The 288,358-nt window shown below is 43.8% G+C and overlaps 1 protein-coding gene across 2 annotated transcripts; it reads left to right on the top strand.

The window, feature by feature from the left end:
* The first annotated feature begins 125,779 nt into the window (after positions 1-125,779).
* Positions 125,780-286,616, top strand: KCNK12 (potassium two pore domain channel subfamily K member 12). 2 transcript variants are annotated; one of them, XM_069767893.1, is made up of 4 exons: positions 125,780-126,516; positions 126,834-127,833; positions 263,159-264,050; positions 286,076-286,616. In XM_069767893.1, the coding sequence occupies exons 2-4, from the start codon at positions 127,491-127,493 to the stop codon at positions 286,125-286,127; spliced, it is 1,287 nt and encodes a 428-aa protein (XP_069623994.1). In that variant the 5' UTR covers positions 125,780-126,516; positions 126,834-127,490; the 3' UTR covers positions 286,128-286,616. The 2 variants fall into 2 exon arrangements, with proteins under 2 accessions (XP_069623994.1, XP_069623995.1); XM_069767894.1 differs by lacking the exon at positions 286,076-286,616 and having other exon boundaries at positions 125,785-126,516; positions 263,159-264,594.
* The last annotated feature ends 1,742 nt before the right edge of the window (positions 286,617-288,358 follow it).

Below are 288,358 nucleotides of genomic sequence, written 5' to 3'. Positions count from 1 at the left end.
TAGTTTCGGTACCAACTTACCATTACTGGCCCATATATCTAGTTCAACATCAGAGGGCCCTTTATCAATATCTGCATCAGCCCAGTACCTCTTATAAAGGATATACGGTATAGATGAAATCTGGGAACCTGTGTCCAGCAAAGCGTTGAGGGGAATTCCGTCCAGCACGATCGGGATAATGGGTCGTCCTCCGATGTACCTGTCATGCCAGGGTGTTGTGCCTTGAAAGTTCATTCCTGCGAAGCGGCCCGCATTCCCAGGGGATTCCCGTTTAAATCACAATCTCGTGCAAAGTGGCCTGGCTGCTGGCAACGGCGGCAAATGGGCTGTCCATCCGGTTGGTAGCGGTCGCGGGGTCGTCCTCTCCATGTCGGGTATCTCCGGGGTCTCATCCATGGAACATCCTCTCTACAGTTTGCCAACTCCATCTTGTGTCCTCTCATCTCCTGCATGGTTTTAGCCATTGAAGCAACAACATCAGCTAAAGAGTCAAGCTTTTGTTGAAGAGCCTCATTAGTACTGGGCCCCAGGGGCTTAGCAATGGCCGCAGACATAGCTGATGTCACTGGCACTCCCTGTTGTTGAGGTGCCTCTGCCACGGGTTGCGCAGGATCCTGATCCCGAGGTGCCTCTGCCAGCTGGAGACGTATAGCGCTCTCCTTTAATTGGGCAAATGTCAATTCAGGGTTCTTAAAAACAAGCATGCTCACATGCCCCCGGTGAGAAGGGGTGTAGAGTCCCTCAATAAATTGATCTCTTAGCAGTTTATCCGCTCCGGTGTTAAAAATGGGTTCAGCCAGTGTAAGTGATTTAAGGGCTTCCTGCAGGTTTAAGGCAAAGTCTCTCACGCCCTCATTAGCTTTTTGTTTGCAATTAAAGAATCGTATTTTAGCTTTGCTGCTGGCCGTGGTTTCAAATGTAGCTTTTAATCCAGCAAATATGCGTTCAACAGTGCCTTTTAGATCAGCTGCCCATGCTGTGACTTCTCGCTTAGCATGGCCACTTAACTGCATCATCAGGAGACTAACACGCTGAACTTCACCCACAGGGAACATGTCAAAATGGGCCAGCATCTTTTCTCTGAAATCGTCAAGGGTATTAGGCTCACCTTCATACATTGGAAGCCATGGGCCACCCGGGGTATATGGCATCAGCACCGGCATGATGGGCGCCACTCCTTGCACCGCTGCGCTGCCGGACTCTCTATTGACACTCTGTCTTTCAGCTGCATTAGCGTTGCCGGGTGCTGCGGCGTCTCCGTGCTGCGACATACTGTGCCCCCTTAGTTAATCCGGACCCTTCCGGTCCTCCGCTTCCGTCGGGATATTGTAGATTCGTTCCGCTGTGCAGCAGGATCGATTTTCCCCTTGCTCTGATGTCAGAGCGCTCAGCTTGGTGCCGCCCACAATGACACGCCCCCTGCTGCTCCCACCCACCGCGCTCTGTAATGGCGGATTCTGAAGTTTTTCAGTTAGACTGGGGCTCAGGTGATGGCGTAGCTCAATTAACAGTCTCGTGCCTAACGGTTATGAAGTGATTACCTCAGGGGATGGCGGCCATCTTTACTCCATTATAACCAATGGGGAAAAGTCACTTTCAATAGTTTTCAATGGGGAATGGATTTTTCTTTAATAAAGTCAATTTTCAAGATTTTTCATCCCAGTTTTCACAGTTTTGGGCTCCAATCACGGCACACAATACCCGGTATACGGGCTGGCTAGATCCTGTTCGTGACGCCAATTGTGACGCCCAGGAGACCGGGATACCCAGCACCGGACCAATGGAGTCTGTCTCTTGAGGGGGATGTCACGGGTGGCTTGACCCGGTGCTGTGGCCTCAGGCAATGCACAGTGTAAGGGGTATCATGAGGGGACAGGCACTTACTTGATCAGCAGCAGGTTCTCCCAGCGGTGACGATCCCGATCCTGGATAGATGGCTATTGTCCAAATGAAAGACTGAGGCACTGAAACGTTTAACCAGTTTACTTTAACATAAAAGGATTTACAACCAGTCCTGTCACCGGAGTCTGTATGGGAACTCTGAGTTACTTTGACCCTGCCGGGGTCTTCGCCTCTTATTGTGCGCAATTTCTGTGTGGCCCTGCTGCTGTATGTGAACTGGCTGCCGGCCCAATCTGTCCCCTCCGGGTCCTGGTTCGACGGGCAACCCGAGTCCTTTTATCGGTTTACCCCCTCTGGGAGTACCGCTGAACTCTGTGTCTGTTGCTGCGTCCGGCCCTAGTGAAGCTGATATCACCTCACGTTTTTCCGGTTGCTGTATTATATATAATGAATACAGCCACGGATCCGGTATCCGTCTTTGCGCCTGTTCTGGGTAGTGATTAATGCTACCCGGTTCTCACAATGTCCTTTTTCTCTATCCCTCTTCTCCTCAGGCCGGTGATTTAGGCCTGGTAACAGTCACAGGGCTGTTAGAGATTCAACTGTATGACCTCTCACTTTCAGCTCCTTAGCCCAACTGCCATTTCTTCTCTCAGACCAGAATGGATCAAGGGGAGTCTCTGGAGCTCCCCCTTCTGGCCGGAGGTGGTAGTGCAGTCTTGCTATTTTAGTATTTGTACTTACTGTCAGTAACTATTTTTGTGGCAAATACCCCTAGGGGTGCCACATGAAGAAGACCTGAGGGAGACATTATAGCAGCTAGTCTCCACCCACTAGCTCAGGGACAAATGAAAATTAGAGCTAGAGCTTCCAAAGTGGAAAACTGTTGAAAAATGCAGGATACAAGGATATAATAGCCAGAACGCTCCTCATGTACAAACAAGACACCTGGACTGTCACCTGAAATGACAGGTCCACTTGACTCATCTCATAAAAACTAACAAACCACTGCAAATGTGCTAAAATAAAAAAAATAAAAATATGCTACTCAACTTTTCTCTGCAAAGTACAATGATATGGCGTTCCTCCTAGTCTATGCTTGCCAGTGGCCAGCATTGCCGCCATGATGCCATTAATACAGCACATGACCACACTGACTGTCTGCTTGGACACATTCTGATTGCTCGTGAACAAAGACCAGGGGCAGCACTGGAGCATTAAGGCTGAATGGACAGGCAGTGGGGTGAAGGACTTATTTTTTATTTTAATCTGTTTGCAATTGTTTAAAGACATTAACCACTAGAGTTGAGCGACCTTGACCTTTTTAGAGTCGAGCCGGGTTTCGCGAAACCCGACTATCTCAAAAGTCGGGTCGAGTGAAATCGGCCGATTATGACGTAAAGTCGGGATCGACCGAAACACGAAACCCAATGCAAGTCAATGGGGCAGCATAGTCGGCAGTGAGTGGGGGCCAGGAAAACACCTAGAGTGCCCATTTTAATGTCAAAACCATCCATTCTTCTTAATGAAGCTTGTCAAGCGTAATTTACCTTATAATAATTGGAAGGCATTTGAAATTGGGGGTCATTTGGCTAAAGTTGTGGTGGGTAGGGCTGGTTCAAGTAATTAGTGGGCCCAGGAAATCTGGACCACATCACGGCAGTGGAGCAGGGAGAGGTAAGTATTTCAACTTTGCAAGTGCTGTGAACCTGAGCAAGCAGGGGGGGACCATTCGTTGGCATTGGCACTGGCACAGGGCCCCTCAAAGTACAGCGGTGTGTTTGCACGGCGGGGGCGCCTCCCACCGGCAGCAACACTTTTGCGTACCATGAGAGGCCCTGTGCCAGTGACGTCGCCAACTAGTATTCCTCCCCCCACCTGATGAAGGAACCTGCACTTTCATCTGCACCTTCCTGTTTGTCCCCGTGTAAGGTGGTATGGTATGCGGGAAGGGGGACCTGACTTTCAGCAGGGTCACAATCTTGCAGTGTAGCGTGCACGGGAAATGTTGCGTTATGGGTCAATGTACCAGCAGACTCATCTATCACTGGCTGGACAATGGGCAGGATGAGGAGGAAACACAGATATAGGCCCAAAGAATAAAGTGGGCTAAATGCAGTTCAAAATTGGTAAAACAGGACTAATCAGGGGGCATTGCAGTGGAGGACAACTGGAATGAGAGGCTGACACAGAGAGTAGGCCCAAATCAGTAAGTAGTCGAAATGCAGTTCAAAATTGGCAACAGTAGTAAACAGGCGGCACAGCTTTGTTCAGTGGAGGAGAACAGCAAGGAGTGGCAGACACCGATAGTAGGCCCCAACCCAACTAGTAGGCCAAATGCAGTCTAACATTAACAACTACTTAACGAGCGCCTGAAAACGGAATTTCAGGACAGGAAACCAGGAGAACAGCAAGGAGCGGCAGACACCGATAGTAGGCCCCAAACCAACTAGTACGCCAAATGCAGTTGTTCCGTTTAACCACAATTTAATGAGAGCCTGAAGATAGAAGTTCAGGAAAGGCAACCTGGAGAACACCTTGGAGTGGAACACACCATCTCTCTACACCCCATACCCAATTTGTAGGTCTAATGCAGCGTAGTTTCCAACAACTACTAAACGAGAGCATGATGATCGAAGCATTGGCGAGGAAACCTGGGGAACACCTTGGAGTGGAACACACCATCTCTCTACACTCCATACCCAATTTGTAGGCCTAATGCAGCGTAGTTTCCAACAACTACTAAACGAGAGCATGATGATCGAAGCATTGGCGAGGAAACCTGGGGAACACCTTGGAGTGGAACACACCATCTCTCTACAGTGGAACACACCATCTCTCTACACCCCATACCCAATTTGTAGGCCTAATGCAGCGTAGTTTCCAACAACTACTAAACGAGAGCCGGAAGATCGAAGCTCAGGAAAGGCAACCTGGAGAACACCTTGGAGTGGAACACACCATCTCTCTACACCCCATACCCAATTTGTAGGCCCAATGCAGCGTAGTTTCCAACAACTACTAAACGAGAGCCGGAAGATCGAAGCAATGGAGAGGAAACCTGGGGAACACCTTGGAGTGTAACACACCATCTCTCTACACCCCATACCCAATTTGTAGGCCTAATGCAGCGTAGTTTCCAACAACTACTAAACGAGAGCCGGAAGATCGAAGCAATGGAGAGGAAACCTGGGGAACACCTTGGAGTGTAACACACCATCTCTCTACACCCCATACCCAATTTGTAGGCCTAATACAGCGTAGTTTCCAACAACTACTAAACGAGAGCCGGAGGATCGAAGCAATGGAGAGGAAACCTGGGGAACACCTTGGAGTGTAACACACCATCTCTCTACACCCCATACCCAATTTGTAGGCCTAATGCAGCGTAGTTTCCAACAACTACTAAACGAGAGCATGAAGATCGAAGCAATGGAGAGGAAACCTGGGGAACACCTTGGAGTGGAACACACCATCTCTCTACACCCCATACCCAATTTGTAGGCCTAATGCAGCGTAGTTTCCAACAACTACTAAACGAGAGCATGATGATCGAAGCATTGGCGAGGAAACCTGGGGAACACCTTGGAGTGGAACACACCATCTCTCTACAGTGGAACACACCATCTCTCTACACCCCATACCCAATTTGTAGGCCTAATGCAGCGTAGTTTCCAACAACTACTAAACGAGAGCCGGAAGATCGAAGCTCAGGAAAGGCAACCTGGGGAACACCTTGGAGTGGAACACACCATCTCTCTACACCCCATACCCAATTTGTAGGCCTAATGCAGCATAGTTTCCAACAACTACTAAACGAGAGCCGGAAGATCGAAGCAATGGAGAGGAAACCTGGGGAACACCTTGGAGTGTAACACACCATCTCTCTACACCCCATACCCAATTTGTAGGCCTAATGCAGCGTAGTTTCCAACAACTACTAAACGAGAGCCGGAAGATCGAAGCAATGGAGAGGAAACCTGGGGAACACCTTGGAGTGTAACACACCATCTCTCTACACCCCATACCCAATTTGTAGGCCTAATGCAGCGTAGTTTCCAACAACTACTAAACGAGAGCCGGAAGATCGAAGCAATGGAGAGGAAACCTGGGGAACACCTTGGAGTGTAACACACCATCTCTCTACACCCCATACCCAATTTGTAGGCCTAATGCAGCGTAGTTTCCAACAACTACTAAACGAGAGCTGGAAGATCGAAGCAATGGAGAGGAAACCTGGGGAACACCTTGGAGTGTAACACACCATCTCTCTACACCCCATACCCAATTTGTAGGCCTAATGCAGCGTAGTTTCCAACAACTACTAAACGAGAGCATGAAGATTGAAGCAATGGAGAGGAAACCTGGGGAACACCTTGGAGTGGAACACACCATCTCTCTACACCCCATACCCAATTTGTAGGCCTAATGCAGCGTAGTTTCCAACAACTACTAAACGAGAGCATGATGATCGAAACATTGGCGAGGAAACCTGGGGAACACCTTGGAGTGGAACACACCATCTCTCTACAGTGGAACACACCATCTCTCTACACCCCATACCCAATTTGTAGGCCTAATGCAGCGTAGTTTCCAACAACTACTAAACGAGAGCCGGAAGATCGAAGCTCAGGAAAGGCAACCTGGGGAACACCTTGGAGTGGAACACACCATCTCTCTACACCCCATACCCAATTTGTAGGCCCAATGCAGCGTAGTTTCCAACAACTACTAAACGAGAGCCGGAAGATCGAAGCTCAGGAAAGGCAACCTGGGGAACACCTTGGAGTGTAACAAACCCTCTCTCTACACCACGGAAGGGCTGATTCTTAGGAAGGAAGGCTGTCGGAAAGAAGCAGGGCGCGTCCGAGGGTGATTATATTCTTATTAGGTATATACTCACCCTCGGACGCGCCCTGCTTCTTTATTTGTAATGAATGTTTATTTGCAATGTGGTTTTGATTTACTCTATTTTTTTGGTAAATAATGATTTTATTATTTTCATTGTTTTGCATCTTCTTGGCAATAATATAAAGAAGACGCGACAGGACAACACTCGGTGGATGCCATATCTGTGTTTAAAATTGAAAAAACCTTTCAGTTAACTACTTGCAGGAGAAAGTTATTGTAGCTGGTGGCCATTTTTAGTACTGTACCAGATTTTTGTTGTATGTGTTTGTTTTTAATGTTAAAATGTCTGCATTTGATATCTCTCCAGTATTTTCTTTTTTATAAGCAAAATACTTATTTTTATATTTTCTGATGTTGGTTCCAGGGGTACACGGGCAGCAGTGGTGTGGTCAGTGGAGGCCTAGTGGAAGGAGTGACCGCAGACAGGCATCGAAGGCCTAAAATAATAACACATGGCTGTAGGCAATTTTAAATTGGTTCCAGGGGTACACGGGCAGCAGTGGTGTGGTCAGTGGAGGCCTAGTGGAAGGAGTGACCGCAGACAGGCATCGAAGGCCTAAAATAATAACACATGGCTGTAGGCAATTTTAAATTGGTTCCAGGGGTACACGGGCAGCAGTGGTGTGGTCAGTTGAGGCCTAGTGGAAGGAGTGACCGCAGACAGGCATCGAAGGCCTAAAATAATAACACATGGCTGTAGGCAATTTTAAATTGGTTCCAGGGGTACACGGGCAGCAGTGGTGTGGTCAGTGGAGGCCTAGTGGAAGGAGTGACCGCAGACAGGCATCGAAGGCCTAAAATAATAACACATGGCTGTAGGCAATTTTAAATTGGTTCCAGGGGTACACGGGCAGCAGTGGTGTGGTCAGTGGAGGCCTAGTGGAAGGAGTGACCGCAGACAGGCATCGAAGGCCTAAAATAATAACACATGGCTGTAGGCAATTTTAAATTGGTTCCAGGGGTACACGGGCAGCAGTGGTGTGGTCAGTGGAGGCCTAGTGGAAGGAGTCACCGCAGACAGGCATCGAAGGCCTAAAATAATAACACATGGCTGTAGGCAATTTTAAATTGGTTACAGGGGTACACGGGCAGCAGTGGTGTGGTCAGTGGAGGCCTAGTGGAAGGAGTCACCGCAGACAGGCATCGAAGGCCTAAAATAATAACACATGGCTGTAGGCAATTTTAAATTGGTTACAGGGGTACACGGGCAGCAGTGGTGTGGTCAGTGGAGGCCTAGTGGAAGGAGTGACCACAGACAGGCATCGAAGGCCTAACATAACAAAAATGTCAATACAATGGTATTGTCAGTGGCAGGCATTGAAGGATGTCAGCGCATAGACTAAACATTGGTGGAGCTGTGAGATAATTTTGCAAGTGGTAGAGCACTGTTTGAGCTGGGGTGGGGGGAAACTGTCTTGTGGCCGGCGGTACAGGCCCAGGGCCCCTCATATTACAACGGTGTGTCTGACGTTGGGTGCGCACCACCACCGCCAGAGACACTTTATTGTACTAGGAGGGACCCAGTGGCAGTGCCGTCGACCAAAAGCGGGCTCACCCACCTCTTCAGACAAACTGCACTCTCACGGGTGCTGTCGCCAAGTGTCGATACCACGGCCCCGTGTGGGGAGTTTGGCCATTTAGTGAGGTGTAAACATGTCGTATTCTGGACAATCAGGTGCAGAAAATTACGAGATTGGAAAAGGCATTCAGAATAGTCCACAGGCAAGACCTTTTCATAGGAAAGCTAGGTGTCAGCCGGGCAAGGTGGGGCAAAAGATTTCGAAATCCAGTTGTGGTTCATTTTAATGAAGGTTTGATCATCTACATTTTGGGTAGCCAGACGAGTCCTTTTTTCTGTTAGTATTGAACCTGCAGCACTGAATACTCTTTCTGATAGGACACTAGCTGCCGGGCAAGCAAGCTCCTGCAATGCATATTCTGCCAATTCTGGCCAGGTGTCTAATTTTGATGCCCAGTAATCAAATGGGAATGACGGTTGAGGGAGAACATCGATAAGGGATGAAAAATAGTTTGTAACCATACTGGACAAATGTTGTCTCCTGTCACTTTGAATTGATGCTGCAGTACCTGTCCTGTCTGCGGTCATAGCAAAATCACTCCACAACCTGGTCAGAAAACCCCTCTGGCCAACGCCACTTCTGATTTCTGCCCCTCTAACTCCTCTGGTCTGCTGACCCCTGCAGCTCGTGTGAGAACGATCACGGGCGCTGTGTGCAGGGAATGCCAGAAGCAAACGGTCAACAAGAGTTGATTGTTTGGTTGCTAATATTAGTTCCAAGTTCTCATGTGGCATTATATTTTGCAATTTGCCTTTATAGCGAGGATCAAGGAGGCAGGCCAACCAGTAATCGTCATCATTCATCATTTTAGTTATGCGTGTGTCCCTTTTGAGGATACGTAAGGCATAATCCGCCATGTGGGCCAAAGTTCCAGTTCTCAAATCTGCGGTTGTGCTTGGTTGAGGGGCAGTTTCAGGCAAATCCACGTCACTTGTGTCCCTCAAAAAACCAGAACCCGGCCTTGCCGCGCCACCAATTTCCAGTGGCCCCGGAAAAGCTTCCTCATTAAAAATATAATCATCCCCATCATCCTCCTCGTCCTCCTCCTCCTCTTCGCCCGCTACCTCGTCCTGTACACTGCCCTGGCCAGACAATGGCTGACTGTCATCAAGGCTTTCCTCTTCCTCAGCTGCAGACGCCTGATCCTTTATGTGCGTCAAACTTTGCATCAGCAGACGCATTAGGGGGATGCTCATGCTTATTATGGCGTTGTCTGCACTAACCAGCCGTGTGCATTCCTCAAAACACTGAAGGACTTGACACATGTCTTGAATCTTCGACCACTGCACACCTGACAACTCCATGTCTGCCATCCTACTGCCTGCCCGTGTATGTGTATCCTCCCACAAAAACATAACAGCCCGCCTCTGTTCACACAGTCTCTGAAGCATGTGCAGTGTTGAGTTCCACCTTGTTGCAACGTCTATGATTAGGCGATGCTGGGGAAGGTTCAAAGAACGCTGATAGGTCTGCATACGGCTGGAGTGTACGGGCGAACGGCGGATATGTGAGCAAAGTCCACGCACTTTGAGGAGCAGGTCGGATAACCCCGGATAACTTTTCAGGAAGCACTGCACCACCAGGTTTAAGGTGTGAGCCAGGCAAGGAATGTGTTTCAGTTGGGAAAGGGAGATGGCAGCCATGAAATTCCTTCCGTTATCACTCACTACCTTGCCTGCCTCAAGATCTACAGTGCCCAGCCACGACTGCGTTTCTTTCTGCAAGAACTCGGACAGAACTTCCGCGGTGTGTCTGTTGTCGCCCAAACACTTCATAGCCAATACAGCCTGCTGACGTTTGCCAGTAGCTGCCCCATAATGGGAGACCTGGTGTGCAACAGTGGCAGCTGCGGATGGAGTGGTTGTGCGACTGCGGTCTGTGGACGAGCTCTCGCTTCTGCAGGAGGACGAAGAGGAGGAGGAGGGGGTGCGAACGGCTACAGCCAATTGTTTCCTAGACCGTGGGCTAGGCAGAACTGTCCCAAACTTGCTGTCCCCTGTGGACCCTGCATCCACCACATTTACCCAGTGTGCCATGATGGACATGTAACGTCCCTGGCCATGCCTACTGGTCCATGCATCTGTTGTCAGGTGCACCTTTGTGCTCACAGATTGCCTGAGTGCATGGACGATGCGCTCTTTAACATGCTGGTGGAGGGCTGGGATGGCTTTTCTGGAAAAAAAGTGTCGACTGGGTAGCTCGTAGCGTGGTACAGCGTAGTCCATCAGGGCTTTGAAAGCTTCGCTTTCAACTAACCGGTAGGGCATCATCTCTAACGAGATTAGTCTAGCTATGTGTGCGTTCAAACCCTGTGTACGCGGATGCGAGGCTAAGTACTTCCTTTTTCTAACCATAGTCTCATGTAGGGTGAGCTGGACTGGAGAGCTGGAGATCGTGGAACTAGCGGGGGTGCCGGTGGACATGGCAGACTGAGAGACGGTGGGAGATGGTATTGTTGCCACCGGTGCCCTAGATGCAGTGTTTCCTACTACGAAACTGGTGATTCCCTGACCCTGACTGCTTTGGCCTGGCAAAGAAACCTGCACAGATACTGCAGGTGGTGCGGAAAATGGTGGCCCTACACTGCCGAAAGGGATGTTGCGTTGCTGACTAGCTTCATTGGCCGAAGGTGCTACAACCTTAAGGGACGTTTGGTAGTTAGTCCAGGCTTGCAAATGCATGGTGGTTAAATGTCTATGCATGCAACTTGTATTGAGACTTTTCAGATTCTGTCCTCTGCTTAAGGTAGTTGAACATTTTTGACAGATGACTTTGCGCTGATCAATTGGATGTTGTTTAAAAAAAATGCCAGACTGCACTCTTTCTAGCATCGGATACCTTTTCAGGCATTGCAGACTGAGCTTTAACCGGATGGCCACGCTGTCCTCCAACAGGTTTTGGCTTTGCCACGCGTTTTGGGCAAGATACGGGCCCGGCAGATGGAACCTGTTGCGATGTTGATGCCTGCTGCGGCCCCTCCTCCTCCGCTTCAGAACTGCTGCCGCCTGCACCCTGTTCCCCCAATGGCTGCCAATCGGGGTCAAGAACTGGGTCATCTATTACCTCTTCTTGTAGCTCGTGTGCAACTTCGTCTGTGTCACCGTTTCGGTCGGTGGTATAGCGTTCGTAATGGGGCAACATAGTCTCATCAGGGTCTGATTCTTGATCAGCACCCTGCGAGGGCAATGTTGTGGTCTGAGTCAAAGGACCAGCATAGTAGTCTGGCTGTGGCTGTGCATCAGTGCACTCCATGTCAGATTCAACTTGTAATGGGCATGGACTGTTAACTGCTTCACTTTCTAAGCCAGGGACGGTATGTGTAAAGAGCTCCATGGAGTAACCCGTTGTGTCGCCTGCTGCATTCTTCTCTGTTGTTGTTTTTGCTGAAGAGGACAAGGAAGCGACTTGTCCCTGACCGTGAACATCCACTAACGACGCGCTGCTTTGACATTTACCAGTTTCACGAGAGGAGGCAAAAGAGCTAGAGGCTGAGTCAGCAAGATAAGCCAAAACTTGCTCTTGCTGCTCCGGCTTTAAAAGCGGTTTTCCTACTCCCAGAAAAGGGAGCGTTCGAGGCCTTGTGTAGCCAGACGACGAACCTGGCTCCACAGCTCCAGACTTAGGTGCAATATTTTTTTTCCCACGACCAGCTGATGCTCCACCACTACCACTACCCTCATTACCAGCTGACAATAAACGCCCCCGGCCACGACCTCTTCCACCATACTTCCTCATTGTTTTAAAAACGTAAACAAACTAACGGTATTTGTTGCTGTCACACAAATTACACGGTGAGCTATAACTTCAGTATGATTTAGCTACCCCTTTACAGGTGAGTGAGACCACAACGAAAATCAGGCACAATGTTACACACTCTGTTGTTGGTGGCAACAAATGAGAGAGATGCCACACACGCAGGACTGTCACTGAAGCACAAATGTAAATATTAATCTCCCACTGATTTGATTTTTTTTTTTTTTTAAGGGAGACTTTAGGAAAAAAAAATAATAGAATAAAATGATTTTTTCAGGAAGAATTTAGAAACCAAATAAAATAAAATGATTTTTTCAGGGAGAATTTAGAAAACAAATAAAACAAAAAAAGGCTTTCTATGGCCCACTGAGTGAGAGATGACGCACACAGGAGTCAGGAGTGGCACACAAGCCCAGAGGCCAATATTTATCTCCCACTGATTGATGTAGTGATTTTTTCAGGTAGATTTTGGAACCTAAATCAAGCTAAAAAAAATAATAGGCTTTCTATGGCCCACAATTGGAGAGAGAGAGAGAGATGGCACACCCAGGAGTCAAGACTGGCACATAAGCAGAAAGGGCAATATTAATCTCCCACTGATTTGTTTGTTTTTTTTTTTTTTTTTTCAGGGAGACTTTAGGAAAAAAAAAATAGAATAAAATGATTTTTTCAGGAAGAATTTAGAAACCAAAGAAAATAAAATGATTTTTTCAGGGAGAATTTAGAAAACAAATAAAACAAAAAAAGGCTTTCTATGGCCCACTGAGTGAGAGATGACGCACACAGGAGTCAGGAGTGGCACACAAGCCCAGAGGCCAATATTTATCTCCCACTGATTGATGTAGTGATTTTTTCAGGTAGATTTTGGAACCTAAATCAAGCTAAAAAAAATAATAGGCTTTCTATGGCCCACAATTGGAGAGAGAGAGAGAGATGGCACACCCAGGAGTCAAGACTGGCACACAAGCAGAAAGGGCAATATTAATCTCCCACTGATTTGTTTTTTTTTGTTTTTTTTCAGGGAGACTTTAGGAAAAAAAAAAATAGAATAAAATGATTGATTCAGGAAGAATTTAGAAACCAAATAAAATAAAATGATTTTTTCAGGGAGAATTTAGAAAACAAATAAAACAAAAAAAGGCTTTCTATGGCCCACTGAGTGAGAGATGACGCACACAGGAGTCAGGAGTGGCACACAAGCCCAGAGGCCAATATTTATCTCCCACTGATTGATGTAGTGATTTTTTCAGGTAGATTTTGGAACCCAAATCAAGCTAAAAAAAATAATAGGCTTTCTATGGCCCACAATTGGAGAGAGAGAGAGAGATGGCACACCCAGGAGTCAAGACTGGCACACAAGCAAAAAGGGCAATATTAATCTCCCACTGATTTGTTTGTTTTTTTTTGTTTTTTTCAGGGAGACTTTAGGAAAAAAAAAAATAGAATAAAATGATTTTTTCAGGAAGAATTTAGAAACCAAAGAAAATAAAATGATTTTTTCAGGGAGAATTTAGAAAACAAATAAAACAAAAAAAGGCTTTCTATGGCCCACTGAGTGAGAGATGACGCACACAGGAGTCAGGAGTGGCACACAAGCCCAGAGGCCAATATTTATCTCCCACTGATTGATGTAGTGATTTTTTCAGGTAGATTTTGGAACCTAAATCAAGCTAAAAAAAATAATAGGCTTTCTATGGCCCACAATTGGAGAGAGAGAGAGAGATGGCACACCCAGGAGTCAAGACTGGCACACAAGCAGAAAGGGCAATATTAATCTCCCACTGATTTGTTTTTTTTTTTTTTTTTTCAGGGAGACTTTAGGAAAAAAAAAAATAGAATAAAATGATTTTTTCAGGAAGAATTTAGAAACCAAATAAAATAAAATGATTTTTTCAGGGAGAATTTAGAAAACAAATAAAACAAAAAAAGGCTTTCTATGGCCCACTGAGTGAGAGATGACGCACACAGGAGTCAGGAGTGGCACACAAGCCCAGAGGCCAATATTTATCTCCCACTGATTGATGTAGTGATTTTTTCAGGTAGATTTTGGAACCCAAATCAAGCTAAAAAAAATAATAGGCTTTCTATGGCCCACAATTGGAGAGAGAGAGAGAGATGGCACACCCAGGAGTCAAGACTGGCACACAAGCAAAAAGGGCAATATTAATCTCCCACTGATTTGTTTTGTTTTTTTTGTTTTTTTCAGGGAGACTTTAGGAAAAAAAAAATAGAATAAAATGATTTTTTCAGGAAGAATTTAGAAACCAAAGAAAATAAAATGATTTTTTCAGGGAGAATTTAGAAAACAAATAAAACAAAAAAAGGCTTTCTATGGCCCACTGAGTGAGAGATGACGCACACAGGAGTCAGGAGTGGCACACAAGCCCAGAGGCCAATATTTATCTCCCACTTTTTTTTTTTTGTTCCAGGGAAAATTTATAAACCCAATAAAAAAAAAAATAAATAAATAGGCTTTCTATGGCCCACTATCTGAGAGACAGAGAGAGATGGCACGCTTAGGACTGGCACACAAGCCCAAAGGCCAATATTAATCTCCATTTTTTATTTAAGGGAGAATTTATAAAACCAAAAAAAAAAAAATAAATAGGCTTTCTATGGCCCACTATTTGTGAGAGAGATGGCACGCTCAGGACTGGCACACAAGCCCAGAGGCCAATATTAATCTCCCACTTTTTTTTTCCAGGGAAAATTTATAAACCCAATAAAAAAAAAATTAAATAAATAGGCTTTCTATGGCCCACTATCTGAGAGAGAGAGATGGCACGCTTAGGACTAGCACACAAGCCCAAAGGCCAATATTAATCTCCCACTGATTGATTTATTGATTTTTTCAGGTAGAATTTAGAACCCAAATAAAGCAAAAAAAAAAAAAAAATGGGCTTTCTATGGCCCACTGAGTGAGTGATGATGCACACAGGAGTCAGGAGTGGCACACAAGCCCTGAGGCCAATATTTTTCTCCCACTGATTGATGTAGTGATTTTTTCAGGTAGATTTTAGAACCAAAATCAAGCAAAAAAATAAATAGGCTTTCTATGGCCCACTGAGTGAGTGATGATGCACACAGGAGTCAAGAGTGGCACACAAGCCCTGAGGCCAATATTTTTCTCCCACTGATTGATGTAGTGATTTTTTCAGGTAGATTTTATAACCCAAATCAAGCAAAAAAATAAATAGGCTTTCTATGGCCCACTGAGTGAGAGATGACACAGACAGGGATGGCACTCTAGCAGAAATGTCAATCTTAATCTCCCACAAAAAAAAAAAAAAAAAAACAGGGAGTGTCCTTCAATTACTATCTCCCTGCAGTAATCTCAGCCAGGTATGGCAGGCAGCAATAAGGAGTGGACTGATGCACAAATTAAATAAAAAGTGTGGACAAACAAAAAAGATAGCTGTGCAGAAAGGAAGGAACAAGAGGATTTGTGCTTTGAAAAAAGCAGTTGGTTTGCACAGCGGCGTACACACAGCAATGCAGCTATCAGGGAGCCTTCTAGGGCAGCCCAATGAGCTACAGCGCTGAGGGGAAAAAAAAAAATGTAGCTTCCACTGTCCCTGCACACCGAAGGTGGTGTTGGGCAGTGGAAATCGCTACAGCACAAGCGGTTTGGTGGTTAATGGACCCTGCCTAACGCTATCCCTGCTTCTGACGAAGCGGCAGCAACCTCTCCCTAAGCTCAGATCAGCAGCAGTAACATGGCGGTCGGCGGGAACTCCCCTTTATAGCCCCTGTGACGCCGCAGACAGCAAGCCAATCACTGCAATGCCCTTCTCTAAGATGGTGGGGACCAGGACCTATGTCATCACGCTGCCCACACTCTGCGTTTACCTTCATTGGCTGAGAAATGGCGCTTTTCGCGTCATTGAAACGCGACTTTGGCGCGAAAGTCGCGTACCGCATGGCCGACCCCGCACAGGGGTCGGATCGGGTTTCATGAAACCCGACTTTGCCAAAAGTCGGCGACTTTTGAAAATGAACGACCCGTTTCGCTCAACCCTATTAACCACCTCTCTAACCCTTTATGTGCAGATGTCCTTCTCTGATATGTCCAAAAACTGGAAGTGATGTACACTACATTACATGCAGAGACTGCTACGCTATCTCTTTTATTAGTATGAGTAGACTTCATATCTGTGATTTATATATTCCTACAAACTACGGAAGCATACGCCAAAATAAAGGATAAAAATAATAAATTTTATTAATTACATAAATATAAACAAACGGAGAGAAACAATACAAAAAAGCTGCCACTACAGAGTCATGTCCACAGTACAAACAAAAGCCTATATAGCTTTTAAATAGTTTTAGCTGCCACAAAGTAATGATATATACATTTTACCATCACACATAAACTCCCCCAAAGGAAGAAGCTAAACGCGAAACGCGCGTCGGGGTTCGTGCTGCTATTACAGGTCATGTATTACTGCTCTATTTGAGCGTTCTTTTATTAGCTATACCATGTTTTTTCGCTGATATTGGCGGTTAGTACTGTTTTGTCACTTGGCACTTTATATCTTCTCTTGGTCCCGCTTTGGGGATGGTGTGGTCTCCTGCATATTTGCACTTTATATAAAAATAGGAGTCTTATATACGTTTATAACCATTGCCACTAGGCACTTCATATATATGATGTATTCAGGATGTGCACTGCCATCTCTGGGCTTACATAGAACTATCTAGCGTCCATTGAGTGATGGTACCTATTTTTTAGATTATGATACTGTGAGATATACACTTGTGAATCCAAATACTTATGTGTGATGGTAAAATGTATATATCATTACTTTGTGGCAGCTAAAACTATTTAAAAGCTATATAGGCTTTTTTTTGTACTGTGGACATGACTCTGTAGTGGCAGCTTTTTTGTATTGTTTCTCTCCGTTTGTTTATATTTATGTAATTAATAAAATTTATTATTTTTATCCTTTATTTTGGCGTATGCTTCCGTAGTCTGTAGGAATATATATATTTATTGGAAGTGCCTTGGTTAGACCTATATATTTTGGGTTATTCATATCTGTGATGTGTGAGTATGCTCTATCAATTTGGTGACTGCGGCATGAAACCAAACAGCAGCCTAGGAGAGACGGTTCATTGCGGAAAGGCGGATGATGAACAGCTGCCGCCAGATGCACAGCTTTCACTAATACAACGTATTTGTTGTGAAATGTAATTCTTCATATTTAATGAAAACACAATGAGCTTCTACTTCTGCTCAAAAAGCATGACAAGAATTGTCGCTTTTACAAATTTCCAGCGCTGCGGTTCCCCAACACACAATGTGTCTTCCAGTTTATATTTCTGTTTGTGTATAATTATTGCATTAAATATTACATTGCTTCACATGTAACGCTGCTCGGCTTCGATAACACCTTTTATATTTGGGTCTCTTGAGAAAATCTAATCCTGGGGAGGACCTAACGCTGGGACCTCTTCAATCATTGAAGGAGCCTTTGAGTTAGGCCGGTGTCACACTACCGTAGAATACGGGCGAGTGCTATGCGAGAAAACATCGCGTAGCACTCGGACCAGTGTTAATCTTTGGGGCAGCTCATATCACCATTTATTTTCTCGGGCGTATTCAGCGTGCGTGTAAAATCGCAGCATGCTGCGATTGTCACCGAGACTTGGCCGAGACTCGCCAATGCAAGCCTATGGGTGTGAGTAAAAAAATTGCAAAGCTCTCGGACCATATGAGTGCTATCCGATTTGTACGCACCAGTGTCCTTTGAAAAGCCGGCAATTAATGTTCCACATATATTAAAATCACACTGTCAGGTTTAAATGGAATACATAGAATCGATATATACACATAGAATACGTACAATGGGGAAAAAATACTTTTTTTTCCCCACTGTACATCAATACCACAATTATATTGTGTGTTTTTTCGCGCTTTTACACACTACAAACTATTTTATAGAAAAAATAATTATTTTTGCGTTGCTGTATTCTGAGAGCTTTGACTTTTTTATTTTTCTGCTGACAGAGCTATGTGGTAGCTTGTTTTTTGAGGGACAAGATGACGTTTTCAGAGATACCATTTTTATTTAGATTGGTCTTTTTGATTGCGATTTATTCCACTTTTTGTTCAGTGGTATGATGATAACGGGTAGTTTTTTGCCTCTTTTTTATTTTTTAACAGTGTTCATTGAAGGTGCTCACTAGTGGGACAGTGTTATAGGTCGAGTCATTACGGATGCTGCAATACCAAATATGTGTATTTTTTATTTATATTTTTAACATAAATAAATGTATTTATTGGATTAATTTTTTTTTTGTTGTTGTTGTTCTTCATGTTGTGCTTTTTTTACGTTTTTGTTAACTTTTTTACTTTTTACATTGTCCCAGGATAGGACATTAACTTCAAACTGACAGGTCACTGATCTAATACTTTGCAATGCTTCTGCATTACAGGACATTAGATCAGCACCTGACATGCAGGGAGGTGGCGTTTCAGCTTGTGCCCTGACCATGAGCTGATAGGCGATTGTCCCTGGGTGACCCTGTGGCCATCTTTTGGACCAGGGTCACCATGGAGACCATCGGCATAATGCAATCGCAATTGTGTTGTGCCAATGGGTGCCCGTTATGTTGCTGTCACTATTGACATATGCATCACAGGGGTTAAACGCCCGCAATCGATTGTGATCATCACTGCAGGGTGTCAACTCACACAGAGTTGAAATTTTATCGAATCCATTCTTCTCTCTACCTGTGAATTGTTCACCGTGCCATTAGCTGCAACACAGCACCAAAGCATGATTGAGCTAACCCCATGCTTAAAGGTTGGTGAGATGTTCTTTCTCAGAAATTTTGTGCCCTTTTCTCCACACATACCTTTGATCATTGTTGCCAAAAAGTTCTATTTTAACCTCATCAGTCCATAGGACTTGTTTCCAAGATGCATCAGGCTTGTTTAGATGTTCTTTTGTATACTTCTGATTCTGAATTTTATGGTGAGGATGCAGGAGAGGTTTTCTTCTGACGACTCTTCCATGAAGGCCATATTTGTGCAGGTGACCCTGAACAGTAGAACAATGTACCAAAACTCCAGAGTCTGCACGACACACCTTTTATATGCACTTTTTTATGCTCATATACTAGTTTGGGGGTGAAATACTGCTGTCAAATTCCCATTAAGTTCAAAGCAGAATTTTTCCATCCTAAGCCATATAGGCTATAGTATTGTAAGACTAAATTTTTTAAAAGTTTACAAATGAAAACTTTATGAACCTCTTCTTTTGTCAGATTGGATGACAGCTTTGCTTTTGAAAATATGTTTTTAGAAAAGCAATTAAACTTTTAAAAAAAATAGCAAGAAACAAAAAGAAAACTTCTTCACAATCACTGACAAACTTGTAGAATAAAAATCCATTATCATAATTGCTCTCACAAATCAGGTAGTACAGACACTAGTTCACTGAACATACTGGAAATAATTATCATTGTCTAATTGGAGGACAAAGGTCACTAAAATGTCACTTTAAACATAATGTCAATTAGAACAGAAGACTGTCTGATGTCCCATTAATTGAAGGAAAACTAAACAGAAAGTGTATAAAAATTTTTTTAACTTAATCTCTTTTCTGATCATCTTATTTTTCAAATATTACAAATAAAACTGAGAAATCTTTTCTGTCTTTTAGGAAATAAGCTGTTTCCCTCCCCATTTCCCAGTGTATAACTATAAGACCTTTGACTAAGGTAGAAGCCTCTTCCCTGACCTGTCTGTGGTAAGTTAAAAGAATAAAGAAGACCTTTCACTTTCAGCAAATTTTTCCTGTTGAACTGGACATATGATGTAATAGTGGCTGCAGAGTGGAATACGACGTATGATTTTTATTTTTGGCCTCTCAGATATTATCAGTCGAAGTATTTGACACCTAATGAGTTAGTTTTTTCAAGTCCAAGTGTATGTTATAAGATAGTTTCACTGGAAGCCTGTCTTCATCTCTTTGTATGATGCTGACCAATTAGAAGCAAGCAGCATCACTCAAAGGAAAGGAGAACGCACCCCCATCATCGGTTAGAGCAAGTTTCTCAGAATATGAGTTGTATGACCGACAGCTCTGATCTCCTGGTCTAACCTCCTGCATGAATCAGTGTATGTGGGAGGTAGAAGTGCAGCTGATTTTGGCCATGTCACATTACAAACCATTCTATCAGCTCTCCTCTTCTCATAGCACTGTCACCTCCGCTGTACTGCATCTCCATCCCACACTGCCTGTCTGGAGATGGATCAATAATCATACTTACGTCTGCTGTGCTTGACTTGGACTTCATCTGCAGTGAGATCAGAGCAGGCTGTCATTACATCTGACATACAAGTAACCCAGAACAAGCAGGTTACTCCTGTGTGAGACGTAATGACAGACCTGATCTCACTGGAGAGGGAGTACAAGTTGAGCATAAAAGACATAACTGTGATTATTGATCCATCTCTGGACAGGTGAGGTGAGGGGCAGTATAGCAGAAGTGACAGTGCTATGACAGAAGGAGATCTGATAGAAGGGTATGTAATGAAGGGGGGTACAAGGTCGGTTGCTGTGGGCCAGTTCTGATTTCTCTTCACCCTGAAATCCCTCTGCTAAATGGATATTTTTCCCCATGTGTGTTCTGTTGTTGTGCTCCTTCTGCACTTACTTGTGTTCCTTGGACCAGGATTAGTAACACACAGCAGGAGATCTTGGGTCCGGTTCAGGTTTGGTTTTACTGTACAGTTCAGGTTAATTCGACTACGACACACATTATTTTTAGGTCTTGCCTCTGATCTACCCAAACTGTCCCCACCTCCTCAGCTCATGTTGGAACTAGGGACTCCCTGTCTGGAAACCTTTCTTTCCCGATACCCACCATTATTCCCTCCTGCTTTTCCCGGGCCTACCTCTTCCTCTAAGGAGAGAATGAGACATGGACTCTAATGGCTTTTCTGGGCCTTAGGCCCCGGATCATCCAGGGATCTATACTAGACTCTCGGTGTGCCCTCTTGCCGTTTGGAAGTTTGATACTGTTAGGGCCCATGTAGGAAGGGGGAGCTAGAGCACTAGTCATGGCCGTTAGCAATCCCTTTATCACTCTCTGGCCTTCCCCCTCCAAACATGTGTACCTCTCTGAGTACCTCGGTGCTGTTCCTCTGCGCCATCAGGGTCTTCCCGGCATGGGACAGTTACCTCTGTAGACGGTTCCAAGAATAAAGAGTCACAGTCCGATTTTGCTTCAACTTCAACATGTTTACTCAGCAACTTTTCATCCAGGGCACACACTGTTACAGCATCAGGCCCGATATCTCCGACCCTTGCCTGTCGCTAAGACTGCGTTCAGGATGGTCCATACTATATGGTCCCTCAGTGTCCTCAATGTCCAGTATTTCTGCCTTCCGTGGAGGCATTCCCCGCTGCTTCACCCCGGTCCTGAAAATGGCGGCCCATGCAAAAACCTGCCACATCTTGGCGCACTTTCTCCCACTTTGCTCAGCCTTCTTCTGTCCAGCAACTGTAGTTCCACTATTACTACACTGCTGTTCCTGTAGTTGCTGTACTCTCTGTTCTTAATTCTGGCCCCCTGGATACTATTGCTGGGCCCACTTCTTCCTAAAAGAACAATACGGGGCACAAAGTGCCCTGGGCTAGCTAGCCCTCTGTGAGCTGTACGGCCCCAACTGATAAATCCAGAAAGCTGTTACTAACTTATTCCCACCGTGCCCCTCCTATTTTAACTATTTGCTATAATGCCCCCATCTAGTGGCCAACTAGGGAAACTACTCCCCAACACTAAACTGACCCAGGAGTCCTTACTTTCCCTAACAACAGTGCATGTGCAATTAAGGCAAAACATATTATACATTAGACAAATATATAAATGCAGAGTAATACGCTTTATGCGTAGCAGTACTCAATATGAATAGTGATAATACATTAAGCAATGTAGCAGTATCACATGGTACATGAACAGAGGTTAGGGGAGAAAAAGGAACAATACTATTATTACATCCCCTACACCCATTGCAGCTTATACTTGAAGTTGAACCTTACCACTGTATGAGACTCTGACTGAAACAACTGAACCCCCTCCAGAACTCCCCATCAGGAAGTCCTTCCCCTTCTTATGTGTTCTAACCATTCCCAATATGGGCTATTCCCAAAACTTTTAACTATCTCTTGCCCAAAATGTTACTACATATATCCTTACAACCTTCCACTGGTTGCCCTATGGACAGTCCTCCCCAATCCCCGGAGAAAGCCTTGATGTAAGATCTTCAGGAGACCGAGACACAAACTGGCCATAGGAATAAAATGCAGATTTATATGTAAAACGTGTAACAATAAAATATATATAAAATTCAACCCTCTCTTGCCTTTTTGAGCACTGCTCACCCTCTGACAGTAATGTGACGGCTAAACTTAGCAGTAGTGCCCCCCACCCCACACTGACTCATGCAGGAGGTTAGACCAGGAGATCAGACTAGTCTGTCCTGTATCTCATATGGCAAGAAACTTACTCCAGAGTGCCAGGGATATTAACAGAAACATTTTTACTTAACCCCACTTTCCCCCTTAACATTATATGTAAAAGCAAATAAATTTGGACTCCCACCTCCCCCATTGATCACCTTGGGTTTGCCCTTGAATGTCATTCCATAGATAGAGTAAATACAATGGCGACTTTCTGTTATCTGGCTCCACTCTGTAGGTTATGCTTTGTGCACAAGATCTGATATTTCACTCTATTATCGATCCTTTGGATGCTGCTCAAGTGAAAGTAATTATGTTTGCATTACTACAGTTCAGTTTACTGATAGGAAACTGCAGAAGAGTAGGGAGGGTATTTTTGACTTTGCCATCGGGACCCTTAAGAATTCGAGCTACACCCCTGTAGATAAAGAAGATTAAGCAGAATCTGCACAAGACCAGAAGAAGAAGGGTTACAGTATATTGTTTTACAGCCTTGAACAGAATGCCCATGATAGGTAGAGCAGCCAGAGGTACAAGGTTTCCATTACTGTAGCACAGGATTTGCTTGTAGCTTTTTAGAAGACAAATCAGCTTCTTCTTCGCTCCTATTAAAATAATCATCAGCCCCATTGCTTTTTGTAATAGAAACCATGATGAAGCCTATACATGATGTCGGGATACACATGACCTATCTTCTTCCACAATGCAACAGGACATAAATACATTTATTGGAACACACAGAGGAAATTCCCCTCTGATACATATAATACGGCACACTCCATACATGATTAATGCATTCACAGTAGTAGATGCATAATTCGTGCACCCGCTCTGGGGGGTCCCTTGTCATTGCCTCTTTTATGGTCCAGATTGCTAAAGGCAAAGCTTCATGTATTGTTCTCCTGCTATGATCGGAATTGAAACTGGGCATTAATTGAGATATAAATTCAATGCAAGAAAAAATAGGAATGCACTCACCGGTCTGTTGAAGCAAAAAAAAAATCCTTTATTGGGACATGTGCAGGAGACGACAGGGAGAACGTGGAATAAAAGGACGACGATCGTTTCGCGCTGCTGCGCTTCTACGGTTCCTAATAATTGAGATATAAATGCCTCCAGCTAGTGATGTAACGTAGAAAATGCTTTAAAGGGGACATCACAGCTCACCTGACGCGACACATTTTAAAATAATATTTGTAATTCCCATGAAATAACAATTTTAAAACGTTTCTTAACAGAACTTTCAATTTTAGGGATTCATGCTGGAAATGTTTAAATAAACTAACAGTTTTCCTCTTTTTCAATAAGGTGTTCCTTACGAAGTCTTAAAGAGGTTATCCGGTCTTTTACTAAAAGTCTGCAGTCATAACAAATGACTGCAGACATCTGAAGCCTCGCAGTGTGCACACTGTATGCTGTCAGGATTATCCAGTGTCGGTGGCGAGAGCAGGCAGCCACCCACAAGTATGGGATTTGCGTACTTTGAGCCACATTCCGACAAGAGGTGCCCGGCCTCGCCCAACACTGAGCGAGGCTGCACACATAATCAGAATGTGGCCGAAAGTATGTAAATCACATACTTGCGGTCATGTGACTGCCCATTGTCACCACAGACAGGGGTGTCAAACTGCATTCCTCGAGGGCTGCAAACAGGTCATGTTTTCAAGATTTCCTTGTACTGCACAGGTGATAATTTAATCACCTACACAAATAATGAGTTGGTGATTAAATTATCACCTGTGCAGTACAAGGAAATCCTGAAAACATGACCTGTTTGCAGCCCTCAAGGAATGCAGTTTGACGCCCCTGACCACAGACACTGGGGAATCCTGACACCATGTAGTGTGCACACTGCTGCAAGGCTACAGTTATATTAGAGTGATTGTTCCAACTGGGCCTGTCCACATTAAAAGGCATTTTTTTTTAGTTAAATTAATGTATTTAGAGATAAAAAAAAATTACCCAAAAGTGGACGTCCCCAAAGTAGACATATTTCATATGCATTGGTTATGTCCTATTGATATCAATTTTTGGAAGGAAATTGTGTAATATGAGGATAGGAAACTGTGATTTCCTCTACCATTTGAGGAAATCTGTCACTAGGTTTTGCTACCTAATCTTAGACCAGCATAATGTAGAAACAGAGACTCTGACTAAAGTAATGTGTTACTTACTGAATGGCTTGCTATAATGTTGATAAAATTACAGTTTTATCAGCAAGAGATTATCACTAGAGAACTATGAAACCTGCTGCTATGCTTAATATTCATGAACTTTCTAATGTCACCTGATTGGTGGCTTTCTGTATTTCAGTATACACAGAAAGCTGCCAATCGGTGATGTGGGCGGGGTTATACAAAGCTCTGCATTCAGAGAACTGCTAGATCTGCAGCAGGTAAAACAGGGATTTTATCAAAACTACAGCAAGTAGCTCAGTAAGTGATACTTCGCTGGAATCAGAGTTTATGGCCCTGCATCATGCTGCTCTCAGATGGGGTGGCAAAAACCTAGTGAGAGATTCCCTATAAACCACCAGCATTGTTAATTTGGAAATTATTCAGGAGTTATTAATACTCCTGCTTAGGAATAAATTCTATTACTACTTTTTGCAAGAGATACCATTGTTAAAAACTGGATTATAAATACAGATAATGTTTTTTTTTGCACATGGAAGCTATTAATACCAGATTTAGGTACCACAAAAACATCCAGCTTCCATTATCACCACACTGTATGTTGTACAAGATCTAAATATCATACAAGCACTTAGCCACCAAAAATGGCAGATGACTACAATCCACCACTTTAGAAGTGAAAAGCAAAGCTGTGGGACAGGCACAAAGGCACATCTTTTGGGTCAAGGCTTTGACACAATAGTAAGCCCCAGGATATTTTTCTTTACAGCTATTGCAGAGAAAATCTATTAAAGCTTATTAAAACGGTTATAGATCCCATAAGTATAGGAACCATAAAACCCACAAAATTATAACTAAAAAATAATATTATATTACTTAACAATGATAATCCAGAGTACATGAAAAATAAAACATAAAAAGTAAACAAAATGCAAGCTCAAATACAAAGGAGAAAAAGCAACACATGTAGCTATGAGTATAAATGAATGTTATGTTACAAGTAATAGTCAGCAAAAATAAAATGTGAGGAATGCCATAGTTCAGGGATAAGGTACATGTGGAGGACATAAGCAAGCAAAAATAAAAAGGGATCTGGGCAACCAGTGGCCACAGCGAAAATCACATCCTACTCAGTACAACATGGTCCCTATATGTCCTAAAAGCTGGTTACTGAGTAGTGATGAGCGAATATACTCGTTACTCAAGATTTCTCGGAGATTTCTTGCCGCAGCTGAATGGTTTACATCTGTTAGCCAGCATAAGTACATGTGGGGGTTGCCTGGTTACTAGGGAATCCCCACATGTACTTATGCTGGCTAACAGAAGTAAATCATTCAGCTGCAGCAAGAAAAACTAAATCTCCGAGCACTAAAAAAATACTCGGAGGACACCCGAGCGTGCTCGAGAAATCTCAAGTAACAAGTATATTCGCTCATCACTATTCCTGAGCATGACATGATATCATTATGTAAAAAGAAAGTACTTACCCGTAGTTTAAAGTGCGCTTGGGTATTTCTTATAACCATGTTAAAAGCATTGTCCACTACATTCTAAATGGGCCAATATTGGTGGATAAATGAAAAAAACTAACTATACCCACCTAATGGACTGAAGCCAGTGATCCACTTTGTTTCCTGCCGATCTCTTGGCTTCTTTGTGCTGCAGTACAGTTGTGGCCAAAAGTATTGACACCCCTGCAATTCTGTCAGATAATACTCAGTTTCTTCCTGAAAATGATTGCAAACACAAATTCTTTGTTATTATTATCTTCATTTAAATTGTCTTAAATGAATTGAATTGTCCTAAAGCCAAATTGGATATAATTCCACACCAAACATAAAAAAGGGGGTGGACAAAAGTATTGGCACTGTTCGAAAAATCACGTGATGCTTCTCTAATTTGTGTAATTAACAGCACCTGTAACTTACCTGTGGCACCTAACAGGTGTTGGCAATAACTAAATCACACTTGCAGCCAGTTGATATGGATTAAAGTTGACTCAACCTCTGTCCTGTGTCCTTGTGTGTACCACATTGAGCATGGAGAAAAGAAAGAAGACCAAAGAACTGTCTGAGGACTTGAGAAACCAAATTGTGAGGAAGCATGAGCAATCTCAAGGTTACAAGTCCATCTCCAAAGATCTGAATGTTCCTGTGTCTACCGTGCGCAGTGTCATCAAGAAGTGTAAAGCCCATGGCACTGTGGCTAACCTCCCTAGATGTGGACGGAAAAGAAAAATTGACAAGAGATTTCAATGCAAGATTGTGCGGATGTTGGATAAAGAACCTCGACTAACATTCAAACAAGTTCAAGCTGCCCTGCAGTCCAACGGTACAACAGTGTCAACCCGTACTATCTGTCGGCGTCTGAATGAAAAGGGGCTGTATGGTAGGAGACCCAGGAAGACCCCACTTCTTACCCCAAGACATAAAAAAGCCAGGCTGGAGTTTGCCAAAACTTACCTGAAAAAGCCTAAAACGTTTTGGAAGAATGTTCTCTGGTCAGATGAGACAAATGTAGAGCTTTTTGGGCAAAGGCATCAACATAGAGTTTACAGGAGAAAAAAAGAGGCATTCAAAGAAAAGAACACGGTCCCTACAGTCAAACATGGCGGAAGTTCCCTGATGTTTTGGGGTTGCTTTGCTACCTCTGGCACTGGACTGCTTGACCGTGTCCATGACATTATGAAGTCTGAAGACTACCAACAAATTTTGCAGCATAATGCAGGGCCCAGTGTGAGAAAGCTGGGTCTCCCTCAGAGGTCATGGTTCTCCCAGCAGGACAATGACCCAAAACACACTTCAAAAAGCACTAGAAAATGGTTTGAGAGAAAGCACTGGAGACTTCTAAGGTGGCCAGCAATGAGTCCAGACCTGAATCCCATAGAACACCTGTGGAGAGATCTAAAAATGGCAGTTTGGAGAAGGCACCCTTCAAATATCAGGGACCTGGAGCAGTTTGCCAAAGAAGAATGGTCTAAAATTCCAGCAGAGCATTGTAAGAAACTCATTGATGGTTACCAGAAGAGGTTGGTTGCAGTTATTTTGGCTAAAGGTTGTGCAACCAAGTATTAGGCTGAGGGTGCCAATACTTTTGTATGGCCCATTTTTGGAGTTTTGTGTGAAATGATCAATGTTTTGCTTTTTGCTTCATTCTCTTTTGTGTTTTTGCATTTAAGACAAATTAAATGAAGATAATAATACCAAAGAATTTGTGATTGCAATCATTTTCAGGAAGAAGCTGAGTATTATCTGACAGAATTGCAGGGGTGTCAATACTTTTGGCCACAACTGTAATATCACTCTCCCCTAGAGGAAAATGATATTACTGCAACGACCAGGACCCTGGGGCGCTGCACTTACATCGTCAAGGCCAACCACCTCGGTGACACATACATACCATCCGGGATTTTACCTCCTACTTCCTTACAATCATACCTCAAATCACATGAAATTCAAACTATGAAACTCACAGCAAAAATAGACATTTAGCTCCACAAACTTCAAAATTGAAATCTAAAATATTTTTTTGCCTCCCTCCAAATTTAGTGATTTCTGCATAAAGTCAAAAATAGCTTGTTAGCATCTAAGTTTCTCATTGTCCACTTGCATGAAGATAAATTGCTGAAACTCGATGTATCGATCTTCTGGTGTGAATGGACAAAACAGAAAAAAGAGCAATAATTCCATCCAGGTAATCAGTGAGGACATGCTGTCTTGTTTCTTGATTACTTATGGCTTAGCTTCCAATACACGTACTGCTAACTGCAGCGAAGTCAGTTCATTAAGTTATAATTAATTAATTGTGTTACCTGCAGAGCTAGAATTGTAAAGAATGATGAAATGTTGAAACACAAGTAGAAAATGAAATGCTAATATTATACGGTAAATATATGCTAAACGAATCTTACCAATTAAAAACACTATCATTAGCTACCAAGGGAAAATTGGTCGATTATTCTACAGTGTAAAGTTTCATGTACATGGTACAAAGGTGGACACAGAGTGAAGAGAAACCCAAGCAAAAACAGTACGAGGGTCCCTTCATGTCCAACAGTGAATTTATGAAGAGCAAGACAATTATCAGAGAGCTCCTGTTGTCTGACCTTCTAAAAAAATTTTTTCAGTGGTGTGCAAATTCTCTTGTATTGGTGTACCTCCATGCAGGGCGCAGCGTCATCGACGGATACCGACGCGTGCGTCATGCGCCCCTATCTTTAACATGGGGGGCGCATGGACATGCGCAGGTATGCGTTGCCATGCGATTTACGACGCATGCGTCATTTTGACGCACCCGATAGGGCGCCGACGACGCTTTCATGCGTCACATTTCCGATAAAAAATGCATGCAACGCACTCATAAATGAGTCAAAAAAACACATTAGTGGCTATGTAAAACACATAGGGCGCAGGTGCCTGCGTTGACCTGCGTTGGCCGACTTATGCGCCTTTTGTGTATAATGCAAGTGATGGGGTTTTTTTTTAACCGTTTTGCTCTTCAATTCTATAGGACAACGCATGCGTCAAAAAAAGCTGCGTTGTGTATGCGTTTGACATGCGTTTTGCGTTGCGTCGACGACGCTGCGCCCAAAGACGCAAATGTGAACGTAGCCTAAGTCATGTCCACCTCTGATATGGTGGAAACACATACAGCAGCACACAGAAACTCTGTAGTTCTCCTTTATACTGAGGGAGATTCATGCTATGTCCAAACAGGACTTGTCTGCTGCAGAAAATATGCTGTATATCAGTACTGTCATGGTGTGACTGTGAGATACTAGATGTGCACTATTATGGACCCTCAGGCTGACTATCCCTGTCCCAGGAGATTACCCCTGAAGGTGGAGACACCTGAGCTTAGTTCCTTCCTATGCTCCTAAATAGCTCTAATCTATACAGTGTATGGGGAAATACAAAACAGGACAGGGTAGAAACGGAAGCACAATCACACAACACTCTCTCAGGGAAATATGCAGAGGAATATAGAGTGTACAGCCTGGGAGGCAACAAAGCTATATAAATATAGCTAGGGGAATAGGAAAGGGTTAACCAAACATCGCTCGCAACAGCTTTATAAATAACCACTAATAGCCAGGATGGGTCCAACTCTCCAGACCAGGATAGAGAACTATTGCTGGCCTTACTTAGACAGTGGTGACAGCTTAGGCCTCTTTCACACTTCAGTTGTTTGGCATCAGTCTAAAACCGCCATTTTCCTTAAATAACGGATCCGTCATTTTTTTTTGACGGATCCGCTATTTTCCCATAGACTTGCATTAGCGACGGACTGTGACGGATGGTCGTCCGTTCCATCCGCCATGCGACGGATCCGTCGAAATTTGGCGGACATCATCTAGACATAGACGGACATTATAACGTTTTTTGTCAACGCCAAAATGGCGGATCGCGACGGATCCGTCACGTCCGCCATTCCATAGAATGGCCGCCTATGGGCGACGGATCCGTCGCGACCGTCATTTCGGCGGATCCGTCGCCCCAATCCGCTTTTTCAATTGCGCATGCTCCAAAAAGTAGATACTTTTCCCAGACAACCCCCAAGTAACGGATCCGTCAAAAAAACGGATCCGTTAGAACCGTTTTCTCAACAATTGTGATGGATCCGTCGATCTGTCACTATGTCGGAAGTGACTGACGCCAAACAACTGAAGTGTGAAAGAAGCCTTACATAGGGAAAGAGCAGACACAACTGGTTATCCCGCAGCATGTGACCACAGGCTACCAATATGCTAACTTCAGCCAAGACTTAACTCCTTCTAACCTGCCTAGGACCTGGAGCACTAGAAGTTGAAGCTGGAGTCACTCTGTGGTGACCATAGCTGTCTATTCAGTTACAAGGAGGAGTGTCTGAATCTATAGGATCCGCAGAGCCTGACCCCGCCATGACGAGTACCATGCGAATATACTAAAAAAGAGTCATAATTCTGTCTCAATAGCTACAAACAAAAACTAACTTCCATGGCTTGCACTTCATCAATATAGTTTTTGACACTTAGTCAGCTAGCAAGTTCAACATTTTGGCACAAAATATTGGAGGAAGCTAACTGAGGATCATACCAACGATGACTTTAGGTTATTTACTTATAGCAATAAATAAATCATTGGGTATAATGCTCCATTTTCCCTGCTAGCTTCTTTCCATCTCTTTAATGTCCTGGCGGAATCGTTCACCTTGCTCTTTACTCACAGCTCCCAAATTTTCAGGAAAGGTGTCAAGGTGGGAATGGAGGAAATGCACTTTCAAACTCATCAGGCAACCTAAAGCTTGAAATGCTTTCAGCATTCGTCCGACGATCTTTTTGTAGTCAGGATCTTTTTTCTTGCCTAAAAAGTTCTCTACGACCTCTTTAAATGCAACCCACCCTTCTTTTGAGGATCTGTCATGGACCGGTATTGACAAACTCTTTATCAGCTATGTCTTCTAACGTCTTCTTTTTTCTTTTATAAGATTATTGTGGGTAATATCTACCTTTCGGACTATCCCTACCTTTTGCTATTATCACCAGTACAGTATTATTCTTCGTATTCAATATATTTGGATACAAAACTTTCTTACCGATTTTATTTTATGACATGTAATATATATTTTTTTTACAGAAGGACTTTGTAAAGTACGAAGAAAGGTCCTTGTGGATATGTTTTATGACTGCTCAAATTGTTCCAAGATATGTTTAGATGTTGGCAACAATGCAATGTCATGTGGTCAAATATGATGTAATGGGAATAAGAACTTTTAATCAATGTTAGGAGCTTTGAAAGACAAAAGGTAACATTCTTCTCTGTTTTATTTAGAAAACTAATGCAATACTAATATAAAAGCAGAGTGACCACGTAAAGGGGTATTCCATTTCCTGCAAGTAATAGCTAATTTTTTTGTAAATGAAAAGCTTTTACAAAATTTCAGTTTTTACAATTTCTGCTTGCTGTTATTTAATATGCCTAATGCAACTTGTCTCCTACTAAAGTGAACACAGTGTACACAGCTGATAATCAGAGGTGTGGGTGGGGTTATAAAGAGATCAACCTCCAGAGAACAGGCAGAGCAACAGCAGATAAAATAGTGATTTTCTCCAAAACTACAGCAAACAGCCCAGTAAGTGATACATTGCAGGAATCCCAGTCTCTGCCCATACATGATACTGATCTCAGATAGGGTAGGAAAAACCTGCTGATAGATTCCCTTTAAGGACATTTAATGTCTGATTTGCTGAAAGTCTCCTTAATAGGAACTTGTCATGAGGATTTTACACCGCAAACGTATGGCTTATATTTACAAGGGCTTTCATGCTGATTAAATCCTTACCATAACTGTAGATACCAATTTTGCTTGGACGTAGTTCACTGAAACAACAGTGACCTGTCAGTTAGACACAGGTGGAAGGCAGAGGGAGAGGAATATAGAGAGAGATCAAGAGAGCTGCAAGTAATTTGGGGTGGAACATTGAACTTGCAGCTCATTTGCATATGATTTCAATGCTGGATTTCCCAGAAATGGGAAAATGGATTTTTACGCTCAAGGTATTGATTTAATTAGCATGAAGGCACCTGTACACACATGCCAATAGTTTGAGTTAAGGTACCGTTACACTAAACGACTTACCAACGATCACGACCAGCGATACGACCTGGCCGTGATCGTTGGTAAGTCGTTGTGTGGTCGCTGGGGAGCTGTCACACAGACAGCTCTCTCCAGCGACCAACGATCCGGGGAACAATTTCGGCATCGTTGAAACTGTCTTCAACGATGCCGAAGTTCCCGGGTAACCAGGGTAAACATCGGGTTACTAAGTGCAGGGCCGCGCTTAGTAACCCGATATTTACCCTGGTTACCATTGTAAAAGAAAAAAAAAAAAACACTAATACTCACATTCCGATGTCTATCACGCCCCCCGCCGTCAGCTTCCCTGCACTGTGTAAGCGCCGGCTGTAAAGCAGAGCGGTGACGTCACCGCTGTGCTCTGCTTTACGGCCGGCCGGCGCTGACACAGTGCAGGGAAAATGATGCCGGGGGACGTGACAGACATCGGAATGTGAGTATGTAGTGTTTTTTTTTTTTTTTACTTTTACAATGGTAACCAGTGTAAATGTCGGGTTACTAAGCACGGCCCTGCACTTAGTAACCCGATGTTTACCCTGGTTACAGGTGAACACATCGCTAGATCGGCGTCACGCATGCCAATCTAGCGATGACAGCGGGGTGATCAGCGACCAAAAAAGGTCCTGATCATTCCCCACGAGCAACGATCTCCCAGCAGGGGCCTGATCATTGGTCACTGTCCCACATAAAGATATCGTTAGCGGGATCGTTGCTACATCACAAAAAGCGTGACGTTGCAACGATATCGTTAACGAAATCGTTATGTGTGAAGGTACCTATAGCAAAATCTCATGATAAGATCTCTTTAAGTTCTGTTTACTTAGAGAGCTGTACAATAAACCTTAGCCATCTGAAGTTTTACTTCCAGTGTGTACCTGTTTGCTTGGCTATCTGGATATCCGCTTTCCACCCTATTCATACAAATTCTGCATGTGGGACTAGACCAATCACTAGAACGGTGGTTTAGAGCAGTAAAGAAGAGTTTGAATACTGTGGTGGTCTCACTTGTGCCGGAGAATCCATGAAATGTCTACAGGACTGACGGAGACCGCCAATCAATGGCGGACAAAGACAGAAGAGAGCCCCTGTACAAGAATAATATATGGGCCCTTTGCAGTTCAGCAGTTTATCATAATGCACAATTCCACCTGCTTTCAAGGTGGATGTGGGCAGCTCTACCTCTTTGGCGCTTGTTCGGCTGCACAGGTTGCACCAATGACATGCACATGCTGCGGTCGCCCGGGCCATGGTATTCGGTAGCCTGGCAGGCAGTCTATCAGGGATGTCACAGTGGGGACTGCCCAGCACCATGGCCTTGACCAGACAAATGAAAAGGGAATATTTACAGGGGATAATAGTTTATGGTTGTATTGTGACGTCAGCTGAGGTGTCTGGCCAGGAAAGGCAAGAGCTGCAAGTGGGGTCCCCAGGGGATAGATGGTAATGCAGCAAGATGGATCACTCCCCCTCAGCAGGAGCCTGACCCTGGGGCAATGATGGGAGTTGTAGTGAGCAGTGCAGCAGAAAGAAGCAAGGAGGCAAAGGAATTCAGTCTTTACCTTTACTGACGATGGACGCAGGTTGAGTCCATTGGTACTGGTCACTAAGTACAGGCTCCGGCCGGTCTGAAAGCAGCTGGAATCCACTCCACCAAGTGGGTATAGTAAGCCTTCCTAATTGTGTCTGTCTCTTTGGAGATTCAGCAGCTTGTGAGTTGATCTGTACTCCCTGCCTGTCTATTCTGCAGCAGCTCCAGCCAGCATACATTGTGAGCCCCCTTTGGAAGCTGTACTCAGTTTCAGCTCTGAACTCTCTGTAATGTGTTGTTCTGGTGCTGTTGGGGTGACCAGAGGACCTGCAGACCCTCTGGTCTCCAGATTCTGCTCCCAGCCTATGGCTCTGGTGCACTGTTCTCATTGTAATCCTAGGGTGAGCTTTCCATAGCTCCAACCTCTGGAACCTCCATGTGCTCCATCATCCCTAGCTCACACTACACTCTGCTCTTACTCCTCCCCAACCGGATGAGGCAGTCAACCTACAAACTAGGGGCTTGTGCTCCCCCTTCTGGTCAGGGATCAGACTTGTGTGTGGATGTGTGGTTTACTTAGTGTAGGGAGCTCCATTTACTTCTACACATGATACCACTACTGGTTAGGGAGGGGATACCATTGTGGCAGCCTAAACGTCGGGGCGCCATATACACCCTGCAATCAACTATGCACGACTACTAGTGGATAGGTGAGAAATGTTTTTCCTGGGATAATTCTATTAAAATGTGCTCTGGTCTAAATATATTATCACTAGTGTTGAGCGATACCTTCCGATATCGGAAAGTATCGGTATCGGTTTGGATCGGCCGATATTCAAAAAATATCGGATATCGCCGATACCGATACCCGATCCCAATGCAAGTCAATGGGACCAAAATATCGGAATTAAAATAAACCCTTTCTTTCCTTGTAGGTTCATTCTACATGAAGGAAAACAACTAAGAATAATGTAGGATGTATGGGGGAGGTGGCGGAGACATTAAAGGCAATGAGGATTAGTCCAATCAAATAGAATAGCATGTTTTTTTTTTTTTTTAAAGACGTTCGGATTGAAAAAGATATTGACTATGTAAATTTTTTTTATTTTGTCAGATATTGATGTTTCACTATTCCACGCCCTTCCCCTTCTTTTTTTTCTTTTTTTTTTTTCTTTTCCCACACTTTCATCTTCATCATCATCAGCATCTTTGACATCAACTTCTTCACCTTATTCATCTTCTTCTTCATCTTCTACCTATTTTTTTTTTTTTATTACATTCTTCATATTCATTTTCTTCAACTATTATTATTCTTCCTATTCTACATATTCTTTTTATTCCACTGTTATTATTCTTCCTATTCTACTTCTTCATCATATTCTCATTTGTGACAGGCATTCCCGTAGTTGTTATCTATAAAAGTTGGAAGATTACACCTTCCGTTCTGCCAGTCACAAAAGTTACATTTGTCCGCGTTCAGTTTGGCCTGCAGCATCAGGCTTTATCCAGGGGCACCACGAGGAGGAACGGACTCACCCCCATACACTGCTTAGTCTTCTTCTGCATATAATTTAGATAATATCTTTTGCTCTGATATTAAGTCTTATGCTTAATGTTCTTCTGCTCTTTGTTCTGCAGCCTCTTGTTCTTCTGCTTCTCGGTCTTCCATGTTGTCGTCTCCAGGGTCGTCGTCTCCAGTGTCGTCATCTCCGCCGTCGTCGTCTCAGCCGTCGTCGTCTCCGCCGTCGTCGTCTCCGCCGTCGTCGTCGTCGTCATCGGGGTGGTCTTCCGGGTCGTCGTCATCGGGGTGGTCTTCCGGGTTGTCGACATTAGGGTCTTCAACTTGGAAATGTAGCAGAAGGTACAAGAAGGCTGAGAAAATGCCAAGAACCAGCTGATGGAACTGGAACTCGGATGGCTACCCGAAGGTTCAAGAGCCTATGGAACTACCGAGGACCAGCTGACGTTACTGGAACCCGGTTACTAAGCAGGAGGTACCCGTGCTAAAAACCACTACCAAGGACCGCCTGACGTTGGCGGAACTCGGATACCCAGAAGGAGGCACCTAAGCCAAAGGCTCTGCCCGGAACCAGCTGACGTTACTGGAACCAGGATGGGGAGCAGAAGGTACAAGAGCAAAAGACACTGCCGAGAACCAGCTGACGGTACTGGAACCCGGATGGGTAGCCGAATGTCCAAGAGCCAATGGAACTACCAAGGACCAGCTGACGTTACTGGAACCCGGTTACTAAGCAGGAGGTACCCGTGCCTGAAAGCACTACCAAGGACCACCTGACATTGGTGGAACTTGGATACCCAGAAGGAGGCACCTAAGCCAAAGGCTCTGCCCGGAACCAGCTGACGGTACTGGAACCAGGATGGGGAGCAGAAGGTACAAGAGCAAAAGACACTGCCGAGAACCAGCTGACGGTGCTGGAACCAGGTGGTGGACCCGAAGGCCCACAGGAGAGGAGAGAACAGCTAGGCCGCGAGGCAGCCGCAGTTACCGAACCCCAACAGTCCTACAGGGGGAGCTGGGCCTACTGGCACTACAGAACCAGCCTTGACTACCAGTTCACGCAGCCCACATAGGAAGCTCCTAAACTGGAGGCACCCTGGAGTTGGCTAACTCGACCGCACCACGACGGGGCAAGCATAGGCGTCTCAGTGAAGTTGACACAACCTGGAAACAGCTGACGGTGCTGAAACCAGGCTTGGCACGAGGGAGTACCTGTGACAAGAACACTGCCGAGAACCAGCTGGCGGTGCTGGAACCCGGATGCGTTGCCCCAGTGTGCAAGAGCCAATGGCACGACCGAGGACCAGCTGACGGTGCTGGAACCCGGTTACTAAGCTGTAGGTGCCCGCGCTTAAAAGCACTACCAAGGACCGCCTGGCGTTGGCGGAACTCGGATACCCAGGAGGAGGCACCTAAGCCAAAGGCTCGGCCCGGAACCAGCTGACGGTGCTGGAACCAGGTGGTGGACCCGAAGGCCCACAGGAGAGGAGAGAACAGCTAGGCCGCGAGGCAGCCGCAGTTACCGAACCCCAACAGTCCTACAGGGGGAGCTGGGCCTACTGGCACTACAGAACCAGCCTTGACTACCAGTTCACGCAGCCCACATAGGAAGCTCCTAAACTGGAGGCACCCTGGAGTTGGCTAACTCGACCGCACCACGACGGGGCAAGCATAGGCGTCTCAGTGAAGTTGACACAACCCGGAAACAGCTGACGGTGCTGAAACCAGGCTTGGCACGAGGGAGTACTTGTGACAAGAACACTGCCGAGAACCAGCTGGCGGTGCTGGAACCCGGATGCGTTGCCCCAGTGTGCAAGAGCCAATGGCACGACCGAGGACTAGCTGACGGTGCTGGAACCCGGTTACTAAGCTGTAGGTGCCCGCGCTTAAAAGCACTACCAAGGACCGCCTGGCGTTGGCGGAACTCGGATACCCAGGAGGAGGCACCTAAGCCAAAGGCTCGGCCCGGAACCAGCTGACGGTGCTGGAACCAGGTGGTGGACTCGAAGGCCCACAGGAGAGGAGAGAACAGCTGGGCCGCGAGGCAGCCGCAGTTACCGAACCCCAACAGTCCTACAGGGGGAGCTGGGCCTACTGGCACTACAGAACCAGCCTTGACTACCAGTTCACGCAGCCCACATAGGAAGCTCCTAAACTGGAGGCACCCTGGAGTTGGCTAACTCGACCGCACCACGACGGGGCAAGCATAGGCGTCTCAGTGAAGTTGACACAACCCGGAAACAGCTGACGGTGCTGAAACCAGGCTTGGCACGAGGGAGTACCTGTGACAAGAACACTGCCGAGAACCAGCTGGCGGTGCTGGAACCCGGATGCGTTGCCCCAGTGTGCAAGAGCCAATGGCACGACCGAGGACCAGCTGACGGTGCTGGAACCCGGTTACTAAGCTGTAGGTGCCCGCGCTTAAAAGCACTACCAAGGACCGCCTGGCGTTGGCGGAACTCGGATACCCAGGAGGAGGCACCTAAGCCAAAGGCTCGGCCCGGAACCAGCTGACGGTGCTGGAACCAGGTGGTGGACCCGAAGGCCCACAGGAGAGGAGAGAACAGCTAGGCCGCGAGGCAGCCGCAGTTACCGAACCCCAACAGTCCTACAGGGGGAGCTGGGCCTACTGGCACTACAGAACCAGCCTTGACTACCAGTTCACGCAGCCCACATAGGAAGCTCCTAAACTGGAGGCACCCTGGAGTTGGCTAACTCGACCGCACCACGACGGGGCAAGCATAGGCGTCTCAGTGAAGTTGACACAACCCGGAAACAGCTGACGGTGCTGAAACCAGGCTTGGCACGAGGGAGTACCTGTGACAAGAACACTGCCGAGAACCAGCTGGCGGTGCTGGAACCCGGATGCGTTGCCCCAGTGTGCAAGAGCCAATGGCACGACCGAGGACCAGCTGACGGTGCTGGAACCCGGTTACTAAGCTGTAGGTGCCCGCGCTTAAAAGCACTACCAAGGACCGCCTGGCGTTGGCGGAACTCGGATACCCAGGAGGAGGCACCTAAGCCAAAGGCTCGGCCCGGAACCAGCTGACGGTGCTGGAACCAGGTGGTGGACCCGAAGGCCCACAGGAGAGGAGAGAACAGCTAGGCCGCGAGGCAGCCGCAGTTACCGAACCCCAACAGTCCTACAGGGGGAGCTGGGCCTACTGGCACTACAGAACCAGCCTTGACTACCAGTTCACGCAGCCCACATAGGAAGCTCCTAAACTGGAGGCACCCTGGAGTTGGCTAACTCGACCGCACCACGACGGGGCAAGCATAGGCGTCTCAGTGAAGTTGACACAACCCGGAAACAGCTGACGGTGCTGAAACCAGGCTTGGCACGAGGGAGTACCTGTGACAAGAACACTGCCGAGAACCAGCTGGCGGTGCTGGAACCCGGATGCGTTGCCCCAGTGTGCAAGAGCCAATGGCACGACCGAGGACCAGCTGACGGTGCTGGAACCCGGTTACTAAGCTGTAGGTGCCCGCGCTTAAAAGCACTACCAAGGACCGCCTGGCGTTGGCGGGACTCGGATACCCAGGAGGAGGCACCTAAGCCAAAGGCTCGGCCCGGAACCAGCTGACGGTGCTGGAACCAGGTGGTGGACCCGAAGGCCCACAGGAGAGGAGAGAACAGCTAGGCCGCGAGGCAGCCGCAGTTACCGAACCCCAACAGTCCTACAGGGGGAGCTGGGCCTACTGGCACTACAGAACCAGCCTTGACTACCAGTTCACGCAGCCCACATAGGAAGCTCCTAAACTGGAGGCACCCTGGAGTTGGCTAACTCGACCGCACCACGACGGGGCAAGCATAGGCGTCTCAGTGAAGTTGACACAACCCGGAAACAGCTGACGGTGCTGAAACCAGGCTTGGCACGAGGGAGTACCTGTGACAAGAACACTGCCGAGAACCAGCTGGCGGTGCTGGAACCCGGATGCGTTGCCCCAGTGTGCAAGAGCCAATGGCACGACCGAGGACTAGCTGACGGTGCTGGAACCCGGTTACTAAGCTGTAGGTGCCCGCGCTTAAAAGCACTACCAAGGACCGCCTGGCGTTGGCGGAACTCGGATACCCAGGAGGAGGCACCTAAGCCAAAGGCTCGGCCCGGAACCAGCTGACGGTGCTGGAACCAGGTGGTGGACCCGAAGGCCCACAGGAGAGGAGAGAACAGCTAGGCCGCGAGGCAGCCGCAGTTACCGAACCCCAACAGTCCTACAGGGGGAGCTGGGCCTACTGGCACTACAGAACCAGCCTTGACTACCAGTTCACGCAGCCCACATAGGAAGCTCCTAAACTGGAGGCACCCTGGAGTTGGCTAACTCGACCGCACCACGACGGGGCAAGCATAGGCGTCTCAGTGAAGTTGACACAACCCGGAAACAGCTGACGGTGCTGAAACCAGGCTTGGCACGAGGGAGTACCTGTGACAAGAACACTGCCGAGAACCAGCTGGCGGTGCTGGAACCCGGATGCGTTGCCCCAGTGTGCAAGAGCCAATGGCACGACCGAGGACCAGCTGACGGTGCTGGAACCCGGTTACTAAGCTGTAGGTGCCCGCGCTTAAAAGCACTACCAAGGACCGCCTGGCGTTGGCGGAACTCGGATACCCAGGAGGAGGCACCTAAGCCAAAGGCTCGGCCCGGAACCAGCTGACGGTGCTGGAACCAGGTGGTGGACCCGAAGGCCCACAGGAGAGGAGAGAACAGCTAGGCCGCGAGGCAGCCGCAGTTACCGAACCCCAACAGTCCTACAGGGGGAGCTGGGCCTACTGGCACTACAGAACCAGCCTTGACTACCAGTTCACGCAGCCCACATAGGAAGCTCCTAAACTGGAGGCACCCTGGAGTTGGCTAACTCGACCGCACCACGACGGGGCAAGCATAGGCGTCTCAGTGAAGTTGACACAACCCGGAAACAGCTGACGGTGCTGAAACCAGGCTTGGCACGAGGGAGTACCTGTGACAAGAACACTGCCGAGAACCAGCTGGCGGTGCTGGAACCCGGATGCGTTGCCCCAGTGTGCAAGAGCCAATGGCACGACCGAGGACTAGCTGACGGTGCTGGAACCCGGTTACTAAGCTGTAGGTGCCCGCGCTTAAAAGCACTACCAAGGACCGCCTGGCGTTGGCGGAACTCGGATACCCAGGAGGAGGCACCTAAGCCAAAGGCTCGGCCCGGAACCAGCTGACGGTGCTGGAACCAGGTGGTGGACCCGAAGGCCCACAGGAGAGGAGAGAACAGCTAGGCCGCGAGGCAGCCGCAGTTACCGAACCCCAACAGTCCTACAGGGGGAGCTGGGCCTACTGGCACTACAGAACCAGCCTTGACTACCAGTTCACGCAGCCCACATAGGAAGCTCCTAAACTGGAGGCACCCTGGAGTTGGCTAACTCGACCGCACCACGACGGGGCAAGCATAGGCGTCTCAGTGAAGTTGACACAACCCGGAAACAGCTGACGGTGCTGAAACCAGGCTTGGCACGAGGGAGTACCTGTGACAAGAACACTGCCGAGAACCAGCTGGCGGTGCTGGAACCCGGATGCGTTGCCCCAGTGTGCAAGAGCCAATGGCACGACCGAGGACCAGCTGACGGTGCTGGAACCCGGTTACTAAGCTGTAGGTGCCCGCGCTTAAAAGCACTACCAAGGACCGCCTGGCGTTGGCGGAACTCGGATACCCAGGAGGAGGCACCTAAGCCAAAGGCTCGGCCCGGAACCAGCTGACGGTGCTGGAACCAGGTGGTGGACCCGAAGGCCCACAGGAGAGGAGAGAACAGCTAGGCCGCGAGGCAGCCGCAGTTACCGAACCCCAACAGTCCTACAGGGGGAGCTGGGCCTACTGGCACTACAGAACCAGCCTTGACTACCAGTTCACGCAGCCCACATAGGAAGCTCCTAAACTGGAGGCACCCTGGAGTTGGCTAACTCGACCGCACCACGACGGGGCAAGCATAGGCGTCTCAGTGAAGTTGACACAACCCGGAAACAGCTGACGGTGCTGAAACCAGGCTTGGCACGAGGGAGTACCTGTGACAAGAACACTGCCGAGAACCAGCTGGCGGTGCTGGAATCCAGATGCGTTGCCTTGCCTATTAAAGAATGTCTTCCTAGAGCCCCAACTAGCGGTGTTGGAGCAAAGGGTAAGCAGGGGGAGATGAGTGTAGGCCGAAGCCTGCACTGGAGGCAGCTTTGTGTCTGCGTTGCGTTTGTAGGACACTTTGCCGGCTACACACTGGGGGAACAGCTGGCGTTGCTGAACCCCACTAACACAATGGCGTGTGTTTTTCTCTGTGCAGCTAGCACTTGCGGGCAAAAACTAGCGGTGTTAGAGCCCGTGTTGAAGCAGGAGGAGGAGGAGAGGAGCAGAGTGTAGGCCGAAGCCTAGTTGAACCAATTTCAAAGGAAACCTTTAACCCCCCCCTCAGGTGTTACAAAGTACAAGAGACACACCTTGTGCAGTATTAATGCTGCACAAGTGAAAGGTTGCTCTATTAATTTGTCTACTTGCACACGCTGAATGAAAGACATACACAATTTACCCCATTCTACAGTCAAACTGTAGTGGATGCGTGACTTGGTTTTTTGATGAGACGCAGCACAGGTGTCCAAAATAACGCCTTGGTGCTTGGCGCAGCTTCCTGAGCGTTGTTATTTGCTGTACAGGAGTCTGCGCTCTTGTGTTATCCCTTGGCAATGCCCTGTTAGCGCTGCCCATCTTATGACATCATTTCATGTTGGCCGGTGCGGTTAACGATGGCCATAAATCCCAGACCCACAGTGTCTTTTCATAAAGCCACACTGCGGTGCTGGGATTCGTGGCCTTGAGCAGTAAATATTTTGGCCGCTCACACACGTCCTTACACCTGCTTCAGACTGGGCGGCCTCTGCTGATCCCTTCTCGCATGCCGCGGCCATGAGGCTGCACAGTCTGAAGAAGGCGGAAGGAGATGAGTTAAGACAGGCGAAGATATGCACTGCTCGTGCCCATCAATCACACCCTCGCAGTCAAAATAATTAAGACAACGAGGAGCATTTTATTCAGGCAGGGCGGACGAACAGGCGCAAGTAGCCAACCAATGATGTCAGAAGACGGGAAGCGCTACCAAGGGGGGTGCTGCGTATCATTAGAAAGGAAAGTCACACCTCAGGGACAGTGGAATGGTCTCAAAGAGACACATTTTGTACGTGTTGAGTTCCACGTGGGCAAGGAGAAAACATCAGCCACCTTGTACAAATGCAGCAGTACTGCTGTACAAGGTGGCTGTTATACATATAAACACCTGGGGGTGGGGGCCAGGCTCCCTTCAATTTCAGTTCATGTGCCTGCGTGGCGTTTGCAGGTCACGTTGCAAGCTGCACAGCAGGGGAACAGCTGGCGTTGCTGAACCCCACTAACACATTGGCTGGTGTTTTTCTCTGTGCAGCTAGCATGTCCGGGCAGAAACTGGCGTTGTTTGAGCCCAGGGTCAGCAGGAGGAGGAGAGGAGCAAAGTGTAGGCCGAAGCCTGCACTGGTGGCAGCTTTTGTTCTCTTGTGCCAGCGTGGCTTGTGCTGGACACGTTGCCGACTACACAGCAGGGGAACAGCTGGCGTTGCTGAACCCCACTAACACATTGGCTGGTGTTTTTCTCTGTGCAGCTAGCATTTCCGGGCAAAAACTAGCGGTGTTTGAGCCCAGGGTCAGCAGGAGGAGGAGAGGAGCAAAGTGTAGGCCGAAGCCTGCACTGGTGGCAGCTTTTGTTCTGTTGTGCCAGCGTGGCTTGTGCTGGACACGTTGCCGACTACACAGCAGGGGAACAGCTGGCGGTGCTGAACCCCACTAACACATTGGCTGGTGTTTTTCTCTGTGCAGCTAGCATTTCCGGGCAAAAACTAGCGGTGTTTGAGCCCAGGGTCAGCAGGAGGAGTAGAGGAGCAGAGTGTTGGCCAAAGCCTAGTTGAACCAATTTCAAAGGTTACCTTTAACCCCCCCCTCAGGTGTTGCAAGGTACAAGAGCCACACCTTGAACAGCATTATTGATGCACAAGTCAAAGGTTGCTCTATTTAATTTTGCTCCTTGCACACGCTGAATTAAACACGTACACTATTTAGCCCATTATACTGTCAAACAGTAGTGGAGGCGTGACTACTAGTCTTTTTAAGGAGACGCAGCACAGGTGTAGAAATTTACACCTAGGTGCTGTGCGCTGATTCCTTACCGTTGTTATTTGCAGTACAGGAAACTGCGCTCTTGTGTTATCCCTTGGCAATACCCTGTTAGTGCAGGCCGTCTCATGACCTCATTTCATGTTGGCCGGTGCGGTTAACGATGGCCATAAATCCCAGACCCACAGTGGCTTTTCCTAAAGTCACACTGCGGTGCTGGGATTCGTGGCCTTGTGCAGTAAATATGTTCGCCGCTCACACATGTCCTTACACCTGCTTCAGACTGGGCGGCCTCAGCTGATCCCTTATCGCATGCCGCGGCCATGAGGCCGCACAGTCAGAAGAAGGCGGAAGGAGGGGAGTGAAAACAGGGGAACATATGCACTGCTCGTGCCCATCAATCACACCCTCGCAGTCAAAATATATGAGACAACGGGGGGCGTTGTGTCGGGCAGGGGGGACGCACAGGCACAGCCAGCCAACCAATGATGTCAGGAGACGGGCAGCGCTAACAATGGGGGTGCTGCGTGTCATTAAAAAGGAAAGTCACACCTCAGGGACATTGTAATGGTCTGTAATGAGACACATTTTGTACTTGTTGAGTTCCACGTGTGCAAGGAGAAAAAGTCAGCCACCTTGTACAAATGCAGCAGTACTGCTGTACAAGGTGGCTGTTATACATAGAAACACCTGGGGGGGTGGGGGGCAGGCTCCCTTCAATTTCAGTTCATGTTCCTGCGTGGCGTTTGCAGGAAACGTTGCAAGCTACACAGCAGGGGAACAGCTGGCGGTGCTGAACCCCACTAACACATTGGCTGGTGTTTTTCTCTGTGCAGCTAGCATGTCCGGGCAGAAACTGGCGTTGTTTTAGCCCAGGGTCAGCAGGAGGAGGAGAGGAGCAAAGTGTAGGCCGAAGCCTGCACTGGTGGCAGCTTTTGGTCAGTTGTGCCAGCGTGGCTTGTGCTGGACACGATGCCGACTACACAGCAGAGGAACAGCTGGCGGTGCTGAACCCCACTAACACATTGGCTGGTGTTTTTCTCTGTGCAGCTAGCATGTCCGGGCAGAAACTGGCGTTGTTTTAGCCCAGGGTCAGCAGGAGGAGGAGAGGAGCAAAGTGTAGGCCGAAGCCTGCACTGGTGGCAGCTTTTGGTCAGTTGTGCCAGCGTGGCTTGTGCTGGACACGATGCCGACTACACAGCAGAGGAACAGCTGGCGGTGCTGAACCCCACTAACACATTGGCTGGTGTTTTTCTCTGTGCAGCTAGCATGTCCGGGCAGAAACTGGCGTTGTTTTAGCCCAGGGTCAGCAGGAGGAGGAGAGGAGCAAAGTGTAGGCCGAAGCCTGCACTGGTGGCAGCTTTTGGTCGGTTGTGCCAGCGTGGCTTGTGCTGGACACGATGCCGGCTACACAGCGAGGGAACAGCTGGCGGTGCTGAACACCACTAACACATTGGCTGGTGTTTTTCTCTGTGCAGCTAGCATTTCCGGGCAAAAACTAGCGGTGTTTGAGCCCAGGGTCAGCAGGAGGAGTAGAGGAGCAGAGTGTTGGCCAAAGCCTAGTTGAACCAATTTCAAAGGTTACCTTTAACCCCCCCTCAGGTGTTACAAAGTACAAGAGCCACTCCTTCTGCAGCATTAATGCTGCACAAGTAAAAGGTTGCTCTATTAATTTTTCTACTTGCACAAGCTGAATGCAACACGTAGACTATTTAGCCCATTATACTGTTAATCAGTAGTGGAGGCGTGACTTGTCTTTTTAAAGAAAAGCAGCACAGGTGTCGAAAACAACACCTTTTTGCATGGGCGCAGCTTCCTGAGCGTTGTTAGTTGCTGTACAGGAGTCTGCGCTCTTGTGATCCTTTGGCCATGCGCTGTGAGCGCTTCCTGTCTTATGACCTCATTTCATGTTGGCCGTTGCGGTTAGCGATGGACATGAATCCCAGACCCACAGTGTGTTTTTAAAAAATCACACTGCGGTGCTGGGATTCGTGCCCTGGTGCACTAAATATGTTTGCCGCTCACACATGTCCTTACACCTGCTTCAGACTGGGCGGCCTCATCTGATCCCTTATCGCCTGCCGCGGCCATGAGGACACCCAGTCTGAAGAAGGCGGAAGGAGATGAGTGAACACAGGCAAACACATGCACTGCACATGCCCATCAATCACACCCTCGCTGTCCAAAAAAATAAGACACCGAGGGCCGTTGTTTCGAGCAGGGGAGATGCACAGGCGCAGCCAGCTAACCAATGATGTCAAAAGACGGGCAGCGCTAACAAGGGTGGTGCTGCGTGTCATTACAAAGGAAAGTCACACCTCAGGGACATTGTAATGGTCTCTAATGAGACACATTTTGTACGTGTTGAGTTCCACGTGGGCAAGGAGAAAAAGTCAGCCACCTTGTACAAATGCAGCAGTACTGCTGTACAAGGTGGCTGTTATACATAGAAACACCTGTGGGTGGGGGGCAGGCTCCCTTCAATTTCAGTTCATGTGCCTGCGTGGCGTTTGCAGGTCATGTTGCAAGCTACACAGCAGGGGAACAGCTGGCGTTGCTGAACCCCACTGACACATTGACTGGTGTTTTTCTCTGTGCAGATTGCATGTCCGGGCAAAAACTAGCGGTGTTAGAGCCCAGGGTCAGCAGGAGGAGGAGGAGAGGAGCAAAGTGTAGGCCGAAGCCTGCACTGGTGGCAGCTTTTGGTCGGTTGTGCCAGCGTGGCTTGTGCTGGACACGATGCCGGCTACACAGCGGGGGAACAGCTGGCGGTGCTGAACCCCACTAACACATTGGCTGGTGTTTTTCTCTGTGCAGCTAGCATTTCCGGGCAAAAACTAGCGGTGTTTGAGCCCAGGGTCAGCAGGAGGAGTAGAGGAGCAGAGTGTAGGCCGAAGCCTAGTTGAACCAATTTCAAAGGTTACCTTTAACCCCCCCTCAGGTGTTGCAAGGTACAAGAGCCACACCTTGTGCAGCATTAATGCTGCACAAGTAAAAGGTTGCTCTATTTGTTTTGCTCCTTGCACACGCTGACTAAAACACGTACACTATTTAGCCCATTATACTGTCAAACAGTTGTGGAGGCGTGACTTGTCTTTTTAACGAGACGCAGCACAGGTGTCAAAATTTGCACCTAGGTACTGGGCGCAGATTCCTGAGCGTTGTTATTTGCTGTACAGGAGTCTGCGCTATTGTGATCCCTTGGCCATGCGCTGTGAGCGCTTCCTGCCTTCTGACCTCATTTCATGTCGGCCGTTGCGGTTAGCGATGGACATGAATCCCAGACCCACAGTGTGTTTTCAAAAAATCACACTGCGTGGCTGGGATTCGTGGCCTTGTGCAGTAAATAGGTTTGCCGCTTACACATGTCCTTACACCTGCTCCAGACTGGGCGGCCTCAGCTGATCCCTTATCGCCTACCACGGCCAGGAGGCCGCACAGTCTGAAGAAGGCGGAAGGAGATGAGTTAAGACAGGCGAACATATGCACTGCTCGTGCCCATAAACCACACCCTCGCTGACAAAATAAATATGACAACGAGGGGCGTTGTTTCTAGCAGGGCGGATGCACAGGCGCAGCCAGCTAACCATGATGACAAAAGACGGGAAACGCTACCAAGGGGGGTGCTGCGTATCATTACAAAGGAAAGTCACACCTCAGGGACAGTGGAATGGTCTCAATGAGACACATTTTGTACGTGTTGAGTTCCACGTGGGCAAGGAGAAAAAGTCAGCCACCTTGTACAAATGCAGCAGTACTGCTGTACTAGGTGGCTGTTATACATAGAAACACCTGGGGGGGTGGGGCCAGGTTCCCTTTTAATTTCAGTTCCTGTGCCTGCATGGCGTTTGCAGGTCACGTTGCCGGCTACACAGCAGGGGAACAGCTGGCGTTGCTGAACCCCACTAACACATTGGCTGGTGTTTTTCTCTGTGCAGCTAGCACTTCCGGGCAAAAACTAGCGGTGTTTGAGCCCAGGGTCAGCAGGAGGAGGAGAGGAGCAGAGTGTAGGCCGAAGCCTGCACTGGTGGCAGCTTTTGTTCTGTTGTGCCAGCGTGGCTTGTGCTGGACACGTTGCCGACTACACAGCAGGGGAACAGCTGGCGGTGCTGAACCCCACTGACACATCACCTAGTGTTTTTTCTGTGTAGACAACACTTCCAGGTGGCAACTGACAGTGTTGAAACCCAGGGAATCAAAGAGGAGCAGAGTGTAGGCCGAAGCCTGCAGTGGAGCAAGTTGAAAGGGAACCTTTAACCCCCCCCCCCAGGCATTTGTTGCTGAAAGAGCCATCTTGTACAGCAGTAATACTGCACATGGAAAATGGTGGCTCCGAAAATTATGCTCCTTGCAAACGCTGAAGTACACACTCATATAATGTGTCCCCTCACACCGTCAAACCATCCCGGAAGTGGGACTTTCCTTTGTAATGTGACACAGCACAGCCGTCATTCCAACCCCCTTGGTGCCGGGCACCACCTCCTCAACGTTGTTTGGTTCTGTCACGGAGCCCGCACTGTAATGTTATCCCTTGGCCATGCACAGTTAGCGGTGCCCGTCTTCTGACATCATGTAGGTGTCAGGCTGGCAGTGCCTGTGCGTCCAAGCTGCCCGAGATCCAACCTTGCAGTGTCATCTAATGTAGTCCCACTGCGGGCCAGGGATCCATGGTCATGCGCAGTGCATATCATCGCCTCTCACTCACCTCCTTCCTGCTTCTTCAGACTGTGCGGCGTCACGGCCGTGGCATGCTATTAGGGATCAGCTGACGCCGCCTAGTCTGAAGAAGCGTGAAGAAGGGGAGTGAGAGGCTAGTATATGCACTGCGCATGGCCATGGATACCAGGCCCACTGTGGGATCACATTAGACGACACTGCGAGGTGTGATTTCGGGCAGCGTGGACGCACAGGCGCAGCCAGGACGACAACAAATGATGTCAGAGGACGGGCAGCGCAAACTGTGCATGGCCAAGGGATAACATAACAGCGCAGGGTCCATGACGGAATCAAACAACGCTAAGGAGGCAGCGCACGGTGCCAAGGGGGTAGCAATGACGGCTGTGCTGCGTCACATTACAAAGGAAAGTCCCACCTCCAGGACGGTTGGACGGTGTGAGGGGACACATTACATGAGTGTGTAGTTCAGCGTTTGCAAGGAGCATAATTTCAAGAGCGACCTTTCCCTTGTGCAGTATTAGTGCTGCACATGGTGGCTCTTTCAGTAACAAACGCCTAGGGGGGGGGGGGGACAGGTCCCCTTACATTTTAGTTGTGCCAGCGTGGCGGTCGCATGACACGTTGCCGGATACACAGCTGGGGATCAGCTGACGTTACTGAACCCCAATAACAGAGGAGCGACTGTTGACTGTGCACACAGCACTTCCAGGCACCAACTGGCGGTGTTAGAGCCCAGGGACAGCAGGAGGAGCAGATTGGAGGTATTGCCGCACACACAGCTGGGGATCAGCTGACGTTACTGAACCCCAATAACAGAGGAGCGACTGTTGACTGTGCACACAGCACTTCCAGGCACCAACTGGCGGTGTTAGAGCCCAGGGACAGCAGGAGGAGCAGATTGGAGGTATTGCCGCACACACAGCTGGGGATCAGCTGACGTTACTGAACCCCAATAACAGAGGAGCGACTGTTGACTGTGCACACAGCACTTCCAGGCACCAACTGGCGGTGTTAGAGCCCAGGGACAGCAGGAGGAGCAGAGGAACAGAGTGTAGGCCGAAGCCTGATTGGAGCAAGTTGAAAGGAAACCTTTAACCCCCCCCCCCCAAGACGTTTGTAGCTGAAAGAGCCATGTTGTGCAGCACTAAGGATGCAAAAGGAAAAGGTTGCTCTTTTAATTATGCTCCTTGCAAACACCGAAGTAAACACTAAAAATGTGTCCCTTTATACCGTTAAACCGTTCCGGAGGTGCGAATTTCCTTCGTAATGGGACACAGCACAGCTGTCATTCCTATCCCCTTGATGCCGTGCGCTGCCTCCTCAGCGTTGTTTTAAGCTGTCACGGAGCCTGCGCTGTTCTGTTAGCCCTTGGCCATGCCCAATTAGCGCTGCCTGTCTTCTGACATAATTTGGTGTCAGGCTGTCAGTGCCTGTGCGTCCACGCTGCTCCAGATCCCACCTCGCAGTCTCATCTAACGTAATCCCACTGCGGGCCTTGGAACCATGGGCATGCACAGTGCATAACCTCGACTCTCACTCCCCTCCTTCCCTCTTCTTCAGACTGTGCGGTGTCACGGCCGTGGCATGCTAGGGATCAGCTGACGGCGCACAGTCTAAAGAAGGCGGAGGGAAATGAGCGAGAGCCCGAGGGGAAGATATGCACTGCGCATGCCCATGGATCCCAGGCCCGCAGTGTGACTCAATCAGAAGACACTGCGAGGCGGGATCTCGGGCACCGCGGCCGCACAGGCGCAGCCAGCCTGACACCAAATTATGTCAGAAGACAGGCAGCGCAAATAGGGCATGCCCAAGGGATAACAGAACAGCGCAGGCTCCGTGACAGCTTAAAACAACGCTGAGGAGGCAGCGCATGGCACCAAGGGGGTAGGAATGACGGCTGTGCTGCGTCACATTACGAAGGAAAGTCCCAGCTCCGGGACGGTATAACGGTATCAGTGAACACATTTTATAAGTGTTAAGTTCTGCGTGTGCAAAGAGCTAAAAAAAAAGAGCTACCTTTTCCTTGTGCAGCATTACTGCTGCACAAGATGGCTCTTTCAGTAACAAACGACGGGGGGGGGGGGGACAGGTTCCCTTACATTTAGGTTGTTGTGCCAGCGTGGCGGTCGCAGGACACATTGCCGGCTACACAGCTGGGGATCAGCTGACGTTACTGAAACCCAATAACACTGGGTCGTATGTTTTTACTGTGCAGCCTGCACTTCTGAGCCGCAACTGGCGGTGTTGGAGCCCAGGAATAGCAGTTCAGGTGGTAGAAAGATGAACACAGCAGGAGACCTGGATGACACCCAATTACTTAATCAGGCAGAGGAGTGGCAAATTCCTGCGAGATCCAGGCCTGGTTCATTTTCAGGAAAGTAAGCCGGTCAACGTTATCGGAGGATAGTCGCATGCGACGGTCTGTTAGTACACCACCTGCGGCACTAAAGACACGTTCCGATAAGACACTAGCCGCAGGGCAAGCCAGCACCTCCAATGCATACTGGCTTAGCTCTGGCCATGTATCCAGCTTAGAGACCCAAAACTTGAACGGGGAAGAGCCGTCTGGGAGTACAGTAAGAGGGCAAGCCATGTAGTCTGTCACCATCTGACGGAACCGTTGCCTCCTGCTGACTGGAGCCGCCGGTGATGGTGTAGACATTTGGGGCGGGCACACAAAAGTGTGCCAGAGTTGTGCCATACTGGGCTTGCCTTGGGCAGAGGCACTGCTTCTGCTCCCTCTTTGGGCAGAGCCTCCCCCACTGCCTCGACGCACTGAGCTGCTTTGTAAAGCACTAGCAGCACTCCTCTCAGTTGGACAGGAGAAGATGATGGAATTCACCAGTGTGTCGTGGTACTCCCGCAATTTACGCTCCCGGGTCAACGCAGGGATGAGGTTTTGGACGTTGTCCCGGTAGCGAGGATCGAGGAGGGTGAACACCCAATAATCAGGCATGTTGAGAATGTGGTCGATGCGGCGGTCGTTTCTCAGGCACTGCAGCATGAAATCCACCATGTGCTGCAGAGTGCCAACCGGCCCAGAAACGCTGTCCCCTGCTTGAGACATGATCTCTGCCCGCTCGTCATCACCCCACCCTCGCTGTACACACTGACCACTGGACAATTGTGTCGCTCCCTCCTCTGGACGGAGCTCTTCCTCCTCCATTGACTCCTCCTCATCCTCCTCACAAATTGGCCCCTGCGTACCCCTTTGTGAGGAACCACGTGGCGCTGACTCTCCAGAAGCTGATGGAAAAGGTGACTCCTCATCCTCCACCTCTTCCACCACATCATCCCTTAACCCTTGCAAAGTTTGCTGAAGCAGGCAGATAAGGGGGACAGTCATGCTGACTAGTGCATCATCTGCACTTGCCATCCGCGTGGAATAATCAAAAGGACGCAAAACCTGGCAGACGTCCTTCATAGTGGCCCACTCTGTGGTTGTGAAGTCTGATCGGCGCTGACTGCGACTTCTTTGCGCCTGATGCAGCTGGTACTCCATAACTGCTTGCTGCTGCTCACACAACCGCTCCAACATATGTAACGTGGAATTCCACCGGGTAGGTAGGTCACATATGATGCGGTGTTCCGGAAGGCGGAATCGGCGCTGCAGAGCAGCAATGCGGGATCTGGCCAAGCTGGAACGCCGCAAGTGAGCACACTCTAGGCGGACCTTGTGCAGCAGGGCATCAAGATCCGGATAGTCCCTCAGAAAACTCTGCACAACCAAATTGAGCACATGTGCCAGACATGGGATGTGAGTGAGGTTGCCAAGGGCCAAAGCTGCCACCAGATTTCGGCCATTGTCACACACTACCATGCCTGGCTGGAGATTCGCTGGCAGTAACCACACATCGCTCTCCTGCTTTATGGCATTCCAGAGCTCCTGCGCTGTGTGGCTTCGATGCCCCAATGAAACTAGTTTCAAGACGGCCTGCTGACGTTTGGCCACGGCTGTGCTCATGTCGGTCATAGGTAAACGTTCACGGGTCCATGTGGGGGTGGACTGTGACGGATCCTGCAGAGAGGAATCAGAGGAACTGGTGTAAGAGGAGGAGTCGATGCGTACAGACTGGATTCCTGCAATCCTTGGAGTGGGCAGGACACGTCCTGCGCCACTCGCATGATCTGTACCTGGCTCAACAACATTAACCCAATGGGCAGTGAGGGAAACATATCGCCCCTGTCCATGCTGACTGGTCCACGCATCGGTGGTGAGGTGGACCTTGCTACTGACGGCGTTCAGTAGCGCATGTTTTATGTTTGCCTCAACATGCCTGTGCAGGGCAGGGACAGCCTGCCTGCTGAAGTAAAAGCGGCTGGGCACCTTGTACTGTGGGACTGCCAATGCCATCAAGTCACGGAAGCTGTCAGTCTCCACCAGCCTGAACGAGAGCATTTCCAGGGACAACAGTTTGGCAATGCCTGCATTCAGAGCCTGTGCTCGGGGGTGGTTGGCCGAGAATGCCCGCCTTTTCTCCCATGCCTGTACTACCGATGGCTGTAGAGTAGACTGGGAGTGTGAGGATGACTGGGAAGGTGGTGCTGTGGGTGGAATTACACAAGGTCTCTGGGAGGAAGCCAAACCAGCTGTGCGTGAGCTGGAGGAAGAGGCAACACGAGCTGAAGAGGTGGTAGCTGCCGCTGTTGGTTGGCCTACATCTTCAGTGTGTTTCTGTAACTCCACCGCGTGCCTGGTCCGCACATGTTTCCACATATTTGTGGTATTGAGGTTGCTGACATTTTTCCCTCTTTTTACTTTATGATGACACAGCTTGCATTTGACAAAACAAATGTCATCTGCAACTGTGTCAAAAAAGGACCAGGCACTGCAAGTCTTGGGAGCGCCCTTTTTGGCTTTGGAAAGAGACAGGCTCCTAACGGGTGCCAAAGTGGAGGCTACAGGCTCCGCAGTCTTCCCCCTCCCTCTCCCTCTTTGGCCCGTAAGAGGAAGCTCTTCCTCTGAGCTGCTCCCACCACCTTCCTGTTCCTCACGCCACGATGGGTCAAGGACCTCATCATCTCCACTACCCTCTGCCACCAACTGCTCCTCCTGGGTAGTCTCAGCAGCACAGTACGCACGAGAAAGCGGCACCTGAGTTTCATCATCAGATGCGTACTGCGCTGTGGTCACCGGAGGCACTGGCCCACCTGCCTCTTCAGAGTCAGAGAGAAAAAGGTGTTGGGCATCACTGCACACTGCCTCTTCTTCCATTTCTCCAATGCTGCTTGGCTGGCCCCCTGTTTCCAAGCCAAGAGATTCAGAGAACAGAAGTAGAGACGGCTCCTGTCCTGGGCTCTCTGACTGCCTGGCCAATTTGGCAGGTGGTGAAGAGACAGATGGCTGCTCTCCAGTGCTCTGTGCCTGAGAGGATGTGGCACTAACTGAAGTCGATGCCGAGGCGTTAGCTGCCATCCACCCGACAACGGCTTCAATTTGGTCTTCACGCAGCAGCGGTGCACGGCGCTCTCCGACAAAGCTGCGCATGAAGGACTGTTCCCTGCTGAAACTGAGTGACGACGAGTCACCGGCGCCCGCAGCAGGCACAGAATCACCACGTCCTCTCCCTGCTCCTCTCCCTGCTCCGCGCCCACGCCCACGTGCCTTACTCCCTGCCCTCTTCATCTTGGTTGACAGATAAAGATAAGCAGAAAAGTACTAAGGCCTTAGTGTGCTTATTCCTGTAATGCTCCTCCTAACAGGTGTAAGAAACACTAATGTTGTAAATTGTGGACTAAACTTTATTATTTTTCAAATGTGGCCTACACAAGTGTTAAGTTGTGTTTGGTGAACTTAACCTTTTTTTTGGTGCAGATCGGGCTACAGAGCTAGTTTAAATCACACGGAGACCGTGCAGACAGCCGTAAACGGCGCTGCAAGGCCAAAAAACCCTCCTCTAGGTTATCCTATATAGTGTTTTTCCACTATTTAGCTGGATACAAGTGGAAAGACACTAATAGGAATTTTTTTTTTCAAATTTTAAACTGGCTGCACTATTTGAAAAAAAGGAAATTGTTTTTCAAGGTATGAGGCAGTAACGCACCCTGAGCTGAATCCAACCGGCTATGGCTGCACACAGACTACAGGGCGAGCTGCGCTCACACAGAGACCGTGCAGACAGCCGTAAACGGCGCTGTAAGGCCCCAAAAAAAACCTCTAGGTTATCCTATGTAGTGTTTTTCCACAATTGAGCTGGAGACTGGTGGAAAGACACTAATAGGAATTTTTTTTTTTCTCAAATTTTAAACAGGCTGCACTATTTCAAAAAAAGGAAAATTTTTCTCAAGGTATGAGCCAGTAACGAACCCTGAGCTGAATCCAACCGGCTATGGCTGCACACAGACTACAGGGCGAGCTGGGCTCACACGGAGACCGTGCAGACAGCCGTAAACGGCGCTGCAAGGCCAAAAAACCCTCCTCTAGGTTATCCTATATAGTGTTTTTCCACTATTTAGCTGGATACGAGTGGAAAGACACTAATAGGAATTTTTTTTTTCAAATTTTAAACAGGCTGCACTATTGAAAAAAAGGAAAATTTTTCTCAAGGTATGAGCCAGTAACGAACCCTGAGCTGAATCCAACCGGCTATGGCTGCACACAGACTACAGGGCGAGCTGGGCTCACACGGAGACCGTGCAGACAGCCGTAAACGGCGCTGCAAGGCCCAAAAACCCCCCTCTAGGTTATCCTATGTAGTGTTTTTCCACAATAGAGCTGGAGACTGGTGGAAAAACACTAATAGGAAATTTGAGAAAAAATGTGCAGCAGGCTGCACTAAGAGCAAAAAAGAACAACTGTGTGAGGCAGTGTGAACCCCCCCTGAGCTGAATACAACCGGGTATATGGCTGCACACAGACTACAGAGTGAGCTGCACACACACACACACACAGAGACCTTGCAGAACGCTGTTAAAACAGCGCTGCAAGGCAAGAGCAAGGTGAACAGTGAAGAACACACAGCGTTTTGCTAAATTAGCCTTTGGAAAGGAAAATAAAGCAATTAGCAAGCTCAACTGGCCCTCAGTTAGAACACAGCGTCCTGTCCCTAACTGAAATCACAGCAGAGTGAGCGCAAAATGGCGGCAGCGCTTTTTTATAGTGCAGAGTGACATCATTTCAGCAGCCAATCCAAGCCTTGCCAGTACTTACATGCCCACCATGCTAAACAGGATGTGCCCACACTTTCATTCATTCCTCATTGGCTGCTGCGTTCAATTTGAATTCTGGGAACTTCCGATTCCGGTATCCGATACGCGGGAAGTATCGGAATTCAGTATCGGAATTCCGATACCGCAAATATCGGCCGATACCCGATACTTGCGGTATCGGAATGCTCAACACTAATTATCACCTATTCAATTGTTAGATCTGTTTGGGTTCCATCGCGAAAATCCTCACCAATCACCAGAATTTTTCTTCCCTGACCACAAGACTAAGGTCAGGAGGAATACAATGGAGATTCTGGTCAGAAACAGTACAGACCAAAAGTTTGGACACCTTCTCATTTAACACCTAAGCCCCAATTATTATTGTTATTTCTATGTCAGCTTTCTGACCGAGCACTCCGCCCTTCACCATGTGGTGTTCTTAACCCCTTTACCCCCAAGGGTGGTTTGCACGTTAATGACTGGGCCAATTTTTACAATTCTGACCACTGTCCCTTTATGAAGTTATAACTCTGGAACGCTTCAACGGATCCCGCTGATTCTGACACTGTTTTCTCGTGACATATTGTACTTCATGATTGTGATAAAAATTTATTTGATATTACCTGCGTTTATTTGTGAAAAAAATGGAAATTTGGAGAAAATTTTGAAAATTTCGCAATTTTCCAACTTTGAATTTTTATGCCCTAAAATCACAGTTATATGTCACACAAAATACTAAATAAGTAACATTTCCCACATGTCTACTTTATATCAGCACAATTTTGGAACCAACATTTTTTGTTAGGGTTAAAAGTTGACCAGACATTTCTCATTTTTACAACACCATTATTTTTAGGGACCACATCACATTTGAAGTCACATATGATAGAAAATAACCAAGTGTGACACCATTCTAAAAACTGCACCCCTCAAGGTGCTCAAAACCGCATTCAATAAGTTTATTAACCCTTCAAGTGTTTCACAGGAATTTTTGGAATGTTTAAAAAAATGAACATTTAACTTTTTTCATAAAAAAATTACTTCAGCTCCAATTTGTTTTATTTTACCAAGGGTTACAGGAGAAAATGGATCCCAAAAGTTGTACAATTTGTCCTGAGTACGCTGATACCCCATACTTGGGGTAAACCACTGTTTGGGTGCATGGCAGAGCTCGGAAGGGAAGGAGCGCCATTTGACTTTTCAATGCAGAATTGACAGGAATAGAGATGGGATACCATGTTGCATTTGGAGAGCCCCTGATATGACTAAACATTGAAACCCCCCCACAAGTGACACCATTTTGGAAAGTAGACCCCCTAAGGAACTTGTGTGGTGAGCACTTTGACCCACCAAGTGCTTCACAGAAGTTTATAATGCAGAGCCATAAAAATAAAAAAATATATTTTTTCACAAATATGATCTTTTTGCCCGAATTTTTTTATTTTCCCAAGGGTAAGAGAAGAAATTGGACCCCAAAAGTTGTTATGCAATTTGTCCTGAGTACTCTGATACCCCATATGTGAGGGTAAACCACTGTTTGGGCGCATGGCAGAGCTCGGAAGGGAAGGAGCGCCGTTTGGAATGCAGACTTAGATGGAATGGTCTGCAGGCGTCACATTGCGTTTGCAGAGCCCCTAATATACTTAAACAGTAGAAACACTCCACAAGTGACCCCATATTGGAAACTAGACCCCCCAAGGAACTTATCTTGGTGTGTTGTAAGAACTTTGAACCCCCAAGTGTTTCACTACAATTTAAAACACAGAGCCGTTAAAATAAAAAATCATTTTTTTCCCACAAAAATGTTTTTTAGCCCCCCAAATTTTTATTTTCCCAAGGGTAACAAGAGAAATTGGACCCCAAAAGTTGTTGTCCAATTTGTCCTGAGTACGCTGATACCCCATATGTTGGGGTAAACCCCTGTTTGGGCACACGGGAGAGCTCGGAAGGGAAGGAGCACTGTTTTACTTTTTCAACGCAGAATTGGCTGGAATTGACATCAGACACCATGTCGCATTTGGAGAGCCCTGATGTGCCTAAACAGTGGAAACCCCCAATTCTAACTGAAACCCTAACCCAAACACACCCCTAATCCCAACCACACCCCTAATCCAAGCCACACCCCTAATCCCAACCACACCCCTAACCCCAACACACCCGTATCCCTAATCTCAACCCTAACCACACCCCTAACTCCAACACACCCCTAACCCTAATCCCAACCATAACCCTAACCACACCCCTAACCCTGACACACCCCTAACCCTAATCCCAACTGTAAATGTAATCCAAACCCTAACTTTAGCCCCAACCCTAACTGTAGCCCTAACCCTAACTTTAGCCCCAACCCTAACTTTAAATTTAGCCTCAGCCCTAACCCTAACTTTAGCCCCAACCCTAGCCCTAGCCCTATCCCTAACCCTAACCCTAGCCCTAACCCTAACCCTAGCCCTAACTCTAGCCCTAACCCTAACCCTATTATTATTATTATTATTATTATTTATTATTATAGCGCCATTTATTCCATGGCGCTTTACATGTGAGGAGGGGTATACATAATAAAACAAGTACAATAATCTTAAACAATAAAAGTCACAACTGGTACAGGAGGAGAGAGGACCCTGCCCGCAAGGGCTCACAATCTACAAGGGATGGGTAAGGATACAGTAGGTGAGGGTAGAGCTGGCCGCGCAGCGGTTTGGTCAATCGGTGGTTACTGCAGGTTGTAGGCTTGTCGGAAGAGGTGGGTCTTCAGGTTCTTTTTGAAGTTTTTGATGGTAGGCGAGAGTCTGATATGTTGTGGTAGAGAATTCCAGAGTAGGGGGGATGCATGAGAGAAATCTTGTATGCGATTGTGGGAAGAGAAGATAATAGGGGAGTAGAGAAGGAGATCTTGTGAGGATCGGAGGTTGCGTGCAGGAAGGTACCGGGAGACGAGGTCACAGATGTATGGAGGAGACAGGTTGTGGATGGCTTTGTATGTCATGGTTAAGCTTTTGTACTGGAGTCTCTGGGTGATGGGGAGCCAGTGCAGGGATTGACAGAGGGGAGAGGCCGGGGAATAGCGGGGGGACAGGTGGATTAGTCAGGCAGCAGAGTTTAGAATAGATTGGAGGGGTGCAAGAGTGTTAGAGGGGAGGCCACAGAGCAGGAGGTTACAGTAGTCAAGGCGGGAGATGATGAGGGCATGGACAAGGGTCTTTGCAGAGTCTTGGTTTAGGAATGTGCGGATCCGTGAAATATTTTTGAGTTGGAGGCGGCAGGAAGTGGAAAGGGTTTGGATATGTGGTTTAAAGGAGAGATCAGTGTCAAGGATTACCCCAAGACAGCGGGCTTGTGGGACTGGGGAGAGTGGGCAGCCGTTTACTGTAATGGATAGGTTCGTTGGGGAGGTCGTGTGAGATGGGGGAAAGATGATGAATTCTGTTTTGTCCATGTTAAGTTTTAGAAATCTAGTGGAGAAGAAGGATGAAATAGCAGACAGACATTGAGGGATTCTGGTTAGTAGGGAGGTGATATCTGGTCCAGAGATGTAGACCTGTGTGTCGTCAGCATAGAGATGATACTGAAAACCGTGAGATTCTATGAGTTGTCCCAGGCCAAAGGTGTAAATGGAGAAGAGCAGGGGTCCTAGAACTGAACCTTGCGGGACTCCGACAGATAGGGGGCGAGGTGAGGAGGTGGTGTGTGAGTGGGAGACGCTGAATGTACGGTCAGTTAGGTATGATGAGATCCAGGATAGGGCCAATTCTGTGATTCCAAGGGATGAGAGGGTCTGCAGCAGCAGGGAATGGTCCACTGTGTCAAAGGCAGAGGACAGGTCCAGGAGGAGGAGGATAGAGTAGTGTCACTTGCTCTTGGCGGTTAATAGGTCATTGGTTACCTTAGTTAGGGCAGTTTCAGTGGAGTGGTGTGACCGGAAGCCTGATTGAAAGCGGTCGAAGAAGGAGCAGGAAGATAGATGGGAGGACAGTTCAAGATGGACATGTTGTTCCAGTAGTTTTGAGGCAAAGGGGAGAAGTGATATAGGGCGATAGCTAGATACAGAGGATGGGTCTAGAGAGGGCTTTTTGAGGATAGGTGTGATTGAGGCATGTTTAAAGCTTGAGGGGAAAATGCCAGTTGTTAGTGATAGGCTGAAGAGATGGGTGTTATGACCTGGTGGTAAGGACAACAATGGACCTGATGGTTAAGAGCACCCGGAAAGACCTGATAGCCACAAAAACACAGAACAAGCTCTGGGAAGTGGGAACTCTGCTGACCGCAATCCCTAAGCCTATCACACACACTAAAAATAGCCGTGGATTGCTCCTAACGCTCCCTATGCAACTCGTCACAGCCTCAGAAACTAACTAGCCCTAAAGAGGAAAAATAAGCCTACCTTGCCTCAGAGAAATTCCCCAAAGGAACAGGCAGCCCCCACATATATTGACTGTGAGCAAGATGAAATCACAAACACAGAGATGAAAATAGATTTCGCAAAGAGAGGCACGACTTACTGAACAGACAGAGGATAGGAAAGGTCACTTTGCGGTCAGCACAAAAACCTACAAAAGCCACGCAGAGAGTGCAGGGAAAAAAAAACCCTTCCGCACCGACTCACCGTGCGGGGGGCGCCCCTCTGCGTCCCAGAGCTTCCAGCAAGCAAGGCAATATTTAACAATAGCAAGCTGGACAGAAAAAATAGCAAACAAGCAAAATAGCAAAGAGGAACTTAGCTTCTGCTGGAGTAACAGGTAACCAGTACGATCCAGGAGCAAACTAGAGCCATAGTACAACATTGACAGCTGGCATCTAGCAATGATCCAAGTGGAGTTAAATAGAGTAGCCAGCTAACGAATTAAGCTCGTCACCTGTGGAAGGAAACTCAGAAACACCCACAGCCACCAGAGAAAGTCCATGGACAGAACCAGCCGAAGTACCATTCCTGACCACAGGAGGGAGCTCAACAACAAAATTCACAACAGATGGGTTAGGGTTGGGATGAAGACTGTGGTGAGGTTTGGGATGAAGTGGGATGGGAGTGGGTCAAGTGCACAGGTGGTGAGATGCGATCTTGAGAGTAGAGTGGAGAGTCCGTCTTCTGTAATGGTGGAGAAGTTGGTTTTGGAGGTGGAGGGCTGGGTAGTTGGGAGGAAGGGTTGTGGGGGTTGTTTACTAAAACTGTCTGATGTTCTCAATTTTCTGCTTGAAAAATGAGGCAAAGTCTTCAGTTGAGATGAGTGGGGAGGGAGGAGGTGCTGGGGGACGGAGGAGAGAGTTGAAGGTGTTGAATAACTGTTTGGGGTTGTGAGACAGGGAGGATATGAGAGATGAGAAGTAGGTTTGTTTTGCTGTGGCGAGCGTGGTTTTGAAAGTAGTGAGGGACTGTTTGAATGCGATGAAGTGCTCGTTGGAGTGGGATCTTTTCCATCTGCGCTCAGCAGCTCTGGAAGCTCGCCTCAGTTCTTTGGTCATGCTGGTGTGCCAGGGTTGTCTGTTAATTTTGCGAGCTTTGGTATGTGTGAGAGGGGCAAGAGATTCCAAAGCTGCAGCTATTGTGGTGTTATATAGAGCGGCAGCATCATCCGCATTGTGTAGGGAGCTTATGTCTGTGAGAGGGAGGAGGGATTCAGAGAGTGAGTGAAGATCAAGGTGTTTAAGATTTCTGAGAGGGTGTGAGAGTTTGTGGGGTGGGGGTTGTAGACAAGGAGTGGAAAGGGAAGAGAATGTAAGTAGGTTGTGGTCAGAAAGAGGAAGAGGTGAGTTTGAGAGGTTAGATAGGGAGCAGAGGCGGGTGAAATTGAGGTCCAGTGTGTGACCATCTTTGTGGGTGGCTGTAGAAGACCATTGAGTGAGGCCAAAGGAGGAAGTGAGGGATAGAAGTTTAGTGGCAGCTGAGAGGGAAGTGTCAATGGGGATGTTGAAGTCGCCCATGATGATAGTGGGGATGTCAGCGGCGAGGAAATGGAGTAGCCAGGTGGTGAAGTGGTCAAAGAAGGTGGTGGCTGGCCCTGGGGGACGGTAGATGACAGCCAGTTGGAGGTTGGAGGGGGAGTAGATGCGCACAGAGTGCACCTCAAAGGAAGGGAGGGTAAGAGAGGGTGGCAGTGGGATTGGGGTGAAGGAGCAGTTATCTGACAGGAGAAAACCAACTCCTTCACCATGCTTGCTGCTGGGGCGGGGTGTGTGAGAAAGGTGGAAGCCACCGTAAGAGAGTGCCGCAGGGGAGGCTGTGTCAGAAGGGGTGAGCCAGGTTTCAGTGATGCCGAGGAAGGAGAGTTTGTTATTGATAAAGAGGTCATGGATAAATGAAAGTTTATTGCAGACAGAGCGTCCGTTCCATAGTGCTCCAGATAAGGAAATTGGGGGAGTGGGGGCTGGATGAATGGGTATGAGGTTACTGTGGTTGCGAGGACGTGTAGAGGATTGTGGCAGGGGATTAGAAATGAGTGTGGGAATGTGATGAGGAGGGCCAGGATTTGGGGATATGTCGCCAGCAATGAGGAGCAGCAGACTGAGCGTTAGAAGGTGTGAGCTGGATAGGTCATGATGTGGCCGTGTGTGTCTGGAGAGAAAGGATTGTATGTGGAGGAACACTTCTGTGGAGGAGGTGAGATGGCTGGGGAGGATGGAGGAAGAAATGACTAGTTCATTACTGGGTGGAGGGACTACAGGAGATAGGAAGAAATAAAGTAGTATGGGGGTGAATGTTAAAAGAAACCGAAACATTATAGTGGTTTTCTATTCCTTTACCTTCCAGTCAATTCCAGTCCAATTCTAGTCTAATTCATAGCAATTAAAAAACTGCAATTTCTAAGATGGTCAGACACGTCTGGTCAGACTCATGGCTATGAATTTATGTGCACCTAAGGGCTCACAGCTGAGAGGGAGGATGTGGGCGTGTGTGTCCAGAGCACATGTTCACAGTTAAGCCAGGTCATAAAGAGGGGGTGGGGTAGATGGCCACTCAGGTATGCAAGGAAGAAGCAAGAGAAGTGAGGTACGAATGGATAGAAAATAATGGGTAAGCAAAGAATGCCATGTGGCAATTACATGCACTTCATATAGACAGACAGAGCAGGAAAGCTGAGTGAATCATACCAGGTGGGAATTATATGCACTTCATATAGACAGACAGAGCAGGAAAGCTGAGTGAATCATACCAGGTGGGAATTATATGCACTTCATATAGACAGACAGAGCAGGAAAGCTGAGTGAATCCCTAATGGGAAAATGGAAAGAAATACATTTTTTTAATTTTATTATTTTTCCCTAACTAAGGGGGTGATGAAGGGGGGTTTGATTTACTTTTATAGTGGGTATTTTAGCGGATTGTTATGATTGGCAGCTGTCACACACTAAAAGACACTGTTTTTTGCAAAAAATAGTTTTTGCGTCTCCACATTTTGAGAGCTATAATTTTTCTATATTTCGGTCTACAGAGTCATGTGAGGTCTTGTTTTTTGCAGGACGAGTTGACGTTTTTATTGGTATCATTTTTGGGCATGTGACATTTTTTGATCGCTTTTTATTCCGATTTTTGTGAGGCAGAATGACCAAAAACCAGCTATTAATGAATTTCTTTTTTTTTTTTTTGGGGGGGGGGGGGATTTATACCCTTCCATGTTTGGTAAAATTGATAAAGCAGTTAAACAGTTTTGTTCTTCGGGTCAGAACGATTACAGTGATACCTCATTTATATTTTTTTTATGTTTTGGCACTTTTATACAATAAAAACTATTTTATAGCAAAAATAATTATTTTTGCATCGCTTTATTCTGAGGACTGTAACATTTTTATTTTTTTGCTGATGATGCTGTATGGTAGCTTGTTTTTTGCGGGACAAGATGACGTTTTCAGCGGTACCATGGTTATGTATATCCTTCTTTTTGATCACGTGTTATTCCACTTTTTGTTCAGCAGTATGATAATAAAGCGTTGTTTTTTGCCTCGTTTTTTTGTTTTTTTTTACGGCGTTCACTGAAAGGGTTAACTAGTGGGACAGTTTTATAGGTGGGGTCGTTACGGACCCGGTGATACTAAATATGTGTGCTTTTATTTTTTTCCATTATTTAGATAAAGAAATTAATTTATGGGAACAACATATATATTTTTTTATTTAGGAATTTTTTATTTTTTTTTAATTTTTTTTACACATCTAAATATTTTTTTTTTACTTTATAATGTTGTCCCGGGGGGGACATCACATTATAGGGTCAGATCGCTGATCTGACACTTTGCACAGCACTGTGTCAGATCAGCGATCTGACAAGCAGGGCTGCAGGCAGGGCAGGCGCTGGTAAGCCACCTCCCTGCAGGACCCAGAAGTAGCCCCGTGGCCATTTTGGATCTGGGGCCTGCAGGGAGGAGATGCTCAGTACAAGGTGAGCACATCGCCTTGCACCGAGGGTCTCATGGAAGCACGCAGGGAGCCCCCTCCCTGCGCGATGCTTCCCTATGCCCCCGGAACGCTGCGATCATGTTTGATCACAGTGTAGCGGGGGTTAATGTGCGAGGAGCGGTCCGTGACCGCTCCTGGCACATAGTGCCGGATGTCAACTGCGATAGTCAGCTGACACCCGCCGCGATCGGCTGCGCTCCCCCCGTGAGCGCGGCCGATTGCATATGACGTACCATCCCATCACTGGGAATTAAGTCCCAGGTCACCTTGACTGGATAGTACGTCATATGGGATTAAGGGTTTAAAGATTTTTCTGTAGTTTCATGACTATGAAAATTGTACATTCACACTGAAGGCATCAAAACTATGAATTAACACATGTGGAATTATATACTTAACAAAAAAGAATGAAACATCTGAAATTATGTCTTATTTTCTAGGTTCTTCAAAGTAGCCACCTTTTGCTTTGATGACTGCTTTATACACTCTTGGCATTCTCTTGAAAATACAGAAAAATCTTTAAATGAGAAGGTGTCCAAACTTTTCATCTGTACTGTATGTACCTACCATTTATCCAAAGTCATTGGCATTGAATATATACAAACATAAGGCCCAATTCATGAAAGGTTTCACACCAGAAATCTGGCATAAAAGCTTTGAAAAGTCACAATATCTAGGGCTTGTTTCCACTTTCGAGAAACACATCCGTATCTTGTATGTGAAAACCAACCTGTGGCGCCGGCACTCCAAAGCGGAGCGTGCGGCCGCATGGCAATACATGGAGCCGCACGCTCCGCTCCCATGTGCCGGCGCCAGAGCTTGGTTTTCATATGCGAGATATAGACGTGTTTTTCGCAAGTGGAAACAAGCCCTTAGGCGCAACTCGGAGATTAATCTAAAATTTGCAACTTTAGCGTTTTCAAAATGGGCACAGCTGGGGTAAGACAAGGGTGCAGCAGCTGGGTGATGCCACAGCTTGTCTAATTCTTTAGGAGCTGTGGCGTTCTGTACTCAGGAAATCTCACTCAATTCCTTGACTGGAGTGAAATTTTTAGGGTAGTGCATAGAGGCGCACACCACTTATTAGACGCTCCAGATTCACCTCCTGACTCCAGCATGACCCCTCAATTGGGCCCATAGATCATAGATTCCTCCTGGCTTCGGACATGTGGCCAGGGAAGAATGGGGGACACAAGTCCTACATTCAGGTGAGTTTGTTTGGGTCCCAGTGGTGACCCAATTATTACCTATCCCATAAACTGATACACCTCTTCAAATACTATTTGGGAATTGCCCTGAGAGAGAATAGTATAATAGGGAAGTGTCTGGAAAACAAAGCAGACCACGATTCAAGGAATGGAAGAGCCCTTTTAATTTGGCTAATGGTTATACTATGATTCTGAGACAACAGTTCCTTGTTCGATGCCAGAGAATAAAGTGCCGTTTCTGTGCTAGAATTAAGAGTTATGCATACAATCACTGCTGTCTAACAAAGTAAAATTCTGGAGGAGAATAATTATCATTTTTCTCTGTTGTTGCATATTTAATGCACAACTTTAGTAACATCTATCAAACAAGCAGACTCCGGGGAAGGAGGAACCAGAGCTTACTGATCGATTTTTCTTTACACACAGCCTACAGGCTCATCAATGCTCCGTCTGTCTGAAGCTCAGTAACGACAATCCTGCACATTCAGCGCATAGAACGGCAAACCTGTCTATAATAGATTGACACGAGCAATTCAAGATGTAACTACCAAAACCAGCTCAGCGATTTGCACTGTTCTCCGGTCTAGGTCTGCTCTCAATGCCTTTCAGTACTTATTTGTCGATTTGAAAATCCCTTTATTTGAAGAAATGGTGGATTTGAAATTGATCGGGGACGTTGACCCGCGAATGAAAAATAACTGCTGAAGAACCACACATGTAAATGTGCTGCGTCTTCACGTCTCAAAGAGGAAAAATCAATAGTAATAACCCGATTTGAAGAATAACATTTAACATAGTGAATGTGTCTCTTGGTTCGGTGAACACCTCTTTATATTTTACATTGTAATATATGTTAAGGCTATTGCTTTGCACGATGGAGAATTTATGATTAGAAATGTATGAAATCTAATTAGTTTTTTACTTATCCCAGCATTTCTGATAAAAAATAAAAATAAAGCAAGTTTGTATATATCGACAGTCCCGGGTTACAAATTAGATAGTGAACAAACTAAATCGGGACTGCAGGTTTGTTTGTAACCTGATTTTGTATGCAAGTTGGAACAGGGCAACTAAAAAACCCAACTTATACTAAAGTCATCGCTGATGTCTAAGGCCACCTCGCCGCTCGTTTCACGCCGTTGAGTCCTCTTCTTTCCATTGTAGTACACCGCATCCCTGGCCTCTTCACTATAGGTCAGGACTTCCAGTTGCACCCTTGCCCCAGAAGTCACTGCGTGACCTTATTATGACATACTGTGACTTCCGGACAAAACTTTATTGATACAGTCTTGTGGAAATGCACTAAAATGTATATGCATTTTTACCTGCAGATTTTCTGCATCTAACGCAAGTCTATTGGAAAACTCTGCACTTAGAACTCAGGGTACCCACGAGAGGAAATGACATGTTACGGACTTAAGAAATGCACCGCAGGTCAGATTACGCAACATGAAAAAAAACACAGTGGGCATGAAATTCCCATCCACTTTTCTGTGACTGTCAGGGTAGGTGCACACAATCAGTAGACGCAAGCAACCCACAAGCAAGTGTCCAACCCGTAGCGGCAAGATGTTACAGCATAGTGGATGGGATTTCAAGAAATCTCATGTCCACTATATGTCCAGAGATGCCTGTGGAGACGAGCATGCAGCACGTCTCTCCAGACTGCAGCATGTCAATTTCTATCGCAAGAGAAATTTCACCAATAGAATGTGTTGGACGTGATGAATCCGCACGGTTCAGTGATCACATGCAGATTCACCTGCGTTTAACAGACGGCAGCGCTTTGGACTTAGAGAACATGTGCTACATCCAAAGTGCTGCCACTTCCAGATCGCGTGAAAATACCCTAAAACGCTGTGTTTTTTTGCACACCAAAAATATGCAACAACAAAAACTCACCAAAAACTCATTGCAAGAACTTAACTGAAGAGTCCTAATTCTTTTAGCAGATTGGATAAAATGTGATTGACATAAAACTTGAGTACATAGGGGAAATATATCCTTTCCTCCATATAAACAATGTATATTTGCTATTCACAGGTCTCAAAGGGCTTTTATATGTGGGAACAACAAACACAGAACAGTGTTAATTGGTTGTGCATATAATCAAACACAACTCAGTTTATTGCTCATCCATATTTTATGTCAGGCTCGTTACTTTCAACCTTTACACTTTTATTTCATTGTCTTTTTTTGTGATTGTAATAAATCAGTTGCTTCATTTTTTTTATAAAGGGCATTCAATTCTCTTTTAATTCAATTTTTAATTTAAGGCTTTGTGTACACAGAGATTTGTTTAGGAGGTTTTGGATAAGAAACTGAGCAGAAACTCTTTAAAAACTCAACGCTCCTCAAAAATGTGGAGGTTCTGCTCTGAAAACTCTGCAAAAAGACTTTGCAGCACATACGCTTATTGGTAAAAATTAGCCTTTTTTTGCATTTAAAGGGTATCATAGGCATTTACAGAATGCTGGTTGGAAATATTTGGAGTTTTCATAATCTACTAATCTAATGTTCGCAGTCAAGAATAAAAGGAGACAAAAAACAGAAGAGGTCATGAATATTCTATTGGAGTTAGTCTTCATTCACACACCCGTGTTCAGATACATACAAGAAAGAATGGTACCAGTGTCATCCCTGTTTTAGATCAGTGTTTTTCACAGATGGATAAATAGAAAAATAAATTAGAACGTTCTGTCTCTTGCAATGTTGAATACGGACAGCACATAGATGGCACTCGGATATCAACCGTGATGTATGTGTTTTTCGTGGACCCTTAGACTTTACATCGTGAAAAAACAGACATATCTCCGAGAATTTTGCTCGGACACGTGATCCATGGAAAGGCATGGAAATAAGAGCAGCCCCATAGACTATAATGTATGTGTTGTTTTTCAGGAAAATCACAGATGGAACACAGATGTCTGAATGAGGCTTTAATGGAAGCGCATTCTCCCAATAAGTGGGGTCTCATAGCATAATTAGCCAGTGGAAATAATTTGGGACTTCAGGTGTCAGGGTTTATCTATCCTTTGTGTGATCTCCTTGTTTTTCATTGACGGCACAAAAACCCATTATAGTCTATGAGGTTATTCACGTGTCCAATTTGTAATGCGTTCACACGAAAGAATTTAGAGACATGTCTCAATCTGGCCTGAATTCACCTATTCAAGTGAATTGGTTTGCAAAAATGTCAGAAAGCAAACGGATCATGGATGCCATGTATATGCTGTGTGCTCTGATTGCTAAGTGAAGCCTTCCGATGGGCTTGGCAAGAACTGTGTAAGATAAAATCAAATGACGCACGGATGGCAACCAACAACACATGCAACAAAAATTGGGCGATCACATAGATGAAAAATGATCAGTTTTTGCATTTCCAAAGCTGGACACAAAAAAGAAAAAAATAAGAAGATGTACTTTTGGTACAGTATAATACAGTATTAAATATTACTATCTGCGGTGCATGATCTTGGATGTTCAATATGGAAAACTTTTATAATGCTAATTCGATTTCTGTTGTGTACGCGCGCTGCGGTACTCTCATGTGCAAGCTAAATGCTCGTTCTTTGGGTTAATGGTCTTTTGGCTTCTTAAAAAGGGGTTGTTCCATTTCAGTAAATGATTGTCCCCAATTGCAGGTTTTTATAAAGAAACAATCTGAATCCTACTCACTTTCCCCAAGTCCACAGGTTAGTGTCTGCCGCTGCTCCTCGAGTTTAGCATTAGCTATGGCGCTCATGTCATGTCGACAGCATGGCAGCCAATCAGTGCGCACAGCGTCTTTGAAGGCGACGTTCTGTTAACACTGGCATACCGCTGAGCTCACTGATTGGCTACCACGCTGTCGACAAGATGTCTAAAGAGACTATTAAACGACCGTCTAATAATAAATAAGTACTGACTCGTTTAACGCTGCAGATCGTCTAATGTTAACGAACTTTAAGCAAAAAACTACAAAAAGTTTAAGGAGACACCAAACCTTCTAATCTGCTTTTACTATGCAGTTTAATCTTATCTACTGACAAACCAACAGAGACGAAGGAGTAAAAAGAGGAACGAATGTAAAAATCTAATATATAAAAATGTTGAAAGAATGACAGATGGGCACATAAAAAATGGAAAGCCATATATTAGACCAAGACCACAAATAAGCTAACTAATAAACAATAAATGCTATGTCATTATTTCATTGGCAAACAAATTTACAATCAAAAGTTAGATTAAAAAAAAAACACGCGAGACACAGACATAATAAAATGGCACAATACATTGCGGAATAGCGGCAGTAGATGCACCAGTATATACATAAGCCTAGGTGGCAATAGAGGAGATTCATTAACATGCATAGCAGGGTGAAAATATAAATATATATCAAAGAAACATATAAAGCAACACATTGTATTTCACGTAAAATTAACATATAATATAAAAAGTAATAAATAATCTATATGTATACACTGTGCTCAACGTGTCTATGGATCTAATATATCAAATAAGGCAAATTAATAAAAATGAAGATAGTAAAAATAACCTGGTAGAATACAGAAAATTAATGCTGCTCTTCTGCCCTGCGCTGCAATGCATGTTTCGCCTTTGCTTCCTCAGGGAGTGATGATCATCCTTATTAAATGGGGTGCGACTGTCTAAAAAGACTCTTAAACAACCACCAAGTGAGAAATATTTACCGATCAGGAGTCATTTAACACTGCAGATCGTCTACTGTAAATGCACCTTAAGCAAAAGACACAAAAATGTTTAAGGAGACCCCAAACCGTCTAACCTGTTTATACTATGCAGTTGAATCTTATCTATTGGTGCCTGGTAGCAGTCATTTTGAATGATGGAATAAACTGACTATAATTCTCATTGATGAGACTCAAGACAGAAGGTCCAGAAAAATTCCTGCATTTATGTATATAGAAAAGCTCGGTTGGATCTGAAGCCAAGATGCAGCCCACCACTACCAGGCTTGATCTCTGTTATTTAGGACTCGTGCAGATGGCTGTATTTTCAGTCCGACTGCGATCCGACAAAACATCTCACACGGACCAATGTTATTTTATGGGGCCATGCAGTTGTCCAATTTTTTCCTTAGACAGAGCTGGTCCAGGGGAAAAAAAAATCACAGCATGCCCGAGTTTGATCCGATATTCAGATTGCACTCAGCCATTTAAGTCAGTGACTCCATGGAAAACATTGGACTGCACTCTGATGACATTAGAGTGCCGTCCGGTTTCCAGAGTTTGATCAGAGTGTGATTTGCATAATCAACCCGATTCTCTCGGATGAGAGAACATATGCTCGTTTGAAGACTTAATCTAAACTTTATCTTTATAGCCAAAATCTATTCTAAACCATTCTTGCGTCCTTGCGCCAGTCAATCAGTCAGTGTTTGGCCCTAATGTAAATTATTGATAAAGTTTCTCTTTTGAACATGGAATTAAAATAACAAGCAAGTTACTATCTAGTGTTGACAGAGATTAAAGGAAAGAGTATCAAAAACTAAAGTAGATTTCCCGTGGATTTATGAAAGTAGAACCAGGTAATGATGCATGATGCATATCCAATACCGAAAATACAGTCATTGTAATGCACAGTAAACCACAATGATTATCCAATTATATGCAGAAGCCCAGGAGAAATAATTATAGATGAAAGATGATCTGAGACCGGAGTAATATACATAAACGTCCACTGAAAGAAATCTGTAGATCATTTATTTATGAAGGTAAGCACCTATCAATGACATCAGATAACCCAGGAGAAAAAAGGGTACGATAAATCCTGTTACTTCTTGACAGCTTGTAGGGAGTTAAAATAAAATGGTAACAAAAGGGGGAATAAGAAAAAGAACTCCACCAGGGAGCTGGAAACGTATGTAGAAGAGATGTAATAGGTTCATTACTAGCGTGCGTGCACTTTATAGCAGCAGCAATGATAGGTAATATAATACAGGCAATATACGGTAATATAATTGTTAATATATATGAAACACAGAACGTTGTATCTTGCTGAAAGAAATAGCACTGATAGTTGTGATCAGTAGCTGTGCATGGAATTGCTGCAAGTCGTCCATGTACTGTATACAGTTCACATGTTCATCAAAGAATATTGGGCCTGATGCAGAATTTCAGCTTGTGATCAGAATCATCAGCCTTCAGAAATTTTGAAGCGGTGACAGACGGCTGATATGCGCCAGTATAATACTGGAATGCCATTGTTGAGTGGTTATTTAAAAAATGAGTGTGGTCACTACACCAGTACCCCCTGACACAGCTATACGTGAAACGCGCGTTGGGGTATTGGGCAGTATTGTCTGTTATAGGTTCATGAATTATGGCTTGTGTTGGGTAATTTGGTTTTCTACTGCTGGACATTGCTAGGAGCTCTTTTAGAGTGGTTTATTCTTAAAGAGCTTTAATTATGTTTATCATCGTACTTAGTTGTTCAATCATGTTTTGAGTTTCTACATTATGTTTTCCACTATCTTGTATAAGAGTTTGCATTGTACCCTTACTGCCTGATTTACCATGTTATATACTTGTTGATTACAAGGACTATACGAAGAAGCAGTGGGCACTCATTACAGGTGGAAGAAAGGCGAATCCGGCAGCTAAATAGGAAAGGGGTCTTTACAGTTAGAGCAGTCTGTGGAATGGCTGTACCTATACTGATAAGCATAAGGGCAATGGAGAGAGAAATGTTAATGAACAAATACAGACCCTCAGCCAGAGACCACCAGTGAGTGACAGAGTAACGTCATACAGAACTGTATCGGCATGTATATTGATTTTATCATGTCTTATCTATATTGCCCAGGTATTGTGTTTTAATCCTTCATCGTTTTACGATGATCAGATAACTGTGCCGACCATGTCCCAATCTACACAGCAAAGCTGTTAAACAAGCCGCAGTGCTGCAACTGATGTTAAATTATAGTGTATAAAACGTGAGGAGTATTTGAGGGTATTTATTATAGGACAGGCACATAAAAGGTATAAAAAAGCACAGCTACATAAAAGCAAACAAGATGCACATAAAAATGAGATTTTAATATGCCATATGTTGTATTCTCTTTGAGGTTCTACAAGTGTTCAGGGTAAAGTCAGTTTCTCTAAGATATTATCTATAGTTTATATGATTTATATAATTATATACTAAATAATAGCATGTTATCATTTAGGAATATGGCAGTTTTAGTGTTTTTTTTACAGGCACAAAGATCCGATATAATTGATAAGTAAAAATCCACACAAATTTACTATAATAATGTAACAAATAGATCAGGCATGGATCAGACTATTTGCCGCATGCCGTCCTCCGAGACACTAAAAACATGTTGCCTGCCACAGACTATAATTATCCTAAGCCGCATTCATATATTGTAGTGTCGACAGGTATCACAGGCCTGCCCCACGCATATTGTGTGTATTAATGGTGAATAGTAATTATAGTTATTACCGCCGATATCCCTTCTGATAGGTTTTTCTTATTTTAAGTGAATTTCTGTCATCTCAGTTATACAAATCAATCATCTGCTGCTGGTGACCAACTTTGCATCCAGACCTCATAATGCAGGAGATAAAAACTGAGAAATAACACTGCTATAATTACTAAAGGTACCGTCACACTCAGCAACTTCTGAACGATAACGATAGCGATCCGTGACGTTGTAGCGTCCTGGATAGCGATCTCGTTGTGTTTGACACGCAGCAGCGATCAGGATCCTGCTGTGAGATCGCTGGTCGGAGCTAGAAGTACAGAACTTTATTTCGTCGCTGGATCACCCGCTGACATCGCTGAATCGGCGTGTGTGACGCCGATCCAGCGATGTGTTCACTGGTAACCAGGGTAAACATCGGGTAACTAAGCGCAGGGTGCGCTTAGTAACCCGATATTTACCCTGGTTACCATTGTAAATGTAAAAAAAAAACCACTACATACTCACATTCCGGTGTCTGTCACATCCCTCGCCGTCAGCTTCCCGCACTGACTGTGAGCGCCGGCCGTAAAGCACAGCGGTGACGTCACCGCTGTGCTCTGCTTTACGGTCGGCTGGCGCTCACAGTCAGTGCGGGAAGCTGACTGCGAGACTCGGCCATATTTCGCGTATGTGTGATCCCGGCCTTAGGCATAGTCTCTAGGGCTAATTTATGTGTTAGAACCTTCAACCGTTGCCAATTTGTATGTGCTAAAAGTTTGCAAACTTTGCAACAACCCTTGATAGATGATAGATAGATAGATAGATAGATAGATAGATAGATAGATAGATAGATAGATAGATAGATAAATAGATAGATAATTAAAGAAAATTTTCAGCACTACCAAAAAATAAAAAGCCGGGTGCAATAAAACCTGTTAAGGTGATGTCCAAACCTAATAGAAAATCAGAAAAAACAGGCAGCACTCCAAAAATTACAGTGAAAAACCGTAGCTTTACTGATCCATTAGCAGGAACGTTTCGGAAGATTTCTCTGGCTTTCTCGCTTGAGAAAGGCAGAGAAATCTACCAAAATGTTGCTGCTAATGGATCAGTAAGGCCACAGTTTTTCACTGTAATTTTTGGAGTGCTGCCTGTTTTTTTCTGATTAGATAGATAGATAGATAGATAGATAGATAGATAGATAGATAGATAGATAAATAGATAGATAGATAGACATCTAATTTCACAGCACTGGGACACATTATGAAAAATGGCACCCTTTATTGCCTTCTATGTTGACCTAATGTTACAGCTATTGACCTAATAAATGAAAAATGAATGACATGGGCCCCCCATTTTTGATAAACAGCACAGGTAAAGCAGACAGCTGAGAGCTGATATCATCGGGCTGGGAAGGTCCTTAGTTATTGGATCCTTCCCAGCCTTAAAATACCAGCCCTCAGCCACCCCAGACGTGGCATATCACATGAGACGCTGCAATTCTGGCGCTTCACCTTGGCTCTTCCTGATTGGTAGATTTGCAAAGGAGATAATGGTAGTTGGGGATGGTGTTCACTTTGAATTGTCCAAAAACACAGCTGGCATCAAGCCCTGATATTAGTAATGGAGAGGTGTCTATCAGACACCTCCAATACTAACTAAATACTAAAAAGAAAAAAAAAATACACACAAAAATACTTTATGGAAAAAAAAACACTCCCTGACTAAAAATCTATCTCTAGCTTTGCACATCTTTACCACATAAAAATCTTTCATTTCTATTCTGGTATGGAGCGCCCCCTTGGGCAGTGGGGTACTCGGTACCGGGTCCTTCGATTCTCAGGGGGATGTCACGGTGGCTGACCCAGTCCGTGGCCCGTGGGACGTCCATGTTAAAGGGAAAGGTCTTTAAAGGGATATGTTCGTGACGCCACCTGTGGTATTCGGTCAGGGTGACAGACGCTGCTTTAAGGGGTCCGCGGGGGTGATGTTATGGCAGCTAGATGGTATACCTTCCCACAGGTGAAGTGTATCCCCAGAGATTCCCAGTGTGTAGATGGTGGATGGTGTGAGGCGCAGTGAAGAACGAGGACACAAGGTTGCAGTCTCTTTACCTTTTACTGAAGGCTTCAGCATATACAGTCCAGAGCACCAGATCACAGGGCAGGCAGAGTCCGGCCGGTTTGGAGGCAAATCCAGAGTCCCCTTGTCCAGGTAGAAATCAGTAGCCTTCCTCTAGCGCCGTGGTGTTGTAGTACCTTACTGCTAAGCCTCTCATAAAGTCCTCACAGATGTTGTAGATGTTATGTCTCTCTCTCTCTGTCCCCCAGATGGATAGGACAAACCCGTATGACCGGTGGCTTAAGGCGTTTTACAGGGACTCTATCATGACACAGCCTCTAAGCGGTGCCACCTTGCCTCCTGGGTATAGGGGTGGATCAGTAACGTGAAATTAGCTGTCCTGCCGGTCTCTGGAGCAAGGCATAAAGGACTGTTGCTTCCTCGGTGTTCCGGTTACTGGGATCCTGCGCCTCAGAAAAAGGCAGCCTGTGTAGGGCAGAACTCCTCCTGGTATCCACTCCTTTGCTATGACTTCTTCACCCTCTCTACAATACAATTCTCTTTTTGTGTCCTTTCTTAGGAACTGCCGCACTTAGGGCAGGCACAGCTCCGTGTCCTTCTGTCTCGGCCTCTGACAGGCTCCCACCCCTGCCAGGGACCAACTACCTGAGCAAAGCTCAGCTAGCAACTGCCTAACTTCCTCCCCAGGCAACCATTTTTACCTAAGTGTGAAGAGTGCCCTAATAAATAGGAGCATAGCTCCCCCTGGTGGCCTTGAGTGCGAAATGTGTTGCATGTTTGTGATACCTGGATTCGGTTGTTTTTCTTTGCCTCCAACCATAACATCACCTCCCCCTAGAGGTAAACGACATTACTGCAATGACCAGGACCCTGGGGCGCTGCAGGTACATGTCACATGGACTGCACACGGATGTCACACGTATGTCATCCGTGTGCATGTGTGCCATACGTATTGTCATCTGTGCTGCCAGAAAAAAAAGTCTACTTGTGTGTCACAAGGACACATGGTCTATGTGAAAACATGGACATGTGGGCAGCCCCATAGACTATAATGGGTGCGTGGTGTGCACGTGACTCCGGTACGTGTGAAAACGGATGCCATACATACTGGAAACACGTGCATGTGAAGGGGGCCTTATAGAGTGATTGTTTTAACATAATATGCATTGGATAAAGTTTTTTCATTTTACCTCTCTCGGAGTTGAGTACTGGACTATTCCTTTTGTTTCTTGGGAGCACATTGCAACAATTTCTGTGACACCAACTTGTAGTATTTATTTTTATTTAAGGGGTAAAAAGTCACAAAGGTGTAAAAAAAAAAAACAAGAGAGACAGGAAAAGAAATCTAAAAAAGGCAATACTGGCATTTCTATTTTTGCCTTATGACATTGACCATACATAGGGTTGCACAATTTTATATTTTGATAGATGGGACATTTGTGTATGTGGCGATATTAACTGTGTATATTACTGTATTTTTTATTTTAACTTGGGAAAAGGAGGTTAATTAGAATATTTAAGGGTTTTTTTCATTTTTTTTCTTTTGCATTTCACTTTTTTTTTAAGCCCTTATAGAGATTTTGAATCTATGATTATTTGATAGTTTACAGTGCCTTGCGAAAGTATTCGGCTCCCTGGAACTTTTCAACCTTTTCCCACATATCATGCTTCAAACATAAAGATACCAAATGTAAATTTTTCATGAAGAATCAACAACAAGTGGAACACAATTGTGAAGTTGAACGAAATCTATCGGTTATTTTAAATTTTTGTGGAAATTCAAAAACTGTAAAGTGGGGTGTGCAATATTATTCGGCCCCTTTAACTTAATACTTTGTTGCGCCACCTTTTGCTACGATTACAGTTGCATGTCGCTTGGGGTATGTCTCTATCAGTTTTGTACATCGAGAGACTGAAATTCTTGCCCATTCTTCCTTGGCAAACAGCTCGAGCTCAGTGAGATTTGATGGAGATCGTTTGTGAACAGCAGTTTTCAGTTCTTTCCACAGATTCTCGATTGGATTGAGGTCTGGACTCTGACTTGGCCATTCTAACACCTGGATACGTTTATTTGTGAACCATTCCATTGTAGATTTTGCTTTATGTTTGGGATCATTGTCTTGTTGGAAGACAAATCTCCGTCCCAGTCACAGGTCTTTTGGAGACTCCAACAGGTTTTCTTCAAGAATGGTCCTGTATTTGGCTCCTTCCATCTTCCCATCAATTTTAACCATCTTCCCTATCCCTGCTGAAGAAAAGCAGGCCCAAACCATGATGCTGCCACCACCATGTTTGACAGTGGGGAAGGTGTGTTCAGGGTGATGAGCTCTGTTGCCTTTACACCAAACATATCGTTTGGCATTGTTGCTTAAATTTTGGTTTCATTTGACCAGAGCACCTTCTTCCACATGTTTGGTGTGTCTCCCAGGTGGCTTCTTGCAAACTTTAAAAGACACTTTTTATGGATATCTTTGAGAAATGGCTTTCTTCTTGCCACTCTTCCATAAAGGCCAGATTTGTGCAGTGTACGACTGATTGTTGTCCTATGGACAGACTGTCCCACCTCTGCTGTAGATCTCTGCAGAGTGATCGTGGGCCTCTTTGCTGCATCTCTGATCAGTCTTCTCCTTGTTTGTGATGAAAGTTTAGAGGGGCGGCCGGGTCTTGGTAGATTTGCAGTGGTATGATACTCCTTCCATTTCAATATGATCGCTTGCTCAGTGCTCCTTGGGATGTTTAAAGTTTTGAAAATCATTTTGTATCCAAATCCGGCTTTAAACTTCTCCACAACAGTATCACGGACCTGCCTGTTGTGTTCCTTGGTCTTCATGATGCTCTTTGTGCTTCAAACTGAACCCTGAGACTATCATAGAGCATGTGCATTTATACGGAGACTTGATTACACGCAGGTGGATTATATTTATCATCATTAGGCATTTAGGACAACATTGGATCATTCAGAGATCCACAATGAACTTCTAGAGAGGGTTTGCTGCACTGAAAGTAAAGGGGCCGAATAATATTGCACGCCCCACTTTTCAGTTTTTGAATTTCCACAAAAATTTAAAATAGCCAATAAATTTCGTTTAACTTCACAATTGTGTTCCACTTTTTGTTGATTCTTCACCAAAAATTTACATTTGGTATCTTTATGTTTGACGCATGATATGTGGGAAAAGGCTGAAAAGTTCCAGGGGCCGAATACTTTCTTAAGGCACTGTACTTCAGTGTTGCAGTATATGGTGGAATTAATGGTCTCCACATTCTGGGCTTCATATGAGCATAAAGATGGCAACAATGGGCCCCATCAGTAAACCTCCTTTTGCCATGGCAACACCCCGTATTTGCATCTCGATGTGACCGATGGGTGCCCAAATCAGAATGTCAGATAGAGACATGTACAGTTAGGTCCATATATATTTGGACAGAGACAACATTTTTCTTATTTTGGTTATAGACATTACCACAATGAATTTTAAATAAAACAATTCAGATTCAGTTGAAGTTCAGACTTTCAGATTTCATTTGAGGGTATCCACATTAAAATTGGATGAAGGGTTTAGGAGTTTCAGCTCCTTAACATGTGCCACCCTGTTTTTAAAGGGACCAAAAGTAATTGGACAATTGACTCAAAGGCTATTTCATGGACAGGTGTAGGCAATCCCTTCGTTATGTCATTCTCAATTAAGCAGATAAAAGGCCTGGAGTTAATTTGAGGTGTGGTGCTTGCATTTGGAAGGTTTTGCTGTGAAGTAAACATGTGGTCATAGGAGCTCTCCATGCAGGTGAAACAAGCCACCCTTAAGCTGCAAAAACAGAAAAAAACATCCGAGAAATTGCTACAATATTAGGAGTGGCAAAATCTACAGTTTGGTACATCCTGAGAAAGAAAGAAAGCACTGGTGAACTCATCAATGCAAAAAGACCTGGGCGCCCATGGAAGACAACAGTGGTGGATGATCGCAGAATAATCTCCATGGTGAAGAGAAACCCCTTCACAACAGCCAACCAAGTGAACAACACTCTCCAGGAGGCAGGTATATCAATATCCAAATCTACCATAAAGAGAAGACTGCATGAAAGTAAATACAGAGGGTTCACTGCACAGTGCAAGCCACTCATAAGCATCAAGAATAAAAAGGCTAGACTGGACTTTGCTAAAAAAACTTCTAAAAAAGCCAGCACAGTTCTGAAAGAACATTCTTTGTACAGATGAAACCAAGATCAACTTCTACCAGAATGATGGAAAGAGAAAAGTATGGTGAAGGCGTGGTACAGCTCATGATCCAAAGCATACCACATCATCTGTAAAACACGGCGGAGGCAGTGTGATGGCGCGGGCATGCATGGCTGCCAGTGGCACTGGGTCACTAGTGTTTATTGATGATGTGACACAGGACCGAAGCAGCCGAATGAATTCTGAGGTATTCAGAGCCATACTGTGTGCTCAGATCCAGCCAAATGCAGCCAAACTGATTGGTCGTCGTTTCATACTACAGATGGACAATGACCCAAGACATAAAGCCAATGCAACCCAGGAGATTATTAAAGCAAAGAAGTGGAATATTCTTGAATGGCCAAGTCAGTCACCTGATCTCAACCCAATTGAGCATGCATATCACATGTTAAAGACTAAACTTCAGACAGAAAAGCCCACAAACAAACAGCAACAGAAAACCACCACAGTGAAAGCCTGGCAGAGCATCAAAAAGGAGGAAACACAGCGTCTGGTGATGTCCATGAGTTCAAGACTTCAGGCAGTCATTGTCAACAAAGGGATTCCAACCAAGTACTAAAAATGAACATTTTATTTAAAATTATTGAATTAGTCCAATTACTTTTGGTCCCTTTAAAAACAGGGTGGCACATGTTAAGGAGCTGAAACTCCTAAACCCTTCATCCAATTTTAATGTGGATACCCTCAAATGAAAGCTGAAAGTCTGAACTTCAACTGCATCTGAATTGTTTTGTTTAAAATTCATTGTGGTAATGTCTATAACCAAAATTAGAGAAATGTTGTCTCTGTCCAAATATATATGGACCTAACTGTAAATGCTACGGTCAGTGATTGACAACTGCATGTAAGGGTTTAAACAGCAGTGTAAGGCTAGTTTCACAATTACATCTGTGCGCACAGCGTTTGATCCGCATAGATCCTCATGTGTCATGCGTACATATATTTAACACGGTGTACGCAAGGAAATGCGTTTGCATGGTTTTGCATACGCATGCGTCGTTTCACGGTGTGCGGATGGGCATGGCGAGCGCAACATATTGCATATTTGGAGGTGTCAAAAAGCCGTCAAATATGCGCAGGCATGCGCATGCGGATGAGTGTGTTAAAAAGCGCATTACTGTCTATGGGAACGCATGCGTATGCATGTGTTCGATGCGCTTGCGTATTTCGGACTGCGCATGTCCAGGAACTGTTTGAGACACGCCCTCCTGGAAATATCAAAGACATGCGCATAAACAACACAAACGCAGGCAAAAACGCATACAAACGCAGTGTTTTTTTTTTGCCGTCATGCGTAAGCTGATGCGGATTAAAAAATGCTGCGTAAACATGCGTTTGCATGCATTTTAGCATGCGTTTGCGCATGCAGATGATACGCTTCGCACATATACGCAAATGTGAACTTAGCCATACACAGCCAGCACCTGCAGTGTGCGGAGCAGGCGCAGCTCCTAAGCCCTCTCCATACAACACCTGTCATGCGTTGAGAACGTGATAAGAGGAACTGTTGTTGTTGCCCCTAACAACCAATCACAGCACAGCTTTCATCTAACAAGACCACTATAAGAAATGAGAGCTGTCTTGTGATTGGTTGCTATTAGCAACAAAGACAGTGCTTCTTTTAGGCACTTTTTATAAAGCTGCCCCAGTGTAGGTGTCTGGTGCCTCCATTATATAATGTCCGACTTTGTTTTTTGGGGGATTTAATATACAATATGTGTTGTGTCACCTGATTACATTTTTGAGTTTTTCTTTCTGCTTGGCTACAGTTCATTGACGCACGGCCTGAACCAGATGGGTTTGGATATTTTAACAACTCAATAACTGTGCTGTGTACGTCCTTCACAGAACGCTGTACTCATTTATACACAGCTCCGGGCTCTGCAAATTCACCGTTTTATACCAAACTTAATCTTTCCTAAGTAACAACGAATCTACTAAAGGAGAGCAACACAAGCAATTGATTTATTTTCTGAAGCTAAAATATTACAAAATATCACATTAGACTAAATAGAATAACGCATTTTACCAATCTGCTGCACACTTATTTTTACGCACAGACGTGTGGATACATCCACATGCATGGTAATGAACATTGTTGCTGATCCATACTAGTAGGTAGAATGGAGGCATTTACACCAACGTAGCTAGGAAATGCTCCCGACAAACCCGGTTATGTCCTAAAACCCACCCAGGAATACCTACGTTTGGGTGGTGTGTACAAAGTCTCTCCTGTAAAACTACATAAGGCCGGAATCACACATGCGAGAAACACGTCCGTGTCTCGCATGTGAAATCCCTCCTCTGGCGCCGGCACTCCAGAGCGCAGCGTGCGGCCGCATAGCAACACATGGAGCCGCACGCTCCGCTCCCAAGTGCCGGCGCCAGAGCGTGGATTTCACATGCGAGACACGGACGTGTTTCACGCATGTGTGATCCCGGCCTAAACCTGTGTACAGGACTATCTGGCCCTTTTTCTGATCTCCTCACAGCTGATTTTTGGCTAGGGACCACATGAAAGTTGAAAGCGCAGGAAAACAAATAGCCAATATAAGCCCAAGTACATAAATTGTATAATGAAAGCCGCATGCAAAAATGATTTTCAGCCACAAATCCATTCAAATCACAAAACAGAGGAGATCAACCCCAATAAGGTTCCTAATTAGGTAAATGTCGACAGAAGGATTGGTAATGTTGGATTTCATGCTTTCAATGTGTCCCATACTACATGTAAGTTTGCCAAGCCAAGCATTCATTTATAGTCATGGCTGAAAGCGTTGGCACCTTTGAAATTGTTCCAGAAAATGAAGTATTTCTCCCAGAAAATTATTGTAATTATTACATGTTTTGTTATACACATATTTATTTCCCTTGTGTGTTTTGGAACAACACAAAAACAGAGAAAAAACGCAAACTGGACAACAGTTTACACAAAACTTCAAAAATGGGCTGGACAAATTTGTTGGCTCCTTCAACCTAGTATTTGGTTGCACACCCTTTACAGGGTATGTGCACACGTAAGAATTTCTTGCTGAAAATTCCTGAAGAAAATCCGGACATTTTCTGCTAGAAATCTGCATGCGGTTTTTTTCGCGTTTTTTTCTGGAGCTTTCCCAATGCATTATATAGCAGGAAAAATGCGAAAAAACCCCGCAAAATTAATGAACATGCTGCATTTTTTACCGCGATGCGGTTTTTTTGCGGAACAAAACCGCATCATGTGCACAAAAATTGCAGAATGCATTCTAAATGATAGGATGCATATGTATGCGTTTTTATTGCGTTTTTATAGTGAAAAAACGTGAAAAAACCGCAACGTGTGCACACAGCCCAAATAACTCTAATCAATCACTTCCTATAACCACTAACAAGCTTCTTACATCTCTCAACTGGAATTTTAGACCACTCTTCTTTTACAAACTGCTCCAGGTCTTTCATATTTGAGTGGTGTCTTCTCTCAACAACAAATTTAAGATCTCTCCACAGGTGTTCAATGGGATTTACACCATGTTCCAAATTATTATGCAAACAATAAATAATAATGAGGAAGGTTTCTGCCAAATTCATTGGATTAAGATAGCAGCTGCCAAAATACTATTACAAAGCCCAAACAGTTATTTGAAGCTGCTGGTGCCTCTGGAGTCACTCGAACCTCAAGGTGTAGAATCCTTCAAAGGCTTGCTGTGGTGCATCAACCTACTATTCGGCCACCTCTAAACAGTGTTCACAAGCAGAAACGGTTGCAGTGGGCCCAGACATACACGAAGACTAATTTTCAGTCTTGTTTACTGATGAGTGTCGAGCAACCCTGGATGGTCCAGATGGATGGAGTAGTGGATGGTTGGTGGATGGCCACCATGTCCCAACAAGGCTGCGACGTCAGCAAGGACGTGGAGAAGTGATGTTTTGGGCCGGATTCATGGGGAAACAGCTGGTAGGGCCCTTTAAGGTTCCCTTAAGGTGTGAAAATGACCTTTGCAAAGTATAAAGAGTTTCTGACTGACAACTTTCTTCCATGGTATAAAATGCAGAAACGTGCCTTCAGGAGCAAAATAATTTTCATGCATGACAATGCACCATCTCATGCTGCAAAGAATACCTCTGAGTCATTGGCTGCTATGGGCATAAAAGGTGATAAACTCATGGTGTGGCCACCATCTTCCCCTGACCTCAACCCTATAGAGAACCTTTGGTGTATCATCAAGCAAAAGAACTATGGTGGGAGGCAGTTCACATCAAAACAGCAGCTCTGGGAGGCGATTCTGACTTCATGCAAAGAAATACAAGCAGAAACTCTCCAAAACCTCACAAGTTCAATGGATGCAAGAATTGTGAAGGTGATATCAAAGAAGGGTTCCTATGTTAACATGTAACTTTGCCTGTTAGGATGTTTTGGAGTTAAATAGCTTTTTTGTTCAGTGAATGTGACCTCCTAATGCTGCAAATTCCACAAATGAGCATTTTCAGTTCTTTAAAACATATCAAATGTTTCGAAATTCTACTGTGCCTAATCATTTGGAACAGTGCATTTTGAGTTTTTATTCATTTTGGAGATTATACTGTTATCATTGGGAGGTTTCTTTTATAAAATTCAATGTATACTCTAACGGGTGATGACTTTTATTAGACTGACTGTCATTTGCACCGACCATTTAGGAAAATCCGAGAAAAATATAATTTGCATAATAATTTGGAACATGGTGTAGATCCAGACCCATTACTGGCCACTTCAGAAATCTCCAGCGCTTTGTTTCCATCCATTTCTGGATGCTTCTTAAAGTATGTTTGGAGTCATTGTTCTGCTAGAAGACCCATAACCTATGACGCAAACCCAGCTTTCTGACCCTGGGCACCCAAAATCCTTTGGTAATCTTCAGATTTCATGACTCCTCACACAGAGTCAAGGCACACAGTTCTAGAGGCAGCAAAACAACCTCAAAACATCTTTGAATCTCCACCATAACTCCACCATAACTTTCGGTACTATGTTCTTTTCTTTTCTGTATCTTGATCTCATCTGTCCACCAGACGCTTTCCCAGAAGAATTTTGATGTTCTTACGTATGTTTTGTATAACTGCAGTCTAGCTTTTTTATGTCTCTGTTTCAGCAGTGGGGTCCTCCTGGGTCTCCTGCCATAACATTTAATTTCATTCAAATGTTGTTGGATAGTTCGCACTGACAATAGTGCATCCTGAGCCTGTAGGACATCTTGAATTTCTTTGGAACTTGACTGGGGCTGCTTATCCACCTACTATCCTGTGCTGTAACCTTTCATCAAGCTTTCTCTGCCGTCCACATCCAGGAAGATTTGCTACAGTACCATGGGTTGTAAACTTCTTGATTATGTTGTACACTGTGGACAAAGGAACATCAAGATCTCTGGAGATGGACTCGTAACCTTGAGATTGTCGATATTGTACAACAATTTTAGTTCTCAAGTCCTCAGACAGCTCTCTTATCCTCTTTCTGTTCTCCATGCGTACTGTGGCAAACACAGACACATAATGAAAAGACTGAGTCAACTTCTCCCTTTTTATCTGGTTTCAGGTGTGATTTTCATATTGCCCACACATGTTACTTGCCACAGGTGAGTTTGAAAGAGCATCACATGCTTGAAACAAAGTTGTTTACCCACAATTTTGAAATGGTGCCAACAATGTTGTCCTGCCCGTTTTTAAAATTTTGTGTGAAATTATGTCCAATTTGCCTTTTTTTCTTTGTTTTTTTGTGTTGTTCCAATACACACAAAGGAAATAAATTTGTGTATAAGATAACATGTGCAATTGCAATCATTTTCTAGGAGAAATACTTCAGATTCTGGATCAATTTAAGGAAGACCAAGTTGTGTGCAATTTGCAACTTGAAATGAAAAATCTATTGTCGTTGCAGTTGATTTGGCAATCATTAGTTGCGATATCAAAATGTGACACTGCGATCCCCATATTGCGTGACAGATGTTGACATATATCCCTAACCTAAATCTGAAAGAAAGTGAACAGAGTGTATTCCAAGGAAATTCCAGATATACTAATGACAATCCAAGAAGGGATTTAGTCATTCCGTTCCCACCAAGAAACCCATTTTCGTTAATGATCCCTCATTAAATAAACACACAACTGCATGCGACATTGGTGAAATGGCCACAGCAGCCACTTATTAAATATTACACGAACTGAGGCAGCCACAACAATGACGCCGCAGAACATTACTGTAACAGCTCTGCTGGCATCACGGCATGGCCTCTCTTCTCTCACACTATCTTACCCACTGCTCCAGGCCATGATGTGGTTTCTGTTTCTTGCCAGCTCCATGTTCTGTTCCTCTGATCTCTGCATGCTTCCTGGCTGTGTGTATAGGGGGGTGGCACCTGAACTCTCTGGTTCTTATAGATATCAGGTGCACCTGTCTAATCTGTTCCTGACCAATTACCAAGAGGCCTCCAGTATTTAGTGCAGCTCCACCCAGTGGACTTGGCCTGTGCAATGTGTTAGCTCAGTTTGTGTTTAGCTTCTGAGTTTGCCAGGCCTTGCTCTGGGTTACTCCCTCTCTAGTGGTCTTTCATTTTGTTCTTGCCTTGATCTTGTTGTCTCCCCTCCAGGAGGCAGAATATCCCGGTCCCTGTGTCTTTGTCCCTGTGTCTTGTTCCATTGCCTTGTCTGTACTTTGTCCTACCTCTGTCTCCTTGTCTGTGGCTTCCTTCCCTGTTATGTCTTTCCTTGTGTTCTCGGTCTGCTTATTCTCCGTACTCTTGTGGCTCTGCCTGCTCTGTACCTTTGTGGCTTTACCTCTGCTCCGCACTGCTGCTGCAGTATTCTCTTGCTGCAGCTTCTCTCCGCATTCCTTGCTCTGCTTTGCTGTTGCAGAAACCTATTGCTGCAGCTCCTCTCCACATTCCTTGTGGCTCCGCTCTGCTTAGCTTCTGCTGCTGCAGTTATCCCTTGCTACAGCTCCTCTCCACATTCCTTGTGGCTCTGCTTAGCTTCTGCAGAAATCTCTTGCTGCAGCTCCTCTCCGCATTCCTTGCGGTTCTGCTCTGTTTAGCTTTTTGTTGCTACACTATCTCTTGCTGCTCTTCCGCTCCTATCTGCAGCCTTGCACTTCTCTTCCTGTGTGAACAGGTCCCAACCTGTTCCTTCATTCTCCTTTCCTTCTGGCTTGTTTCCGTACCTGCATCTCCTGTGTGAACAGGTCCCAACCTGTTCCTTCATTCTCCTTTCCTTCTGTCTTGTTTCCGTACCTGCATCTCCTGTGTGAACAGGTCCCAACCTGTTCCTTCATTCTCCTTTCCTTCTGGCTTGTTTCCGTACCTGCATCTCCTGTGTGAACAGGTCCCAACCTGTTCCTTCATTCTCCTTTCCTTCTGGCTTGTTTCCATACCTGCATCTCCTGTGTGAACAGATCCCAACCTGTTCCTTCATACTTCATTCCTTTCTGCTTGTTTTCTTATCTGCACCTCCAGTGTGAACAGGTCCCCACCTGTTTCTTCTTACTACATATCCATACCTTCACCTCCTGTGTGAACAGGTCCCTACCTGTTCCTTCATACACCACACCAACGAGTTCAGTGTTCCTGCCGTGTCTGCCAGCCCTGTGTTATCTGCCATGCCTGCCAGCCCTGTGTTCTCTGCCATGCCTGCCAGCCCTGTGTTCTCTGCCGTGCCTGCCAGCCCTGTGTTCTCTGCCGTGCCTGCCAGCCCTGTGTTCTCTGCCGTGTCTCTGCCAGCCCTGTCTCAGCCGTGCCAGCCTACTTGTCTGAGTTTCATCCGTGCTCTTCTGCCAGTCCTGCCTGATGCCTGCACCTGTCGTAGTGTTCCTGTTCTCCAAGTGGGATCAGCAGCCACAGCCCGACACCACCCTGGAGTAGCACCTGGCAGCTGTCTGCTGCATGAGCCTGACCTCACCATCAGAGGCTCCAGTGAAAACCCAGGCAGCTGTCATAGTCACACCCCTTTCAGGGTAGTCTGGTTTGTGGCACAGTGGGGCCACAAACCCCCCGAGCTCACGCCCACCAGTCAGGGCGTGAGCGTGACAATTACAAACAATACCAATGTAAACATTGCATATATAACAACTAGTGATGAGCGAGTGTACTCGTTGCTACGGTGACCTCCGAGTATTTGTTAGTGTTCAGAGATTTAGTTTTCATCACCTCAGCTGAATGATTTACAGCTACTAGCCAGCCTGAGTACATGTGGGGGTTGCCTGGTTGCTAGGGAATTCCCACATGTAATCAAACTGTCTAACAGTCGCAAATCATTCAGCTGCCGTGATGAAAACTAAATCTCCAAGCAGTCATAAATACTCGGAGATCACCCGAGCATACACTTGCTCATCACTAATAATAACAACAGATAAGTCTGGTCCAGAAGCAACTTCAACGGATATCCCTGGCCTCAACACACCAGCCTAGGAATAAGGTATTAATATCCTGTAATTAATACCCCTGCCCTAGCAGGACCTACACTTGCAAGGTACCTTGACCTGTAACAGAAGCCACTATTCCCCACTAGTGACTTCCCACCACAATGCACATTACCAATAAACCAGCCTCTGAACCAGACCTTTACCCCGCCACAGACCTGGTCACGTGACACATTACGTGACCTGGGCTCTCCAAAACTCCATCACATGCTCAATACCATCCCTTAAACCCAGCATCAATAAATCAATGCCAATCGCATTGAGATGAACTCAACCAGGGATTCAAGCTTCAGGAGGCTAATTTGCATATTCCAGGTGCCTTCTGGGAGAAGCGAAGTCTCCCTAAGCTAGAAGATCGTTGGGTACAGCCGGGACCAGCTGCTTCGAAAGCATCACCAAACCAGGGATTCAAGCTTCAGGAGGCTAATTTGCATATTCCAGGTGCCTTCTGGGAGAAGCGAAGTCTCCCTAAGCTAGAAGATCGTTGGGTACAGCCGGGACCAGCTGCTTCGAAAGCATCACCAAACCAGGGATTCAAGCTTCAGGAGGCTAATTTGCATATTCCAGGTGCCTTCTGGGAGAAGCGAAGTCTCCCTAAGCTAGAAGATCGTTGGGTACAGCCGGGACCAGCTGCTTCGAAAGCATCACCAAACCAGGGATTCAAGCTTCAGGAGGCTAATTTGCATATTCCAGGTGCCTTCTGGGAGAAGCGAAGTCTCCCTAAGCTAGAAGATCGTTGGGTACAGCCGGGACCAGCTGCTTCGAAAGCATCACCAAACCAGGGATTCAAGCTTCAGGAGGCTAATTTGCATATTCCAGGTGCCTTCTGGGAGAAGCGAAGTCTCCCTAAGCTAGAAGATCGTTGGGTACAGCCGGGACCAGCTGCTTCGAAAGCATCACCAAACCAGGGATTCAAGCTTCAGGAGGCTAATTTGCATATTCCAGGTGCCTTCTGGGAGAAGCGAAGTCTCCCTAAGCTAGAAGATCGTTGGGTACAGCCGGGACCAGCTGCTTCGAAAGCATCACCAAACCAGGGATTCAAGCTTCAGGAGGCTAATTTGCATATTCCAGGTGCCTTCTGGGAGAAGCGAAGTCTCCCTAAGCTAGAAGATCGTTGGGTACAGCCGGGACCAGCTGCTTCGAAAGCATCACCAAACCAGGGATTCAAGCTTCAGGAGGCTAATTTGCATATTCCAGGTGCCTTCTGGGAGAAGCGAAGTCTCCCTAAGCTAGAAGATCGTTGGGTACAGCCGGGACCAGCTGCTTCGAAAGCATCACCAAACCAGGGATTCAAGCTTCAGGAGGCTAATTTGCATATTCCAGGTGCCTTCTGGGAGAAGCGAAGTCTCCCTAAGCTAGAAGATCGTTGGGTACAGCCGGGACCAGCTGCTTCGAAAGCATCACCAAACCAGGGATTCAAGCTTCAGGAGGCTAATTTGCATATTCCAGGTGCCTTCTGGGAGAAGCGAAGTCTCCCTAAGCTAGAAGATCGTTGGGTACAGCCGGGACCAGCTGCTTCGAAAGCATCACCAAACCAGGGATTCAAGCTTCAGGAGGCTAATTTGCATATTCCAGGTGCCTTCTGGGAGAAGCGAAGTCTCCCTAAGCTAGAAGATCGTTGGGTACAGCCGGGACCAGCTGCTTCGAAAGCATCACCAAACCAGGGATTCAAGCTTCAGGAGGCTAATTTGCATATTCCAGGTGCCTTCTGGGAGAAGCGAAGTCTCCCTAAGCTAGAAGATCGTTGGGTACAGCCGGGACCAGCTGCTTCGAAAGCATCACCAAACCAGGGATTCAAGCTTCAGGAGGCTAATTTGCATATTCCAGGTGCCTTCTGGGAGAAGCGAAGTCTCCCTAAGCTAGAAGATCGTTGGGTACAGCCGGGACCAGCTGCTTCGAAAGCATCACCAAACCAGGGATTCAAGCTTCAGGAGGCTAATTTGCATATTCCAGGTGCCTTCTGGGAGAAGCGAAGTCTCCCTAAGCTAGAAGATCGTTGGGTACAGCCGGGACCAGCTGCTTCGAAAGCATCACCAAACCAGGGATTCAAGCTTCAGGAGGCTAATTTGCATATTCCAGGTGCCTTCTGGGAGAAGCGAAGTCTCCCTAAGCTAGAAGATCGTTGGGTACAGCCGGGACCAGCTGCTTCGAAAGCATCACCAAACCAGGGATTCAAGCTTCAGGAGGCTAATTTGCATATTCCAGGTGCCTTCTGGGAGAAGCGAAGTCTCCCTAAGCTAGAAGATCGTTGGGTACAGCCGGGACCAGCTGCTTCGAAAGCATCACCAAACCAGGGATTCAAGCTTCAGGAGGCTAATTTGCATATTCCAGGTGCCTTCTGGGAGAAGCGAAGTCTCCCTAAGCTAGAAGATCGTTGGGTACAGCCGGGACCAGCTGCTTCGAAAGCATCACCAAACCAGGGATTCAAGCTTCAGGAGGCTAATTTGCATATTCCAGGTGCCTTCTGGGAGAAGCGAAGTCTCCCTAAGCTAGAAGATCGTTGGGTACAGCCGGGACCAGCTGCTTCGAAAGCATCACCAAACCAGGGATTCAAGCTTCAGGAGGCTAATTTGCATATTCCAGGTGCCTTCTGGGAGAAGCGAAGTCTCCCTAAGCTAGAAGATCGTTGGGTACAGCCGGGACCAGCTGCTTCGAAAGCATCACCAAACCAGGGATTCAAGCTTCAGGAGGCTAATTTGCATATTCCAGGTGCCTTCTGGGAGAAGCGAAGTCTCCCTAAGCTAGAAGATCGTTGGGTACAGCCGGGACCAGCTGCTTCGAAAGCATCACCAAACCAGGGATTCAAGCTTCAGGAGGCTAATTTGCATATTCCAGGTGCCTTCTGGGAGAAGCGAAGTCTCCCTAAGCTAGAAGATCGTTGGGTACAGCCGGGACCAGCTGCTTCGAAAGCATCACCAAACCAGGGATTCAAGCTTCAGGAGGCTAATTTGCATATTCCAGGTGCCTTCTGGGAGAAGCGAAGTCTCCCTAAGCTAGAAGATCGTTGGGTACAGCCGGGACCAGCTGCTTCGAAAGCATCACCAAACCAGGGATTCAAGCTTCAGGAGGCTAATTTGCATATTCCAGGTGCCTTCTGGGAGAAGCGAAGTCTCCCTAAGCTAGAAGATCGTTGGGTACAGCCGGGACCAGCTGCTTCGAAAGCATCACCAAACCAGGGATTCAAGCTTCAGGAGGCTAATTTGCATATTCCAGGTGCCTTCTGGGAGAAGCGAAGTCTCCCTAAGCTAGAAGATCGTTGGGTACAGCCGGGACCAGCTGCTTCGAAAGCATCACCAAACCAGGGATTCAAGCTTCAGGAGGCTAATTTGCATATTCCAGGTGCCTTCTGGGAGAAGCGAAGTCTCCCTAAGCTAGAAGATCGTTGGGTACAGCCGGGACCAGCTGCTTCGAAAGCATCACCAAACCAGGGATTCAAGCTTCAGGAGGCTAATTTGCATATTCCAGGTGCCTTCTGGGAGAAGCGAAGTCTCCCTAAGCTAGAAGATCGTTGGGTACAGCCGGGACCAGCTGCTTCGAAAGCATCACCAAACCAGGGATTCAAGCTTCAGGAGGCTAATTTGCATATTCCAGGTGCCTTCTGGGAGAAGCGAAGTCTCCCTAAGCTAGAAGATCGTTGGGTACAGCCGGGACCAGCTGCTTCGAAAGCATCACCAAACCAGGGATTCAAGCTTCAGGAGGCTAATTTGCATATTCCAGGTGCCTTCTGGGAGAAGCGAAGTCTCCCTAAGCTAGAAGATCGTTGGGTACAGCCGGGACCAGCTGCTTCGAAAGCATCACCAAACCAGGGATTCAAGCTTCAGGAGGCTAATTTGCATATTCCAGGTGCCTTCTGGGAGAAGCGAAGTCTCCCTAAGCTAGAAGATCGTTGGGTACAGCCGGGACCAGCTGCTTCGAAAGCATCACCAAACCAGGGATTCAAGCTTCAGGAGGCTAATTTGCATATTCCAGGTGCCTTCTGGGAGAAGCGAAGTCTCCCTAAGCTAGAAGATCGTTGGGTACAGCCGGGACCAGCTGCTTCGAAAGCATCACCAAACCAGGGATTCAAGCTTCAGGAGGCTAATTTGCATATTCCAGGTGCCTTCTGGGAGAAGCGAAGTCTCCCTAAGCTAGAAGATCGTTGGGTACAGCCGGGACCAGCTGCTTCGAAAGCATCACCAAACCAGGGATTCAAGCTTCAGGAGGCTAATTTGCATATTCCAGGTGCCTTCTGGGAGAAGCGAAGTCTCCCTAAGCTAGAAGATCGTTGGGTACAGCCGGGACCAGCTGCTTCGAAAGCATCACCAAACCAGGGATTCAAGCTTCAGGAGGCTAATTTGCATATTCCAGGTGCCTTCTGGGAGAAGCGAAGTCTCCCTAAGCTAGAAGATCGTTGGGTACAGCCGGGACCAGCTGCTTCGAAAGCATCACCAAACCAGGGATTCAAGCTTCAGGAGGCTAATTTGCATATTCCAGGTGCCTTCTGGGAGAAGCGAAGTCTCCCTAAGCTAGAAGATCGTTGGGTACAGCCGGGACCAGCTGCTTCGAAAGCATCACCAAACCAGGGATTCAAGCTTCAGGAGGCTAATTTGCATATTCCAGGTGCCTTCTGGGAGAAGCGAAGTCTCCCTAAGCTAGAAGATCGTTGGGTACAGCCGGGACCAGCTGCTTCGAAAGCATCACCAAACCAGGGATTCAAGCTTCAGGAGGCTAATTTGCATATTCCAGGTGCCTTCTGGGAGAAGCGAAGTCTCCCTAAGCTAGAAGATCGTTGGGTACAGCCGGGACCAGCTGCTTCGAAAGCATCACCAAACCAGGGATTCAAGCTTCAGGAGGCTAATTTGCATATTCCAGGTGCCTTCTGGGAGAAGCGAAGTCTCCCTAAGCTAGAAGATCGTTGGGTACAGCCGGGACCAGCTGCTTCGAAAGCATCACCAAACCAGGGATTCAAGCTTCAGGAGGCTAATTTGCATATTCCAGGTGCCTTCTGGGAGAAGCGAAGTCTCCCTAAGCTAGAAGATCGTTGGGTACAGCCGGGACCAGCTGCTTCGAAAGCATCACCAAACCAGGGATTCAAGCTTCAGGAGGCTAATTTGCATATTCCAGGTGCCTTCTGGGAGAAGCGAAGTCTCCCTAAGCTAGAAGATCGTTGGGTACAGCCGGGACCAGCTGCTTCGAAAGCATCACCAAACCAGGGATTCAAGCTTCAGGAGGCTAATTTGCATATTCCAGGTGCCTTCTGGGAGAAGCGAAGTCTCCCTAAGCTAGAAGATCGTTGGGTACAGCCGGGACCAGCTGCTTCGAAAGCATCACCAAACCAGGGATTCAAGCTTCAGGAGGCTAATTTGCATATTCCAGGTGCCTTCTGGGAGAAGCGAAGTCTCCCTAAGCTAGAAGATCGTTGGGTACAGCCGGGACCAGCTGCTTCGAAAGCATCACCAAACCAGGGATTCAAGCTTCAGGAGGCTAATTTGCATATTCCAGGTGCCTTCTGGGAGAAGCGAAGTCTCCCTAAGCTAGAAGATCGTTGGGTACAGCCGGGACCAGCTGCTTCGAAAGCATCACCAAACCAGGGATTCAAGCTTCAGGAGGCTAATTTGCATATTCCAGGTGCCTTCTGGGAGAAGCGAAGTCTCCCTAAGCTAGAAGATCGTTGGGTACAGCCGGGACCAGCTGCTTCGAAAGCATCACCAAACCAGGGATTCAAGCTTCAGGAGGCTAATTTGCATATTCCAGGTGCCTTCTGGGAGAAGCGAAGTCTCCCTAAGCTAGAAGATCGTTGGGTACAGCCGGGACCAGCTGCTTCGAAAGCATCACCAAACCAGGGATTCAAGCTTCAGGAGGCTAATTTGCATATTCCAGGTGCCTTCTGGGAGAAGCGAAGTCTCCCTAAGCTAGAAGATCGTTGGGTACAGCCGGGACCAGCTGCTTCGAAAGCATCACCAAACCAGGGATTCAAGCTTCAGGAGGCTAATTTGCATATTCCAGGTGCCTTCTGGGAGAAGCGAAGTCTCCCTAAGCTAGAAGATCGTTGGGTACAGCCGGGACCAGCTGCTTCGAAAGCATCACCAAACCAGGGATTCAAGCTTCAGGAGGCTAATTTGCATATTCCAGGTGCCTTCTGGGAGAAGCGAAGTCTCCCTAAGCTAGAAGATCGTTGGGTACAGCCGGGACCAGCTGCTTCGAAAGCATCACCAAACCAGGGATTCAAGCTTCAGGAGGCTAATTTGCATATTCCAGGTGCCTTCTGGGAGAAGCGAAGTCTCCCTAAGCTAGAAGATCGTTGGGTACAGCCGGGACCAGCTGCTTCGAAAGCATCACCAAACCAGGGATTCAAGCTTCAGGAGGCTAATTTGCATATTCCAGGTGCCTTCTGGGAGAAGCGAAGTCTCCCTAAGCTAGAAGATCGTTGGGTACAGCCGGGACCAGCTGCTTCGAAAGCATCACCAAACCAGGGATTCAAGCTTCAGGAGGCTAATTTGCATATTCCAGGTGCCTTCTGGGAGAAGCGAAGTCTCCCTAAGCTAGAAGATCGTTGGGTACAGCCGGGACCAGCTGCTTCGAAAGCATCACCAAACCAGGGATTCAAGCTTCAGGAGGCTAATTTGCATATTCCAGGTGCCTTCTGGGAGAAGCGAAGTCTCCCTAAGCTAGAAGATCGTTGGGTACAGCCGGGACCAGCTGCTTCGAAAGCATCACCAAACCAGGGATTCAAGCTTCAGGAGGCTAATTTGCATATTCCAGGTGCCTTCTGGGAGAAGCGAAGTCTCCCTAAGCTAGAAGATCGTTGGGTACAGCCGGGACCAGCTGCTTCGAAAGCATCACCAAACCAGGGATTCAAGCTTCAGGAGGCTAATTTGCATATTCCAGGTGCCTTCTGGGAGAAGCGAAGTCTCCCTAAGCTAGAAGATCGTTGGGTACAGCCGGGACCAGCTGCTTCGAAAGCATCACCAAACCAGGGATTCAAGCTTCAGGAGGCTAATTTGCATATTCCAGGTGCCTTCTGGGAGAAGCGAAGTCTCCCTAAGCTAGAAGATCGTTGGGTACAGCCGGGACCAGCTGCTTCGAAAGCATCACCAAACCAGGGATTCAAGCTTCAGGAGGCTAATTTGCATATTCCAGGTGCCTTCTGGGAGAAGCGAAGTCTCCCTAAGCTAGAAGATCGTTGGGTACAGCCGGGACCAGCTGCTTCGAAAGCATCACCAAACCAGGGATTCAAGCTTCAGGAGGCTAATTTGCATATTCCAGGTGCCTTCTGGGAGAAGCGAAGTCTCCCTAAGCTAGAAGATCGTTGGGTACAGCCGGGACCAGCTGCTTCGAAAGCATCACCAAACCAGGGATTCAAGCTTCAGGAGGCTAATTTGCATATTCCAGGTGCCTTCTGGGAGAAGCGAAGTCTCCCTAAGCTAGAAGATCGTTGGGTACAGCCGGGACCAGCTGCTTCGAAAGCATCACCAAACCAGGGATTCAAGCTTCAGGAGGCTAATTTGCATATTCCAGGTGCCTTCTGGGAGAAGCGAAGTCTCCCTAAGCTAGAAGATCGTTGGGTACAGCCGGGACCAGCTGCTTCGAAAGCATCACCAAACCAGGGATTCAAGCTTCAGGAGGCTAATTTGCATATTCCAGGTGCCTTCTGGGAGAAGCGAAGTCTCCCTAAGCTAGAAGATCGTTGGGTACAGCCGGGACCAGCTGCTTCGAAAGCATCACCAAACCAGGGATTCAAGCTTCAGGAGGCTAATTTGCATATTCCAGGTGCCTTCTGGGAGAAGCGAAGTCTCCCTAAGCTAGAAGATCGTTGGGTACAGCCGGGACCAGCTGCTTCGAAAGCATCACCAAACCAGGGATTCAAGCTTCAGGAGGCTAATTTGCATATTCCAGGTGCCTTCTGGGAGAAGCGAAGTCTCCCTAAGCTAGAAGATCGTTGGGTACAGCCGGGACCAGCTGCTTCGAAAGCATCACCAAACCAGGGATTCAAGCTTCAGGAGGCTAATTTGCATATTCCAGGTGCCTTCTGGGAGAAGCGAAGTCTCCCTAAGCTAGAAGATCGTTGGGTACAGCCGGGACCAGCTGCTTCGAAAGCATCACCAAACCAGGGATTCAAGCTTCAGGAGGCTAATTTGCATATTCCAGGTGCCTTCTGGGAGAAGCGAAGTCTCCCTAAGCTAGAAGATCGTTGGGTACAGCCGGGACCAGCTGCTTCGAAAGCATCACCAAACCAGGGATTCAAGCTTCAGGAGGCTAATTTGCATATTCCAGGTGCCTTCTGGGAGAAGCGAAGTCTCCCTAAGCTAGAAGATCGTTGGGTACAGCCGGGACCAGCTGCTTCGAAAGCATCACCAAACCAGGGATTCAAGCTTCAGGAGGCTAATTTGCATATTCCAGGTGCCTTCTGGGAGAAGCGAAGTCTCCCTAAGCTAGAAGATCGTTGGGTACAGCCGGGACCAGCTGCTTCGAAAGCATCACCAAACCAGGGATTCAAGCTTCAGGAGGCTAATTTGCATATTCCAGGTGCCTTCTGGGAGAAGCGAAGTCTCCCTAAGCTAGAAGATCGTTGGGTACAGCCGGGACCAGCTGCTTCGAAAGCATCACCAAACCAGGGATTCAAGCTTCAGGAGGCTAATTTGCATATTCCAGGTGCCTTCTGGGAGAAGCGAAGTCTCCCTAAGCTAGAAGATCGTTGGGTACAGCCGGGACCAGCTGCTTCGAAAGCATCACCAAACCAGGGATTCAAGCTTCAGGAGGCTAATTTGCATATTCCAGGTGCCTTCTGGGAGAAGCGAAGTCTCCCTAAGCTAGAAGATCGTTGGGTACAGCCGGGACCAGCTGCTTCGAAAGCATCACCAAACCAGGGATTCAAGCTTCAGGAGGCTAATTTGCATATTCCAGGTGCCTTCTGGGAGAAGCGAAGTCTCCCTAAGCTAGAAGATCGTTGGGTACAGCCGGGACCAGCTGCTTCGAAAGCATCACCAAACCAGGGATTCAAGCTTCAGGAGGCTAATTTGCATATTCCAGGTGCCTTCTGGGAGAAGCGAAGTCTCCCTAAGCTAGAAGATCGTTGGGTACAGCCGGGACCAGCTGCTTCGAAAGCATCACCAAACCAGGGATTCAAGCTTCAGGAGGCTAATTTGCATATTCCAGGTGCCTTCTGGGAGAAGCGAAGTCTCCCTAAGCTAGAAGATCGTTGGGTACAGCCGGGACCAGCTGCTTCGAAAGCATCACCAAACCAGGGATTCAAGCTTCAGGAGGCTAATTTGCATATTCCAGGTGCCTTCTGGGAGAAGCGAAGTCTCCCTAAGCTAGAAGATCGTTGGGTACAGCCGGGACCAGCTGCTTCGAAAGCATCACCAAACCAGGGATTCAAGCTTCAGGAGGCTAATTTGCATATTCCAGGTGCCTTCTGGGAGAAGCGAAGTCTCCCTAAGCTAGAAGATCGTTGGGTACAGCCGGGACCAGCTGCTTCGAAAGCATCACCAAACCAGGGATTCAAGCTTCAGGAGGCTAATTTGCATATTCCAGGTGCCTTCTGGGAGAAGCGAAGTCTCCCTAAGCTAGAAGATCGTTGGGTACAGCCGGGACCAGCTGCTTCGAAAGCATCACCAAACCAGGGATTCAAGCTTCAGGAGGCTAATTTGCATATTCCAGGTGCCTTCTGGGAGAAGCGAAGTCTCCCTAAGCTAGAAGATCGTTGGGTACAGCCGGGACCAGCTGCTTCGAAAGCATCACCAAACCAGGGATTCAAGCTTCAGGAGGCTAATTTGCATATTCCAGGTGCCTTCTGGGAGAAGCGAAGTCTCCCTAAGCTAGAAGATCGTTGGGTACAGCCGGGACCAGCTGCTTCGAAAGCATCACCAAACCAGGGATTCAAGCTTCAGGAGGCTAATTTGCATATTCCAGGTGCCTTCTGGGAGAAGCGAAGTCTCCCTAAGCTAGAAGATCGTTGGGTACAGCCGGGACCAGCTGCTTCGAAAGCATCACCAAACCAGGGATTCAAGCTTCAGGAGGCTAATTTGCATATTCCAGGTGCCTTCTGGGAGAAGCGAAGTCTCCCTAAGCTAGAAGATCGTTGGGTACAGCCGGGACCAGCTGCTTCGAAAGCATCACCAAACCAGGGATTCAAGCTTCAGGAGGCTAATTTGCATATTCCAGGTGCCTTCTGGGAGAAGCGAAGTCTCCCTAAGCTAGAAGATCGTTGGGTACAGCCGGGACCAGCTGCTTCGAAAGCATCACCAAACCAGGGATTCAAGCTTCAGGAGGCTAATTTGCATATTCCAGGTGCCTTCTGGGAGAAGCGAAGTCTCCCTAAGCTAGAAGATCGTTGGGTACAGCCGGGACCAGCTGCTTCGAAAGCATCACCAAACCAGGGATTCAAGCTTCAGGAGGCTAATTTGCATATTCCAGGTGCCTTCTGGGAGAAGCGAAGTCTCCCTAAGCTAGAAGATCGTTGGGTACAGCCGGGACCAGCTGCTTCGAAAGCATCACCAAACCAGGGATTCAAGCTTCAGGAGGCTAATTTGCATATTCCAGGTGCCTTCTGGGAGAAGCGAAGTCTCCCTAAGCTAGAAGATCGTTGGGTACAGCCGGGACCAGCTGCTTCGAAAGCATCACCAAACCAGGGATTCAAGCTTCAGGAGGCTAATTTGCATATTCCAGGTGCCTTCTGGGAGAAGCGAAGTCTCCCTAAGCTAGAAGATCGTTGGGTACAGCCGGGACCAGCTGCTTCGAAAGCATCACCAAACCAGGGATTCAAGCTTCAGGAGGCTAATTTGCATATTCCAGGTGCCTTCTGGGAGAAGCGAAGTCTCCCTAAGCTAGAAGATCGTTGGGTACAGCCGGGACCAGCTGCTTCGAAAGCATCACCAAACCAGGGATTCAAGCTTCAGGAGGCTAATTTGCATATTCCAGGTGCCTTCTGGGAGAAGCGAAGTCTCCCTAAGCTAGAAGATCGTTGGGTACAGCCGGGACCAGCTGCTTCGAAAGCATCACCAAACCAGGGATTCAAGCTTCAGGAGGCTAATTTGCATATTCCAGGTGCCTTCTGGGAGAAGCGAAGTCTCCCTAAGCTAGAAGATCGTTGGGTACAGCCGGGACCAGCTGCTTCGAAAGCATCACCAAACCAGGGATTCAAGCTTCAGGAGGCTAATTTGCATATTCCAGGTGCCTTCTGGGAGAAGCGAAGTCTCCCTAAGCTAGAAGATCGTTGGGTACAGCCGGGACCAGCTGCTTCGAAAGCATCACCAAACCAGGGATTCAAGCTTCAGGAGGCTAATTTGCATATTCCAGGTGCCTTCTGGGAGAAGCGAAGTCTCCCTAAGCTAGAAGATCGTTGGGTACAGCCGGGACCAGCTGCTTCGAAAGCATCACCAAACCAGGGATTCAAGCTTCAGGAGGCTAATTTGCATATTCCAGGTGCCTTCTGGGAGAAGCGAAGTCTCCCTAAGCTAGAAGATCGTTGGGTACAGCCGGGACCAGCTGCTTCGAAAGCATCACCAAACCAGGGATTCAAGCTTCAGGAGGCTAATTTGCATATTCCAGGTGCCTTCTGGGAGAAGCGAAGTCTCCCTAAGCTAGAAGATCGTTGGGTACAGCCGGGACCAGCTGCTTCGAAAGCATCACCAAACCAGGGATTCAAGCTTCAGGAGGCTAATTTGCATATTCCAGGTGCCTTCTGGGAGAAGCGAAGTCTCCCTAAGCTAGAAGATCGTTGGGTACAGCCGGGACCAGCTGCTTCGAAAGCATCACCAAACCAGGGATTCAAGCTTCAGGAGGCTAATTTGCATATTCCAGGTGCCTTCTGGGAGAAGCGAAGTCTCCCTAAGCTAGAAGATCGTTGGGTACAGCCGGGACCAGCTGCTTCGAAAGCATCACCAAACCAGGGATTCAAGCTTCAGGAGGCTAATTTGCATATTCCAGGTGCCTTCTGGGAGAAGCGAAGTCTCCCTAAGCTAGAAGATCGTTGGGTACAGCCGGGACCAGCTGCTTCGAAAGCATCACCAAACCAGGGATTCAAGCTTCAGGAGGCTAATTTGCATATTCCAGGTGCCTTCTGGGAGAAGCGAAGTCTCCCTAAGCTAGAAGATCGTTGGGTACAGCCGGGACCAGCTGCTTCGAAAGCATCACCAAACCAGGGATTCAAGCTTCAGGAGGCTAATTTGCATATTCCAGGTGCCTTCTGGGAGAAGCGAAGTCTCCCTAAGCTAGAAGATCGTTGGGTACAGCCGGGACCAGCTGCTTCGAAAGCATCACCAAACCAGGGATTCAAGCTTCAGGAGGCTAATTTGCATATTCCAGGTGCCTTCTGGGAGAAGCGAAGTCTCCCTAAGCTAGAAGATCGTTGGGTACAGCCGGGACCAGCTGCTTCGAAAGCATCACCAAACCAGGGATTCAAGCTTCAGGAGGCTAATTTGCATATTCCAGGTGCCTTCTGGGAGAAGCGAAGTCTCCCTAAGCTAGAAGATCGTTGGGTACAGCCGGGACCAGCTGCTTCGAAAGCATCACCAAACCAGGGATTCAAGCTTCAGGAGGCTAATTTGCATATTCCAGGTGCCTTCTGGGAGAAGCGAAGTCTCCCTAAGCTAGAAGATCGTTGGGTACAGCCGGGACCAGCTGCTTCGAAAGCATCACCAAACCAGGGATTCAAGCTTCAGGAGGCTAATTTGCATATTCCAGGTGCCTTCTGGGAGAAGCGAAGTCTCCCTAAGCTAGAAGATCGTTGGGTACAGCCGGGACCAGCTGCTTCGAAAGCATCACCAAACCAGGGATTCAAGCTTCAGGAGGCTAATTTGCATATTCCAGGTGCCTTCTGGGAGAAGCGAAGTCTCCCTAAGCTAGAAGATCGTTGGGTACAGCCGGGACCAGCTGCTTCGAAAGCATCACCAAACCAGGGATTCAAGCTTCAGGAGGCTAATTTGCATATTCCAGGTGCCTTCTGGGAGAAGCGAAGTCTCCCTAAGCTAGAAGATCGTTGGGTACAGCCGGGACCAGCTGCTTCGAAAGCATCACCAAACCAGGGATTCAAGCTTCAGGAGGCTAATTTGCATATTCCAGGTGCCTTCTGGGAGAAGCGAAGTCTCCCTAAGCTAGAAGATCGTTGGGTACAGCCGGGACCAGCTGCTTCGAAAGCATCACCAAACCAGGGATTCAAGCTTCAGGAGGCTAATTTGCATATTCCAGGTGCCTTCTGGGAGAAGCGAAGTCTCCCTAAGCTAGAAGATCGTTGGGTACAGCCGGGACCAGCTGCTTCGAAAGCATCACCAAACCAGGGATTCAAGCTTCAGGAGGCTAATTTGCATATTCCAGGTGCCTTCTGGGAGAAGCGAAGTCTCCCTAAGCTAGAAGATCGTTGGGTACAGCCGGGACCAGCTGCTTCGAAAGCATCACCAAACCAGGGATTCAAGCTTCAGGAGGCTAATTTGCATATTCCAGGTGCCTTCTGGGAGAAGCGAAGTCTCCCTAAGCTAGAAGATCGTTGGGTACAGCCGGGACCAGCTGCTTCGAAAGCATCACCAAACCAGGGATTCAAGCTTCAGGAGGCTAATTTGCATATTCCAGGTGCCTTCTGGGAGAAGCGAAGTCTCCCTAAGCTAGAAGATCGTTGGGTACAGCCGGGACCAGCTGCTTCGAAAGCATCACCAAACCAGGGATTCAAGCTTCAGGAGGCTAATTTGCATATTCCAGGTGCCTTCTGGGAGAAGCGAAGTCTCCCTAAGCTAGAAGATCGTTGGGTACAGCCGGGACCAGCTGCTTCGAAAGCATCACCAAACCAGGGATTCAAGCTTCAGGAGGCTAATTTGCATATTCCAGGTGCCTTCTGGGAGAAGCGAAGTCTCCCTAAGCTAGAAGATCGTTGGGTACAGCCGGGACCAGCTGCTTCGAAAGCATCACCAAACCAGGGATTCAAGCTTCAGGAGGCTAATTTGCATATTCCAGGTGCCTTCTGGGAGAAGCGAAGTCTCCCTAAGCTAGAAGATCGTTGGGTACAGCCGGGACCAGCTGCTTCGAAAGCATCACCAAACCAGGGATTCAAGCTTCAGGAGGCTAATTTGCATATTCCAGGTGCCTTCTGGGAGAAGCGAAGTCTCCCTAAGCTAGAAGATCGTTGGGTACAGCCGGGACCAGCTGCTTCGAAAGCATCACCAAACCAGGGATTCAAGCTTCAGGAGGCTAATTTGCATATTCCAGGTGCCTTCTGGGAGAAGCGAAGTCTCCCTAAGCTAGAAGATCGTTGGGTACAGCCGGGACCAGCTGCTTCGAAAGCATCACCAAACCAGGGATTCAAGCTTCAGGAGGCTAATTTGCATATTCCAGGTGCCTTCTGGGAGAAGCGAAGTCTCCCTAAGCTAGAAGATCGTTGGGTACAGCCGGGACCAGCTGCTTCGAAAGCATCACCAAACCAGGGATTCAAGCTTCAGGAGGCTAATTTGCATATTCCAGGTGCCTTCTGGGAGAAGCGAAGTCTCCCTAAGCTAGAAGATCGTTGGGTACAGCCGGGACCAGCTGCTTCGAAAGCATCACCAAACCAGGGATTCAAGCTTCAGGAGGCTAATTTGCATATTCCAGGTGCCTTCTGGGAGAAGCGAAGTCTCCCTAAGCTAGAAGATCGTTGGGTACAGCCGGGACCAGCTGCTTCGAAAGCATCACCAAACCAGGGATTCAAGCTTCAGGAGGCTAATTTGCATATTCCAGGTGCCTTCTGGGAGAAGCGAAGTCTCCCTAAGCTAGAAGATCGTTGGGTACAGCCGGGACCAGCTGCTTCGAAAGCATCACCAAACCAGGGATTCAAGCTTCAGGAGGCTAATTTGCATATTCCAGGTGCCTTCTGGGAGAAGCGAAGTCTCCCTAAGCTAGAAGATCGTTGGGTACAGCCGGGACCAGCTGCTTCGAAAGCATCACCAAATCGCGCGCCTTACGGCGCGCGAATTTTTGCCTGTAGGACATTATTGCAAGAGAGCTTGGCTGAGTAGATTACACAAGAAGGAAAACACACAGCAAGTCAGCAGGATCTAGGAGCAACATGGCAGATGTGACAACCTACATGGTAAGCTGCAGCATGTGCTACATGTTCACAGATCGACCAGAAGAAGAATCCAATTTCACCTGTCAGAAGTGTAGACTAGTGGCCCTTTTAGAAGAAAAGGTGCGGGGTCTGGAAGAAAGAATAGCAACTTTGAAACTCATCAAAGAGAATGAAGACTTTCTAGACAGAACAGAAGCATCTCTACTGGTCACAGAAGGTGCAAAAAGTGTCAGAGAACCTCCAAAAGCAGATGAGTGGAAGCATGTGACCAAAAGAAGCAAGAAGACCATGGAGAAATCACCAACCACACAACTGAAGAACCGATATCAAATCTTTGTAGAGGATGAAGATGGCACACCTAAGAATGAAGCAATACCAGCAAGCAAAAAAGAAAAGGGCACACAGCAACAAGTGACAGCAAAAAGTACAGCCAAGAAGCAACGAAGAGTGGTGGTGGTGGGAGACTCACTACTGAGAGGCACCGAAGCAGCCATCTGCAGACCGGACATAACTGCAAGAGAAGTATGCTGCCTTCCAGGTGCGATGATCAAGGATGTGACCGATAGGATACCAAAGCTCTTCAGCTCCAAGGACGTCCACCCATTTCTTCTGATACATGTTGGCACCAATGACACGGCAAGGAAGGACCTACCGACAATCTGCAAGGACTTTGAAGAGTTGGGGAAGAAAGTAAAGGAACTGGATGCACAGGTAGTTTTTTCTTCTATCCTTCCAGTAGACGGGCATGGCACCAGGAGATGGAACAGGATCCTTGATGCAAACAACTGGCTAAGACGATGGTGCAGACAACAAGGATTTGGATTCCTGGACCACGGTGTGAATTACTGGTATGATGGACTCCTCGCCAGAGACGGACTACACCTCAACAAACCTGGGAAACACACATTCGCCAGAAGACTCGCTACACTCATCAGGAGGGCGTTAAACTAGAAGAAGAGGGGACGGGAAGAAAAACATTAGACTCGAACAAAGACGACCCAGGAAAACATACTCAGAAGGGAGGTAAGAACATTTCTAAAACAATCCACAGCGAGGAGATTGGAACAAAACAAAATCCTCTAAACTGCATGCTCGCAAACGCCAGAAGCCTGACAAACAAGATGGAAGAACTAGAAGCAGAAATATCTACAGGTAACTTTGACATAGTGGGAATAACCGAGACATGGTTAGATGAAAGCTATGACTGGGCAGTTAACTTACAGGGTTACAGTCTGTTTAGAAAGGATCGTAAATTCGGAGAGGAGGAGGGGTTTGTCTCTATGTAAAGTCTTGTCTAAAGTCCACTTTAAGGGAGGATATTAGCGAAGGGAATGAGGATGTCGAGTCCATATGGGTTGAAATTCATAGAGGGAAAAATGGTAACAAAATTCTCATTGGGGTCTGTTACAAACCCCCAAATATAACAGAAAGCATGGAAAGTCTACTTCTAAAGCAGATAGATGAAGCTGCAACCCATAATGAGGTCCTGGTTATGGGGGACTTTAACTACCCGGATATTAACTGGGAAACAGAAACCTGTGAAACCCATAAATGCAACAGGTTTCTGCTAATAACCAAGAAAAATTATCTTTCACAATTGGTGCAGAATCCAACCAGAGGAGCAGCACTTTTAGACCTAATACTATCTAATAGACCTGACAGAATAACAAATCTGCAGGTGGTTGGGCATTTAGGAAATAGCGACCACAATATTGTGCAGTTTCACCTGTCTTTCACTAGGGGGACTTGTCAGGGAGTCACAAAAACATTGAACTTTAGGAAGGCAAAGTTTGAACAGCTTAGAGATGCCCTTAATCTGGTAGACTGGGACAATATCCTAAGAAATGAGAATACAGATAATAAATGGGAAATGTTTAAGAACATCCTAAATAGGCAGTGTAAGCGGTTTATACCTTGTGGGAATAAAAGGACTAGAAATAGGAAAAACCCAATGTGGCTAAACAAAGAAGTAAGACAGGCAATTAACAGTAAAAAGAAAGCATTTGCACTACTAAAGCAGGATGGCACCATTGAAGCTCTAAAAAACTATAGGGAGAAAAATACTTTATCTAAAAAACTAATTAAAGCTGCTAAAAAGGAAACAGAGAAGCACATTGCTAAGGAGAGTAAAACTAATCCCAAACTGTTCTTCAACTATATCAATAGTAAAAGAATAAAAACTGAAAATGTAGGCCCCTTAAAAAATAGTGAGGAAAGAATGGTTGTAGATGACGAGGAAAAAGCTAACATATTAAACACCTTCTTCTCCACGGTATTCACGGTGGAAAATGAAATGCTAGGTGAAATCCCAAGAAACAATGAAAACCCTATATTAAGGGTCACCAATCTAACCCAAGAAGAGGTGCGAAACCGGCTAAATAAGATTAAAATAGATAAATCTCCGGGTCCGGATGGCATACACCCACGAGTACTAAGAGAACTAAGTAATGTAATAGATAAACCATTATTTCTTATTTTTAGTGACTCTATAGTGACAGGGTCTGTTCCGCAGGACTGGCGCATAGCAAATGTGGTGCCAATATTCAAAAAGGGCTCTAAAAGTGAACCTGGAAATTATAGGCCAGTAAGTCTAACCTCTATTGTTGGTAAAATATTTGAAGGGTTTCTGAGGGATGTTATTCTGGATTATCTCAATGAGAATAACTGTTTAACTCCATATCAGCATGGGTTTATGAGAAATCGCTCCTGTCAAACCAATATAATCAGTTTTTATGAAGAGGTAAGCTATAGACTGGACCACGGTGAGTCATTGGATGTGGTATATCTCGATTTTTCCAAAGCGTTTGATACCGTGCCGCACAAGAGGTTGGTACACAAAATGAGAATGCTTGGTCTGGGGGAAAATGTGTGTAAATGGGTTAGTAACTGGCTTAGTGATAGAAAGCAGAGGGTGGTTATAAATGGTATAGTCTCTAACTGGGTCGCTGTGACCAGTGGGGTACCGCAGGGGTCAGTATTGGGACCTGTTCTCTTCAACATATTCATTAATGATCTGGTAGAAGGTTTACACAGTAAAATATCGATATTTGCAGATGATACAAAACTATGTAAAGCAGTTAATACAAGAGAAGATAGTATTCTGCTACAGATGGATCTGGATAAGTTGGAAACTTGGGCTGAAAGGTGGCAGATGAGGTTTAACAATGATAAATGTAAGGTTATACACATGGGAAGAGGGAATCAATATCACCATTACACACTGAACGGGAAACCACTGGGTAAATCTGACAGGGAGAAGGACTTGGGGATCCTAGTTAATGATAAACTTACCTGGAGCAGCCAGTGCCAGGCAGCAGCTGCCAAGGCAAACAGGATCATGGGGTGCATTAAAAGAGGTCTGGATACACATGATGAGAGCATTATACTGCCTCTGTACAAATCCCTAGTTAGACCGCACATGGAGTACTGTGTCCAGTTTTGGGCACCGGTGCTCAGGAAGGATATAATGGAACTAGAGAGAGTACAAAGGAGGGCAACAAAATTAATAAAGGGGATGGGAGAACTACAATACCCAGATAGATTAGCGAAATTAGGATTATTTAGTCTAGAAAAAAGACGACTGAGGGGCGATCTAATAACCATGTATAAGTATATAAGGGGACAATACAAATATCTCGCTGAGGATCTGTTTATACCAAGGAAGGTGACGGGCACAAGGGGGCATTCTTTGCGTCTGGAGGAGAGAAGGTTTTTCCACCAACATAGAAGAGGATTCTTTACTGTTAGGGCAGTGAGAATCTGGAATTGCTTGCCTGAGGAGGTGGTGATGGCGAACTCAGTCGAGGGGTTCAAGAGAGGCCTGGATGTCTTCCTGGAGCAGAACAATATTGTATCATACAATTATTAGGTTCTGTAGAAGGACGTAGATCTGGGTATTTATTATGATGGAATATAGGCTGAACTGGATGGACAAATGTCTTTTTTCGGCCTTACTAACTATGTTACTATGTTACTATGTTACTATCCAACCTTAATTGTTCCCTTGATGTCAACTCCAATTCCTTGTGCCTTACCACTATATCGCCATTCCTTGTTGACTTTAATCCATGACTTATTGATCCGCTTCATCAGTTATGCATACCTACAGTTCATTCATAGAATGTTAGAGTTGGAAGGGACCTCCTGGGTCATCTGGTCCAACCCCCTGCTCAAAGCAGGATTCACTAAATCATCCCAGACAGATGTCTGTCCAGTCTCTGTTTGAAGACTTCCATTGAAGGAGAACTCACCACCTCTCCTGGCAGCCTGTTCCACTCATTGATCACCCTAACTGTCAAAAAGTTTTTTTCTAAAATCTAATCTGTGTCTCCTCCATTCAGATTCATCCCATTGCTTCTAGTCTTTCCTTGTGCAAAGGAGAATAAAGATGATCTTTCTTTCTTTTTAATGTGACAGCCCTTGAGATATTTGTAGACAGCTATTAAGTCTCCTCTCAGTTTTCTTTTTTGCAAGCTAAACATTCACAAATCTTGTAAACGTTCCTCATAGGACATGGTTGGCATTCCAGTCACCATTCTGGTCTCTCTTCTCTGAACTTGCTCCAGTTTTTTTATGTCTTTTTTAAAATGTGGTGCCCAAAACTGGACACAGTATTCCAGATGAGGTCTGACCAAAGAAGAGTAAAGGGCAATAATGACTTCATATGATCTAGACTGTATGCTGCTGTTAATACATCTCAGAATTGTATTTGTCCTTTTTGCTGCTGTATCACACTGTTGACTCTTGTTCAATCTGTGATCTGTTAGTATACCCAAGTCTTTTTCACATGGGCTGTTGCTTAGCCCTATTCCTCTAATTCTGTATATGATTTTTTCATTTTTATTGCCCAGATGTAGTACTTTGCATTTTTCCCTGTTAAAAATCATTCTGTTAGTTGCTGCCCACTGCTCCAGTTTATTTATACATTTTTTTAATCCTCTCTCTTCTATAGTATTAGCTATCCCTCCTAGCTTTGTGTCATCAGCAAATGTAATCAGTTTACCCTCAATTCCTTCATCTAAATCATTGATAAAGATGTTGAACAGTACAGGGCCCAGGACAGAGCCCTGTGGTATCCCACTTAAGACATTCTTCTAACTGGATGTGCAGCCATTTACAACCACTCTTTGGGTCCAATCACTAAGCCAGTTATGAATCCACCTAACAGTTGCCTTGTCCATTCCATATTTAGTCATTTTTTCAATAAGGATTGTTTGAGATACTTTGTCAAATGCTTTGCTGAAGTCAAGATATACTATATCTACAGCATTTCCCTGATCCACCCAGTCAGTGATTCTGTCATAGAAGGAAATTAAGTTAGTCTGACATGACCTATTGGTTGCAAACCCATGTTGACTCTGTTTAATCACTTCATTCTTATCCAGGTACTTACATACATGTTGTTTAATAATTTGTTCAAAGATCTTTCCTGGTATAGACGTCAGACTCACTGGCCTATAGTTCCCTGGGTCCACCTTCTTCCCCTTTTTGAAAATAGGAACAACATTTGCTCTTCTCCAGTCTTCTGGGACTTCTCCTGTTCTCCAAGAATTTTCTAAGATTATGGAGACTGGTTTAAAAATTTCTTCTGCTATCTCCTTCAGTACTCTGGGGTGTAATTCATCTGGACCTAGAGACTTATATTCATTTATGTTAGCTAAGTGTTTCCTCACTATCTCTCTGTTTATATATACTGGACTCTTCTATTCCCTTAATAGGACAGTGAAAATCAGTTGATCTGAGAGAAAACAGATGCAAAATAGGAATTTAATTTGTGCCACAATGTCCAACCAAACGATAATAATTTGTGGGTGGAATGACCACAACCTTAAAAGATCAAACTTAATGTCTCTGATTAACTCCCAAGACGATCTAACTTCCAGGTCATTTCCTCTCATGTGCAATACCAGCACATTCGGTGATTTATCCACACTGCAATAATATGAGACTTCAGGCAAAACCCTCCCCCAAGTCATACCACAAATTCTGAGCCATTTGGTCAGTGCCTTGGACTTAGTCTATTCGAACGACTAACATTGACTTGAAACGCCACCCAGAACACATAAGAGTGGCCCAGGATCCAAACTTAGCATGTACCTATAGTCAAACAGAACAATTACCATATTAATACACGCATTACTATGACCAACCAAATAAAAAACGCTCCAAACCCAACCAACATTATAAAGCGACAAGGTGAAGGTGACCATAAGAACGAAACCGTGCCGATTCTCAACAGCCAATATGGCAAACAATCTCTTCTCCCAAAACCCAGTGTAAAGCCATTGTCGCTGCCCCAATGCGAAAAGAATATGACCCATATTCCTCGGGCCTCTAATCCATCCTTAACAAACATTGCTTAAAAGCTGCAAAGAATTGATATTCTGAAAGTGAAGAACCATCCTTATGCCTCAAGAACAAACCTGGAAAACCACCCCGAATTTCCACTAAGCACTTAATAGAGCAGACTCCATTAACCAGAATTGCATACAAAATCACCAGCTTGCCTCGATCACACTGATCAGACTTAGATTGCCATAAAAACATTCCACCCTGTCATTTACTAAGCAAGCATCACCCAAATGTAAACCCCCTTCCATGAATGAATGACTAACCAATTCACTAATACGAAACGCACTGTAAAAAACCAAAACAAAAGCTGATGAAAACAACAACACCTCATATTTAGAATGACAAACTGAATTCACGCAGCACAGCAACCTACCCAACTGTTCAAAGGCACCGGGAACTGCCTTCGGCTGCCGCATTTGCGCTTGCCTCGGCCCTGCTGGAATGAGACCCAGCAGCCCACAAACCTCCCTGCCGACTGCAGGAACGATCCCTATGCTTTCTCCACTGCTGGGGTTGACCCCTTGCCCAGGGCCACCATCAAGGCATTACTACCCTTACTGGTGCATAGGGCCCGGCGAGCAGAGGGGGAGTCGCCCCCTCTCTTCTGCTCACTGGGCCCCAGCGGCAGGATTCTGCTAGTTCATTAACTGAATGTGCATCCTCAGAGGCCACAACCATGCTGGTCCTGGGGGCCTAGCTGGCTGTGAACTGGAAGTAGGCCGCAACTCGGGTACGCCCACTTTCGGTAGGCCACGGCTCCAATGAGGATTCCTTCTTTGGACCGGAGAAGGAGCTTAAGCCTTGTGCTGCTCACCTGGCCCCAGAGGGTCCCCAAGGAGCTTTTTTTCCTTCTCTGCTTCTCACCTTCTGGTGAGTAGAGCTTTGGCAGAGGAAACCGCAGAGCGTGTGCTGTGGGCACAGTTGGGCACCTCTCCGCAGCAGGTGGGGAAGCATATGCTGTCTGCATTTGCACCTGCATCAACCTGGGCCCGTGGATCACCATGACAGCCCTTGCAAGATCCATCAAGGCCGCAAGGTCCGTCATGGATCTTCAGTCTGTGGTCCTAAATCTGTACCAGGAAGCAAGAGAAGGTAACCATTTCCATTCACCTAATTTAACCCATCCTGACCCTCCTCCCAAATGCTCCTCTCCAACCACAAACCCCAGCACGTATTGTTACTATACCATTAGGATTCCTTAACGCCTTACTCCACACCCTCTGTATTGTCATGTGGCCCTTACGCCCTATGGGGCTGCCTGGCTTTTCATGTACAAGAAAGAAAAAAGCTACAAAAAATCCCAGTACTGGTCAATTGAAGACTGATTTCTATTGATTAAGAAAGTGTTGAGACGTAAGATCTATTGATGGGTGAAGCTTGCGTGTCTTGATTGCATCATTGTGCTAATAGTGTGATGTGTCATTATTCTTTTGCACTGCCTCCTTCTTCTTACTGTATAATGCTGGGCGCCCGTGGGTAAAAAAAATAAAAATAAATTTATATTCACATAATAGAAAGCCACAACTGTCATAGAGCTTAAGTGCTACACCTGTTTAGTAGCAGCTGCTGTGTTCACAAGTGACAGTCTGTTATACAAAACTACGCATTGTCATAGTATGAGGAGAGCCATGGATTGCATTTATAATGCAGCTGCTACCGTCCAGGATAAACAGCAGTACATACAATAAGAGATGCCACTATCAAAATATTATTTATTCTCTTACCTGTTACATTTAACATCACTACAAATTCAATATCGATTATTAAAATCAATTTTCCCTTATGCATAGCAAGAAATGAAGAGACCGGTCATCATGTCAAGTTGACTATTTTAATTTGACATAATTATGTAGAATATTAAATTAGGTTAGAATAAGAATCCCTTTCCCAATAAATAGCACCACTTCTTAATATAGGTTGTGTTTGATTGTCATTCTGCCTTATTGAAGATGATGCTGTAATAACAACATATAAATGAGTAGAGCTGCATTGTGTAATTGCTACACATCAGTGTGATAACTTAATAGTGGCAATGATTATGGAATGTAGCATATATGTGATTGTTGTTTCAACTCCCTCTAATACACCAAAAAACAAGTGGGGTTATCAACAACTGCAGTCACTATAAATAAACTAAGTCCAGGTTCCTTCTCCAATAAATATAAGATATTCCAATAAAAACGTACAATGCATTTCAAGTTCAATCCAACCTCTTCTTCGTTTACAATAAACGATGGATGATTGATCAGTGCTTCCAGGAAGAAGTTGGATTGACCTTGAAGGTATTGTATGTTTATATAGGAATATAACATTTTAACTAGAGATGAGCGAATCATTTGATATTCGAATTTCCTGTTTTTCCAAATTTCCCCCCAAAATTTGATTTGCAGTGAATAAACTCATGTGAATCTCAATACTGTAAAGCTTTTAATTGCTTGGAAAATACAAGTTGGACAGATGAGAGGGAAAGACCCTCACTGCCCATACATGCTTACACTTTACAGGAGATAGAGAACCCCTCTAACAATAAGAGCTTACATTCTACAGGAGAGAGAGAGAGGACCCCACTGACCATACAAGCTTACACTTTACAGGAGAGAGAGAACCCCTCTAACAAGAAGAGCTCACATTCTACAGGAATGAGAGAGGTATGGAGAGAGAGGACCCCACTGACCATAAGAGCTTATACTCTATAGGAGAGAGGACCCCATTGACCATAAGAGCTTACACTTTACATGAGAGAGAGAGCACCATGTTGTTTATAAGAACTTGAGAGAGAGGACCGCATTGACCATAAGAGCTTACACTCTACAGAAGAATGAGAGAGATATGGAGAGAGAGGACCCCGCTGACCATAAGATCTTACACTCTACATGAGAGAGAAAAGGACAACACTGACCATAAGTGCTTACACTCTACAGGAGAGAGAGGACCCCATTGACCATAAGAGCTTACACTCTACAGGAGAGAGAGAGGACCCCACTGACCATAAGAGCTTACACTCTACAATAGACAGTGAGGACCCCACTGACCATAAGAGCTTACACTCTACAGGAGAGAGAGGACCCCACTGACCATAAGTGCTTACACTCTACAGGAGAGAGAGGACCCCACTGACCATAAGAGCTTACACTCTACAGGAGACAGTGAGGACCCCACTGACTATAAGAGCTTACACTCTACAATAGACAGTGAGGATCCCACTGACCATAAGAGCTTACACTCTACAGGAGACAGTGAGGACCCCACTGACTATGAGAGCTTACACTCTACAGGAGAGAGAACTCCACTGACCATAAGAGCTTACATTCTACAGGAGAGAGAGAGAACCTCACTGACCATAAGAGCTTACACTCTACAGGAGACAGTGAGGACCCCACTGACCATAAGAGCTTACACTCTACAGGAGACAGTGAGGACACCACTGACCATAAGAGCTAACACTCTACAGAAGAGAGAACTCCGCTGACCATAAGAGCTTACACTCTACAGGAGACAGTGAGGACCCCACTGACCATAAGAGCTTACACTCTACAATAGACAGTGAGGACCCCACTGACCATAAGAGCTTACACTCTACAGGAGACAGTGAGGACCCCACTGACTATGAGAGCTTACACTCTACAGGAGAGAGAACTCCACTGACCATAAGAGCTTACATTCTACAGGAGAGAGAGAGAACCTCACTGACCATACGAGCTTACACTCTACAGGAGACAGTGAGGACCCCACTGACCATAAGAGCTTACACTCTACAGGAGACAGTGAGGACACCACTGACTATGAGAGCTTACACTCTACAGAAGAGAGAACTCCGCTGACCATAAGAGCTTACACTCTACAGGAGAGAGAGAGAACCCCACTGACCATAAGAGCTTACACTCTACAGGAGAGAGAGAGAGAGGACCCCGCCGACCATAAGAGCTTACACTCTACAGGAGAGAGAGGACCCCACTGACCATAAGAGCTTACACTCTACAGCAGAGAGAGGACCCCGCTGACCATAAGAGCTTACACTCTACAGGAGAGAGAGAGGACCACACTGACCATAAGAGCTTACACTCTACAGGAGAGAGAGGACCCTGCTGACCATAAGAGCTTACACTCTACAGGAGAGAGAGGACCCCACTGACCATAAGAGCTTACACTCTACAGGAGAGAGAGGACCCTGCTGACCATAAGAGCTTACACTCTACAGGAGAGAGAGGACCCCACTGACCATAAGAGCTTACACTCTACAGGAGAGAGAGGACCCTGCTGACCATAAGAGCTTACATTCTACAGGAGAGAGAGGACCCCGCTGACCATAAGAGCTTACACTCTACAGGAGAGAGAGGATCCCGCTGACCATAAGAGCTTACACTCTACAGGAGAGAGAGGACCCCACTGACCATAAGAGCTTACACTCTACAGGAGAGAGAGGACCCTGCTGACCATAAGAGCTTACACTCTACAGGAGAGAGAGGATCCCGCTGACCATAAGAGCTTACACTCTACAGGAGAGAGAGGACCCCACTGACCATAAGAGCTTACACTCTACAGGAGAGAGAGGACCCTGCTGACCATAAGAGCTTACACTCTACAGGAGAGAGAGGACCCCACTGACCATAAGAGCTTACACTCTACAGGAGAGAGAGGACCCTGCTGACCATAAGAGCTTACATTCTACAGGAGAGAGAGGACCCCGCTGACCATAAGAGCTTACACTCTACAGGAGAGAGAGGATCCCGCTGACCATAAGAGCTTACACTCTACAGGAGAGAGAGGACCCCACTGACCATAAGAGCTTACACTCTACAGGAGAGAGAGAGAGAGGACCCCGCCGACCATAAGAGCTTACACTCTACAGGAGAGAGAGAGGACCACACTGACCATAAGAGCTTACACTCTACAGCAGAGAGAGGACCCCGCTGACCATAAGAGCTTACACTCTACAGGAGAGAGAGAGGACCACACTGACCATAAGAGCTTACACTCTACAGGAGAGAGAGGACCCTGCTGACCATAAGAGCTTACACTCTACAGGAGAGAGAGGACCCCACTGACCATAAGAGCTTACACTCTACAGGAGAGAGAGGACCCTGCTGACCATAAGAGCTTACACTCTACAGGAGAGAGAGGACCCCACTGACCATAAGAGCTTACACTCTACAGGAGAGAGAGGACCCTGCTGACCATAAGAGCTTACATTCTACAGGAGAGAGAGGACCCCGCTGACCATAAGAGCTTACACTCTACAGGAGAGAGAGGATCCCGCTGACCATAAGAGCTTACACTCTACAGGAGAGAGAGGACCCCACTGACCATAAGAGCTTACACTCTACAGGAGAGAGAGGACCCTGCTGACCATAAGAGCTTACACTCTACAGGAGAGAGAGAGAGAGGACCCTGCTGACCATAAGAGCTTATACTCTACAGGAGAGAGATATGGACAGAGAGATGGAGAGAGAGAAGACCCTGCTGATCATAATTCTTACAATCCATAAGAGAGAGACTTTCCTAGTGACACTGGAGATCTAAAACAACCCTGCTGTTCAAACTGTGCATTACTGGGAGATGCTGATCTGTGATGGCCGAAGTACTGACCACCACTGTGCAAGGTATGATAATCTGTAAAATGTTATGGCTGCAGTGCATTATGGGAAAGCCCATACAGCCACACAATATTACATGATCTCACTCTTGATGCTTCAGCATTGTGAGAAATGGAGATGGGGAACTGTTTTTATTTTGCAAACCACAAACTTAGTCTCAAAATATTTGAATTTGTGTGACACTGCAAATTGCAAGAGATTCACTCTGATCGGAGTGTTTCTTTAAGTTCTAAAAATAAAAAAGCACCTAGTCCCCCAATTCTATACAAAGAAGTTTTGTTGTACGTGGCTATGCCTAAATAAGAAAAACTAAAATGAATTGATGATATTTTGCCTTTAAACAGTGACATGATATTTTTCCTCCTGCCAGTATAGATGATCACGATCCAAAAATAGAGCAGAGCATCGATTGTCCTTGTAGCCGAATTGCTATGTTTTTGGATTGCTCCCATTACCAGTGTACCAGGGGGAGTGATTCTATTCATAAAATGCCTAATTTGCAAAGATAGATAATACCAAAGATATAGCTGAATTAATAGAATTAGATGCAATAAAAAGCAAAACAATGCCAAGACTCCCAGAGCCAGGAACATCAGAGATTGGGAAATGAGCTGTAGTGTGCCTCTGTAGGAAAGACTCCAATCTAGCAGAAGCGCCAGTCCCTACACTACAGGGACAGACGTTAATATGAAACAAACCAATCAGTCATTTTACTGGACATAGTGAATAATCCATTTGACAGCAGATCTATCACCAGATTTTATTCTACAAACCATGTACATCATTAAATAGGTTACCCCTGATGAGACTGGTGTTTTAACTTAGAAAAATCCATTTTATAGTGACTGTATAATCCTGATATTAAATTAATCATTTTATGAGTCCAGCGGAATAATTAAATTGGTGATGAATATAATAAATATAATAAATTCAATCCGCCCCCACCCACTCAGCCTGACTGACAGCTGCAGCTTGTACTGGGCAGGGTGAGATCTCAGCCGCAGCAATAGGGAGGAGGGGCACTGAGGAAATGTCAATCAGGCTAGGTGAATGGAGGTTCATCAGCATCACGGAGCCAGGACATTGAGGGGCTAAGAGGGCAGAGATTGAGTTTAACTTTTCATCGGTCATTATATAGACATTCTGACCTGGATTTTCATAGTAGGTAAATCAGCTTCATCAGATCTAAGATCTCCATAATGCAGAGTATGCAATGTGATATCTTTAAATCTTTTCATTTTATTCATAGAATCCATGAAGTGTTTTAAATAAGGATGTGGAAGTAAAGTCTTGTGTTAGCGATGTTTCATTCCATTAACGCAGATTGAAGAGATGATGTATAGAATATCAAGGAGTATTGTAATTTGTTAACAAGCAATGATATACGTGTGGGTTTAATACATCTGGCACTGACTCTGTTCAGAGCAATTAGTGTATGAATAGCATATAAATATGCAACTTCTGCAATATTAAAGACAGGCAAGAGAGCTGGCACAAGTCCATGAAACCATCAAACACATGGCAGAGATCACTGAGCTGCACACTATACTATCTAGAATTACTTTCTTCTAGTTATGGCTGCCTCTTAAGGCCCCGTCACACATAGCGACGCTGCAGCGATACCGACAACGATCCGGATCGCTGCAGCGTCGCTGTTTGATCGCTGGAGAGCTGTCACACAGACAGCTCTCCAGCGACCAACGATCCCGAGGTCCCCGGTAACCAGGGTAAACATCGGGTAACTGAGCGCAGGGCCGCGCTTAGTAACCCGATGTTTACCCTGGTTACCATCGTTAAAGTAAAAAAAAAACAAACGCTACATACTTACCTACCGCTGTCTGTCCCCGGCGCTCTGCTTCTCTGGTCTGGCTGTGAGCACAGCGGCCGGAAAGCAGCGCGGTGACGTCACCGCTCTGCTTTCCGGCTGCCCGGCGCTCACAGCCAGACCAGAGAAGCAGAGCGCCGGGGCCAGACAGCGGTAGGTAAGTATGTAGTGTTTGTTTTTTTTTACTTTTAGGATGGTAACCAGGGTAAACATCGGGTTACTAAGCGCGGCCCTGCGCTTAGTTACCCGATGTTTACCCTGGTTACCAGTGAAGACATCGCTGAATCGGTGTCACACACGCCGATTCAGTGATGTCTGCGGGGAGTCCAGCGACCAAATAAAGTTCTGGACTTTCTTCCCCGACCAGCGACAGCACAGCAGGGGCCTGATCGCTGCTGCCTGTCACACTGGACGATATCGCTAGCGAGGACGCTGCAACGTCACGGATCGCTAGCGATATCGTCTAGTGTGACGGTACCTTTAGGCTCTAGTGCAGACTACTGCATCTAGCTAAAATAAAAAATAGCTAGTCTGTGGTCAGGACAGTTGGATATGCACTTTATTCTGGACTTTTAGTACAGATAATTAGAAAAAAATATGATTAAAAAAAAGTGTGGTTACTGTAGGTTAAAGTAATTGGCTTAGATAATAATTTTAATACTCTAATATATAACGTAGTAATGAAATAATAAAGGAGGAGTCTTCATATCAACTCCCCATTATGAGTCATTAATGTTATTGGAGAATTTTGTTTCATTCTCCTCTTATGAGCCCCCACCTCCTGAACTCACCATTCACTATAAAGAAAAAACATAGTTCATCTCTATCTCCTTTTTGCAAGAGAAAAAAGGGACTGCCAGCTCAGTGAGGCGTCAGGTTACTCAACCTATTATAATCTATTGGAAAGAAGGATAAGGTGGAACGAAGAGCCAAATGAGAATACAAGCGGAGGAACATACAGAAAGTTTGAGATGAGCTTTCTAAAAAGTCTTTTACTTCACCCAAAAGTTGGATTTACATCTACACAGCTCAATACTACACAGGACACTGCAGCCTTGCAGCGCTGGTGTCCTGGGTTTCCTGCGGGTTCTCCGGTTTCCCCCCACATTCCAAAGACATACGGATAGGGATTCTAGATTGTGAGCCCCATCGCGGACAGTGATGATAATGCGTGCAAAACTGTAAAGCGCTGCGGAATATGTTAGCGCTATATAAAAATAAAGATTATTATTACTACCGTATATACTGTATGCTGTTGCTGATTCTGCCTGTGCACTAAGTAATGAAAATCAGTAATCCATCATTATATGCTATGATCTATGTGGGAAACTTTATAGATATCAGATATCAGGGTAGCATTTTAATCAACATTCTATGACCTGAATGCCCATATAAACAGTTTAGGAGGGTAGATCCTAATGACAGATTCCCTTTAAATTGATAATATTGTATGGCCCGCAAATGTTGGTATAAATATCCTAATGGCCCTTGGTAGAAAAAGGTTCCTCACCTCTGGTCTATAATTTCATTTTCTGTGTGTTTTTTGTAATAAAGATTTTTTTTCCTGTATGTTTTATTCTCTTTTTACTTACTGGGTTAGTAATGAGGGTGTCTGACTCCATTACTAACCTGTGGACTTGATGTCAGCGAAGTTCACACAGTTGACATCAACCTCATAATTCCATTATCCCAATTGCCACAGCACCAGGGCAATCGGGAGGAGCCAAGGCTAAGCTCCAGAATTGGCACATCTAGAGGATGCTCCATTTCTGGGGCAGCTGAGGGCTGGTGTTATTAAGCTGGGAAGTGGCAAATATACATGGCCCTTGCTAGCTTATTAATATCAGCCACCAGCTGTCTGCTTTGCCTTAGCTTGATATTAAAAGTATGGGGGCCCCACATCATTTGCGTCCCCTCATTTTTAATAACCATCAAAGGCAAAACAGACAGGTGTGTGGTCTGATAATAATAGGCTTGGAAGGTCCATGGATATTGACCCTCTCCCAGTATAATAAGACCAGTTCACAGCTGTCTTCCTTTACTTGGCTGGTTATCAAAAATAGGGGAGACCGTATGTTGTTGTTTTTTTTTCATTTTTTTTTTATTTATTAACAAATACAGTAAACTACACATGCAAGGCAATGCTCCACCCCTCCACTTGGACCTCCGCCTCCTGGTTCAAGATTATTATTTTTTATATTTTTTTATTCTATGTTATTTTAAGGAATTTCCTTATCCACATTTGTCTACAGGGCAATTGTCCTACACTTATCCCATTTTACTTTTTCAGCCCCCTAGCCCTTACTACAACCATTGTACAGCACCAAAGTTTGGTTTCCCACTGACTTATATGGGGTTCATGTTCGGGGTCAAGTTCTGGTACCTGAACCAAACTTTGGACTTAAGTTCCGACGAACCCAAACTTCCACTGGTCTGCTCATCCCTAATTACAAGCTTTCCAGTATTGAGATACGCATGAAGTTATTCGCAGCGAATATGAATTTCAAAAGATCTTCTCATATCAAGTATTCACTTAGAATACCTTAATCTATTTTAAAGAAATATAATAGAACCAAACATATACTCTTCCCCCGACCATGCTACTGCTATGGGAACTAGCATTTTACTGCTCCTGCCGTTTCGGGAGATTTACAGCTGTATACATCTGCCATCGAGTGCAGTGGGAGCTATATAGTCCATAGCTGCCGGCAGATGCAGGCAGGCATAATTTTATCATTTAACTTCACTATGAGAGGAAGCCAGGGATTAATAAAGGGAGCTCCAGATTATTGCACGCAACATATGCACAGCGGTTAGACACAATCCTACACGTAGAAATGGATGAGATAGACAGGCGGATATAAATATCACCATTCTGAGCTTTAGATTGTAATATTAATAGAAAATGAGTCAGACATATACACTATAATCTAATTATCACAGTAGCTAAAACGACAGTTACACAGGTAAGACTCTTATACACATCAGACTAAAGTCAGCAGAACCCGCTGATATCGGCAGGATCAGCCTGCAGTCTTGTATATATGGAGGCCTCCCGACTCTTCCCCACTCGTATCGTTCAGCTATCTAATGAGTATGGGTGCTTTCTCATTGCGTTCAGGCACCTGTTCATTGGCCCCATCAAGGCTTATGTCCGAGCCTCCAGCAAAAAGGGTTTCGGATGTCTGCATCAATGAGGCCCTAGATCATAATGGTGCAGAGTGAACGTGCTCTCTGCCGTGTATAATTTTCGGGAGTATACGTCTAGTGGAGGCGGACACCAATTTGCAGCCTAAAACGTCTGAGTGTCCGCCTCCATTAGTTGCATGTACGCTCTGCCAGCACCGTTATAGTCTATGGCCTTGTCGGGGCCAACATCCGAATCCCTGCAGGGTGTTCAGACATAAGCCCCGACGCAGCCACTGAACAGGTACCTGGACACAATGTGAAATACTTGGTTATCAGATGTGTAAAAGGCGTTGACAAGTTTTCACATTGATGAGTCCTGTCGGGGCTTGTGTTCAAACCACCTGCAAAACTCAAACTTGGATTTATTCGCCTACGTAGCCATAGACTAGAATGGTGCTGGCGGAGCGAGCATGCGCTCGGACGTGCATCATTTTCAGGTGTATGTGCCTACTGGAGGCGGACACCCAGACGTTCTAGACTGCATCTGGGTGTCCACCTCCAATAGCCATATATGCCCAAATTGATGCACGTCAGAGTGCAAACTTGCTCTGCCAGCACCATTATAGCCTATGTCCACCTAAGGTACATCCCATTTTGCAGAGGAGCTGGGGTTCAGACACAAAGAATGTGACATTTAAAAAATGAACCAAAGTATTATAAAAAGAAAATACTATACATGTCACAAAAAAACTCTATTTTAAACAATAGGTAATTTCCTGATGACATCTAATAAATGGAGATATGCCAATAAGAAATACTCTATAAATATATATCATTGTATATAGCCGGGTAGGCAACCTTGATGAAGTACAGATCTTCCACAGAGATACACAAGATACTAGAGATCTACTATGTTAAAAATATCCTGCTTTCACATGTAAAGAAGTGGCCATAGTTACATCACAGGCTGCACTCATCCAAGGTATTCGCCACTTGAGAATATTCTTTGGCTTTGACAAAAACAATGGCAGAGGTTTATCAAGCTAAATGCACCCGAATTCTGATGCAATTTGCACCCAAAACCTGTCTATAATGAATGCAACATATTATTATGTTGTAGGCACTTTAAAGGGAACCTGTCACCCCCAAAATCGAGGGTGAGCTAAGCCCACCGGCATCAGGGGCTTATCTACAGCATTCTGTAATGCTGTAGATAAGCCCCCGATGTATCCTAAAAGATGAGAAAAAGAGGTTAGATTATACTCATGTGGGCGGTCCGATCTAGTGGGCATCGCGGTCCGGTCCGGGGCCTCCGATTTTCATAGGATGACATCCTCTTCTGGTCTTCATTCTGCGGCTACGGCGCAGGCGTACTTTATCAGCCCTGTTGAGGGCAGAGCAAAGTACTCCAGTGCACAGGCGACGGGAAAGGTCAGAGAGGCCCGGCACCTGCGCACTGCAGTAGTTTGCTCTGCCCTCAACAGGGCAGACAAAGTACGCCTGCACCAGAGCCGCAGCGTGAATACAAGAAGAGGACATCATCTGATGAAGATGGGAGGCCGCGGACCAGACCGTGACACCCATCGGACCGGACCGGGACCGCCCCTGGGTGGGTATAATCTAACCTCTTTTTCTCCTCTTTCAGGATACATCGGGGGCTTATCTACAGCATTACAGAATGTTGTAGATAAGCACCTGATGCTGGTGGGCTTAGCTCACACTCGATTTTGGGGGTGACAGGTTCCCTTTAAGCAGTTTGGTAAGGGGCATGGTTTCTCTGAAAAGTGTGTGACATAGGGGCAAAAGATGCGTAGTCTAATGTACAACATGTGCCAAAAAAGTGCGCAAAAATTAAGTAGCAAAATTATGGAACAAAATATGGCAACTATATAAAGTGGAAATAAAGCCTTTAAATCATTTGGAAGAATAGTCGGAGACAGCTTTGGCCACTCTAGCTGGGTCAGGTACCGTCTAATCAACACCTTTTAATTCGTAGCCGCCGCTCTCTACGCACTAGAGTGTTGACGGAAACCGTCCCAACGCCACCCGTTGACTGAACGCCGAACACTGCCGAGGATAAAGTTCATTTTCTCCCGCACTCTCTCAGTGCCGCTGCCACATGGTGTCAGAACGCTATTAACCTACAGATTAACCCCATATCTGTAGATTAATAGAATTATTTTACATGATAGGTTCCCTTTAAATAGGACCTGTCACCAGGTCAAACATGACCAGTTTTTTCTTTTACTTTTTTCCCGCTCACCATCATATGGTTCCTGAGATATGGGCCTTTTGTTCAAGTGCTAATTTTTATGGCTTTTATCAGCGGGGCGTGACTCACACGGTAATTATGAGGAGCGTCCTATAGAGGCGCCCCAGATAAGTCTATGAGATACACACCCTTGTTAAAGACCATAAAAATTAGCACTAAATAAAAAGGCCCATATCGACGGAACCAAATAGCGGATGTAAAAATAAAAAAAAAATACCGTAATTGAATACTCGGTGAAGGTATAAAACAAGAGCAAAAACTGTCAACTTTTCAGCAGATGACAGCTCCTCTTTAAATGGAAAATCTTCTTTGGATCCCAAAATATGTCAGAAAGCAATTGCATAATAGTTTCTATAATTATCACTTCATTTTATCAGTAGGAGCATCTGACGATGACACGCGGTGATGCAGGACATGTGAAACTCCTTGCCATCATCTGATGAACTCACCAGTGGCCTACAGACGTCTGCTGGTGGCAGGCCGGGGTATTATGGCAGTGGACGGCTAATCATGGGGCAACAGCAGAGAGTGCAATTGTGCCACAGTCCTGCAAATGATCCATCACAATAACGACGATCCAGTATATTACATTGCTATTTATTTGCACTGATCATAATCTAAACATTGTATAAAACATCAAACACAATCTTTCATGGAAAATTTGCTTTGTGGAAAGACTGCAGACTGTGCTCTATCAATGTCATTGTATGGCTGAAGTCTGTCCTTGATGATTTCTTCTATTTAAAGGAGCTTTAGCAGAACATTATTCTGACAAAATATTATGGAACGTCGACTGCAACACTTTACAGAATGGAGCAGAGGTCTGCAGGAAGATTATGTGCATGTAATGAAATAATGTCAACGTTATAGATCCCTGACCATCTCTGGACGTACATTTATATACAATGTATAACACATCGGCTAGAAGAGATAGCTGGAGAACGATATTAGACAGATATGTATTAGAAATATAGATAGATGGTGGTAGATACTATTGACATTAGATAGAAAGAGAGATAGATAGATAGATAGATAGATAGATAGATAGATAGATAGATAGATAGATAGATAATAGATAGATGATAGATAGATAGATAGATAGATAGATAGATAGATAGATAGATAGATAATAGATAGATAGATAGATAGATAGATAGATAGATAGATAGATAGATAGATAGATAGATAGATAGATAGATAATAGATAGATAGATAATAGATAGATAGATAATAGATAGATAGATAATAGATAGATGATAGATAGATGATAGATAGATAATAGATAGACAGACAGATAGATAGATAGTAGATTGATAGATAGATAATAGATAGACAGACAGATAGATAGATAGTAGATTGATAGATAATAGATAGATAGATAGATAGATAGATAGATAATAGATGGATAGATAATAGATAGATAGATAGATAGATAAATAGATAGATAGATAGATAGATAGATAATAGACAGACAGATAGATAGATAGATAGATAGATAGTAGATTGATAGATAATAGATAGATAGATAGATAGATAGATAGATAGATAGATAGATAGATAGATAGATAGATAGTAGATTGATAGATAATAGATAGATAGATAGATAGATAGATAGATAATAGATAGATAGATAGATAGATAATAGATAGATAGATAGATAATAGATAGATAGATAGATAGATAGATAGATGATAGATAGATAGATAGATAGATAATAGATAGATAGATAGATGGCAGATGGATAGATAATAGATAGATAATAGATAGATAGATAGATAGATAGATAGATAGATAGATAGATAGATAGATAGATAGATAGATGATAGATATAAAGATAGATAGATAGATAATAGATAGATGATAGATAGATAATAGATAGACAGATAGATAGATAGATAGATAATAGATAGATAGATAGATGGCAGATGGATAGATAATAGATAGATAATAGATAGATAGATAGATAGATAGATAGATGATAGATAGATAGATAGATAGATAGATAGATAGATAATAGATAGATAGATAATAGATAGATAGATAGATAGATAATAGATAGATAGATAGATAGATAGATAGATAGATGATAGATAGATAGATAGATAGATAGATAATAGATAGATAGATAGATGATAGATAGATAGATAATAGATAGATAGATAGATAGATCGATAGATAGATAGATGATAGATATAAAGATAGATAGATAATAGATAGATGATAGATAGATAGATAGATGATAAATGATAGATAGATAGATAGATAGATAATAGATGGATAGATATTAGATAGATGGATAGATAGATAGATAGATAGATAGATAGATAGATAGATAGGAGATAGATAGATAGAAGATAGACAGATGCATAGTTATAGATAGATACATACATAGTTAGATAGATACTATTTGTAATATACTGTATATCTCTACAAACAGAAAAATGACCCTGCACCAGCTTTAGAGTAAAGGATAGGTGAAGCCTACTGGGAAACTATCAAATGTGTGCGACAGGCAACATTTTGGAAGTCCTCAGAACCCTTTAGTAGATTCCCTTTTTTGAATGCCACCTACTTTTATATATTCATTATTAGATAGAGTGCAGGTTTTTTTTATTTATCTTACTCACTTATGTAACACCAATCAAAAAATACATTATTTTTAGGGCCAGGGCAAAATAAAAAAAGGGTTCTATTTTTGTGGACGGTTGGCAACTCTGCTGCTGCATCTCTACAGTCATGGCCAAAAGTATAGACACCCCTGGAAGTCTGTCAGATAATACTCAGTTTCTTCCTGAAAATGATTGCAAACACAAATTATTTGGTATTATTATCTTCATTTAATTTATCTTAAATGAAAAAACACAAAAATAATTGTCCTAAAGCCAAATTGGATATAATTCCACACCAAACATAAAAAAGGGGGTGGACAAAAGTATTGGCACTGTTCGAAAAATCATGTGATGCTTCTCTAATTTGTGTAATTAACAGCACCTGTAACTCACCTGTGGCGTCTAACAGGTGTTGGCAATAACTAAATCACACTTGCAGCCAGTTGATATGGATTAAAGTTGACTCATCCTCTGTCCTGTGTCCTTGTGTGTACCACATTGAGCATGGAGAAAAGAAAGAAGACCAAAGAACTGTCTGAGGACTTGAGAAACCAAATTGTGAGGAAGCATGAGCAATCTCAAGGCTACAAGTCCATCTCCAAAGACCTGAATGTTCCTGTGTCTACCGTGCGCAGTGTCATCAAGAAGTTTAAAGCCCATGGCACTGTGGCTAACCTCCCTAGATGTGGACGGAAAAGAAAAATTGACAAGAGATTTCAACGCAAGATTGTGCGGCTGTTGGATAAAGAACCTCGACTAAAATCCAAACAAGTTCAAGCTGTCCTGCAGTCCGAGGGTACAAAGTGTCAACCCGTACTATCCATCGGCGTCTGAATGAAAAGTGACTGGTAGGAGACCCAGGAAGACCCAACTTCTTACCCCGAGACATAAAAAAGCCAGGCTGGAGTTTGCCAAAACTTACCTGAAAAAGCCTAAAACATTTTGGAAGAATGTTCTCTGGTCAGATGAGACAAAAGTAGAGCTTTTTGGGCAAAGGCATCAACATACAGTTTACAGGAGAAAAAAAAGAGGCATTCAAAGAAAAGAACACGGTCCCTACAGTCAAACATGGCGGAGGTTCCCTGATGTTTTGGGGTTGCTTTGCTGCTTCTGGCACTGGACTGCTTGACCGTGTGCATGGCATTATGAAGTCTGAAGACTACCAACAAATTTTACAGCATAATGTAGGGCCCAGTGTGAGAAAGCTGGGTCTCCCTCAGAGGTCATGGGTCTTCCAGCAGGACAATGACCCAAGACACACTTCAAAAAGCACTAAAAAATGGTTTGAGAGAAAGCACTCGAGACTTCTAAGGTGGCCAGCAATGAGTCCAGACCTGAATCCCATAGAACACCTGTGGAGAGATCTAAAAATGGCAGTTTGGAGAAGGCACCCTTCAAATATCAGGGACCTGGAGCAGTTTGCCAAAGAAGAATGGTCTAAAATTCCAGCAGAGCATTGTGGGAAACTCATTGATGGTTACCAGAAGCGGTTGGTCGCAGTTATTTTGGCTAAAGGTTGTGGAGTTTTGTGTGAAATGATCAATGTTTTGCTTTTTGCTTCATTCTCTTTTGTGTTTTTTCATTTAAGACAAATTAAATGAAGATAATAATACCAAATAATTTGTGTTTGCAATCATTTTCAGGAAGAAACTGAGTATTATCTGACAGAATTGCAGGGGTGTCAATACTTTTGGCCATGACTGTATGTGTACATTCTGCTACGTGGGTCTATAGCACAAATATGCTCAGTATATGTTTGTATCAGCTCAGTTCATGTATTTCTTCCCCCTTCAGGTGTAGTAAAACATAAAATAAAAACATCCCATCCTCCTCTCCTTGTTGTATCCTCATGTATTCGTATCCTGCTTCCAGAAGGAGAAGTGCAGCCCTAGAATTGCACCAGAGTGCTGTGTGCAGCAGAGGAGCAGGACCCAGGGATGCCATAGATCCAGGGATGCCATAGATCCAGGGATGCCATAGACCCAGGGATGCCATAGATCCAGGGATGCCATAGACCCAGGGATGCCATAGATCCAGGGATGCCATAGATCCAGGGATGCCATAGACCCAGGGATGCCATAGATCCAGGGATGCCATAGATCCAGGGATGCCATAGATCCAGGGATGCCATAGACCCAGGGATGCCATAGATCCAGGGATGCCATAGATCCAGGGATGCCATAGATCCAGGGATGCCATAGACCCAGGGATGCCATAGATCCAGGGATGCCATAGACCCAGGGATGCCATAGATCCACGGATGCCATAGATCCAGGGATGCCATAGACCCAGGGATGCCATAGATCCAGGGATGCCATAGACCCAGGGATGCCACAGCCTGCAGCAGCCCCTGCCTCCTCCCAGTGCTGTCCTCCTCAGTAGCACACTGCACTCTCCAAGGTGCTGAAGTGAGTGAGACCAGCAGCCTGCAAACTGCCCAGCAAACTCCACTAGCCTCAGCTGATTATGCAACCCACAGCAGACAAATGGCAGAAAACACAGCTCTGTCTGCAGGAAGACACAAGTATTTCTTCAAATAAGAGAAAACGCCTTAATTTATTCCCCTCTATTGATACAATATATTCTATGGCTGCAGCAAGGAATCTGCTCAGATAGATCGCCCAAGGCTCCAGGTATGTGCTTGTACCGGTGACTTTACCTAATAAAAGGCCAATAGGACAGAGTTCTAGCTAAGTGTTTATACTATTGTTCTTACATTGTGTCTTTTCACTATAGAAGAATAGATTTATTGATTTGCCTTACAATGGATCTTATTGTTGCTTTTTTTTCTATTGTGATGTGATGTATATTTTTGGCATTATTCTTATATTCACCCTATATGAGAAAGTAGTGAATAACTGTTGGAAAGGATGTCAAAGTTTGTCACGCCTTGTCTTTGCCATGTCACAGTACAGAAGTTTACCTGCTACATTATTATTTGTGATTCAAGGTCCGGCAAGAGGAAACCATATACTTTATATCTGCAGAGGTCACAGGGGGTGGGCTGTAGTGAAGATACATGCAATGGATGGGGTTTGCCATATCTAAACCCCCACCACCACCTCCACCACCATTACAAATGGATCAACAATCATGGATACAAATTTCCAAGGGAAATCATAAGGATTTGCACTGAAGGTCATGGGCTGGATGAAATTCTATACATTGGAGGCGTCTGGATTTGTAACCAGTAACTGTTATATTTGCCAGGACGGAGCTATATACTATTAGCAGTATCATTAGAGTATGCAACATTATTACCAAGTGCCATAAAGCTATATGCATGGTCAGTGGGCAAAGGAAGCTTTCACATGCGACATTGCACCTTGAGATGCCATGTGCAGACATACCCTCAAAGAAACCACAGGCTGAAGACCCCAAAGGGCTTTATACTGGAACCTGATTTCTCAATGTCACCCAAACAAACAGACACAATGTCAAATGAGACATTAGGAAGAGTTACAGTCCTCCATCTGCTCCCCTGAACTTGCAGAATAACAGGTGAATTGCACTTTGTGGATGGTCTCCTTATGAAGAGCGGTCAAATGCCTCTCTGTCCGATGTGGTGTTGGTTGCTGTCCAGCTGCCCAGTGGTGCTGACATTTGGATGATGTCTGGCAGGAGAACTAAAAGCTGCTGTTGCTTATTGCCCCTGAATGAAGACAACGGGAGATTCCTTCTCTTAGCCATTTTCATTGTACTTTATCTGATAGCAGGAGCCACTATCTTCTCCACCATAGAGAGTCCATCCGAAACCAAAGCTCATAACCGCTGGGACAGGATCCTGAAGAACTTCAGTGAGTCCTTTAACATCAGCCTCCTAGAGCTGCGGGCATTCCTCCGAGATTATGAAGCAGCAATGGCAGCAGGGATCAGGGCAGACGCCCTCAGACCAAGGTGGGACTTCACTGGGGCTTTGTACTTTGTAGGAACAGTAGTCTCAACTATAGGTAAGATTTCACCCTTCATGTCAATATATGATTAGAATGGCATGGTGCAAGCACGAGTGTGACTATAGATCGTAAGAAATCCATTATAAGGAGAGTATCTGTCTATCATCTATCCATTATCTATGTATCTATTATCTATCTATTATCTATCCATTATCTATCCATTATCTATCTATCTATCTATCTATCTATCTATCTATCTATCTATCTATCATCTATCTATCTTCTATCTATTATCTATCTATCTATCTATCTATCTATCTATTATCTATCTATCCTCTATCTATTATCTATCCATCTATCTATTATCTATCTATTATCTATATATGTATCTATTATCTATCTATTATCTATCTATCTATTATCTATCGATCTATTATCTATCGATCTATCATCTATCTATCATCTATCTATTATCTATCTATCATCTATCTATTATCTATCTATCTATCTATCTAATATCTACCTATCCATCTTTTTGTCTATTATCTATCTATTATCTATCTATTATCTCTCTCTATATATTTTTTATCTATCTATCTATCATCTATTATCCATCTATCTATCTATCTATTATCTATCTATCTTGTATCTAATATCTATCTATCTATTATCTATCGATCTATCATCTATCTATCATCTATCTATCTATTATCTATCTATCATCTATCTAATATCTATCTATCTATTATCTATCTATCTATTATCTATCTATCTATCTATTATCTATCATCTATCTATCTATCTATCTATCTATCTATCTATCATCTATCTATCTATCTATCTATCTATCTATCTATCTATCTATCTATCTATCTATTATCTATCTATGTATATATCTGTCTATCTATCATCTATCTATCTATCTATCTATCTATCTATCTATCTATCTATCATCTATCTATCTAATATATATCTAATATCTATCTATTATCTATCTCTATTTATCTATCTATCTGTTTATCTCATATCCATTATTTTTCTCTGCAGATAGATAGATACTTCTAATACTTTTAAGTATGTCCATATATTTCATCAATTGGTGCATCATATTAAAAGTTCCAATTCAGCAAAAATACTGCATGTTGCACACGCTAGCATGTTTTAATGTATGTTGTCATGGCAACTGACGTGAACAACAAAATGGAAGGGCGCCCTCTGTAGGCTCCATATAGGTTTTCTATTGTGCAAGACCTTGTGTGCAGCATTTGAACAACCAGCTCAGCCACAGATTTGCTGCTGCTTGTAAAATGGGCATTATGTATAATTAGCAACAGGGTTTGATTTATTTATATATATATATTTGCATTTATATATTTACTTGGCTGGAACATTAATAGTCATACATAACCTCATAGAATTGTTTTACTTCGGAGTGTTAATCTCGAATATTGTACTTGATGGAAATAAAATTAGTTGTTAGAAATCCGGTCTGGATAATGGGGAGGCTGGTCTTACAATTATATACTGTACATAGGACATAAAACACTTCATTTTTGCCGATATATTGAATGTGTGGCTGCGAACTTTCTGAAATTGTAGTGGCTCGCGTATAAACCAGTCAGCAATATGACAATATTAGATTTGTAAAGAATTCTCCAACGCTGCTTTCAGGCCCATGGGTGAACCTTCCCTTCTATTATCTCTCTATATATATAGGAATTGGTAAGGGTCAGACATTATGCTTGCCTCAGTTTTTGCAAGTGACTTCCGCAGGACACAACACCGATCCATATCACCAGCGCTGTAATATGTCCTTGTACCGAGGACATGGATCTGCTGTAGGTAAAGCCATGTGAAATATCTTACTAATGCACAGGATCAGTTATGAATGTCCTTATGTTCTTGCAGTCCAGATAATAAGATTATTATGATTCATGTACAGACAGAAGCCAGAAAACACAGTGATTCATTTCACAGGAGGAGAAAAATGGGATGTACGGGAAAATGTGCCCTCAAATGCCTTGTGGTATCATTGCTAACTTAAGTCTTTACAACACATTGCAAACTAATGCTGCACAATACTGCCCTGATTATATGTTCATTGGGTCTATCTACACCTCTTTTATTGATAATAGCACCCATACATCATTACAGGGGTTGGCTGGACTGGGATTTTATACGGGAAATTGCAGTGAAAATGCTGATTTTCTTGCCTAAAATGATGCATTGCACCAATAAAATGAAAGGGTGTCCATCCAATGGTCACCTGTTATCCTTGAAGAGATCAGAGGCATTCCCATCATAAGTCTATTACGTCCGACAAGTCTCATCGGACATTTGGACAAGGGTTCCAATGACATTGAGTTTAATCCTTAAAGGCAAGGGTTCCAATGACATTGTGGTTGATCCTTAAAGAAAAACCCCTATTAAAATTTTTATTATTAATACATTGCAGTCATCACATTATATAGCACTGTGTACTTACAATTGCTCATTTTGCCTTTCTACCCAGCTAATTCTTCTCTTTTCCATCAGGTCTATGACACTACCTGATTAAAAACGGACTAGCTGAATCCTTCTAAGCTCTATATAGAAACAGGAGGTCAATTTTCCCTGTATGAGTCATCACAGCTGGGTCAGGAGTTGAAGACGGAAATGATTTATGCAAGAAAAGGAGACTTCCTGTTTCTACATAGAGCAGAGAAAAGAGAACAATTTACTGGTAGAAAGGCAAAATGAGCAATTGTAATTACACATAGCTATATAATATGAAGACTGCAATATATCAAGAAGATGAAAACTTTGATGGGAGGAGGAGGAGTGCTTCTTTAAGTCTATCAACTTTGCATATATTGATAGTGTCTTAGGTCTTATAGACATTATACATCCCCTACTCAAGACCTCCTTATGAGCTGGAGTGATAAATAGTGACCCATGCATTTAAATGGGTAGAAAATCAGTCATACTAGATTTTACCTGCAGCTAATCGCCCAGAGATTCTTCTTTCTAGAAGGGATTGTCCACTTAAAGATGTCTTCAGAAGTGTTCTGCTCCCCAGCCTCCCGGCTTCCAGCTTGACGGCTGAGGGGCATTTTTGCTGTCTGTTAGTTTGTACCAGCAGCATGGTTATGCTGCCAGTCATTACTGTGCGCTCTCCCATGCTGCTAGCACAGGCAGCATTGCCACCGCAGCATTGGAAGAGCGCAGGGACACGCATCCTGCTTCAGAGCAGCTCTAGCAAGACAACTGTGTTCTTTGCCTTCGAGACCGGCCATCCCAGAGATGGAGCAGTATACTGTAGAATTAAATATTCTCTCTGCTCAAACAGAAAACATTTCAGTGAGAGGTAATTTGCTTATTTTTACAAGCTTTTTTGCAATATTTTCCATTTAAGTAGATGAGACAATCTCATTACGACAATTCCTTTAACTTCCCACTTGACAAAGTGTTTTTTTGGTATAATGGAAGCCTTTGATTTGGTTGTTGACGCTCACACATTGCATTACCATTTTTCCTCCTCCACTCTGCTGGAGAACTCATTCATTTTTTATTCATACCAAGCAGATTGATGGCTGATGTCCAGCAGTTCAATAGCGGACTGCCTTCTGCTAGGTAGACCTGATGGAGCCGCCACTCAACCATCCTTCTCCGTTCGATCTTCTGCGCAGTTGGTTATGCTATTGGATTTGCAGCCGCGATAGAAATCTGAAAAATCTTTGAAAATTAGATAACATTGGTATAATGGATCTGCAGCATAGCCTGTGGTTACATGGAAACTACTTTGCTGTATTCTGTATTCTATAGAACTTACTAACCCTGATGCTTTGCACACAGATCTAGCAACATATCCAGCAGTAGAGATGAGCAAATGCGAACTTTAGAGTTTGGGGCTTGTACTGGACCGCTAGTGTCCAGTGCTGAACTCCAAACACATACTCCTACTGGGAGTCCGGTTTACAATTTGGGAGTTCGGAGAGGAGAGAAAGATTGATTTTCCAGCTCCAAAGTTCAGGTCCTCATTGATTTCTATGGGGTTCGCGTTGAGGTTCAAGTTCGGGTATCCAAAGTGAACTTTCGACTAAAGTTCGGTCGAACGCAAGCTTCCACGGGTCTGCTCATCACTATCCAGCAATACTCACATCAATCTCTTTAGTTGTTCTCAAACATCTGTGATGTCATCAGTAGGGATGAGCGGACCCATGGAAGTTTGAGTTCTGTTACCTGATCCGAACTTTATTCCAAAGTTCAGCTCGGGTACCAGTCCGTGTTCGGCATTTTGCACCAGACACTAACTGTCCGATACAGACGGTAAACTTTTAAGTTCAGGTTCGCTCATCTCTATTCATCAGGTAATAACCATTAGTTACAACATCTGGTTATTGTTATTGATTCTCATGTTAGAGTGTTCAATTCCCCTGCAGCGCCACCACAGGGAAAAAGAAGTATTACATGGTGACAATTGAATTGATAACATGTCCATGCACAATGGGGAGAGGCATTAATCTCGAATAGGGTATTTAATTTTTTTTTTTAATAGAACCTTTAATGAAGGCCAGCTAGCTGGTGCCCTGTTGAAGCTGGAAAACATGGGCACGAGGAGAAATCACATGTTGGTACATAATAATATTATGGGCTGATGGATCTAAGCTTTTACAAATATTGGCATAAAAACTTTGAAAAGACGCAAAATTTAGGCGCAAATCAGACTTTTGGCGCTCTCATGCCAATTTCTCCCAGCTCTGAACATAAAAGGCAGACTTGTGGCTGAATGGGACTAGAGTAGGATTTGTGGCGAGGAGGACACAGAGGTGTAAGTAGCTCATCTAATGCTCCTGAATTGGAGAGTCTGACTCCAGCACATCTTCTCAAGAATGGCCTGAACAAAGCAGGTCTCGATGCATCAGGCCCTGTATGTGCATTTTCATGTCAGTTTAGCAATCCCATGCCATTAACTACAACCATATAAATATGCAACCATATGCATTATCATTGGTTTGAAGTAGTCATACATATAATAATAATAATAATTTTTATTTATATAGCGCCAACATATTCCGCAGCACTTTACAATTAAGCGGGGACATGTACAAACAATAAAATAGATTGTTGCCCCTCTGAAGAGAGCATATTAGATAGGGAGTACTTAGTTCTACCACATGATATTAATGCACAGCTCCTCATTGTTCTAATTTAAATGCAAGTATTTTGAAATAAAAATTAATTTTTCAACTGTGTTTCATTAAAAAGTTTGCACCGTTTGGCTTTCATATTCTCCTTTTTTTCCTGCACATTTATTTATTTTTTTTATGTGGTTTGTGGTCATAAATCAGGTGAGGACAGCTAAAAAAAAACAGACAAAAGAATTGGGCCTCATTCAGACGTCAGTTTTTCTCATGTACAAGAAGAATAGACTTGTGTATTTGAGCACAGTGTGGTCTGAGGGTCATCAGGTTTTGTCCGCCTTCTCCTATATGTCAGTCTATGAAAATCAGACCGCACTCGGATGTCATTGACTGGCATTGCCGATTTTGATCCGACACTCTGGATCGAAATCGGACACGTGTCTGCGAAAAATCGCAGACATATGAATGGCCCCATAGACTATCACATTAGTGCTATCCGTGAAAAGCAAAAATGGTACGAGAACATCCATTGACTGAATGAGGCTTTACAAACTCTCCCCTCTGACCATCGGAATGGTCTACTACAGTTGTGTTATTAATTTCTTATTGGAAATGATCTCCTGCTTGCTGTGGTAGAAACGGAATGATTTTTTTTATCCTTAGTGAAATAATATAGTTACAAAATATTTGTAGATTTCATGGATCAGCTGTTTGGACAGAATGATATATTGGCAGGTATAGAAGTCAGGCCTCCAATATCAAAGATCACACTTGGGACCCTCTTCCTTACTAACAATCAGTTAGGGCTGTTCCTGCATTTTCCAATGGCCCCACGAATCAGTCATGTGGACCATCTCTATTGTACGTCTGACTTTGGATACATGGCAAGGAATTTCAATAAAGGAATATCGATTCACGGAGTAGGGTTTCCTCCTAGTCTGAATTGTCTACAAGTCTCAATGCAAATCACACATCTCATTCATGTCTCATTACATGAAATTGTGTGTAACGCTTCCACTCCACCAGACATTACCACATGCCCATCAGAGGTAAATTCACTTGAATGAATGCTGTCAAAGCAAGCATGTTCTATTGCCGGATTTACAGGCTGAGTTTATCTCCAGTAGTATAACTGATTCTATTATTTGGATTAGCTCATCTTGATATTTCATTTTGATACTTCTTCAGTTGACAGGATACTAAAAAAAAAATTCGGTTATAAGCATTATGTGATATAACGCATGGTCTGGAGCTGAAAAAGTGTAGAAAGAAAACATTTTCCCATGCTTTCTGAACATTAGTTTTGATGCCGATATACAGTACTTTGCAAATGTTTAAGGAAGGTGTGGGAAAAAGATATTACAAAGTAAGAATGGTTTCATAGAAATTGTAATACTTTATTTGCATCAATTAACAAAATGCAAAGTGAATTGGTAAAAGAGAATCTAAATCAAATCAATACTTGGTGTGACTGACCCATTGCTGTAAAAAAAAGCATCAAAGCATGAATTCTTTTGGGGACTGTGGAAGGTCGGCTCACGTAGCTGCTCCTTGAGGTAGAAACAAGCACACGTGGGGTTAAAGTCCCGGGGTAGTTTATTGTATCATAAGCAAAAACCCCAAAATGGTTAACAGTAAAACAGCCTGTCTAGCTCAAAAGAAAATAAACAATTCATACACAGTCCTGCCCAGTACTTCTGGGACAACGCATATGGTAGCTCTCACAGGAGCTTCAGTATGGAGACTTCCTTCCCTCCACATAACACAGACAGAAGAAATAAAACTGGCTGGACATTTTTTTCCCCAGCCACACCCTTGAGGTGGAGATCTGGTGATTAGGCGTCCCGCCCATCTCTTTACCTACTCACCTAAAAACCCACCCATAACATGGCCACTTAACTCCTTCAGCACATAGCATGCTGAAAAGAAACTTATGGGTTTTGAGATCATGGAGGAAAGCAATCTCTGGGACACATATCTCCCATCACATGCAGTACCAGTGACTCTATCACAATACTTACACACAGTTTTTGAAGGAACTCGGCAGGGAGGTTGATCCAAACATCTCGTAGGAACTAACCACATATCTTCTATGGATGGTATTTATGGAAATCCTTCTGTATCTTCATATAATTCCACAAAGACTGGGTGATGTCGATATCAGGGCTCAGTGGGGCAAATCATCACTTCCAGGAGTCCTTGTTCTTCTTTACACTGAAGATAGATCTTAATGTCATTCACTGTATGTTTAGGGTTGTTTTCTTGCTGCTGAATAAATTTGGAGTCAATCAGATGTCTCCCTGATGTTATTTTATGATGGATAAGTATCTGCCTGTCTTGGTCAGATGTTGTGAATTCTGTGGTCAATCTCCCTCCTGTGGTCATGAGTGGTACTTCGGCTGGTTCTGTCCATGGGCTTCCTCTGGTGGATGTGAGTGGGGCTGCGGCTTCTGAGTTTCCTTCCTCAGGTGACGAGGTTAAGTCGTTAGGTGCTGCTCTATTTAACTCCACCTAGTTCTTTGCTCCTTGCCTCCAGTCAATGTTCCAGTATTGGTCTTGCTCTCTCCTGGATCGTTCTTGTGGCCTGTCTTCCCTGCATAAGCTAAGTTCTGCTTGTGTTTCTTTTGTTTGCTATTTTTTCTGTCCAGCTTGCTATTTTGGTTTGTCTTGCTTGCTGGAAGCTCTGGGACGCAGAGGGAGCACCTCCGTACCGTTAGTCGGTGCGGAGGGTCTTTTTGCGCCCTCTGCATGGTTGTTTGTAGGTTTTTGTGCTGACCGCAAAGCTATCTTTCCTATCCTCGGTCTATTCAGTAAGTCGGGCCTCACTTTGCTAAAATCTATTTCATCTCTGTGTTTGTATTTTCATCTTTACTCACAGTCATTATATGTGGGGGGCTGCCTTTTCCTTTGGGGAATTTAACATAGTAACATAGTAACATAGTTAGTAAGGCCGAAAAAAGACATTTGTCCATCCAGTTCAGCCTATATTCCATTATAATAAATACCCAGATCTACGTCCTTCTACAGAACCTAATAATTGTATGATACAATATTGTTCTGCTCCAGGAAGACATCCAGGCCTCTCTTGAACCCCTCGACTGAGTTCGCCATCACCACCTCCTCAGGCAAGCAATTCCAGATTCTCACTGCCCTAACAGTAAAGAATCCTCTTCTATGTTGGTGGAAAAACCTTCTCTCCTCCAGACGCAAAGAATGCCCCCTTGTGCCCGTCACCTTCCTTGGTATAAACAGATCCTCAGCGAGATATTTGTATTGTCCCCTTATATACTTATACATGGTTATTAGATCGCCCCTCAGTCGTCTTTTTTCTAGACTAAATAATCCTAATTTCGCTAATCTATCTGGGTATTGTAGTTCTCCCATCCCCTTTATTAATTTTGTTGCCCTCCTTTGTACTCTCTCTAGTTCCATTATATCCTTCCTGAGCACCGGTGCCCAAAACTGGACACAGTACTCCATGTGCGGTCTAACTAGGGATTTGTACAGAGGCAGTATAATGCTCTCATCATGTGTATCCAGACCTCTTTTAATGCACCCCATGATCCTGTTTGCCTTGGCAGCTGCTGCCTGGCACTGGCTGCTCCAGGTAAGTTTATCATTAACTAGGATCCCCAAGTCCTTCTCCCTGTCAGATTTACCCAGTGGTTTCCCGTTCAGTGTGTAATGGTGATATTGATTCCCTCTTCCCATGTGTATAACCTTACATTTATCATTGTTAAACCTCATCTGCCACCTTTCAGCCCAAGTTTCCAACTTATCCAGATCCATCTGTAGCAGAATACTATCTTCTCTTGTATTAACTGCTTTACATAGTTTTGTATCATCTGCAAATATCGATATTTTACTGTGTAAACCTTCTACCAGATCATTAATGAATATGTTGAAGAGAACAGGTCCCAATACTGACCCCTGCGGTACCCCACTGGTCACAGCGACCCAGTTAGAGACTATACCATTTATAACCACCCTCTGCTTTCTATCACTAAGCCAGTTACTAACCCATTTACACACATTTTCCCCCAGACCAAGCATTCTCATTTTGTGTACCAACCTCTTGTGCGGCACGGTATCAAACTCTTTGGAAAAATCGAGATATACCACGTCCAATGACTCACCGTGGTCCAGCCTATAGCTTACCTCTTCATAAAAACTGATTAGATTGGTTTGACAGGAGCGATTTCTCATAAACCCATGCTGATATGGAGTTAAACAGTTATTCTCATTGAGATAATCCAGAATAACATCCCTCAGAAACCCTTCAAATATTTTACCAACAATAGAGGTTAGACTTACTGGCCTATAATTTCCAGGTTCACTTTTAGAGCCCTTTTTGAATATTGGCACCACATTTGCTATGCGCCAGTCCTGCGGAACAGACCCTGTCGCTATAGAGTCCCTAAAAATAAGAAATAATGGTTTATCTATTACATTACTTAGTTCTCTTAGTACTCGTGGGTGTATGCCATCCGGACCCGGAGATTTATCTATTTTAATCTTATTTAGCCGGTTTCGCACCTCTTCTTGGGTTAGATTGGTGACTCTTAATATAGGGTTTTCATTGTTTCTTGGGATTTCACCTAGCATTTCATTTTCCACCGTGAATACCGTGGAGAAGAAGGTGTTTAATATGTTAGCTTTTTCCTCGTCATCTACAACCATTCTTTCCTCACTATTTTTTAAGGGGCCTACATTTTCAGTTTTTATTCTTTTACTATTGATATAGTTGAAGAACAGTTTGGGATTAGTTTTACTCTCCTTAGCAATGTGCTTCTCTGTTTCCTTTTTGGCAGCTTTAATTAGTTTTTTAGATAAAGTATTTTTCTCCCTATAGTTTTTTAGAGCTTCAATGGTGCCATCCTGCTTTAGTAGTGCAAATGCTTTCTTTTTATTGTTAATTGCCTGTCTTACTTCTTTGTTTAGCCACATTGGGTTTTTCCTATTTCTAGTCCTTTTATTCCCACAAGGTATAAACCGCTTACACTGCCTATTTAGGATGTTCTTAAACATTTCCCATTTATTATCTGTATTCTCATTTCTGAGGATATTGTCCCAGTCTACCAGATTAAGGGCATCTCTAAGCTGTTCAAACTTTGCCTTCCTAAAGTTCAATGTTTTTGTGACTCCCTGACAAGTCCCCCTAGTGAAAGACAGGTGAAACTGCACAATATTGTGGTCGCTATTTCCTAAATGCCCAACCACCTGCAGATTTGTTATTCTGTCAGGTCTATTAGATAGTATTAGGTCTAAAAGTGCTGCTCCTCTGGTTGGATTCTGCACCAATTGTGAAAGATAATTTTTCTTGGTTATTAGCAGAAACCTGTTGCCTTTATGGGTTTCACAGGTTTCTGTTTCCCAGTTAATATCCGGGTAGTTAAAGTCCCCCATAACCAGGACCTCATTATGGGTTGCAGCTTCATCTATCTGCTTTAGAAGTAGACTTTCCATGGTTTCTGTTATATTTGGGGGTTTGTAACAGACCCCAATGAGAATTTTGTTACCATTTTTCCCTCCATGAATTTCAACCCATATGGACTCGACATCCTCATTCCCTTCGCTAATATCCTCCCTTAAAGTGGACTTTAGACAAGACTTTACATAGAGACAAACCCCTCCTCCTCTCCGATTTTTACGATCCTTTCTAAACAGACTGTAACCCTGTAAGTTAACTGCCCAGTCATAGCTTTCATCTAACCATGTCTCGGTTATTCCCACTATGTCAAAGTTACCTGTAGATATTTCTGCTTCTAGTTCTTCCATCTTGTTTGTCAGGCTTCTGGCGTTTGCGAGCATGCAGTTCAGAGGATTTTGTTTTGTTCCAATCTCCTCACTGTGGATTGTTTTAGAAATGTTCTTACCTCCCTTCTGAGTATGTTTTCCTGGGTCGTCTTTGTTCGAGTCTAATGTTTTTCTTCCCGTCCCCTCTTCTTCTAGTTTAACGCCCTCCTGATGAGTGTAGCGAGTCTTCAGGCGAATGTGTGTTTCCCAGGTTTCTTTGAGGCAAGGTAGGCGTATTTTTCTATCTTCAGGACTAGCTAGTTTCTTAGGCTGTGCCGAGGCGCCTAGGTCTGGTCAGGAGCAATCCACGGCTACTTCTAGTGTGGTGTGATAGGATTAGGGATTGCGGTCAGCAGAGTTCCCACGTCTCAGAGCTCGTCCTATGATATTAGTAACTATCAGGTCATTTTGTGTGCTCTTAACCACCAGGTCCATTGTGGTTTTGAATCACCAGTTCATAACAGTACTGGAGGCCCAAAGTACTAATGCTTCTCAATAGAGGGAAAAGAGAAGTTCTGAGACCATTTTTTTTTCTCTGCACTGTGTTTTGTGTTTCTTTTCCCCTAGACATTTGGGTGGTTCAGGACACACGTGTAGTGATGGACATTAAAGGTCTGTCTTCTTGTGTGGATCATCTCACTGCAAGAGTACAAAATATTCAAGACTTTGTGGTCCAGAATTCTATGTTAGAACCTAGAATTCCTATTCCTGATTTGTTTTCTGGAGATAGAGCTAATATTCAGAGTTTCAAAAATAATTGTAAACTGTTTCTGGCTTTGAAACCCCGCTCCTCTGGTGACCCAGTTCAACAAGTAAAGATCATTATTTCTTTATTACGTGGCAACCCTCAAGATTGGGCATTTTCCCTTGCGCCAGGAGATCCTGCATTATGTGATATTGATGCGCTTTTTCTGGCGCTCGGATTGCTTTATGATGAACCTAATTCAGTGGATCAGGCAGAGAAAATCTTGCTGGCTCTGTGTCAGGGTCAGGATGAGGTAGAGATATATTGTCAGAAGTTTAGGAAGTGGTCTGTGCTCACTCAATGGAATGAATGTGCTCTGGCAGCAATTTTCAGAAAGGGTCTCTCTGAAGCCCTTAAGGATGTCATGGTGGGATTTCCTATGCCTGCTGGTCTGAATGAGTCTATGTCTTTGGCCATTCAGATCGATCGACGCTTACGTGAGCGTAAAACTGTGCACCATTTGGCGGTATTATCTGAGCATGAACCTGAGCCTATGCAATGTGATAGGACTTTGACCAGAGCTGAACGGCAAGAACACAGACGTCGGAATGGGCTGTGTTTTTACTGTGGTGATTCAACTCATGCTATCTCCGATTGTCCTAAGCGCACCAGGCGTTTCGCTAGGTCTGCCACCATTGGTACGGTACAGTCGAAATTTCTTTTATCCATTACTTTGATCTGCTCTTTGTCATCCTATTCTCTCATGGCATTTGTGGATTCAGGCGCTGCCCTGAATTTGATGGACTTGGAGTTTGCTAGGCGCTGTGGGTTTTTCTTGGAGCCCTTGCAGTATCCTATTCCATTGAGAGGAATTGATGCTACGCCTTTGGCCAAGAATAAGCCTCAGTACTGGACCCAACTGACCATGTGCATGGCTCCTGCGCATCAGGAGGATATTCGCTTTTTGGTGTTGCATAATCTGCATGATGTGGTCGTGTTGGGGTTGCCATGGCTACAGGTCCATAACCCAGTATTGGATTGGAAATCTATGTCTGTGTCCAGCTGGGGTTGTCAGGGGGTACATGGTGATGTTCCATTTCTGTCTATTTCATCATCCACCCCTTCTGAGGTCCCAGAGTTCTTGTCGGATTACCAGGATGTATTTGATGAGCCCAAATCCAGTGCCCTACCTCCGCATAGGGATTGCGATTGTGCTATCGATTTGATTCCTGGTAGTAAATTTCCTAAAGGTCGACTGTTTAATTTGTCTGTGCCTGAGCACGCCGCTATGCGGAGTTATGTAAAGGAATCCTTGGAGAAGGGTCATATTCGCCCGTCGTCGTCGCCATTGGGAGCGGGGTTCTTTTTTGTGGCCAAGAAGGATGGTTCGTTGAGACCTTGTATTGATTACCGCCTTCTTAATAAAATCACAGTCAAATTTCATTACCCCTTGCCACTGCTGTCTGATTTGTTTGCTCGGATTAAGGGGGCTAGTTGGTTCACCAAGATACATCTTCGGGGTGCGTATAATCTTGTGCGTATTAAACAGGGCGATGAATGGAAAACAGCATTTAATACGCCCGAGGGCCATTTTGAGTACCTGGTTATGCCATTCGGGCTTTCCAATGCTCCATCAGTATTTCCGTCCTTTATGCATGACATCTTCCGAGAGTACCTGGATAAATTCCTGATTGTATACTTGGATGATATTTTGGTCTTCTCGGATGATTGGGAGTCTCACGTGAAGCAGGTTAGAATGGTGTTCCAGGTCCTGCGTGCTAATTCTTTGTTTGTGAAGGGGTCAAAGTGTCTCTTTGGTGTTCAGAAGGTTTCATTTTTGGGTTTCATTTTTTCCCCTTCTACTATCGAGATGGACCCTGTTAAAGTTCAGGCCATTTATGATTGGACTCAGCCGACATCTCTGAAGAGTCTGCAAAAGTTCCTGGGCTTTGCTAATTTTTATCATCGCTTCATCAATAATTTTTCTAGTATTGCTAAACCGTTGACTGATTTAACCAAGAAGGGTGCTGATGTGGTCAATTGGTCTTCTGCTGCTGTGGAAGCTTTTCAGGAGTTGAAGCGTCGTTTTTCTTCTGCCCCTGTGTTGTGCCAGCCAGATGTTTCGCTCCCGTTCCAGGTCGAGGTTGATGCTTCTGAGATTGGAGCAGGGGCTGTTTTGTCGCAAAGAAGTTCTGATGGCTCGGTGATGAAACCATGTGCCTTCTTTTCCAGGAACTTTTCGCCTGCTGAGCGTAATTATGATGTTGGCAATCGAGAGTTGCTGGCCATGAAGTGGGCATTCGAGGAGTGGCGTCATTGGCTTGAAGGAGCTAAGCATCGCGTGGTGGTCTTGACTGATCACAAGAACTTGACTTATCTTGAGTCTGCCAAACGGTTGAATCCTAGACAGGCTCGTTGGTCGCTGTTTTGTTCCCGTTTTGACTTTGTGGTTTCGTACCTTCCGGGCTCTAAGAATGTGAAGGCGGATGCCCTGTCTAGGAGTTTTGTGCCCGACTCTCCGGGTTTGCCTGAGCCGGCGGGTATTCTCAAAGAGGGGGTAATTTTGTCTGCCATCTCCCCTGATTTGCGGCGGGTGCTGCAAAAATTTCAGGCTAATAGACCTGACCGTTGCCCAGCGGAGAAACTGTTTGTCCCTGATAAATGGACGAGTAGAGTTATCTCTGAGGTTCATTGTTCGGTGTTGGCTGGTCATCCTGGAATCTTTGGTACCAGAGATCTGGTGGCTAGATCCTTTTGGTGGCCGTCTCTGTCGCGGGATGTGCTTTCGTTTGTGCAGTCCTGTGGGACTTGTGCTCGGGCTAAGCCCTGCTGTTCTCGTGCCAGTGGGTTGCTTTTGCCCTTGCCGGTCCCGAAGAGGCCCTGGATACATATCTCTATGGATTTCATTTCGGATCTCCCTGTCTCTCAAAAGATGTTGGTCATTTGGGTGGTTTGTGATCGCTTCTCTAAGATGGTCCATTTGGTACCCTTGTCTAAATTGCCTTCCTCCTCTGATTTGGTGCCATTGTTTTTCCAGCATGTGGTTCATTTACATGGCATTCCGGAGAACATCGTTTCTGACAGAGGTTCCCAGTTTGTTTCGAGGTTTTGGCGAGCCTTTTGTGCTAGGATGGGCATTGATTTGTCTTTTTCCTCGGCTTTCCATCCTCAGACAAATGGCCAAACTGAACGAACCAATCAGACCTTGGAAACATATCTGAGATGCTTTGTTTCTGCTGATCAGGATGATAGGGTGTCCTTTTTGCCTTTGGCTGAGTTGGCCCTTAATAATCGGGCCAGCTCGGCTACTTGGGTTTCGCCGTTTTTCTGCAATTCTGGTTTCCATCCTCGTTTCTCTTCAGGGCAGGTTGAGTCTTCGGACTGTCCTGGTGTGGATACTGTGGTGGATAGGTTGCAGCAGATTTGGACTCATGTAGTGGACAATTTGACATTGTCCCAGGAGAAGGCTCAACGTTTCACTAACCGCAGGCGCTGTGTGGGTCCCCGACTTCGTGTTGGGGATTTGGTTGTCGTCTCGTTATATTCCTATGAAGGTTTCCTCTCCTAAGTTTAAGCCTCGTTTCATTGGTCCGTATAGGATTTCTGAGGTTCTTAATCCTGTGTCGTTTCGTTTGACCCTTCCAGCTTCTTTTTCCATCCATAATGTATTCCATAGGTCATTGTTGCGGAGATACGTGGCACCTGTGGTTCCATCCGTTGATCCTCCTGCCCCGGTTTTGGTTGAGAGGGAGTTGGAGTATGTGGTGGAGAAGATTTTGGATTCTCGTATTTCAAGACGGAAACTCCAGTACCTGGTTAAGTGGAAGGGTTATGGTCAGGAAGATAATTCCTGGGTCTTTGCCTCTGATGTTCATGCTGCCGATCTGGTTCGTGCCTTTCATTTGGCTCATCCTGGTCGGCCTGGGGGCTCTGGTGAGGGTTCGGTGACCCCTCCTCAAGGGGGGGGGGGTACTGTTGTGAATTCTGTGGTCAAGCTCCCTCCTGTGGTCATGAGTGGTACTTTGGCTGGTTCTGTCCATGGGCTTCCTCTGGTGGATGTGAGTGGGGCTGCGGCTTCTAAGTTTCCTTCCTCAGGTGACGAGGTTAAGTCGTTAGGTGCTGCTCTATTTAACTCCACCTAGTTCTTTGCTCCTTGCCTCCAGTCAATGTTCCAGTATTGGTCTTGCTCTCTCCTGGATCGTTCTTGTGGCCTGTCTTCCCTGCATAAGCTAAGTTCTGCTTGTGTTTCTTTTGTTTGCTATTTTTTCTGTCCAGCTTGCTATTTTGGTTTGTCTTGCTTGCTGGAAGCTCTGGGACGCAGAGGGAGCACCTCAGTACCGTTAGTCGGTGCGGAGGGTCTTTTTGCGCCCTCTGCGTGGTTGTTTGTAGGTTTTTGTGCTGACCGCAAAGCTATCTTTCCTATCCTCGGTCTATTCAGTAAGTCGGGCCTCACTTTGCTAAAATCTATTTCATCTCTGTGTTTGTATTTTCATCTTTACTCACAGTCATTATATGTGGGGGCTGGCTTTTCCTTTGGGGAATTTCTCTGAGGCAAGGTAGGCTTATTTTTCTATCTTCAGGACTAGCTAGTTTCTTAGGCTGTGCCGAGGCGCCTAGGTCTGGTCAGGAGCGCTCCACGGCTACTTCTAGTGTGGTGTGATAGGATTAGGGATTGCGGTCAGCAGAGTTCCCACGTCTCAGAGCTCGTCCTATGTTATTAGTAACTATCAGGTCATTTTGTGTGCTCTTAACCACCAGGTCCATTGTGGTTCTGAATCACCAGTTCATAACAGTCAGAATCAAGGATACAAATAAATGGACAATGGAAAGAACCGTAGATGTAGTAGACGACCAAGGAAACTTAGCACATTAGGTGAAAGACAAAATCAGAAGATGTTCAGCAGTGCCATCAGCTCAGAACTGACAGCAACCAAGGAGACCAAGCTACACCCATCTACTGTTATAAGAAGTCTGGCCAGACATGGTCTCCATGGAAATATTGTAGGCACAACCCAGACGTTTGACATGGAAACAATGTCTATCGATTCAGCTAAGCATAAAACGTAGGAACTGGGGTACAGAGAAATGGTAGTAGGTGCTTTGATTGATGAGTGAAATGTGAAATAGTATGCTGTAGCAGAAAGAAGTTTGTTTGCTGAAGGGTTGGAGGGCAGTACAATAATGGGGGTCTGCAGGCAGCAATGAAGCATGGTGGAGGCACCTTGCAAGTTTAGGACTGCAATTCAGTAAACAGAGTTGGAAATTTGGTCAGGATTAATGATGCCCTCAATGCTGAGTAATTCAGTAAGATACTTATCCATCATTAAATACCATCAAGGAAGAGTCTGATTGGCTCCAAATGAATTCTGTAGCAGGACAACGACCCAAACATCCAGCCAATGCCATCTTAAGCATATAGAAGAACTAGGAGCCCTGGAAGCGATTCTATGGCCTCTACAGAGTCCTGATCTCATCATCATCGAGTCTGTGTGGGATTACATAGAGACAGAAGGATTTGCACAAGCGACATCCACAGAAGATCTGTGATTAGTTCTCCTAGATGTTTGGATCAACCTCCCTGCTAAGTTCTTTCTAAAACTGTGTGTAAGTGTACATAGAAGAACTTATGATTTAATGCTTATTTGAGAGCAAAGGCTGATCATTAAAGATGAGTGAATAATTTCTTGGGGACTTGAATTCTAGTTCTACTCAAATTTTCCAAAAATCAACATTCACCAAAATGTGGATTTTTTGTGCTTTAATTCTAAGTGGATTTAACAAAATTGCAGGCACTAGATGCCATTTTTCTGAACCATAAAAGGCCATCAAAAGAGTTGAAAAAATATACGGTAAAACTCCGTACTCTCACCTTACCACTTACCTCTCCAGCCCCTCCGCTACTTACTGCTACTCATGCAGTCTTCACCCCATATCCTGATTCCTCATGCACTGGAATCCCCATGATACTGTGACCTTCTGCACGTTTGCACAGTACCCTCCTAATTTCATAAAAACTGGAAGTCCCAGATGTGGATGAGAGGCCTGGGCATTTCAACGCAAGCTGCAGGGATCAGAAGATGTGTCGCGGACCAGACGCGTGGCGGTGAGTAGCCAATCAAATAGAATTGCCCAGAAAAACCAAGTGAACAGGCAAATTAGAATATTCCCTGATCTGCTCATCTCAAGCGGTCACACCTAATATTGATTTTTTTTTTTAAGTTACTCCTCTGTTCAGACACTTTGCATTTTATTGTTAAAAATAAACTATTAACACTTCTGATTCTGAAAACATTCTTACTTTGTTGCATTTTTTCCCTCACTTGCCTAAAATCTTTCCACACTACTTTGTATATTTAAAGGGGCATTTTTTTTTGCTGTTATTGTTAAAACTGTTACCTTTCCTGAACAAATATGAAACAATACCCAATGGACAGATGATTTTCTAAATGTGTCTTATATTATAATAATAATAATAATTTTTATTTATATAGCGCCAACAAATTCCGAAGCACTTTACAATAAGCGGGGGCATGTACAGACAATAAATTCAGTACAAGTTAAGACAATTTAAACAGTGACATTAGGGGTGAGGTCCCTGCTCGCAAGCTTACAATCTACAAGGAAATGGGGGGACACAATAGGTGAAGAGTGCTTGTTATTTCAGGTCCTGCAATTATAATAAATAGGGATTTTCATATAAAGCTGCATGATTAGGTCATCAGCCCGTGTGTTTAAGTGCAATAGTCAAGTATCAAGTGCAGTTATGTGCATGGAGGGTGTGGAGACAGATGAATAGTAGGGTGCAGATCCACATGTAGCTAATATTTGGAAGGAGGGAACAGGACAACTAACTAGTTGATTTGGTAGGCTTGTTTGAAGAGATGGGTTTTTAAAGAGATGGGTTTTTAAAGCGCGCTTGAATAGGTCGGGGCTAGGTATCAGTCTGATCGTCTGGGGAAGTGCATTCCAGAGAGCTGGCACAGCACGAGAGAAGTCTTGGAGACGGAGGTGTGAGGTTCGGATTACGGGGGATGTTAGTCTTAGGTCATTTGTAGAACGGAGGGCACGTGTAGGGCGATAGACGGAGATGAGAGAGGAGATATAAGGTGGTGCAGAACTGTGGAGAGCTTTGTGGGTAAGCTCTATATACATTTTTTTTCACTCTCAAAACAAAATAAAAATTATATTAAAAAAATCTGATAAGGTTTAGTAGTTCAAATAATGGCTCAAATTAAATAGAAAATTAAAGGGTGTAAAGTCTGACTGAGGCCATCAACTAACAAAAAGGCTACCGAGAACAGACTTGGTGCTAGCTACTCCATATAACAGGTCCCAAAGGAATTTCACCCTTCTTGCTTTTTCACTCTATACAGGAATCGGGACTTACATTGGGCCCTTGAGTTGCGTCCATGGAGTAGCCTCTAGCCAGAGAAGCAAGCAAGCTTCCTCATCGGAGCACCTACTATCTCTGGCATAGCCAGGATATATCGGGCCTCCTGAAGAACCATAAGGGAGGGGAAACACGTCAATTTATTTGTATCTTTAATGTTAGGTTACACCTCCTCTTGGGCTTTGTATTGATTGTACTATGATGTGATGTGACCTCCGAGTATTTGTTAGTGTTCAGAGATTTAGTTTTTATCTCCTCAGCTGAATGATTTACAGTTTCCACCCATCCTGAGTACATGTGGGGGTTGCCTGGTTGCTAGGGAATCCCCACATGTAATCAAGCTGGCTAGTAGCTGTAAATCATTCAGCTGCAGCGATGAAAACTAAATCACTGAGCGGTCACAAATACTCTGAGGTCACTCGAGCGTGCTCAGGAAAACCCGAGCAACGTGTACACTCTCTCATCACTACTTATTACCCATGGATGGAACTTTTTTCACCCCACAAAGACATTGTGCCTGTGGAGTTGCTGACGTAGGGACACAGTGAATCTATGGACTTATTTTAAATAAGCCTTACATCATCTGGAGTATACCTGAGGGCTTAAAAATGTTCCTGGTTACAAAAAGATTGTCCCTAACTTATCACTGCATTATAATTTTATCTATAATTCATCTCTTATCTTTAAATCTATATGTTTTCTCACCTATTTAGTACAGGAACTATTAAGGAGAGATAGGGGTAACCATCGTTGAGTTGGGGCGCCAAACAATCGTTCTCTCTAGGGTGCCATCCTCCCCAGCTAAATAGAAAGATGGTGTGCACTCAGGTCAGGGACAATGAGGTGCTGGTAAACTGACCATATGGTCAAGTCAATCATAGAAATAATTACCGCACAGTTTGTCATATATACAGAGGATACAGCATAGTTACACACATATATACAAACTAAATCACCAATGGAAAAAAAGAGAAAAAAAAGGGAGAGAACAAAGATATGTACAAAGCAACCCAAAAATCACGATGGTCATACAATTAGGAACGGCGGAACGTAATTGCCATACGAAAATCATGATTATAGACTATACAAAGTTTACCTCTAGTCCTTTGATATCTATGCATATAGGTGGCAGTAGTAGGGGAAGAGCAAGCGATCCCTTTAGTTTAGGGCATAACCTGTCACAGTGACAAGATGGCAATGTTACTACATATACCGAGACAAAGTGTACGACAAAGAATCCACTATTAGATGGCCTTTTATACGTAGGTGAGACAACCCAGCATGTGAAAGATCGTATAGCTAGCCACAAATCCACTATTCGTTGTAGTAAAACGTGGCTACCCATCCCGGAGCACTTTATCAAGTACAGGCACACGGTGGCGCAGCTTTTTTCCGTTGGTGATTTAGTTTGTACATATGTGTGTAACTATGCCGTTTCCTTTGTATATATGACAAACTGTTATTTATACGATTTCTTTGCTTTTCCAGTAACCCCATGAATAAGACCCGGGAGGGTCGAAATGTCGGGTTCATTGTCTACCTTTACCAATGTGGCAACTATTATTTTTGTATTGAATAAAATTGGCATACACCCTTTTTTTCATCATACCAGTATCGAGTGCGGTAATTTTTTCTATGAACGTCCCCAGCTAGGTAGTGATCAGTTAGGGCTAAACCAGGGACCCTTTACGTTATTAAAATTATTTTTTATATTTAATTTTTTTGTTTATGCCAACATTATTCTGGTCTTACACACTGGGTGGGTCTTTTAAAATAAATTAATTAAAATGTATACATTATAAGGAATTATATGTGTCAGAAAATGGGATCCTCTCTCACGCTGCCAGTAATGGCCACATAACGTTCCATGCTATAAGAGCTATGGAGATGTGCAGCCGTCTACCACCAAAGTTGCTTTCTACCAAAAGCAGCACATTTCTTCTAAAAAAGTTTTACATTTTTTTTTATTTAAAAGCAACATAAAAGGCTATTCATATTTATAAAACTATTAGTGCATCATGGATCCAGGTTGGTCTCCAGCAAAGTTCAAGAACACATTTTTTTCTTCTACATGACATCTTAAAAGGATTTTTTGCTTTCCCTAGCAAACATTATCTAAGGTTTATTTTTAGACAACTTAGACAAGTGAATTAAAGAGATTCTGCTCTTTGAAATATTAACAGTGTACCCCAGGGGTTGGACCCGACTAATCACAAGAACAAAGGGGCGGCAGAGCTAAGTGACGCCTGTGAGCATGCAGTGTATCTGGTATTGCAGCCTAGAACCGTGATCGGTGGTAGGGCTTCCATTGCCAGATCTTGGTAATTACACATTGATGAAAAATCCAAGGGATATGTCACTGGTGATTTAAAGAATTCCTGTAAGGGAACCATGGAACCATATGTGAATCAGAACGTGAAGAATTAAACTTCTTTTCGTCAAAAAGTTTGGGGGTATTTTGGTGACTTTAAAAGCTGTTTTAAATACCTCTTTTATAGCATTTTTTTTGCCTTTTTAGTGTTTTAAGAATACAAAGATATATATGTCTAAGTAATTAAATTGTTTTTGCTGAACAATATTTATCACTCATCCAAAGGTTTGCTCCATGACTGCTATGGTTTATCGACCAATCCTGAGAATGGGGGTCCCAAAGTCCCTGTGTGAATAAAACAGTAGTGAGCAAGTGTAACTTCTGCTCCATTCCCTGTCTATACGAGTGGTTGACGCAGTAACTTCACGAAATGGGTGGGTGTCTCCTAGCCAAACGCAAATAGCACCAATCTTTTCGATAAATGAGAAATATTATTATTGGACATCCTCTTTAATGTTTAATCTCGTAAATTCTCATTGAAACAGGTGGTGAAAATTTATCACCCATTTTGCACCATTTTACACTTTTTTTTGGTGTATTTTAACAACTTCTGAACCACCCATAGATGATAAACGATCAGACGGTCTACACTTCAGTGTTGTACTAAGCTATCACTGCATAGTAGAGCAGCCGCATGCAATCATGTAGTTCTGGGAACATGAAGCCAGCTGTCAGATACAGCCAGGCTCAAAAAGAAAGCACAGACGGTTTATTACTGCCTCTGTCTTCTCGAGCACTGTGTATACAGTAATAGGAAACAGTAACGGAGCTTCCGCCTCCGGACGTCGTCAGTAGGCTGGCTGCATTTCCACTGTAACTGGGGATCATTTCAAAGCCCCAGTTACAGGGGAAAACAGTTTTAAAAAAAATATTTTAATATTGAAATCCCCTAAAAGGTCTTTTATAACCTTATGTGAGGTACAATAAGTGAAACTTATGAAAAATAAATAAATGAAATAGATAAATAGCAGGTAAAACATTACTATTTTATTTTTTTAAATAGCCGCTGCCAAGCCAAATCGTTATTGGGGAAAGCTATAAAATAATTATTATTTGGGTTGGTGAGGATAGTATCGATAGTATCAGACCTGCTCTTAATTCATACCAGTACCATATGTTTATTGCACCTGTTGATGAGTGATACCTAGTGGCCAGGAAGACAGACTTCAGTAAGACAGTCCAAAAATGTATGGCTTTAATTTAAATTCTCAATAAAATGTATACATATATTTTGTTAAGCCAATAAAGTCAACAATGAGCAAATTGTGTGCTATTAACTGTAACATACGGTAGAATATGTGACATTATAACGCTCTGCGGTACAATGCACATCATGACATTGTACATGATAAATAATGGATTGTCACAATGATTATTCATGAGGAGATTTATTACCTTGTTATGTCCCCATTCTTCTCCGCATCTTTGCTCTGTATCTTTCTTACACAAGCCATTGGACAAGGAACACGGTGTACAGGGAAGAGATGAGGGTCTATAGATGGGAAATGATAAAGCACTACATTGGATCAATAAGTTTATTACTTTACCTTGCCTTCTAATATCACGTGAGTATCTTGCAGAGACCTGAGAAAATGACCATTTGGCAGGAAAAAGCTATTTTCCAATTTGCTAGTGAAATACAGTAATACATTAGTCTCTCTCTCAGACAGTAATGTGTAATTTTGGATTTGTCATTAGTCTATTGCTGCACTTTTGGGAACAGCATCATTTTTAAGGCCTTCTTCACACGTCGGTTTAAAACCAATACAAAAGTAAACTGAAAGTGTCATCAGTGTTTTCCATCAGGATGTCATCCGGGTGTCCATTTTCGCCATCAGTGTGGTTAACCGTGTTTTTCCAGTGTGAATAAAGAAAGAATGAAATTACAAAGCTTCTCCTATACTTTGCAATGTTAAACACATACGGCACACGGATGACACACGGATGACACACGGATGACACACGGATGCCATCCATGTGCTGTACATGTTTTTCACTGACCCATAGACTTGTATTGGCCCTTGTTATCTGTTACATGTCTCCATGTGGTTCACACAGACACACAGTCCATATGAATACACATAAAGTGGCGGAAATAAGTATTTGATCCCTTGCTGATTTTGTACGTTCGCCCACTGACAAAGACATGAACGGTCTATAATTTTAAGGGTAGGTTAATTTTATCATTGAGAGATAGAATATCGAAAATAAAATTTTAAAAAAATCACATTATAGAAATTATATATATTTATATGCATTCTGCAGTGAGAAATAAGTATTTGATCGCTCTGGCAAACGAGACTTAATACATGGTGGCAAAACCCTTGTTGGCAAGTACAGCAGTCAGACTTTTTTTGTAGTTGATTATGAGGTTTGCGCACATGTCAGGAGGAATTTTGGTCCACTCCTCTTTGCAGATCATGTCTAAATCATTAATATTTTGAGGCTCTTGTTTGGTAACTCAGAGCTTCAACTCACTCCATAAGTTTTTTATGGGATTAAGGTCTGGAGACTGGTTAGGCAATGCCATAACCTTAATGTGCTTCCTTTTAAACCACTCCTTTGTTGCCATAGCTGTACATTTTGGGTCATTGTCTTGCTGGAAGACCCAGCCATGACCCATTTTTAATGTCCTGGCGGAGGGAAGGAGGTTGTCATTCAGGAATTTACGTACATGGCTCCATCCATTCTCACATTGCGGTGAAGTAGTCCTGTCCCCTTAGCAGAGAAAGACCCCCAAAACATAATGTTTCCACCTCCATGCCTGACATTGGGGATGGTGTTCTTTGGATCATAGGCAGTAGTTCTCTTCCTCCAAACACGGCGAGATGAGTTAATGCCAAAGACCTCACTTTTTGTCTCATCTGACCACATCACCTTCTCCTAATCACTCACAGAATCCTCCAGGTGTTCATTGGCAAACTTCAGATGGGCCTGCACATGTGCCTTCTTCCTGTGCAGGGAGACCTTGCGGGCACTGCAGAATTTTAAACCTTTACGGCGTAATGTGTTAGCAATGGTTTTCTTGGTGACTGTGGTCCCAGCTGCCTTGAGATCAATAACAAGTTACCCCCGTGTAGTTTTGGGCTGGTCTCTCACCTCCCTCATGATCAAGGATACCCCACAAGGTGAGATTTTGCATGGTGCCCCAGATCGATGTCAATTGACAATCATTTTGTATTTCTTTCATTTTTTTACTATTGCACCAACAGTTGTTTCCTTCTCACCCAGCATCTTATGTATGGTTGTGTAGCCCATTCCAGCTTTGTGCAGGTCTATGATCTTGTCCCTGACATCCATAGAAGGCTCTTCGGTCTTGCCCATGTTGTAGAGGTTAGAGTCTGACTGATTTCTTAAGTCTGTGGACAGGAGTCTTTTATAAAGGTGACTATGTAAGACAGCTGTATTTAATGCAGGTAACGAGTTGATTAGGAGCGTCTAACTGGTCTGTAGGAGCCAGAACTCTTAATGGTTGGTAGGGGATCAAATACTTATTTCTCACTGCAAAATGCAAATAAATTTATATAATTTATACAATGTGATTTTCTGGATTTTATTTTTGATATTCTATCTCTCAATGTTATCAAATACTTATTTCCCCTACTGTATATTTGAAGATCACCATTGGTTATAACAGGTACGTTTACCGAAAATACGTACATTGACGGGGGCCTAATGGGTAGACATGTACTGATAATGGGGAGGTCCCATTGGGACGTTGGGTAAATCCTTATCCACCACCAACTTTGGGGCACCTGATAATGACCCTCCCTGATGGCCATTGGCGATGCCATTCAGTGAAGAATAAAAGTTTTACACGAGGATTTTGTTGCAGATTTGTGCCACCCTGTGTATTGCAAAGTGTGATATCCATCCTAAAAATCAGATACATATGCAGCAAACCTAAATTTCTGCACCACAAGTCAGTTTCCATTTGTTTTGTTTTTCGCTGTACCATTCAGTGCACGGATCAGATGTGATAACATCTAATTCTCCTTGCAGCTCCTTTATTGCACTGAAGATTTTCCATCTTCAAAATCTAAATGGAAGTTCATCAAGGTATCAGATATATGTGAACCTACCAATTTGGTATTGATATGAAATAGACAAATTCACTGTGGATTTTGTCAGATTTGCAGCCGAAACTCAGGATATTTTGCTGCTGATTGGTCATCAGATCCATATTTTCAATTTTTTTCACATTCGCATGCATTTCCAAACAAATGTTAGACATTTTTTTGTTAAACAATATAGATAATGTAGGCACAGAATCCACACAAATATCCTAACAGAAATCTCGATGTGTGAACATAACCAAAATCTGTCACTGGTTTGGCTGTCTCCATAAGGCCACGTTCACACATTCGGTATTTGGTCAGTATTTTACATCAGTATTTGTAAGACAAGTTTAGGAGTCGAACAATGAAAGGAAAAGTATAATAGAAACACGTCACTTCTGTATTTATCACCCACTCCTGGTTTTGGCTTGCAAATGCTGTGGTAAAATACTGACCAAATACTGATCATGTGAACATGGCCTAAATTTGATAGAATTTCTCCACAATTGAGGATATGATGGGGTTCACGGCCAAGAGAAGGCAGAGGGGCAGGAGCGTACATAAAATCCTTGGGTCACATAGCAAAGATCCAAATTAAACCAGATGTGGAGACATGGGGACCAGTGGATGCTCACAAACATCAATTCAATCTACAACAAGAGTCAAGGTTCAGACTCATATATGAACAATAGTCTATGTCTCCTGAACAACTGAAAAATACGTCTGGTCTAAATATGAATAAATGCTGTGTCATCACAACATATCAAAACAAATCCAAATGGTACCCAGCTGCCATAAAAACAACCCATAAGGATCCCCCAATTTAATCATAGGGCCAAATAGGGATGACGCAAAGGGGCCCTATCTGTTTAACCCTTTATATGCTGTGTCCACTGTTTACCATGGAATCTAAGGATGAAACTGCTTAAATCAGATCCATCTCTAATCACAGAAGCTACCAGTGGGTGATGTGGAGCTCAGTGCAAGAGCCTGCACCATACAAATTCTCCCGACTTCTGCCATAAAGATACAGAAGATGCTGGGAGAAGTGGCTGTACAACAGGCTTTGGGTTGGACCGTACATTACTGGTCACTTCCAACTCAGAAGCACTGTAGTTGCAGCGTGGTCCACCACTATTGGTGGTACACGTCATTGGATGGGGTTTGCATATAAAAAGGTAACTGGGAAAAGGCAAGCAGTGGAGACGTTAGAGAAGCCATGAATGGGCCATGATTTAGGGCAATTTTGTATAACTTGTGGCATATTACACACCAGTGGTCTCCAACCTGTTGCAACAGCTAGAAGTTGTACTTCTGATATACAGCTCTGGCAAAAATTAAGAGACCACCACATCAAAACCCTGTCATGGGCAGCCCAATCTGCAGACCAGAACCCCATTAAAAACCTCTGGAATGTAATCAAGAGGATGATGGATAGTCACAAGCCATCAAACATAGAAGAACTGCTTACATTTTTGCGCCAGGAGCAGTGTGAAAGACTGGTGTAAAGCATGCCAAGACGCATGAAAGCTGTGATTAACAATCATGGTTGTTCCACAAAATATTGATTTCTGAACTCTTCCTGAGTTAAAACATTAGTATTGTTGTTTCTAAATGATTATGAACTTGTTTGACCATTTTTCTTTGTCAGAAAAAAAACACAAAATGTATTGTTTGGAACTTCGGAGACACGTTGTCCATAGTTTATAGACTAAAAGAACAATTTACATTTTACTGAAAAATATACCTATAAAGAGAAAAATCAGACAAGCTGAACATTTTACAGTGGTCTCCTAATTTTTGCCAGAGCTGTATATATAAATGGTTTAGTTTGATATTGAAGTACCGTGAAATAGGCTCAGTATTCAGCAGTGTAATAAATATATTATAAAATAATATAGTTATAATTGTAAACAGAAAAAAGGTCTAAAATAGCATAAAATAGAACAGCAAAAAAAAATGTAAAAATAGAGAAAAATTATAAAATCTTAAAATAAAAAATTAGGAAATAATACTTCGCTGTAGATGATATTTGATATTCTTGGCCTATTTCCAAATTTCTGTTCGTCTCACTTTTGCCACATATCAACTTCGCACTTCAGCCTCATCTGATTGATAAACGGCGCTCCGTCAATGAAAGATTGTGAGATCCGCTTATGATTGATGTGGAGTGGAGCTTGTGTTGCTTGTATGCCCCGACCATCCGTCTCTGGTAGGGAAGTCAGTACAAAGTAATCTGACAGCGCTGAAGCGACAGCTTTTAATACAACTGTAACTTGTGTGTAGATTGCTTTGATGAAGATCCCTCTAGAGAAGATCATCCGCCGTGGATGATATTATTGTTTTGAAGAAAGCACATTAACTTGCCACCGCTACACGCTGATGGTGACCTAGAAACTATTTTTACCTCTGATGCATAAAAGGAAAATTGTTTCATTATGTAAAACAGACTGGTATTTAGCCATTTTGCTTGGAAAAACAGAGATAGCATGTCTTCATAACTGCTCTGTGAAATGTTTAGCCAAGTGGGGCAGTCCCATTCTAAAGATGGAGAACATTATTCCTGGACCAGCAGTGGTAAGCATTGCATTTTGGATAATGCCCACGTTTTCTTTAAAACGCTGAAATTAACATACGGCATTAGAGAAAATGAAATAATCGCAGAGGTTTTTTTGTTTAAAAAAGCACTACTCCCATCAAAGTTTATAGCTTCTTAAAATATTGAAATCATCATAGTATACAGCACTGTGTACCTACAATTGCTCATGTTGTCCTTCTACCCAGTTAAATCTTCTCTTTTCTCTTTACTCTGCTCTATGTAGAAACAGAAAGTCTTTTTTTTCCCTGCATGAATCATTCCCCTTCTTTAACTTCTGACCCAGTTGCTCCGCTCCTCTTCCCTGCCGGTGACATTGTAGTAATGTAGGATTGTAGTTTTAATGATGACTCATACAGGGAAATGAGACTTCCTGTTTTTACATAGAGCTTAGAAGGATTCAGCTACTCTTTTTTTAATAGCGTAATGTGATAGACAAAATGAAATAGAGAAGAATTAACTGGGTAGAAAGTCAAAATGAGCAATTGTAAGTAGACAGTGCTGTATAATATGATGACCGCAATATATGAAGAGGATAAAAATTTTGATTGGAGTTCTTCTTTAATTCTTGGAGGCTTTCAAGCATCTCCACTCAGACTACAACTTGTAGTCAAGAGGATCAGATAGCTTCAAGCTATCGAGGATACACAGTATATAGCAAATAAGCTTTTGGCACTTGGTGGTCACTTGGGTTTTCAGATTGAGGTGCCTCAGAATCATCAGAAGATATTACACTAATTTTTCCTTGTTACTGAGTAATTCCAAAATTGACTCCAAATGCATTTATCTTTCAACATCAAACTAGGCAACATAGGGATGACAAAGAATTAATTCTCCTCTTAGTGCAACCAGGACCCATATATCAAAAACACACGCACCAGAATTCAGTAGTTGCACAAACATTTAGTGACTTTTTTACGCCAGTCTGGACCTGATTCTCCTAGTTTTTTTTAAGTGGGCTGTACTTCACCAGAGGATTCGTGGCCAAGAGTGGCCAACAAATTGTTCATAATTGTTTCCAGCAAAACGGCTTAAACTATGGCAAAAATACATTTCTTGCCATGGGGCCCGGAGGCTGAAAGATATTCCAATGAATTTGGTGCATCTTACTCCAACCCACTATTCATCACGACTGTCACCCAAAACTCCAGTCTTGATGAATCGGGCATTTGTGCTTGATAGCACTGATGATCTGTAGCTTGTGCTGTCAGTGGTCTTACAAAAACAGTGATGATCACTGGAGCATTATCCAGGTTGGTCAGTACTGCAATCAGCAGTTGATCCTTAATGTATATCCTTACAATGGAAAATATGAATATAGTAATATAGTCAGTCATCCCGGTCTCCAGTGGCTCCTAGACTGTCTGCCCTGTTGATTGCAGCTTTCAAAGTTTTAAACACTGGAGATGTTTCTCTGATTTTGCCCTTAGAACAGGGATATGTGTTCCATTTTTGTAGTACTCTTCCTGATTACATAGGCACAATGACCTGCCTCTCATGAATAGTATACATGTCTTCACTTCGAATTGTTGCAATGTTGCATTTGTGTCTTTAAATGCACCTCTATGAGAAAGAAGACTGCAAGTGGCCCTGTGAATATCACACAAATGCAGTGTGGAATTATTACTTCATTACTGTCTGGACTTAGAAGCTGTAGACATCATGTATGGTTCAGTTTTTAATTTTTTTTTATTAGAATGTTTCTAAGAAATTTTCATTAAAATTGATCGCCTAAAGTTTTTTTTGGGCAAGAAATTCAGAAACTTCAGAATTTACTTGCAAGTCACATGTGGTGATGTGACTGCCATCTCCTTCTTTCCTGCACAGAGAGCAGTGATTTCCTGTGTGTTCTATGTATGGCTTAGCCAGAAGCCCTGCAGTGAACCCTGAATGATGATGCCATAAGGGAATGGCCTATGATCCTGGCAAGATTACAGTGACTGGAGGTGCGCACAGGGAGGGAGCACATATTGCAAGTTCGACACAGAACCAGTAATCTTCTCAATTTGGGACCTTAGCCATAGGAGATGGTGCTGGGCATTCCAGAGTACTATACAGTACAACACATGAGTACATTATGTGAATCATTGCTATCTTGCAGTGCCCTGAGCCTGTGTGGTGCCAGTGTCAGCATATGATAATGACTGAAGGATTTTCAAGACAGCCCATAGTAGGCAAATTGGGAGAAATTTTAGGTAGGAGAAATTGTGTGTGTAGCAGTTCATACATCTTGAGACTGTATGAGACTCAAGAGAGAGTTTTATGCAGCACGGTGGCTCAGTGGTTAGCCCTGTAGCCTTGCAGCGCTGGAGTCCTGGGTTCTAATCCCACCCAGGACAACATCTGCAAAGAGTTTGTATGTTCTCTCCGTGTTTGCGTGGGTTTCCTCCGGGTTCTCTGGTTTCCTCCCACAATCCAAAGACATACTGATAGGGAATAGTGCAAACTGTAAAGCGCTGCGGAATATGTTAGCGCTATATAAAAATAAAGATTATTATTATTATTATATGTGAAATGTGCAGGCACTGAGGGTGGGATGGTGTCAGCTGTGGGACATAAACTGCTCTGCTTCTTAGAAAATGAAGTCTAGAGGCACATAGGGAGATCTGGCTGGAAGTTTAGAATGCAAACAATAACAATAAGGCTACTTTTACACTAGCGTTGTTTGCCGTACGCCGCAATGTGTCATTTTGGAGAAAAAACGCATCCTGCAAATGTGCTTGCAGGATGCGTTTTTCTCCATAGACTTGCATTAGCGACGCATTGCGACGTATGGCCACACGTCGCATCCATCGTGCGACGGATGCGTCGTGTTTTGGCGGACCGTCGGCACAAAAAAGTTACATGTAATGTTTTTTGTGCGTCGAGTCTACTCTTTCCGACCGCGCATGCGCGGCCGAAACTCCGCCCCCTCCTCCCCGGACCTTACAATGGGGTAGCGGATGCGTTGTAAAACTGCATCCGCTGCCACCGTTGTTCATTATTTTCGCAGTTTGCGTCGGTACGTCGGGCCGACGCTAGTGTGAAAGTAGCCTTAGAAACCACAAAATGCAGTGGAGAACACTTTCATTGGCAGTTCTGGAAGGCGCTAGTATCCCATGTGAAAGGGTATTTAAGTGTTTAGAGGGGATTTATAATTAAGAAATAAGAATTTTATAGTATTGACATATTGGAAACTTCTTTAAAGGGCCTTGAAACATGACTAGAGAGATATCGGGCAAACCAGAATCCACTATCTGTAGATATTGCCGTACTTGCAGATTCATGGTAAACATTACACAGACCATTTTACTTCCTCGAAGATTAAGTGTCCTGTGCCAGCTGCGGCAGGTAAACTCCGGACCTCTGGAGGACCTGCTAATTAGCGGGTTACCAGAGGGATTTTATTTAATGACCTGTGAATGTATTTATACAAAATGACTATGGCAACTCTCCAAATTGCTCCTCAGCAAAGCAAATCTATTTGGATGTCTCCCCTCATTAGGTCAGTGGGACAAAATTAAAATATGTCAGCGTTGTTTAGTCACCTGAATGTGAAGAATATTACTTAGGACAGTTTTATGTTTGTATTCCTGTCTATTGCAGGAATTTTGTTCAACACCTGATAAATACAAAACACCAGGGACCAAAAGTGAAATAAATAGGTAAAGTACGTCCATTGAAAAATGTTGTTATCAACTTTATTAAAGAAATGTAAAAAAAAACTGTCTTTGAGCTTCCTCTTCCAATGGGGACAGTAGATGACCACAGCAGTCAATCACTGATTAAATTGGTAGATAATGTGTCACAAGTACGGTCGGTGATTGACTGCAGTGGTATGTGCACGACCAGAGTAGGATATACAAAGTCTGTCTGTCACAAGCCCATCACCCCCCATAGAGGAAGCTTGGAGACAAGTAGCAGTACAACAGGAGTGGAGAGAAATCAGTAGGTAAGTATACTGCCTTTTTTTTTTCCTAGACTCTGCTGGGACATTTTCTTTAACTTTTTCTGGACTGGCCATAGACTATAAATCTCTGGGCCGTCCATACTTTACTCTCCACTGACTTTCGAAAACATCAATGCAGAGAAAGCAGCTTAAATGAGTCTGTGAAGTTGTGAGTTTGGAAAACTGACTGTCAGACACAGCCAGACTCCACACCGAAAAGATAAACATGGTTTAGTTACCATATTTACCTTCTCCTTCTGAACTAATGTTTGAATGTAGAGATTAGGAAGCACAACGCTTTCTCCTCTGGATCCAGAGGTCATGTGATTGTTGGGTGTGGGAAGGGGACAGAAACTGCTGCATCCTAGGAACCTCAGCTCTGCAATGTAGACAGCTGGCTGAAATTTCCCTGTAACTGGGTTTAATATGACAGCCCCAGTTACAGGGAGAAATCGCCAATAAAAAAAAGTTTACATGCCCCCAAAAGTCTTTTAAGACCTTGTGTGGGCATAGTGTGTGCAATAAATGAAAATTAATACAAAAAGCAAAAATTAAAATTCAAAAAACAAAAAACAAAAAATTAAATAAATAAATACAAATTTTAATAAGAAAAGAGACACTGTAAGTTTGAATCTATGTTTCTAGCCACACCTGTCAAAAAACAATGTGTCCAATAAATAAAAAAAAATTCTTTGGTAAGGGGAACACAATTTAAAGTGTTTTTAGTGGTGCTTTGTGGGCGTAAATAAAAACATAAAAAATATTTCCTAATTTTCTTGCCATATTCATTCAATATCAGAAGAAATGAAGGAATATAAAAATGTAGCCCCATGAATTGCAAAAAAGAGTCAAAATTATTTGAATAACCGTTAGGCCCATGTACTGTATGATAAAACCTGAAAATGTGCCTGTCAGGGATGGGTGGAAAATGGCCTGGCCCTGAACTGGATAAAACATAAAAAGTGATGAACAATTCCTTTAACATACCAAGATAACTCACTCTACACACCATATTATGGAGCCACGTTGAACAGATCTTTTGAATTCATTCTGGTCTTCTCCACTATATTACAGTGGCCTTGCTTTAGAATAGAAAATGATGTCTCTCTAGGAAAAAATAAAAAAATAAATTGAGCGCCTACCATTAAGGGAGAACCTATAGTTTGTACAACCTGCTACATAGGGGTCTAGAAAAGAGGGGTTCCACTCTGCTTACTGGGAGTTTTATACATGTATCCTTCCTTCCGAATTCTCAATCCCTGCCTACACCCCTCCTCTCCTTTTCCTTCAACCACAAACAATTTGATTAGCTGAAGTACTTTACGAATGTCTAATAATGCAACAATTGTGTGCTGAGCAATCAGCCCCCATGTCTTGGGAATAATTTTAGCTTTTTTTTATCATTTTGGTAAGTTACAAAACAGAATTACTATTAAAAAAAGGGTTTGCTTCTTAAAGGAGCTGTCCCATCAAGTTCATCATCAGCTTAAAGCATGTTGAGGACACAGAGATTCACTTTTTATCATTTAGGACTAACTAGACGATACATGGTTGCCCACCATATCATTGTTATCTGTGCACTAACACAGCCCCAGTTATCTTATATCTAGGGGCAGCTTTAGATATATGACCTCTGTTCAAGGACTCTAAAAAAAGATGGCTTCTACTTCAGGACTTTTCAAGGAATATGTCAGTAAACACATGCCCTAATGACCTGGGACCTCCTGTTCCTGCCAGACAAGCCAGGTTTCATTTTTCTAATACTTTTAAATCACATATTCCCTTTAAATGGGGCTGATCTGCAGTACTAGGTGTGTTCACATTTATATATGTGCCCCGTGTGCCTCTGTGACTAGAAGAACAATGAAGGGTCTGTAGCACTCCTGGAAGTCACATTTCCCCCTTTATTCAGATGAACAATGGATCTTGGGATCAATAGGGCATGGGGTCATTCACTCATCATTGCACATGAGTGGCTTAAGAATATATCAATGTGTATTCTGGGAAAATCCCATTAATAAAAAAAACTATGACCATTTAACAATGGAAGGGTGACCTACCGAATCCTAAATAAATGTCAAACATTATTTCAATGAGTTCACCTAAGGATTTTTCCCATCCATAAAAATGGAGTCCATTACTTGCCTTGGATCGATCTGGACCTAGTTTTATCGAAGACCTTATTTTACATCGAAATGTTTCAATACCGAGTGAGAAGATGTGAAACATCTAATAAAAATTACAAATGTGCTTAGAAAGATAAAACATTCATCTACAATAAGGCTGAGACTGGCGGACAGGTTATATAACCCTTTAGGAAATGCCGGATTTGTTCCAGTGGAGTGCATCTGACCCTTCCAGAGTTAATCTACTCCTATAAACCCTCCATGTCATTACAGATTGTCCTGTGGGTTCTAAAAAGACAAGGACAAGAGTCACACTGCGGCTATGCAGGAATCCCTATCTATTCATCATTGAATAAGTACTTCTCCACTGACCGACATTTGACCCTGGCAAAATGGTGTCATTGAAAATGTAATCTCATTCTCTCTGTGCAGCCGGCTTGTCTACTGGCAAAATAACAGGGTGTCTGCAGAACAAAGAAGAGCTAGTCTTTTTGTCTGTTTGGAGACATTCTGTTTTCATCCTGCTTGGATTTTTATCATTGTGATAAATTTCGTCTTGCATGCAATTTGCAAAGTGTTTGTCTCAGGATAAGTAAACACAACGTCTTAATTTCGACCCCAAGACTTTCCCAGGCGAAGCTACTTCAGTAAAAAGCCTACCATACACTCAGGAGAATGCGGACTAAATAGGTTTAAAAAAAAAATTTATTGTTCAAATATTTATAAAAAAAAGTCAAGAAAAGTGGACAGAGTGCATCAAAGACAAACAGACAAAAGTCAGCCTACAGCAAATAAACGAGCACATAACTTCTATTGACATGTCTGAGAGTAGTGCTATGGGTAAGGATGGTCAAACACCAGCCCCTAGATCTAATAGTCAATCAAGCCAAGTGGAAGTAGATACAGGTTTAGGAAGGGCATTGTTTACTAAACGTGAAAGGTGCTGAGGCAGGCAGGTGGTAGGGTACGGGATGGCAGGACCCGGAGGCGCGTTTCGCTTTCTCAAGAGGAAAGGGAAAAAGCCACTGGTCTTTATCCTCAAGCGGCTTTGCTGATGTTTTTTGCAGTATCAGCATCTTTTTTTCCTAGACTTTCAGCTATAAAGAGTGGGTGGCTTACAAACAAAGCCACTCGAAGAATGAACACATTGGACAGTAATGTCGTTTTTACATTGCTGTGCATTATGCTAATATCTTGCTGCAGTGCTTTTTCACTCAGTTTCCAGGTAGAATCCACCTGAAAAAGACACGTGTTTACATACCCTTAGAGTCAAATACTGTGGTTGCCAGTATAGGAATTTCAATCAGGATTGACAGTTTATATCCGTGGGCTGCTGTTACTATAGTTGGATGTTTGGCTGGCTTTACATTGGATGGGGCATTTTGTGGCACCTTCTGTAGGGACCCACAGGAATATGGTACTGTAGTGAAAATAAGAATCCAACGATTTGGAGATCTTATAGCCAGATTTTATGCATAACACAACATAGAACACAGACCAGAAGGTTAATATTAGGCATTTTTCCATTTCATTTGAAAAAATTAACTAATTTAGAAATTGACGACAGTAACATATCTCAAAAACAGTTAGAACAGGGTTAACAAAAGGCTGGAAAAGTAAGTGGTACTGATGAAAAACAGCTGTAAGGTCCATTTTTAACTAAATCAGAAGACTCTATATAAAATAGCACGTTAGATAGGTAGAGTCTCTCAGAAACAAAGATGGTCAGAGGTTCACCAATCTGTGGACAACTGCATCTACAAATTGTGGAACAATTTCAGAAAAATGTTCCGCAACATAAAAGTATAAAAACTTTGAATATTCCACCAACTACAGTACATAATATCATCTAATGATTCAGCGATTCTCGAGAAATCCATGTCCCTAGGGGACAAGGGTGATCATTAACCCTGCTGTTGTCTTCGGTCAAAAACGACCGACCTTGAACTTCAATATTCTTTAAAATATTCAAGATGCGGCTCTGAAACCCGTGGCCGACCGACCCATCCTCATTTAAGTCAATCAACCACAAGTTTCAGAACCGCATCTTGAACACCCCAAAAAATACCAAAGTTCAAAATCGGTCTCCCCAGACCGAAGACAACAGCAGGGTTAATATTGGATGCTCGTGTTATTGTATCTTAGGTGGAACTGCATTAAAACAGGCATGATTCAGAAGTGCAAATCACTGCATGGGCTCAGAAATACTTCCTGAAATTATTGTCCGTGAACACAGTTCACGAATCACGATATATTCCTAAATTACAAGTTCCAGCTCTATCATGCAAAGAAGAAGCCATATATCAATGCAATCCATAAATGCTGCTGTCTTCTCTGGGCCAAAGCTAATCTATAATGTACCAAGGCAAAATAGAAAACTGTTCTGTGGTCATATGAATCAGAATTTTAAATTATTCATGAACACCATGGACGTTGTGTCCTTCGGACTTAAGAGAAGACGGACCATCCAGTTTGTTATCAGCACACAGTTTATAAGACTTCATCTATGGTAGAATGTGAGGCATTAGTGCCTATGGTATGGACAGATCACACATCTTGAAAATAAATATCAATGTTGAGTATTATGTAGAGGTTTTAGAACAACATATGGTCCAATCCAGACAACGTCCATTTCAGGAAAGGCCTTGAATATTCCAGCAAGATGATGCGAAACCACATACTGCATTCATCACAACAGCACAGCTTCGCTGAAGAAGAGTTCAGGAGTGCACACTTTTCACCAACAGAAAATATTTGACAAATTATGAAACGATATATCCAAGAAGAAAATTCTGGACTGTTGAGCAGCTAGAATAACATTTCTCTAAAAAAAAAATCCTGCAGCAATTGTCTCCTCACTTCCCAGACATTTACACATTTGTAAAAGGAAGAGGGAATGTTACACAATGGTAGATATGTCCCAGACCCAACGTTTTTGAGATGCTGTCATAAATCTGTAAGTGAATGAATATTTTCAAATGAAATGAAAAATGTCTAACTTTCCACTTCCGATCTGTGCTCTATGTTCCGCTGTGAATAAAATATGACTATTACAAATCATTGCATACTTGTTTTCTTTACATTTTATACAGCATCCATATTTTTTTGGAATTGAGGTTTTATTTAATCTCCAAGATATTAGATGCTGTTGAGGTCATATCTTTGTGGGATAGTCAAGTTTTTCCACACCAAACTTACCCAACCATGCCCAACCATGCCATTATGGACCTTGTGCACTGGAACACAGTCATGCTGGAACAGAAATGGTCCTTCACCAAAATGTCTTGTATGCTGAAGCATAAACATTTTCCTTTACTATTACTTAAGGTACCGTCACACTCAGCAACTTTGCAACGAGAACGACAACGATCCGTGACGTTGCAGCGTCCTGGATAGCGATCTCGTTGTGTTTGACACGCAGCAGCGATCTGGATCCCGCTGTGCCATCGCTGGTCGGAGCTAGAAGTCCAGAACTTTATTTATTTATTTATTCAGGTCGGCGTGTATCGTCATGTTTGACATCAAAAGCAACGATGCCAGCAATGTTTTACATGGAGCTAACAACCAGTGAGAACGATAAGTGAGTCGCCGTTACGTCACTGGATCGCTCCTGCATCGTTCTGGTGTTGCTGTGTTTGATGTCTCTACAGCGACTTAAACAGCGACGCTCCAGCGATCGGCTCGTTGTCTATATCGCTGCAGCGTCGCTTAGTGTGACGGTACCTTTAGGCAGCATAGGACAACACTTGAAAAAAATACAACAATCTCTACTCCACCAATCTTTATAGTTGGCACAATGAGGTCAGGCAGATAGTGCTTGGCCTTCAGAAAACCCATCCATCAGAATGAAAGAAAAGCTTGAATCTTCACTCCACACAACATATTTTCACTGTTCCAAAGTCTAGTCCTGCTCTTGGCATTGTGATCAGTGATGTAAGACTTGCACTCAGCTTCTCAGATATGTCAACCCATGAGCTCCTAGTGCACGTTTTTTTGCCATTTTTAATATCAGGGGAGGTATGGACTCTGAAGTTATGGAGCCAGCAGAGCGTTGATGATGTTTTTGCCCTCTGCTCCTCAGCACTCGGCTCTGTAACTTTACATGGTCTACACTTTGTGTCTGAGTTGTTCTGGTTCCTTCCACTTCTCAATAATATCACTCACAGGCGATGGGGGACTATTTTGGAGGGAAGAAATGTCAGGACCTGACTTGTTACACCTGTGACTCTTATTACAGGACTGCGCTGATATCAGTGAGCTCCGCATCACCAGCCATTCTGGTGATAGCATGGGGCTGTGTGGTTTCAAATGCCAGGGCTGAATTTCAGCCCCAGTCCGTACCTGGTGACTGCAGACTTATGAATCTCCCCAGCGCACACATTGTGCGCTGCAGGGATTCACCGATTTCAGACCCGGGTCCGGAGGGTATGTATTAGTTATAAATGCCCCTGGCCAGTGCGCGTGATCTCCCTTCATAAACTTGTATTGAGCTGAGGCCTCAAAGCATGCAAGTATATGGAGAGCGAGGCTGCGCCCCTGTCCGGGAGTATGTATGACTCATAATACCTTTCGGTCCGGGTTTGAAACCAGCAAAATCCCGCAGCACACAATGTGTGTGCTGTGGAGATTCATAAGTCTGCAGTCACACACAGTAACTGTAGAATTATCAGTTTTGACTGGACAAGCCCTCTAGAGCGGGATCCCTTCATATGCTGCTATCAGAGGAGAGGTGGTTGATATTTCAATACAAATGAGTGTGACTTATGACCACCTCTTCACTGACAGAGGAATTCTCGAGATAAGTGCATGTGCATTGGTGGCATATCCTGTGACATTAATGGCATATCCTGCGGATAGTACTAGATAGGAGTAACCATTTAAACCATTCCAATATCTCTGTCAGTAAAAAAGTTGTATGGAGTTCTTCTATTCCCTTCTATTCCCATTTATAGATGCATATAAAGCTTTAGTCTACAAAGTCACAGTGTACCAACCTCTTACCTACACCATCCTTAAGTAGAGCAATGAAGAACCCAGATTACTCAACACTGAAATTGCAGCACCAAGAAGGAAAAGTCAGGGAATTATGAAAATAACAGGATCAAATATGAGTGCCATGTGCAGAAATGCCCGCACTTGCATGTCTTTGCATCAAAGGAGTTGTACAGGATTGGTGCTCAAGTCTGCAGTCACTGTATGTGACTGCAGACTTGTGAATCCTTACATCATGCACAGTGCGCGCTGTAAAGATTCTCCGCTGCTGGTGCCGGAAGCGGGCTGTCATGTGACCACAAGTACTGTATGTAATGTGCTGACTTCCAGCCACATTTTGACTAGTGTCTTGCCTCACTCAATTCACTTTTATTGAGCGAGGTCACATGACTGCATATATGCAAATTGCATACATACAGTCATGCGCCCACCCGCTCCCGGCTGTGTGTTGTGAGAATTCCCAAGTCTGCAGTCACATAGAGTTCAGCATAACTTTGCTTTATCAATGTCATATTACATCATCTCCTTTTACAGAATCCCAAAGACATTGCCAGTTATCATAAATGAAGTATAATTCTTTAGGCAATTAATTTCCCTTTTTTAAGTTTAGCAGTTAAGTAATCAAAATAAATTAAACTTGAAGTTTTAGTGCATTTGTCAAAATAAAAAAAAATATCATTGATTAATAATCAAAACGCATCACATAAAAATTTCTTTTCAGCATTTAAAATTTGCATTTAAAAACCCCAACAATGAGACATCAGCACAGAAAAAAAAATGGTTATTGGAAGTAATAAACCCTCATTACTGTCTTCCAAAAAGTTAGATTTTTTTAGAATTTAGTTGTTATTTGACCTTGGAAAATGTAAGAGTGTTTTCTATTTTTTTGCCATCCAAAAAGTGACAAAGACCCAACCACCGATGCTCACTTAGGCTAGGTTCACATTGCGTTAGTGGCAGTCCGCTAACAGAATCCGTTACATAGCGCCACTAACGCAATGTAACGGATCCATTAGCGCACCAATTGACCGCAATGTATCTAACGCATCCCTAGCACATGCCATTTTTGGCATGCGTTAGCGATGTTCCGTTATTTTGTGACGGACCTCAAACGCTGCTTGCAGCGTTTTTGGGTCCGTTCTCGCTAGCGCAGATCGGGCATCTGCGCTAGCGCGATCGCTAAACGCGATCCCTTTTTGGACATTGTGTTAACGCAGTCCGTTAGCATATGCGCTAAATGGACTGCACTAACGCAATGTGAACCTAGCCTTACAGTTGTGACTTTTCTACCATCTAGTAAGATTGGTTGTGGTGACTTCACGTGTTAATAGAGTCCTGGTACTTGAGATGAGCAAATCTCCCCAAATTTGCTTCAATTCAAATTCATTTGATTCAATGGACAGATCTGTTATTGTCCAAATGAAATTAATCCTAATTCAAATTGCCCCAACTTGGAGTGAAGAGACATCTAATATGCTCTGAGGATTCTGTGGACCCCAATTTATTATGTATTGGTTATATAGCGCCATCATAATCCGCAGCGCTATACAGACATTATCATCTCTGTCCCCAATGGGGCTCACAATCTATTTTCCCCATCAGTATGTCTTTGGAGTGTGGGAGGAAACCGGAGAACCCGGGGGAAACCCACACAAATATGGGAGAACATACAAACTCCTTGCAGATGTTGTCCTTGGTGGGATTTGAACTCAGGACCCCAGACCTGCATAGCAAAACACTGAGCCACCATGCTGTTCTAAAGCAAAATAAACATAGGGGAGGAAGAGGGTTTAAAATTTAAAAACACTGCCTCCACCGCAACCCCTAGTTCTTCCGGTCACTCCCAATGTGCCTCCACAGCTATCAGCATCAAAAGAAGTAAAGATCCTCACAAAGAACTATAGGATCTGTGAGGTGGAGGAGGAAGTATAAGGAGTCAGAACAGGTGAATAACATGTGTTTTTTTTTTAATTATTGTTACCCCTGCCTGACCCTCAAAGGAATCCAGTGCGAATCGAAACCTCAAAAATTAGATTTTTCAGAATCCAAAATTTGAGGGGAACTCATAACAATCAGGATCAATTTGCTAATTTCTATCTGGTTCATTTTCTAGTAACTAAATTTAGCCGAAAAAAATGCCAGACTTCCCCTCTACAGCTTCTCTGGACTAGCTATATCTTACTGTAGCTTCCCAGACACATTGCTAAAATATAAAGCAAGGCAAGGAAAAATTAATAGGGTTAATCAAGGTTTCACCAAGGGTTTGCCTTTAGAAATTGCATCTGTCTAGTCAGTGCCTGGATAACAGTCTTTATCCACAATCAAGAATACGAGATGTTCAGGGCAAATTAGCTTCAGTAAAGTATCAGGACAAATTATCTGGCGATCTTCTCACTGAGGAAGGTAAATAATAGGTTTAAGTAAGTCCTAAACTGAATTTATTGATTGTTCTTCCACTTTATGTTAAGGTGGGTCGTTCTTGTAATTGGTTTTGTAGTAAATTGTCCTGTGTACTTCTCAATTTCTCGACCTTGAAAGAAATGTCCATTATAATCTGTCAAAACAACTGTGCTGTGACCGGAAAATACATCTAGAGCCCCTGCGGATCTCCAAAGAGCATTTACCTCTCAAATTATTTCAATGATATGTCCACAAAATCCTCAGCGGAAAAAGTTACTCTACACATAATACATGTGATAATGTGATAAGAATGTGATGTGATACCTAGAACCTGCCATAAGTCACCTATCCGTCCATCCCTTGCACACATGGCATAGACTCTGCAAAAGACCCCTTAATGATCATCGTATTTCACAATGCTATCTGCATACAATGCAAACTAGACATCATGGAACTGTTGAGGCTGGTATACTTATTTTGTAAATTGATGTCAGAATGCTGAAAAATTTTCATATTAAAAGCCCAACTAGAGCAAGAACAAGAAAAAAAATTTAAAAAAAAAAGGCGTGAAACAGCCATTCTGATTTGGGTTTTCAAAGTACGTACATTTGCATCATCAGGTTGAAGAGATTTACTTGGTATAGATGAGCTGATTGCTTTTCACAACCCTGGCCCAAGGTCCAGGCCTGTGCGCTCTGACCGTGGACAGGAGCCACACAAATTTCCTGAGCTTCCAGATTCCACGTCGCAGTAATAGATTCACCGAACTGGTGTGAGATCATCTGTGTGCCATGGAGAGCACAGGTGATATCTTGTCAGTTTGGTAGGAGAAAGATCGGCGCACTGTCCTTTTATAAGAGTTGTGTACTTCAGTCATGGTCCAGACTTATAGAGGTCGGAATCTCAGCACCACAAAAGAAAATGAGACTGTAGGTCTTGTTGCAGTGTATATTTATTTTGATCCGGCAAGAAGTCAAAAGCAGATGTAATCCAACGTTTCGACAGGGAGCGGTCATTGTCAAGAACATCTGTCACAGGTGCAGGTAGGCAAAATCGAGTAGCGCAATAATGTAAATTCTAAGATCTCTTTCAAGTCAAGGAGGACCTCTGTTGAGCAGGAGCTGGGAATCAAGAAATTTGGCAAGTTGGGTGTGAGCCGTGGGCACATCCCACACCCTACAGCTCACACCCTACTTGCCGCAGCTCCTGTCCATGACAGAGAGCACTGCCCTGGACCATGCACAGGGGTTGCCCTGAGGTTATCCGCTCATCTCTAGTCTTTAGTAATATATGCACTTCATTTTGTGAAATCAGATGACAGATCCACTTTAGGATTCTTACTGATGACCACATTACACAGATGTTTGCTATCTGAGTAAATATCGGACAGCACAGTGACCAATGTAATTCAGTAACAGTTTTTTACACAGTCCGTGAAAAAATATTGTGCTGTGTGCGCTGTTCTTTTCCATATATTGTATGGGACTTGCCCAGTCAAGTCTATGGGTGTGTCAAAAGAATGTGATCCTATCCGGAACATCCATATTGCATCCTATTTTTATGGAGACAATGCCACTATTTTTAATCCAGGTTACTGAACCGATCAGGTCCATTAAAAAATATTGATGTATTAATACTGATGCCACACAGATTTACACATTGATTTCCCATGGACATAAAAAAGGGCACATGGATGGCAAACAGATGTCCTATGGATATTAAAAATGGACATATAGATGGCAAACAGATGTCCTATGGATATTAAAAATGGACATATGGATGCCACATGGAGGCAATATGAATGAAAATTATCCTATATTCTGGATGAAAATGATACAATTTTTTATACTCTAGTCTGACCCCGACCTAAAAGTAATGGAAGCACAAGATGAGGTTAGATCCACCCTGCTGCCATAAAGATGAAGTGATTGTCTAAATGACCCCTTTAACAAAAGTGCTAAGCTTCTTTTTAACCTATCAACAAGGAAAGATCAGGATTCTTACATCCTAAAATATGTATTGGAGTAAAGGACCTTACATTCTTGATATTTTGCATTGTTCAGCCTTACCACTGAGAAGTTCTTATTAATCACTGAGTGCCGGGAAGGAGCACCGAAAACCCCAAACCCCACCAGCACTGAGGACATAGAGCAGTGATGGAGGATAAGGACAAGGTGAGTATAATATATTTTGGTTTTTGTAACTCCTTCCCTCTCCTCCATTTATCCTGGAGAGACCTCAGAATAATAAACGTATTTTCATGGTAATCAGGTCACTTTGCTTTGACCTAATTTTAATCACACCGAATCAAACCTGCCATCTGAATCAAGTGACTCTCCGGAGATTTGTTCATCTCTAATTCCAAATAATTCCTGTTGTGAATTCTGTGGCAGAGCTCCCTCCTGTGGTCACAAGTGGTACTTCAGCTGATTCTCTCTGTGAGCTTCTGTTGGTGGAGGGAAGTGGTACTGCGGCTTCTGAGTTTCCTCCCTCAGGTGATCTGGTGAGGTCGTTAGGTGCTTCTCTACTTAACTCCACCTAATGCTTTGATCCTGGCTTCCTGTCAATGTTCCAGTGTTGGACTTGCTTTTCCCTGGATCATTCCTGTGGCCTGCTGCTCTGCATAGCTAAGTTCTTCTTTGCTATTTGTTTGCTATTTTTTCTGTCCAGCTTGTCTAATTTGTTGCTGGAAGCTCTGGGACGCAAAGGGTGTACCTCCGTGCCGTTAGTTCGGTACGGAGGGTCTTTTTGCCCCCTTTGCGTGGTTTTCTTTAGGGTTTTGTGTAGACCGCAAAGTTACCTTTTCTATCCTCGATCTGTTAAGAAAGTCGGGCCTCACTTTGCTGAATCTATTTCATCTCTACGTTTGTCTTTTCATCTTAACTCACAGTCATTATATGTGGGGGGCTGCCTTTTCCTTTGAGGTATTTCTCTGAGGCAAGGTAGGATTATTTTCTATCTTCAGGCTAGTTAGTTTCTCAGGCTGTGCCGAGTTGCATAGGCAGAGTTAGGCGCAATCCACGGCTGCCTCTAGTGTTGTTTGGAGAGGATTAGGGATTGCGGTCTGCAGAGTTCCCACGTCTCAGAGCTTGTTCTATGATTTTGGGTTGTTGTCGGATCACTGTATGTGCTCTGACCGCTATGTCCATTGTAGCACTGAATTGCCTTTCATAACAAATTCCCTCTCATTTTGACGGCTCGTTCACACCACTGTATTTTCGGTCTGAATGCTGTCCTTGGAAGAAAAAACAGACTGCACTCAGACCAATGTTACTCTATTCAGTGGGGCCGTACAGACGAGCGATTATTTTTCAACTGCCCAAATCTGCATGTGAAAAAAAATTGCAGCGTGCACTAGTTGTGTAAATCAGATGACACTCTCAAATTAAAGTCTATGGGTGTTCAAAAAAATTTGGATGCCATACAGAGCCACAGTGAGGGTATGTGCACATGACGTGCCCCCACGTAAGGGCAATGGGGTACTCTGTACCGGGTCCTTCAGTTCCCTCAGCTGGGATGTCACGGTGGCCCGACCCGGACCGTGGCCCTATGAGGGGCGCCCAAATTAAATAGAGTTCAAATAGTTTGTAGATGATGGTAGTGTTCGTGACGCCACCTGTGGTGTTCGGTCAGAGTGACCGATGCTGCTTAGGGGTCCACTGGGGTGATGGAATGGCAGCTAGATGGTATACCTTCCCACAGGTGAAGTATATCCCCAGGGCTTCCCAGAAGTGTAGATGTTGATGGTGGATGGTGCAAGGCGCGGTGAATAACGAGGACACAATGGGTGCAGTCTCTTTACCTTTACTGAAGGCTTCAGCATCCACAGTCTAGGGTGCCGGATGACAGGGTAGGCAGAGTCCGGCCGGTCTGATGACAATTCCACAGTCCCCTTATCCAGGTGGAAATCAGTAGCCTTCCCCTTGCGCACAGTAACGTAGTAGGTCCCTACGTGCATTAGCTCCCATAGGGTCCTCATTCTTGTTACTCTTCTCTCTGTCCCCCAGATGGATAGGACAAACCCGTATGACGGTGGTGGCCTGAGGCTATTTAATAGGGACCCTAGCGTCGCCCCTCCTCCGCATTGCCACCTTGTCTGCTTAGGTTCTTAGGTCATGCAGCCAAATTGGAATCGACTGTCCTGCCAGTCTCTGAAGTAAAGCGTAGAGTCTATTACTCCCTCGGTGTTCCGGCCACCGGTTCTGCGCTCAGTGGGAGGCAGCCTGCTTTCAGCTGGTCCCCCACTGGTGTTTTACTCCTGTTGCTACGACTTCTGTGCTCACTCACTACAGCACACTTTCTTTCTTGCCCTTTCTTCGGAGTCTGCCGCATGGGTTGCAGGCGCAGCTCTGTTTCCTTCTTTCCCTTTCCTGGGCCGAGCCCAGTCTGCTTCTCTCCTCTCCTCCTCCGAAACTGTCTCCTTCTGACTGCCTATCTCCTTCTCTCTCCAGTCAGCTTCTCCTTCTGTCTGCAACTGTCTAACTTCCTAACCAAACCCCCAGTTTTACCCAAGTGTGAGGAGTGGCCTAATAGATAGAACCTTTTGCGCCCCCTGGTGGCCGGCGTGTGCAGTGTGTGTGTGGCTGTGATACCTGGCAGGGTGAACTCCTTCGGTGCCATCAGATGTAACATCGCTCCCCCAGGTGGAAGAACGACAATACTGCAACGACCAGGACTCTGGGGCGCTGCACTTCCCCCCGTTAAATTCAGCACTCCCGGGCTTGGAAAAGAACACAACAATTACAGGTTAGCAAAAGACATGCAAAATTTTTGAAATGCTTTTAAACAAATAAATTAACAGTGCTTCCCTTTATGGGAGGTGAGAACACTTGAACGTTGCAAACAAAAACATATTCTCAATGTGCGAATTATAAAAGAGAACAATTACTAACTTACTATGGCATAGAATTACCCATACAGGTATTCTATCTACTAAGTGCAATTACCCTCTAAGGGTATACTATTATTAACCCTTAATATGCAATTTAACATTTTTCTTTATTCTTCTTCTCAACATGCAGGACTATCTGTCTACCCCTATGGGCCTACTGCATCTTTCTTCCTAAAACCTTACTTTTATCTAAAGTACGTCATTAACATTCTATCACTATCTAGATACATATTATCAGCTACGTCAACATTATTAAAGTGCAACAACCAAACATTCCCTTTAAGAGAGAAACTAGTCTTTTCTGAGGTAGTGCAAACAATCAACAAGTCTTTATAAACTTTAAGACAAGAGAAACTTTCACGTCGTCATCAGGAACAGTTTCTTTGCAAAGTCTTCTTGCTTGTAAAACCAGTAGAGAGCACCCATAAGAAGGTGCAAACAATTTACAGAGGACAGTTCGGGAACCATTCACCGTCCATGATTCCAATGTTCCTTTAAAACCATGATGAACTTGTGCAAAACTGGAACCAAATAGAGATCCCGGGTAAACTAAGGGATCCCTTTAAGAATTAACCCTGAACGGGTTCAAAGCAGCAAAGAAAGAACAGTTAACTATTTACCGTTTTTCAGGTTTTCGAGGTTTACTCGAGTTCTGGTGGTCTCCACTTAGGCCTTACCGGGCAGGTCGGCCTCTGTGGCCCAGGAAGACTCGCATCCCAGTCTACTCCCGGCGCCAGGTGTACTCCATGAGTCCGTTTCCCCTGCACAACCAGGTTGTGCGCAGATATAAAGGTCTGTGTGGTCCGGTGAATGATGCCAGGGATGGTACGTGCTGCTGCAGTGGCTTCCTCGGCGAGTTCCTTCTCCAGGGGCTTGGAGACCGCTAAGACAGCCGTGCACTTTTGTATATCCCGGGCCCACCACCCGTTCCCTCTTTGGTACCGGCGGTAGCTTACTGCATCTCCCGGTTTCAAGACGAGGTCTCCACCGTTTCCAGATAAGCAGGCCTCTACCTCCTCCCGGGTGACGTGGACCCTCACTGACGACCCGATCTCCTGTACAAAACCTTTTCCTCTCTGGGGTTGGTAGACGATCACAACGCCCCACTTCAGCAAAGAACCATCCAGTAGCTCGCTGCGAGCCTCCCGCTCCACTTCTCGAGTGTACTCCGCAATCAAATGCCTCTGGTACTCCCCCCATGGGAAGGGTCCCAGGTTGTGCCCCCCTGATGGTCTGGGGTCAGGCGACGGGAATGCCAGGGGTCCAGTGGTCGCGACCATGGGCGGTTCAGGAGTGGAGGTAGGGCGATCTCCCTGGGAGCTGCGGCATCGGACACCCGTACCTGCGGTGACTCCCCCGGTGCCACTCCACTCCTCTGGGGTTGGTGGCTGAGCTGGTGTAGGCAACGGAACTCTTGTGGACAGCTCCCACGGGTCCACTCTCTCCAGCGGTGGCATGCCGGTGTAATCCTCTGGTGACGGGGATCGGTGCGGGGCCATTTTTTTTTTTGGAGGTCCTCTCTGGTCTCCAACTCCGGGCCTTCTGAGTCATAGTTTAGTTTCTTCGGTCTCCGCCCACCATAGAGAATTAGGAGGCGGACCTCGGCTGCTGACGGACACGTCCTCAGGATACAGAAATATTTAGACTGGGCGGCCATTATTCTTCGCGCTTCTCAGTTCGTTCACGCCCACAACTCCACGCCCTTCTTCTTCTCCAACGTTCCTCGTGGCGCTGTAATGGCGGTAGTTTGGGCGGTAAATGGCAATACACAGTTCTTTCAGCAGAAACAGTTCAAACGCAATTCTGGCACAGTTCTAAGGCACACATGACCCGATTTTTCAGGCTTAAGTACATCCTGTTCGTGACGCCAAGATTTGTTGCCGTGCCCCCACATAAGGGCAATGGGGTACTCGGTATCGGGTCCTTCAGTTCCCTCAGCTGGGATGTCACGGTGGCCCGACCCGGACCGTGGCCCTATGAGGGGCGCCCAAATTAAATAGAGTTCAAATAGTTTGTAGATGATGGTAGTGTTCGTGACGCCACCTGTGGTGTTCGGTCAGAGTGACCAATGCTGCTTAGGGGTCCGCTGGGGTGATGGAATGGCAGCTAGATGGTATACCTTCCCACAGGTGAAGTATATCCCCAGGGCTTCCCAGAAGTGTAGATGTTGATGGTGGATGGTGCAAGGCGCGGTGAATAACGAGGACACAATGGGTGCAGTCTCTTTACCTTTACTGAAGGCTTCAGCATCCACAGTCCAGGGTGCCGGATGACAGGGTAGGCAGAGTCTGGCCGGTCTGATGGCAATTCCAGAGTCCCCTTATCCAGGTGGAAATCAGTAGCCTTCCCCTTGCGCACACTAATGTAGTAGGTCCCTACGTGCATTAGCTCCCATAGGGTCCTCACTCTTATTACTCTTCTCTCTGTCCCCCAGATGGATAGGACAAACTCGCATGACGGTGGTGGCCTGAGGCTATTTTATAGGGACCCTAGCTTCGCCCCTCCTCCGCATTGCCACCTTGTCTGCTTAGGTTCTTAGGACAGGCAGCCAACTTGGAATAGACTGTCCTGCCGGTCTCTGAAGTAAAGCGTAGAGTCTGTTACTCCCTCGGTGTTCAGGCCACCGGTTCTGTACTCAGTGGGAGGCAGCCTACTTTTAGCTGGTCTCCCACTGATGTTTTACTCCTGTTGCTACGACTTCTGTGCTCACTCACTACGGCACACCTCCTTTCTTGTCCTTTCTTAGGAGTCTGCCGCATGGGTTGCAGGCGCAGCTCCGTGTCCTTCTTTCCCTTTCCTGGGTCGAGCCCAGTCTGCTTCTCTTGTCTCCTCCTCCGAAACTGTCTCCTACTGACTGCCTATCTCCTTCTCCCTCCAGTCAGCTTCTCCTTCTGTCTGCAACTGTCTAACTTCCTAACCAAACCCCCAATTTTACCCAAGTGTGAGGAGTGGCCTAATAGATAGAACCTTTTGCTCCCCCTGGTGGCCGGCGTGTGAAGTGTGTGTGTGGCTGTGATACATGGTAGGGTGAACTCCTTCGGTGCCATCAGACGTAACATTGCTCCCCCAGGTGGAAGAACGACATTACTGCAACGACCAGGACTCTGGGGCGCTGCACTCACGTTGCGGATTCTCTGCGGATCCGCAGCGTTTTTTGCAGTGCAGAAACGCTGCAGATCCGCAATTGATTTTCAGTACAATGTAAATCAATGAGAAAAAAAAACCTGTGCACACTTTGCGGAAAATCCGCTGTGGAAACGCTGCAGTTTAAAAGAAGTAGCAAGTCACTTCTTTTTTTGTGAATCTGCAGCGTTTTTGTACTCATTCCATTATAGAAAACCACAGGGGTAAAAAACGCAGTATTGTAAAGCAGGGTATGACTAATAATAAAAAATAAGTTTTAATATGTATGCATTAAAAATTGGTATAATCAACCATATATAAATAAAACATAAAGGACTCACAGAAAAGGTTCCCACACAAAGGGAATCTATATATTTATCACCAATTCCCTGAGGCTGTCTAAATAGACATATCAGTGTCAACCTCTAAAAGGAAGAAAGTATCTCCTATAAGGGAGTACATGACATATATGTATAGTTAGCAAACCACAACCAATATATATCCTGTTTCATAAGCTCATATAGAGACACAGGATGTAAAGAAAGGAACGATCTCACCTCTGAGCTTCTTATTACACAGGGGTAGGATCACTCACGTCCGCAGCATCTCGGAGGGGGGGGGGCTACAATTCCGGCCGCACATATGCCCATCCACGCTGTCAGGAAGATAATTTTAACCCCAATATACCGGACACATTTTCCCTACGCGTTTCGTAGTGTATATACTCATCAGGGGAAACTCTTGCAAAGTCCCTCCACCACAGTGGGGGACCTTAAACCTGGGAGTATACTGACTGTTTATCGGTATACCCCCAGGTTTAAGGTCCCCCACTGGGGTGGAGGGACTTTGCACGAGTTTCCCCTGATGAGTATATACACTACGAAACGCGTAGGGAAAATGTGTCCGGTATATTGAGGTTAAAATTATCTTCCTGACAGCGTGGATGGGCATATGTGCGGCCGGAATTGTAGGCCCCCCCCTCCGAGATCCTGCGGACGTGAGTGATCCTACCCCTGTGTAATAAGAAGCTCAGAGGTGAGATCGTTCCTTTCTTTACATCCTGTGTCTCTATATGAGCTTATGAAACAGGATATATATTGGTTGTGGTTTGCTAACTATACATATATGTCATGTACTCCCTTATAGGAGATACTTTCTTCCTTTTAGAGGTTGACACTGATATGTCTATTTAGACAGCCTCAGGGAATTGGTGATAAATATATAGATTCCCTTTGTGTGGGAACCTTTTCTGTGAGTCCTTTATGTTTTATTTATATATGGTTGTTTATACCAATTTTTAATGCATACATATTAAAACTTATTTTTTAATATTAGTCACACCCTGCTTTACAATACTGTTTTTTGATTGGTGGATACACTGCTGTTTTGGTAAAAAACGCAGCAAATCCGCAAGAAAACCGCAGCAAAAATGCATAAAAAATGCTGTGGAACCGCACAAAAAAGCGACAAATCCGCAGGTGCGTTTTCTGCCAGGAGAGGCAGAATCCGCACCAGAAATTCCTAAGCCTAATCCGCAACGTGTGCTCATAGCCTAAAGCATCTGATTTTTACAGATACATTGCAATTCTGTAACATAGGAAACTGTAAATGGTCTGTACTGATACTGTAAAAATGGATTGTATATGAATGATAAGTGAGAAAAAAATTGTCTGGATGAAACGTTTTGTTATAGGCTCATGTGAACCTACCCTTTGGAAATGAGCTGGAATACAAAAGACAACTAGTGATGAGCGAATGTGCTCTGATAATGTCTTATCCAAGCACACTCAGGTGTTATCCCAGCATCTGGGAGTGCTGATATATTATGTTCGAGTCCCTGCGGCTGCAACATTTGTGGCTGTTAGACAGCAGCAACACATGCGAGGATTGCGTGTTTGTTGGGGAATCCCACATGTGTTGCTGCTGTCTAACAGCCACAAATGATGCAGCCGCAGGGACTCGAACATAATATACGAGCATGCCCAAGATACTCAGATAACACCGGAGCGTGATTGGATAAGACATTATTAGAGCACGTTCGCTCATTAATAGATACAACCCAAATCTTTTAGAAAACCTAAAAACACTTTTTGTCTTCATCATTGGTAGTTAGGAGAATGCAGCCATGCTCAAACTGCTGCCGAAAAATAATATATAGACAATATATCAATTCAACCCACACATTTGCTGCACGTAAGCCAAATCCGTACCTAATAAGTGTATGGGAGGAGATACAGCAGCTTGCTCATTTCTAGTTCTACATCGACTATACAAATTTGTATTATCTTTCTGCTTTTCTCATTCTCCATTTCAGCATTAGGAAGTTAAGTGTAGGAGATAAAGACTGCGGCACATCATGCCTCGCCTCAGGACCTGTGTCTTTCACTGTATTACAGTGACACCATTTTCCGATGCTGGCAGCATTTCAGCAGAATCTGAAACTTGTTTTATCTAATATGGAAGGGGATAAGGAAGGAAGCTACAATATGGAAAGATCAGCTCAAGAAATAATATGTTCTTGTACAAATCTTCTGTTTCTAGTTCAGCAAAAATATACAGTGCATTCAGTGTGAGGGCAGAAATGCTGTAGATACCCGATATTTAAAGGGAACCTGTCACCCCGAAAATCTCGGGTGAGGTAAGCCCACCGGCATCAGGGGCTTATCTACAGCATTCTGTAACACTGTAGATAAGCCCCGATGTTACCTGAAAGAGGAGAAAAAGACGTTATATTATACTCACCCAGGGGCGGTCCCGCTGCTGGTCAGGTCGGATGGGCGTCTCTGGTCCTCTGCGGCGCCTCCCATCTTCATTACAAGACGTCCTCTTCTGATCTCCAGCCACGGCTCCGGCGCAGGCGTACTTTGCTCTGCCTTCTTGAGGGCAGAGGATAGTACTGCAGTGCGCAAGCGCCGGAAAGGTCAGAGGCCCGGCGCCTGCGCACTGTAGTACTTTGTCTGCCCTCAACAGGGCAGAGCAAAGTATGCCTGCGCCGGAGCCGTGGCTGAAGATCAGAAGAGGACGTCTTGTAATGAAGATGGGAGGCGCCGCAGAGGACCAGACACGCCCATCTGACCTGACCAGCAGCGGGACCGCCCCTGGGTGAGTATAATATAACGTCTTTTTCTCCTCTTTCAGGTGACATCGGGGGCTTATCTACAGTGTTACAGAATGCTGTAGATAAGCCCCTGATGCCGGTGGGCTTACCTCACCCGCAATTTTCGGGGTGACAGGTTCCCTTTAATATTTCTGATTGTAATAAGCGCTGTAGCACAGGAAGTTAAAACTTCAAAGACTCTGGATTTTAAAAGCCTCAAATAATTGTACAATATTTAGTGTTCTCCATTAGTCCCATAGACTTTGATTAGAGCGGTGGTGCACATGATCGGCCCCAGTTCTCGTGATCGGTGGGACCTCAGTGATAAGCAACTTATTACTTATCCTTTGATTAGGTGATAAGTTACAATCTTCCTAAAATCCCTTTAGATAATGACTTGGTTTTTACTTTTAACATTAGATTTAGGGTACCGTCACACTATACGATTTACCTACGATCACGACCAGCGATATGACCTGGCCGTGATCGTAGGTAAATCGTAGTGTGGTCGCTGGGGAGCTGTCACACAGACAGCTCTCCAGCGACCAACGATGCCGAAGTCCCTGGGTAACCAGGGTAAACATCGGGTAACTAAGCGCAGGGCCGCGCTTAGTAACCCGATGTTTACCCTGGTTACAAGCGTAAAAATAAAAAAAACAAACAGCACATATTTACATTCTGGTGTCCGTCAGGTCCCTTGCCGTCTGCTTCCCGCACTCACTGACTGCCGGCCGTAAAGTGAAAGTGAAAGCACAGCCGCTGTGCTCTGCTTTCACTTTACGGCCGGCAGTCACAGTGCGGGAAGCAGATGGCAAGGGACCTGACGGACACCAGAATGTAAGTATGTGCTGTTTGTTTTTTTTTAGTTTTACGCTTGTAACCAGGGTAAACATCGGGTTACTAAGCGCGGCCCTGCGCTTAGTAACCCGATGTTTACCCTGGTTACAAGCGAACGCATCGCTGGATCGCATCGCTAGATCGCTAGATCGGTGTCACACACACCGATCTAGCGATGACAGCGGGAGATCCAGCGATGAAAGAAAGTTCTAAACGATCTGCTACGACGTACGATTCTCAGCAGGATCCCTGATCGCTGCTGCGTGTCAGACACAGCGATATCGTAACGATATCGCTGGAACGTCACGAATCGTACCGTCGTAGCGATCGAAATGGTATAGTGTGACGGTACCCTTAGTCAATATGGCAGCATACCAACAGGGGAGATAAAGAAAGGTGGAGGCTCCTGGTCAAAATAAACTTGCTACTTGAATTAGGCCTCTTTCACACCTTAGTATTTCCAGTATGTGTGGTGACAGTTTTCACACATACCGGAGACACTTACACACATAGACCTATTCAAGTGAATGGGTCTGTGCACAAGTCAGTGTGTTTCCATGGACTGTGTGTCTTTGGGCAAAATATGTTGACATGTCCAATTTTTAACAGCAGCACTGGCCGCAAAATGTCTCGCACACATGCGTAATCAGTGTGACACGCTCCGGTGCCTGGGAAGCATCCGTACTGTTCGTTCTGTTCCCCGATGCTGGGTGCTGAAGATAGTTCATATCACTGTCCCCTGCTCGCACTGCGATCAGCGCGAGCAGCGGACAATGTTGAGAGTTGTATTCAACTGTTAACAGTGAGAGCAGGCAGCAGCTGATGGGAGTTTTCATCCGCCGCCTGCGCTATAAATACAAAAATTTTCCCCTGTGTTTTTGATAAACAGTCAGGCAAAACTGACAAATGCAGGCAACCCTCAGCTGTCAGCTTTAGCAAGACTGGTTATCAACAATATATAAATAACAAATAATAAATCATTTTCAAAAACAGTCCCCCATTTTTGACAACCAGCCAAGCTAAAGTAGACAGCTGGGGGCTGGTATTCTCAGGCTGATAAGGGGCTATTTATATTGTCCCCAGGCTTAAAATAGCAGCCCGCAGCTGCCCCAGAAAATGGGCATCTATTAGATGTCATCAGACAATACAAAGGTGACATCAACCCTTCAAATATGAATCCCACTTGCCACCGCTACAGGGCAGGTGGGAAGAGCTGGGTAAAGCACCAGAATTGGCGTATCTAATTGATGTGCATTTTCTGGGGCAGCTGCAGGCTGCAATTTTTAGGCTGGGGGGCTAATATAAATAGACAATTCAGGATGGAGAGCTCCAGGAGATCAACTGAACTGAATAACCCTTGAAATGGCAGAGAAAGGAAAACATGCACTGTTTAATAGGATCGTGAAGCAGTTCTAATCAGTGCAGGAGTTCGTTTAACCAGACATCGAATCTTCTGGACCCTTTCTGTCACAGTAACCCCTCACGACATCTGGAACCTCAGAACCATGTTTATCAGGATGTGAAGCGTGAAAAGACTGGACCAACCTGATCGCATGAACATCTCAGGAACATAACACTTCCAATGTACCAAAAAAATGAAACTCCATATCCCCATCAACAATGACTTGGGAAGGTGGCGGTGGAGATGTTTCAGAGGAAGCAATATACAATAGTCAAAAAAATAAAAGGAACACTAATATACCACATCCTAGATATTATATTCCAATTACAAATCTTGATTCATTACATAGTAGAATGCGCTGAGAACAATAAAACATAAAAATGATCAAAAATCAAACTGGTAAATCAAATTACAGGCTGATCCACCTTCGGTGGGAATGCCTCAAGATAAGGAAATGATGCTTAGTAGTGTGTGGCCTCCCTGCAAAGCTTGGACATGGTCCTGATGAGGCGGGGATGCTCTTCTGAGGGATCTCCTCCCAGATCTGGAATAAATCATCAGTCAACTCCTGGACAGTCTGTGGTGCAATGTGGCGTTGGTGGATGAAACTAGACATGATGTCCCAGATGTGCTCGATTGGATTCAGGTCTGGGTAACGGGCATGCCAGTCCATAGCATCAATGCCTTTATCATGCAGAAACTGCTGACACAGATAAGCCAATTACCTCTAGCATTGTCTAGCATCAGAAGGAACCCAGGACCCACTGCATCTGAATATGGTCTCACAATGGGTCTGAGGATCTCATCAAAGTACCTAATAGCAGTCAGGATACCTCTGGCTAGCACATTGAGGGCTCTGTGGCCCTCAAAACAAATGCCTCCCCACACCATTACTGACCCACTGCCAAACTGGTCATGCTGGAGGATGTTGCAGGCAGAATATTTTCCATGGTGTCTCCAGACTCTGTCGCATGTGCTCAGAGTGAACCTGCTCTCAACTGTGAGGAGCACAGGGCGTCAATGTTGAATCTGCCTATCTTGGTGTTCTTTGGAAAATGCTAATCGCCCTGCATGGTGTTGGGCTGTAAGCACAACACACAGTTGTGGATGTCAGGCCCTCATACCACTGGAGTCTGTTTCCAACAGTTTGAGCAGACACATGGCCTGTTATTGGTCTGCCGTAGGTCATTTTGCAGGGCTCAGGCACTGCAAGTCCTGTTCCTCTTTGAATAAAGGAGGAGGTAGTGGTCTTGCTGCTGAGTTGTTGCGCTCCTAGGGCCTTCTCCACATCTCCTGGTGTATTGGCCTGTCTCCTAGTAACATATTTGCTCCATGCTCTGGACACTATGCTGACAGACACAGCTATCCTTCTTGCCACAGCTCGCATTGATGTGCCATTCTGGATGAGCTGCACTACCTGAGCAACTTCTACAGGTTGTAGTTTGTACTTTTAGGGGTGAGAAGAATGACAAAATGCAAAAGTAACCAAAACAACAGCCAAGAAAGATGAGAACCAATTCTTTATAGGTGTCTTGCTAATTGGAGAAATTGATTCACAATCAGTGTTGCTTCATAACTGGACAGGTTGATTTCACAGAAGTGTGATTGACTTAGAGTTACTTTGTGTTCTTTAAGTGTTCCCTTTATTTTTTCAGCAATTTATTTTTTTGAGAATCAATCAGTGAAATATATTATGAATCTTGGAAGTGGGTGGTAAAACAAGGCAAAACGCTACTGGATTAATGACGGAAACTTTCTTATAGGAGCCAATGAACCTGGGTCCCAGTTTCTAAGAATGAACCTTCAACTTAATGTTCTTCGAGAACAACCACACCAAATCACCAACACACAGGTCCGGACCCACCAAGCATCTCCGATCAGCCATACTCATATAGTTGGACCCCATCCTCCTCAAATTATTAAGTACACCTTGACACACTGATTTAATAGATGAAGAAAACTGTTTCTTCTCAGGTACTCCTGAAAAACGATTCCTATTGAAGGAGAAGAATTGAGGATGAAAATCGTATGCACCGAAGAATGGGGACTTGTCAGTAGATTCATGACAACGGTTATTCACAGTGAACTCAGCTAGAGTTAGAGAAGAAATCCAATCCTCCTGAAACTCGGACACAAAGCCCTTAAGATATATCTGAAGATTCTGGTTCACTCAGTTTGTCCATTAGATTGTGGATGAAAGGCAGATGAAAATGAAAGATGAATCCCTAAGTGAACACAAAATGCTTTCCAAAATTTTTAAGCAACATCAGATGGAATCCCATGTTATTTCACGATTTCTTTAATAAAAATTTGCACCAAAGTCTTGGCATTCGGTAAAGCAGTTAGTGCAATCAAATTAGCCATCTTGCTGAATCTATCTACCACCAATAATACAGTGTTATCTCCTGACAAGCATAGATTAATGATTAAATCTACAAACAAATTATTCCATGGTCTACAGGAAATCGCCAAAGGTTGAAGATTTATTTATTTAGACTCTCAAAGGGAACCTGTCATGTCAAAAAATGCTATTAAACTGCAGATATGGGGTTAATCTGTAGATCAACAGCACGGTGAAGCTGTGCAGCCACCGCACTGAGAGCCTGGCAGCAGGTAGAAAATGAACTTTATTCCTCTTGGCAGCCTCTGGCTTTCAGTCACTGCTCAATACGTAGTGAACGGCAGCTGTAACCATGCCCCGACACTGACTGTCGGCTTTGTACTGATGCACTGTAGAATCAGCTGTCAGTCAGTGCCTGGGGCGCGATTATAGTACGGTGCACTGAGCGATGACTGAAGCCGCGCCGGCCATGCCTCTATAACTGAAAGCCGTAGATTAGGATGTATGGATATCTTGTGGAAGAGTACAGAATAAGTTAAGCCAACAAACATATGGATTACAGATAGTGGACTTGGAGTGGAGCAAAAAAAAAAAAACGGCTAAACCGCTTTGGTTATTTGATGCACTGACATCTCGACAGTGGAGAAGTTTCCTACCGTGAAGAGAGAGAGGAAAACTTCTAGGGATGATAAAAGGGGTCTGCAAGTGGTCAAATCCAATCACGGTATATTAACTAAAATTTAATTTCACAAATTGCTGCTGTGTATAAAACACTTTGTATTCCCTTTCAGCTATTGAGCTCTTCTATTCAGTCCATTAGATAAGATTTATAAGAGACACTTGCGAAGCTTTTGCATTAACACTTTGTTCCATGAACTGCATTTCTGTTGTCTATAAAGGGATATTGACTTATGTTGTACATAAAAACTGAGTCTGACAATACAGAGGAACTAAATTAGAAGTTATGAGCTGAATCACACTAATAGCTACATAGTACAACAAGTGTGACAATTACATGCCCCGGACAAACAGCACAATTTTACTGCCATAGATCCTAATCTGTTGTACATTATTGAACATTGCTGTGCTGGAGCTTTATGTATTCAGGTTGTTAGCAAGACAGGCTAGCTACAAGAAAGTGACGATTCTGAGGTCCTTTTATTCTCATGTCTCATAGCTTCTAGTCTGTTACCAGATAATGCTGCCCTATGTAACAACAGTATACAGTACTATGGAGACAACTCTATACTACTTTTAGCCAAAATGGCTCCAAAAATATTATTTTACATTGGCTATTATATATAAAGCATATATAGCATTACAATTTAGTAAAGCTCATCCAATTTTTTTTTTATTCAAATTTCCCAGGTTTGGCAAATTTTCCCAAAAATTTGATATATTTTCGAAGAATTGCAGGTACTCCAGTTGCCCCGAAAGGATGTGTATAACACCAAGGTCTCCTAGACTGTATGTAACCCCTTTCATTCTCTTTAACACAAATATGGCCTTAGTAATGTCAAAGTGACCTTACCATAGAAACAGATGATAGTAGCTTAGTGATAACAAACAGCCCATATAATAAGACAGAGCAGTGACAGACTTTTTATTTTTTTTTAAACTAAAAAAAAAACGGTTAAAAAATTATCCCTGTTAGTCATTTAGGATCAGGCGGACAGTAACTCACGTTGGCGGTGTCGCTGTTAGAGGTAACGTCAACCTGCTCTAACTGAGACAATAGATGTAATTATGACGAATCCGGCACTCCAATGTTAGATGCATATAATGAAGAGTATTAATTATTCGAATCATGCAATCCACCATATTACTATGCGACGTTTCGGCCATACAACAGACCTTCATCAGAAACTGCAATGTATAAACAAGAATAAACAATGATAAACAGTCAAAAAGTTTTTTCTTAAGGGGTGAGGGTGCAAAAAGTAGAATGTATCAGCCATTAAGAACCATGATTAGGGGAAACGGAATATCCAATCAATTAAATGCATGATACAGAATTATATTTATTTATTTATCTGATTCTTTTGGGGTTTTTTTCAGACCTACGTGCTCTATATCCCACACTCCCCTTTTTTATTCCTTGATGATTATCCTATTTCTTTTCTTAACCTTATGGTTATTGCTACCACCTATAACATTTATTGCCTCCTGTTGTGATGCACAATACGATTCTCCATGATTTATCATGATACCGTGGATTATGGCCTGTGTTTGGTAGTACTACTGCCCGGACGGCAGTAGTGTTGGTGCTTCAGCAGCTTTTAGCGGCTTTTACATTCTTAGCTGTTGTTTTTGCTTTGTTCTTTAAACTACTCCATCCTTTGCCAATGCCACCCCTTTAAATTATTAAATTAACCTCTTTTAAAATAATCATAAAATAACTCCCCGCCCCTCAAGATTAGGGAGGTGTGCTCTGCACCTAGAGGAGAATGCTGTGGCACACAGAGGCGCACAGTGGCACTAGACAAGCGTACAAGTTTCTACTGCGGAGACATTTTAAAGAATTTTTATATTACAACATTACATGGTGCCAAATCTCCAACATAAATACATATTACTATTGGGGGGAAATTTTAAACATTAAATAACACCCCACCTGGACTATAGTCATTAACTCCATCCCAACATTTTCCTTTTTTAATTTTTCGTATTTGCGCTTTCTTTTTTTCCTCTTCTTCTTCTGAGTTTGTTTTTTTTTTTTTTTTTTTCCCTCTACATAGAAATATGAGGACTTGTTTTTTCATGAGACGAGTTGTGGAATTGACATTTTTATTGATACCATTTTGTGGTAGATATGAGGTTTGAATTGCTTCTTTTTGCATTTTTTTCCTTTGTTTGGGAAGCTGAAAAAATGCAATTGTGGTATTTTTTTTCTCATTACACCGTTTACAGATTGGGTTTATTAATTTTATATTTTAATAGATCGGACTTTTACAAAAATAGTGATACCAAATATGTGTTTTTTTATTTTAACCCTTTCCCTACCAAGTGATTTTCCTTTTTTCCTCTTTTGTCTTTTCATTCCCTTTTTCCAAGAGCTATAGCTTTTTTTATTGTTCCGTCCACATAGCTGTACGAGGGCTTATTTTTTGCGGGACGAGTTTTACTTTTGAATGACAAAATTCATTTTATCATGCGCTGTACTGGAAAGTGGGAAAAAATTACAAATATGGCGACATAGCAAAAAAAAACACAATTCTTTTTTTTTTTTTTTGGGGGGGTGGGGGGGGGGTTATTAACGATGTGCATTATACGGTAAAATTGACCTGGCAATGTGATTCTCCAGGTCAGTACAATTGCACAGATATGAAGCATACATAGGATTTTTTCATTTAGGTAGTGGTGTCATCATTTTCTAAGAGGGTCGATGGGGCTGTGTGAGGGCTTATATTTTGCCGCTTGAGCTGATGTTTTTATTGATAATATTTTGGGGTAGATACAATGTTTTGATCACCTTATTGCATTTTATTTCAGTGTTGCTGTGACCAAAAAAACGTTATTTTGGTGTTTCAATTTTTTTTCATTGCGCCATTTACTGATTGGCTTAATTTATTTTATATTTCGATAGATCTGAATTTTGTGAACGTGGTACTACCAAATATGTGCATTTTTTGGTTTTGTTTTGTTTCTTTATTTTTAATGGGGGTAAAAGTTGGGGGATTTGAACTATTATTTTTTTTATTTAAAAAAATTTTTTTTTACTTTCTTCTGTACTTGTTAGTCCCCTTAGGGGACTAGAACTTGCAATCATCTGATTGCTTGAACTATATTCAGTAATACCACAGTATTGTTACGTACCCCAAAAATCATGGTCTCCTGTGAATTCCAGATATAAGGCTGGCTTTCACAGGAGCACCATCATGACAGGCAACGGGGTCTTCATAATACCTCCAACCGACATGGCAAGCCATTGGCGCTTCACGCTCACGTCAAAGGCGCCCCGATGGGCACATAGAATGATGCGCCCCCTGCCGACGCGTATTAAATGCCGCTATCTGCTACACCTGCGGCTGTTAGTGGCACATGATGGCTGAATATCACAATCATCAACTGACAGTCTGACAGGAAAGATGTAGGCTCAGCTTTCAAGCCCACATCAAAGGCAGGGAGCCAGCTTATGATGTACACTACTTCCAAAGATGCAGGCTCAGTTCTTCAGGAAGCTGATATATGATGTACCAGTGTATCATATGTCAGAAAGTGGTTGAATAAAGCCTCCACAACCCCTAAAGTGTAATTATTATATAATGAAATAATGTCCTCACGGAGTTCCTGGAGTATAATCATAAACTATGTTGTTGTAAAATAACACCCTCTTGGAGTACAATTATTTGAATCCCATACAGTAAAATGATGCCCATCTGGTGTGTTATGTGAAGCATTTTGCTGAAAGCCATTCATTAATAGTTATCAGATTAAGTATACAAATTGGGTTCATGAAATGTCATAGTGCTATGGTATTCAATTTGGAAATATATGATTATTGGAGGCAATTTGTTTTTTTCTTCATACTCCAGACTTTTTGCGAGTGTTATTTTCTGACAGCTATCATTTTTTCTATATGTATTGGTCTCAGAAAATTCGCTATTTTTCACAATATGTAAATATTACTGTGTATATGTAATATCAGCTCTTCTAAGATGTATATGTAAAAATGTGTATCTATGTGTGGCACCCCTAGGGGTATTTGCCACAAAAATAGTTACTGACACTAAACACAAATACTAAAATAGCAAAACTGCACTACCACCTCCGGCCAGAAGTAGGAGCTCCAGAGACTCCCCTTGATCCATTCTGGTCTGAGAGAAGAAATGGCAGTTGGGCTAAGGAGCTGATAGTGAGAGGTCATACAGCTGAATTTCTAACAGCCTTATGACGGTTTCCAGGCCCAAATCACCGGCCTGAGGAGAAGAGGGACAGAGAAAAGGGACATTGTGAGAACCGGGTAGCATTAATCACTACCCAGAACAGGCGCAAAGACGGATACCGGATCCGTGGCTGTATTCATTATATATAATACAGCAACCGTAAAAACGTGAGGTGATATCAGCTTCACTAGGGCCGGACGCAGCAACAGACACAGAGTTCAGCGGTACTCCCGGAGGGGGTAAGCCGATAAAAGGACTCGGGTTGCCCGTCGAACCAGGACCCGGAGGGGACAGATTGGGCCGGCAGCCAGTTCACATACAGCAGCAGGGCCACACAGAAATTGCGCACAATAAGAGGCGAAGACCCCGGCAGGGTCAAAGTAACTCAGAGTTCCCATACAGACTGGTTGTAAATTCTTTTATGTTAAAGTAAACTGGTTAAACGTTTCAGTGCCTCAGTCTTTCATTTGGACAATAGCCATCTATCCAGGATCGGGATCGTCACCGCTGGGAGAACCTGCTGCTGATCAAGTAAGTGCCTGTCCCCTCACGATACCCCTTACACTGTGCATTGCCTGAGGCCACAGCACCGGGTCAAGCCACCCGTGACATCCCCCTCAAGAGACAGACCCCATTGGTCCGGTGCTGGGTATCCCGGTCTCCTGGGCGTCACATATGTACATGTGTGATGGTGTTTCCTGTGCTGTATTCATGTACTGATTGTGGTTCTGGTGATGTAGTCATAGTCTGATGAATCTTCTGGAAATGTATTCCTGTAATGAAGGTGGTCTAGTGATTTATTCCTGTACTAATGGTGGTTGAATTGATTTATTCCTGTACCGATGCTGGTTCTGATGATGTGAGTATGTACTTATGGTGGTTATTTATACTGCAATTGCCTGAACCTGTCAGTCTAAAGTGTAAAGAGGCTTTACAAATCTAACCTCAGAGATGATGTCAGGTGAAAGTGACCCAGCAACATATGAGCACTCAGCCAAGCTGAATATTCATGTATAAGTGGGTATCACGAGAGACAGCTGTTAGATATGGCCAACAACTATCCAATATGTATGGTAAGCTTAAAGGGGTTTTCTGTTTTCAGAAAAACTCTGTGCCCCCTCTCCAGGTCCAGCGATGAATCTCTGCCACTGCTCCAGTGTCTGTTGTTGTGTTCAGTACTGCAGACAATCGGTGCACACAACATCTCATGCCATGAACACAGGCAGAGCCGCTGAGCTCACTCAGCTGGAATTTTCATCAGAAGGCCTGTATTTGGCATGTTCTCATCAATAGCCATAGGGTACTAATCAATAATCCTTAAATGATTGTCCAGCACTTAGATTTTGCTGGATAGGTCATTCCCGCTCATATGTTCTGAGTAAACAAACAGTGGGGGTAGGGACACAAAAGGGCAAATTTGCACAGGGCACCATATAGCCTAAGGCCAGCCTTGTCTATAGGTATTGGAATTTGGAAAGAGAATTTAGTACAGTCTGGTTTATTAGAATCTCTTCATTGTGTGTAGTTATAGGGCATACAGTCTAGCACATTCTGGCGTAACGTGAGAGGTAGCCATGGGTGAAGTACTCATCTACCGTGCCCCAGCATGTTACATGAAAATGGGGGTCTTGGCTGGGTGCGTGGACTTGTGCTGTGAGGGCGCTACGCCCGTGCCGGCTGCATGTAACAGATGTTGCTGGTTTGTCAGGACCAAGTTTTGGACAGTTCAATGAGGGAGACCATTTGAAAATGAACTTTTTACTGAACGGAAACTTGGTACGGAGTATACAAGAGATAGCGGATACACAGTCTTATGAACATTTCTTTTACCATTTACTCGCCTCGTGATTCCGTGTCTTCTTTCCTCTTAGGGTGCCAGTATGGCCAGACTTAGCTACAAGCTCCTTGATGCTCTGGTAATACTGCATGGAGATGCTCGTCTCACTTTCTGTATAGGCCTGTTGCCTTCAAGAGTTATAAACTCTGGACCTTTCTTCTAGGCATCCTTTCCCAAGATCCATCTCCGATCAATCACTCTGCCTCTTATTCACTTCTGTTCTAGATCTCACTATCTCTTTCCTACAGTCTTCTCTCACCATATGGACACCCCAGAATGAGGCAGTGCTCACTGTGGGCCTTAACTCCTCTTTTTATGCAATCCAGGCCTTATCTGACAGGAAATTATCACTTTTCTTTCAACTCAGCCACTCCAATTCTGGGCTAGTCCTAACCATTAACTATCACTATGCCTACTGTCAAAATAAATAGCTGAATAGGAGAATTTGTGGGTTATGATCCGCGCTGCCAGCTCATCCAAAACAGACAAAATGCACAATTAAACAGTGGTTTATTCTACGCGTTTCGGAGTGCATATGACTCCTTCTTCAGGAAAATACCACTTGCGGTGGGTGCCGCGTTGTAGAGACGACCGCGTTGCCCACAGAACCACCACTGGTAAGGGCGAACCCGCCATTAACACCAAGGATACAGAAAGATTTTGGGGCCACATAGCCGATGTCCACACTCCCTAACAGACAGTCTGTGGGAGTGTATCCACCATTATATACGGAGTAAGCGACTCCACCCTGGCTACGTACTACCAGTTTTCCGGGACACAGTATAAAGGAATACGGTGACCTTTTGCTTTGTCTTAAGTTTCCGGCTCCATACATGGTTTCAGACCCACTACAGTACTCCCAAGTACACAGTGGCTATTCTCACCATAGCAACGTACCTGATGAAGGTCCGGTGAGGACCGAAACGTTACTTGTTTATTTTTTGCTGGACTGCATTCAAATCTTCAAATTAAACACAAGTTGAGTGCCAAGTTATATATCTATACAATATCATTATGTGACTTGAGTGTTTATTTTCTCTGTGCTATGAAATTATTGAGTGCTTTATTTGTTCTCTGATATCACTATAAGAATAATTAATTCTTGTTGTGACATCATCTAGCATATTTTCACTGGCTTACATATATGATGGGTAGAAGTTGTACTTCTCCTTTGGATCTGGTGCTTGCAATGACCTAGAGTTTACTCAACAAGTGCAGTAAACTCTCCTGTCTCGCTCAATACAGTTGCATTGGGGGAGGCCACGCATGTGTAGTCGGCACATGACCGAATGTATGGTCATGAGCCCACTGTACTCAGTGCAGCACGCACTGTGTATTCTGTGAGGATTCACAAGTTTGCAGGCACATACAGTGACTACAGACTTGTGCCCTAAGACTCGGACAAACGCCTATAAGCTATCTCTGGTGAAAACCGAGCATTGAAATAGAAGAGCTTAGTAGCTTGAATCACTGGAATGACATCCTTGGTTGTACTGTATATACACCGTTTTGCTTTTTTATTATTTACTGACACCCCAGGAGAAAAAAAATTGCATTGTCCAGGAGCTTGTCCTTTCAAGGAGCCAAAATATGAATTGCATTCTGTATTATGGAAACTTGCGGCAGATTTCCTATACAATCGCTATAATTTATTTGTTCAATTACCAATCCGGCCAGATGGTCTTTTTCCTTAATGGCATTAAAAGTAAAAAAAAAAACTAAGCAAAATTCATAAAACATTTTCTCAAAAGCATTTTCATGACTTCAAACTCTAGAAAGTGACTCTGTATGTATCATATATACCTTACAGTATATATCTGTGACTTATACGGGGCACATATTTTCTTTATTGCCATTAAGGGCACAGTGCCACACTATGTCCATGATATGCGGGAATGGCTGTTTAATGTACATTCTTGCCCCTGCATTATCTCATTATAGGATAGAATGACAACTTAATATAAGCTTTCTTTGGCTCTTAATTCATTTATTTTATGTACTGTGCCAAACCTCAGATGTAAGAATGCATGCAATATCATAGTCTAGAAATTGCAGTCATATAGTCTGGTGTCATAAAAAATAGGCACAAGACTGATTACACCGGGAAATAACAAACCAATCAAAGCCAGCCGTTCTTACCTACTAAAGCCTCTGTTGCTCCAGCACCGCCTCTGCGCTTCTCCTCATTCATCTTTTTTTAAATAGCTACAGTAGTGATGTCACATCTGCAACACTTGACCAGTGGATGACGGGTCTCATTGTGGCATCCAGGTTGGCAACTTTACAGAGCTTAGTGATTGACGGCAGTCTCAGCCCTGGGAACAGAAAAATGAAGGGTGCAGCAAACAGGTTGCAATGGATCAGTAGGTACCTTAGTAGGTAAGTAAAGTTTGGTTTCTTTACACCATAAGCAATCTGAAAGCCAGTCTTTAATTAAAGCAAACACCCCTTTAAAGGGAACTGTCAATTGCTCAAAAGAATTTAGTTAATCATAATTAAATACTTTGGAAAAATCCCTGACTCTGTGACTCTTTTCCTTTTTGCGCTGTCTTGCACCATTGCAGAGATATTCACATTTGTTGCTTTTGGAGTGCAGTCTGTGAATTCTCTGCTTGTTGTTCAGCTGGGGGCTTCTACAGGGTCATCTCAAGGAAAAAACACAAAAAAATTGAGCTTGGATTAAGTTGGTATACATGCAGCACATAAAAGCATGTTCACATTGGCCATAAAGCATACAAAACCTACAAGATGCAAAATAAGCAAAAACCCTGCTGTAACTAAATAAGTAAAAAGTGCATTTAAATAACTCAGGGTTCTTAGTAATATTGTTTTTGATAAAAAATAGCATAAAAGCTATCCCACCGTCGACAAGGTGCCTCTAATCGGGACAGGACCTACGCTGTCTAAAATTAAAAACCTTACCATGTGTCAGAGTTGACCTCAGTGTGTGAATAAGGGCAGACAAAAGGACCGGGTCCCAATCTATGGACACCAGTCTGGGGAAGCCTTTAAATGTAATTTCCAGCTCAGGAGAAGAAGGTCACGTCCCGACTTGCACAAAATGCAAAAATACAAAGAATGATATTGAGGTCAGGAGACTGAGATGGCCACTCCAGAACCTTCACTTTTTTCTATTGTAGCCAATGACAGGTCGACTTGACCTTGTGTTTTGGATCGTTGTCATGTTGGAACGTCCAAGTAAGTCCAATGCACAGCTTCTGGGCTGATAAGTGCAAATTTGCCTCCAGTATTTGCTGATAGCATGCTGCATTCATCTTTCCTTCAACTTTGACCAAGTTTAATGTGCCTTTGTAGCTCACACATCCCCAAAACATCAGCGATCCACCTCCATGCTTTACAGTAGGAATGGTGTTCCTTTCATCATAGGCCTTGTTGACCTATCTCCAAATGTAACGTTTATGGTTGTGGCCAAAAAGTTCAATTTTGGTGTCAACGCTCCAAATTACCTTGTTACCGAAGTTTTGAGCCTTGTCTCTGTGCTGTTTTGCGTATTATACGCAAGATGATTTGTGGCATTTGCACAGTTATGGCTTTCTTCTGGCGACTCAACCATGCAGACCATTTTTCTTCAAGTGCCTCCTTATTGTGCATCTTGAAACAGCCACACCGCTAGTTTTCACAGAGTCCAGTAATTCAGCTGATGTTATTTGTGGGGGTTTTCTTTGCATCCCGAACAATTTTTCTGGCAGTTGTGAACATTTTTTGTTGGTCTGCCTGACCATGTTTTTTTTTTACAGAGCCCCTGACTTTCCATTTGTTAATCACAGTTTGAACACTGGTGACTGGCATTATCAATTCCTTCCATATCTTTTTGTATCCCTCTCCAATTTTATTGTATATGTATAGGTGGGTGAGTGGATAGATAGGCGGGTGGATGGATAGGTGGATAGTTGCAGATGGATAGGTGGGTGGGTGTGTGGGTCTTTGGATGGATAGGTGGGTAGATAGATATATAGAGAAATAACTATGCATTTATCATACATTTCATTAACATTACCAAATGAAATTTTTCTATAGACACATTTAACATATTCCAAACCTAAATAGCTTTTTAAAAAGCTCCGGTAGTTGAACAGCGCTCATGTCAGGAAAAGCATTTTCTGGATTAACATAGATTAGGATTTGTGCTTCCTTTGAAGTGTCCCATTGATATGTTATATGAAGTATTAAATGACAGCTTTAGAAGATGAAATATGTGTAAATCTGCTCCGAGAGCCTACATTCACCATATTATTCTGTGCTGAGTCTCCTGTTGGCCTTTGCTGAGTTTGTATTAACCACTTACAATGTGGAAGATTTTTTTGTTTTTCTCCACAACTCTGCCCACGATTTATTAATCTGATGCATAGTTACGTAGCGTGTTACGAGGTGTTATGCTGAGTTAATTACATTTTACTCTGCTGAAAAACATGCTTATAAATATGCAATTGATGATCGCGGGAGGGGCATTAATGATGTTGGAGTAAGAATTTGGTGAATTCAGGCAGAACCATAAACTTACACTTATTAGGCCACGTTCCCACGTTCAGTATTTGGTCAGTATTTCACATCAGTATTTGTAAGCCAAAACCAGAAGAGGAACAATTAGAGGAAAAGTATAATAGAAACATGTCACCACTTCTGTATTTTTCACTCCTAGTTTTGGTACTGATATGAAAAAAATCAAATACTCAACATGTGAACATTGCCTCAGGGTTTTTGAAAAATGTAAAAAAAAAATGCACAAGTATAACAATTGTAGATTTATCATACTTGGATGTAAAAAAAATAATTGTGGACATTTCATGAGCCGGTTGGCTTGGTAAATCCCTTTCCGCCAATGACTGTTTATAGTTAAGTGCTCTTTTTTTCCCTCCTCTTCTTTCAAGAGCCATACTTTTTTATTTTTCAAACTTGAACAGTTTGTTTTAATAGTTTGCTTGTGAAAAATGTAAAAATTTGTAAAAAAAAAAAAAAAAATGGTTTATACTGCCAGTCTTTGAGGCCCATATAATTTTGTTTTTTCCATTGATGGAGATTTGTGTGGGCTTGGTTTTTTTTGTAAGCTGTTGTTGTTGATGCAATTTTTGTTGCATAAGACAGGTTGATTTTTTTTTTGCATTTTTTTATAAAGTTATCTTCTTTTCGGCATTTACAGTGTCTCAGAAAAGTGAATACCCCCCCTCACATTTTTGTAAATATTTTATTGTATCTTTTCATAGGACAGCACTGATTTGGTTCAGATGACGTCAAGTGTGTGTGGCGGCAACCAGGTGAGGAGTACAAAGACAAGTGTGTCTTGCCTCCAGTCAAGCATGGTGGTGGAAGTGTAATGGTTTGGGACTGCAGGAGTGCTGACGGCTGTAGGGAGTTACAGTTTATTGAGGAAACCATGAATGCCAATATGTGCTGTAACATACTGAAACAGCGCATGATCCCCTCCTTTCAGAATCTGGGTCTTAGGGCAGTATTCCAACATAGCGACCTCCAGAAACATTTCCAAGACTACCACTGCCTTGCTAAAGAAACTGAGGATAAAGGTGCTGGACTGGCCAAGCATGTCTTCAGGCCTAAGCCCTATTGACCATCTGTGGGACAGCCTCAAATGGTGGGGGAGCGCAAGGTCTCTAACATCCACCAGCTCCGAGATGTCATGGAGGAGTGGAAGAGGATTCTGGTGGTCGCCTGTGAAACTCTAGTGACCTCTATGCCAAAGAGAGTTAGGGCAGTGCTTGAAAATAATGGTGGCCACACAAAATATTAACACTTTGGGCACAGTTTGGCCATTTTTACTTAGGGATCTACGCACTTTTGTTGGCAGCAGTTTAGACATTAATGGCTGTGTGTTGTTTTATTTACAAAGCACACCAAATTCACACAGACTACTTTACTTTGTATCAAAGTTTCATATCTTCAGTGTTGTCCCATTAAAACATAAAATATTTTCAAAAATATGAGGGGTGTATGCAACTTTTATGATATACTGTACCGTATGGGTTATGTAATTTTGTATTTTCATGGATCATGCTTTTACGGATGCAGCAATACCAAATATGTTTTTTTTTTTACCATTTTTTATATTTAATGAAGAAAAAGAGAGAGCTTTTCAATTTTACAATCTTTTTATATATTTTAAGCTTTTTAATACTTTTCATACTTTATTTATTATGATTCCTTTAGGTGATTTGAACGTGTTATAGTATTGCCTGCAGCTGTGCTTAGCATTGTTTTGCCTGAAACGACAGCTCAATAGAAATCGTGTTGTCTAAATGCCCCTTTCAATAATTACAGGTGGCATTTAAATGGTTAAACTGCAGCAATCAAAGCTAGCTCAGGTTGGTGCTGCAATGGGTTCATATGGCGCATATTCAGCTCTTGAGTTTGCTCCAGACATGGGGATTCAATTATGAATTAAGTCCTTTGTCAGGATAGAGTTAAAGGGGTCTACATTACTTTTTCCATTTATGCCTTCCCGTTATTCCCCTTTTGGTCTACTTTATTTGTATCGAAAGCGCATTGGCACTTTAGTTCATAATTATTTTATAGCTTTTTTTGGCACATATATTTATTTTGCTTATACACTTTTCTTGGAAGTGTTGCATTATGGATTTTTAGCAATGGCGTATTGGGTTCTTATTGTTGGGATCGTGTTTAGTTACTTATGAATACAGTTAGGTCCATATATATTTGGACAGAGACAACATTTTTCTAATTTTGGTTATAGACATTACCACAATGAATTTTAAACAAAACAATTCAGATGCAGTTGAAGTTCAGACGTTCAGTTTTCATTTGAGGGTATCCACATTAAAATTGGATGAAGGCTTTAGGAGTATCAGCTCCTTAACACGTGCCATCCTGTTTTTAAAGGGACCAAAAGTAATTGGACAATTGACTCCAAGGCTATTTCATGGACACGTGTGGGCAATCCCTTCGTTATGTCATTCTCAATTAAGCAGATAAGAGGCCTGGAGTTGATTTGAGGTGTGGTGCTTGCATTTGGAAGGTTTTGCTGTGAAGTAAACATGAGGTCAAAGGAGCTCTCCATGCAGGTGAAACAAGCCATCCTTAAGCTGCGAAAACAGAAAAAACCCATCCGAGAATTTGCTACAATATTAGGAATGGCAAAATCTACAGTTTGATACATACTGAGAAAGAAAGAAAGAAAGCACTGGTGAACTCATCAATGCAAAAAGACCTGGGCGCCCATGGAAGGCAACAGTGGTGGATGATTGCAGAATAATCTCCATGATGAAGAGAAACCCCTTCACAACAGCCAACCAAGTGACCAACACTCTCCAGGAGGTCGGCGTGTCAATATCCAAATCTACCATAAAGAGAAGACTGCATGAAAGTAACTACAGAGGGTTCACTGCACGATGCAAGCCACTCATAAGCATCAAGAATAAAAAGGCTAGACTGGACTTTGCTAAAAAACATCTAAAAATGCCAGCACAGTTCTGGAAGAACATTCTTTGGACAGATGAAACCAAGATCAACCTCTACCAGAATGATGGAAAGAGAAAAGTATGGTGAAGGCGTGGTACAGCTCATGATCCAAAGCATACCACATCATCTGTAAAACACGGCGGAGGCAGTGTGATGGCTTGGGCATGCATGGCTGCCAGTGGCACTGGGTCACTAGTGTTTATTGATGATGTGACACATGACAGAAGCAGCCGAATGAATTCTGAGGTATTCAGAGCCGCCATACTGTGTGCTCAGATCCAGCCAAATGCAGCCAAACTGATTGGTCGTCATTTCATACTACAGATGGACAATGACCCAAAACATAAAGCCAAAGCAACCCAGGAGTTTATTAAAGCAAAGAAGTGGAATATTCTTGATTGGCCAAGTCAGTCACCTGATCTCCACCCAATTGAGCATGCATTTCACTTGTTAAAGACTAAACTTCAGACAGAAAGGCCCACACACAAACAGCAACTGAAAACCACCGCAGTGAAGGCCTGGCAGAGCGTCAAAAATGAGGAAACACAGCGTCTGGTGATGTCCTTGTGTTCAAGATTTCAGGCAGTCATTGCCAACAAAGGGTTTTCAACCAAGTACTAGAAATGAACATTTTATTTAAAATTATTGAATCTGTCCAATTACTTTTGGTCCCTTTAAAAACAGGGTGGCACATGTTAAGGAGCTGAAACTCCTAAACCCTTCATTCAATTTTAATGTGCATACCCTCAAATGAAAGCTGAAAGTCTGAACTTCAACTGCATCTGAATTGTTTTGTTTAAAATTCATTGTGGTGATGTCTATAACCAAAATTAGAAAAATGTTGTCTCTGTCCAAATATATATGGACCTAACTGTATGTGGGCACGAGATTAGGAGTTTCTTGTCTATTGTGACTACCCTTTTCTATTTTTGCACTTTGTTGTACTCTTAAATGTTTCTATTTTTCTTGTATGGTTTACTTTAATAAAATGATATATTTATCTAAGAAGCCCCTTCTACAAGGAGGAGACACAAGGTCATGTTAGATAGAGAACCTTGTTGGATCCTTTGCACAAACGATATGGTAACGATAGGGCTTATTGATAAATTCTATATGTATCATTCATCTTATAGTATTGTTGAATGCTTATGTGTTTATTAAGGTAATCATTTACAGTGCGCTTAAAGGGTCGTACACACAACCGAATATATCAGACAAGTGCTATGAGTGGTTGTCACAGATAGAATATCATGGGTACGAGTGCTATCAAGCTGTGCACATGTCCAGGTTATTTTCTCGGAATGAGTGGTCTACGGGTAAAATTGGAGACATGTCTTAATTGTATCCCAGTGTTGGATCAAAATTTGTAATTCAAGTCTGTGAGGGGATGAAAAATATTGGACCGCATTCAGATGACTGTGAGTGTTGTCTGATTTTCACAGAGTGACATAATGGAGAAGGGGAGAAACTCGGGGGGGGGGGGTTACGTTAGAGAAAAACTGATGCCACTCTGATCAGAGTCTGACCAGAATAATCGGACCATTTTTCTCTACTGAAGAGAAAATGTTCATGTGATCCTAGCCTAAGTGTGACGTGATGATGCCCATAGATGAAAATGACCGCCTACCACCCACTCCATCCCCCAATGTTAGCACATTCGGGAATAAGGCCATTGGTATTTATGAGTGTTTTCTTCTACACATGCTGTTGGCACTAGAGTGATTTTTTTTTTCCCTGGAGAACATCTAATCTCCATACTTTTTCACAGGGAACATTGCACTAAAGTCTTCTTACCATCTGGATCTCTGCAAAGAGACTCGGCACATTTTGTGATTTACTATATCAAACACACAGTTGGCAACAGAAGTTTGTTTTCTGCTCACCCTTGTGAGATGCATGATGGAGCTTGGCAGCTTATTCTACTGAAATTAAAGACACGTCCATTCAAACATAATTATCAACAATAACAAATGGATGACTGACAACGTAGTGATGAATAGATGCAGGTCTGCAGGGTCTTGTTTTATGCAAATAGGTTTATGTGTGAGATGTTTTCTGAAGAAAGTCATGTGAGGGAGGATCAGCCCCTTAACCCCGGGAGCTTTTTTCGTTTTCGTTTTTCGCTCCCCTTCTTTCCAGAGTCATAACTTTTTTATTTTTCCATTAAAATGGCCATGTGAGGGCTTATTTTTTGCAAGGCAAGTTTTACTTTTGAACAATACCATTGGTTTTACCATGTTGTGTACAGAAAACGGGAAAAAAAATTCCAAGTGCAATTAAATTGCAAAAAAAGTACAATCCCACTCTTGTGTTTTATTTGGATTTTTTGCTAGGTTCACTAAATGCTAAAACTGACCTGCCATTATGATTCTCCAGGTCATTACGAGTTCATAGACACCAAACATGTGTAGGTTATTTTTTATCTAAGGGTATGTGTCCACGTTCAGGATTGCATCAGGATTTGGTAAGGATTTTTCATCAGTATTTCTCAGCCAAAACCAGGAGTGGGTGATAAATGCAAAAGTGGAGCATATGTTTATATTATACTTTTCCTCTAATTGTTCCACTCCTGGTTTTGGCTACAAATACTGATGAAAAATCCTGACCAAATCCTGATGCAATCCTGAACGTGGACACATACCCTAAGTGTTAAAAAAAATTCCAAAGTTTGCTAAAAAATAAAAATTTGTGCACTTTTCCGAGACCCGTAGCGTCTCCATTTTTCGTAATCTGGGGTTAGATGAGGGCTTATGTTATGTCGCAGTGACCAAAAACGTAATTCTGGCATTTTGATTTTTTTTCTTGCTGCGCAGTTCAGCGATCAGGTTAATCCTTTTTTTATTGATAGATCGGGCGATTCTGAACGCAGTGATACCAAATATGTGTAGGTTTGATTTTTTTTTTAATTGTTTTATTTTGATTGGGGCGAAAGAGGGGTGATTTGAACTTTTATGTTTTTTTTATTTTTTTCATATTTTTAAACACATTTTTTTTATTTTTGGCATGCTTCAATAGCAGGGGCGGATTATAAGAGGGTCAATATGGGCGGTAGCCCAGGGCCCAGTGGTGTGGGGGGGCCCTGGGCTTACCGCACAGATTGACCCTCTGATAATCCGCCCGAGTGTGGTGGTGAATGCCCGCTGGCATTTGTGTCCCCGGACCCGGTGGGCAGAGAGAGGGGGCCCGCATCGGGCCCTGTCTCGTCTGCTCACTGGGCCCCTTCCGGCGCTGCGGCGGTTTCCTATTGACGTGCGGCCGCGCGCCCGCATGCCAATAGTTAACAACAACAGCCGCCAGCCAATTGGACGTCATTGTCAGTTGTCAACGAGTGTGCGCTACAGGAGGGAGCTCGCCGCTGGAGCGCCAGGTTAGGTGAGGAGACTCTTTTTTTTTTTTTTTTTTTTGTAAGCTAACGGTGGACACACTGGGGGCAATGCTGGATGACACACTGGGGCAATGCTGGAGACACTGGGGCAGATTGCTGGACACACTGGGGGCAATACTGGAGGACACACTGGGGCAGATTGCTGGACACACTGGGGCAGATGATTGCTGGACTCACTGGGGCAATGCTGGTGACACTGGGGCAATGCTGTAGACACTGGGGCAATGCTGGAGACACTGGGGCAATGCTGGAGACACTGGGGCAATGCTGGTGACACTGGGGCAATGCTGGTGACACTGGGGCAATGCTGGAGACACTGGGGCAGATTGCTGGACACACTGACGGCAATGCTGGACACACTGGGGGCAGATGATTGCTGGACACACTGGGGGCAGATGATTGCTGGAGACACTGGGGCAATGCTGGAGACACTGGGGAAATGCTGGAGACACTGGGGCAGATTGCTGGACACACTGGGGGCAATACTGGAGGACACACTGGGGCAGATGATTGCTGGACACACTGGGCCAGATGATTGCTGGAGACACTGGGGCAATGCTGGAGACACTGGGGCAATGCTGGAGACACTGGGGCAGATTGCTGGACACACTGACGGCAATGCTGGACATACTGGGGCAGATTGCTGGACACACTGGGGGGCAGATGATTGCTGGAGACACTGGGGCGGGGGCAATGCTGGAGACACTGGGGCAATGCTGGAGACACTGGGGCAATGCTGGAGACACTGGGGCAGATTGCTGGACACACTGACGGCAATGCTGGACATACTGGGGCAGATTGCTGGACACACTGGGGGTAATATGCTGGACACACTGAGGTAGATTGCTGGACACACTGGGGGTAATATGCTGGACACACTGGGGCAATGCTGGAGACACTGGGGCAATGCTGGAGACACTGGGGCAATGCTGGAGACACTGGGGCAGATTGCTGGACACGCTGGGGGTAGATGATTCCTTGAGTAACTGGGGCAATGCTGGAGACACTGGGGCAATGCTGGAGACACTGGGGCAATGCTGGAGACTCTGAGGCAGATTGCTGGACGCACTGACGGCAATGCTGGACATACTGGGGCAGATTGCTGGACACACTGGGGGCAGATGATTGCTTGAGACACTGGGGCAATGCTGGAGACACTGGGGCAATGCTGGAGACACTGGGGCAGATTGCTAGACACACTGACGGCAATGCTGGACATACTGGGGCAGATTGCTGGACACACTGGGAGTAGATGATTGCTTGAGACACTGGGGCAATGCTGGAGACACTGGGGCAATGCTGGAGACAATGGGGCAATGCTGGAGACACTGGAGCAGATTGCTGGACACACTGACGGCAATGCTGGACATACTGGGGCAGATTGCTGGACACACTGGGGGCAGATGATTGCTTGAGACACTGGGGCAATGCTGGAGACACTGGGGCAATGCTGGAGACACTGGGGCAATGCTGGAGACACTGGGGCAATGCTGGAGACACTGGGGCAGATTGCTGGACACACTGACGGCAATGCTGGACATACTGGGGCAGATTGCTGGACACACTGGGGGTAGTATGCTGGACACACTGAGGTAGATTGCTGGACACACTGGGGGTAATATGCTGGACACACTGGGGCAATGCTGGAGACACTGGGGCAATGCTGGAGACACTGGGGCAATGCTGGAGACACTGGGGCAGATTGCTGGACACACTGGGGGTAGATGATTCCTTGAGTAACTGGGGCAATGCTGGAGACACTGGGGCAATGCTGGAGACACTGGGGCAATGCTGGAGACACTGAGGCAGATTGCTGGACACACTGACGGCAATACTGGACATACTGGGGCAGATTGCTGGACACACTGGGGGCAGATGATTGCTTGAGACACTGGGGCAATGCTGGAGACACTGGGGCAATGCTGGAGACACTGGGGCAGATTGTTGGACACACTGACGGCAATGCTGGACATACTGGGGCAGATTGCTGGACACACTGGGGGTAGATGATTGCTTGAGACACTGGGGCAATGCTGGAGACACTGGGGCAATGCTGGAGACACTGGGGCAATGCTGGAGACACTGGAGCAGATTGCTGGACACACTGACGGCAATGCTGGACATACTGGGGCAGATTGCTGGACACACTGGGGGCAGATGATTGCTTGAGACACTGGGGCAATGCTGGAAACACTGGGGCAATGCTGGAGACACTGGGGCAATGCTGGAGACACTGGGGCAATGCTGGAGACACTGGGGCAGATTGCTGGACACACTGACGGCAATGCTGGACATACTGGGGCAGATTGCTGGACACACTGGGGGTAATATGCTGGACACACTGAGGTAGATTGCTGGACACACTGGGGGTAATATGCTGGACACACTGGGGCAATGCTGGAGACACTGGGGCAATGCTGGAGACACTGGGGAAATGCTGGAGACAATGGGGCAGATTGCTGGACACATTGGGGGTAGATGATTCCTTGAGTAACTGGGGCAATGCTGGAGACACTGGGGCAATGCTGGAGACACTGAGGCAGATTGCTGGACACACTGACGGCAATGCTGGACATACTGGGGCAGATTGCTGGACACACTGGGGGCAGATGATTGCTTGAGACACTGGGGCAATGCTGGAAACACTGGGGCAATGCTGGAGACACTGGGGCAGATTGCTGGACACACTGACGGCAATGCTGGACATACTGGGGCAGATTGCTGGACACACTGGGAGTAATATGCTGGACACACTGAGGTAGATTGCTGGACACACTGGGGGTAACTTGCTGGACACACTGGGGCAGATTGCTGGACACACTGGGGGTAATATGCTGGACACACTGAGGTAGATTGCTGGACACACTGTCTGTGGGCAATGCTGGACACACTGGGGCAATGCTGGAAACACTGGGGCAATGCTGGAGACACTGGGGCAATGCTGGAGACACTGGGGCAATGCTAGAGACACTGGGGCAATGCTGGACACACTGGGGCAGATTGCTGGACACACTGTGGGCAATGCTGGACAATTGGACATACTGGGGCAGATTGCTGGACATACTGGGGCAGATTGCTGGACACACTGGAGGTAATATGCTGGACACACTGGGGCAGATTGCTGGACACACTTGTGGTAATATGCTGGACACACTGGGGCAGATTGCTGGACACACTGGTGGTAATATGCTGGACACACTGTGGCAGATTGCTGGACACACTGTCTGGGGGCAATGCTGGACACACTGGGGCAGATTGCTGGACACACTGTCTGGGGGCAATGCTGGACACACTGGGGCAATATGCTGGAGTCGGACACACTGGAGGCAATGCTGGACACACTGGGGGCAGGACTGGAGGCATGGGCAGAATGTAAATGCGGGGCATGATTGGAGACACGGGGCAAAATGAAAGACATGGGGCAGGATTGGATCATGGGGCAGGATGGATACGATGGAGATAGATGGGGCAGGATGGGGAGATCATATGGGGTAGAAATGCAGAATGGATACTCATGAGTGCAGGATGCAAGAACATATGGCTGGAGCCAGGAATGAGATAAACGGGGCCAGGATGGGGAATATTATTACCATAGGGGCTAATTAAGGGATATTATTACTGCAGTGATGTATTTATTTTATTTTTTGAGGACACTGTTTTAAATGGGGGGGCGGTCCTGTTACTTTGCAGAGTGACACTATATCGCCTTTTTTTCTTCATGTGGTGTAATGTAGAAGTTGTGAAAAATTAAGTAATGTGTTCTGCCAGCGGAGCTCGAGATAACTGTGTTATTTCCTGCAGAAACGAGTCCTGGCTGGAAGAAATGATGGCGGTCTGTGCTGGATGAAAGATGAAGGACTTCACCTAGAGACATCACTGGTGAGTCAGTGTTACCTATAGGTCCTGTGTACAATGTCACCAGTGATCACTGTATTACCTATACATTATATACAGAGCTCCTGTGTATAATACCACCAGTGATCTCTGTATTACCTCTACACAGACACTGCATGCTAAGTACAGATCTCCTGTGAATACTGGCACTTATGGTGATAGTATTGTGTTTTTGGTTTTTTTTAATTACTGATCGGTATTGTAGTATTCAGTCACTATGTGGTGGTAATATGTGGTCTGGAAATGGTGTTGTGGTATTTGTCCCTTGTATGTGCTGTTTGGTCACCAAGTGGTGGTAATATGTGGTCTTGACATAGTGCGGTGGTATTTGTCCCTTGTATGTGATATTATTTGATCACTGTGGTTGTAATTTGTGGTCTGGTCATGGTGCGGTGGTATTTGTTCTTTGTATGTGATATTATTGGTCAAAATATACCTAAATTGTATTGCTGATTTTAACAAATATTTAATAGGTTACAATAGAGTAGGGCCCGGGCTTTTTTCTGGAATAATCTGGTTCGGGTATATCATGACCCCCGTTACATGACCCCCGTCACATGACCCCTGTCACATGACCCCAGTCACATGACCCCCGTCACATGACCCCCGTCACATGACCGAGGGGGGCCCACAGTGTCTGAACAGCCCGGGGCCCTGGCTACCCTTAATCCACCCCTGTTCAATAGCCTCCATGGGAGACTAGAAGCATCCACTACTCGATCTTCTCTGCTGCATAGAGGTGATGCACAGATCACCTCTATGTAGCTGAATTCCTGCATTGCTATGAGCGCCGACCACAGGGTGGCGCTCATAGCAATTCGTTATCAACAAACATGGGTCTTCAGGAGACCTTTGGTTGTGATGGCAATGCACCGATGACCCCTGATCACGTGACGGGGGTCAGCGGTGCATGTATTTCCGTCCGCGCGGCCGGCAGCGCTTGTTAAATGCGGCTGTCAGCGTTTGACAGCGGCATTTAACTAGTTAATGGGCATGGGAGGATCACAATTCTGCTCGCGCCCATTGCGGGCACATGTCAGCTGTTGAAAACAGTTGACAAGTCGCGGCTTTGAGGTGGGCTCACCGCCGGAGCCCACCTCAAATCGGGGGATACTGTCAGCTGACGTACTATCCCGTCAGCTGGCAAAAAGGCTAATGTTCTCAAAATCTCCAGACAACCCTAAAATGCTTTCACTTGGGCTTTGTTTTACACCTTTTAGATTGTATCTATATTTTTAAAGGGTTTGTCCAGTGAAAAAAGTTATCAATTATCAAAGGATAGGTGATAAGTTGCTGAATGGTCAGGTTCGAAAAACTGAGACCTGCAATGATTGGCAGAACGGGGACTTTTCATCTCTGACGCAGAACTTTTACCCATGTTACAAAATAGAGGGGCAGGCCGGATGTCCAAACCCTGGCGGAGGATCCTCAAGGCTCTTAGTCTGGCTAAGTATTTGGGAAGCAGCCTGGGCTGATCACATTGGTGCAGCAGGGACATTGACATGGAACAATGGAAGTTGTAGTGGCAGAACTTTGTCACAGAGTCCAATGCAGAGCTTGCAGTGGTACAATATAGTTGACTCGGCAACAGCAAAGCTGAGTTTGTCAGAGAGTCCAATGTAGAATTTTCAGCAGTATGGCAAATAAAACTCCTCTATAGCATAGTTCGGTTTGTCGTAGGGTCCAATATGTTGCCCACAAAACTCTCCTATAGAATTCTCTTTAGTAAAATGAGTCGATACCTATAAAACACTTCCCATGATACAGAACTAAAAAGTATAATTTTCAGATATCCACTGAAGCAACAAATCTCAAATTAAAATATTGTTTCTTTTAACAGAATGTGTCACATATGTAACAATTAATTAAACATATGCAGAACCGGAGGGATAATTCATAACATCTTCCTGTTTCTTTCTTCGTAAAAACTGTCCCGTCCTATTAAATAGATTCACAATTATTTTTTATGTTGAGGGAATGAGTGGGTTTTTAATCCGTCACAGTTAAAATAACTGTCCGTTTAGAGCCTCGCCGCTCTGCATAGATTACATACTATCTGGCTTGAACAGTAACGATCATAAATAATAAATCAAATAAAATGCCTTAACTGTTCGGATGGAGCCTCCCCGTCACTTGTAAATGGCGTCTTTAAAATCTAATGCATTAAAATTTAAACATGAAAAAAATTGAAACATTTCAGATTGCCGAACGCGATCTGGGCTTTAATTTCTAAATGTTTTATTTAAATGTAATTGCATGATGAATCACTCCAGTATTTTTTTTTCCCCTGAACCGGCTCTTTTAATATAAATTTCGATTACTTCAATGAAAACTTTAAGAGCTATTAACATTTCACAAAGACTGACCATGTTGATTGCACGTTCAGACTCCGTTAAGAATTGATGGAACGTGGGTTTTTTTCAATTCAATTAAACCCACGTTCCATCAATTCACGTTCCATAAAAGCAAAAACAAAGCAAGATATGTTCATAACATATGTGTTGTCCATGCCAATGTTTACTCCTGGCTATTCATAAAATCACAAGTTATCGCTATAACTTGGTGATCGCCAAGGATCTGACTGCTGGGACCGAAATCAGGACTCTGGAACCCCCGAGAATGGTGCTCTGCAGCCCCATCTTGAATGGAGCAGAGGTTTGCTTGTGCAGCCTCCACTTTACTTATTGCCTATGGGTCTGCTGGGAGCATTGAGATCAACTCTCGGCTACTTCCAGCAGATAATAAATGGATGCAAAGATGAGCATGCAAATCTCCAACCCATGCAAGGCAATACCCCATTCTCAGATTTCAAGAGCACCAACATCAGGATTGATTAGGGTCCTAGCGGTCAGACAGTAAAGCCCTATACTATGGATAGGGGATAACTTGTGATTTTAGGAATAACTCTTTAACCCTACAATGTTTTAATGCACAATATTTTCTGCTGATTTTGTTTCTTTAATGATCTTCATAGCCGTCATTTTTTAAGACTGAAAGCTCTGAACGCCCTTCACAGACATAGACAAGTTTGCCTCATCACTGAACATAATGTTCTGTGTAAACTGGGGGCCCTGTTCCAATTTTTGTTTTGTGCATTCTGCAAATTCAGCGCACCGATCTGGCTGATCCTCGTTGAGATGCTGTAGCAGCTGGATTTTGTAAGGGTGCTATTTGTGAGTAGCTAATATCTGCCGAAGGGATGTTCGACTGATGCCAGATTGGCGCGCTGAATTTGCAGATTGGGCAAATTGTGGTAACAACTGTTAATTTCCCTGTAGGCTGCACTACTAACCACTGGCCAGAATATGTCACTGTCTTCTTTTTCACTCTTGTACAGAATTGGGTGAAAGGCAAAGTTCTGCCCAGCGACCGGTAACAGGGACAGTTATGTGAGAGTTAACTTTAAGGATGGCCCATAGTGGGTTGGACGATTGGGAATCTCTGGGTAGTTAGAGATTTTCCAGGAAGTTCAGTAAGTTTAAGAAGAGAAGGACAGTGTGCAGAATTCTGGAGAGGGGCAGAACTGGTGTGGAGCGGAAAGACGCAAGGCAATAAGAATCGTGAAAGAACTTTATAGATGACTGAGATCCAGTTAGGTGGCAAGTGGGTGAAACCCAATAGTGGCAGAAGTAAAGGAAGAAGTGAGTCCAGTGTTGGCCAGACGTCAAGGGCCCTGTGAAGGAAGGGTGCTGCCCAGCTGAGGACACAGAAGATAGAGCTCTAGGAGTGGCCATTGTAAGGGATCACAGACTGCAATTTGGGTGCAGGGTTCACAGCGTAACATATCGACCTGTGTGTCCCTGCACCGTGAAGATGGAAGATTATCTGATTTGCTCTGCTTTGTTTACCGTACACATGTAAAGTGCTGTCACCATTGTTAAAAGATAAAAACATCTTTACTGGAATTCTTTAAACAGAACTGCAACAATCGATTGCCGGAACAATACTTTGAGAACATTTCTTCTGCATCATACAGTGGCCTTCTTACAGGTAACAGGCACAGCATTTTGATGGCACAATCGATAGTATGCACAAGTGACAGAGAACTTCCCAAGATTTCTAGCACTGGACTTCACTTCCTTTATCCACCACTATAGGTCTATCTATGTTCATGCTTTCTCCTGGTCAGAAAAGAAACTCCTAATCTTCCAGGACCTATAGCCTACTGGTTGTAGCTACCAAGGAAAATTACGCCTCCCTTAGCTTTGTTTTCCTACAGCTGTACTTACTGCAGATAGAAAGGAACCTTCTTATTAATCTTCCTCAATCTCTTCATTCCGGCCGTGTAGAAATCAGTTGCTGGTAGAACTTTTTCTAGGACTTGCCATCCTTAAAATCTTCTGTCCCTAAACATATTTTCCACTTGTGGCCTTTTTCTTATCAGCTCTGCTTCTCACTGAACAACTTAACAACAATATCGCTAGCGATCCGTGACGTTGCAGCGTCCTGGATAGCGATATCGTTGTGTTTGACACGCAGCAGTGATCTGGATCCTGCTGTGACATCGCTGGTCGGAGCAGAAAGGCCAGAACTTTATTTCGTCGCTGGATCTCCCGCAGACATCGCTGAATCGGCGTGTGTGACGCCGATCCAGCGATGTCTTCACTGGTAACCATGGTAAACATCGGGTTACTAAGCGCAGGGCCGCGCTTAGTAACCCGATGTTTACCCTGGTTATCAGTGTAAATGTAAAAAAAAACAAACACTACATACTTACATTTCGGTGTCTGTCCCCCGGCGTTCTGCTTCCCTGCACTGACTGTGAGCGCCGGCTGGCCATAAAGCATAGCGGTGACGTCACCGCTCTGCTTTACGGCTGGCGCTTACACAGTGCAGAGAAGCACAGCGACGGGGGACAGATACCGGAATGAAAGTATGTAGTGTTTGTTTTTTTTTACATTTACACTGGTAACCAGGGTAAACATCGGGTTACTAAGCGCGGCCCTGCGCTTACTAACCCGATGTTTACCCTGGTTACCCGGGGACTTCGGCATCGTTGGTCGCTGGAGAGCTGTCTGTCTGACAGCTCTCCAGCGACCACACAGCGACGCTGCAGCGATCGGCATCGTTGTCTAGATCGCTGCAGCGTCGCTAAATGTGATGGTACCTTTACTGCTTTAGAAGCTACTCTCCAATTTTCTTTCTCCACAACTAGCAGGAATACAAGCAAGTTCCTCCAGGCCTATTTCACTCCTCCCTCTATGAGTTGGCTCCTAACAGTTAACCCTGTCCACAAACTAACTCTAAAAACACATACATAACAGGTCAATGAATTACATTCATACAAATGTTTTTCAGAAAAGTTGCCAACATATCTTCAAGTCCTTTACATACTGAAGCATTAAGATTTCCCTTCACGAAAACTAAGGGGCTTAGGCTGACCCTTGAAAACATCTCCATAGTGTTTCCACTGATCCAGAGTCTGGTGGTGGTGTCTTTACACCTCTCCATCCGATGCTTGGCATTGTGCTTGATTATGAAAGACTTCCATGCAGCTGCTCGACCATTAAGCTCATGGCGGGGGCACAGTTTTTTTCCTGATCTTAATGCTAGAGGAAATTTGAACTCTACCGTTATGCAGTCAGCAGCATGTTGGTGACTTTTATGCCCTCTGCTCCTCAGCACTCGGTGACCCGGCACTGTAACTTTTCGTGGTTTTCACTTTGTGGCTGAGTTGCAGCGGTTCTTTCCCCTTTTCAGTAATCTCACTCACAGGTAATGGAGGAATATTTAGGAAGGAGGAAATGTCATGAACGGACTTGTTACATCCGCAGTGTCCTATTACAGGACCGCGTTGTCATCAGTGAGCTCTTTAGAATAGGCCATTCTGTCACACGTTAGTAACTGCAGGTAGCATATCGATGGGCCAGAGGTTATACATCAGGAGTGACGGGCTGGATGTTATACATCGGGGGCAATGGGACTCAATGAGAAACCTTAATTCAGTGATTAAGACATGTCCCAATACTTTTGTCCATATAGTGTATAAGCCCTGATGCATATGGTCTTATTACATATCTGCATAGTACGGATTCAAGTTATGGAGGCCATAGCCCACTACGGTATGTGCCTGCAATATGCCTAATGTTCTCTGTATGATTTTGTGCCATTCTCACAGAGGCACTATTTGGTGGCACCTACAGACAATTACACCTACTGTACATACTGCACCTACAGACAATTGCACCTACTGTACATACTGCACCTACAGACAATTGCACCTACTGTACATACTGCACCTACAGACAATTGTACCTACTGTGCATACTGCACCTACAGACAATTGTACCTACTGTACATACTGCGCCTACAGACAATTGCACCTACTGTACATACTGCACCTACAGACAATTGCACCCACTGTACATACTGCACCTACAGACAATTGCACCTACTGTGCATACTGCACCTGTCACGGGGCTACCGCGATAGAGAGGTTCCAGAGAACCGCAGCGCTCTGGGCCTCGTTCACACACGATGAACAGAAGCTCTTCTCCTGAATTCTGACCTGGCTGTCTTGTGCCAGCAGGGCAGGAGTTAAACCTTGTTACTGAAGTTGCTGAGAGCTATGTCTCTCAGCTGATTTAGTTTTGGTAATCTCCGCTCCTACTGTATATAGACTCAGCTTTGTCTACAACTGTTGTCAGTGATCAGTTCTGCTGCCTGGCTTGGAGTGTGAAGGAGCGTGGTATTAGGAGGTTGGAGGTTTATTTACAGAGATTGGTGTCTGCTGTTTTGGTTGCATGTTAAACCTGTTTACCTTCCTAGTTTTTTCCTTCTCTTCCCTTCTCTGTGTTTCCTCTGTGGTTGTGTGAGCATTTGGTGAGTTTGAGACTTTTAGTTACCTTGTCTGTATATCCTGTTTTATCGTCGTATTTATACACTGGTGCAGTCCACTGTTGTGAATTCCGCTCTTGGGCTCCCTCCGGTGGTTGTAAGTGGCACTTTTGTGAGTTCTGCTCTTGGGCTCCCTCTTGTGGTTTCTAGTGGTATGGTTGCTCCTTGGATTTAGCTGTCTTCAGCTGCTTCCACTTATCGTCTTTTCTGCTCGGCTATTTATGCCTGGCTCTTTCCTTCAGCCAGTGCCACTTGTAAATGGTTCCTGGTTGGATTCACATCTCTTTGGATTTCCCTGTTATCCTGACCAGTTCAGCAAAGCTAAGTTTTTGCTTGCTCTTTTCTGTCCATAGTTTGTGGACTTATCCGTTCTGTGCTTTCTATGTTTGTCCAGCTTATCAGTATGAATTAATTCTGTCTTGCTGGAAGCTCTGGGAAGCAGATTTACCCTCCACACCTTTAGTCAGGTGTGGAGATTTTTGTAAACTCTGCGTGGATTTTTGTAGTGTTTTATACTGACCGCACAGTATTCCATCCTGTCCTATCTATTTAGCTAGACTGGCCTCCTGTGCTCATCCTGGTTTCATTCTGTGTATGTCTTTTCCCTCTCCACTCACAGTCATTATTTGTGGGGGGCTAATCTATCCTTTGGGGATTTTCTCTGAGGCAAGATAGTTTTCCTGCTTCTATCTTTAGGGGTAGTTAGCTCTTAGACTGTGACGAGGTGCCTAGGGAGAGTTAGGAGCATCCCACGGCTATTTCTAGTGTTGTGTTGAGCTTAGGGACTGCGGTCAGTACAGTTACCACTTCCTTCAGAGCTCGTTCCATGTTGCTCCTAGACCACCGTATCATAACAGTCCACCTCCCTTGGGGGATAGGGGGCCACTGATAGGGCCTGCACAGGAGACAGGGATACCCTGGCGGCTCAGGCCTCCTAACCATTATAGGTACCCCTGAGATAAGGGAAAGCCAGGGCCCCATTACAGTGGCAGGGACAGGTGTGGGTCCCAGTACGCCGTCCTGCCCCTTTATCGCCGTTAATGGCGTGACAGTATCACTGACCTTAAAAAATTTTCAAGGTCCAATATGGACCCCATTGCTGCTTTAGCTGGACAATTGCAGCAACTCAGTCTAGAGGTTGCTGACCTCCGCTCGGTGGTTGTACAGCACACTCCAGTGGCCACTGCAGGGGTTGCTACACCTCCACCAGCTTCGCTGGAGCCTAAAATTGCATTACCTGACAGGTTCTATGGGGGCGCGACAAATTTGCTACATTCAGGGAGGCCTGTAATTTGTATTTTAGGTTGCGTCCTCACACTTCAGGTTCAGAGGAGCAGAGGGTTGGAATTGTAGTATCGCTCCTACAAGGTGACCCTCAGGCCTGGGTTTTTTCACTTCCCGCTGACGCTTTGTCGTTACGGAGTGTGGAGGAGTTTTTTCGAGCCTTAGGTCAAGTGTATGATGATCCTGACCGCGTCTCCCTCGCTGAGTCCACAATAGGCCATCTTACACAGGGAGACCGGCCAGTAGAGAAGTACTGCTCTGAGTTTCGGAGATGGGCTACTGACACAATGTGGAATGACCCTGCACTCCACAGTCAATTTTATCAGGGCCTATCTGATAAAATAAAAGATGCCTTCACCCTACAGGAGACACCAACCACACTGGATTCAGCTATGTCTCTTGCGATCCGTGTGGACTGCCACCTGCGCCAGAGACTTAATGAATTGCCGCTATTCAAGGGTAATTCAGATTTGGACTCACCAGAATATAAGTCTCTAGGAGAACCTATGCAGTTGGGTGGCGCTTTTCGTTCTAAGGGGACTGCAGTAGTACGGCGTAAGAGAGGTGCATGCTTTTTTATGGCAGAAGGGGTCATTATGTGAATGTGTGTCCTTCTAAAAGACAACCGCCGGAAAACTATTGAGCCCCGGTTGCGGGGAGGTTGGCAACTTGGGTGTACTAATTTCCTCCTTAGGTAAACCTCAATTTTTCCTACCAGCCGAGATTCATCTTGGTGAAAGTAGGCTCAATATCTCTGCCTTTCTGGACTCTGGGGCAGGGTTTAATTTAATTGATGCTGGGTTTGTTCAGGCACATGGGCTTAAGACTCAAGAGTTGTCTAGACCCATACCTATAATCGCTATTGACTCTGCACCTTTGAGCCAGGGGACTTTCAATCAGATCGTCCATGGGGTGAGCCTACAAATAGGGGCGTTGGACACTGAGTCAATAGATTGCTATGTGTTGGGGGGTTTGCCGTCGCCTGTAGTTCTCGGTTTACCATGGCTCACGTTTCACAACCCGGAGTTAGACTGGCAGACTTAGGAGATTACAAGGTGGAGTGAGTTTTGCCAGGAACATTGCCTGGGCACTCGGTTGGCTGTGTTGAGTTCTCAGGTTTTGCCAGAGTTCATCTCAGATTTTGGGGATGTATTCTCTGAGGAGGTAAGTCAAGAGCTACCCCCACACCGTCCTTATGATTGCGCCATACGTCTCATTCCTGGTGCTAAACTGCCTAAGAGTAAGCTATACAAAATCTCTGCCCCAGAGAGACAGGCCATGAAGGACAATATCACGGAGAGTCTGGCCAAGGGTCATATCAGACCCTCGTCATCACCCATTGCTGCTAGGTTCTTCTTTGTAAAGAAGAAGGACTGGGGTTTACGCCCATGCTTAGACTTCCGTGAATTGAATCAAATTACGGTCCGGGATTCTTTCCCACTTCCTCTTATTCTGGACCTCTTTAATCAAATTGTGGGGGCTAAGTGGTTCTCCAAATTAGATCTCGGGGGCATATAATCTCATTCGGATGAAGGAGGGGGATGAATGGAAGACGGCGTTTAATACTCCAGAGGGACATTACGAGAACTTGGTTATGCCTTTTGGGTTAAGTAATGCTCCTGCTGTGTTTCAACACTTTGTCAATGATATACTTAGTCACCTAATAGGTAGGTTTGTGTTGGTATATCTCGATGACATCTTAATTTATTCCCCTGACCTCGAGTCCCATCAGTATCATGTACGGCAGGTCCTTCAGGTACTCAGGGACAATAAACTGTTTGCCAAACTTGAGAAATGCATGTTCGCGGTCAAAGAGATTCCGTTTTTGGGTTATTTCTTATCCTCCACAGGATTTCATATGGATCCAGCTAAGGTCAAGGCGGTCTTGGACTGGGAGCGTCCTCAGGACCTTAAGGCCTTACAGAGGTTTTTAGGTTTTGCAAACTACTATCGCAAATTTATTAAAGACTTTTCAGTAGTAGCCAAACCTTTAACAGACATGACCAAGAGAGGCACGGACTTCTCTGTCTGGTCCAGTATGGCCTGCCAGGCTTTTGAGACTTTGAAGAAGTGTTTTTCCACTGCACCCATACTAATACAGCCTGACATCACGCAGCCATTTGTGGTAGAGGTGGATGCCTCTGAGGTGGGAGTGGGAGCTGTATTGTCTCAGGGGATTTCTCCGAGTAAGTGACGTCCATGTGCATTTTTCTCGAAAAAATGTTCTCCTACTGAGAGGAATTATGATATTGGTAACAGGGAGCTGTTGGCAATTAAATGGGCATTTGAGGAATGGCGCGATTTTTTGGAGGGAGCACTTCACCCAGGCATGGTGATCACAGATCACAAGAATCTGTTGTATCTAGAATCTGTGAAGCGTCTCACACTTAGGCAAGCTAGGTGGTCTCTGTTTTTCGCCAGGTTCAATTTCTACATTACGTATAGGCCAGGAAGCAAGAATGTCAAGGCTGATGCGTTATCCCGTTGTTTTCCAGGGGGTGGAGATAATTGTGAGCCAGGTCCTATACTTCAGAAGGGTGTAGTTATTGCCGCAATTAATTCGGATCTTGAGAGAAAGGTCCTAGAGGCGCAGGGGGACGCCCCAACAGCCTGTCCTTTAGGTAAACTTTATGTTCCTGCTAATCTTCGTCTTAGGATCATTAATGAACATCATGATTCGGTCCTGGCCGGACACCCTGGAAGTAAAGTTACCACGGATCTTCTCACTCTGCGTTTTTGGTGGTCTGGGGTAAATCATGATATACAGGAATATGTCGCTGCCTGCTGTGTGTGTGGGCGTTCCAAGACCCCTCGTACTCGCCCGTCTGGGTCTCTCCAACCTCTGGAGATTCCCAGTAGACCTTCGACCCATTTGTCAATAGACTTCATCACTGACTTACCGGTTTCTGAGGGTAATAGTTATTTTAGTCGTAGTTGACAGATTTAGCAAGATGTCACATTTTATTGCCCTTCCCGCGTTACCTAATGCCAAGACTCTGGCACAAATCTTTATCAAGGAGGTTGTGAGATTACATGGTGTTCCTTCAGATATTGTGTCAGACCGTGGGGTGCAGTTTATTTCTAAGTTTTGGAGGGCTTTTTGCAGCCGGCTGGGGATTCATTTGTCATTTTCTTCAGCTTTTCATCCTCAATCTAATGGTCAAACAGAACGTGTAAATCAAAATCTTGAAACTTATCTCAGGTGTTTCATTTCAGAAAATCAGGAGGACTGGGTTAAGTACTTACCGTTGGCAGAGTTTGCAATAAACAATCGTACTCATGAGTCCACTGGTAAGTCCCCGTTTTTCCGGGCATATGGTTTTCATTCTCAATTCAGTTCATTTAATAGGAAGGATTACTCAGGGGTGCCTGAAGAGGAGAGGTTTTCTTCATCCACCACATCCATATGGCAAGGGGTTCTTGATAAGTTAAAGAGGATGAGTTCCAGATATAAGAATGTGGCTGATCGGAGATGCATGAAAGGTCTGGACCCATGTGTGGGTGATTGGGTTTGGTTGTCCTCAAAGAATATTAAACTGAGAGTTCCCTCGTGGAAATTAGGCCCTAGGTTTATTGGCCCTTATAGGATTGTGGCCGTCGTCAATCCTGTTGCATTTTGGCTGTCTTTACCTCAGTCGTTTAGGATTCATAATGTTTTTCATCGCTCCTTACTCAAGAGGTTTGTGGCATCACCTAATCTATCACCTTTACCTCCCTCTCCGGTCCTTGTTGATGAAAATCTCGAGTTCCAGATAGCCAGGGTCATGGATTCTCAATTTGTTTGCCGGTCTCTACAGTATCTAATACATTGGAAAGGGTACGGTTCTGAGGAGAGGATGTAGGTACCTGCAACCGATGTCCATGCGGTTAGGTTAATCCGGGCATTTCATTCAGCTCATCCTGAGAAACCTGGTCCTGAGGTTCTGGAGGTCCTTCGTAGAAGGAGGGGGGTAGTGTCACGGGGCTACCGCGACAGAGAGGTTCCAGAGAACCGCAGCGCTCTGGGCCTCATTCACACACGATGAACAGAAGCTCTTCTCCTGAATTCTGACCGGGCTGTCTTGTGCCAGCAGGGCAGGAGTTAAACTTTGTTACTGAAGTTGCTGAGAGCTATATCTCTCAGCTGATTTGGTTTTGGTAATCTCCGCTCCTATATAGACTCAGCTTTGTCTACAACTGTTGTCAGTGATCAGTTCTGCTGCCTGGCTTGGAGTGTGAAGGAGCGTGGTATTAGGAGGTTGGAGGTTTATTTACAGAGATTGGTGTCTGCTGTTTTGGTTGCATGTTAAACCTGTTTACCTTCCTAGCTTTTTCCTTCTCTTCCCTTCTCTGTGTTTCCTCTGTGGTTGTGTGAGCATTTGGTGAGTTTGAGACTTTTAGTTACCTTGTCTGTATACCCTGTTTTATTGTCGTATTTATACACTAGTGCAGTCCACCTCCCTTGGTGGGAGAGGGGGCCACTGATAGGGCCTGCACAGGAGACAGGGATACCCTGGCGGCTCAGGCCTCCTAACCATTATAGGTACCCCTGAGATAAGGGAAAGCCAGAGCCCCTTTATAGTGGCAGGGACAGGTGCGGGTCCCAGTACGCCGTCCTGCCCCTTTATCGCCGTTAACGGCGTGACAGCACCTACAGACAATTGCATCTACTGTACATACTGCACCTACAGACAATTGCACCTACTATACATACTGTACCTACAGACAATTGCACCAACTGTACACACTGCACCTACAGACAATTGCACCTACTGTGCATACTGCACCTACAGACAATTGCACCTACTGTACATACTGCAACTACAGACAATTGCACCTACTGTACATACTGCACCTACAGACAATTTCACCTACTGTACATACTGCACCTACAGACAACTGCACCTACTGTACATACTGCACCTACAGACAATTTCACCTACTGTACATACTGCACCTACAGACAATTGCACCTACTGTACATACTGCACCTACAGACAATTGCACCTACTGTGCATACTGCACCTACAGACAATTGCACCAACTGTACACACTGCACCTACAGACAATTGCACCTACTGTGCATACTGCACCTAGAGACAATTGCACCTACTGTGCATACTGCACCTACAGACAATTGCACCAACTGTACACACTGCACCTACAGACAATTGCACCTACTGTGCATACTGCACCTACAGACAATTGCACCTACTGTGCATACTGCACCTACAGACAATTGCACCTACTGTACATACTGCACCTACAGACAATTGCACCAACTGTACACACTGCACCTACAGACAATTGCACCTACTGTACATACTGCACCTACAGACAATTGCACCTACTGTACATACTGCACCTACGGACAATTGTGTTGTGTAAACAGCATAATTTTATGAAAATTGGAGCAGTAGTTATCATTAATAGTTGTAATTAGGTAATTAAATAGCTGTTGCTAGAACATAATTGGTGCGTGAAAATGATGGATCTATCGAGCCCCTTGATTAGATTTTCCTTACAGTTAAACTAAGGATAAGCTGAGTAAGGAATATGAAAATGATGTATTTTGCATCTCTAGAAGTGGAAGCAGATTTTTATATTTTTCATTTCCTGAGTGTAAATGACTTAGATAGCAATACAGTAATATGGGCAGTATATTTCCAGCACTTTTTACAGAGTATGGTAGATTGCGTCTCCAGCCATACTGTACTCATCTTCATTAAAAAGGAAAGACTGACGGATGTGCCAGTTACATTGGTTGGAGGCGACATTTTGAGTTCTATTGCTGGGGTCACAGGGATATCCTTCATTAATTGGAAAATATATCTCAAAGTCTTATTTGTAGGAATTGTGCTTTATGATGAGCCATGGCCAGCAAAAGGCTCAAATATTGTTCTTGCACAGGGGCCACCTTCTGCCCGATCCAGGGCTAGGTGGTAGTATCACTGCAAATGACCACCTATGAACAAGCTAGGTGAAAACTAGATTAGTGGTGGTCCGACCACTAATCGCCAGAATGGAGGAATTTACATCTCCTGTTTGAATCAAGCAGCATTTTTTTGTTTTTTGTCATCTAGCCTCCTCCAAAAAAATAAAATAAGAGTAATCCAAAAGTTGTATGTACCGCAAAATGGTACTGATAAAAAACTATAACTAAGAAAACAAGCCCTCACACAACTAAGTTGACTGAAAAAAAGAAGTTATGGGTCACAAACCAAATTTTTATCTTTTTCACAGTTTTTTTTCCCCAAAGTACTAAAAGAAAAAATATATATGAATTTACTATTATCTTAATTGAGTTAACAGGTGACATGTTAACAGTAAATACCATAAAAAGAAGCACCCCACCCCAAAAAATACGTTGTTGTTTTTTTCATTTCATCCCACAAAAGATTTTTTTTCACACTTTTTAGTACATTATATGATAAATTAAATGCTGCCATTGAAAAATAAATGACATCTGGCAAAAAAAACAATCATTCGAACAGTTCTGCTGGTGGAAAATTAAAAAGGTATGGCTTTGGAAGGCGAGGATGAACAATAACTTTATTTAATAAATGAAAAAGTTCATCTTTAGCACAATGTTCCATACTCACCCACAGTCCTGGATTTGCCTGGACTGTCCCAATTTTTTAGAAACAGTCCCAGGAAAGTTGCAGGTGTAGGAGGCCTTAAGAGAGACAAAATTTACATAATAATCCCTGCTCAAAATTTGCTATTTTCAGGTGGGAATCTGGTGAACATGCAGAGCGGGACTAAAGTGTCTGTGCAACCATACAAAAACTTTAGATAATAGCTGTGCAAACAGTGTGAAGACTTCCCTCTTCCCATTGAAAGCGCATGAATTATCGACTGAATTGGGTGAAAGTCCAAAGAAATGCAATCGTGTGTTTTTGATGCAGTTTTTACTCTGCAAATTTGAACATGGCATATAGAATTGAAAAGATCCATGAGCCTTGAAGCTCTTGGGCTTTAACACAAAATATGCAACAGGTCCACCAGCCACCATGCATTACTGGTGTCTCTTTATGTAGTAGATGGTCTTTTAACTATGTCACGCACCAAGGCCCTGGTATAACTGCTATCTATGCCCCATACTGCTTTTTCCTCCATTTTAATCTTGCGTTCAAGTTCTGAGCATTCTGAGACATATTTGTTGCTCGGAACATACTGATTGACACCTCGATAGTCAGCATTTCCCTAGAAACCAGTCTGTCTGCTCAAAGCCAGATCTGCTGAGCAAAGCAGTTGGACATTTTGGTCCCATAGAGCAATGTTCCCTAACTCCGGTCGTCAAGAGCCACCAACAGGTCATGTTTTCAGGATTTACTTAGTATTTCACAGGTGATGGAATTCCTGTCTGTGCAGGTGATGCAATTATCACCTTGGCAATACTAAGGAGATCTTGAAAACATGACCTGTTGGTGGCTCTTGAGGACCGCAGTTGGGGAACATTGCCATAGAGAATGTAAGGAGCGGATGATCGACCATGGCCCCATAGGGTTCTTCAGAGTCCCAGTTCTTACGATAAATGGGGTTCCATCAGTCAGACTTCCAGTGATCGGATCCAACAGATAAGGGATAACTACCAAACTTAAGACAACCCCCCTAAGCAAGTCATAAAGCAAGAAAATTTTAGATGTCTGCACCCAGTTAGCAATCTTTATCTCTGTGCACCGGTTACAGCAGCTGCCTGTCTCCTTCATGTTTCAGTCATATCCGAGGCTGTGAAGCAGCATAAATGTGTTACTCACGGTCACAAATTAGCTTAACTCATCTGTAGTGTAACTATTGCTTCATTACAGACGTCTAACCATTGTGCACGTAGAGCGCTTGCTGAGATAAGGTTACCAAGGCTCTTAACTGATGTGCATAAATTGATTTTAAGCCAATTTGTGCACATTAATGTTGTTTCGCAGGAAATGTGATGCAGCATGAAGGTAAAGGGGTGATAAGCGCTTTGTTTGCCTCTATAACCTGCCTGACCAAGTGACAGCCATTTCTGAGAAAAGCTACTTACACTCTGCATTGAGACGTTATGATTGTTATGTTCTTTAGCTATATACAAAGTGTCACGGATCCCTTCTCCATGGTGTAACTAATGAATATATTAGTTTTCTCTTGAGACACCCTTTGTAAGGCCATGTGCACACGTTCAGTATTTTTCGCGTTTTTTCGCTATGAAAACGTGATAAAAACGCGAAACAAACGCGAAAAAAACGCTTACATATGCCTCCTATTATTTACAGTGTATTCCGCATTTCTTGTGCAAATGTTGCATTTTTTTCCGCGAAAAACTCGCATCGCGGAAAAAAAAGCAACATGTTCATTAAATTTGCGTAATTGCGGGGATTCCGCACACCTAGGAATGCATTGATCTGCTTACTTTCCACATGGGGCTGTGTACACCATGCGGGAAGTAAGCAGATTATGTGCGATTGGTACCCAGGGTGGAGGAGAGGAGACTCTCCTCCACGGACTGGGCACCATATAATTGGTAAAAAAAAAAAGAATTAAAATAAAAAATAGTGATATACTCACCCTCTGATGGCCCCGGAGTCTTCCCGCCTCTCATCGGTGCATGCTCTCTCTTCCATTCCTATAGATGCTCTGTGTGAAGGACCTGCGATGACGTCGCCGTCTTGTGATTGGTCGCGTGACCGCTCATGTGACCGCTCACGTGACCGCGACATCATCGAAGGTCCTGCACACACACCATCTATAGGAACGGACGCCGCTGAGGAGATCGGCTGTCTGCGGGTGAGTATAACCATTTTTTTTATTTTATTTTATTATTTTTAAACATTCTATCCTTTACTATTGATGCTGCATAGGCAGCATCTATAGTAAAAAGTTGGTCACACTTGTCAAACACTATGTTTGACAAGTGTGACCAACCTGTCAGTCAGTTTTCCAAGCGATGCTACAGATCGCTTGGAAAACTTTAGCATTCTGCAATCTAATTTCTATTGAAAAATGCTAAAAAATCCGCAAAAAAAACGGGAAAAAAATGCAAAAAAAAAAAATGCGGATTTCTTGCAGAAAATTTCCGGTTTTCTTCAGGAAATTTCAGCAAGAAATCCTGACGTGTACACATACCCTAAAGGTTCTCATGGATAGATACCCCTCAGGCCGCAATTAACATCTCCCCTCCAAGACCTAGGAGGAGCCAAATGTTAAGGTACCTTCACACATAACGATATTGTTAACGATATCGTTGCTATTTGTGACGTAGCAACGATATCGTTAAGGATATCGTTCTGTGTGACAGCGACCAACGATCAGGCCCCTGCTGGGAGATCGTTGGTCGCTGAAGAAAGTCCAGAACTTTATTTCGTCGCTGGACTCCTGCTGACATCGCTGGATCGGCGTGTGTGACACCGATCCAGCGATGTCTTCACTGGTAACCAGGGTAAACATCGGGTAACTAAGCGCAGGGCCGCGCTTAGTAACCCGATGTTTACCCTGGTTACCATGCTAAAAGTAAAAAAAAACAAACACTAGATACTTACCTAACGCTGTCTGTCCTCCAGCGCTGTGCTCTGCACTCCTCCTGTACTGGCTGTGAGCCGGAAAGCAGAGCGGTGACGTCACCGCTCTGCTTTCCGGCTCACAGCCAGTACAGGAGGAGAGCAGAGAAGCAGAGCGCAGCGCTGGAGGACAGACGGCTGTAGGTAAGTATCTAGTGTTTGTTTTTTTTTACTTTTAGGATGGTAACCAGGGTAAACATCGGGTTACTAAGCGCGGCCCTGCGCTTAGTTACCCGATGTTTACCCTGGTTACCGGCATCGTTGGTCGCTGGAGAGCGGTCTGTGTGTATATTACAAAGTATTGAGATGAAATTTTGTTTCTGACCAAATACTTACTTTCCACCATAATATGCAAAAAAAATGATAAAAAAAACAGACAATGTGATTTTCTGGATTTTTTTTTCTCAGTTTGTCTTCCATAGTTGAGGTCTACCTATGATGTAAATTACAGACGCCTCTCATCTTTTTAAGTGGTGGAACTTGCACTATTGCTGACTGACTAAATACTTTTTTGCCCCACTGTATATATATACATACATACATATTTCACCACACAAAGCATCACCAGATCTTTTACTGGGATCTTGCCTTATTGACTACACTTTTCAAGAGCGTAGTGCTGCCTTCGTCTGATCTTAATGTATATTACATTCAAGCAACATTTTATATCATGCAATCAGTGCAAACCAAACTCAACAAAGATATGTCCTCAATTTTGTGTTTGTGGATAACTTTCACATCAGATGAAATCTATCACATATCACTTCATTTCATTTTCTGCCCAAACATGGAGGCTCTTGCAACAGTAGAGATGTATTATCCCTACAGGGAGCACAGTTGTTGTTACAGGGGCCTCCTTGGACCTTAACACTATAGTTGACCCAGAGGTATCATGGCTGGCGCTTGGGGTGTTGGGACTAAAAATGTAATGTCTATGGGTTGATTGTGTGATCTACAGTTTTTAATATAGCACACTGTTCACATTGCATATTCATGTCCATCTTTCTACATGGAATCCATTCATTGATGAGGCTCAGACATTGCCATAATTTGACTGATGAGGTCAGAAGAAACTGTTTTAGAAGCCATGGTCTAGAAATATGTACAAGTTATTGCATTAATGTTAACATTAACTTTAAACACCTTGGCCTAGGTGGTTATATAATGTATATCCCAAAGTATAATGAATTCATGTTTCTTGGGTTGTACTGAGTGTTGCCTGAACAGTGTAGTGTATATTTTGTTTTCATGGTTCTAAGGCACACCATTTCTCATTGAGGAGGTGACATGCCAGGGTAAGGAGACTTACAGGCCATGCAGTGCTTCTGAGGAAAATTATATATACAAATTTTCTCTTTAGGAAGGAAGAGGACTTGTACCCTAATGCCACCTATTGTCTGTAGCAATATTAAAAGTTAATATCAACCCTCGAGCCATGCTACTGGATTCGATCCCTTGAGTTTGCGTTCTGTGGTCAGCTTCATTTCCAGCCGAGCCACAGGAGACACACGTTTTCTTTTTGTGTTTGGGTTCTGTTTTTCTGGTTGCAGTCTGTCTAGCTTAACACAGGTGTGGTAGTAATGATTACTTTTTGTAACTAAGCATAGGGTAAAAATTATAGTGATTACATAATTTTTGCCAGGGGTTATATTTGTTAACAGTACTTGCTTTATTCTTCGATTGGTATCTCGTTATTTACTTTACTCACTCTGGGATTTTTCCTTTGTTCAGCACACTACTCTTCCTATAGGTAATTTATATTTTGCTCAGCCCTCTTGTTCTTTAGCAGGAGCATGAAGCAACTCGTCGGCCTTTTAGGCAGCTTAGGTCAGAGTTGTTATCTCCTAGTCTTTGGTTAGGTCTATCTCTGCATCTGCAGACATGACTAGGGACTGCAGAGTCAGGATAGCTACAGTAGTCTGTACAGGAACCGTCTGAGTCAGTTGCAGTTTTTAGTGTATAAACTATTTTTCCAAGTGAGTTGTTACATAGACATAGCGATACAAGGCGCTGATAACGACATTCAGGATAAGGCGCCGTCGAGTGGGGCACCATTGCGTTATCGTAGGGTGTCAACCTCCATGGACAGACCAAAGTTAAAGTAGGGCTTTTACCAGTCTGAACAAGGATTTGTCAGGTTTATGTATTAGTTTCCCTGGGTTTAACGTTACCCGTGTGCTTGTGCATTCATAACACCTTGCCACATGTCCTATGATAAAAGCAAAAACAGAATCTCAAATTGTAGACACGCATCTCGGGGTGTTCCCCTCCTCAGTGGAAGGCATGACTATTTGTCTGTATGGGAGGCATTGCATGGCATAAAAGTAAGTCTCCTTAACCTGGCATGTCAGGCTGGTCACTCTACACAAGGAGAAAGGTTACCCCTTAGACTCCAGTCAGAGGCCTGTCATACAGCCAAATCAGATCTCATACTTTGCAGAGAGTGACAAGACCCCCGAAACACTTTTCTGCAAACTGAGATTCTGGTTTGGCTTTTATACTAAGTAATGTGGTAGTGCTCATTAAATGGTTGATATTGACTTTTTGGATTGTTATTTTCCAATAGATGGCACTAAAGCTCAAGTCCTCTTGCTGTCTGAGGAGACAATTTGCAGATGTCTTCATCATTAGTGCTGATATCCTCCAGTACTGGAATCTTGGATTTATTTTGACCAGAGAAACATCTACTTGGAGATATAATGTTGTTTGCACGTTATGAAATCCTGGGGTTCCATGGCATGCCATCTTTTATGCATATTTCCACAGAATAATAAGTGAACATTTTGTGTTTATTCTATATCTTAATCCATGGCTCATAAAATTCATAAATTGAAAATGATGGAAAAGAACAAGATATTTCCACCATGACTTCTATATAGTTTTCTTCATATGTATTATTCAATACACCATGTACAGTATATTCTTCAAGTTCTTTCATATTCTAATTTTTACTCCATCACTTGCTTTTCTTAAGCGACACCACAACATTAGCTTTCATAATGGATTAGATACAAACTTTTTCACTTTACTTATTTCCTAAGCTGCAGAAGTAGAACATGAAGAGCAAAATAGGATTATTAAATTTCTTTTGTCTGACTTTATCTATAATAATGACTTAATTTGGTTTAAAAATTTCATAATCATTTCTAACAAATTAGTTGTCTAGGATAAAATGAATTAGACATCAGTGGATTCTAAGGCTTAGTGTCTATATGACCGCGCCACCGATAATTGAATAACTGAAAAACAAATGTCTTGCACAAGAGAGTTCAGTGGTAGTGTCACGCCTAGACCTGGTGTCTGTGGGAGGCCAGGACCCTTCTGCCGCACAAAAAGACAAGTCCATAGCAAAGCAAGCTGTTAGGCTCACAAAGTGAGATGGATTTACAAAGTCACAGATCAAGGTAGACACATAGGCCCTGGGCAGTGGCACAGCAGGCTGGAAGGCCCATGGAACAGGGTTACCCCGACAATTGGTTGTGCTGGAAGACAGAAACACCTAAGTACATCCTTCACATAAGGCCATGAAGTAAACAGCAATTAACCACCAAAAAAGGAACACCTTCACATAAGGCCAATAAAATCCACATAATCTTTATTAAACATTATAAAAACAATGTAAGTACAAAGGTATATACCCACAGGCACAGGTAAGAAAAAGGTGGGTAACCCAGGTAGTAACCTCAAAATATTGCGGGCAGCACGGTGGCGCAGTGGTTAGCACTGCAGCCTTGCAGCGCTGGGGTCCTGGGTTCTAATCCCACCCAAGACAACATCTGCAAAGAGTTTGTATGTTCTCTCCGTGTTTGCGTGGGTTTCCTCCGGGCACTCCGGTTTCCTCCCACATTTTAAAGACATACTGATAGGGATTCTAGATTGTGAGCCCCATCGGGGACAGTGATGATAATGTGTTCAAAATTGTAAAGCGCTGCGGAATATGTTAGCGCTATATAAAAATAAAGATTATTATTATTATGGCATATAAATAGGTAACAGTGATGTGTACAAAAACTGTGTGACCATGTACAATCAAGCACAGAAATAACAGTCATATACGGTAATAATAATACAAGTGTATATAAAGAAATAATAACACAATATAATATTCCTGGATGAAGCATTTCATTGCGAAACGCGCGTCGGGTGTGGTGGGTCCCCAGGAGTACTTCATTGGTAATTATATTGCATTATTATTTCTTTATATACACTTGTATTATTATTATATGACTGTTATTTCTGTGCTTGATTGTACATGGTCACACAGTTTTTGTACACATCACTGTTACCTATTTATATGCCATATTTTGAGGTTACTACCTGGGTTACCCACCTTTTTCTTACCTGTGCCTGTGGGTATATACCTTTGTACTTACATTGTTTTTATAATGTTTAATAAAGATTATGTGGATTTTATTGGCCTTATGTGAAGGTGTTCCTTTTTTGGTGGTTTTGTGCTGGAAGACAGTCAAAAAGGCCAGGCAGAACATGCTGGAATCCACAGAACAAGGAGGGTAGATAAAGAGGAAAATGGAAGGTCTAAAGCAGGGGTCCCCAACCTGTAGCTCGGGAGTCACATGTCCCATGAATTGTGGCTCGCGGCTGTCTGTCAGCTTGGTGCATTAGCTCCAGGTATAGCAAACAGGTATGAAGAGCACATCTGAAAATTGAGAATTTGTGAGCAGCCCTGCACAGAACAGCAGATCTGGATGCACATGAACTGGTCTTAGGGGTTTTGCGATGATTTAAGTATGGTACACTGGAGACAAGATGACACCACCTGTCAGAGGAGGTGTTTGAAGCCGGATGTGACAGTGTCTTGGGAGTGCTTTATAGGAGAATACTGAATGGGGGTATTGTAGGAACCCCTGGATCTTTGTATACTGCTTTGGGGTGGTTGATTTTTGTGGAAAAGCTTTGGTTACCATTATGCCTGTAATGGGGGATTTAGTTGCCACTACTGAGAGGGGGGGTGGGAGCTGAATGTGGCTCTCAAGGTCAGAAATGTTGGGGACCTCTGGTCTAAAGCAACACACGCATGTACTGTAGGTGGCAGGATCGCTGACTTCATTCTAATATTATTTTCTGAAGTAAGTGAGAGTCAAACAGCCCATTCGGGATCACTGTTTGGCTGCAGGGCCCACGTGAATTAGCAATATCACGTGAGCCCTAGCAGCTGAGGTGCTGACCGATAGAGAGCAGAAGCATTGACAACAGAGGCGAGTTCAGGTTTTACATGGGGGAATATAGTAATTGAGAAGGAGTTGTCTACAGTCATGGCCAAAAGTATTGACACCCCTGCAATTCTGTCAGATAATACTCAGCTTCTTCCTGAAAATGATTGCAAACACAAATTCTTTGATATTATTATCTTCATTTCATTTGTCTTAAATGAAAAAACACAAAAGAGAATTAAGCAAAAAGCAAAACATTGATCATTTCACACAAAACTCCAAAAATAGACCAGACAAAAGTATTGGCACCCTCAGCCTAATACTTGGTTGCACAACCTTTAGCCAAAATAACTGCGACCAACCGCTTCCAGTAACCATCAATGAGTTTCTTACAATGCTCTGCTGGAATTTTAGACCATTCTTCTTTGGCAAACTGCTCCAGGTCCCTGATATTTGAAGGGTGCCTTCTCCAATCTGCCATTTTTAGATCTCTCCACAGGTGTTCTGTTGGATTCAGGTCTGGACTCATTGCTGGCCACCTTAGAAGTCTCCAGTGCTTTCTCTCAAACTATTTTCTAGTGCTTTTTGAAGTGTGTTTTGGGTCATTGTCCTGCTGGAAGACCCATGACCTCTGAGGGAGACCCAGCTTTCTCACACTGGACCCTACATTATGCTGCAAAATTTGTTGGTAGTCTTCAGACTTCATAATGCCATGCACACGGTCAAGCAGTCCAGTGCCAGAGGCAGCAAAGCAACCCCTTAACATCAGGGAACCTCCGCCATGTTTGACTGTAGGGACCGTGTTCTTTTCTTTGAATGCCTCTTTTTTTCTCCTGTAAACTCTATGTTGATGCCTTTGCCCAAAAAACTCTACTTTTGTCTCATCTGACCAGAGAACATTCTTCCAAAACGTTTTAGGATTTTTCAGGTAAGTTTTGGCAAACTCCAGCCTGGCTTTTTTATGTCTCTGGGTAAGAAGTGGGGTCTTCCTGGGTCTCCTACCATACAGTCCCTTTTCATTCAGACGCCGACGGATAGTTTGGGTTGACACTGTTGTACCCTCGGACTGCAGGGCAGCTTGAACTTGTTTAGATGTTAGTCGAGGTTCTTTATCCAACATCCGTACAATCTTGCGTTGAAATCTCTTGTCAATTTTTCTTTTCCATCCACATCTAGGGAGGTTAGCCACAGTGCCATGGGCTTTACACTTCTTGATGACACTGCGCACGGTAGACACAGGAACATTCAGGTCTTTGGAGATGGACTTGTAGCCTTGAGATTGCTCATGCTTCCTCACAATTTGGTTTCTCAAGTCCTCAGACAGTTCTTTGGTCTTCTTTCTTTTCTCCATGCTCAATGTGGTACACACAAGGACACAGGACAGAGGATGAGTCAACTTTAATCCATATCAACTGGCTGCAAGTGTGATTTAGTTTTTGCCAATACCTGTTAGGTGCCACAGGTAAGTTACAGGTGCTGTTAATTACACAAATTAGAGAAGCATCACATGATTTTTCGAACAGTGTCAATACTTTTGTCCACTCTCTTTTTTATGTTTGGTGTGGAATTATTTGGCTTTAGGACAATTCTTTTTGTGTTTTTTTATTTAAGACAAATTAAATGAAGATAATAATACCAAATAATTTGTGTTTGCAATCATTTTCAGGAAGAAAATGAGTATTATCTGACAGAATTGCAGGGGTGTCAGTACTTTTGGCCATGACTGTAAGTAGTGGACAACCTCTTTAAAGGGTCTGCGCAGGTGATGTCATTGAGACATACCAACGTGTTAGCCCAGCAAAGGGCAGCAGTCATAGGGGAAGGTAGCGAAGCCCGACTCAGCAAAGATTGGTGCATAGCACAAGTCTAAACAGACACATTCTTCTTCGCTTCAAAATTAAATTGACAGGTGTCAGTCTACACTGTCAGACACTAGCGTACAGCTACAGTATAGGCCACCTTCTATCAGAGTCTGTTACACCCACTGGCACCATTGACATTTTTTGACACAAAAGTGGCTAATGTTATTGCTAGTGATGAGCGAATATGCTCGGTACCTGAGACTTCCCGAGCACCCTCGGGGGTTCTCCGAGTATTTGTAAGTACTCGGAGATTTAGTTTTCAGCGCCTCAGCTGAATGATTTACATCTGTTAGCCAGCATAAGTACATGTGGGGGTTGCCTGGTTGCTAGGGAATCCCCACATGTAATCAAGCTGGCTAATAGCTGTAAATCATCCAGCTGAGGTGAGGAAAACTAAATCTCCGAGTACTTACAAATACTCGCAGGACACCTGAGCGTGCTCGGGAAATCTCGAGTACCGAGTGTATTCACTCATCATTAGTTATTGTATTTTGCCATTTAACAGTAGCACTCACCAGCTATGATTTTCCTGTGGGCCGCACTTAACTAGACAGCGTTTGGCTGTGGCTACTTGGCCACTATTTTTGTGCCGGAGCCAGATTTGCTGCACGCAATTCCCCAGTGGAAAATTTGCAGCATATTGACTACATGGGTACATATCCTAAAGCTTCATGATTTATTAGCTTTTGAAACCTATGAAGAAAAATGGATAAGTAGCCTTTGATCGCTTACAGGTTTTAAAGGGAAATTATCAGCATGAAAGTGCTGTGAAGTCTACATTCACCATGTTACAAAAACACAAAAAAAATACGTTGAAAAGATTCAGTATGTATTGTATAACTTGAATTTTATTAATTAAAATCTTATTCTGGGCTTAGAGGTCAAGTGGGTGGTCCTTTTGTCACGGGTGTGTCAGATGCTGCAGACAGTTGCTCGGCATCTGGCTGCAGAAGATCTCTGTATTTGGCATTGCAGACACCCTCTTAATCCTTCTGACTTTTGGACCCAGGGGCAATCTCCCTCTGGCTCTAATTGACACACCTGGACCTAGATGTTTATAGGCTACCAGTTTGCTTCAGGGTGTCGCTGGTGATACTCACATTTTTGCTTGTGAACGGCTAGAGCTATAGCAGTCAGCTTACTTCCTCTCTGGTGCTGTTGGAGGATGTTTGGTGTTACCTCTCTGAGTCTGTTCAAGTTAAGTTGCTTCCCCCTTGTTTGTCTCATTTTCTCTCTTTAATATACAGTGGGGACTGACCAATGTTCATCCCCCCTCCCTATTCAGGGCCCAGCTCTAGGGATATATAGGGCTTAGGTTCCTGCTCGGCGATTGGTGAGGAACCAATATAGGGATGGTAGGGTAGGCAGGGGGCTATTAAATCTGCCTTGGGGTCTCCACTCCCCCTTTCCCTAGCATATGGTCTTCCTTCCCCTCTTCCCCTCTTGTTGCACTTAGTCTTCTCACACTGTGTACCTATTCAGTGATTGACGTCTATCTCTATGAACACTGAGGAAGCTGTCAATCAATGATTATTCCTACCCCTTGAATAAAATGCCACCTTTACTAAATCTTTTCCCCCAAACCTCAATATTAAACTGCTCATATAACTACTCTATAGCTGCTGGCAGATAAGGCTGCTTGATATGATAGGTTCCTTTTAAAAATATAAAATATAAGCTAAAAATAATGGCCCTGATTCATCAGGACCGCCATTGTTCATGCCTGTCTTGATGATGGGGTGTGCTGGAGTCAGAGGTATCTGGTTTATTAAAGATGCTTGGCGCGTCTGAAAACTGACGTAGACCTCCGTACACCACAAATCTTACTCCAATCAGGGACGGAAGTAAAAATTTCTGGTGTAAAGCATACCACAGCCCATTCCGCTCGTGTAGCCCAAGCTGTGCTCATTCTGGCTGAACCTGGCGTAAAAACAGCAATAGTCATGTAATGCATTAATATATTATGATGTATAAATGTAACGATTTGCGGGTGACAGGTTGATAAATTCTTGAAGAGGGAAAAAATTGTAAAAATTGTTTGACACTTTGAACTTTTGCAAAAATACAAATTAGTTAATGTGAAATGAATGTTTGTATGGAACGTAGGGAATAGCGGGACATGGACGGAGATCGGAAAACATAATGTATTGCTCATTTCAGTGGCTTATTAAAGTGTACGTTGTTTCTGCTACAGCCTGTGGGCTTTAAGTCCTATTAGTGTTCTATATAAAGCTGGCACACCGCCTTGCTCTGGCATTTCTTGTTTAGCTTTGGGTAGGGGGGGATAAGAGCAATTTAAATAAAGTGGAGATGAAAATTACAACATACATGTAACCAAGGATCTGTCTCATAGGACGGATTGTTTGACAGGAGTTAAAGAACACATCTTCGCTGTCTGTTCTGATCATTTCCACTCACAAGATGTATTGTGAACATATTTAATAGAACATGATACCATGCATGGGTGATCTGTAGGGATGAGAAATCGTAATGGGATGGGGCGTTATTCGAGCATGCTTGTGTGCTAACAGAGAGACTTTGGCGTGCTCGAAAAATAGTCCTCGCGGCTGCATGTCTCTCGGCTGGTCAATAACCACAATATATGCAGGTATGGCCTGTTTTTAGGGATCAGTGACCTGCCATAAGCCCATACAGGCCGCCCTCCTCCTCACAGGCTGCCCCAGAGCACGAGAATCTCATTAACTGAAAAATGCAAGTACGGCTTAAATAACAACCACAAGACGGATTTCATCACCCAGGTATCATTTTAATTAGTATAATGGCGTCAACCTGACAGTGCCTGTAGTTTACTGTGCACAATCCTGCTGACAGGTTTTCTTTAATTAAGAGCCTTTGAAAGCCAAACAGGTTCCGATTTTTATTGAAACCACATTGCAAAATTTATTTTAACCCAAAATGCATTAATTTAAGTAAAAATAAAATTGCTCCCCAAAGGTCTCCATAAACCTTTAAATAGAAGGGTAGGTTTTATCCACAATGAATATTGTATTTTAAGACCACAAATCCCTATGGTTAGACCATTTTATCTTTCAAAAAAAATAAAATGACTGTCTTCTGTTTGGGTTAAGGCTCCAATAAAAATGGAGGCGCTGTCAGGCGGCCATATAAATGGGAGTGAGATCGGAAGACAGTGCACGGACTGGCAGGCGACTCTCATGACCCGAGCGTGACAGCTGAATAGAAATACATGATGCTGTGACGATTGGGTAGGGAGGGCTGCTGGCCAGTCTGTGCAATGCATTCTGATCTCACTCCGATTTATACGTCCATCTGTCTGCGCACTTAGATTGAGGTCAGACAAACCCGCTGATATCGATGGCATCGGAGAGCAGTGTAATGTGTGTAAAAGATAAACCACAGCCATGTCTGTCAGCAACTCTCCCATACAGCGCACAGGAGTGCTCGGACGAACGAGAGCTCCAGCGTATGGAAGTGTTAGAGAACATAGGTGCCGGCCATAAAATCGGCTGAATCATCGGTTGGCTGACAGATATCTAAGGTGTATGGACTGCTATAGTTATGGAGAAAACTTAAAAGGGGTTATTTGTAGTTTGAAGATTAACCAAAATAGCCAATATAATTGAGAATAAGCCAATACTATTAGTCCAGTAGAGGTCCGACTCTTGGCACACTCACTGATAACCTGTCTGAATAGGCTGTGGTGAGCTCTATAGGAACTTCATTGCTGACATCATTTTTTAGATTTTTACTTATGCGCGGCATACATTTCATAGCCGCTGTACGTAGTCTTCCTCTGTTGTCCCATTCAAGTGAAGGATCCATGAGTAGTATCTAGTACAGTGTTCCCAACTCCAGTCCTCAAGACCCACCAACAGGTCATGTTTTCAGGATTTCTTTAGCATGGCCCAGGTGATAATTGCAATACCTGCACAGTCAGTCATTCCATCAACTGGTCAACACTAAGGAAATCCTGAAAACATTACTTGTTGGTGGCTCTTGAGGGCTGGAGTTGGGAAACAGTGATCTAGTAGATCTATGAGTAGTATCGTATAATCTATGCAAACTACAAGTCTGAAAGTTTCAGCCTGAAGTCCGATGTGAGCTGATGAGTCCTGTCATGATCTGGTAATTCAGTACCACAATGGACATAGGAGTCAGAGCACATACAGTGACCTGACAATAACCCAAAAACATAGAACGAGCTCTGAGACGTGGAAACTCTGCTGACCGCAATCCCTAATCCTCTCCAACACAACTAGAGGCAGCCGTGGATTGCGCCTAACGCTCCCTTTGCAACTCGGCACAGCCTGAGAAACTAGGTAGCCTGAAGATAGAAAATAAGCCTACCTTGCCTCAGAGAAATACCCCAAAGGGAAAGGCAGCCCCCACATATAATGACTGTGAGTTAAGATGAAAAGACAAACGTAGAGATGAAATAGATTTAGCAAAGTGAGGCCCGACTTTCTGAACAGAGCGAGGATAGGAAAGGTAACTTTGCGGTCAACACAAAACCCTACAAACAACCACGCAAAGGGGGCAAAAAGACCCTCCGTATCGAACTAACGGCACGGAGGTACACCCTCTGCGTCCCAGAGCTTCCAGCAAGCACGAGAAAACAAATAAGCAAGCTGGACAGAAAAAAACAGCAAACAAAAAGCAAAAGCGGAACTTAGCTATGCAGAGCAGCAGGCCACAGGAACGATCCAGGAGGAAACAGGTCCAATACTAGAACATTGACTGGAAGCCAGGATCAAAGCACTAGGTGGAGTTAAATAGAGCAGCACCTAACGACTTCACCACATCACCTGAGGAAGGAAACTCAGAAGCCGCAGTACCACTTTCCTCCACCAACGGAAGCTCACAGAGAGAATCAGCCGAAGTACCACTTGTGACCACAGGAGGGAGCTCTGCCACAGAATTCACAACAGTACCCCCCCCTTGAGGAGGGGTCACCGAACCCTCTCCAGAGCCCCCAGGACGACCAGGATGAGCCATATGAAAGGCACGAACAAGATCGGGAGCATGGACATCAGAGGCAATGACCCAGGAATTATCTTCCTGAGCATAACCCTTCCACTTAACCAGATACTGGAGTTTCCGTCTTGAAACACGAGAATCCAAAATCTTCTCCACAATATACTCCAACTCCCCCTCCACCAAAACCGGGGCAGGAGGATCAACAGATGGAACCATAGGTGCCACGTATCTCCGCAACAATGACCTATGGAATACGTTATGTATGGAAAAAGAATCTGGAAGGGTCAGACGAAAAGACACAGGATTAAGAACCTCAGAAATCCTATACGGACCAATGAAACGAGGTTTAAACTTAGGAGAGGAAACCTTCATAGGAATATGACGAGAAGACAACCAAACCAAATCCCCAACACGAAGTCGGGGACCCACACAGCGTCTGCGATTAGCGAAACATTGAGCCTTCTCCTGGGACAAGGTCAAATTGTCCACTACATGAGTCCAAATCTGCTGCAACCTGTCCACCACAGTATCCACACCAGGACAGTCCGAAGACTCAACCTGCCCTGAAGAGAAACGAGGATGGAACCCAGAGTTGCAGAAAAACGGTGAAACCAAGGTAGCCGAGCTGGCCCGATTATTAAGGGCGAACTCAGCCAAAGGCAAAAAGGACACCCAGTCATCCTGATCAGCAGAAACAAAGCATCTTAGATATGTTTCCAAGGTCTGATTGGTTCGTTCGGTCTGGCCATTAGTCTGAGGATGGAAAGCCGAGGAAAAAGACAAGTCAATACCCATCCTACCACAAAAGGCTCGCCAAAACCTCGAAACAAACTGGGAACCTCTGTCAGAAACGATATTCTCTGGAATGCCATGTAAACGAACCACATGCTGGAAGAACAATGGCACCAAATCAGAGGAGGAAGGTAATTTAGACAAGGGTACCAAATGGACCATCTTAGAGAAGCGATCACAGACCACCCAAATGACTGACATCTTTTGAGAGACGGGAAGATCTGAAATAAAATCCATAGAGATATGTGTCCAAGGCCTCTTCGGGACCGGCAAGGGCAAAAGCAACCCACTGGCACGAGAACAGCAGGGCTTAGCCCGAGCACAAATCCCACAGGACTGCACAAAAGTACGCACATCCCGCGACAGAGATGGCCACCAAAAGGATCTAGCCACTAACTCTCTGGTACCAAAGATTCCAGGATGACCAGCCAACACCGAACAATGAACCTCAGAGATAACTTTATTCGTCCACCTATCAGGGACAAACAGTTTCTCCGCTGGGCAACGATCAGGTTTATTAGCCTGAAATTTTTGCAGCACCCGCCGCAAATCAGGGGAGATGGCAGACACAATTACTCCCTCTTTGAGGATACCCGCTGGCTCAGATAAACCCGGAGAGTCGGGCACAAAACTCCTAGACAGAGCATCCGCCTTCACATTTTTAGAGCCCGGAAGGTACGAAATCACAAAGTCAAAACGGGCAAAAAACAGCGACCAACGAGCCTGTCTAGGATTCAACCGCTTGGCAGACTCGAGATAAGTCAAGTTCTTACGATCAGTCAAGACCACCACACGATGCTTAGCTCCTTCAAGCCAATGACGCCACTCCTCGAATGCCCACTTCATGGCCAGCAACTCTCGATTACCCACATCATAATTTCGCTCAGCAGGCGAAAACTTCCTGGAAAAGAAGGCGCATGGTTTCATCACCGAGCAATCAGAAATTCTCTGCGACAAAACAGCCCCTGCTCCAATCTCAGAAGCATCAACCTCGACCTGGAACGGAAGCGAAACATCTGGTTGACACAACACAGGGGCAGAAGAAAAACGACGCTTCAACTCTTGAAAAGCTTCCACAGCAGCAGAAGACCAATTGACCACATCAGCACCCTTCTTGGTTAAATCGGTCAATGGTTTAGCAATACTAGAAATATTGCAGATGAAGCGACGATAAAAATTAGCAAAGCCCAGAAACTTTTGCAGACTTTTCAGAGATGTCGGCTGAGTCCAATCATGGATGGCTTGGACCTTAACAGGGTCCATCTCGATAGTAGAAGGGGAAAAGATGAACCCCAAAAATGAAACCTTCTGAACACCAAAGAGACACTTTAATCCCTTCACAAACAAAGAATTAGCACGCAGGACCTGGAACACCGTTCTGACCTGCTTCACATGAGACTCCCAATCATCCGAAAAGATCAAAATGTCATCCAAGTACACAATCAGGAATTTATCCAGGTACTCTCAGAAGATGTCATGCATAAAGGACTGCAACACTGATGGAGCATTGGCAAGTCCGAATGGCATTACTAGATACTCAAAATGGCCCTCGGGCGTATTAAATGCAGTTTTCCATTCATCGCCTCGCTTAATACGCACAAGATTATACGCACCACGAAGATCTATCTTGGTGAACCAACTAGCCCCCTTAATCCGAGCAAACAAATCAGATAACAACGGCAAGGGGTACTGAAATTTAACCGTGATCTTATTTAGAAGGCGGTAATCTATACAAGGTCTCAGTGAACCATCCTTCTTGGCTACAAAAAAGAACCCTGCTCCTAATGGCGACGATGACGGGCGAATATGCCCCTTCTCCAATGACTCCTTCACATAACTCCGCATAGCGGCGTGCTCAGGCACAGATAAATTAAACAGTTGACCTTTTGGGAATTTACTACCAGGAATCAAATCGATAGCACAATCACAATCCCTATGCGGAGGTAGGGTATCGGACTTTGGCTTATCAAATACATCCCGGTAATCATACAAGAACTCTGGAACCTCAGAAGGGGTGGATGACGAAATAGTCAGAAAAGGGACATCACCGTGTACCCCCTGACAACCCCAGCTGGACACAGACATGGATTTCCAATCTAATACTGGATTATGGACATGTAGCCATGGCAACCCCAACACGACCACATCATGCAGATTATGCAACACCAGAAAGCGAATAACCTCCTGATGTGCAGGAGCCATGCACATGGTCAGCTGGGTCCAGTATTGAGGCTTATTCTTGGCCAAAGGCGTAGCATCAATTCCTCTCAATGGAATAGGACACTGCAAGGGCTCCAAGAAAAACCCACAACGCCTAGCATACTCCAAGTCCATCAAATTCAGGGCAGCGCCTGAATCAACAAATGCCATGACAGAATACGATGACAAGGAGCAGATCAAGGTAACGGACAGAAGAAATTTTGACTGTACCGTACCAATGGTGGCAGATCTAGCGAACCGCTTAGTGCACTTAGGACAATCAGAGATAGCATGAGTGGAATCACCACAGTAGAAACACAGCCCATTCAGACGTCTGTGTTCTTGCCGTTCAACTCTGGTCAAAGTCCTATCGCACTGCATAGGCTCAGGTTTAAGCTCAGGTAATACCGCCAAATGGTGCACAGATTTACGCTCACGCAAGCGTCGACCGATCTGAATGGCCAAAGACATAGACTCATTCAGACCAGCAGGCATAGGAAATCCCACCATGACATCCTTAAGGGCTTCAGAGAGACCTTTTCTGAAAATAGCTGCGAGCGCACCTTCATTCCATTGAGTGAGTACGGACCACTTTCTAAATTTCTGACAATATACCTCTATCTCATCCTGACCCTGACACAAAGCCAGCAAATTTTTCTCTGCCTGATCCACTGAATTAGGCTCATCGTACAGCAATCCGAGCGCCAGGAAAAACGCATCAACATTACTCAATGCAGGATCTCCTGGCGCAAGGGAAAATGCCCAGTCTTGAGGGTCGCCACGCAAAAAAAATAAAAATAATTCTCACTTGTTGAACTGGGTCACCAGAGGAGCGAGGTTTCAAGTCCAGAAACAGTTTGCAATTATTTTTGAAATTCACAAACTTGGCTCTATCACCATAAAACAAATCAGGAATAGGAATTTTTGGTTCTAACATAGGCTTCTGAACCACCAAATCTTGAATCTTTTGTACATTTATAACGAGATTATCCATTGAAGAGCACAGACCCTGAATGTCCATGTCCACACCTGTGTCCTGAACCACCCAAATGTCTAGGGGAAAAAAAAGGCAAAACACAGTGCAGAGAAAAAAAAAATGGTCTCAGAACTTCTTTTTTCCCTCTATTGAGAATCATTAGTACTTTCGGCTTCCAGTACTGTCATGATCTGGTAATTCAGTACCACAATGGACATAGGAGTCAGAGCACATACAGTGACCTGACAATAACCCAAAAACATAGAACGAGCTCTGAGACGTGGAAACTCTGCTGACCGCAATCCCTAATCCTCTCCAACACAACTAGAGGCAGCCGTGGATTGCGCCTAACGCTCCCTATGCAACTCGGCACAGCCTGAGAAACTAGGTAGCCTGAAGATAGAAAATAAGCCTACCTTGCCTCAGAGAAATACCCCAAAGGGAAAGGCAGCCCCCACATATAATGACTGTGAGTTAAGATGAAAAGACAAACGTAGAGATGAAATAGATTTAGCAAAGTGAGGCCCGACTTTCTGAACAGAGCAAGGATAGGAAAGGTAACTTTGCGGTCAACACAAAACCCTACAAACAACCACGCAAAGGGGGCAAAAAGACCCTCCGTACCGAACTAACGGCACGGAGGTACGCCCTCTGCGTCCCAGAGCTTCCAGCAAGCATGAGAAAACAAATAATCAAGCTGGACAGAAAAAAACAGCAAACAAAAAGCAAAAGCGGAACTTAGCTATGCAGAGCAGCAGGCCACAGGAACGATCCAGGAGGAAACAGGTCCAATACTAGAACATTGACTGGAAGCCAGGATCAAAGCACTAGGTGGAGTTAAATAGAGCAGCACCTAACGACTTCACCACATCACCTGAGGAAGGAAACTCAGAAGCCGCAGTACCACTTTCCTCCACCAACGGAAGCTCACAGAGAGAATCAGCCGAAGTACCACTTGTGACCACAGGAGGGAGCTCTGCCACAGAATTCACAACAGAGTCCTGCATATCTACATGGTGCTCATCCCCCTCACAGTATTTTAACACTGCTATATGGGCCAATCGAATAGCCAATCTAATTGTCCAGTTGCTATTTGCATTGGGTAAGTCTAATTGGACCCCATTAATCTCAAGATTGGGATCCTTAAAAGCCCCATTAGTACAGAGGAATGGTTCCACATACATCATTCTCTACACTCCATTCATTGTCTATGCAAATGCTGGAGATGGCCAAGAGCACTCCGCTATCTCCATATTCCCCACGATCCTAGACAATGAATGGGACACTCTAACAGGTCAGAGTCTGGTCCCCTGTATTGGTTGGGGTGCCACTCCGATAAGCAAGTTAATACCTATCCTATAGATAGATGATAACATCCTGATATAGGAAATACAGTTTCATGGATTGAACTATGCCTCTAGCAACAGATTTTGTCTTCTTTTTTGCATATATATGAAAAGGAATACCGGCCAGTGCGTTGCATTTTGTGGAGAGTCTCATACATTTTTAATATACCAACAGTGCATATGGTCGACAGACACCCCATTTACAGTAAATCCAGGGCATGAGACACTCAATTTAATAAAAAAGAAAATGGAATTGTTGAATTTGGAAAAGAAACATCTGTTTTGTATGGAACTAAGGAGTAGAAAACTCTACTGAAAAAAACTCAATGTAACACACATTTAAGCCTCCTACATAGGCATAATGTCTGGTAGTTCTCATCTCAGTATGGCGCACTGCCTCCACCCGAATCTTGCTGGAAGCTCTACGGGAATGCCGAGGGTCTTTCTCTCCTGCCAGGTGTGGACTTGGCAAACCCCGGTACATGTTAGTAGACATTCAAAACAAACCAACAGATGTATTGTACAGGGTCTAAAAGGGGCATAATAAAAGAATGTGCTTTGCAACAGGCCTGTATGTTCTGATAGTACAGGGCAATCCCTAGGGGGTAGAACAGTACAGCTATCACACCATAAGTTCCCCAATTTTACCTATTTTATTATTATTATTATACATTTTTATAACGCCATTTATTCCATGGCACTTTACATGTGAATACAGGGCAAATATTGACAAATACATTAAACATGAGCAAAAAACAAGGTACACGGGTACATAAGGAGGGAAGACCCTGCCCGCGAGGGCTCACAGTCTGCAGGGGATGGGTGATGATACACTAAGAGAGGGTAGGGCAGGTTGTGCGGCAGTTCAGTAGGTTCAGGATTACTGCAGGCTGTAGGCTTGTTGGAAGAGGTGAGTCTTCAGGTTCTTTTTGAAGGTTTCTATTGTAGGCGAGAGTCTGATGTGTTGGGGCAGAGAGTTCCAGAGTATAGGGGAAGCATGGGAGAAGTCTTGGATGCGGTTGTGGGAAGAAGAGATGAGAGGGGAGTAGAGAAGGAGGTCTTGAGAGGATCGGATCGGCACATTAACCCCGGCACACTGCGATCAAAGATGATCGCAGCGTTCCAGCAGCACAGAGAAGCATCGGTCAGGGAGGGGGCTCCCTGTGTGCTTCCCTGAGACCCTCGGAGCAACGCAATGTGATCGCGTTGCTCCGAGGGTCTCCTACCCACTCCTCCCTGCAGGCCGTAACCAAAATGGCTGCGGAGGGCCTTCCGGGTCCTGCAGGGGAGTGGCTTCCAAGTGCCTGCTCAGAGCAGGTGTCGGGAAGCCTCCCTGCTGTGCCCGTGTGATCGCTGATCTGACACAGTACACAGCAAAGTGTCAGATCAGCAATCTGACTCTATATAGTCATGTCCCCCCCTGGGACAAAGCAAAAAAAAATATTTACATGTGTAAAAAAAGAAAAAAAATTCCTAAATAATGAAAATATATATATATATATATATATATATATAACTATGACATTGTGCCATGTCTACTAGTCAGAAGAGGCACCAGGGATGCTGGCAACTAGAAGGCGGTTTATAGATCTCTGGTCCGGCAGCATGAAATGCCAATGTGGCCAGTGAGCCAGGGTCTTGCAAATCTTTTTACTCAACTCTCTGGTTAAAAGGTTTATCCAGGCTTGAGGTTGAAGTCTGCAGTTACTTTAATTGATCACAGTCTTATGAATCCTTACAACACACGCAACTCACGCTGTGAGAATTCTCCAGTACAGGCACCGGGAGCGAGCAGTCATGTGCAATTTGCATACAAGCGGTCACTAGCTGACTAGACGTACCTTGCCTTGCTCAATACAAGTGAATTGAGCGCGGACGGGCACTTCTAGTTGGAGTATAGCCGGAAGTATGAAAATCGCATATGCGCAGTCGCATAACTACTCGCCACAGGTGCTGGCACCGGAGAATCCTCACAGCGCACGCCCTGCACATTGAGTGCCTGCAGACTTTAACCTCAAGCCTGGAGCAACCACTTAAAATAACTTGATATCTGACTGAGATCAAGCCAAAAGGATTGGTTAGTAAGACGTTACCTAACCTAAGGGTGTTGTTTGTATATCTGCTATATGCGGTTAAAAATAAATAAAGGAAAAAGTGTATACAATAAAAAATAATAAACCGTAATTGTGGAAATAGTGACAGGCGCCCTCATTATAATGAAATATGTTTTACTTGTGGTGTTTTAGAGAAAACAAAGTCTTGAATTGTGGCATTCCCAGGGAGATGTTTCCTCTAAGGGTCTCCCTCCTGGCTTGTTCATTCTGACTAAGCATGATTTACAGCTCATCAGAGTAAAGCGTAGTTATCGGGGAGCCTGCCACTATTTCATGTTGCCCATGGTTATAGCAGCATGAATCTACCCATGGGTTCCCATTAAGTAATGTATGTGTGGAGGTAATTTGGAATTCGGGCTTCAAATCAATCCATAGGTTCTTTGAAATCCTTATTTTTTCCATTCTAGTAAATACAATAGCATTGTTTCCTTTTGTTTAGTACCTTATTGTACAGCAGTATATACAGTATATGGCAGAATAAAGCATGCAACCTCCAGAACCAGGAGTCAATGGCAGTATATTTGCTGATATTATTTATGGGATGTTCTCCGTCAAGCACTGTAAATGGAGACTCTTTTGTGATGAAGTTAATGGGAGTACTGTTTATGGAACACTCTCTGGATGACAGTTTATGGGTTCACTCTCCAGCTGAATCTGATCACGAGGGAACTCTGGCTGCCACTGATAATGCAGGCAATGTTTCTTAGGTGTGCGTTCTGCTTTCTGGCTGGAATTGTTAATCTGAGCACTATTTATAGGTCAACTTTACAGCTGAAAATATTGCATTACTTTTTATGAGTGCACAGACAATGTTTCTTGGGACCCCTTATGGGGTTCTCGAGCTCTGTTAGTTGACGCACCACAAAGTACGTTTGCATCATGGTCTCAAGAGTTGTGGCCAAGCCTTCCAAAGCATGTGTCAAGTGTACCATACCGCTGGCACCCCGCTACTACACATGCAGGGATCAATCTTAGTTCCTATTCTGGCAATACAACCGCTTAAATACCACAGTCAATAGCAACCGCAGCATCTAAGGGGTTTAACAGAGAGTTCCCTCTATTGGCACCCCCACAAAAAAAAAAAAATAACCTATCTCTAAAGAAATTAGGCTTTTGTGTCCCATTAGGGCACAATTCCAATAGGTCAACTGCCCCCCAAAAAATTTGCCCAAAAGAGCTTGAGTCAAAGGAGATTTAAGTATTTTATAGTTTACTATGGGACAATAACAGGTTATAATGGCAAGAATAATGTGAAAAAAACTATGGGGCAACAGCTCAGATAACAGTTCTTAGGGTATGTGCCCACGATAAGGAACTGGCAGCGCTTTGGACGCAGTACATGTCTGCTGCTTCCAATGTGCAGCCGGATATTGAACTCAGGTGAATCTGCATGTGTTCATTGAACCGTGCAGATTAACCACGTCCAATATGTTGTATAGGTGACATTTATCTTGTGGAGACTAGCATCTCTGCAAGATAAATTGACATGCTGCAGTCTGGAAAGACGCGCTACATGTCTGTCTCCACAAGAAAGTCGCGGGCGTCTCTGGATGCATGTGGGTATGGTAATTCTTAGACAGCATCCAACCCGCAGCGTTTACTGATTGTATGCACCTACCCCTAAGGGATCAGCTCTCTGTTGCAAACACAAGGATCCAGTTTGTTGTTTAAAAACAAACATGTAAAAAAGGTATAACAGAATAAAACCGGAAAATAAACAGTCCATATACAGCAGGGGCTCACTCTTATCAACGTCAGAACTTCAATCAGTCTCTAGCAGAGTTTGAGCAACAGAAGAAAGGTCTCTTCACCTTGCACACACTGTGTCCTAATCATACAGCTGGGCAGCTGAACTTACAGTATATCTGCTGTATGACACCCCTGGGTGGGGATATATGAGCAGCCAGTCCCACCCATCTCTCCTGACTGCTCATAATCCCGTCCCTTGACATGCCCTATTAACTCTCTCAACACTATACATGCTGGAGCCTGCTTTTCTGGGCTTACATCACAGAGGCTACCAACCTCAATGATACATATCTCCCCTCGATGACCTATCTGCCGGCAATCTTACATAACATACTCATCTATTGCACTGGTGCCAGCCCACATTGTCAGCTCCAGGTGCTCACAAGTTGACGTGACATTGTTAAGCCATGTGAGCACTGCAACCAATCAGTGCTGGTAATGGGCTGCTTCTCCAACACTTCCTTCGGATGAACTTCAGATGTCCAAAGGAAGTGAGAACTACAGCCCAATAATTCATTGAGGGTTTACATGAAGGAACAATATCGTGTGAGACACGGGAGACCTCATTGACATCACTGGAGCAGTAGTTGAGTTATTTTTATTTTACAATGGGGAATATAGTATTTAGGAAGAGGTTGCCCAAGTAGTGGACAATCCCTTTAAATTTCTTATAAAAAGAAAGATGGAGACCAACAACAATTACATATGTGGCTTCTAAAAAAAACAAACATGTTCATGAATTTTACTTTTTAATTCCAGTTGTCAGAAGGAAATATACGTAAAACCTTAATTAAAGGCTGCATTGTTAATTTTTACCCCCATTGAGGAGTTTCCATGAACGCTTCTTTGGATTAAATTATGAATCATTGACACCTCATTGGTCTATGACATTTCCAAACTTGATAATACTAATTTTCTTGTCATAATCCCAACAGGCTGTATTTATGTGTCAGGCAGAGAAGTGTGAATTCCTTTCTGTGTGGGATATAAATCCAAAACAATGAGCATAGAAAATAACAAAAAGATGCTACAAATACAGTAATTTACTGTTTACAGCCCAACGCGCGCTGTGAACATAATATCCCAGAAAAAGGATAGAAATTAACGAGATTATAAAATACGGTTTCAGACAATACTTTGTGCACACAGCGACCATAGCTTTTTACTTTTTTGAAAAAATGTGAAAATATAGATAAGTTAAGCGAATGTGTATTGTGGGTATAAACCAATACTCCATTACTGTCAGTGATATCTTATGTTTTCGGCTTATTAAGAAGAACTGAACTGTGGACTGGATTTAATAGAATTTGTAGGATTGAAGAAATCAGGGATGGAGTGATGAAGAATTAGGGAGCGAAGAAAAGACATTGCTTTAGTCATGCTTAAAGTAATTGTCTACAGTGGAGTAACATTTCAGCTAAATGTGTCTAAAGTTGTTTTCTGATTCTTTATATTTGTCACAGCTGCAATTTTATGATGTTAAACTCCAATTCGCCTAAGCATGCAACGCATAGCCCCATTGCAAGGAAACATGAGTGAGTATAAAGTACCACATTACAGATTAGTATTCTGCATCCCTAATCCGGTAGTTTAAAGTAATAAAATTCTGTCAGCCTTCAGCCGTCACTAGAGGGAGCTAAGGAGCACTGAATGTATACACTACACTCACAATTAAAGCATACTTGTAATTGTGTTGAGTTTACAGAATAAGCTGTCATAAGGAATACTTACTTGTATCCTGCATTTTCCCCTCTTCAGCCTATCTCTAATTTCCAGTCCTCTCTGAGTTAGTGGGTGGAGACTAACTGCAAAGATGTTTATTCATACACAGCACACATTAATAGATGGATTACTGTTCTGCTTTCTCTGTAGCACACAGAAAAAAAAAGCAGCAGCAGCAGTATGGAAGACATTACATAGCAGTACTTAGCCTTGTAACTGTAAATCCAGCACTGAAATAAAATACATTTGGTAGAAGATGCAACATGATCTCTCTGTATGATCCTAGTCTCTCACTGAGTTGAATCCTCCCCACTCCTCTTCTCACTTACCTTCTCCATAACTCTCTCTCTGAGCTAGTGGGTGGAGACTAGTGGCAACGATGTTTCACATACACTGCACACACTGAGAGATACATTACTGCTCTTCTTTCTCTGTAGCACACAGACAAAAGCAGCAGCAACGTTGCAGACATTACATAGCAGTACTGAGCCTTGTGACTGTGAATCCAGCACTGAAATAAACTACATTTGGTAGAAGATGCAACATGATCTGTCTGTATCTTTCTAGTCTATCACTGAGTTCAGTGCTCCCCACTCCTCTTCTCAATTCTCTTCTTCATGACTCTTCATTCTTTGTAGCACACAGACAAAAGCAGCATCAACACGGAAGACATTACCTAGCAGTACTCAGCTTTGTGACTGTGAATCCAGCGCTGAAATACAATACATTTGCTAGAAGATACAACATGATCTATCTGTGTTTGTCTAGTCTCTCAATGTGCTGAGTGTTCCTCACTCCTTTTCCCACTTCCCCTCTCCATGACTTTGATATGCTCTGTAATCTGATCACTCATTCTGCTGGCTTGCTTTCACAAAGATAAACTTGAACTATTTTTTCGCAATAAATAATAAATACGAGGGGTGTGGGGAAGAGAAGTAGTGGCTCATAAGTGGATAAAGAAGATTAATTCTATGCTAAGATATATTACAAATATTGATATATTCGCTTTTACTATTGATTTATGCAAAGTTTTTTGGAATAACAGTGATCATTTATATAGTGGGTACTCAGCTCCTAAGCTCTGAATAGTTCTGGTTGAAGTCAGCAAGACGTATAACATTTTATTTCATGTATAGCAGAGCTGCAATCTTTATAAAGATATGCTATCAAAAAAGTACAACTTATAGGACCCAATTCATCAATGCATTGTTCTGTCATAAAAAGCTTTGAAAAGGCACAATATGTTGGCACAACTCAAGGCTGCGCTAAAATTTTGTGACTTTTGGCACGCCTTTTTGCTTTGTTCCAACAAAGTGAGTGGAGCTGGGGCAGAATAGGGGGTGGCAACTGCCACTCAGATTCATGAGTCATCCATCCAGCAAGGAGTGGAGTAGGATTTGTGACAAGGTGGACATTAATGTGCACACCACTTGTCCAATGATTGTGCTTTTCAATGAATCAGTAGTGTCTGATGCCGGTGTTGATGAATCGGGGCTAAAATGTTGAACCTTAACATGATGTTAAAAATGAATTTTCACTTTAAAGGATATGGACACATTTTGTGGGTTTTTTTTAACTTAAATGCAAAAATAAGTGGCTAAAAAGTATTTTTGTTATATGTTTTCATTGAAATGTTTGGACCAATTGTCTTCTACATCCACACGATAGGTGGTAAGTTGCCGAATGGTGGGTGTCCTACTACTGGGACCCGCATTGATCAGCAGAACAGGGAATTTTATTCCCAATGGTAAACTTTTAGCCCTGTTACAAGTTGGAGCGCCAGGTTGGACACATGATCGCCATACCATTTATTCTCTATGGGGCTACTGGAAAAAAGCTGAGTGCACTGCTTGGCAGCACTGCAAGGAATGAATAGAGCAGCAGTTGAGCTAAGGGAAAAAGATTATATATTGCATATTGACATGTGTATAATACACAGTTCTTCACTATATACAGAGCTCCTGTCTATAATGTCACTGGTGATCATTGTATTACCTGTATACTGACAATATACACCGGCACTATATACAGAGCTGGTGTGTATAATGTCACTGGTGATCCCTGTATTATCTGTACACTTACACTATATACAGAGCTCCTGCGTATGATGTCACTGGTGATCGCTGTATTACCTGTACACTGACACTATATACAGAGTTCCTCTGTATAACAACACTGGTGATCGCTAGATTACCTGTACACTGACAGAGCTCTTGTGTATAATGGCACCTATGGTAATATTAGTATTATTTCTTTTATTAATGATTAGTATTTAAAAAATTCAGTCACTATTTGGTGGTAATATGTGTTCTGGTCATGGTGTGACAGTATTTGTTCCTTTTATGTGGTATTATTGGTCACTATGTGGTAGTAATATGTGGTTCGGCCATGGTGTGGCAGTATTTGTTCCTTGTATGTGGTATTATTTTTTCACTATGTGGTGGTAATATGTGGTCTGGTCATGGTGTGGCGGTATTTTTCCCTTGTATGTGGTATTATTCATTCACTATGTGGTGGTGATATGTGTTCTGGTCATGGTGTGATGGTATTTGTTCCTTGTATGTGGCATTAATTGTTAATTTTAAAAAATGTATGTGATTCATTCTCTTAAAGAAACATAAATAAAAATATATCTAAAAAGAGTATTGGGTATTTTAACAAATGTTTAATAGGTTAGAGTAGAGTAGGCCACAGCCAGAAGATTCTACCTTGTTGTGGTGGCAGCTTAAAAAATGTTTTGGCCCCCCAAAAAAGCTGATGGCTATGTATGTGATATGGTGTTCAATGGGAACTGTTAATGTGTGATTGGTAAGAATGTGAGGCAGAAGTTTTTGAGGCAGAGTTTTGCCAAGAATGGGCGGTGGGACTGTGGAAGGTTCAAGGGTTGGAGGTGGAGCTGCGGTAGAGCCTGGGTGGAGTCTCAAGGGGGCCAAAAATGTTGCCAGTATGGGGCCCTGAAATTCCTGGTGGCAGCCCTGGTCTGAGCCACACCTCCTGTCACATCATTGGTTCAGGCTGCTGCTCCCTCCTTTCTGCAGCTCTACCTCTTCCGATTGGCTGCTGTGTTGCCCAATACTAGCTCACTAGGCAGTCAGTATGTATAGATTTTCAAATAAATAATACTGTTATACTGCCCTTGAATGGAGCCAGAACTACTGAATGACTCAGGCTATTCAATCTAAAGCTATGACTAACACAGCAAAAGTTCAAGCTCTTCTTCTTGTGACTAATGAGAACTCTGACAAAACATCTGATCTCACATAAAGTTGCCTTTTCACCAATTATTTAACAAGTTGTTAACTATTTGCTCGGTGTTAGAAATTCTGAAATGCTGAAATTTCTATGTAGTGCAAAGGAATTCATTCCCTTTAACCAATGCTACAGTCCCTTTTGTCTGGAACTCTTAGGTGATCAACTTATGCGCCATTGCTTATTTAATCTTAACTTCAATGTTGCTAATGATTAAAAATGAATTAAAAAAAAAATATCACAAACAACCTGTAGACACAGTTGAGTTTTTGAAAAAAGAATCCATGTTTTTCTTTGCAAGGGGTACTGTAGCGTCATCATACTGCTCATGTGGAGGGTACTGTAGAGGAATTCACTGTGGGGGTATCATACTGTGTTTTGGGGGAGAACTTTTGTTGGCATCATACTTGATGGGGGCCATGAAAGGGGTATTTTAGGGCATGGGGACAATAATGGCTTCAATAGGAATAAAATTACTTTTTAAGGGCTGGCTGCAAGGGCTTTTCCTGTTTCTGGAGCAGAGCCTGGTCAGGTTTGCCCGAGGCAGGACGCTCTTCACTGCCAGGAGCAGAGGGTGCCCCGGTAGGAGGGATACAGGTTGCCACATACTGTCGGTCAGCGTGGAAGGGCCCTGGCATTGTGGGACCGACCCCAGAAGGATTTTTGTGATTCCCAGCCTGGATGGGAGCTGTTGAGACTGCGCTGTCTCATGAAGTTGCAGGGACAGAGCAGGAAGCATTGTATTGTTATAGTAAAGTTTTTCCCACTGGAACAGCACTGTGGCCTGTGGTATCTGCCTAAGTGTTCATCCCCAGCGGCTGGATTAAGCGTGTGATGGAGATAAATGACTGTACTGCAGGACTGGGACTTCACTTGTCTGTTTGTGTGCAAGGGGCCGGTGTGCTCACAGACTGTGTCTTAGTACACTCGGCCATGACTACCACCCAGTGCCACCTTGTTACAGCCGAACAATCAACTGAAGCCTTGTTCAGCCAAAATCCATCTAATTTGTATGGCCAGCCTTAGGGTACCGTCACACAGTGAAATTTTGATCGCTACAACGGTACGATCCGTGACGCTCCAGCGTCGTAACAATATCGCTCCAGCGTCGTAGACTGCTGTCACACTTTGCAATGTACGACGCTGGAGCGATAATTTCATGACGTATGTGCGATGTAGAAGCCGTTGGTTACTATGCGCACATCGTATACGATATATGTTACACCATGCGATCATGCCGCCACAGCGGGACACTAGACGACGAAAGAAAGTTTCAAACGATCTGCTACGACGTACGATTCTCAGCGGGGTTCCTGATCGCAGGAGCGTGTCAGACATTGCGATATCGCTCGAACGTCACGGATATATCGCTCGAACGTCACGAATCGTGCCGTCGTAGCGATCAAAATTTCACTGTGTGACGGTACCCTAAGTCCAAGGGTCTTGAAAAGGGCATGAAGATAGGAAACAGCACAAGGATCTGCTATCCAGAGAAGAACCAACAGGCCGTGCCGTAACAGGAGCCCACTTTAATCCTCTTACTTGTAAGTAGACCAGAGCATTTCACCCAAGGTTTATAAAACATATTCATACAACGCAAAACTTTCATGAGAAAAAAAATACTGTTTAATGATTAAATCCCTTTACACATTCATAATTATAAATCTTGACACAAGAAAGATTATTCCATTTCATCTCACTGCGGTAAATCATATAATATGTAGCATTTCCATACCTCTGTCAATTTAATCGTTTACATTTTGGTCTTTCGTCTTTATTATAGATTTCTTATCAGCCAGGCAGCCAGAAGTAATAGATCAATTACGGACAGACCTTTGACAGTGAAATAAGACACTATTGATCTCATAACATTAGAAAAAATCTGTGCTCTAAATATAGAAAACCAGGGAAAATCAGCCAAAAAAGAGCTCCAGAGTGAAGCCAAAATCTGCGGTGACACAATTGTCAGGAAAGTAAGGTTCTGCGTTATATTTTTCGTAATTATCTAAACACTTTTTTTCTTTCGTCCTCTTCGTGCACGATCCCTAACTTTTTCTTTATTTTTCTGTCCACATAGTTGTATGATGGCTTGTTTTTTCTCAAGACGAGTTCTAGTCAATGTACTGAAAAATGGGAAAATATTTCCGAGTGTGGTGAAATTGGGAGAACAATGCCATTGTGCCAAGGTTTTTTGAGTTTTGTTTTTACATGATTTTCTGAATCATGATATTCCAGGTCGATAAGATTATGGAAATACCAAACTTGTTTAGATTTTTTTCTATGAAAAAAAATTGGAGAAATTTGTATAAAAAAATGTTTTGGTTTGTGTTGCCATATTCCGAGAGGGCTTTATTTTGCGTGACAAGCTGATGGTTATATTAACACAATTTTTGTCTATTTGATCTGTTATTATTCTTATTTTAACAACAAAAAAACATTTCTGACATTTTGATTTTTTTCTCATTATGGCAAAAAAAAAAAAAAACGGAATTTATACTGTAGCCCCCTCAGGGGACTTGAACTTTCAATCGTCTGGTTGCTTATAATATATACTACAAAATCACAGTATACAGTGTAAATCTCGGTCTCCTGTCAACCTCAGCATACAGCTAAGGCTAGGTTCACATTGCGTTAGTGGGTGTCCGCTAACGGAATCCGTTACATGGCGCAATTGTCGCAATTAACACCATGTAACGGATCCGTTAGCGTACCCATTGACTGCAATGTGCTAACGGATCGCTAACGCATCGCTAACGTATGCCTTTTTTGGCATGCGTCAGCGATGTCCCGTTATTTTCGGATGGACCTCGAATGCTGCTTGCAGCGTTCAGGCTCCGTTCTTCACTAGCACAGATTGGGCACCTGCGCTAGCGAGATTGCCAAACGCAATCCCTTTTTGGACATTGCGTTAGCGCATTCCGTTAGCGTATCCGCTAAACGAATTGCTCTAACGCAATGTGAACCTAGCCTAAGCGACAGAGGAATACCAAGATGATAGCAATGGGGGCTTTCGGCAGCCATAGTAACCCATTGATACCTTATGTTCATGTTAAAGGGGATACAATAAGAGCCAATAAGCACAAGCAGTGGAACACATTCCATTTAAACACCGCTGTCAGAGATTGACAGCTGCATTTCAGTAGTTGACAGCCTTGGCCATAGTTCATCTCTGTCCTCAGCTGTTAGGGACAGATGATGGCTATTTAAAGTGAATCTGTCACCCCCGGGACATATACAGTATATGACCTGTTCATATGGGCATACAGGTAATAGAAATGTTAGACTAGTCCTACCTGTATGCCTAATAGTAACAGTCTTGTTGTTGAGAAGTGTTATATTCTTTCTATTTGTTAATGTTTTCTTCCAGGCTCTGGGGCGTGCACTGCTGAAAGAAATCCCTGCCTCCTGCCTTCATGATAATACTACCCCACCTCCCATGCACGTCAGTTATGGCCCCGGAATCCTGCACCTGCAACCTGCACTCCCTCCATAATACGTCCCTTTTTCTCCCTTCTATGTGCACTGCATTCAGGGATCAGGCGCCAGCGAATTCCACTCCAGTGATCTCCAGCGTGCGCACCAATAAGGTGCTGTCCTCACTTCCTCCCTGCATAGTCATCGCTATGTGCACATGGTTCCTAGTGATAACTATGCAGGGAAAAAGTGGGAAGAGCATTTTGTCATGGCGCACGCCGGATGTCACTGGAGCGGAATTCACTGGCGCCTGATCCCTGAATGCAGTGCCAATAGAAGGGATGAAAAGGTACATATTGTGGAGGGAGTGCAGGGTGCAGACGCTGTGCCAGAACTGACGTGCATGGGGGGGTAGTTTCTCAACGATAAGACCATTAATATGAGGTGTACAGGCAGGACTAGTCTAACATTTCTATTACCTGTATGCCCATATTAATAGGTCACATACATCCCGGGGGTGGCAGATTCCCTTATTATAGTCAGTATCTGCCACATGTGGAGAGAGCTCAGCCTGAGCCCCCCACAAGTGATCACCCCCACAATCACCTTCATGTTCAAGATACTGCAATAAGGGGTTCATCAGAAAATGACCTATTGTTTCAATTATGTTTTTGTGTTAAATTTTTTTTTTTTCATTTTTGGACATTTTCTTTCCATATCATAATGTGTATTAAAAAATAAAAAAATTATAAATCTTGCAATTTTCACTCTGGCAACTGCGGCTATTTTAGACCCATGCTTCCTGTTACTTCAGGAAATTCATATTATATTTTCAGCAATTGACTGACTCAGAACCCATCTTTTGTATTAAAGCATCTAACGAGCGTGTGCAAAGTTCATTATGAAGGGAGGGAGAGTTGTTAATCTACTATTGTGATTGGTGGATCCTATGTTATCCACTGTATATAGGTGGTATCTGTCATTATCCTGTCTGTGATGGAGCATGCTGAACTCTCTTCTGTAAAGAACAGGAAGTATGAGTCTAAAATGGAGGGCACCAGATGGAATGACTATTCATGAGAAATGTATAGTAACTTTTTAGCATCACGAGGGAGTGTCACTTTAATTAAAGGAACAGTACACCTAGAAATAAAAGCTTGCCAACTATGTATATCAGTCTGCAGTGTTATCTGCATACTCCCGATTAAAAGAAAAGCAGCCTTGTAGAAATCAGTAGGTGGTTATTTTGTACTATCCTTTTTATTATTGACTGATAGTAGGACTTTTCGCTTCTGGCATCCTACAGTAGACATTTCCTTGTAGAAAGTCTCTTTACGCAGTTAAGTGCCTTAAAGCCAAAGACAGGTCTAAGCCAAAGTTTAGTAGTTTATGTATGTGCTTTGAATATGAAACAATTTTATCAACCTAGCCCAGGGTTGGACTGGCCCATCATAGAACCGGAAAATCCTCCGGTGGGCCCTGGCTTCATCTTCAGGAGAGCTCATAGTGCAAACCTTGTCTTTGCTATCGGGCTGTTCAGTGGGACAGAAAAGTAGGCCCTCAGAATCAAATCCTACGGTGGGTCCAATGTTCCTCAGTCTGAGAACAATTTTATCAACCTAGCTCTAACCCTAAACCCTGGGTTGAACTGGCCTATCAGAGAACCAGAGAATCCTTTGGCAGGCCCTCCTGGCTTCAACTTCAAGAGAGCTCATAGTGCAAACCTTGCCCTTGCTATCGGGCTGTTCAGTTGGGAGAGAAAGGTGGGCCCTCAGAATCAAATCCTCCGGTGGGCCCAATGTTCTTCAGTCTGAGACTGCTTAAACCTATCCCTAACCCTAACACTCAAGCACTTCACTTACTTGCTTTGCAGCCTACGTTACACGACTGGCAAGGAGAGAAAGAATAATAGAATAAAAAAGTAAAATAATGAAGTATATTTACAAAATTCATTAATTTACTTTGTCTCAAGGACAATTAAATAAAAAAAAAAAAGTTTGGTTATTCTTTAATGTTCCTCTCAGCCTTTATATGTATGTGGCCTGTCCTTTGCCCAGAGAAATTACCTGAATAAAGAACAAGCTCATTAGTGACATTACAAAATGCAATAAATAATAAAGTGTAAGGGGACATTACCCAGGCTAGAGCTTTATCACATTTTTGTGAAAAGAAAAGAATTGTGGCAAAGACTAATGGGCCTTTATACATGAAGAATAGGAAACCTAAAGAGCCATTCACTGGTATTATTCCTCATGGGATGTACAGGTGTGAAATCACAAAACGGCGATGTGTGTAACCAACAAGATATGTAATCGTGATCGCTTCCATTTGTCTTCAAGTCTTCTATTCTTTACAATGAATGAATGTGTGCACATGGAAGCTTACTGGAAATAAGCATTATTAATAAAATACCTGTCATGATTATCATTATTATACTTTATTGCGTGCACAAATTATATCGCTATGGATAGAACATACTCTCTGTGTACTGGCACATGACACCTTGATCTTTAGAGAGGTTCTGTAAAAATGTCACTTTTAGAGGGCTGAGTATAGAATAATTGATAGTCACTAACGAGAACCATATATATGATTATTATAATGTGCAGATTTACTAAGCTAATTGAAACAGAATTCTGGCACAATTTGTACAATATATGAATTCAGCAGGAAAAAAGAAAGAAACCAGAACGTATCGTTCCTAATCACGTCTGACCACTTTTAACTAACAACCCAGCATAGCCAGCCACTAGACTCTAAAACTTAACATTTAATATGTATACCTCTAAAATTATGTGTACTTTAAAAACAATTTGGTGCTCATGTTTAAACGTGCACTAGACAAGAAAAATGGCATGATCTCACCCAATTGCTGTCTCTCTTCTTGTTATAGATTCTTGTGCTTATTGAGAGCACGGCATGGGACGGAGACCAATAGACCTTTTCCAATGGGGGGGAGAGAAAAAAAAAAAAAAAAGATATAGATATAGATAGGTGGGGGGGAAGGGTTTGAAGCTATCTTCCCTGTCGTGCCCCGTGTATAAGACTCCCGCCCTAACAAGGGCAGTCCCCAAGTTTGAGCCTACTTAGTGAAGCCCTTTAGTTAGTATAACCACCCTGGATGATATGTCCTCTTTCTCTTCCCAACGCGTTTCCCTCCCCGTTACGGGGGTTTATCTTCACATGGAGGACGCCGCTGAATGAGGTTATGTCTGCCACTGCAGAATACCTCCACTAACCTGAACATTTAACCTGGACATTTTATTCCCCTGATGAACCCCCGTAACGGGGAGGGAAACGCGTTGGGAAGAGAAAGAGGACATATCATCCAGGGTGGTTATACTAACTAAAGGGCTTCACTAAGTAGGCTCAAACTTGGGGACTGCCCTTGTTAGGGCGGGAGTCTTATACACGAGGCACGACAGGGAAGATAGCTTCAAACCCTTCCCCCCCACCTATCTATATCTTTTTTTTTTTTTCTCCCCCCCCATTGGAAAAGGTCTATTGGTCTCCGTCCCATGCCGTGCTCTCAATAAGCACAAGAATCTATAACAAGAAGAGAGACAGCAATTGGGTGAGATCATGCCATTTTTCTTGTCTAGTGCACGTTTAAACATGAGCACCAAATTGTTTTTAAAGTACACATAATTTTAGAGGTACACATATTAAATGTTAAGTTTTAGAGTCTAGTGGCTGGCTATGCTGGGTTGTTGGCACAATTTGTACAAACAGAAAAAATAGTACTACATGCTTTGGCCACATTTCTTAAACCTGTAATGTCCCCTTACTGATCCTAACTGCAGTATGCAAGAGGATTTCTATCATTTTGTAAACTGTGGCATGGGGCTTCCCAATGCTGTGGTATTTATTTATTTATTTTAGTCGCTTATATATTACTTCCATAGTGCTTTACAGACATTATCGGCACTGTGCCTGTTGGGGCTCACAATCTACATTTCCTATCGGAAGAATGTCACCAGGCTTGGACTGGCCCACAGGAGAACAGGAGAATCCTCCGGTGGGCCCCTGTGCAAGAGTGAGCCCCCACCCTCTTATATGAGAAGTAGTTTGCACTCTATATTTGATTTACTATGTACAGACAAAGGCGGCATCTTATTCATTTACCAATCTACCCAGTTCCTTTTTATATAAATTTATTATTGAAGATAATGTCACAATTGCATGTAGTTGAAAAGTTGGGCCCTGGAATTGATTATTGGTGGGCCCTTACTCACTGTCAGAGTGGGGTGCTATGTCTTTGTAGTGTGGAAGGAAATCAGAGTACCTGGAGGAAAGCCACACAAACATGGGGACAAAATGCAAACTCTATGCAGATGTTGTCTTCGGGATATGAACCCAGGACCCCAGCACTGCAAAGCAATAGCGCTAACCACTGAGCCACTGTGTTTGAAAAATTACCTTAAATGGAACCTGTCATAAGAAAAAACACTATTAACCTGCAGATACTAGGTGCCCACACTTAGCGGAACGCTGCTGGGAGAAAATTAACTTTATTCCCCCCACAACTTTCGGGTTTCAGTCACGGGGCAGTGAGAATACAGAGGGGCAGCTGTAACTGTGCCCCCGGCTTTGAATGATACTAGCTCTGCATTGGGGCCGCCTGTCTGTCAGGGCTGCGGGCACGGTTACAGCCGCCACTCTATATGGTGACTGAACCAATGTTGGTGCTGTCCCTTCCCCCGTGATTGAAACCAAAACGCTGCCAGGGAAAATAAAGTTAATTTTCTCCCTGCAGCGTTTGGCTAGGTTCCATCAAGAGCGAAGAGAAAGGTCATGCTACACAAAAAGGATCACCAGAATGAAATATTTCAAAGAATGTTATTAATGCAGACTACCAACAACAATTAAAACCACTTAAAAGTCACACCTATGGTAGTACTTTAGTGACAGTATGTTCTCCAGCCTTATGTGTCTATGTCAAGTATGGGGTTTGTGGCACTAGAGATCTTTTCATTTTCATCCTTTTGCAACTTTATAATTATGTCTTTTGTACTTAATTTTACTATATAGATTTACAATAAAATATCCTTTTAAACTCACTTATTCCCATTTTCTCCGAATTTTTCTATTATTGTATGTAGTTGGTTTTCCTTTCTCTGTCCTCTCTTTTTGAGGTTCAGCGTTGCACAATTTTGTGCATGATAGTATTATCATGTGGTTATCTGGTATTTGCCTTATATAAATTATAAAGTGCTGCTACAAGAAAGATATATATCTTGGTACTGTGTTAGGCAGTGGATAGAAAAATATTTCTAATTGAGAGTCCTCAGTGGTTGATACCTTTTATTGGCTAACTGAAAAGATGGTAACAAATTGCAAGCTTTCGAGACTACTCTAGTCCCTTCATCAGGCATAGACTAATAGAAATTCTGAAGAATCACATATTTATGCACAACACAGCACAACATTATCTATGGCATTTTTCTGTGCTGTGTTGTGCATAAATATGTGATTCTTCAGAATTTCTATTCGTCTATGCCTGATGAAGGGACCAGAGTAGTCTCGAAAGCTTGCAATTTGTTACCATCTTTTCAGTTAGCCATTAAAAGGTATCAACCACTGAGAACTCTCAATTCTAAATATTTTTAAAGTGCTGCTAGAGCCCTAAAAAAAGACATATATACCTACACATAAAGAGCTAACATGCCAATGGTGTAAATCCCAAAGATAGCATGGTGGCCTGAATCCAAAAAAGGTCCAGTACAAAGGCAGAACATCGTCAATAAACCTATACCAACGAAAAGCAAACTTCATAAACGCCAGTAGATGATAAACAACTGTTTCATCCCATTAACTTAAAAAAAGGTTAGCGTACAAAGGGGCGCATCGCACCCCCATTGCAGTTCCCGATACTTGCCTGTAGAAATTTCGATCAAATACATTGCATCCAGAACGAAATACATTAGCTAAAGGAGGAAGGCGTCATGCTGCCTGTCGCCAGAAGAATGCTTGTCCAGAAAGTAAGATAATGCTCAGATACCCAAGTCATATCCAATATTAGAATACAACAACTATACATCCAATGTAATCAAAATCATGTTTGGAGAGACCACCACTTCAACCGGTTGAATGAGATGTGCCAAGTCGCGAATTAATAAATCAAGAGACGAAACACCAGAGGCTGAAGAAAAAGAATCAACATAAATACAAGGCCGTTCAAAGAGGCCCTCAATACCTGCAACTATCGGCATACTTGCGGTGCGGGATCTAGTAGAGTTTTGTGCAAACTGTAGGAACCTTAGGCTGCTAATTTGTGAGAAAGTCCAATTCTTTCTGATTCAATATATTAGCCGCAAATCATTCTGTATGACATCATCCAACCTGGTATTAAAGAAACAGGTAGGGTCAGAATGTAACAAGAGATAACATGTCGAGTTACTAAGTTGACAATTAGCCTCACGGACATACATGTTTGCGGGCCAAATGACCACATTACCTCCTTTGTTGGCTTCATGTATAAAGATGTTCTGATTCTAAGTACTTGTAGCCCTCGTCTCTCGGCTTGATTCAAATTATTATACCTATTCGGATCTAGTTTGAGATCTTTAATTTCTCTAGAGATGGTATTTAAAAAAATCTGGATAACAGGAAATAAAGAGAAAGAAGGGGTAGCTTGAGAAGGTAATCTCCCCGTAAATCTTTTAATCTTAATGTCAGGATTCTCATTCTCCTGTAGTAGTTCAACTAAATCTCTACAGGCCTGTTTTTCATCCCCAGGTAGGCTATCAATAATACTAGGCTGATGGTACAGCAGTTTAAAAGTTAATTGCCTAGAGAAGAGATACAAGTCTTTGATAAGAGTAAATTTATCTGAGACATTAGATGGCGGAAAAGACAACCCTTGAGACAGGAACGATCTTTCAATATCAGACAGTTGGTAATTGGATAGGTTGACAATCTGCAGTCTACCTGTACTATGCTCTCCTAAGGTCTGCATAGGGATTATCTTTTCTCGTTCCATCTGGTGTTCCGTTTGTACTATGGTGACCAATTCCTGTATCCTCTTCCTCTCTTTCTGATTCTTTCATCTCCTTCTCCTGTGGTGCTTCCTTAGTCGCTGGGTTCTGAAGATAAAAAATCCCTGGATGACAGCTCATGTGCACCAGCTGGATTGTTAGTATTAGTCATGGGTGCCCTAGGTGACCTGTTGTTACCACGATAAGGTTCCAGTGCCAGGCAGGTTAATAATGCTATTAACCTGCAGATTAACCCCATATCTGCATGCTAATAGCATTTTTTTTTCTGGTGACGGGTTCCCTTTGATCCTGCAGTGTTGCATATGCTAATGAGGCAGGACTATTCTGACAGGGCATACCTTCCCCTGTACTAATACCAAAAACAAAAGAATAATAATAACATTAACAGGGATACTCACTCAGAGATCCCTGACAAAGCAACTGTGAAACGCGCGTCGGGTGCCTGGTGGATGAGTATCCCTATAAACATTCATATCTTACTTTTTCTTGTAGTCTGCAACTGATATATTTGGTTATCTGTATCTCTTTAAATAATGATTTCTTTCATTTGATGTACTCAGCAATGTAATATACTATATACCATTTATGTTTGTGGGATTTACTTCTTACTTTTCTTATGTCTGTAAGCATAATTTCATGGTGACTGTATGACTAATCATATTGAGAACATCTCTCGATACTAAGTATATACTATACTATTTTGTCAGCTTATAAGTTTGCATCTTAAAACTTTGAATCTTTTAATCATTGTAGAATTATTGTCCTGGCACAGTTATTTTGCTTTCGGTATTGTTATGGTAGCTAGTGCCTTGTGGGACACATTGCCTCCACCTGGACTTACAAGTCTTTGATGCTTCCCCTGTACTAGTTTTGTCTCAGATCTTCTGATCATGCCTGCTTTTATACATTCCTTGTTATGGTAAGACTGTTATGCCAGGAAGGTGTAATTGGTAGATCTGAGGCAAGACTAGTCCAGGGAACAGATGACCCCCACGACTAGTCCTGCCTAAGGCTAGGGTCACATTGCGTTAGGGCAGTCCGTTTAGCGCATAGCGCTACGGACTGCGCTAACGCAATGTCCCAAAAGGGATCGGGTTAGCCGATCCCGCTAGCCCAGATCCCCGATCTGCGCTAGCGAGGAACGGACCGCTAACGCTGCAAGCAGTGTTCGCGGTTCGTCACTCAAATGACGGCACATCGCTAGCTCACGCCCAATGTGGGCGTGCGCTAGCGATGCGTTTGCCATTACAATCAATGGTGGCGTTAATGGACTACGTTACACCGCGTTATACCGCGGTGTAACGTAGTCCGTTAAACGTACCGCCATAACGCAGTGTGACCCTAGCCTTATTACCATATGTGTCATCGGCATAGAGATGATACTGAAAGCCATGAGACTCTATGAGCTGTCCGAAGCCAAAGGTATAGATGGAGAAGAGCAGAGGCCCTAGGATAGAACCTTGCGGGACTCCGACATACAGAGGATGAGGTGAGGAGGTGGTGTGCGAGTGTGAGACGCTGAATGTCCGTTCTGTTAGGTACGACGAAATCCAAGATAGGGCCAAGTCAGTGATGCCAAGAGATGAGAGGGTCTGTAATAGTAGGGAATGGTCCACTGTGTCAAAGGCAGAGGACAGGTCCAGGAGGAGGAGGACAGAGTTGTATTGTTTGGTTTGGTAGTTTATAGGTCATTGGTGACTTTAGTTAGGGCAGTTTCAGTGGAGTGATGCGGCTGCAAGCCAGATAGAAAGCGGTCGAAGAGGGAGCAGGAAGAGAGGTGGGAGGACAGTTCAAGATGGACGTGTTGTTCCAGTAGTTTTGAGGCATAGGGGAGACGTGATATGGGGTGATAGCTAAATGCAGAGGATGAATCAAGAGAGGGCTTTTGAGGATAGGTGTGATTGAGGCATGTTTAAAGCTTGAGGGGAAAACACCAGTTGTTAGTGATAGGTTGAAGAGATGGGTTAGGGTTTGAATGAAGACTGTGGTGAGGTTTGGGATGAAGTGGGATGGGATCTGGTTAAGTGCACAGGTGGTGAGATGTGAATTTGAGAGTACAGTGGAGAGTCAATCTTCTGTAATGGTGGAGAAGTTGGTTTTGGAGGAGGAGGGCTGAGCAGTTAGGAAGAAGGGCTCAGGGGGTTGTCGACCAACCCTGTCTCTGATGTTATCGATCTTCTGCTTGAAAAATGAGGCAAAGTCTTCTGCTGAGGTGAATGGAGAGGGAGGGGGTGCTGTGGGACGGAGGAGACGTTCAGCTGACTTTCATCTAATGTGTATGGGGGTCAAAAGAGCCCCAATTAATTGGCTATAGAAACCATTGGATCCCGTTATTGTATTAGAGTCTGGATTTAGTGAAGGATCATCTATTACATTACTAAGCCATTTCAAATGTGATGACAAGAAGCAAATTCCCACCAATGACATGCTTTACTTTAAACATCTCGACAAAAAAATACAATTTGCACTTCAAAGCATGTTGCATGAATTTATATTGGTATAAAAGGTGGTTTTTTTTTAATTATTGTAAAAATAATAACTATTTCATAGGCTTCTAATGTATAATTATATTTTTTTTACCATTGCAGGTTTTGGAATGACCACGCCAGCCACTGTAGCAGGAAAAGTGTTCCTCATCTTCTATGGCCTGTTTGGATGTGCTGGTACTATACTGTTTTTCAACCTCTTTTTGGAAAGGATTATATCTCTCTTGGCATTTGTAATGAAAGCTTGTTACGAAAGACGACTACGAAGAAATGGGCTTCTACCTCCAACGGTTCGAAGAGGTTCATCTGTATCAGACGTTGACAGCCTTGTTGGTTGGAAGCCATCAGTTTACCATGTTATGCTAATACTGGGCATTTTTGCTATTACTCTCTCTTGCTGTGCATCAGCCATGTATACCCCAGTGGAAGAGTGGAATTACATTGATTCTTTGTATTATTGTTTTGTCACTTTTAGCACCATTGGATTTGGAGATTTGGTAAGCAGCCAAAACGCCGAGTACAAATATCAGGGATTATACAGGTTTGGAAATTTCATGTTTATACTTTTGGGAGTTTGTTGCATTTACTCACTTTTTAACGTCATATCGATTGTAATCAAGCAAGTTTTAAACTGGATTCTAAAAAAATTACGGTGCCGATGCTGTAATAAGTGCCATAAATCCAACCCGCGTCTTGGGCGACGAAATGCCATCACTCCTGGAGCTCGTTTCCGCAGGAACAAGTTATCGATGGAGACTGATGGAAACTATGATAGTGACACAGAAGGAAGGAGATTGTCCGGGGAGATGATCTCCATGAGGGACCTCACAGCGTCCAATAAAGTGTCTCTTGCCATATTACAGAAGCAGTTATCTGAAACAGCCAATGGTTACCCTAGAACTGTGTGCATCAACACAAGACAAAACGGCTTCTCAGGAGGGGTCGGAGCTTTAGCCATCATGAACAATAGGTTGGCAGAAACAAGTGATTCTAGGTAGAGTCTTTTCAAATTTCTATATTTTCAATAAGTTTTTTTTAATAAGAAAAAAAGGCTCAAACTTATGGTCAAAAATCCCTGGATCCCAAACCATTGAAATACCCTTTTTATTTGCACTGAAATTATTTCTCCCATTTCATCAACATCCTTTGGCATCTCATACATAAATGGAAACAATCAATCTTATCCTCTCAGGCAAAACTTGATATGTTTACGTCTTTTAGCTAAATTGACTGCGAGAAGGTGAAAAACATAAGCTCGCTTGCTATTGAATGTCTATCCTTTTTTTTACAATTGCTCATAGCCTTAAGAATGACAAGTCACATTACAGGTTCTACAGACCAGCTGTACTCGTAGGATATGGCTGGAGTGTAATGGAATTGCCTTTGTTGCAAATGTGAATGATTATGGCTTTGATGCCATGATAAAAAAAACCCTATGATTGTGTCATTTTATATCAGAGGAAAATGTAGACAAAAATCTTCTATTTTAAGGTTATTATAGTTTTTGCAGCTTCAAAATAAATACATGCAATGAAGCCAATTTACCGTTTGTGCCGTCGTGTAGTGTATATTTTCACATAGAAGGATCTACAACTAGGACTTATATGACTGTCTACCTGACACTTCCTGGCACTGTACGATATAGGTTAGTGGTCTCCAACTGGTGACTGTTTGGGTATGCTGGGAATTTTCAGTAGCAGAAAAACTACAGACTGGAGACCAGTTGGTTGGAAATTGGAAGGAGAAATTAGACACGAGAAAATAAAACCACCGTAAGTGGCAGTAGAAAGCCTTGGCATTTGCCAACATTTCTAGGTGTTGATGCCAACACTAACTGGAATAGATTTTAAATCTACATTTACTATCTTAATAAACAGCCTAGAAAATGATTTACAAATTAGCTGATCTTGGCCAACGCTAATTATTTTACCTATCTCATGAGTAAAGAGAGATGGTATGTGTATCAACGCACTCTATGGACTGGTAGGGACATTGAGTGTCTAATCTTTGGTCCACAAGTATCAATCATTTCCTTTGAATATTCCATACTTGCCATTAATCATTTAGTTTACATTGTACCTTCTGGATTTTTGCATCAGTCACCATTTCTTATATTACACAGTGAGGTAAGATATAAAAGTGCCTTTAGTCATGAAGTATGTCTTTAAACTTGTAATGGTGTATGGGTCTAGTGTTGGATTGACCACGAGGCATATTCGAGACTGGCTCCTCAAGTATTGCAACCTGAAATGCCTCATTCACAGAGCTTTACACTAGAGAAGCATGGGAATTCGTGTCTGAGAAATGAGATGGGGGGGACAATGCTAATTATTAACAAAGTGCCTATCTTATGGGTACTGTAAGCACCGTAGTTCTTGCACATCCACATGGAGCCGTCCCAGAGATCTTGGCTTGAGAATGTAATTGCAGCGAGATAAACTATATATTTTTTTTAGTAACACTAAGTGTACATGTCCACGATCAGGAATAGCAGCGTTTTGGATGAAGCATATTTATAAAGGGTCCAAAATGTTGCATTCTATATGACAAGCACAGTGGATTTATAGACATCCCATGCCCACTGTGCTGCTTTTAGATACTGCGCAAACTGAACTGCGGTGCGGGCTTTGCCAGCCACAGCATGTTAATTTTCTATAGCGGAGATGCTTGTCTCCTCTGCGTACTGTCCCTAAATAGACATTAGTCATTACATGCGGTAAATCCACATAGTTCCAAAACTCAAGTGCATAATGTAGATCGCAGCGTTTTGGACACAGCAAAAATACACCGCGTCCAAAACGTTACTATTATTGATCGTGTGCGTTTACCCAAACGCAAAAAATTTTTTAAAAAATACACAATTTATCCCAGCCCTTCTTCTTCCCCTTCATATTCTCCATTGCTTTGATCCAAATGTTTACCATATTGCAATTAAAACTGAAAAGTATATGAAGAAGTCTTCTCAGTGGGTCTACCCTCCTCCTAACCTTCTTTTTTCTAGTTGTTAGGCTACGTTCACACAACCGAATTTTCAGTCCAAGCGCTGTCCATGAAAAAAAACCTGACCTCACATGTACCAAATGTTATTTATTTGGGCTGTTTAGGTGACTTTTTCACACAAAATGAATGTCTGTGGCATGCTCTAGTGTTTTCCATATTTTGGATGAGACTCACCTATTCAAGTCAATAGGTGTCCCAAAAAAAATCTGATCCTAGATGGATCATTTGTATTGCATCCTGATTATTCTGTGTAAAAATGGGAACATTTTTTTATACTCCCGTGTGAACTTAGCCTCACAGAGCTACAGTAACTGCAGCAGGAACCTTCCCCTCTACACTTTTTGTGGTTAGACAAAAAAAAATCACTAAGGGGTGTCATTAAGAATGGCCTAGCTCACGCCAGTCCTAAAGAAGAATTCGGTGAACTATCCCCATACTGGTATAGCCGACAGGGAACGGCGAGTAAACACTTTAATGAATCGCCCCTAAGTCATCAACCCTTTAGCCAAAAATGGAACTGATCATTATTTGTACAAGACTTTTTGTTTAAAGGTACCGTTACACTGAACGACTTACCAACGATCACAACCAGCGATACAACCTGGCCATGATTGTTGGTAAGTCGTTATGTGGTCGCAGGGGAGCTGTCACACAGACAGCTCTCTCCAGCGACCAACGACTTCGGCATCGTTGAAACTGTCTCCAACGATGCCGAAGTCCCAGGGTAACCAGGGTAAATATCGGGTTACTAAGCGCAGGGCCGTGCTTAGTAACCCGATATTTACCCTGGTTACCATTGTAAAAGTTAAAAAAACAAACAGTACATACTCACATTCCTGTCACGTCCCCCAGTGTCAGCTTCCCTGCACTGTGTGACGTCACCGCTGTGCTCTGCTTTACGGCCGGCCGGCGCTGACACAGTCAGTGCGGGAAGCTGACGCCGGGGAACGTGACAGACAACAGAATGTGAGTATGTACTGTTTTTTTTTTTAACTTTTACAATGGTAACCAGGGTAAATATCGGGTTACTAAGCGCGGCCCTGTGCTTAGTAACCCGATATTTACCCTGGTTACCAGTGAACACATCGCTGGATCGGCATCACACACGCCGATTCAGCGATGACAGCGAGTAATCAGTGACCAAAAAAAAGGTCCTGATCATTCCCAGCGACCAACGATCTCCTAGCAGGGGCCTGATTGTTGGTCGCTGTCACACATAACGATTTCGTTAACGATATCGTTGCTACGTCACAAAAAGCAACGATATCGTTAAAGAAATCGTTATGTGTGACGGTACCTTAAGGATCCTGCAAAAGAGGTTGCAGACTAACAAACAATGAGGGCACCCATATTTCGTGTACAATGTGATAATTAATAGCTTTAGATAAATTTAATGTATAAAATACCAAATTTTATAGGTGATAGCTGCATAGCAAAATTGAAAAAGACCAATCAGTATACAGAACACTCTTGGTAATAGTAACTCAAAGTGTTTTGTAGTTTTTGCAATATTTGCTATTTTCTAAAAACTGTGCCGTTTCTTGCTCACTGACTGATGTTTCAGGTCAACACCTTCAAGTGAATGCTGCATTACCTAACAGCCTTAAGACAAAAGAGCCACTATTTCCTGAATAAAGCAGGAACATTTATCCTAATCTCATTATAAGTGGAGATTTAGCTGGATCCTGATGTCCTTAATTCTACATTTACATACAGTATGCAGCAGCACACTGCGATTAATGAATACAATATTGCTGTAAACGTAAAAACCACAAGGTACTTAGCGTTTTTTTGATCAAGGGGCACAAAAGCTATTCAACCACGTCAAGGTGAACCTAAATATTATTATTATTTATTATTATAGCATAATTTATTCCATGGTGTTTTACAAGTGAAAAGGGGTATACATAATAAAAAAACAAGTGCAATAATCTTAAATACAAGTCACAAACTGGTACAGGAGAAGAGAGGACCGTGCCCGCGAGGGCTCACAGTCTACGAGCGATGGGAGAGGATACAATAGGTGAGGGAAGAGCTGGTGGTGCAGCATTATGGTGGAACGAGGGTCACTGCAGGTTGTAGGCTTGTCGGAAGAGGTGGGTCTTCAGGTTTCTTGTGAAGGTTTCCACGGTAGGCACGAGTCTGATATGTTGTGGTAGAGAGTTCCAGAGTAGGGGATGCATGGGTGAAATCTTGTATGTGATTGTGGAAAGAGGAGATAAGAGGGGAGTAGAGACGGAGATCTTGTGAGGATCAGAGGTTGCGTACCCCACACAGTACCTTTTTATGCGGCCATACAGAAAATAGATCCGTTAGTGAAGTCTCTTAGTCCTCTCACATAGTATGATATGCCACGACACAGTATGACACCCGACCACACTCATTATGATACCTCAAAAGTGACCCTCCCACACATTATGACACCTACACAGTGCACTCCACACTTGCAGCTCATCTAGAGATCTGGGACATCCAGCCATAAATCAAGGACATATGTATGTTCCCAGATCTTCCGCACCAGCAATGGCACTATTTATTTTTCCTTTGAAATTTTCCATCATCAACCTCAACTTCATAGAAAAATTACACGGAAAAAGAAATCAAGGTAGCTTGGGGACGATGTCAGCTCCAACACAAGCCGCTGTCATTTAACAGCCACTTCACTCATGATGAGATGCAGTGGAACAATTTATCAGGAAAGGAAGGTGTGAAGTAAGTTTTGCTCCTGGCTGTGTTACCGTTATCTGCTCCAAATTTATTAAAGTGTCTCACCATATTTGTAAATCTGGCTCATCTTTAGATATGACTTCTGCCTACAGCTGATTTTTCACTTTTTACTCCAACCTCCACTAGGGTAATTTTGATAAAAGTCACTTTTAAAAAGTCACAATTCATAAATTTGGCTTAAACCTTATTTACATAGCAAACCATGCATGGATTAAACATTTTACTAAAAGTGGCAAAAGCAGCATGAAATCACAAAAAGTGGCAAATTTGCAACGTTTTTACAAGATGAGCTTGGAGAAAAACTCTTCATAAATTCCTCCTATGGAGTGCCATTATTGGGGGGATAATTCAAGGATTTTTCAGCAGTTTTCTGATGACAAATTGCATATTGTATTTGAGCAAAAAAATTGCTCCATTTTGCTCTTTTATGCTTCAGTTGCCAAACGTTGGTAAGAAACAAGTAGGGTGGGATGCAACTTTTTTGTTTTTTTAAGATGGCATAAAAAATGCAATTTTCACTCCAGCAGGGGAATGAAGAAAAACACTGGAGAAACAGTTACAGACAGAAGTGTTATATGTAATAATGTGCCAAATTTATAAAACACTTTATGATTTTTTTTATAAACTTGGCACAAATATAGACAATGCTGCCACAAGCAATATTATAATAAAGTGGCAGTGTGAATATATTTTTACCTGACTTTCATATATTAATGGTAGTTTAAGACGCATTTTGTACACATAGTTTAATGTTAATGTCAATGCCCAAGGCTAGACAATTATTGCGCCCTCTAAAATGGCAATAATGCCACCTTAAAGCAAATAATGCCCTTCAAATGCCCAATTCAAGCAATGCCAACTGTGTGCCTTTATTTAGTAAATAGGAATGCCCTCTTAAGGTATTCTTAAAAATGAATGATGCCTCCAGATTGTCCCCTCTAAAAGTAATCCTGCAACCCTTGTGCTACTCCACAGAAAAAAAATTAAGTTTACACTCACCTAATCCAAATGATTGAGTGTTTTCCTTCCACGCACTCAAAATTGGCCAATAAGGGTGGTGTAACGCCATTTTGTTGGTCTTAAGCCAACGGCATCCTGTGTGCTATCGGGCAGAGGGTGTTGGGGCAGGACGCATATAGCTCCATGCTCTACAACAGGATCCGACTGAACCGGTATCATATTAAAGCTGATACAGTTCAAAATGGCCGCATACCCAGAAATCCAGGGCAACTGTCGAAAGTCGGGAGCATATGTACTTCCCCGGATTTAAGGCTCTAGGAAAGTCACTGCTATTTTCTTTTTCATTTCTTTCTTTTTAACAATTTTGCACCATTAAGAATTTTTTCCCCAGACCACCACCTCTGTGCCCCTGCATCTATATTAGAATGGTCCCTTAGGGGCACTGGATAATTTTCAAGTCATTCTATTAAAAAGTCTGGAGGATTTAAAGTCTATTAGTTGCAATTTGGCAACTTACAATCTCAAATCACCGACCTGGGTCATCTTTCTAATTGGCTTCCCAGCCGAAGACCCAAAAAGCACATATAGACAGCAGTTGTTGCTACTCATTAGAACCGAGTAATTATCTGACAGTCTGTAACAGAAACCATGTAAACAGTTTCCTACGTGTTATCTCTGTAAGTGAAAAATAAAATAGCATTAATTCAGAAATAAGCCGGGGATTTTTAGCTTCCATTAGAGGCTGCTGTTGAACGTTATATGATTCCCTCCTACGTAAGATCTACAAACTACATATGATGTGTTTGTCACATTCGCTTTGTAATGTTCATGTCAGCAAAATCGCTTTATCATAAAAACACAATTCTGTAATTAATTTTGGTAAAAATAACATTTCCCTGTGCAGCTGCAGAAAAGAAATATCAAAGGAATAATTCTCTATCATGTGCCATGAAAGAAAGATTTTTTTTCTATAGTATTAATTTTCAGAAATATGTAATATAGAGATGAAAATTCTGATCTGTGAAAAATGGGGGTCACCTTCACAAAATTGACAGCAGTTGTGATTGATTATTTCTATATGATCAGAAGACCCAAGGTTGAGCAATACTAAAGTCTCTTTAAAGAAGCACTTCCATTAAAATTTGAATTCTCTTAATATACTGCAGTCATCATATTTATATAGCACTATGTACAGTTATATGAAAAAGTTTGGGCACCCCTATTAATCTTAAGCTTAATGTTTTATAAAAATTGTTTTTTTGCAACAGCTATTTCAGTTTCATATATCTAATAACTGTTGGACACAGTAATGTTTCTGCCTTGAAATGAGGTTTATTGTACTAACAGAAAATGTGCAATCTGCATTCAAACAAACTTTGACAGGTGCATAAGTATGGGCACCCTTATAATTTTCCTGTTTTAAATACTCCTACCTACTTTTTATTGACTTACTATAGCACTTTTTTTGGTTTTGTAACCTCATTGAGCTTTGAACTTCATAGCCAGGTGTATGCAATCATGAGAAAAGCTACTTAAAGTGGTCACTTGCAAGTTGTTCTCCTGTTTGAATCGCCTCTGAAGAGTGGCATCATGGGCTCCTCAAAACAACTGTCTAATGATCTGAAAACAAAGATTATTCAACATAGTTGTTCGGGGGAAGGATACAAAAAGCTGTCTCAGAGATTTAACCTGTCAATTTCCACTGTGAGGAACATAGTAACGAAATGGAAGAACACAGGTACAGTTCTTGTTAAGGCCAGAAGTGGCAGGCCAAGAAAAACATCAGAAAGGCAGAGAAGAAGAATGGTGAGATCAGTCAAGGACTATCCTCAGACCACCTCCAGAGAGCTGCAGCATCAACTTGCTGCAGATGGTGTCACTGTGCATCGGTCAACTATACAACGCACTTTGCACAAGGAGAAGCTGTATGGGAGAGTGATGCGAAAGAAGCCGTTTCTGCAAGCACGCCACAAACAGAGTTGGCTGAGGTATGCAAAAGCACATTTGGAGAAGCCAATTTCTTTTTGGAAGAAGGTCCTGTGGACTAATGAAACCAAGATTGAGTTGTTTGGTCATACAAAAAGGCGTTATGCATGGCGGCCAAAAAACACAGCATTCCAAGAAAAACACTTGCTACCCACAGTAAAATTTGGTGGAGGTTCCATCATGCTTTGGGGCTGTGTGGCCAATGCCGGCACCGGGAATCTTGTTAAAGTTGAGGGACGCATGGATTCCTCTCAGTATCAGCAGATTCTTGACAATAATGTTCATGAATCAGTGACAAAGTTGAAGTTACGCAGGGAATGGATCTTTCAGCAAGACAATGATCCAAAACACCGATCCTAATCTACTCAGGCATTCATGCAGAGGAACAATTACACTGTTCTGGAATGGCCATCCCAGTCCCCAGACCTGAATACCATTGAACATCTGTGGGATCATTTGAAGAGGGCTGTCCATGCTCGGCAACCATCAAACTTAACTGAACTGGAATTGTTTTGTAAAGAGGAATGGTCAAAAATACCTTCATCCAGGATCCAGGAACTCATTAAAAGCTACCGGAAGCAACTAGAGGCTGTTATTTTTGCAAAAGGAGGATCTACTAAATATTAATGTCACTTTTCTGGTGGGGTTTCCATACTTATGCACCTGTCAAATTTTGTTTGAATGCAGATTGCACATTTTCTGTTAGTACAATAAACCTCATTTCAAGACAGAAACATTACTGTGTCCAACAGTTATTAGATATATGAAACTGAAATAGCTGTTGCAAAAAAAACAATGTTTATAAAACATTAAGCTTAAGATTAATAGGGGTGCCCAAACTTTTTCATATAACTGTACTTACAATTGCACATTTTGCTTTTCTACCCAGCTAATTCTTCTCTTTTCCATTAGTCTATGACATCACGTGATTAATGGGTTGAAGGTAGAAATCGGTCACAGGAGCGTGACAGGAGACACTGACACAGGATAAAGTTTAGTCACAACGCGTTTCAATGGACATGCCATCTTCATCAGGTGAAAAAAAACAACTACCACCTGATGAAGACGGCATGTCCGTTGAAACGCGTTGTGGCTAAACTTTATCCAGTGTCAGTGTCTCCTTTCAGCGCTCCTGTGACCGATTTCTACCTTTAACCCTGTGTATATCTTCCTTTGGAGGTTTTCGGTAGGAGCTGCGGCGGTTCCGGGCACTTCCCTAATCCCTGGGGCTGCCTCCTCAGCGCTCCTAAATGACCGCCTTACATTGACTCTGATCACATTAATAACTGACTTGCTGAATCCTTCTAAACTCTATATAGAAATAGGAAGTCTCTTTTCCCTATTTTAGTCATAGGTCACTGGCAAAAGTCAATGGCACGGGAGGAGGGAGCATAGAAAAGAGGATTAACAATACCGTGGATAGGGGATGGGGGGTCTTGAAGCTAAGAGATTTGGCACCATATACTTAAAATTACCAAACTACCATTTTACCCTCAGCTGTAAAACTAGAGGGCACCATACTACCCCAGTACGTGGTAGCTTACACCACAAGCTCCCAGGGTCAAACCTCATCCAGAGCCCAACCAAATGCCAGATCAACCCTTAGTCCATTTTATACTGAAAGGGAATTATCCATATAACTCCTTCCACTACCAAAAATATATACCAACTCCAAGGATCTCCAGCCACCACGAACAGCCCAGACACCTCAGACTCGTGAGTGACACAACGCTGCCAAAGGTCTTCCAATTCCTTCTTAAAGAGCAAGTGCCCACAAATCGATCCCTATGGCGTTCAAATGTATGCCATCATTAGTCAAAAAATTCCATCCCCAGATTCCAATTCATGATGCCTCACACCCCCGTTCCTCAACACAAAAGTGGCAATTGCCCTATTCACCCTAGCCCTATTAATTTTTTGCATTGCACAAACCTCCATTTATTCTTTGGGATGATATCCGACCAGACTGTGAAAATACCTAGAGAAACTGGCCTTGCCCCCAAATCATTCCCACCCATATGCAACAGCAAAATCTCTGGCATCCTATCCCAGCTAGCTGCTTTTTGCAATTCCGGTAAGACCCTACTCCATGCCATCCCTCTAAATCTTAACCACCAAATTATCACTTGTTCTCTGCCAAAACCTAGTTGCCTACCTGATGTCAGCACGCAGAGCCCCCCAATGCACAAACAAGTGTCCAAAAATCCATGGAAGCAAGGGAACACCACCTGTAAAGAACAATTATAAAACAAAAATAAGCATTTAAGCAAACAAATTTATTAGCATGTTTCCAATTTATTCCTTATTGGACAAATAACTGTTCGAGCTCCATCTTATGAATCGTATAATAACCTCCGGGCCCAAACCTCTATTTGCGGCCTCTGTAATAGCAGCACTTCAAAATGAATGTGATCCATAGACAGATAAATCAAGGCCCAGTTCCTGTAAACCTCATCTCAAAACTGCTGAAAACTGGAAATGGGATAAATAAAAACCATCAGCATGACATTGAAGCGAGCCAACTCTGCCTAACCAAACCTGACAGTAATTCACTAAACACATTTTAGGACACATCAATGCTGGTCAACTTACCTCCCCTATTCTAACTGATCATTTTTTGATCTCTGATCCCAAAGCACAACAACCCAGACCAATAACTAATATCTTCGACACACACAAATCCCCAGGCTTCCTTTTACTAAGAGCAACTAACTCGCCTACTCTCAAAGCCCCCAAAAAGCCATGGAAAAAGCCAATCTGAAAAGTGCCAGTGCAAAAGTAGTACTGCAAATATGATCTAGTGACCCTGCTAACCTTTCCAAAATCTCAAAATATATTGGCCTTCTCTGGTCCTTCACCCCCGTCCCCCTATGAAATCTTTTAAAGCCTGCCTAACCAAGAAAGACTTTGTTACATTGCTAATTCCCTGCAACTTAAAACTGAAGGCAAGACCTGCAACACATTAATCTTCGCTAACGGCCAACACAAATCCACCGCTCTGACCACCAAAAACAAAACTGCCAACATCCTATCAATTTCTGATATTACATTACCCCAATAAGTCAGCCAGCTGTGCCATACTCACCACACCGCCTCATACAAAGCCTATGTCTGAAACAAAATCAAGTTGCAAATCAGTCATCCGGCTCCTCTAGCACCAGCTTTCATAGATGCAAAGGACATTTCACTCCAAAGGTCTCCGCTTCTGGTGCCTACATACGAAACGATCCCACTGGAAATGAGATAATGAGTCTGCAGTGAAGTTTTGGACCTCAGGAACATGCACAGTCAAGACCCATGCATTTAACTCAAGACAAAGCAGATCTAGTTCCATATAACCAGCCGTATTACCGGCAAAGATTAAACTGATATTAATAATTGAAACAACACTCAAAATTGTCACCATGAAATCTAACCTTACGGTTTCTGAAATCTTCCCTCCATATTGAAACTGCAGCAACTATTTGAAACAACTCCAATAAAGCCAAATTCTTTGGAAAACTATGTTCCTTCCAGGATCCCAGCCATTCGCCAGCACTCCACCGCCCCTTACAATAAGGCTAGGTTCACATTGCGTTAGAGCAATCCGTTTAGCGGATACGCTAACGGAATGCGCTAACGCAATGTCCAAAAAGGGATTGCGTTTGGCAATCCCGCTAGCGCAGATCGGGCATGAAGGGCGTGAAGAACGGACCCTGAACGCTGCAAGCAGCATTCGAGGTCCATCCGAAAATAACGGGACATCGCTGACGCATGCCAAAAAAGGCATACGTTAGCGATCCGTTAGCACATTGCAGTCAATGGGTGCGCTAACGGATCCGTTACATAGCGTTAATTGCGAGAATTGTGCCATGGAACGGATTCCGTTAGCAGACACCCACTAACGCAATGTGAACCTAGCGTCAGCTCCAAAACAGGCGCCACCTGCCGCATCTATATAAATGTCGCAATCAAAACTGTCAACAACCTCGTTCTGAATTAACAACCTCCTGTTCAACTTTTCAAGAATATTTTCCAGATTAACAAATATTCCCAATGCTCCTTGTTTAAACTAATATAATAACGCCGAGCACTAACACCTGCCGTCACCTTGCCAATCTAGGACCAAAAATTGTGCCCATAGGCATTATCCTACAAGCAAAATGTAACCTCCCTAACAGGGATTGCAACTCCTTCAATGTCACTTTAAGCAATCTGTGCATTCTGTCAATTTCTTGTCTTAACGAGGACAATTTATCCTCGGGCAACTGACATTCTGCAATGAATCAATAAGTATACACAGAAAACTTAACTCAGTTCAAGGGCCCTCCATTTTTTCTTTCACTAATGGAACTCTGAAAGAATTCGCAGCTCAAAAAATCATCTAGGCAATGAATGACAGATTGTAACGCAAAAATGTCTTTTACCGTCTATTCCAAAAATGAACTGTTTCAAACAAAGAACAAGAAGTCACATTACCCATGGGTAAGCATCTATCCAAATAAAACTCCCCATTCCAACCTAACAACCTGTTTCCTTGTTCCTTTCAACATACCTGTTACTTTGTCAGTAGATTATTTTCCTCTCATCATGGAAAACACATGCACACTCAGCCAAGCCGAGCATCCATCTACATATTTAGTTGGATCTTAAGCTGTCAGCTGAAAAAGATGTCATCCATTATCTTCTGAAGGTGTATGGCCAGCTTTATATTTTACCAATAAAGCAATAAAAAAAAACACAATGTAGCTGAAAAGTGTTCTCAGATTGACTTAAGATATATGATGAAATGTGTTCCTGTTCGGAGCCCTGTTAAGTATTCTACTGCGGTAATTTGGAAAGCTTAGAGTTGCTTTTACTCCGGACCATTTTCCATTTTCATCAGCTTTCTTCAACAGCTCTTGAAAGACTAATGCTATCGCTTGTGTCACGGAGAGGAGATAAAAGCATTATGATGAAGTCAGGTGCCTGATGAATGGATCGCATGTAATATCGTTTCCATTAACATATTCATTTAAGGCATATGAACCAGGAAAAACGTTGACATAGGACAAATGCAGCATCTCACTAGCTTTAGAAAGCAGCAGCGTAAAAGGAAATTAATTTTATTTGTGGCTTGTCATAAAGATTTATAATACACATCTTCTATTCAATAATCTTTGATTAAGTCAGAGGCAGGGACACATCAGGTCAACTTTCCCTGAGTCATTTTAGAAGGCCTCAATAATTATTTAATTTATTCACTCATGTTTTAGTCTCATGCTATTTATTTCCAATACACTTAGAGCATGATGGAAGTCAATAGTTGCATTATGTACTTAAACTTAAAGAGTGTGTTGGATCAAATAAGATCATGAGTTTCTTTTTAGAAAAAATACACATGCACACTCCACAGTGACTGACAGCAGCATGTAAATGGTTAACAGCAGTTGGCATCTGTCTGGTATGAAGCAGCTCCTATGTCCTCTATGTACACCCCACCACGTACATCACAGGTTGTTTAGGAGCTAATATTAAAGATATTTCTTTGGGATGTGTTATCAACAGTCATAGTAGTAAGGCCGAAAAAAGACATTTGTCCATCCAGTTCAGCCTATATTCCATCATAATAAATACCCAGATCTACGTCCTTCTACAGAACCTAATAATTGTATGATACAATATTGTTCTGCTCCAGGAAGACATCCAGGCCTCTCTTGAACCCCTCGACTGAGTTCGCCATCACCACCTCCTCAGGCAAGCAATTCCAGATTCTCACTGCCCTAACAGTAAAGAATCCTCTTCTATGTTGGTGGAAAAACCTTCTCTCCTCCAGACGCAAAGAATGCCCCCTTGTGCCCGTCACCTTCCTTGGTATAAACAGATCCTCAGCGAGATATTTGTATTGTCCCCTTATATACTTATACATGGTTATTAGATCGCCCCTCAGTCGTCTTTTTTCTAGACTAAATAATCCTAATTTCGCTAATCTATCTGGGTATTGTAGTTCTCCCATCCCCTTTATTAATTTTGTTGCCCTCCTTTGTACTCTCTCTAGTTCCATTATATCCTTCCTGAGCACCGGTGCCCAAAACTGGACACAGTACTCCATGTGCGGTCTAACTAGGGATTTGTACAGAGGCAGTATAATGCTCTCATCATGTGTATCCAGACCTCTTTTAATGCACCCCATGATCCTGTTTGCCTTGGCAGCTGCTGCCTGGCACTGGCTGCTCCAGGTAAGTTTATCATTAACTAGGATCCCCAAGTCCTTCTCCCTGTCAGATTTACCCAGTGGTTTCCCGTTCAGTGTGTAATGGTGATATTGATTCCCTCTTCCCATGTGTATAACCTTACATTTATCATTGTTAAACCTCATCTGCCACCTTTCAGCCCAAGTTTCCAACTTATCCAGATCCATCTGTAGCAGAATACTATCTTCTCTTGTATTAACTGCTTTACATAGTTTTGTATCATCTGCAAATATCGATATTTTACTGTGTAAACCTTCTACCAGATCATTAATGAATATGTTGAAGAGAACAGGTCCCAATACTGACCCCTGCGGTACCCCACTGGTCACAGCGACCCAGTTAGAGACTATACCATTTATAACCACCCTCTGCTTTCTATCACTAAGCCAGTTACTAACCCATTTACACACAATTTCCCCCAGACCAAGCATTCTCATTTTGTGTACCAACCTCTTGTGCGGCACGGTATCAAACGCTTTGGAAAAATCGAGATATACCACGTCCAATGACTCACCGTGGTCCAGCCTATAGCTTACCTCTTCATAAAAACTGATTAGATTGGTTTGACAGGAGCGATTTCTCATAAACCCATGCTGATATGGAGTTAAACAGTTATTCTCATTGAGATAATCCAGAATAACATCCCTCAGAAACCCTTCAAATATTTTACCAACAATAGAGGTTAGACTTACTGGCCTATAATTTCCAGGTTCACTTTTAGAGCCCTTTTTGAATATTGGCACCACATTTGCTATGCGCCAATCCTGCGGAACAGACCCTGTCGCTATAGATTCCCTAAAAATAAGAAATAATGGTTTATCTATTACATTACTTAGTTCTCTTAGTACTCGTGGGTGTATGCCATCCGGACCCGGAGATTTATCTATTTTAATCTTATTTAGCCGGTTTCGCACCTCTTCTTGGGTTAGATTGGTGACCCTTAATATAGGGTTTTCATTGTTTCTTGGGATTTCACCTAGCATTTCATTTTCCACCGTGAATACCGTGGAGAAGAAGGTGTTTAATATGTTAGCTTTTTCCTCGTCATCTACAACCATTCTTTCCTCACTATTTTTTAAGGGGCCTACATTTTCAGTTTTTATTCTTTTACTATTGATATAGTTGAAGAACAGTTTGGGATTAGTTTTACTCTCCTTAGCAATGTGCTTCTCTGTTTCCTTTTTGGCAGCTTTAATTAGTTTTTTAGATAAAGTATTTTTCTCCCTATAGTTTTTTAGAGCTTCAATGGTGCCATCCTGCTTTAGTAGTGCAAATGCTTTCTTTTTACTGTTAATTGCCTGTCTTACTTCTTTGTTTAGCCACATTGGGTTTTTCCTATTTCTAGTCCTTTTATTCCCACAAGGTATAAACCGCTTACACTGCCTATTTAGGATGTTCTTAAACATTTCCCATTTATTATCTGTATTCTTATTTCTGAGGATATTGTCCCAGTCTACCAGATTAAGGGCATTTCTAAGCTGGTCAAACTTTGCCTTCCTAAAGTTCAGTGTTTTTGTGACTCCCTGACAAGTCCCCCTAGTGAAAGACAGGTGAAACTGTACAATATTGTGGTCGCTATTTCCTAGATGCCCGACCACCTGCAGATTTGTTATTCTGTCAGGTCTATTAGATAGTATTAGGTCTAAAAGTGCTGCTCCTCTGGTTGGATTCTGCACCAATTGTGAAAGATAATTTTTCTTGGTTATTAGCAGAAACCTGTTGCCTTTATGGGTTTCACAGGTTTCTGTTTCCCAGTTAATATCCGGGTAGTTAAAGTCCCCCATAACCAGGACCTCATTATGGGTTGCAGCTTCATCTATCTGCTTTAGAAGTAGACTTTCCATGGTTTCTGTTATATTTGGGTGTTTGTAACAGACCCCAATGAGAATTTTGTTACCATTTTTCCCTCCATGAATTTCGACCCATATGGACTCGACATCCTCATTTCCTTCGCTAATATCCTCCCTTAAAGTGGACTTTAGACAAGACTTTACATAGAGACAAACCCCTCCTCCTCTCCGATTTTTACGATCCTTTCTAAACAGACTGTAACCCTGTAAGTTAACTGCCCAGTCATAGCTTTCATCTAACCATGTCTCGGTTATTCCCACTATGTCAAAGTTACCTGTAGATATTTCTGCTTCTAGTTCTTCCATCTTGTTTGTCAGGCTTCTGGCGTTTGCGAGCATGCAGTTTAGAGGATTTTGTTTTGTTCCAATCTCCTCGCTGTGGATTGTTTTAGAAATGTTCTTACCTCCCTTCTGAGTATGTTTTCCTGGATCTTCTTTGTTCAAGTCTAATGTTTTTCTTCCCGTCCCCTCTTCTTCTAGTTTAACGCCCTCCTGATGAGTGTAGCGAGTCTTCTGGCGAATGTGTGTTTCCCAGGTTTGTTGAGGTGTAGTCCGTCTCTGGCGAGGAGTCCATCGTACAAGTAATTCACACCGTGGTCCAGGAATCCGAATTCTTGTTGTCTGCACCATCGTCTTAGCCAGTTGTTTGCATCAAGGATCCTGTTCCATCTCCTGGTGCCATGCCCGTCTACTGGAAGGATAGAAGAAAAAACTACCTGTGCATCCAGTTCCTTTACTTTCTTCCCCAACTCTTCAAAGTCTTTGCAGATTGTCGGTAGGTCCTTCCTTGCCGTGTCATTGGTGCCAACATGTATCAGAAGAAATGGGTGGACGTCCTTGGAGTTGAAGAGTTTTGGTATCCTATCGGTCACATCCTTGATCATCGCACCTGGAAGGCAGCATACTTCTCTTGCAGTTATGTCCGGTCTGCAGATGGCTGCTTCTGTGCCTCTCAGTAGTGAGTCTCCCACCACCACCACTCTTCGTTGCTTCTTGGCTGTACTTTTTGCTGTCACTTGTTGCTGTGTGCCCTTTTCTTTTTTGCTTGCTGGTATTGCTTCATCCTTAGGTGTGCCATCTTCATCCTCTACAAAGATTTGATATCGGTTCTTCAGTTGTGTGGTTGGTGATTTCTCCATGGTCTTCTTGCTTCTTTTGGTCACATGCTTCCACTCATCTGCTTTTGGAGGTTCTCTGACACTTTTTTCACCTTCTGTGACCAGTAGAGATGCTTCTGTTCTGTCTAGAAAGTCTTCATTCTCTTTGATGAGTTTCAAAGTTGCTATTCTTTCTTCCAGACCCCGCACCTTTTCTTCTAAAAGGGCCACTAGTCTACACTTCTGACAGGTGAAATTTAATTCTTCTTCTGGTCGATCTGTCAACATGTAGCACATGCTGCAGCTCACCATGTAGGTTGTCACATCTGCCATGTTGCTCCTATATCCTGCTGACTTGCTGTGTGTTTTCCTTCTTGTGTAATCTACTCAGCCAAGCTTTCTTGCATTAATGTCCTACAGGCAAAAATTCTAGCTTAGGGAGACTCTTCGCTTTTCCCAGAAGGCACCTGGAATATGCAAATTAGCCTCCTCAAGCTTGAATCCCTGGTTTGGTGATTCTTTCCAAGCAGCTGGTCCCGGCTGTACCCAACGATCTTCTAGCTTAGGGAGACTCTTCGCTTTTCCCAGAAGGCACCTGGAATATGCAAATTAGCCTCCTCAAGCTTGAATCCCTGGTTTGTCAATCAGTCAATCAGTTGGGATCCGAACTCCTGACACTACCAATCAGCTGAAGGACTCACAAATGTGAGAGAACTACAGTACGATAAGTCCAACTGGGCGTTACCAGAAATGTGTTTGTAGGGGCAAATACTTTTTCCCTGGCATGAGGTTGACTAAGTAGGAGGTGTCATGCAGGAGAAAAAAAGAACACCCTCCAGAAGGTCAGAAGAACATGCTTTGTCCTGCGTGCCATGTAATGACAGGCAGCCGTGCACTCAGCCCTGATCTCTATAGCAAGAGCAGATGCAGACAGAAGAGGGACCCTGTGCAAAAATAATATATGGACCCTTTGCAGTCAAACAGCTCATCACATTGCACAGTTGCATCTACTTTGCAGGTGCATGTGTGCCTCCTTACCTCTTCAGTCTCTGCATGGCTGGACAGGTTGCACCAATAATATGTCTGCCCCCCACCCTGGAGCTAATGTTGTCATGATACATTTTTGGATCTGTGGCAGATTAAAACTTTTTTCCTTTCAGGCCATCGGGGGTTAATGTGACTGTTGGTGTTAGTTCTTTCTGCAGCGACCATACTGGGAGAAGGAGCTTTCTGAGAGCAGTGGTTCTACAGTTGTGTTCGATTGATCTGGTGTCGTTATCTTGATTTGCGGTGCTTTGCAGCAGAAAGCTAAGTGTGGTATTTTTAGTACACTGTTCCTTTCAGTGTCTGTCTTACCTTACCTTGTGTTGTCTTAGTGCAGCGGTGGGACCGGTGTTCTCACATGCCAATTCCCCACTTAGGGATAGGAGCAGGGCAAGTGAGGGTTTAGGTATCCTGGTCGGTGACGGGTTGAAAGAACCCACATAGGAACGTTAGTAAGAGCAGGGCACATCTTCAGGTGAGTGCAGGAGGTGTCCATTCCCCGTTCCCTACCGACAGGGCCCACCGTTGTTAAAGTTTCCCTGGTGTCCCCTGGTGTGAGTGCTGTCTGGTGACCAACCAATCGTGAGGTTGTGTCACATTGTGACAAACGTTTAGTATAGAGCAGTGTGATTACAAACACCTCCACATCTCATCTCAGAGCAGTCAGTGCGAATGAACAGGGAGTACAGCTGATCTATGTGTCATTGCAAACAGGTCAGCAGCTCTCCTCTGATAGTGCTGCCATATCCATCTCTCCCCCACAATACTGTGAGAGCAGATTTAGGCTACGTTCACATTAGCGTTACGCTAATGTGCGTCGCTGTTGCGTCGGCGACGCAGCGGCGACGCAGCGGCGACGCGCCCCTATGTTTAACATAGGGGACGCGTGCGTTTTTTGTTAGCGTTTTTCGACATGTGCGTCGTTTTCGACGCTAGCGTCAGACGCACGAAAATGCAACAAGTTGCATTTTTCGTGCGTCCGATTTTTGTCAAAAAACGACGCACGCGTCGCAAAACGCAGCGTTTTTGCGCGCGTTTTTGGTGCGTCGCGCGTTGCGTCGCCGTTGCGTCGCCGACGCACCGGCGCGCAACGCTAATGTGAACGTAGCCTTACAGGTGTTTGTAATCACACTGAGCTCTGTTGTATTTCCTCTACCCCCCACACAGACTTCCCTGAGATGAAAGCTGTAGGTGTTTGTAATCATAGTAACCGCAGGGATCAAGGTTGAGAAAAGCCCTGTCTATCATTATGTCTTACAGGAGAAAACATGTTCTTGGGGGGCATGGTTTTTCGGGGGGCATGGTTTTTTGCTGCATATGATTGGTCAATACTATGCAGGGGAAAAAGTGCATGACTCCAGAGACAATTCTTTAGTAACATTCCCATGGACTTATCATGAATTATAACCTAAAACTTGCAAATTGCCTCTTCTGAGAAAAAGAGGACTTAAACTCTATAGCGCCACCTGTTGGAAGTAGCGATCCAATCGCTACTTCCAACAGGTGGCGCTATAGAGTTTAAGTCCTCTTTTTCTCAGAAGAGGCAATTTGCATATTATATTTCCCAGAGGAGCATTGCACGGCGAATAAGCCTCCTTACCTTGACAAGCCAGAGATGGTATGTCACTCTCCATAAGGAGAAACGATACCACTTAGACCCCAACCTAAAACTTAAAAGCCAATATCTCTGCAAAGGAGGGGAGACCTTAACAAATAAAGAAGATATTTCATTCAGCTCTGCAGCCACTATTCCATGATGTGGTCAGTTTAAAAAGCTAAAACTGGTGAAACATCATCTTTGAAGCACCAGGAAAAAAAGCAAAAGAAAGAAAAACACTCTAAACAGGTTGATCATCTTTTGTAGACACATTTTTTTTCTAATTTTTTTTTTAAATGCCTATACTTGGGGCTAAAGACCATTTCTATAAATTGGTTTCATTAAAAACGTTGCACCTTTTGCTGGCTGCAGAATGAGTTATCCGAGAGATCAACGAGCTTGTATAATGGTCTCATTCTAATGGAGAATTTGTAATTCTTTTATCTGTCTTTTCCTGAGCTTCTCTGATCTGCTTTATGACCACAGTCCACATCAAAGGTGAATGTGGAGGGGAACGAGGAGCCAGTAAAAGCCAAACAATGCAGTGCATTTCTAATGAAAATAAAAATTATTTTAGCCTCAAATACATGCATTCAAATGGATGTGCTAATCTTCTTTCTTAAGGAGTACACCGCTCCCCGGCCTCCTGACTTCCTGTTAAACAAGGGGCAATGCTGTCCTAAAGATTGACAGCTCAGACTGCAAGCTGTATAGCAAACAGCATGCAAATGCGCGGAGACTAGCAACTCTGACATGGCCGGTCATACAGGAAACAAGCAATAATCTATAGTTTTAAAAACTCTATTCTTGAGAATAGAGAGGATTTATAATAAACATTAAATTGCATAGTTTCTTGTTGTTACAAATATATTGTCATTTTAGCCATCAATGAGCTCTTTCAAAGACAAGTCCAGCAATCCCTTTACATGGCCAATCTGTTCCTCCATTACTGAGAAATCAGGGTTGGAATTTAGATGTAAATGAGGCTAATGGGCTATGGTAGATCTGAAGTCTCTGTCACTCCAGCTCTATTCCCAGCCCAGTGCTGCTTCCTCCTGCTTGACTGACTGCCTCTTTGCAGTGTGACTGCAGGCAAATGAGCCATCAATCAAACAGGAGGAGGCAGTGCTGGGCAGGAAATAGACTTGGAGTGACAGAGGCTTCAGATCTACCATTGTCGTTTGCATATTAATCCCAAAACTGATTTCTAAGGAACAAATTGGTCATGTAAAGGTATAAATGGATTTGACTTTGAAAGAGCTAAATGCGTATACAAATAATATAGGATGGGAAACTGTTCTGGCATATTTTCTTTAAATAATAGATTTCATTCTCCTTATGACAACCACTATTGGAAGCTATCCGAATACAGATCTATACAGCGGGTATAACAATCAACTCTTTTTTCCATTTTAAACCACACTCAGACTGATGCACAAAACTGAATTAGAGGGCGTAATACAACCCCCAAATTCTACAGAGTCCATGAGTCTCTATGGGGCGCTACAGTACTACCATATTATACCAATTTCATACAGAGATCACAACGATATTGTCCTATAAGATCATTACTGTAACGGGGACTACCAAGCTGGGGTACCTCTTTGAGTACCACCCCGTGTTTCAGGAGGTACACTCTGGTTTGGTTGGAGTCTGAATGACAGACGCTGGCTGGAATTCCTTGGTTACCTGGGAGCATATAAAATATCACTGCTTCTCCACGTATTTCCAGTCTAACAACAGTTTATTCACAGGACACAGAATATATCACACAGATACAGAGGGCAGGCCAGACATACATTACAATAGCCACAGGGGGCCGGAGCCTGCCAATATTTACTGTGGGAATTACAAAGGTGGGGGGAGGACAGAAGGGGGATATCTTGTCCCCTCTGACCAGGAGCGCAGCCTGTGGGCTGATGCATCTCACATGGAACCTATTATACATACATATAACTGCACAACATATTCTGAGTGCTGAGTGGTTCCGTAACACGTAACAATTACTCCTAAGGATGAATACTACCGAGATGACATAAGTGATGAGACGAAAGAGGGGTACAGCGGCAAACTGCGGAACTCCGAGTGCCGATGTGACTCCATGCATGTGTTGACAGTGTGCATGACATGCTGAAATATCTTTATGATTTATCAAATAATTTTGCATGACGGACATCATTTTTTTAATTGGCATACTGTATGGAACACATTGGTGAGTATGTAGAAAAGCAGAAATGTAAGGGATATATGGATTTAAAAATATAAGTTTGTTTCCTACCCTCCATATACTAGACCCAACCAATAAACTGGTTTGGAGCAGATAGGAAAACAAAATCTGTCATGTTTTATTTTATTTTATTTTTTGCTTTGTTTGTTTTTTTTATTTTATTTTGGACAAACCCTTAAATATAATAATAATAATCTAATATGTCTATGAAATAAATTATGCTTGCAATGTAATAAAAAATATTTTATATTTAATAAAAAAAAAAAAAAAGAAATAGTTACCAAATATGAAACGACAATAATATTTCTTTGTGCAACAGGTATTCAAGCAGCAAGAACCAGTGCTTTGGACTTCCTACTACTCGAAACTGAATGCAATTTTATTGAATTTAATATTTGATGTATTTCTATTTTTTTTTTCTTTCTTTTTTTTTTTGCTATAACTACAGATGTCACAGAGAACACAGCTATTGCAGAGCGGTATAGAAGACACGAACTCTAGATTTCAGGTCCTTATCTTGCTAATGGCATGCGAAAGCACAAAATATCATTTTTAATACCTGCAATGCTCTTTTGTACATTTTTTTAAAGATAATATTTACTTGGGAAAAAAAAGGAAAACATGTTTTTTTTTCCTTATAGGCATCTTCATTTTGTTCATATAGGATTTATGATATCTGACTGTAAAAAAAAAAATCCTATTTTTTTGTTGTGTTTGCTATTCACAAAGTGCTTGATGGAATGAATATGCAACTAAGAGAATGCTTTCCACATATAATTGGTTTTATTTTGTGCATGATTACAACATATTGCTGTAAAAGTGCTATTTAAAGAGATAAAAGGATAAAATGATATTTGTATAAAAAAAAAGCAAAACACAGAGAAGTGTATTGTTTCACTGACTGAAGTTTTTTTTGCACTTTCACTCATTGTAAATGTATTATACAGATTTATAACAAATTACTATGGCTTTAACTTGACATCAGTTAATGCTAAGATATACTTAAAGCTTACCTATTGTTTCAAATAAGTTTTCAGACAAAGCTGTCATGGGTGCATGAGGAGCTTGGAGCCTGCATTTTTCACCAGTCTTCCCTTCCGCATGCATGTCCAATATTCAGTTGACCCTGAGATAGTGGGTGCAGACTAGCTGCTCTAATGTCTCCCATAAACGGCACACACAGACATAGGGATTCCTGCTCTTCTTTCTCTAGGACATGTTCAGAAGCAGCAGCATGGGCGGCACTAAACATTACCTAGCAGTGTAGCTGTGAATCCAGCTCCAAAGTGAGAAAAATCATTAAATCACTGAAGCCTATGGAGAAAGGAGTAGGAGGAAAGAGCGGATACAGTTTGTGTGTCTGTACCTGTACCAGTGCCTCTTCCGGCTCTTCCCTCCTCCTTCTTTCTGCATAGGCTAAGATAGATTTGAGATTTTTTTCAGAGTGATCCGTAAGATCAAGTTGCATGGAGGGGAGGAGAAGACATGGATACAGAAGGAAATTTCTACGATACAGTATATTACAAAGTTTCTTAAATTTTCTTGTACTATTAATTTATGCAGTTATGTTTGTTCAAACAACAGGGACCATTTAAAGCATACCTGTCCTTTTAGGTGACTTTTCATAGTAAGCTGTTGTGTGAATACATGAAGAATAGCACGAGAAAGAAATGGTATATTACCATCTCTGCCTCCTCAATAACTATATACACAGTGCAGAAGAAGCACTGTATATACAGATTACGTCCTCCAGACCAAATGATCATATGATAGGCAGGTGTCGGGAAATAGCAGCAGCAACTGCTGAGTTGAATTTTCCCTGTAACTGGGGATAATATATCAGACCCAGGTTACAGGGAAAATCAGATATAAATAAATGTATTTAAATATTCTAATACCTCATAATAGGTTTTCTATTATGTATTTCAAGGCACATTGCGAGAACGGAGAGAAAAAAAATAAATGAAAGAAGCAGGAAAATAATTAAAATCTGCCAATCAAAATACCTTATTAGCCTAACACCCATCAAAAAAAACAACAACACATGTCCGATATATATAAAAATAATTGTTACAGAAACAGGAAGGGGACACTTTTTTTAAATTTTCATCTTTGCATTGTGCCCTAATATATATATATATATATATATATATATATATATATATATATATATATATATATATATATATATATATATATATATAATAATATATAGGATAATATATACATATATATATATATATATAGGAAAAAAGGAAAACAGCACTACAAAAAAAAAAAAAAAAAAAATATATATATATATATATATATATAATGGAGAATATAATAGTTCCATGAAAATAAGGCCCTACATATCGCAAAAAAAAATGGCAAAAATTATTTGATTAGACGCAGAAGGAAAACTTTTAGATCTCTTAAAAAAAGCATGTGCGAAAAAAAAATATGGAAATGTGTCTGTTTGTGAACAGGGAAAAACGGCCCAGTATTCAAGTGGTTACATTTAGGACAAACCCTTTATAATCATCTAAATCCGTGTGGTGCTACTAGGCGGCATAAGCTTGAATTTGTGATTCCTAGTAAGTGACATAACCCAGCTCTATGG

Source organism: Ranitomeya imitator, chromosome 5, assembly GCF_032444005.1.
Source record: "Ranitomeya imitator isolate aRanImi1 chromosome 5, aRanImi1.pri, whole genome shotgun sequence".
Lineage (NCBI taxonomy): Eukaryota > Metazoa > Chordata > Amphibia > Anura > Dendrobatidae > Ranitomeya > Ranitomeya imitator.
Note: the sequence above shows the minus strand (reverse complement) of the source record. Positions and strands in the feature narration are given on the sequence as shown.

Excerpts from the sequence above, each read along its gene's own strand:
- KCNK12 (XM_069767893.1), top strand. The coding sequence starts at position 127,491 with ATGATGTCTGGCAGGAGAACTAAAAGCTGCTGTTGCTTATTGCCCCTG. Across the intron at positions 127,834-263,158 it reads AACAGTAGTCTCAACTATAG|GTTTTGGAATGACCACGCCA; the intron begins GTAAGATTTCAC and ends TTACCATTGCAG. Across the intron at positions 264,051-286,075 it reads GCAGAAACAAGTGATTCTAG|GTATTCAAGCAGCAAGAACC; the intron begins GTAGAGTCTTTT and ends TTTGTGCAACAG.